A 258,141-nucleotide genomic window follows, 5' to 3' on the forward strand; every position below is an offset into this window, starting at 1 on the left:
ATCCCTGGCCATGCATAGACCCTATTACCGGGGAGCTCTGTGCAGCTGGAGATAGGGGACAGTAGACAGCCGGGACGTACTGGAGGATCAGCATAGACTGGGACAGACAGCTGGGATCAGAGCAGGACAGGCGTCGTCAGCACAGGATGGGACAGACAGCAGGGATCAGAGCAGGCCAGGATGGAGAGGAGTAGTCAGTGCAGGCCGGGACGGACAGAGACACAGCAGTCACTTCAGGCAACACTCAGCACATGCACTCCTGTGCATGAAATGAACGCAGCACGAATCTCTGCGTGAGCTGATGAGGATCTGCTTCCTCCCTCACTGCAAAATCTGGTAGCCATGGCGACCTGGCCCCTGGGATTTGTGAAGCCCTGAAGTACACCAGTCGCCATGATGGTAAATCAGGTTGTCCATCACAGAGCAATCGAGGCTGTAGATTGCTAGTGTACGGTAACTAATAACATTATGAGCATTTCAAGGTTGGCAGATCTGTCTTTGCTGAAAATGATCTGTAGATCACTGAAAAATATCTGTGATGTATGGGCGCAGATTGGTGGATTGGGGAATCTTTAATCGGGATAAAATTGCAGAATCTGTGATTGTTTGTGATTGCTGATGTAGGAGCCCCTTTAGGCAGGACCACTCAAATGTGCTGCGGGTGATGCCGTTTTACTGCTGCCAGCATGGAGTCAGTCACATATTTCTGTGTGATTCAGCCTCAGTGTACATTGCAGTAGTAGGGAGAGAGAGAGAGTTGGACTATTGGGGGTAAAGGAGAGACGCAGTTGGGAGACAAAGAAAGTGGAGGTCATGCAGGTAAGGGAAAGAAAAAGGTGGCGAGTGGGTGGGAAAGAGAGATGGATATTAGGGTGTCTGAGTGCTGGAATGAGAAAGTGGAGGGCAAGCTGAGGGGAGGGGAGGGGTGGAGATGGCATGATCTTATGTAAAATGATTGGTTTGCTGAAATCCGTTGTATGTGGTTAGCGAAAAATGCAGTTGTAAAAAGCTGTGTTACTCATTCCATGAACTTTTGTGGCAGTTACAGGCGAGACTGAACAATGAACTGACACGGAGGCTCCATGTCCTAATCTCTTCCCCTCCTTCCAGATTTAACTTTGACAGCTCATATGTACCTTCAGCGCACTGTTCCGCCCCAATGAAAAAGTTTATATACAGTGTACATTGAATCCAGTACAAATGTACCACTGATACAAGAGCGTTATCCATGTCTATAGGCCGGATCGCCTCTACAATCCTCCTTTCCAGTACAGTGTACCAAATACTTCATAGTTACTGCTTATATCAATTATTTTGACAAAAGTATAATAAACTTTGTAAACCTTTTAAGTTCTAATTCATATAAAACAAGTATGATTTTTAGGGTGGGAAAGTGCCCTTGCACTAGTATATGATATGTAGTGTCATGGTACAGCTTATAGAGGACATACAGCTATTTGGGACTGTACGCTGATTTTTCCCTCAATCAATTTTGACTTTATGGACCCTGGAAAAACATCTCTTGCACATTATGTTAACACTATTGACGACAAGTTTTGTTTTCGTATCTGTTTAGAAACAAATCTGTGTGATGAGTTTTATACATGATCACACTATTAACCAATCTTTTACATCGATCCTTTAACTCATCACACTTCATTTAGGATTGCTTTACCGTTTAATTGTGCTTTATTGCCAGAAAGATTGCAAATTTGTTTCTAGAGCTATTTATGTTGAGTTGCCGATTACAGTACATCAGTAAGAACAGCTAGGTCAAGCTTGTGTTTTGGGAATAAATGATCAGTTCAAAAGAGAAGCACATCTTTGATGGTGTAGAACTGTTCTTTAATTCATATCCTAATATGACTGCGTTCACTTGAAAAAGGTGATTAACTTGTCACCCAGTTTTCCAGTTCTACTTTAAAGAGCTTCCTTTTCTGCTCCTAGAATTGTGATCATAGAGATTTGTGTTTCAATGAGAATGTTTCCTTCACAAATACAGACAAAGTGATGAATGTTGGAGTCTGCAAATTAATTGGAACAAGGCTTTATTTTTTTTTATTTTTTTGCTGTGTTGTTAATTATAACAATACATATTTACATAATAATGATTATTATTATTATGGCCATCCTCCGTTGCTATAGCTCGTTTAACATTTTTTCTTTATTTTAGTTGCATGGGGCTGATTTTCTTGAATTTTGCTCCGCAATGTTGAAGAATGCATAGGTATAAAACCAGCTGCTTGTAAGTCCTTACTTGTTATATCTGGACAAATAGCACTTTATCTAAGCAATGCTTTGTCATATAGGGATATTGTACATTTGGATTTTACTTTTTGTTTTGATGACAGATCTGGTTTTGCCTTGAAACACTTGATTTACTAGCACAGTCTTCAATATCACAAAGTCTTTCATAAAACTTTTCTTTCGAGTAAGTAAGGATTAGCTGCGATGCTGCGACCGGAGCTATTCAATTGTAGCAAGCGCTAACCTCGCAGGCTGCACTTAATGCCGGATTTCTGTTCACCTCCTGCTGACACTTGAACAGAAATCTGCGCTAAGTAGGACTTTATCTACAGATAGCATTTACCCATAGATCTGGGTACTTCTCCCGGAATCTATGGATTATTGCACGTTAGCCACAGATTTACCACGCAAGGAAAAGAGCTTGTAATTGAATAACTCTGGGCGTAAAAGTCCGAGGCTACAATCCTTTTTCTTGTGCGGTAAGAAAAAGCGGCTAATTGAATCTGGCTCATACACTTTCTCTGTCCCAGTTAATTTGCACACCACTGTAAAAGTGGCAACAATATTATATATTATTCCCCATATGTTTGTTTTTATTTAATTTTTTTAAAGGCATTTTTGTTGTCAAAATGTTGGCTAAAGTTACAAACTTATTTTTGGGCCCAGAGCAAGCCATGCTTAAGTACTGGATTTAATTTTTGGCCAGCACAATAAAACATTTATGAGCTTATTCGCAGGAAAATCTAAACTAAAAATATTACTTTGTCCCAATGACACCTACTTCAATCTTTGAAACGTATGCAGTCATGTGGACGACAATCCCTATGTGTACAGTATGTTGACATCACAATGACGGTGCCAGAATTCCAAATTGGGTTTAATGCTCCTTATAGCATTTTACCCATGCGGGTGATATAACTTTAAGCATTCCGATAACTGGCATGTTTAAAGTTATAACACCCGCACGGTTACAATTCTCTAAATAACATTACACCCTTGTCGGGATCCCGGCGTACGAAATGCTGGCTCCCCCCTCCCCCACCCGCATAGCGCTGCATGGGATTGCACCTCACATCCCCGGATCGGCTGAACCTGCAGTGAGATCTGGGGTTGCGATGTACGACCCCATGGGTGCTTGCTTTGTCCGATATTATGCCCATACACTGTACGATATAGCAGCCAAATCGTACCAATCGGTCGGATCGACTGCTTTATCGCAACGTGTATGGGCACCTTTACGCTGGGTACACACCTGAAGATTTATCTGTGCAATCTGTCTGGTGGGAAGGAAAATCTGGTAATGTATGGGAGCAAATAACAATCAACCATTTGCTCCCAAATGCCGGAAAACGGACAAAAATTATTGTTCGGATAAATTGGTTAAATCAAACTGATTCATCCAATTTGTCTTAACAACGTATGTAATTTTTTTCTAGTGTTTGGGAGAAAATTTCGATTGTCATTTTCTCCCATACATTACCAGGTTTTCCTTCCCACCAGACAGATTGGACCGATAAATCTTTAGGTGTGTACCCAGCCTTAAGGCACACATCCACTAGATGATTAAATTGAGCGATTGAACGATAATGTTGTTTAATAATCGTTTGAAAATAGTTTGCAGATCGTTAAAAAAAAAATCTAAAACGACCAGCGATGCTCTCCCGCTGGTCGTTTAGACATCAATCATTGCCCGAATATGCCGGCCAACCTGACGATAACGTCAGCTTCAACATGTTTACAGATGATTGATGTGCCAACACTGAACAACTGCTTGTTCAGTGTAGGCACATCACAGACAGACAAACGACTGCACGATTACAATGTCGTAATCGTGCAGTCGTTTTCATGTCTAAGTGGATGGCCACCTTTTCAAGCTTTGCATATTACTATCTTAGACAGGGCACCTTTTCATGTTCACTATTGCAAGGTAAAATGAATAAGTGAAAGCCATACTTACTATATATCATGGGTTTTTTTTTAATTAAATGATTTTGCTAATTAGGTACACTGTTGCATGATAAACTGCTGTTGCCATATAATACAATCCGACAACTTTTCAATGGTCGGTGTTTATTTTTTTTTTCTTCTGTTTTTAACCTCTATGATGATTGCACTTTAGCCTGTTGTACCATGTAAAGAAAGGCTTGAAACGTTACTTAATCCTTAAAATTTACGCTACCCTTCAAAAAGCAAGTGATGTGTTCCAATATTGCTCTACAGATGAAAACATTCCTTGTGATAAGGGGCCTCTCCTGATAATATCTAACCTGTATTAACAAATTCTTGCTTTCCCATGTGGTAGAGGTTGTGTGTATAATTAATGTGTGTACAAAGTGCTACAGATATTAAGAGTTCCATTCTATCTTTTAAACAATGGTTTTATTACAGCTGTGCTTAATACCAGGGTTTCTCAGTCTTGTCTAATGTTGCCCCTTATGATGGCAGATGTTTACCAAATGCCCCCTATTGTGTATCTTGTATACATGTATGCCAGGTATCCCTTTATGTCAGTAGAATACTTATTCTATTACTGCTTTGATATTTTATTCATTACTTCTATAGTAAACTGATATTTTGATTATCATGTACATTTTTTTTTTTAACCTATTGACGTATCATCTGGGTACACATACCACAGGTTTAACCTTTGTTAGGGTTTATAAATTCATTCCATGTATGTCTGCCCTGTACCAGTCCCTGTATATCTCTCTATAAAATAGATGTTACTGTCAATATAAGACCAGCTTGTCTTGCTAATGTGAAAAAAAACTGACATTAGCCACCAACACTGACATTTGCTAGAGCTTTGACAATAGCCATTATTTATTTATATTGCCTATTGTGACTTTCCCACATGTTCCGTAAATCTGCTACTGATGCAACAAACGTTAGGTTTGTCTCTTATCCGCATGAACCAAAGCCTGCTTGGCGATTTAATGTACTTGTCCGCTCCATTGTCTGTACAATTCACCCATTAGATTCTTTATTGTTGTCCACTTACATTAGTTTATTTGTGTGACTGCGTTGCATATACGACTGCTTTGTATGCACTATTTGTACGGGTGAAGACAAGTAGGAAACTGTTTAAATCCTGGGTCTGCATGCAGCCGGTGCCTACTGCGCCCTCTGATTAAATAGATGTACATTCTCTCTGCTCAACTGCTTAACAATGCAAGTTTTCACATCAGCGTTGCGAGTTTATTTTTGTATAAACACTGCGATGGCACAAAACGTAGCATTCTCTTGGATGACCATGCCTGTTACTGGTAAACGTTCAGTACTCTTATTCAGTGAACAAAACTGACCTCTCTGTATGTATGGGAAATAGTCATAGGATAATGCAAACCGCTCTTGCAATAGCTTTATGCAATATCCTAAAAGTGAAGCAAATACTAATATCACTGCTCTTTGGACCAGACAAAATCACTTTTTAAAAAAAATAAATATATTTTTTTTTCAAATGCACATTGTATTATAAATTTGCGATGCAGAGAATACCATCAGATGCGTAATCTAAAGTATTTATTGTGACAAAAGTATAATTTTGTTTTTAAAACAAACATTTATATATAGCAATACTATGAAATAAAGATATCTGATTTGCGTTTCTGCCTCATTTTTACTTTTTTTTTAATTAGTTCAACCTCTAATGTTTCTGTTGCTTTGTTGCACCCCTCCTTGTTGTTTTTTTTACTCTGGTGTGTTGAAATTCTTTGTTCTTACATCACTTTTTTCATATTAAATGTATCCGCATACTCACAGTTTTGGTGCTTAAATCTATTCCTTTGTTTTCTTGAATAAAGGTTATTTATTTCAACCAAATGTTATTTTTGATTTATTGGTTAGGTTGACAATACCGCCAACTGTATAAATTCTGTGATGTGACTTTTTAGAATCTGTGTTGAAACACAGGGGTCTATGTACAAAGCCTTGCAGAGAGATAAAGTACCAACCAGTCAGCTGTTACTATAATCATCTGCTCCATTGTTAAATAATTCTCAGCTATCCATCGGGCACTCTAGATGTAAGTGGTGAGGAATCGCACAAACTGTGCCTGATGGTGATACCGTGTTTTACCATCACTTTGTCAGACTCTACGCGCTCTTCTATGCATTCCAGGATTTTATTTACAGGTGCAAAGTCCATTTAATGTGCAATTAGCGTAGTCCTTGCCATTGCCTACGTGCATAACCCTACAGTTATCTGTATTGGGCTGCTGCCCAGTTTTCCATTTTGCAGCAAGTTACGAACTTTCTGTGTTAATAACACTATAACTTAATGTTATCAGCAAATATGGACATCTCAGGCCATTTAAAAGGTTATTAAAAAGATGACTACTTTGTATGGATACTTGTCGTATAGAGTGATCAGCTTTAGCCCAAAATAAATATTACTTATATCTACCCTTTTTTTTTTTTTCAGCCATCACATCAATAACACCAATTTACTGTGCCTCTCCTTTATTCCTCACATCAAGTCTCTCTACATCTACAAATATTGGCTGGATGTGCACTTTCCTTATCCAAAATGCTATTAAAGCTCATATACTCTTATCATATCTTGCCTCGACTACTGCATTCTAAACCTATCAACGGTGAGAGCTCTAGAGCATGAAGGGCCTAATAATAGAGGCCCACAAAGGGGTGTGGACAGTCACTGGAAGTGATGTGGCAAACTATAATGGGAAAAAGTATTTGTATAATTTATTACCCTTTTATATACTAAAAATAGAATATTATAAAACACTCGTGTGTGTATGTATGTGTGTGTATGTATATATATATATATATATATATGGGAGAGTTCACTAATCTACTGTGCATGGCAGTCGGTTATGTGGGCAGGGGTTAGTTATGGGGGAGGGGGGGGGAATCATGTAGGCAGTGCAGTATTTGGTATGCAGAGGCTAGGGGCATAATAGTATATACAGCAGAGAGATAGTATTTGGTATGGAAGGGTCAAGGCAATAGTGCAGATTAGGTAGTGATGATTGGAGAGGTCAGGGAGGAGGTAGTGTTTGGTAAGTAGGGATCGGGGAATTGTAGATAGGTAGTGGGGAGTATACAGGGGGTCAGGGAGGTAGTGTTTGGTAAGGAGGGGTCAGGGAGTAGTGCAGATAACGGTGAGTATACAGGAGTCAGGGAGGTAGTGCACAGAGAGGAGTCAGGGAGGTAGTGCACAGAGAGGGGTCGGGGTAGTGCAGAAGTGGCATAGCAACAGTCCCTGCAGACCCTGTGGGGACGCGACAATGGGGGAGGAGGGAAGTTGCTGGAAGGGCAGATACAGCACGACCTGTGGGAAGGAGGAGTGGGTCTGCTGCCACCTCTCTCCCGGAGATCAGGACAGATAAGGGCAGTGATAAAGTGATGGCGGCCGGTGTTAGAGGCAGAGGAAGGAGAGGTGTCATAGTGAGTGGTCCCAGTAATACAGGGGAGAGGGGTGGACATTGGTCTATGGAGGGGTTCCCATCAGTCTCTAGGAGAGTAATAGGGGTATTAGTAGTAGGGACAGATGGAGAGGGGTCTGTAGGTGGGCAGCAACGTTTTTGGCAAGGGAGAGCATAATTTATAGTTGCACCACTGTAGTGCAGATAGGTAGTGGGGAGTGTGGAGGGGTCAGGGAAGTAGTGGTAAACATGGAGGAGTCAGAGAGGTAACGGTGAGCCACCCAGTAACCCTTGCAATGCTGGTCAGTTGTGGGTAAATTAAATCACTACAGATGTATTAACATACCACACTGTAGTGCCCCCCATATTATGCTACAGTGTAGTTTTTCTACATTATACCACACTAGTACCCCCTACATTATGCCATCTGTAGTGCCCCACATTATACCACACTGTAGTACCCACACATTATGCCATCTGTAGTGCCCACACATTATGCAACTTGTAGTGGCCACACATTATGCCACCTGTAGCGCCCACACATCATGCTACACTGTAGTGCCAACACATTATGCCACACTAATGACCCCCTACATTATACCACACTGTTGTGCCCACACAGTGTACTAACCAGAAGCCACAGCATCCTCAGGCTGCCGGCACTAGAAGTCACAGTCTCACAGTGAGTCACAGTCACACCCATGAGGCTGTTCAGTTGCTGAACGCTGATCTTCATGGGTCAGAGGAACATGTGATGGGGTCATCCAATCAGAGCTCTGCACATGCTCCTCTGCAGATATTACTGGGAGTTATTACCGAGTAGTGCACTGCTGACTGCAGTGTGCTTCAGTCCCCTGGGTGTAGCTGCCGACCATGTCAGTCACAGCTTTGATGACTGCCAGCAAGCAGCTGCAGTGCAGCCTGATGGGAATGAATGGTGCCGTAGTCCATGCTCTCCTGCGATAGGGGACGTGGCTACAAACCACCAGGGATTTCACAGAATCCCCAGCGGCCCAGTCCGAGCCTGCCTATTCTGCATTTCTCTCATCTGTCATTTCCCAATGCATCTTAAATGGTGCCGCAAGACTGATCTCTCCCTACTCCACATCTTCCCCTTGGTAAAACTTACACTGGCTCCCCCCTGTCCTCTAGAATCCAATTCAGAGTATGGACCCTGACCTGCAACGTTCTCAACTACCCCCCTCCCTTCTAACATCTCAAATTTAATCTCGCCCTCTGACCTGCACCTCCTGTCACCTCTCCCTACCTTCCATGGTCCTCATTCCAGCCGAATATTCTCCACCTGTAGCTGCACAAAAATGTCAATCACTAGTGTTGTCAGTTGCTGTGGCTGCACACACTTTCCCCATCAACTGCTACAATTGTTCTGCAAAATTATGTATATATTGCCTCCCTGCACCTCTTTGGTTGTAAGATCATTTGGGCTGGGTCATCTTTACCTTCAAGTAATTGGGCCTGATTCAGAGATGGACGCAATGTTAATGATGTACACAGTTGAGCTATTTTTGTTTTTTTTTGCTTCTGAGCATGCGTGAAAACTCCATGATACACTTCACTGCATACACGCAGTCCAATGTCACTTGCAATTGGTTTGTAATCCATATTTTAATTACTTATATAATTTTTGCACTCTCACAAAAGGCAGAATCTCGTGAGAATGCAAATGAACAGCTAAAGAACAACAAAGCTCTATATCAAACTCAGGAGTGGTCCAGACTACCAGAAGGTGGTTCTCCCCAGCAGGGCCGGAGCTGCAGCTCCAATAGGCCCACATGAGACTGAAAGCGTTGACAGGAAAACCTTTCTCCTGTCACCTCATACTGCTTCCGCCGAACACATGTAATTTGGTCAGTTCAGTATATGATGCCCCAGTGCGTTCCAAAACCAAACTAAATATGAATGCAGAGAGAGGTAGGACTCCAGGGACTGGCACAATGTAGAAAAATACTTGTCACCACATATTTTTTTTATACATTGTGCCAATCCCTGGAGTGCTGCCTCTCTCTGCTTTTACATATGTAATCTGGGTTGGACTGGCCCACAGGGGTACAGGGGAAATCCCCAGTGGGCCCCACTGCCTAAGGGCCCCATCATCACTAGATTTAATGTCAGGTTCCAGACTGTGCACTGAATTTATATATTGCTACTCTGAGGGTCAGTTACATGGTCTCTAATGTCTGTCCAAGTCTCTTTGTGTCTGGCCTCATCCCCTGTGGTAACTGTCCACACCCCAAAGCATGGGGCCCTTCATGATCCAGTCCGACACTGTATGTAAAGTATGTGTTTGTGCATATATATGTATAAGCTTACTTTACAGTAGCTTAATTTTTTTTCTTCGTTCTCACTGTGAGGTATAGTTCTAATATCGTCTTGGTATAGCTATTAATAAGATTAGGTCCTTTTTTTATATAGAGAGATGTCACATTCATTACATCACTAAGTGACCCACATGCTCTTCAGTAGGGAGTTTTAAGTCATGTGATCACTAAGTACAATTTTTTATTTTTTTTTTGTCACGTTAATAAGGGGTATTTCCTTTTGTTTCTAGACTTTCACATTACACTGCTGATATAAGCGGAGTGGAGAGTACAATTGAGGTGATTGAAAGAAGGCACTAGCCTCATCCCATGATGCAGGCCACACCCCCAGTGCAGAACACCCCCCCCCCACGGCACTGGTCATGCCCCACCACATCACTAGACACACCCCCTGCGGCGGAACACAATAGGCCCTTTGTAAATTCCAGCTCCAGGCACATGTTGACCTTAATCTGGCACTGAGTTGCACACGTTAGCATGCAATTCCTGTGGATATGCTACGTGAAAGGAGTAACTCAGACAAACTTTAACATTTAAGTGGTAGTTCAGTTGTAAGAGGCGACAGGTACTACAACTTATATAAATTCTTGTGAGCTTTCTATGTATGTAATTTTTAATCCTTTGGTGTGATCCAGTTTTTCAGCTTTCAGTCTTCACAGACAAATTGTCAGGCTACTGAAATGATATGTACAGCTGCTGCAAGAGTTGTGGGTATTCTTTGCAAAATACCAAGGAAAAGAGCAACAGAAAAGTATGAAGAGGGTGCATCACCCAGACTCATTTACCAACTGTTATCTCCATAAGCTGTGGAGAGCGCCTGTGGCGTAGCATTGGTATATGTAGTATTAGTGATATCAACTATTAAAAACCTAATGTGTTATTTAGTCCTGCTGCTGTTTTCTGCCAGTCGTAAGAGGAATCATTTGCTCAGTGTGGCTTCTATCTCATGAGCAGTCTAGCGTTACACATACGTATAAAACATAAAAGGAAAATAAAACAAATTAAAATAATTATCATGGAAAGTATAAAAATGTGATGATCCCTATACATGAAAATAAAGAGGATAAGATAATACAAGAGGAAGACAAATAGGAGAGAGGAAGCATCCTCACAAAAAGGGGAATATACAATTTTTTCACTTATACCCCTTTTAGATCAACGACAGGAAGTTCCTGGGTCTCAGTCCATGACCCTGGTAAAGAGCCGGGTCAGTACCCTTCACACATACAGATAGTGTAGGACCTGCAGAGAAGTGGGGTCCCGTGATATGGGCTGCAGGCTTAAATGCATTGATCAATCCATGAACCAAAACCCCATTATTTACAGTATGTACTATTGTGAGTGAGTTAACAATGGTGAGTGCAGAGTTTTCTGTTTTTATTTATTTAAGCAATGTGGTCACAAGCCACTTGCACCACAGGACTGGGAATGGCGAGTGCAGGTCTGCACCCCAAATCTGGTAGTGGCGAGTGCAGTGGATTTCTGACTAATATATATATATATACAGTCAGGTCCATAAATATTGGGACATTGACAGAATTTTCATATTTTGACCTCTATTCACCACCACAATGGCTTTGAAATGAAACAAACAAGATGTGCTTTAATTGCAGACTTTCAGATTTAATTTGAGGGTAATTACATCCAAATCAGGTGAACGGTGTAGGAATTACAACGGTTTCTATATGTGCCTCCCACTTTTTAAGGGGCCAAAAGTAATGGGACAAACTAAACAATCCTAAATCTAACTTTCACTTTTTAATACTTTGTTGCAAATCCTTTGCAGGCAATTACAGCCTGAAGTCTGGAACGCATAGACATCACCAGACGCTGGGTTTCATCCCTGGTGATGCTCTGCCAGGCCTCTACTGCAAATGTCTTTAGTTCTTGCTTGTTCTTGGAGCATTTTCCCTTCAGTTTTGTCTTCATTAAGTGAAATGCATGCTCAATCGGATTCAGGTCAGGGGATTGACTTGGCCATTGCATAACATTCCACTTTTTAGCCTTAAAAAACTCTTTTTGGTTGCTTTTGCAGTATGCTTCGGGTCATTGTCCAACTGCACTGTGAAGCGCTGTCCAATGTAGGGATGTGCAGGCTCGGTTCTACTCGGTTCCGTTCGTTTTTTTTTACCGAATCTTATTGGCTTTCCAAAACTCGTGACAGCTGAAACCCAATAAGATTCCGGAAAAAAAAACGAACGGAACCGAGTAGAACCGAGCCTGCACATCCCTAGACTCCAATGAGTTCTGAAGCATTTGACTGAATATGAGCATATAATATTGCCCGAAACATTTCAGAATTCATTCTGCTGCTTTTGTCAGCAGTCACATCATCAATAAATACAAAGGAACCAGTTCCACTGGCAGCCATACATGCCCACACCATGACACTACACCACCATGCTTCACTGATGAGGTGGTATGTTTTGGATCATGAGCAGTTCCTTTCCTTCTCCATACTCTTCTCTTCCCATTACTCTGGTACAAGTTGATCTTTGTCTCATCTGTCAATAGGATGTTGTTCCAGAACTGTAATGGCTTTTTTAGATGTTGTTTGGCAAACTCTAATCTGGTCTTCCTGTTTTTGTGGCTCACCAATGGTTTGCATCTTGTGGTGAACCCTCTATATTCACTCTTGTGAAGTCTTCTCTTGATTGTTGACTTTGACACATTTACATCTACCTCCTGGAGAGTGTTCTTGATTTGGCCAACTGTTGTGAAGGGGTTTTTCTTCACCAGGGAAATAATTCTTTTGTCATCCACCACAGTTGTTTTCCGTGGTCTTCCGGGTCTTTTGGTGTTGCTGAGCTCTCCGGTGTGTTCTTTCTTTTTAAGAATGTTCCAAACAGTTGATTTGGCCACACCTAATGTTTTTGCTATCTCTCTGATGGGTTTGTTTTCATTTTTCAGCCTAATGATGGCTTGCTTCACTGATAGTGACAGCTCTTTGGATCTCATATTGAGAGTTGACAGCAACTGATTCCAAATGCAAATGTCACACCTAGAATCAACTCCAGACCTTTTACCTGCTTAATTGATAATGAAATAACAAGGGAATAGCCCACACCTGTCCATGAAATAGCTTTTGAGTTGATAGTCCCATTACTTTTGGCCCCTTAAAAAGCGGGAGGCACATATTGAAACTGTTGTAATTCCTACACCGTTCACCCGATTTGGATGTAATTACCCTCAAATTAAATCTGAAAGTCTGCAGTTAAAGCACATCTTGTTTATTTCATTTCAAAAACCATTGTGGTTGTGAATAGAGGCCTTAATCGGATAATTCTGTCAATGTCCCAATATTTATGGACCTGACTGTATACACACACGTGTGTGTATGTATGTATATATAATATATATATATATATATATATATTAGACACATGCGCATATGTGTGTGTGTGTGTGTATATATATATATATATATATATATATATGAATATATATATATATTAATATGCATATGTTTGTATAGATATATATATATATATAGTGACTTTGTTTTAATGCATTTAAAAAGCCCGATCTAGATCTAGGTAACCGCCTGGCCGGGGGAGGAGTGAGTGGGGTGGTGCCGGCTGCACAGGACAGGGACAGAGTAGTAACCGCCGACGATGCGGCTGCTGCTTCTGTAGCTTTGTTACAGGCGGGCGAGGTGGACAGAGCAGCAGCCAGGGCTGACAGGAGCTGCAGCTGCTGCTTCTGTAGCTCTTATGTCACCGGCAGCCAGCGCCGGTGATGGAAGGGGTGGGAGAGCCGCCGGCTCCCCGAGAACAGAGCAGCAGCCGCGGCTTACAGGAGCCGCAGCTGTTGCTTCTGTAGTTCTTATGTCACCGGCGCTCCCCGGGAACAGAGCAGCGGCTAACAATCCGCCGCTGCTGCTTCTATAAGTCAAAGCCACGCCGGGGACAAGGAGGTGGGGATCCCGCCGGCTGCCCAGGCCAGGGACACAGCAGGGCAGCTGCGCCGGGAGGGGAGTCACGCCCGTTGCCCGATCACTGCTGGCCACAGTGATGGGGGTGGGGGGGCAGGAGGAGAATCCGGCGATGCAGAGGGACCAGCAGGTCCCTTATATAGGCAGCTGCGGAAAGATCAGCTTCCCGCAGCCACACAGTGGGCATTTTGACTGGCAGGTAAAGTCCAGTCTGGTATGGTCGTATCTGATACGACTGTGCCAGGCAAGTGGTTAATCATACACCTGACTATAATCCTACAAAATCCCTGACTTTGTGCAAGTGCACCTAGATGAATTGATGCTGGTTTGAAGGCAAAGGGTGGTCACACCAAATATTGATTTGATTTAGATTTCTCTTCTGTTCATTCACTTTGCATTTTGTTAATTGATAAAAATAAACTATTAACACTTTTATTTTTGATAACATTCTTACTTTGCAGCATTTTTTCCACACCTGCCTAAAAAGTTTGCACAGTATTGTATATATATGACGTATATACAGAAGTAGATTCCTAATTGTGCCAAACTTATTATGGTAAATGTGATCCCAAAGATTTAGCACTAACTTAATTCTGCAAATGTTTATAGTGATACAAAATATGTGTAATTTTCTATATCCGAGCGATCCGACCCCATGTAGCTGCTGCTATCTGTCAGAGAGGTAGGGAATCGTCAGTTACAGAAGGAATGGTGTAATGTAGGTCTGAGAGTACCCGAAACAAGCACATTAATTGCTTCTTTCCCCATCATTCTCAATTTTTAGCTAGAAAATGATTTTTCAAAACTAATGGTTTTTTTTCTTTTAATTAGTAATACAAATGCTTGTGGGAAAAAGCAATGGTTAGTAAAACCCCATGCGACTGAAATCAACCTATTCAGTAATTTAACGTTCTGAATTAGTACAGGGCTCTTGTTAACCTTTTGTAGGAAAGAAAGTGTGGGTCTCTCCACTGTGTGAAAAGCATCTATCCAAACAGTTCAGTTACAAAATCAGCCGTCACCTTGCCTGTAGTTTCAGTGCTATTAAACAGTTAATTAGCTAAGGTAATGTAAGGTAATAAGCAAAGGAAGTTGTCATAGAAACTATATACTGCTGCTGCACATACAGGACTGAAAGATCTCACTAGTAAAGGTTTTTTTTAATGAAATTTACATTTTGAGGTATCCATTCACATGGTTGACAGTTACCATGTTGACAGTGAAACACATCCAGGCTGGGATAACTTCATTATTAGTAGTGGTCAGTACTGGGTTCTGTTCTTTTATTTTATTTTTTTTATACATTTTTATTGATTTTTCAAAAAGTAATATAAATGGCAGGGCAATGGGGATAAAATATGTGATCATTACTTACAGACATAATATAATGTTCTGAGTGATTTGTCAAACAGTCTTTATTGCTTTATGAGTTGAATGGGTAGGAGTGGTGAAAATAAAGAGGGAGGAAGGAGGGGGGATAAGGGTGGGAGTAATTGGAGTCACTGTCCAAATCAGTGGTTTGTGTTGATGAGGGATAGTTTAGTCCTGTAAAAGAGGAACGGCCTTGTAGTAAGTAGTGCAAGGGATCCAAGTAGTTGAGAACTTGTTGGGGGTGCTGTAGAGGATCTTCTATTATAATTTTCTAAGGCAGTGGTTGCCAAACTCAGTCATAAAGACACCCTAAGGCTATCCATGGCCTAGCACATATGGTTAAATCAAATTGACTGAGGTACTTATCAAGTCACCTGTACCCAAGCATGGTTATCCTTAAAGCATGTACTGTTAGGGTCATGCATGAACAGTAGGAACCAGGGCACACTCCAACGGCTTACACTGCCAGGGAGACAGAACAGACCTAATCTAGGAGGAGGACCTGGCTGCTAGGAATAAGTATGAGACCTGGACAGAGATGCAGGAGAGAGGGGGGGAGGGGAGGGGAGGGGGGGGGCTGGCCGAGGCCTAGCCAGGTCCATTTACTAGTGTTATATAATTTAAGAGGTTTAAAGTAGACACTGCCTACTCCATAGAGGGAGAGCTTTATTCCACAAAGACTGTTTTTATGGTGAATTTGCCTGTATCTTACTTTGCCTGAGTTTTATTATTCCACCAAAAGCCTTTATTTTAACACAAAATCGGTGTATACAATAAGGCTTGCAAAAGGTGTGCTTTATGCATAAAAAAGACCATTGTAACCTGATCTTATTGAGGGGATTACTGATCCATTCCTTGCTGATATTTCCTGAATTTTAGAAGACTATTGTATGTTGTATAACCTTCAAAGTAAAGGATAACCCCTGAGAAGTCTTATCAGACGAAACACGTAGGGTTGTTTTTTAATATTCGCTTTCAAAGTAAGCAACTGGTAAAACCAGTGGGGGCAGGGCTGTGATGATGCAAATCCAAGCATCACACCCCATCGCTCCCACAAGGACCTACCTCTCTACTGATCTCCTGGAGGCCCCCCAGTGAAGGTTGGTAAGTAGATGTTGAAGGTTGTCTGAAAAGTAAGTATCCATGTTTACTGACACTAAGCTATGTATGTTAGTAACAGAGCAAGATGGTAACTAGCTACTTAAAGTGAAAGCAAAATAACAAATTGGGCAGCAACAAAGTAATCGAACTATAATATAGTTAATTGTATGGCTATGCACCCAGACCATGGTAATAACTATGCTATCTATACATTAAATTAAATACAAAATGGAAGGGGGCTTTGGATAGTAGTTAACAGAGAGTTGCATTGGCTGCATGAAATTGTATGTGTAGCTACAATCAGTGGAGAATAATACACGGGGTTGATTCAACAGGCATACAGTATTTTGGGTAGTGAAGGAATCTTTCTCATTTTGGAGATAAATTAGCAGTTATTCTATGCACAGCCAGGAAACAGTGTTTAAACGGTCCCAACACACCGGCACTTGCCTAGCCGCCCCCCCACCCCCCGTTACCTCTCCCATACGCTGATGAACTGTCACTTACTTTGCGAGTGAATTCTTTGTGCGAGTGTGATTGCAATACAATCGTTACATGTGCGCAGTGTGGCATTCCCACATGCGCAATGGCTAACAATCGCTCGATCTGCATAAATATCAGCATTGCTTAAATCTCTGAATCAGGCCCAGGGGCCGCGGTTCAGGCATGCATGGGTACAAAAGTCCAAAATAATGTTTGCCTGTTTGAACAAAGTAGGTGTAGCCTTATGCTTTTCCATTTAAGAGAACAGACACTATAGCAGACATAGGCAAAGTAAATGCCTAAGGCATTTGGAATGCCTAGGGACATCCAAGCCCGCCTAGGGCTGGTGGTTGGTGGTGTTTGGGGCAGGCACTGAGGCATGGGAAACCTGCCGGCTTGGGCAGCTGCTACTGCCACTGTACTGCTTCCACTGTTTGCTGATGCCGGGCCCGATCAGAGCTGTGAGCTGAGCTCCGATCAGGCTCGGCAGCAGCAAACAGTGAGTGGGTAGGCAGCAGTGGAACAGCCAGCGACAGCTGCAGGAATGGGGCATCTGGGTGTGGATCTCTGCTAGTGGCTAGGTGGCCATGATCGAAGCTCTCAGCTCTGAACAGGCAGCAGCTGCAGCAGGCAGCTCACAGCCAGCAACGGCAGCCTGCCACTGTGGTAGCAAGCAGGTCTCTGCAGAGTGGGGGCACTGGGCATGAACAAAAATGGCTGCTGGTCTCTGGAGGAGGGCTGCTGCGCATTCCAGCTAGTTTTTAAAAGAAAGTGACTGTGTTCTAAAAATATTTTGATTAAAGTCAGCTCAGCACGTAGTGAGTGGTGATGAGCACGGCCGTAACTAGGGTAGTGCACGGCAGGGGGCGCTGTTCGAGCCTTTCAATTTTCTGTTTATAATAATTCTCACTTGTAGCTTCCTCTTATTTTATCCCCAGCATCTCCTGGCCTCCCCATCTTTTCCCTGGCCCTTCCCCATGAGGCCATACCCCTTTTTCTGGTGCATTTTGTCCCCATTTTAAAAATAGGGGGGGCGCCAATGCTCTTTCTGGCACAGGGCACCAAAAAGTCTAGTTACGGCTTTGGTGATGAGCTGACTGCTGTGAGAGGTGCTGGTTCTGAGTGCTGGCTGGGTGAGTGGTGATTGTTGTTGGGTGTGGCTGTGATCTGTGCTACTGGATGAAGGCAGAGGGGTTCTGTATGAGTGGTGGTGTGCTGGGTGACGGGTGCTGGATGAGGATTGCTTAATTGCCAGGCCCTATGTATTGGCTGTGTGTGCTGCATCGGGCACTGCTGTCCTCTGCCATCTCCTGGCCCAGATAAGAGTAGCACAGACTCAGCAGTGAGCTTTATGTACTGTGTAGCTGCTGATACCACCAAGCCTTTGAAGCCCCAGAAAATTGTGTGCAAGAGCTAACATTTTAGAGCTACAAAATAAAATTCGGTTCAGAGGGGAAATGAGCTGTGATGGTTCTTGTGCGACATCTTTACAAAACACTGAAACTTCAGTCTTGGACAAAATATGCTTAGCAAAACCCAAAAGTGTATTTAAAGTGTTGATAATGATAACTTTCTATTGCAGCAAACAATAAAATATCACTGTGTCTGCTCAACGATACTCTCGGGGAATATGCACGTGTGACCCAGCTACCTGTTGCTTTCAGTTCCACTAATAAAATAAAAAGTTTTAAAATAGGCATACCCAGTGCTCAAAGTGGTCCTAGAGAAGTGGTGGAACTCACCGCCCACCTCGGTGATTTTTCAATAAAGGGTCAGTGCGAGCCGCAGGCCAGCAACACAATTTTTTTTGTGGTCTCAAAAGAAAGGGGCATGGTCACACAATAGTATTTCCAATTCAAATTACGCCACACAGTATCACAATCTTGTTGATCAATTTTAAGTCAGACTCCAAAGGAAGCAAGGGGAGCATCTGAAAAAAATATAAAATCCTGGGAAAGGATATCATTTTAATTAACTGACATCTCCCGAGAATTGAGAGTGGGAGGTGTTTCCATTTTTTAAAATCTAGAAGTGTACGTTGTTTTAGAGCAGGGAAATTGACTGAATATAGTGCCGAGGGATGTGCCGCAATATTAAGGCCTAAGTATTTTAGAGTTGTCTTGGCCTATTTAAATGGAAAAGAATATTTCCAATTTTTTGTGGCGTCCAAGTGTATGGCCAAGGCCTCTGTTTTGTTATAATTTATCAAAAAACCAGAGATGGTATGAAAATCCTTCAAGATATGAAGAAGTTTAGGTATAGCAGAATGTGGGTTCTCAAAATACAGTAATAAGTCATACGCATACGCGGAGACTTTCAAAGTGTTATTTCCGATATTTATTCCCTGCCATTGTTGACATAACAAAAAGGTGCGGATAAGAGGATCTATAGCCAGGTTAAATAATAAAGGGGATAGGGGACAACCCTGTCGGGTGCCCCTATGTAGTCTAAGGGATGGAGTATTCAGGCCGTTAACTGTTAGCAATGCTATAGGGCAGTGTTGGCTAACCTTGATACTCCAGCTGTTGTGGAACTATATATCCCAGCATGCCCTGCCACAGTTTTAGCATGCCTTAATAGCAAAACTGTAGCAGTGCATGCTGAGTTATGTAGTTCCATAACAGCTGGAGTGTCAAGGTTAGCCAACACTGCTATAGGAGTATGGTAAATTGTTTTAAATAATGTGATAAATTCGGGACCAAAATTTTGTAACTGGAAGATGCGCAATAGGTGATCCCACGACACCCTATCAAAGGCCTTGTCAGCGTCGCAGCTGACAAGGAGCATTTGGTTATTTCTCATTTGGTGAGATTTAGTTAATCCTGCAATCAAATGTCGCACGATGATCACTGAGTGTCGTCCTTTCATAAACCCAGCTTGTGCTGTGTGTATGAGATGTGGCAATACTAATTGTAAACGTTGAGCAATAATACCCGTGAGGATTTTAAAATCCTGGTTGAGTAGGGATATTGGCCTATATGATTGGGTCAATGTTGGGTCTTTCTCAGGTTTCAAGAGAAGGATAAATCGGGCCTGATTAAAGTCTGGTGGTGTTGTATCTCCCTTTAATATTGAATTAAATAAGGAAACTAAGTGAGGGGTTACAAGCGGATTTAATATTTTGTAGTACTCAGCACTAAGGCCATCTGGGCCAGGTGTCTTTCCATTGGCCAGGGATTTGATAGTTAGAGAAACCTCCAGTTCCGAAACAGGGGTTGTTAGGGAGTCACGGGTCTCCTCAGAGAGGGATGGAAACTTAGCCTCTTTCAAAAAATTCATCCCCAGAACAGGATTGTCATCCTGTGCGGAGTATAAATCTGTGTAATATTGTAGGAAAGAGGCCACAATGTCTTCATTTTTATGTAATGATCCTAGGGGCTTTTAAGAGAAAGAATGGGAGAGGATGTTTTCTGACTTCTCACTATATTAGCCAACAGCATGCCCGCTTTATTTCCCCAACGGAAATAGCGATGTTTCTGGAAATCTAGATAATATTGGACTCTTTCAGTGCACAATGTGTCGTATAAATTTTTGTTATTCAAGCAACTCCGCCGTGTCTCCGTGTTGTTATTCTGTAGCATAATAGCATACGATTGTTATAGGGCTTTACTCAATTCCGTGAAACGTGTGTTAAGTTTACGGCGTTTATGGGAAACATATCCCATAATATGCCCTCTCACTACCGGTTTAGATGCGGCCCAGAACAATGATATGTTGTCAATATGAGAAGCATTATCATTATTATAATTAAGGAATTGTTGTTCTAGGTATTTTTTGAAATCTGGAGAGGTGAATAAGTATGAGGGGAATCTCCAATTGAAGGAAGATGTTTTGGGGGTAGATAATTGTAATGTGAACCATGTAGGCGCATGGTCGGAGATGACTATGTTTTCTATATGTGAAGTTTGAATCCTATTAATTAATGAGCTTGAGACCAGCCAGAAGTCCAATCGAGCTGAGGAGTGGTGGGGGTGTGAATAAAACGTGTAATCACGTGCTAAGGGGTGGAGGTGTCTCCATGGGTCTACTAGGGCGAGGGATTCAATTAGAAGTTGTAGTGTTGGAGATGTGCTGCCCCACCACTCACCGGACGCTCCCGTTCTGTCCAAACTAGGAGAAAGAGTAGTGTTGAAGTCTCCTCCTATGATAAGGGCACCTTCCGCCCAATTCTGGAGTCGGGCGTAGAGATCGGAGAAGAATGCATTATTGTGACCTATGGGAGCATATAAAGTGACAAGTGTGATTAATTCACCTTCTAAATTCAGTTTAAGAAAGAGAAATCTACCCTCGGTGTCCAGGATCAAGTCTACAACTGTGTATTTTAAGGATTTATGAAAAATCACCAGCACCCCTCTTTTTTTGGATGTGAAAGATGCAGCTGTATAATCTTTTATCCAGGAGTCCCTAAGAGTATTGGGGTCACTCTGGCTCCAGTGGGTCTCCTGTAGTGCTGCTATGTCAGGTTTAAATTTTTTAAGTTGTTGTAATATTTTACGCCGTTTAATTGGGGTGTTTAAGCCCTCTACGTTCCAAGTTAAAAATCTTATGTCTTTTTGTGTTTTGGTGGAATCAGTAATAGAGTGAGACATACTGTATTATCCTATACCTGTCCTGTAGATCAAAGAAGTGAACCATCGTATAGAGACTGTGACGCTCTCAGGGTCTCATTCAGACCCGCTCGCGAGCGCAGGATGCTCGCAAGCGGGTCGATGGTACCCAAATGCGCATGCGCAAGACGGAGGGAGCTCTGTCGTGCGCATGCGCGAGACCCGGATAGCGACAGCCAAGCTGTCGCTCCGGGTCTTGCACCAAAGGGGGCGTGCTGTCGATGGTGATTGACAGCACGACCCCTTTGGTGGGCGTGCCGGGGCGTGGCTGCCAGACGGAGGCGTTCCCATGGGAACGCCTACCGCCTGGGGCCGGCCCCACTGACATCACTAGTGATGTCAGTGGGAGTGATTTTGGCTCTGATAGAGCCAAAATCACTCCAGGGCTTGTGGCAGCGAGACCCTACCGCAGGGTTTCGTCGCAAGCCCGATGGTCGCGATGGTCTTGAAACAATGGGAATGAATGCAAATAGAATTCTACAAATATGATATAGAGTAATATAAAAGTACACTCCTCAAATATTCATAGCCAAAAATGTTTAGTAAAAACTTTATTGAATCTAAAAATATCCTTTGCTTCTTGTGCTCGGAGTTTAGGAGTATCTAGGATTGTCTGCAATGTATATGCTTCCCAAGGCAGGTAATAATGATTTGTATAGAGGACCAATTTAGAAATGGACAGAGGGCCTGATTCAGAGCCGGACACTCTTTCAGAGCGTTCGCTCTGAATCAGTGCCCTCCCTCTCTTTTTTAGAGAGGCCTCTTGGCCGCTCACATAGCTGTGGGTGACCAAAAAGAGAGACAGGTGGGCGGCCATAACGAGCGGCCAAAAAGATGGTCGTGATGGTCAAGACCATCGCGACCATCGGGCTTGCGACGAGACCCTTGTGGTAGGGTCTCGTTGCCGCAAGCCCTGGAGTGCTTTTGGCTCTATCAGAGCCAAAAGCACTCCCACTGACATCATTTGTGATGTCAGTGGGGCCGGCCCCAGACGGTAGGCGTTCCCATGGGAAACGCCTCCGCCGGTAGGCGCTCCCATGGGAACGCCTCTGTCTGGGCAGCAACGCCCACCAAAGGGGGCCTGCTGTCACTCAACATCGACAGCACGCCCCCTTTGTAGCGAGACCCATAGCGACGGCTTGCCCATCGCTATGTGGGTCTCGCGCATGCGCACGACGGAGCTGGCTCCCTCATGCCCATGCGCACGTGGCCAACATCGACCCGCTTGCGAGCGGGTCTGAATCAGGCCCAGACTTCTTCCATTTGCACATAGTATAATAGTGTGCTCCAAACCCTTTAAAAATATGTATTTATATACCTGAGCACATCATCCTTTTCCCCCTGCTATTTACTGTTTACTAAGTCCTGGATGGAGATAAAGTGAACGGAGATAAAGTACCAGCCAATCAGCTCCTAACTGCCATATCACAGGCTGTGTTTGAAAAATGACAATTCGGAGCTGGTTGGCTGGTACTTTATCTCCGTCCACTTTATCTCCAACCAAGGCTTAGTAAATAGACTCCTAGATTACATGAATGGTATGGTATGGAGACTTCCTTAGGCCCATGAATAATTTTTGTAGCAAAACAAAAATCATTTACTGTATATGAATGGGTCAAAATAGTTGAATGGATAAAGAGCCTATTGTGTTTGGCAATCTGGATATACCTTCTCAGGGTCACCCTCGGAAAGGTGGGTCCTAGTGGCCAGAAACCCCCTCTGGGTGAGCACTGCAGTTGGCTGTCAGCAGAGGTGAAGGGTGGAATTCGAAGCTCAGTTGTGTGCTAAGGGTCTCTTTCCTGCACACAGCTTAGTGAGGAGGAAACTCCCCTCAACAGAGTCTGTAGTAGATGCCTGATGATCCACAGTGGAAATAGGTTGGGTGAGCACTGTATTCCTGTATTTTAGCACCAGCAGTGGGACATATTCAATTGAGGTCGAGGTAAAAAACCTCACGCCCAATTTTGGATTACCGCGGGTATGTGTTCTCCAGATATGCATGATATCCAATTTAAAAAAAAGTGGTTGTGGAGTTTTCAGAGCTGAAAACCTGCACCGTGTAAAAAAATAAATAAAAAAATATGTCTGGGTATCTCCCCTCCTTCTTGTCACTGGGGAGGGGGCTTCTGGGAGTCCCGGGGATTGCTGGGAGGTTCCGGGGGCTGCTGGGTGGTGCAAGGGCTGCTGGGAGATGTAGTTTACCTCGCTAAACCTCACACCCAATTGGATAAGCCCCTAGGTAACCATGTAAAACATTAACATGTAGCATTGTCCAGTTTTTGCTTGAATCTTTCCACCAAGTTCAGATCTCAGAACATGGCAGAACGTCATCTTTCACGCACAACAATGATGTTTTGTCTCATTCTGAAATCCCGACTTAGGCACGTATTCAATTTGAGACAAAAAGCCAGAATCCCCGGAAAGTTTCGCCGATGACGTCATTTCACCAGGCGGAAAAGTATCGCCGTATTCAATTTGAAAGACTTTCCGCCTAGGCGGAAATTCAATGCAATGTAATAGGCGAAAAGTTTCACCTATGAATAGCAGGTGGAAATAAGTGCAGAATTGGGGTTTTGAGGTGCAACGTTGCGGGAACCCCTGTTCAGCCTTCAGACAGTCCCCCAAAGGTAAACTGTGTCAAAAAATGTTTAAAAACACATAAGAACACCCCAAAAAATAACTTTGAATTTTGGGGCGAAAAGTAAAAATGTTGGGGGAGAAAGATAAAAACTAGCGAACTTGACCCTGGGGGGATCCCCAAGTATGCCCCATGTGTTTTTTTCGTTGCAGGGGCTTTTTTACGATTTTTTAAACTTCACTTCAGCAAGTTTAAAATATGCTGGCCCCCATTTTCAAATACCCCAAATTTGCTGGGATAAGTTATTTTTTGCAAAAAAAATCCTGAATACTATTCTGCACCAGTGGCGTAACTATAAATTTTGCTCCCCCATGCCAAAAAAGTTTCAGGCGCCCCCCCCCCCCCCCGCCCAAAGATCTAACACACCCAAAGACTACGTTTAAGGTGTGTGGTTACATGATACAACAACGTGCCTTACACATTATGACACACTAAGTAATGCCACTTATAACAGTGTGCCACACCAGAATGCCCCTTACAACACATTATGCCACACCAGAGCGCCCCTTACAACACATTATGCCACACAGCAATGCCCCTTACACATCCCACACAATAATACCACATATAACACATAATGACATACAGTAAAGCGCTTATAACAAATTTATGCCATGCTGTAATGCCCCTATTTCACATTATGCCACACTGTAATGCCACACACAACAGATTATGCCACATACAACACATTATGCCACACAGTAATGCCCCTTACACATTATGCCACACAGTAATGCCCCTAATAGCACATTGTGCACACAGTAATGCCAAATACACATTATGCCAAACAGTCATAATCCCACCGTGACAGATCTACTTCACCAACCCTCCTTTCTGCTCCTGCCAGTCCGTCACCTCAGCTCAAGACAGGTTGCACAGTTTTTATGTCCGTGTAGAACCAGATTATTGGGAACATAGTTTATAACCTGTAAACTGTGTATCAAATTAGTGCCCCTTATACAGTGCCCCCTGTAGTTGTGCCCCAAAATGCAATGCCCCCTATACTAGTGCCCCTTATGCAATGCCCCCTGTAGTAGTACCCCTTATGCAATGCCCCCTGTAGTAGTGCCCCTTTTGCAATGTCCCCTGTAGTAGTGCCCCTTATGCAATGTCCCCTGTAGTAGTGCCCATTATGCAATGCCCCCTGTAGTAGTGCCCATTATGCAGGGACCCCTGTAGTAGTGCCCATTATGCAGGGCCCCCTGTAGTAGTGCCCATTAAAGTAGTGCCCCCTGTAGTGCCCCTTCTAGTAGTTAGCCCCCTGTAGTGCCCCTTCTAGTAGTTAGCCCCCTGTAGTGCCCCTTCTAGTAGCTAGCCCCCTGTAGTTAGCCCCCTGTAGTTGCTCCCCCCCTCCACGCGCACACAAACAAACACACACACACACAAAGAAAAAAACACAAACACTTACCTTTATCCCCGCTCCAGTGCGACTGCACCCCCTCCGTAATTACTACTACTGCCCCCGTCGCCCCCAAGCTACCCAGCGCCTCCAAGCCACCGCGGGGGCTGAGGGGGCAGTAGTTACGCCACTGTTCTGCACCACTTATACAAAAACGCTATTTAGCAGCTATTATGCCCATTTAAAAACACCAAATACCTTCAGCAAGCCAAATTTGGGAGTACCATAGCTAACCCCCATGTCAGAGCATTTGGGGCGTGTCAGGCTAATTTTCCCAAATCTGACAGTACTTTCCGCTTCGCCGGGTCCCGTTTTCCGCACTTTCAAATTGAATACGGGGATATGCGGGCACGCACGCTATACTTTTCCACCTACAAAACACGCGATGTAGACGAAAAGTCTGGGAGGCGGAAAAGTATCGCGGGTCTGCTCAAATTGAATATGGCTCATAGTGGGAAGATCCGAGCCAAAACTGAACAGCTCATCTCTAAGTTTAATTGCAGTCCAATCAGCACCATAGAACACATGGTGTATACAGGAACAACTATCTTCACTATGCTAAATGTACATATCTTACTGCAACACTGAACGGTTTGTGTGGTGAATGCAGCCATCTTCACTGCAGGTAAAATGTTATTGTATAGTGCCACCACCTGTGCCTCTTGTGCCATCCCCCATGTGTCTGTCATGCCATCCCGTGTCTCTAGTACCATTCCCCATGTCTCTTGTGCCACCTCACCTGTGTCTCTCGTCCCCCCTGTGTCTCAGAAAAATCAAAGATCAAAAATAATCTTAAAGTCTCTCGATAAAATAAAAATATTCCCAATTTGCCCATATAAGGGTAACGTTCCTATTTATGGGATTGGTTAACTCTCATTGGCTCCGTTCTGGAGGCCCCAACAGTCTGTAATCCAGCCCAGATTGCAGGATCATCTACAGTATGGCCTGTTTGCATTCAAATCAGCCTCAGACCCACATTATTTATTCACTGTTACTGTATACTTGCTGACAATTTCATTAAGAAATATCTTCCATTGCAGATACCCAAATATCTGATGACCTAAGTAGGAAATCCTTAGCTTCCTGTAGGTTTATCACAACAGCACTCCATTAAACTGTCTCCAGTAACTGCTGTCTGGGACATTCTATGTTATCAATATTTTAAATTTCAATTATTTTGAAAGGTCCATAGAGAAAATGGCTAGTCTGGAAAAGTAATGAATTGTTTGCCCATGATAAGAAACCTCTAATGTCATTGATTAATTAATATTATAAGGATATGAAGATATGCATAGCTGTGACTTCAGAGCCCTTTTAAAAAACTTTTATGAAAACTAATATAGAGGACAAGTTTTGAAGGCAATATAATAACCTAGAACAGTGTCTAGAGGGCAAAGATAACAAAAGTGTTTTTATTTTTAGCAGAATACCACAACCTTTTATAACAAACAAACAAACCACCAAGTGCTTACAGCAGAGGTTCCCAAACTCGATCTGCAAGGCACCCTAACAGTCCAGGTTTTAAGGATATCCATGCTTCACCACAGGTGACTTAATTAGTACCTCAGTCAATTACATTTAACCACCTGTGCTCAACCATGAACTGTTGGGGTGCTTTGGGACCGCGTTTGGGAACCTTTGGTGGGGAATGCAGTAAATAGTTATCCCACTTATTCTGTTAATCGTAAATACTCCTTTTCCACTGACCTGAAAATCCTGGGTTATTGGACGTGAATGCCCCTCAACCTGAGATTTTGATCAGTGGAAACCACTCCAACTGGGTCCAGTCACTTGGGAAGTAAACCCTGCTAGCGAGCAGTTTTTTTCCCAGGAAGGCCCAGTGTAAACGTGTTACCCGGATCATGTGACCAGGGACCCGTTTACAGCAAGAGAAGAGCCGCATTACAGTGCAAAAAGTTGATTTAATCTCAAAGCGCCGGCACTGTACCCAGGAATAACCCAGATGTATAAGGGGTATGTCCCGTGTCTGACCTGATTTGGAACCATGTTCCAAATCATGGGTCAATCCCCGGACATTAGTGTAAAAGGGGTATAAGTTTCCACTAGTAAAAATTGTAACTGTCCCAGGAAAACCGTAACACATAGACCCCATGATTCATAGTAGTATGAGAATACACATCTGCAAAAATGCTGCTCTGACTGCCGCTTAGAGCAGTGTTTCCCAAACTCATTCTTCAGGGAGCACTAAGTGCATGTTTTCCAGGGGTTGGGTATGAAATGCCGATGGCCAGGAAGCTGTCTGACAAAATCCCGACGCTGCAAGCACAAACGCTAAAAATCCCGACTGGGGCTGGTAAGTACCCCAACCCTCCCCTCTCCCCCACCCTAACCCTCCCTTAGTGGTGCCTAACCCTAACTTCCCCCCGTGGGTGCCTAAACCTAACCACCTCCCTCCCCGCACCCTAAACCTAACCCTCCCGGGGTGGTGCCTAACCCTAACCTCCCCCCAGGGATGCCTAGACCTAACCACCTCCCTCCCCACACCCTAACCTTCACAGGGTGGTGCCTAACCCTAGGTCCCCCTGGGGGTCCCTAAACCTAACCCTCCTCCCCCGCGGCTAAGCGCTAATACTGCCCGGCTTACCTTCGTTCTGGAAGCCATCTGTGTAGATTTCAGTGTTGGGATTTAGACAAGCATCGGGATTTCCACGCCTGTTTTTAGTCCCCCATCGGTATTTAGACGCTGGTATTTAGATAGATGTTCTCTCAGCCGTCTGCATTTTGACTGTATCCTGTTTTCCAAGTCTCCTCACAGAATCACAAGTGAAATAATTAGCTCCACCTAGGGGTCTTTAAAATATGTCAGCCAGTAATGAATACACCTGTGCACCAACTAGGAAATATGAGAACCAGGCACTGATAGTGCTCCCTGAGGAATGAGTTTGGGAAACACTCAAACATAGGGTTCGATTCAACTGAACGCGAATTAAATAGCGCTGGAAGGAGCTGACGGAGCTATTCAATTCTGCACACTGTTAAGGATTTCTTCTAGCATCCCTCCAGGGGTGTGAGCAGAATCCAACAAAAGTACAGGCGCAATGCTGTATTCTGCCCTTAGTGCCGGGCAGTATAGTCGGAGAATGCCCGTTCTCACAACTAAACCCCATGTTTAAGGTGCGAGGGGCACGAGAATGGGCATTCTCCAACCTGACAGCGAGCAGAATTGAATAGCTCCGGAAGGTCCTTCCCTGCGCTATTTAATTTGCGTTCAATTGAATCGAGCCCATAGAGTCATGGATACAAGAGCCAGTGATGCATGGCTGTTTATATACTAATATGTAACGTCTGGATAACTTAGTCTGTACTGATAAAGCAGATTTTAATGGAGCACTGAACTTTCTTGACACATGACTTAGAATAGAGATCCGTGACTTGCTGGTAGAGGTCTACTTCAAAGCTACGTATAATGCACACCAAAGTTTGCTCCATCTGTAGCACACATCCCTCTCCCCATTTGCACATGCTGTATAAGGGCTTATGCAAATGCCTGTATATGCGGCCCTGCATGACCCGTGCGCATTTAACACTTATACCCCTTTTACACCAGAGCTAAAACCCAGGTTATTGCAGGGTTAACCCGGGTAGCTCCTTGGTGTAAAAGGGGACAGGGTTGGATTGCCGGGCCGAGTGACCCGGCAATCCAACCCAGGTAACTTGCAGGGTTTAACACGTGAAACCCTGCAGTGTAAACGGCGCAATCCAGGTCACGATGACATGGAGCGCACCGCATCCCGGCTTCAGTGGCGCTTAGAGATGATGTCATCTCCAAGCGTCCACTTCCACGCTGGAAGAGCCGGGTCTCTACAGACCCGGCATCAGTGTGAACGGCGCCAACTCGGGAATTTCCTGGGACGGTGCCGGCTAAATTCCGATTCTGATCCGGTTTGGAAGCCTGGGGCCTGATTCAGACCTGTTCGCAAAGGCTGCGTTCGCACACAGCCGTAAGCAGCCAAAGTATGCAAATCACACAATTGCTAGTAAGACATTAGCACGCCCACTATGTCTTGTCGTGTGATCGCGATATGTATTTAGACGCCCACCAGCCTGGCACAAGACTGTATGCTGCTGAACAGAGGGGTACGCATCTCCAGGTGTGGGGAAATACGCTATTTATTCCGTGATGAGTAATTTCTGCCTGTTTTGCTAATAACACTGCATGGACCTATAGGGGTCAGTTTAGGTTAGGTTTAGTGAGTAAATATTGAATGCACCCATTTAATATTAATCTAAACAGGGAAAAAACAATTTGAAGCAAGTCTCCACACTTTCTTGATCATTGTCATTTGCTTCAGTCTGCTTACTCTAGAATTACAATATATTAAAAAGTACTTGCCATCTACACAGGCAGGCTGCCATGTTGTGTTCTGAACTAATATTCAAGAGAATACTATCAATTAAATCGGAGTAATCTTTATGATACTTCAGGACAAATACACTAATAACAGCTTGCATTCTGGGGATTATAAATTCTGCCTACAAAATGGCTGCCATCTCCTTGTGCAGGTGATAGGTGCATACTGTGCTGCATTCCTGCAAGAATACTATCATTTTCTAGAAATCCTCTGTAGAAATAATAAAAATACAAACTGAAAAGTTGCATTCCCACTGGTGTGTGATTTGCTTTCAGTAAACTGTGACTCAATGCACCAGAATACATGTAAAAACACACTTGAGTATGCTACCATTCAAAACAATGGGTTCCACTGACAGACCATTTACATGTGAAATAAATGGTCCTGATTCAGAGATGTATGCAAATTTTGCTGCCGGTGCGTCTCTGTACGCAAAGTCTGTGCCATATTGTTCAAAAGCCGCAGGAGGTGTCTTAGGTCATAAGACACCCGCATTTCTCTGATCCGCTGCTGTGAATGAAGACACAGCATTGTATCAACTGCGTAAACATCGGACATCAGAGTAACCATTACCTCAGGTGGTTACTCAGGATGTCAGGCAAAATCACGCTGTCGGGGCCAGTGAAGCTGCATGCAAGGAAGCAGCCAGTTGCTTCTGCATGCCCAAAAAATAGGGCTGACATGCCCGTTTTCTGGAATGCTTCCCATTGTTGCTCCCGAATGCCAGCAGCATGTAAATCATGCTGCTTCTTTTGGGTCACTGCGACTGGCGTTGCAGGACCAGATCTGCACATGTGCAGTACAGCTCCCGCACATGCTCAGATCATTAACCGTCGGAGATTTGCGGAAACATCGGAATTACATAAATCTCTGAATCAGACCCATTATAAAGCTAATCAACACAGTGGGTTTTTTGTAACACCAGTATGTGTCCCATCCACATTTTCCTGTCAGACTTCCTGCATTAAAATGAAAAAGTTACTGGATTCATGATAATTATACTTCTCTCAGCCATAATTAAAAGGCATTTAAACAGTTGAATCGATTTATCGGTTATTGCTAATTTTTCGTTAAGAAAAATAATGTGACACTGACTGTAATAAATAAACTGACACTAAAACAGAGTAAGAAGTTTCTTTAAATCAGTGACATCAGTTTAAAAGAACTGTTAACACCTTAGGCACAGCCGAGGGAGGTAAAATGCCCCTCTGCACCATAAGGTATTAGGCCCGCTGTACAGGTAATTGTGAATTTACATAGAATTCTCAAAATATGTACAGAAGGAAAAAGAAAACAGTTATAATAGAAATTACGTATGCCCTCTGTCATATCAGAACCTGATAACATATCACATCATGTCAATGTGGAGACCGGGTATACAGATTATCTAAACCCCATTGAGGAACAAGATGTCTTACAGTAACTATATTATATTATTATGCAGTTTGCACTCAGAAATAAAAGAAAATCTATCTTTCAAACATGTTTCTTAAAATAAATATATTATAACAAATGTATGGTTGTCAAAAGTTTGCGAAAAGTACATTTGAACAACTTTTATGTAACCATTCACTTTCAAACTAGGTTTTCATTTAATATGCAACATTTCGGAATAATGCTGGCTATAGTTTTGAAAACGATGATTAGTAATCACCCATATATAATATGCATTTAGCCCCTTCATCCTTAACAATCCTTAATTAGCTATATTAACATTCCAGGTAAGCAATGAGGGCTGACTACATCTCATGTGGTCTTAAAACAAATGGAAACATCCATTATTTTTTTTTACAACCTCTTTTCATCAACCACCAATAAAAATGCTGATTTTGAAAACCTTGTCTTTGTTTTTTATTTTGTAGATGCACAAACATTGTCAATTCCCTGGTTTTATAAAGCTGCATTCAGTTGCAAACTAAAGTTAAAAAGATTTTCTTTGTTCGTAATATCAATGTTTTTGACTACAAAAAGAATCACTTGTGTTAATGCCACAATAATTGCAAGAAGCAATTTCTGTTATATTACAGTGTAGTGGTTAAGGCAAAGATTGCACCATTATTGTATCAGCCTAAAAAAAAGTGTATATTAAATACCTGCGGAATAAAAGAGTAAACTGATGAACACTTAAACAAGGGGAGGAAGGTGTCCTTTGATATATCAATGATAAGCATAAATTAATAACTGTGAATGCACAATCAAAGTGGTAATGAGATTGAATGGCTATTATTGCTTCAACATACATTTTACTATGCAAAGAAGAGTATAGTAGTCGCTGGCAATTATGTCTATTTGTGAATCTTATAAGCAGCCGGGAAGAGTCACTCCAACGCCCCTTTATTGGCAGAAGTAAAACATAATGACATGTCAAAAATAGTATCTGCCTTCAAATGTGGGCATATAGACCCCCTCCGTTTAGAGGCTCATACAAGTATAGAACTCTGACATTGTAAACTGACAGAAATCCTAATTTCTATAATAGTGACTTTTAAAAGTATTCAGCCCCCCTAAAAAGTTATCAGATTTGTCTGTATTACAAGTGACACTTACACAGATTGTTCCAGACAGTATTTTTATTGCCAACCAGTAGGCTCTGCAAAACGGATTGCAAAACGGATCTGCTCTGAAATCACCAGGGGACAGAGAAGCAAGCACTGCTGCATGGGTTGCGACTGTGTCAGCGAAAGCCTGGCTGGCTGCGGACGCATCCCATGCCACCATGTCAGGTAAGTGGTAAAAGTAAATGGTCATATTTATAATTCATTATTTGTCTGCAGATTATTTAATAAAAACTTTAAAAAATGCTGCTTGCATAAGTATTTAACCCCTGTGCTGTGGAAGCTCCAAGTTTACAAAGATGAAAGATGGCTATCAATTATCCTTTACCTGTGAATCATTAAAATAGGTCAGATTTTATGGATAAAAGTTCTCTAAATTCAAACTACATACTGTGACTCTCAGAGGAAGCTGTGCAAATGAAGACCAAACAGCATTCTGAGAAAATGAAAGACATAGTTACACACATGCAGAAGACAGGAAGGGGCTACAAAATTCTATCCAAGTACATGGATATCCAAGTGAGCACTGCTGAGTCCATTGTGAGGAAATTAAAACTGCATCATACCACCCAGGCACTGCATAGACAAGGCTGTCCCTCAAAACTCAGCAAGACTTGTAAGAGAAGCCACAGAGAGGCCAATTATCTCTCTGAAGGACCTGCAGACTTCAGTGGTGGAGTCAGAAGTGATAGTGCACCAGTCAACTATATCAAGAGCTCTGCATACCACTGGCCTGAATGGGAGGGTGGCTGGAAAGAAGCCATTACTGAAGAAAAACCACAACAAGCCCGTCTGGAAATTGCCAGAAAACATCAGAGTAAACTAACTAAAATATGTGATAAGGTTTAGTGGTCCGGTGAGATAAAAATGGGGCTTTTTGGCCCCAATTCAAAATTATATATGTACAGTAGCAAGAACCGAACACTGACCATTCCTCAGCAAACACCAACCCAACAGTGTAGTATTGGGGTGTTTGAATCATGGTGTGTGGATGCTTTTCCTCAGTGGGGACTAGGCATCTTGTTAAAAATGAGGGACTGATAGGACCGATGCAAAACACAGAGGGACACCAAAGACAACCTGCTATAGCCTGCTACAAAACTACAGTTTGGGAGAAATTTCCCTTTTCAGCAGGACAATGATCCCAAGCGCAAGGCCAAAGCAACACTGGCATGGTTGAAGAACGAAAAGGTTAATGTTTTACAATGGCCAAGTCAAAGTCCAGATCTCAATCCAATTGAAAATCTGTGGTACTATTAGAAAATTGCAGTACACTATCGTCATCCAACCAGGGGCGTAACTAGGTGTTTGAAGGCCCCATAGAAAAAAGTTTGTAAGGGCCCCTATGTACCACTCAATGGTGACAAGGAAGATGGGACCCCCTTCAGCTCTGGGCCCCATAGCAGCTGCACCCCTTGCACCTATGGTAGTTACACCCATGTATCCAAACTGCAGCAAATCCATAAAGATACATATGCAATAAATTACTCCTAAACAGTGTGCAAACCTGGTAGAAACAGACAGACTTCAAGGTGTTATTGCAGCAAAAGGTGGTTCTATCAAGTACTAGTTTGCAGGTGCTGAATACTTACAGTATGCAGGCAGCAGTTTTCAGATTTTGATTTTTAAATGTGCAGAGAAATAATGTATAATGAGTTTTAATATTTATTTTGGCCAGGATGTACTAAAGGAAAAATGCGGTAAAAACCCTGTTTGCAGGGGTTTTACCGCATTTTCGTATGTACTAAGCCCCGGCCGCCCTATTATCGATGCAGAGGGTAACGCTAGAAAAACCTGGCGTTACCATATAGAAGCCTATTGGCTTCTTACCGCATCCGACACCAGACGCTTCGCACTGCCTCGCCTCCCCAAAGTCGCCCAGCACTAGCCCCCACTCACGTTAGTCTCCTGGTCGCCGGCCCTTGCTCCTCCTAGGTCCTCCACCTCCTTCTCCTCCTAATCTTTCGAGTGCAGGGAAGAGGAGGAGGAGCCCGGGACTTCCTGCAGAGGTCACCAACAGGAAGTTCCCGAGGCTCGGAGGGGGCGGAGTCCCACGGAGACCCCCTCACCCGGCGTCGGCTGCTTCGCAAAGGGGATCTCTTATCACAAGAGCTGTCCTATGCGATATTAATCTCATATGTTAGTACATATGTGATTAGTAAGGTTGCGGTGACTGGCGGGATGTACACCGCAAGGTTAGTACATCCCGGCCTTTAAGAGCCCACTCTTTCACAATAAATATACTACTGTCTGAAACAGTCTGTGTCATTTCTAAAACAGACAAAGTTGTAGGGGGTGGAATCATTTTGCAAACATCTATATATAAAATTACACTTGGTTGAAAAGTTACCAAGTGAAAGATACATTTCTTAGGTGTGATTTATTTTACAGGATTCCTTATCAGAAGTGTTCTTGATGGATGAAGGGGCTAAATAGGGAACATTACCCACATTTCCAAAGTTCAAGAAATCGAGTTCACAGTTTGATCAATTAAAATGAGTAGCTTCCCAATAGCAGTATATCTTTAAAAATAAATAAGAACAAACAGTATTTCCTATTATCACTTACTACGTACATTGAGATGCATCAGACGCTCAGAAATGATGTCTTCCAAAATACATAAGTAAACATTTTGCATTCATTTCAAAACATACTCATATGCAGTTAAAAGTCCATATATTAAACTCTTGTTAAATATTCTTTGTAATGCTCTTCAAATATATACTAATGTAACAACTTCAATCTCCCTTATATTCAGCTGCCTTTGGAGTTGGCTTTACAGTGTATAAGAAAATGAGACCAGTTTTGGAAATAAAATAGCGTTAAAATGAAACAGAAAAGGTAAACTTTACACTAGACATTATAATAAAGAAAAAAAAACCTCACCAGAGTGAATTTCATACAGAGACATCTTCCAGTATAAAAAGGAAGAACATTATACAATGGGTAAGATACTGTAACTGGTTTCAGCTAATGATGTATTCTCTCTCACTCCTGGCTAGGTAAATTAGTAATGCACTTCTTTTCAACAGTGCAAAAATATCCTGAGATGTTCAGATTACAACCAAAAATAAAGGGAGACTTCACTAATGCTGTTGTTTGTTTTTCCTTTTGCACAAAACACTGCGAGCAGGTATTTCATAGAAAAGAACTAAAAAAAGAAAAAGACATAAAAAATAAAATCAAAACCTATATATATATATATATATATATATATATATATTTATTATGTCCAAAAACCATAACAAATTAAACACTGGCAACTAATTATTTTTTTTTTCATCTGTTTGCAAACCGAAAGGATTGCTTTAATCTACTGGTACTAATGTTGTACATTCAGGGCTAGAGTGTCTGGCACTGAATGTGTTAAAGTTCATTATGGCCAATAAGGGAATAAGGAGGTAATTTGTAATTCAAGTTTTATTTTTAATTTCCTCTCTGTTAGCTAATAAAGCAAGTCTCAATTTCACACTTCAGCCAACTACGAAATTTGCAATTAAACTCTCGGAAAGGAGTTTTCCCATTCAGATTTTGTGCAGCTCTGATGCAGAGCCCGCCACCGTGCTGTGAAGAGAGACGGCGCGTCATTAAGAAGGTTGTTGGTGGCAGCCCTTTTGCCTTTTTAACTGCACTCTATCAACTTGGCCAGGTTGTCTCGCAATTCAGTGAGTTCAAAGATTTTCCCATCCAGGATTTCTAAAAGAGTCTTCAAGTTATTGCGAAATGCGTCCTGCTCGCCCTGACTTTTCTCCAGTCGTTGTTCCAAGTCAGACAGCTGTCCTTCCAGGTCTTTGTTACGTGTCTCCACTTCCTACAGTTAAAAAAAAGGGCCACAGTATTAACGTTTTGCAGATTGATTCCTCTTGTGTGCATGTAGTAGCAGTGTGTAATGAGAAAATTACAATATTACATATTTGTAGATTGACTCATCTGGTGTGGATGTAGTAGCATGTTGTGAGGCCCCCCTCTAATTTAATGATGGACAGCATTACCCTCCTAGGGGGCGACTCCATTGTTTTCAGCACCGCGATAATTAATGGGCACCCAATGTAGCAATCCAATTGTTTTTGGGCAGCCATTAATTATTACGCTTGTCACGCCCAATTAGACAGGGTTTAGCCAAGTATAGCAGCTAAACCTATCTAAAGTCCTGGTTAGGACGCCTCAAACCACAGACTTTTCGCACATTGTCGGTGCCGGCAGCTGTTCGTTCCCGAATGGAGCAACAATTGAATTGCTCCATCGAGTGTCTGATCCCAAACTACACTCATTGTGTATATATATATTATATATATATATATATATATATATAGCCAAGTCCATATGAGACAAAAATCCAGCACACCTTTTAGAAAAATGATTCAATACATTTAATGGAATAATACCATCAGGGTTAAATTAGCCATATTATAAGTGTATAAAAATACTCAGCACAAATCATGCAGTTTTCTGACATCAAAGAGGGCTAGTGCATAGGGAGCCATGCTCAATGAACCCACTTAGCCCCTTCATTATGGCTGATTGATTGTTGTTTATTGCTCTAATCTGAAGTCCATGGAGTGCTGCTCTGCAGATGAATTTCCTATATGTTTTCTTTTGTTCTGGCACCCTGGCAAGTGATTCAGTGGAGAGTGGGAGTGCCGATCATTCGGTATATATATATATATATATATATATATTTGGTTTCACTAGTCTTCTCATTTACTGTCCCGACTTTTAGAGCTTTATAAAACAATTACTTACTAACAATCCATTTAAATTTGGTAGTGGTTCCTCTCCCTGGACCCTTTTCCACTGCAATGTGGGACTGACCTGAGGATCTGTTGTGTTTCATACACAGCAGTCTATAAAGTGCCTATTCCCTCACCTCGTCACTCAATGATTCTGCATGCCCACTGCATGCATGCATGTGAAAGTCCCAACGAGCTTACTATTGGTGCTGGGATTTTCCCAAAACATACTGTCAGCTTGCAGAAGTGGCACATAAAATACAAAGAGAGAACATTTATCTTTGTATTTTACTAAATAGTGTTAAAAAGCATATAACATGATGGGTCTCATTCTATCTCGGCATGTAGTCATTATGTTGACATTCAGGATGTTGACACCAGAATGTTGTCATGGTCTGAATGTCAACATGGACAAAATGCAGACATTGAGAATGTCAACAGGCACAATGTCGACAGTTCATGTTAGTGTTAGTTTGTGGTTAGGGTTTGGATGCAGTTTGAGGGGAAGGCTGGAAATACGCAAAAAAATGCTATGTCCACATGCCAACGGTCGACATCCCTGCAATGTCGACTTTATGTCCATGTTGATATTCTGAATGTCGACATTTCATACCATACCCGTATACCACTTCTCCCATGTCACAAATACACATAATACACCTAGACAGACAGACAAGAATAGAGGCTGTATGCAGGAATCTGTCGCTGTCAGTAAAATACCTGCCTTTGTCACCTTAATAAAACTCCTGGCTTGTTCATCCTGCTGAGGTGAAGTTGCAAAAGTCTTAAGAACATCAGTGCCAGGTGAATTAACTTATAACTTAGAGTGCATCTCTATTGCTGGCTGAATTATACAAGCAGCAGCCATTTTTCTGAAGACCAAAATGCACTGAGACTTATGAAAATAAAAGCCACTATGGCTTCAGGATTTAAGAGAGATTGATTGTACAATTGATCCCCAAGTGGTGAGTGAAGAAGAGAACTCTTAATGAATGTCGGCATATTATACTGTCTTATACCAACTTACTTCAACCATTGGTTATAATTATCCTTTAATATGTTTTCATCACAGTGTAGGATTCGAAAATCATATAGTTAGTTTGTATTGTACACAAAGGTATATCGATAGTAACTATATTAACTAGCACAAATGGTTTATCTGCTCACAAGTTTACATAGACTATTATAGGAAAAAGTTACAATTACAAAACCACTATATCAATTTACATTCCTGATACCTTGTATGAAATATGCTGGTATGTTACTGATCTGTGGATCACGGGGAACCTTGGCCACATACCCGCATAGTAGCTGTATACTGTAACTGGGCGATTACAGGTGCACTAATTGCAGTGCTTAAGGAAGTCCTGCTCTCCTTTAGTGCAGCCTTCATTACCACCCGGGCCCCTGGCCAGCCCTCTGCTACACCAGCCATCATTCAACCACAACTAAAATAATCCTAACCCAGTAGATGAGGAAAATTAAACTTGCAATCCATCCCCATCTGGAGAGCTACAGTACAGATTGACTGACCAAGCTTAAACAAAGACATTGGCCCTGATTCAGAGCCGGACGCTCTGACCAGAGCGCTCGCTCTGAATCAGGGCCCACCTCCATTAATATGGAGCGTCCTCCTGGACGCTCGTATAGCTGTGGGTCACCACCCACAGCATATACGAGCGTGCAAAAAGATGGTCGCGATGGTCTTGACCATCGCGACCATCGGAACTGCGAGTGAAAGCCTGCGGTTGGGTTTCCCAACCGCAAGGCCAGGAGTGATTTTGGCTCTATCAGAGCCAAAATCACTCCCACTGACATCACTAGTGATGTCAGTGGGGCCGGCTTCAGACGGTAGGCGTTCCCTTGGGAACGCCTCCGTCTGGCAGGCACGCCCACCAAAGGGGGCGTGCTGTCAGTCACCATCGACAGCACGCCCCCTTTGATGAGACACTCCGAGCGAAGGAAAGTCCTTCGCTCGCCGGGTCTCGCGCATGCGCACGACGGAGCTCCCTCCATCGTGCGCATGCGCAGTGGGGAACATCGACCCACTTGCGAGCATACTGCCGCTCGCGAGTGGGTCTGAATGACCCCCATTGTTTTAATATTATTATTGTATTTAAGTGCCTGACTTTTTAAATTATCTGTGTATTATCCCTAAACTTTATTTTAGATTAATTATTTAATGCTTATCAAGTGTTCTTTCATATTAATTTCGCCTAGATTGCTGTATCTATAATATTGGCTTCTGGATGAACAGTGCAATTAGAATCTTATCAGTCTGAATTATTATTCATTTAATGATACATTGAATCTGAATACTAAAGCAGATTTTGCATTTCATGCTAAGCTAAGCGTTTTGACAGTCTCCAGTTGAAAGGGGAGAAATGTTTTCCTAAAAATGGAATTTCCTCTGTATGTAATACACGGCCAGGTAGTTGTCGTGCATTCAAGTTGACAAATGACAATCACGGAGCAGATGGACATGTACCTGTAATTTTTGGCTCAAAGAATCTCTCTGTTCCTGCAGCTCTTTAGCATGTTCGATTTCTTCCTTCAGTCGTTCTATTTCCTATAAAAAAAAAATCAGTTTAAAGCAACAAAACATTAACGTTTACAAACCAAAAATGTCTTATATAAACCACCTCACAAACATGTAGCAACATCTACAAATACACATTTCCAGGACCTGTCAATAGATTTGAGATAAGTCAATTTATCAAACACCATTCCCCTTATTAACCACCAAGTTATTGCACATTCAAAGTTAATTTAATTATCCATTGTGTAGCAAAAAGGTAGAGCACTAAAGTGTATAAAGTGCTTGCAAAACAGCATCAATTATAGTTCAAGAGCATAAAACTATCAGGTGCTAATATGATGCTGCTCTAACCATGTCCTTTCTGACTTTATGGCCTGGAGAAAGTGGCAATTTGTGCCTATTGGGTTGTCAGGTTATATAATGTGTAATATAGGAAGTGCGCTTTTACTCAGGGGAGACAAGGTCAATTTGCAAAAATGTTAGGGTGGTCACTCTGCGTTTGTTGGTGCACAGTACCTGGAATGCGCTTTATATTTTAGGAGGTTTTTTAATTTTTCCCATTCTTCACTGTTTTATACTTGACCTTTGTTGCTAAAAAACAGCATCATGTTGCAGAACTTAGGGTCTTTCTCATGAAGCAAATCTGATAGACATATGTTTACACCCAGGGGACACAAGTCGGGAATTGCAAGGAGATCCATGCAATTCCAATAGGCGTTGCAGGGCAGTGTCTAGGAGAAGGGGTGGCTATTGGAGGTGGGCATGCCGGTGTCTGGGACTGCATTGGAAGATGAAGTTCCACCATCACCAGAGGCCATGTACTGTTGGACATTCTAAGTAACTATAGTGTTGGTGAATATCTGATGATGCAGCCGATTTCCGATTGTGCACATATCATTGGACTCGAGCCGCTGACAGTGGGCATCTCAATAGAACGCCCATCAGCATTACCATACAGACACAGTAGCGGCTGCGAAAGAAGTAACAGTCGATACTGCATCCACCTCTGAATCAGGTCCTAGGCCCTGATTCAGAGCCGGACGCTCTGACCAGAGCGCTCGCTCTGAAGCAGGGCCCACCTCCATAACTATGGAGCGTCCTCCTGGACGCTCGTATAGCTGTGGGTCACCACCCACAGCATATACGAGCGTGCAGGATGATGGTTGCGATGGTCTTGACCATCGCGACCGTCGCCACTGCAAGCAGAAGCCTGCGGTTGAGTTTCTCAACCGCAAGGCCAGGAGTGATTTTGGCTCTATCAGAGCCAAAATCACTCCCACTGACATCACTAGTGATGTCAGTGGGGCCGGCTTCTGACGGTAGGCGTTCCCTTGGGGGCCGGCACGCCTACCAAAGGGGGCGTGCTGTCAATCAACATCAACAGCACGCCCCCTTTGATCAGACACTACGAGCGAAGGAAAGTCCTTCGCTCGTCGCGTCTCGCGCACGATGGAGCTCCCTCCGTCGTGCGCATGCGCAGTGCAGACCATCGACCCACTTGCGAGCGGACAGCCGCTCGCGAGTGGGTCTGAATCAGGGCCCTGGTCTTTTAGCCAGGAGACACAAGCTAATAAACTTAATTTCCTTGTGATGGTTGTGTGTTATGTCTTGTAACATTAGGGCTTCCATTATATCAATGTATGAGGTTCTCCCTTGGACACACCCGATAGAAGATCGACAATGTAAAGGTTGGCAGTCAATGGGTCGACACCAGATGGTGGACCTGCAATTGGTCGACAGGTACAAAAGGATGACTGACAAAAGGTCAACTGGGTTAAAAGGTTGATAGGCTCAAATGGTTGACAGACATGCGGTCGACACATGTTTTACGGTTTTTCAAAAATGTTAAGGTTAGGGTGAGGGTTATGCACTTGGGGGAGGGTTAGACTGCCGGAGGGGACTGTTAGGGTTAGGCACTAGGGAAAGGCTTAGGGTTAGGCACTTGGGGGAGGGTTAGGCACTTGGGGGAGGGTTAAGGTTCGGCACTAGGGGAAGGGTTAAAGTAAAAACAAAACAAAGAAACATGTGTCGACCATTCTTGTGTCGACAATATGCGTGACGACCATTTGAACCTGTCAAACCTTTAACCCTTTCGGGCCTTCTGCACCATTGACCTATTGCATGTCGACAATCTGTTGTCGACCCATTAGCTGTCGACATTTACATTGTCAATTTTTTGTACCACACCAGCTCTTAGGTGCCACTTCAGTGATTCCATACAATTCTAATAGTCCTCCACCTTGGACTAACAAATTCATACACTGTCAATTACAGTCTGTAGAGCAGCCATCTCTAGGGTTACACACATAGGGAAAGCTGCTACAACAGAGACATGATTCTTATCCTGCTTTTCCGGGAAATACCTGTCTGTGTCTAAATTCAGCACTGACTGTCTGACTGTTTTAAACTGGACTCAATTAATGAATTGGCATAATCATCTTATTTTAGATCATTTAATTATTGAGAGGCAAGTTCAGTAGCAGTCATATATCTCCCAAGTGAATGGGTCAGGTGTATGAATCTATAATGGGAGCTTGCATCATCTTCCTGAAAGCATCAATGGAAAGATGGCGCCACTAGCAGATGTATGGCGGAGGGTTGGGGGCTGCACACTGCAGTGGTTCCCCCAATGATTTATAGGCCTCTGACCACCTGAGTTTCTCTACAGCATGAAAGCAACAGCCTCCTCTAGTAACAACCTTCCAACACCAATGGTAGCTGCGCAGAAACGCCATTCGCCAATTACTTCTTTATTGTGGGAAGCTGATAATGTTGCTGCCTAACAACAGCTAAATGTGCTTCCCCCACCAAATATTATACCGCTACCTTCTGTATTATTATTACCCACCCACCTCTTAGATTGTAAACTCATTTGGGCAGGGCCATCTTTGCCTTCTGTTTTATAGCACTGTGTGTAATTTGTTTCTGTTACGTCCCCTCGATGTACAATGCTGCGCAATATGTCAGCACTTCAAAAATAAAACATAGGACTGGGCGGGGGCTCTGCAGAGGGTAGCAGGGTTGCGTAGCAGCACCATACACTTTACAGTGATATATTTCTGAATTACAGTGAAGCCACTGAGTAATTGGGTTGGGTATAAAATCCCTATTCAGTCGCCGGTTCACATCCCAACTCCGGAAGCCCGAACAATGAAGATGCCGATAGGGGCTGTAAGTAGCCTAACCCAACCCCTCTCCCACCCCTAACCCTCCATTAGTGGTGCCTAACCCTAACCCCCAGTGGTGCCTAACCCTAAACCTTCCTTCCCGCACCCTAAACCTAGCACTCCCCGGGGGTGCCTAACCCTAACCTCCCCTGGGGGTGCTTATCCCTAACTCCCCCCTCTCCGTAGCCTAACCCTAAACTCCCCCTGGGGTCCCCAAAACTAACCCCACGCCCCCCCCCCCCCCCATCCCCGTGGCTAACACCTCACTGTGCCCCGCTTACCTTCGTCCGGGATGCCGGCGTCGGGCTAAAGATAGGTGTCGGGATTTCGATGCCTATCTTTAGTCCCGGGTCAGGCTTCTGACGCCGGTAAATTAACTACATCCCGAGTAATTCTAGGCCTCATAAGCACAAATCATTGTTGGTATCATGTTTGTTTGTAAGTGAGCAGAATTTGCCATTCCCAGGGAGTATAAATCTGCTGAAGAATGGGGTAGATAACAATACCGTGTTCTCTTCCCAGCATTCGTTACAGGGCATTTGTTACAAATTATAGATTTCATTTAATTACGTGTCACTTAGAACAAGCCTGAAATGCTGTTACCTCTTCTTTCTTTCTCAGCGTAGATTCTAATTCTTGTATTGTCTGATTGAGCTCCGTTTTGTGTGTTTGCACTGCGTTCGCTTGGCTGCTGAGACATTCTAATTCGCTCACCTGCAAGAAGATAAGATCAGAGTGAATCATTTATCAGCATAGAAAATACATGAACCTTTCTATACTAGTGAGCTCTGCTGTGCTGTGGTGGCACCTACCCTCATCACCATGCGGTGTCACTGCATTGCAAGGTGTATTCTCGTATTTATGGTACACTGAAGTGTGTACACAGTATGCATATATCATTAAGCCGAAGTCAGCTAAAAGTGTAACCGTGCTGAAAGAGAATGTAGTGTTTCTACTGTGATAGTTCCCATTCTGCTACATTTTTACATTTGAGATCCCCTCTGTAATTCTACACTTTCCCTTGGTGCTTACTGTTAGGGCCATAACTCGGGTAGTGCAGCCGTGCCATGGCACAGGGCACCACAGGGCAGGGGGCGCTGTTTGGGCCTGTCACTTTTCCTGTTTATGACCATTCTCACTTGTAGCTTCCTCTTTTATCCCCAGCATCTCCTGGCCTCCCCTATGTCGTCCCTGGCCCTTCCCCATGAAGCCCTTTTTCAGGTGCACTATCTTATGTCCCCTTAAATAAAATGGGGGCGGGGGCAATGCCCCCTTCCTTTTATGACACCTGGAGTCAGAGTGTCCTGGATTGTAAATCCCAAAACCAGACCTCTTTTTAAAGAAAGGAACAGTACTCCACTCATAGAGAATCCTGTGTGCATCTCTGTTGTGCTATAGAAGGACTGTGGGCCTCACTCAAACCCGTCCGCAGCGGGTCGCACGCGCAGCGGCCGCACTGTGCGTGCGCAAGCCCCGGAGCGAGAGAGAGATTCTCTCGCTCCGGGGCTCACTAAAAAAGGGGCGGCTGTCGATGGTGATCGACAGCTCGCACCATTTTGTAGGCGGGGTGGGGGGGTGGCTGGCCAAACGGAGGCGTTCCCGAAGGAACGCCTGCCGTTTGGGGCGGCCCCACTGACATCACTCGTGATGTCAGTGGTGATCTTCCGGCTCTATTAGAGCCGAAAGCTCACTGGGGCTTGCAGTAGACGAGACCCTATCACAAGGGTCTCGTCGCAAGCCCCGAGCAAGCGGCCAGGAGGCCGGCCCTTTACAGAGAAGTGGCCGCCCTCATTCATAGCAAGCGCTCGCATTTTGCGAGCGGCTCTGAATGAGGTCCTGTATGCTTACATTGACCCAGGAAGGTGGGGGTTGAAGAGGAAGTTATGTAGTCACACATCTTTAAGACAAGACCCTGTTGGTTTGGCCAGGTAACCCTGTATTGGAGAACACAGGGGCCCTCTATTGATCTCAAGCCCTGTTGACCTGATATGGAGAACCTGTTTAAGTAAGAAAAAAGAATTAGAGGTCTATAAAAAGAAATGCCATCCAGCAATCAATGTTCATTCACTGGGCAGAGCAACTATATGCTGAGATGCACCAAAATCTTATGTGTGAAATCCACCACATTCCACAGTGCTAAGGATTTCGTTGTAAGTGTCTTAAAACTCTGTGTTATTCAATTTTATTTTTTTAATTATTTGCATGTATAAGTCTCTACAGTATGTCAGGGGTTCCCAAACTGGGTTCCGTGGCACCCTGGGGAGCCTCAGGTTGGTGGTCCAGTACAAAATAAAATTATTTTTAGTCAGTGTGATAGGAAGAACCAGTGCTAATGGCTGCCAATCAAAAAAATATGTGAATAAATAAAAGCGTAGTTCTGTCAACCACCACATAATTGAACCTAATGGTGACATATAAGCACAATTTACTTCATTACATTTTTGCTGAATTTCTCAATAAGAAACTTTTGGCCCAGGGGTGCTGTGGAAAAAATGCAGATGCTCTAGGGTGCCCTGATTCGAAAAAGTTTGGGAACCACTGGCCTATGTTATTTTATTTACTTTTTGTGATTCTTATTGAACCTGCGAGACTGTGAGGCCCCACCACTTTCAGCACTTGGCTGGTGAGCTCTGGATAGGTTCCATAAATGCATAAACCATGTGCTGGTCAGCATGGAGCTAGTTTTCACTAAGGCAGAGGAACCTGTTATAGTGTAAACCAACCTACAGTAGGCTATATAGCACTGGGCTGCTTGAGGATTAGGAAGAGAAGAGGCACTCTTCTTAATTTAATAAAATTGATTGTTGAACTTTATTTTTTTACTCAGGGCCCTTGTACATGTATGTATTACAGGTGATGTAATACAGGGGCACATGTATGTATTACAGGTGATGTAATGCAGGGGCACATGTACAGTATGTATTACAGGTGATGTAATGCAGGGGCACATGTATGTATTACAGGTGATGTAATACAGGGCACATGTATATATTACAGGTGATGTAATGCAGGGGCACATGTATGTATTACAGGTGATGTAATACAAGGGCACATGTATGTATTACAGGTGATGTAATACAGAGGCACATGTTTGTATTACAGGTGATGTAATACAAGTGCACATGTATGTATTACAGGTGATGTAATACAGAGGCACATGTATGTATTACATGTGATGTAATACAGGGGCACATGTATGTATTACAGGTACTGTAATACAGGGGCACATGTGTGTATTACAGGTGATGTAATACAGGGGCACATGTATGTATTACAGGTGATGTAATACAGGGGCACATGTATGTATTACAGGTGATGTAATACAGGGGCACATGTATGTATTACAGGTGATGAATGCACTTGCAAATGTTTTTCACTACGGAACTCTCCCTCTCCTTTACTTACTTTGAAGACCTGACTATACCATCCAACATTTCTCACAGTTCCATCTTCAAGTCGCAGTCTATCGTCCACCCACTGACCCAGCTTCTCAATTCCTTGACAACTTTGCAGCTTGGCTTTATTACTTCATATCCACTGATGTAACCACTGTCCACTGTCATTCTTGAGAATCTCAACATCCCCATCATAAACCCTACTGCTGCCTCTCCTTTACTTCATCCTTTGGTCTCTCCCAGAGAACTTTATCTTCCACCCATCTCCAGCCTCTCCAAATCGTTCTTCATAAACTCTTTACTGTCCTTTCCTTGTGCCTCATCTTGCCTCCTGCAGCCTCTGCACCCAAATCCATGTGTACATAGCAATGCCTAAATGCTCTTTGCCCAATCCTCTCTCCATCCTCCTTTGTACCACTCCTCTCTCCTGGGTCAGTAGTCTCTTGCTACAATACTACACTTACTGCAGCTCTCACATCATCTTTGGTAATCCAAACCCCAAATTTGGCACTCATAGTAGATCTGCCACTTGCAAAAGTACATCCATGCCAAAAGGCCAAAAAGCTGGTCCACTGCTGACTTCGGAACTTCATTTATTCCATCTTCTAACTACATTGCTTAGCAGATCTACCTTTAGTAAAAACCCTCATTTTTTCTGCAACTTCAACACACTCCTCTGCCCATACTTCTGTCTCCCTCCATTGTCTTCTCTGTTCCCATATCCATCTTCAGTTCTTCCTTTCCTGATACTGAGGTCTTTACACTCCTCATTTTCTCTTCCACCTCAAATTTCACCTTGAACCCATTCCCTTTGAAATCCTCTGTTCCCTCCCGCCCAATGCTTTCCCACACATGCTTCTAATGAAGGACAGTCCAAAAGCTTTAAGTGTGGTGACTATTTTACTCTATGGGAACTTGCTGACATCATCCTTGTTTGCCTGAAGGGAACCACTGTACTATGTTATTTGATTTACTTTCCGTGATTCTTATTGAACCTGCGAGACTGTGAGGCCCCACCACTTTCAGCACTTGGCTGGTGACCTCTGGATAGGTTCCATAAATGCATAAACCATGTGCTGGTCAGCATGGAGCTAGTTTTCACTAAGGCAGAGGAACCTGTTACAGTGTAAACCAACCTACAGTAGGCTATATAGCACTGGGCTGCTTGAGGATTAGGAAGAGAAGAGGCACTCTTCTTAGTTTAATAAAATTGATTGTTTTACTTTATTTTTTTACTCAGGGCCCTTGTACATGTATGTATTACAGGTGATGTAATGCAGGGGCACATGTACAGTATGTATTACAGATGATGTAATGCAGGGGCACATGTATGTATTACAGGTGATGTAATGCAGGGGCACATGTATGTATTACAGGTGATGTAATGCAGGGGCACATTACATCACCTGGATCCTAGGACCCTGAACCTCTAAGCCTCATTCCATCTAGGAGGGTAATACTTTTGTGAAAGAAGCAAGTTGATATCCCATCTTATACCATATATGGTTAGATGTTATTTGGAGTTTTTTTAAAATGTGAGTGTGATGGGAAAAATAAATTTTTCCCCCAAAAATTGTTTTTGCCTATATTGCACCATGTCCTGTCTTCTTCTTTTTTATATCAACTATTGAGGATTTTACTGAAGAAGGAGAAAGATCTTTGTCCTCAAACGAGATTGAAAGAATCATATTCATTGATTAAGGGATTCTCTCTTTTTTACGTAAGGACTGTTTCACGTTATTTGCGCCACCTGAATAGAAGTTGTTTTATGTATATGTGATTATTCTGAGGATTTGTGAAGAGTTCTTTATTCTTCCCAGGGGCTGCATTATACGTTTTTTGCGCTGTCATTATTATTGTTTATTATAACATAGCTCACCTGTTTAAACTCTCGATTTCCACTTACACGTTCCCTTTCATCTTTAAACATGTCATAATCTCTCCACTCTATGAATGCCTGCACCTACTGCCTGGTTTGTCTTTCTTTTTTGATTCCAAACTATTTGAAGTGCTTGTGTACAACAGCTTAACCCTTTTTTCTCTCCTACATCTCCCTGCTTGCTCCATAGTAAATGGTTTTCTGCCTTCTAGATTACACCAAGACTGCCCTCACTGAAGTGACCAACGATCTGCTCTAGGGGCCGGGACTCCATACTCATTTTTCTTGACAGCACTGCAACATTCACTACAGTCAGCCACCCATTTCTCCTGCACATGCTTCACTCTGTTGACCTTTGTGGTTCTCTGCCCACCTAGTTTACCTCCTATGATTCTGAATACCCTGTGCCTTGCCCAGGAGCGCTGATGGGGGGGAGCAGGTATTCATTATCTGGGCCTATTGGAGGGGTCCGGTGGGGCCCCGGGTCAGCTGCAGTGCATCATATTTTACAGTGACTTTTTTCAGAGGGTGTGTGGCCACGCCTCCCAAATTGGTCCACACCCCCTATGTACTTAGGCCTCAATGGCCCTGGCCTTGCCCTAGGTTTATTTATAAAATTCTTGTCACCTGTCCTCTTGTCACCAGGCCAGACTCTCACCCAACCTGCAATCTTTCAAGTAATCTCATAAAACCCATCTCTTCCAACAAGCCTTTTCCACCCCCACCTGATACTACACTGTCCAGGCCTACCAACTACCCCACCAGCTCCTATTGTCTCAGCATTCCCCTCTCTCTCTATATATTGTAAATTCTCATAATTAAGGACCTCTCTACCCTCTGGGCTTAAGTTTATTAAGCTGTGTTTGTTTGTGTCGAAACTGAATTTCTCGATCCCTGGTGGTTTCTAATTGACAACCCACTGTGGCGTCTTTTATTTGACCGCGGTTTCTATTGAGACTACTGCAAAATAAAAGCAAAATAATAGACTAAGTTTGAGGGTGAAGCACTGCACATATCATTATGATCGGTGCAAGCTTCGTTAGGCTTAAAAGTATAGAAATAGTTAAATCTTCACACCTGTAATAAGAACAGCCCAGATGTTCCAGCTCAATATTGTAGCTTTATTACCAGTATAAGTATAAGTAAGCATCCAATCTGTTAGGAGAAGGTCAGTAGCTTTGCCCTGATGCATCTATATGTTTCTAGAATCCATTGTTTTGGAAAATAGGAAACTAATATGGCATGTGACTTCCTGTGGATATAATAAATCCCAAACTGGCTGTTACATGTTACCAACTGCTCATCAGTGCTGTGATCCAAGGCAGCGGGAAGGTGCCAGTACCCACCCGTTTGTGGAGACGCTCTGCTTCATCCTGATATGCAGCAAGCTGTTGTTTCCATTGTTTGACATTGGCAGTAGACTCCAGCAAGGCTGCTGTGAGTTTGGCATTATTTCCTTTAAGTGTAGCCAGTTCTGCTTCCCAGTGCTTGTTAATTGCAGAACTGCTATAACAAAAACAAAAAATACAAAAGGAGATTTTACATGACAGTCAGTTCAATGAGCAGTAATAGCATATGCACCGTTCATGCAGGAAACATACAATATTGATTAGATCCTGTGAGGTTCATGTATTTTACGTGGAAATTAATATTCCTGAATTTCAATGTTGCAGGGAGTGATGTGATGATAGTGTAACAGTCTAGCAAACTAATCTAGTTAAGCTGGGTACACACTTGAGCATCAGGCTTTCGTTTCGACATCGGAACAAATGCACTTGAACGGGGATTTCCCGCGCACACCGAGTTAATGAACGACGGAAGGATCAATGGGCCCAATTCAGACCGGCGCGCTAGGAAGCGTTCGCACGCAGACTGCTGATGTTTGCATTGTGCGCATGCATCGCAGTGCACATACCAGTCCGTGCGATCGCCAGGCGATCGCCCCTTGTGCATAGACGCCTAGTTAGCTTGAGTGACAGGACAAGCCATTTGTGGGTGGTGACAGGGGTTGGTCGATGAAAACGGGGGATGGAGGTGCAAACGCAGGCGTTTCTGAGCGTCTTAACGCCGTTTCAGAGGCGTGCATAATTAAGACGGAGCGTCATAGTACATGTCACATGGTTGAATTTCACACTGAAGCACTCGCAGTGCTTGCGGTAAGGTATGGTAAACCACAAGTGCTGCGTATGCATCTGATGGTACTCGATGTACCGATGGGTGCATACACTTCCTGGAGATGACGTGCATAAGTGGGCGTCTTAAGACAGGCTAGTGGGCGTCTAAATGCACACCGCGATCGCACGCCAAGACATAGCGCGCGTGCAAATGCCTTGCTGTGCGATCGCCTGCCTTGCTGTGGGTATGCCGGATTTGCATACACTGGCTGCGTGCGAACGCATCTAGCGAGCGGGTCTGAATCGAGCCCACTGTTCCATCCTTCATTAACTTACTACAGATCGCTAGCTATATTGCTAGGTTTGATGTGCAGCACATCAAACCTAGCGACCGTCGCTACCGACTTCGGAAGAGCCTAATCTCCCGTACACACTGAACGATGTAGGCAATGAAGGCCAGTGTGTACCCGGCTTAACATTAGATATTAGCTGCTAGTGTAATGCTAGAAGGAAATTAAATGGTTATTGATGCACTACCAATTGGTACACTGCTATCTTGAGAGAAATGTAATGAACTTAATTTCAGTTTCTTCAGGGAAGATTTTAGTAAAGGCAAAGCATGCCAAGTTTTGCCTTTACTAATATCATATATAAAATACACACTGAGCACAGTGTCGAACATCTTTAGGGTATCAGTGTACTCAGGGCCGGCTCCAAGTGCTGCCGCGCCCTGTGCAAGTTCCGGACTGCGGCACCCGGCAACCCTGCCAAACATGACCTAATTACCATAGGCCACACCCCCTTAGAGACGTATTTGGGGGCGCACCCATATGGCATGCCTCCCATTTAACGCCAGGCTGGGGGCGAGCCCTGCACTTCTTCAGTAGCTGTGCTGCCCCCAGCCCTCTCCCTGCACTGAAAGGATGCCATGCGCCATTCAGCTTCTCCGGGGTCTGGCACCGACCCACAGCTGCGGCTGTGGCGTGCCCAACCTCCCGACCGCCCGTGGAACACTACAGCCCGCGGGTGGAGCAGCGAGGCAGTGCCCAAAGAACGGGACTGTCCCGCTGAAATCGGGATGGTTGGGAGGGGTGCGCACTCTATGGGGTGACGCCCATGTTCGACTGCACTGGTCGAACGTGCCTTGAGTCGGCCCTGAGTGTACTACTAAGGCAATTTACATTAAATGAAAGAACTGAAGGAAACAGTGCTCAATGAGACTAAATATAATTTAACATATCAGTTATATCATAACTATTTGAGCATATGTATTTGTGAATGTTACACAGTGCTCCTTTAAGATGCATTGGCTCAATAGGAAACAGCTAGTTTGAATCCCTCAGTAGAGGTTTCAGCAACAGTTCTATAAATTACTTTTGATCTTAGCAGTCAGTGTTCAGCTTTAATCATGCATAAATCTGCAAACAGTTCAAAGCACATCATCCAATTTACACAGAGTGATAGGGACAGGTTTATTTAACAGAGGAGAGAGAAATAGTCAAATATATTTAGAATTGGTAAAAGATGTTTTTGTTTATTACCCAATTTTTTTTATAGCACCAGCGTAATATGCAGCGCTTTGCAGAGATTGTTGTAACCATGTACATCAGTCAGTCCGTAACCCCATGGAGCTTACAGTCTCTACTGCACAAAAACACGCACACTCCGTCAACTGATTGGTAACCAGACACGGGGAGACCATACAAATTCCACACAGATAGTGCCCTGGTTGGGATAGAAACCATGATACCTGAAATGTGAGGCAGAAATGCTTGCCACTGTCATGCCATACCACCCTCCATTTAATAAGATGCACAATATTATAGTTACATAATGGAAACTGTAAATCAGGAAAGCATTTCTTTAATGCTTAATTTATATTAATTGAACATAAAGAGAACTGGTACTCAATTGGCAGCCTGTTGTCCATATCAGGACCGCTGCCACCAGCTGTTAGGACTCTGGGGGCGATTCAGACCCGGACGCTAGGCAGCTCACTTTCATTGCCAAAAGGGGCAGGGTATACAAACTCTGCGATCACACTCTCTGGTGTAAGGACGCCCTCTATGTCTTAGATAGCGGCGACAGAGTGAACGCACGCCAGTATAAAGACGCCCACTTTTCTTTCTTAGCACACGTCACCTCCAGGAAGTGCATCGAGAGCTATTGGAGCTGCACGCAGCGCTTGAGGTAGACCCTACCCCACCGCAAGCACTGCGATCACTGCAGGCTAAAATACAACCAGGTGACGTGTACAATGACGCCTCCATGCTAAGTATGCACACCCATAAAACGCCATTTTGACACCCAGACACGCCTGCATTCGCAGCTCCACTCCCCGGTTCACAAGCACCTTCCCCTGTTACCACGCACAAACGGCGCTATCTGTCACTCAAAGTAGCGTACAGTCTGTGTAGTACGAGCGCACAATTCCCGAGCACAGTGAGTGACTCGTGGATGCGCATATTGATTAGGGATGTGCGCCGGACCATTTTTGCCGGATTTGGATTTGGATTTGGTTCTAATTCGTCGTCCGGCTTTGGATTTGGATTTGCCAAACTGCGGTGACTGGCTTTGGATTTGGATTTGGATTTTTTTACAAAAATTGACAAAAAAAGCTAAAATCACATAAATTGGTCTTTTTTTTCTTCCTAGAGTATTATTAACCTCAATAACATTAATTTCCAGTCAATTTAGACCATATCACAGCTTATAATATTGTTTTCAACATTATTGGCCAAAGGTTGCAGTGAGCTGACTGGTTACTAAGCGACAAAGCAGCGGCACAACGACACAGACACCACAGTATAAAGCACATCTATGACACATTGCCACACAGCAGTGGCAGAAATGAAAAGTAGTGCACCCACCCAGTGGGGTACGGCCAGCAGAGTCACAGTACTTGTTTACAAAGTGGGCTACGGCCCTAGGAGTCACAGTGCACAATCTTATTAGCATTACACCGCACATAGGGCCTGATTCACATTACACCATAAAGTAGTGTCTCTTATTTATGTTACGACACACAGTAGTGCCCCTTTTACACAATGCCCACAGTAGTGACCCTTTTACACAATGCCCACAGTAGCGGTGTCCCTTACACAATGTCCCCCAGCAGTGGTGCCCCCTATGCAGTCCCCTTAGTAGTACGGTCCACTATGCAGTGCCCCCAGTTGAATGCTCCCCAGTAGTATGCCCCCCAATAGCAGGCCCCCCCAGTAGTATGTCCCCCATTAGCAGGCCCCCCCAGTAGTATGTCCCCCATTAGCATGCCACCCAGTAGTATGCCCCCCCAGTAGTATGGCTCCCCCAGTAGTAGGCTGCCCCAGTAGCAGGCCCCCCCAGTAGTAGGCTGCTCCAGTAGTAGCCCCCCCTGTAGTATGGGCCCCCCCTGTAGTATGGCCCCCCCTGTAGTAGGCCCCCCCAGTAGTATGGCCCCCCCCAGTAGCAGGCCCCTCAGTAGTATGGCCCCCCCAGTAGCAGACCCCCCCAGTAGTATAGCCCCCCCCAGTAGCAGGCCCCTCTGTAGTATGGCCCCCCCAGTAGTATAGCCCTGCCCAGTAGCAGACCCCCCCCAGTAGTGCAGACCCCCCCAGTAGTATAGCCCCCCCCCAGTAGCAGGCCCCTCTGTAGTATGGCCCCCCAATAGTGCAGATCCCCCCCAGTAGTATGGCCCCCCCAGTAGCAGACCCCCCCCCAGTAGTATAGCCCCCCCCAGTAGCAGGCCCCTCTGTAGTATGGCCCCCCCAGTAGTATTGCCTCCCCCAGTAGCAGACCCCCCCCCAGTAGTGCAGACCCCCCCCAGTAGTATAGCCCCCCCAGTAGCAGGCCCCTCTGTAGTATGGCCCCCCCAGTAGTATAGCCCCCCCCCAGTAGCAGACCCCCCCAGTAGTGCAGACCCCCCCCCCAGTAGCGCCCCCGGACCTTTGACAAGTAAAAAAATAAAAAAAATAAAACTTACCTGTATCCCCGCTCCCGCGCCGTCCGCTCTGTCACACGCTGAGGAGGGAGCCGGAAGACGGAGCTCATGTGTGAGCTCCAGCCGGCTCCCTCCGTGCAGCAGCCAATGAGAGTCTGTGTGACTCTCATTGGCTGCTGTAACAAACACACAGCTGCCGCTGGCGGCTGTGTGTCTGTGTCTGTGTAGGGCAGAGCGCTATCACTGCGCTCTGCCCTACACGCGAGGAGACCTGATGTCGGATTCTCTAGTGAGAATCCGACATCAGGCGGCCGCCGTTCGGCCCCGAACGGGGATCCGAGTCAGGCGGTGAACACCCGAACAGGGTTCGGGTGGACTCGGATCCCCAATGTTCGGAGCGGTTCGGATTCCACAGAATCCGAACCGCTCATCTCTAATATTGATGTATACGCATTCGCAGACGGCCAACTATCAGTCATAGCGTGCGTCCGCGGCTTAGTGTCTGGGTCTGAATCGGGCCCTCTGTGTCTCTGCTACTCTCTCTCTATTACATAGAGACCAGTGTGTAAAGGAGTGATAACATTAGCCATAATATGCAGACAGCTTTCCAGATCTTTGCCCATAGGCTGGGTTGTGCTGTGGTGAAGCTCTGTTTCTAAAGGCTCATACACAGACATATAACGATATGCTCCATGAGTGATATCATTAAGTGTTTTCCCTTGAACTGCTTGGCTCAATGTCGGGAACGACATTGAGCATACACACTGAATGATATCGTTAACGATATCGTTCAGTGACGTCACCCTCCCTCATCATATCATCAGTTTGCCCTGCATGTTCAGGTGACGGCAGACATTAACGATATCAGGCATACACACTGGACGATACTGAACGCTGTGAACAATAATGATATCATTATCGCCCAATTTATCATCTAGTGCAGTGGTTCCCAAACTTTTTTGAATCACGGCGCCCTAGAGTATCAGGATTGTTTTCACGGCACCCCTAAGACAAACGTTTGTTATTGAGAAATTCAGATAAAAATGTTGTAAAGTAATAAAGTGAAGTAAATTGTGCTTATCTGTCATCCTTAGGGTCAGTTATGTGGTGGTGGACAGGTTTGCGCTTCTGTTTGTCCACATATTTACATTACATTGACCATAAATAATTTGATTTGCTGCTGGACCACCAACCTGAGGCACCCAAGGGTGCCACGACGCACAGATTGGGAAACACTGGTCTAATGTGTATGAGCCTTAAGCCTGTTTTTGGGGTCCTGGTGTCTTTGAGGGCAGCATGGCTGGTGAACCAGGCCAGGACACATCTCAGCCCAGAAGAAGTACCACTGCTGCACTGTACTCGGATTGCTGATGCCATCTCAGAATGGCATTAGCCAGTGGTGCCCTTTGGGAAAATATGTTATATTATGTTATGTTCAATTAATATAAAGTAAGCATTAAAGATTATGCTAATATGTTATATTATGTTTAGAATTCTTTTTAAATTTTATTAAACAAACTGGCTCATGCATGCGGTAACTGACTGGGTGGTGTGGCGGGCGGTCAGACTACTGTTATCACCGATGTCCAATGTCGCCGGGGAACTGAAGATTTAGTTGCAATGAGCAGTGATATAAAAAATAAATATCTATCTATCTATCTCTATATATCTCTATATATCTCTATATATATATATTATATATATATATATATATATATATATATAATGCACCAAAAACATAGGCGGCACTCGGAGACTGGAATAACATGTAACACCCTCGACAGAGGGACTTTATTGAGTCGACGTTTCGGGGTCTTCCGCCCCTTCCTCAGGACAACAGAATAACACCGAAACGTCGACTCAATAAAGTCCCTCTGTCGAGGGTGTTACATGTTATTCCAGTCTCCGAGTGCCGCCTATGTTTTTGGTGCATTGTGCGTTGGGGGTGCTGTCCTCCTAAGGAGGGCACCGGAGCAAGTACGGACTACGTGTCCAGAGACACAGCGTGGAGGAGTGCCGGAGGATTGTTTTTCTATTTATTATATATATATATATATATATATATATATATATATATATATTTATATATATATATAAAATTTCTCGTTATATTGAAAGAACTGTAAAGTAGACATTTGAAGCTTTGCCCCTGAAGCTCTATCATAGACATGCAAAATACTGTATATTGCATTGTTGGCAGGTTTTGGCTGTATCAGAATTGAGCATTATGATTGTCCCAGGATGAACTCAGACATTTTGTACAACTGCTCTCAAAAATGTTTGTACATACTGACATCTATAACTTGAAGAGTAAAGTTGCTAGTCTGTGGGCTTTATTATATAGAGTGTGAGGAGTACTGTAACAGATTTAAGCCTAGTTTTTAGATAGGTCTATCTTCAAAATCCACAGTACCGGAGGAAACCCATAGAAGCGTGGGATGAACATACAAACTCCACCCAGTTAGGGTCTTGTGGGAATCGAAACCAAGACGTCAGTGATGTGAGGCAGCAATGCTAACCACTACATTAATAGTGCTGCCCTTTATAAAAGTCTTTGGCGTTTTTGTCATAAAATGTCTCTGTGTGTTATTTTCCTTAGGACGGCTCTAGAATCAAGAACCTCTCCCCCACACTGTCACAGACTCGCTGTCCTCATAGGTGAACTCTATTCCGAAGAGATTTTATAGACAACCTGGTTTGACACAGATAGCTGTCCTAAGTACGGGCTTCTAACACCTAACTAACAACTGACTAGCCTGGCGAGTGGTAAGACTACCCTTAACACTGTGGCCGGTGTTGCAGGAGAAGTGAGCATCGCTCAGCTGCAACAGTGAATTTTCTTATGTGAAGATTTTCTATAGTTCCAATGAGCAGTGTTTTCAGAGGGGTTTTGTTAATATATATATATATATAATTTGAATTTCTGATTATCTTTTAAAAACCTCCAGATAAAACAAAGCCAGAAGCACTGGATCAGTATTTGCCCCTTAAAATCTATCATAAACTGTCATGCAACATAAAATATTGTCTCAGTATTACGCATCATGGTTGTGAAGGTAGTATGCTCTAGAACCAAGAACCTCTCACTGCCACAGTATCCGTACATGTCCTGACAGATTAGTTATATTATGAAGAGCCTGAGACTCTATAGACAGCCCTGGTTATACTCAGTAATGGGGTGGGGAGGTGTATTTACGTACTAACATGGTGCAGCCTTTTAGCTACCAATCAGATATTTGCTTTCATTACCTTAAGTTTAACTCTGATTGGCTGCTATAGATATTTTGTGATCATACGATTGGTAAATGGTAGGTGCTATTCACTAGGAGTTGGTATGTTTTTCACCTTGGGTGCCAGACATTCAAAATTACAATCCAGAAAAGTTTCCAGAGTGCCACATTTATAATTTATACAAGTATTTACAAAATTAATAGATGTGCGCAACAAATGTTATTGGTTTCTCTGTCCTTCCTTTTTATTCAGGTTAGGCTGATAGTTTGTAGTCTGGAGACAAAGGCATTCTTCAGAAAGTATTTCGACTATGGGCAGGACTAACTGTGGTAGGGTTCACTTAGCAGAGGCTGACTTTGATAGGGTTTGCAGGCCACCAAAAGGGTATCACCTGGTGCACCAAAAGGGTTTCACCTGGTGCACCAAAAGGGGTCCTCTGAGAGGGAAAGAGGTGGAAGAGGAGGGGAGGAGCACACTTTTAGGATAGGGACTGCATGAGTACCAATCAAAGAATCCTTGTGTGCAACCTTATGGCACTAGAGCCAATAGTTGATTAGCCCTGCTATGCACCAATTAGAGTGCCAGGAATTGAGGATTGGTATCTAACTCCCTTTGAAGCTGGGTCCCAGACCCAGCAGAATGCAGCCGCAATAGAAGTCTGGCTTTTGGCATCAAAATGCTTTTAGTACTCTGACTAGTGAATGGCAAGTGTTATCAACCAATCAGAGTGCCAGAAACTCGCTATGAGGTTTCTGATGCACTGACTGATGCATAGCGCCAACGGTTTACAAATCACCAAGTTACCCACTTAATGTTAGCTGCATTCTAAACTGATGCAGAATTGTTAACCAGGTTTGGTTGCTAGGTTTGGTACTACAGCAAACTGCTCATACTTACTGACTGCTCCTACTGGTGATTGTGGGAGGGGGATGCCCAGAAGGAAGGGCAGGGGATTGGTGCAGATATTTTCTTTATTGTGGCCCCACCCCTGTGACATAATGGGGCATATGTATCAAAACTTGATGTGAGATAAATCTGTGAGATATATATGACCAACCAATCAGCTTCTAACTTACATTTTGCAGGCTGTGTTTAAAAAATGATAGTTATGAGCTGATTGGTTGGTGATATATATCTCACAATTTTATCTCACATCAAGCTTTGATACATATGCCTCAATGCCACAATTTGTTGCACTATGTGTTGGGGAATGGGACCATGATGATATATTTCATAGCAAATCCTGCCATATGCACTGGTTCCACCCACTTCCCAGGAGTATGGGTGTGGTCAAGGAGGGTTGAATATTCTCCAGGGATCTGGGACAGTAGGTTAGTATGAGACTGCTGAATGTGATAAAAGCAAAAGGAAATGCTAAAAACAAATCAGTCTGGAATATAAACATAACCCAAGGTGCTAGAATGCATTGAATAAATTGTATTTAAGTGCAAATTTCACACTGAAACACAGCAACCAATCAGCTATTAGCTCTTATGTGTCTAGTTCATTGATGAAAATGAAAGTGAGTGTCTGATTGGTTCAAATTATTTATTCCTAATGATGTATCTAAATGCAATGTAATACCCCTTTTACACCGGAGCTAAACCCCGGGTTAATGCAGGGTTAACCCGGGCAGCTCCCTGGTGTAAAAGGGGAGAGGGTTGGATCGCCGGGTCGAGTGACCCGGCAATCCAACCCAGGTAAATAGTAGGGTTTAGCAGGGGCGTAGCCCGTGAAACCCTGCTGTGAGAACAGCGCACTCCGGGTCACGATGACCTGGAGTGCGCTGCTAGCCGGCCAATTGGTCTGGCTTCAGTGGCGCTTGGAGATTATGTCATCTCCAAGCGTCCACTTTCACACCAGGAAATCCGGGTCTATGCAGACCCGACTCCGGTGTGAGCGCCGCCGACTCGGGAACATCCCGAGTCGGCACCAGCTACATTCCGGGTCTGATCCGGATAGGAACTCTGTTCCAACTGCGGGTCAGACACGGAATTTTGGTGGAAAAGGGGTATTAGTGAATAAACCCTGCTGGCTTAAATGGGATAAGCTTTCTATAAATAAAGACAAAATACAACTGAAGGGAAAGAAAACAAATATATTTTTCCTTTGCTGACAGAGAGCTGCTGTGATATCTGAAGAAAGATAAGCTATTGCAATTACATGTACATTATATTACTATATTTCAAAATACCTTTTAACCATGGCTGCCCTTTAATGTGGCGATTCAAGTCCTTGTGACAACAAAACCACTCAAATGGAATTAGGGTTCCCTTAAAATAAAACACAAATGCGTCCCAGTGAGTCCTATTTCAAATACTCACAGCTCTCCTGATTAATTTAATTGCGTGCATCAATGCTATTTCAAGCTGTTAGACCATAAACCCAGCTGAACGAGCTTCTCTCCATGTTGGAAATTATCATTAGAATTAATGCAAGTCATTAAAGAAGTACCTTCCCTATCTGTGCGTCGGATCAGAATTCACTGCCAAAGGCTATGAAAGCAGTTTTATTTTCTGCAAAGTAGGTCAGTTATGAAAAATAAATCCCATTAGTATCACCATATGGAGTATTATTTGGCACAGAAGATAAGCATACAATTATTTAAGCTCACCCAAAAAAAAGTGCAGCACAAGAGATTATCTGGAACATAGCTTTCTATATAAGGTATTATCCCACTCAGGTACAGAATAGAAACAAACATTCCACTAAGATTTGCAGAGTATGATTTTGAAGAGAACTCTGCACCAATCAAAAATATAGAATAAAATAAACCTACTTTATAATACGCCTATCTGCATTTTATTAGAATTGTTGTTATTTATAAACCTATTTGTACTGAAGATTTTATTAAACATTCATCAAGCATAATAAAAAGATAGGACTCCCCCCCGCCTTGAGTTAGTTTTACTTTGCTGTCATAATATAGCCGCATTTTGGAGAACAGTTAACCCTTGCCCTGCCCCTGTTCTGTGACTGCAATATGAAAGTAGCAGAAATGCCATTTGCATTAAGGATCATTCATCTTTAGGGAAACGTATCCACAGTACTGTATATATCAGTATTCAAAGTGAATCCCTGTTGGACCATAGGCGAGAAGTTACTACATGCTGTGTCCATGATCCGTCCACTGTCACAATAAAAGCCAGAGTCCCTTGTGGGCATCTTCTCCCTAGGAATCAGCATTATGAGCAAATGCACTTATGCTGCATTCATCGTGGGGGTAAAAGAAGTAGAGGGCAAGGCATCATGGGTAGATGTAAAACAGATGATCCCACAAGACCTATATGTATATGTAAGTATCCAGTATTACTGTCACATTTCATCTTGCAATTATTTTAGTAATATTACTTTATCAGCATTTGAATATTAAGCAGACAGTTCAACTCTCCGCTACATCGCAGCATTAACTTGTTGGATGGATGACTATAATATTGATTCTATCTTCATACTCAATAGGATAGCAGGGGAAAACACAGGATTTCTAGAGGGGGGTTTACAAAAGATTGATTTTGGAGCCTGGGTGGCCAATCCCATGAAGGGGGTATAATTAGCACTTAAGCTATAGTCTGTCTCATCAGAGCAGTAACGGTGCTTAACAGTACCCTGTACCGCCCACTCCCCCAGACCACATGATGTCACCAGGTTATGCTGAGGGTACAGGGCTTCCAGGGACAGTAAGGACAGCAGCACTGCCGAAGCATCCTCAGGATGATCCCAGGTGCTGTGCAAGCTGCCGGCTCCATGTCTGGAGCGTCCAAACGCGGCGCTGCAACAGTGACACTGACTGCCGGGTGCCGCTACAGGGTACGGGATGCCAGCGCTCGGGATCCTGGCGTTCAGAATCCCGATGCCAGCATCCCGACAGGGTTAGGATACCGACACCTGTCGGTCAGTATCCTAACACTCCCCCTCTCCCTACCCTCCCTCCCCGATGCCTAAACCCAACCCCCCCAGTGCCTAAACCTAACCACCCTCCCTAGTGCCTAACATTAGCCTTTCCTAGTTAGTGCCTAACCCTCCCCCAAGTGCCTAATCCTAACCCTCCCCCTAACCCCAGTACTTACTGTCGGGATGCCGGCACTGGGAATCTGACTGGTGTCAGAATTCGGCACCGACATTCTAAGCACCGGCATCCCGACATCTCGTTCCAGGTACCCTGCTAGCCAGATGCAGACACTGTAGGGCGCGTCAGTGCTGCCCATAGAGCCCTGCGATTTGTGTGCCGCCACCGCTCGCTCACCCCAAAATACAGCCCTGTGCCTCATACAAAGTGCAGTGTATGTAATATGTAAAGGAAAAAAATGCAACATACAAGTAGGACCCGTAAGGCGCTTATGCAGTGAATAGTGAGTACGTTTTTGTAAAAAAGTATATCATTTACCAGTTCAGCAGCTATTAAAAAAAAACTTCTACAAGTTTTATAAAGAAACAAAGGAACAATGCGTGATATGAATTGCACTACTCTAGCCAGGTAATTGGAACTCCACCACCTCCTGAAATTTGCCTATGGATAGGTGTTGGACCCTGGCCAAGTAGGTGTCAGTGATGTACCTCTAAAGGTGCGTACACACGTAAAGATTTTCTGTCCAACCATCCAACTAGATGATTGGTTGGAATGAAAATCTGGTAAGGTATGAAAGCAAATGACAATCAGAAATTTGCTCCCAAACGCCGGAAAATGGACAAAAACTGTTGTTTGAACAAATTGTTTAGATCAAACATTTAACAAACTTGTCTGACGACCATTTTCATCTGTTTTCTGGCATTTAGGAGCAAACTGCTGATCATCAGTTACTCCCATACGTTACCAGATTTTCATTCCAACCAATCAACTAGTTGGTTGGACAGAAAATATTTAGGCGTGTACCCAGCTTTACTATTAAGAGATTACAACATACTGCAGACAGGTAGTGCGGGAGAATGACATCCCACTATTCACTTTATGTTTCTATGGAGACAGATGATTTTTTTTTCCGGGCACTTAGACATTAACTATACAAGAAAGATGTTGCTTCATATAATTTTGGCTAGGGATTTTACACAAAACATGCAAAAATTTCTCTTCTGTGAATGCTCATAATTTTTATAATTTCATGCATTATTTTTTTGCATTTACATTGTAGATTTTATTCATAGGAATTCGATCTTTGATTAGGCAAAGTATGAAATATTGTTCAAATTCATATTTTCAGCTGTGTGGCAGAAAGTGATCTTCTCCCATTATTACTTCTGGTAGAATACAGTAATGACAGCCATGTATTTATTACATCAGATACTGTAGATTCCTGTACTGTCAGCCATGTATCTATTACATCAGGTAGATTCCTATACTGTCAGCCATGTATCTATTACATCAGGTAAGTCCTGTACTGTCAGCCATGTATCTATTACATCAGGTAGAGTCTTGTACTGTCAGCCATGTACCATGTATCTATTACATCAGGTAGATTCCTGTACTGTCAGCCATGCACCATGTATCTATTACATCAGGTAGATTCCTGTACTGTCAGCCATGTACCATGTATCTATTACATCAGGTAGAGTCCTGTACTGTCAGCCATGTATCTATTACATCAGGTAGAGTCTTGTACTGTCAGCCATGTATCTATTACATCAGGTAGAGTCCTGTACTGTCAGCCATGTATCTATTACATCAGGTAGATTCCTGTACTGTCAGCCATGTACCATGTATCTATTACATCAGGTAGATTCCTGTACTGTCAGCCATGTACCATGTATCTATTACATCAGGTAGATTCCTGTACTGTCAGCCATGTATCTATTACATCAGGTAGATTCCTGTACTGTCAGCCATGTACCATGTATCTATTACATCAGGTAGATTCCTGTACTGTCAGCCATGTACCATGTATCTATTACATCAGGTAGATTCCTGTACTGTCAGCCATGTATCTATTACATCAGGTAGATTCCTGTACTGTCAGCCACGTACCATGTATCTATTACATCAGGTAGAGTCCTGTACTGTCAGCCATGTATCTATTACATCAGGTAGAGTCCTGTACTGTCAGCCATGTATCTATTACATCAGGTAGAGTCCTGTACTGTCAGCCATGTATCTATTACATCAGGTAGAGTCCTGTACTGTCAGCCATGTATCTATTACACCAGGTAGAGTCCTGTACTGTCAGCCATGTACCATGTATCTATTACATCAGGTAGATTCCTGTACTGTCAGCCATGTATCTATTACATTAGGTAGATTCCTGTACTGTCAGCCATGTATCTATTACATCAGGTGGATTCCTGTACTGTCAGCTATGTATCTATTACATCAGGTAGAGTCCTGTACTGTCAGCCATGTATCTATTACATCAGGTAGAGTCTTGTACTGTTAGCCATGTATCTATTACATTAGGCAGAGTCCTATACTGTCAGCCATGTATCTATGCTGAAGACATCAGGTGACACACCATACCTCCCTCTGCGTCCCCCGTTACATTGGTAAAATTCTGATGTGCTGAACTCTAAGCCAACAATGCTTTCATAGGTATCATAGGTATAGCTGTACACATGAGACCAGAGCTGGGAAACTCTGTGCTACATCCTCACATACTTGCCCTCTGCTGCCCTGTCTGCGTGTCTATGCAGCTCACACAGTCACAACGACTTTCAGGGCAATAAATCTGTTGGTTTCTGTGAGACAGCGACCAGGTGCACACGTGACGCTACATCTATGCACATGCTCCATTCTGAATGTGTTGAATGTAGTTGACTCAATGACTATGGGAGAGATGTATCAAACCTAAAGAGGAGAAGTGGAGAAGTTACCCATATTAACCAATCAGATTCTAGCTATCATTTATCTAGGACAGGGAGTCAGCAACTTTTGGCATGTGTTCCACAAGTGGTATGCAAAGCTACTTCGGGTGGCACTCGCAGCTCAGGACAACTCGGGCACTTTGGAGATGTCTCCCGTCCAGAGCTCCATCACTCAGGCAGTCCGTCGGGTTATGTGACTGCGCCAGTATTCTATTACGCAGCCAAGCATTTGTCCTCAACCTCCCTGCTTCTTCTCTGCCCCTCCTGCTCCGCCTCTTCTTCATCAGAGGACCCATTTTCAGCGCTCTTGCCATGCCACATGGAGACTGAGAAGGAGCCACTTTGGACACACATATTGTGACCAGGGGCGCCGAGAGGGAGGGGGAGCGTGTACAGATTACCCAGGCCCGGGCTTCCTGAGGGGTCCGGCGGGGGCCCGGGTCCAGCACTGCTCCCCCCCCTCACAGCAGCCCAGCACACAGCGTGTGCTGAGCTGCAGTTGGAGACTGTTCGTGGCTGCTGAGCAGCAGCCACAGCAGTCTCCTATGCCTGTGCGGGGGAGCGATCACACTGATCGCGCCCCCCCTGGCTTTGCGCCGGGCTGAGGGGGCTCAGAGCGACCCCTCCCCAACGCGCAGCGCCGCTTCGCCGTGCTGCAAATCTTTTTTTTTTTCTTGGCAAGGGGATATGGCCACGCCTCCCACGATTAGGCCATGCCCCTATTACCGGGGCCCGCCACGGCTCTTGGCGGGCCTGATTGTGACACTGTGACTGTATCAAGGTATGCACACTTAGCATTGCACACTTGGTTGTGCATGGCTGGAGGGTGTTAAAATTAATGTGTTATTATTTAATATGGCCTCCAGTGAGTGGTAAGGTTGAGTTGAGGTTGGGCATGGGTAAGCTGATGATTTTCATTAATGAATGCCTTGTTCAATGAGTGTGGTGGGAGGGAGGTGGATAGGTTGGTGGTATTAAACAAACTATTGTTTAAGTTTATAGACATTTTGGGGGCTTTTTGAACTTTTGCCACCCAAACAGTAAACTGTTGCCTACCCTTGATCTTGGACATTCTATAAAATGATATGTAGAATCTGATTAGTTGCTATGGGAAACTACTCCATTTTCCCTCTTTACAAGGTTTGATACAGTAAATCTCCCCTCAAATCTTAGTCTAACTGAAGTCTGGAGACAAAGGGTTCACTACAATTGTGTATTTTGGTACCAAACCCTAGAACAAAAATATGTGAGTGAAACTGGGGCGATTTAGTGTGCCGCTGGTGGCGTTCCAACACCGTTGTAATGGCATATTATGGGCATCACCTGCAATTGAAAAAACCTCAAAGTTTGAACACAACAATTGAATACATCTCTCCCAATGTACCATTATGCTGTATTATTGATAGCATGCCATTATGTTGCACTCCTATTTAGATGAACTACGCAAACTGGCGTAGGGCTAACACTGCATCAGCCCCTAAATCATTAGCACACTTTCATGAAAAAACAAGATTTTGACATGTTGGACAAAAAATCAGGAGACATCCTGTTCTGTTCATGGGAACTTTCAGGAGCACTTTCATGAGGAAGCACACCTGTAGGCTCCTCTTGGGTAATGTGTCACATGTATTAAAGACAGATGTGCCCCAAAGTGCCAAGATTAGAAATGGACATTATATTACAGGCTCAAAAGATGAGTTATGAAAAGTGAGTCAGTGCTCCTGAACCGCCAATGAGATACTTTTACTGTAATTCGGGTTGAATAATCCGGGTTGCACCCTTTCAGACCGCAGGAAACCCGGGCCAGACCCAGGAATATCCCTGGTAGAGACCAGGGTCGAAGACCTGTTAATTTCAACCTGGGTTGACCCTTTCACACATAAAAGGAACTGGGTTTACCCAGCTTGCCCCGGGAAATTGCCAGGTCATTTTCTCTGTCTGAAAGGAGCATAACTAAACTGGCCTTAATGCTCATTTGTTATGTGCTTAGGGCCGGATTCAAAGACGCAATGCCGATATTTTAGCAGAATGACAGATTGCTTGCTAATGCGCATGTGCACACGCGCAGCATTTGCATTGTGGTTACTCTCGTACACAGGAACCACTCGCAAAGTGAGTGACAGGTAGTCAGCGTTTGGGGTGGTAAAGAAGGGGTGGTTAGAGAAACACAGGTGTGTCTGACTGTTCAAACGCTGTTTTGTTGGCGTGTCAGGAGAGCTGCAGTGTTTGCGGTTGGTCAGACTTGCCTTACATGCTGCATGACTCCCCAATGTGCATCGATAGTACCGATGTTTACGCTGTTGCACGTAGTCTGACGGATATGAGAAAGCAGCAGCGGGCGTCTCTATGCTTGGCTATGCTTTGGAAAGCATTAGCATATTTTTGCAGCTGCATTGCATCCAAAATTGCAGCTGCGATTGCATTAGCGTAAATCTCTGAATCAGGCCATTAATCAGAACAAATGCACAAAAGTAAGATGTGAAACTACCTCCGTCAGGTGTAGTAGGTATTACCGCGTGGCCGGCGGTTCAAATCCCGACAGCAGAAGCCCGGTACAGGTGAAGATCCCGATCGCTAATAAGGTAAGTATAACTAACCTTATTTTCCCCCCTAACCCTCCCTTAGGGGTGCCTAACCCTAACCACCCCTTCCCCGCAGCCTAGCCCTAAGTCTCCTGGGGGCATGCCTAACCGTAACCTCTCCCGGGGGTGCCTAACCCTAACCCTCCCAGGTAGGGGGGGTGCCTAACCCTAGATCCCCCCTGGGAGTCCTAAAACCTAACCCTCCCACCCCCACGGCTGTCCGCACCCGGCTTACCTTCATTCGGTATGCCAGAGGCATCGGGCTCCCGGCGTAGGTCTACTGACAGGCATCAGGATTTCGACGCCTGTCATTAGTACCTTGCCGGGATTAGACAGTCGGGAAGCCGGCTGTCGGTATTTAGACTGTGGGCTTCCTGACTACATCCCCCTCCGTCTGCTCCACTGAAATAGATCTCTAGTCTTGTGTCCACCCTCTATCTCACCTAAACTACAGATATCCTTATAGACATTTCGAGGTGTGATGATTACTTCTTCAATTGATGCGTTACAGAGGTAGGCAAGCTAAGGTTCTCCAGCTATTGTGTAGTCCCAGTATATATACTTTATAGGGAACTATTCACTTCAATAGCACTGGAGAGACCCAAGTTCCCTACATTAGAAAAAAATTTATGAAATCTTAAAGAAGTTATAACTTAGTTATATTAGTCACTAAGAACAAACATGTTCCTTCATGAGCATAAAATACAAAGATAAGAAAAATAAGAAACAAGTCTACTTAGACATCTGTCACAGCGTTGGTGGTGTTAGAAAGTGTTTGAGAGTAGAGTGAATGTAATAACATAGGCATGTCTACCAGATAAGTCAGGAATGTACTATGAAACCAAGTTTCTTAAAAAATAATTTCTTAGAAGTTAGACATTTATTATGACATAATCAATTATCAAAAACATTGAGTGTAACGGTCTTCTACTAAGAATTCAACCTCTATTTTATTTCCATTCCTATAAAGGGCTATGTCACCTATATAAATGTGAGCTTTTTATCTTCTTTTTTGGCCCTATTTTATTCAGTATTAACAACAATTTAATGTGTTTTTTTCCATTTCTAGCCAACACCTACTTATTGGTTTAAAATATGTTGGTTTTTTAATCATAAATTTCCTTCATTGCATATGAACGTAACTGCCAAGGTAGTGAATCAATTAGCCTTTATTTTGTTTAAATTTACAAATATTTTTAATGCATATAGTATATTTTAGATGCATTAAAATCATAGGTTATTAGATATTATTTGTGTCATCACAAGATTTCCAAAGCACCACATAAAGGGGATTTAAAACACATCAGCGTTATAAAAGTACAAAGGTGAACATGTAGGATGGATATAGACAAGTTCAATACATATATACATAAATACAGAATTACAATTAAATCAAGTCCAAGTAAACTGTTTTTGTGCAAAGTGATTTACAGGTAATTTTCCAGAAATGGTGGAAGCGCCATTACTCAGATGTGTGATCTTGAAGCCGGATAATTGGATGGTTTGATTGGTGGAGTTGATTCTTCCCAATTTGGATAAAAGATGATGCATTCAAAGACTTTTGTATTTTCTTACTTCTATGACTGTTTCTTGACATATTCAATACCTGGTCATAGGCTAATAAACAGTGGTCCTTTTCCAAATGTTTATAGCCTGAAATTGTTCTATAATTAACTCTACAGCCAATAATATATTTTTTCCAAATGTTTATAGCCTGAGATAATTCTATAATTAACACTACAGCCAATAATATAATTTTCCAATGGTTTATAGCCTGAGATTGTTCTATAATTAACACTACAGCCAATAATATAATTTTTCCAAATGTTTATAGCCTGAGATTATTCTATAATAATCACTACAGCCAATAATATAATTTAATAGAGCATTATTCATAAATAATTTGCAGTTTATAAGAGGCATCTTAGTTACAATTGGGATATATCATCTACAGTATGTTTGTTTATTCATGTGACTATATGCTTTGAATGGTCCTTTAATGTTGAAGTTATGCCTAATAAAGAATATAAATTGTTTATAGTTGTATTATTTGCATTCACTTTTCTAATACATTTTCTGCCCTGCTTTGGATTTTCTGTCCTATTTTGTTACCCACCTCCACAAACTAAAGAGGTAAGTATTATTAACAATCTCTACTTCCACAGATATTTTCCACCCCAGCAAACACATATGATGCTCCTACCATCCAACAGATCACCTAACTAGACCACACAAATATCTTCAACCTACATCAAAACACCGATCTCGCTTGCACCTCGGTACTACTAAAATCACTGGATGGCAGCAAAAACACGATCAACCACTCACTACCCTACAGCAGACAGTCTTCAAGCTCCTTTACTAAAATTGCCAGTTATGTGGTTATATTTATATGGCTGTATATTAGGTGAAAAGTCAATGGGTTAGCTTTAGGGTCACACTCAGTTTGGTCACATTGTATGCTCGGATCTCTGTATGTAGTTAGAGCTGTCTACATCTATGCCCACCCTCTATCCAGCAGTCATCACTATCAGAGTGCACTAGCCCCAGATCTATCCTTGGTGCAAGAGATGTGTTGGAAATCAGATCGCACTCTGTATATGCAAAACTCTTCCATCGACATGCCCACAGGACACTTATCATACGCCCAGGTGTGCCAACTCGGGTGCAAGTGGTTTTATAAGACTGACATGCGTACGATTCAGAATCGCCCATAGTGGCATATGAAGGCTCCGGCACAGGGGCAGTTGCCAATGGTGACAGAGATCCGCCTGAGCAGACTTTAGTGCAATGCTGAGTCAGGCCCAATATGTCCTTTTACATTTTTTTAGATCAACCTTTGGAGTCTACTGTTTTGACTAGCGTTAGCAACTCAGTTGTACCTTTCTCCTGCATTATGCCCCCTTCCATTAGTACTCCCACACTTGAAGTCTCTAGTTGGGTTGGGTAAGAAATGCTGGCGCTCAGGATCCTGGATGTGAGAACCCAGACGCCGGCATTCTGACTGGGCTAGAATCCAGACACCAGCTGGTAATTACCCCCGCCCTAACCCTAATACTTACCTTTGGGAAGCCGGCGGTCGGGATTCCAGGGCCAGCATTCTGACTGCCAAGATGTAAACTACATCCCCTCTAGTTGCATATGAGCAAAGCTAACCACAGGCATGTTTTCTACAGGTGATATTTGATTTTGACACACTGATATTCAATCTCTTGCAGAATCATGCACTTAGAACATGTTCCCTCTATCCGCCCCCTTACATTATTAATGACACCACTAAAATATAAATACTTCTCCTCTTGATTATTGCAATCCCTAATAATTGGACTTCCATTAACCCAACTGATACCTCATCAATGCATCTTTGATTAGGCTGCCAGACTGATTTCCTTTTACTAAAGCTGCCACACTCTCATAGTATACGATGTATCATTTAATTTTTTTATTGCCATCTGCAAAGCCAATCACGAGTGCACTCAGATCTGCAAATGACCTTTGCCTGTCATCCTCCCTTTTCACCATCTCCCAAGATTCTACAGTACAGCTTTGCCCTGAAATGCACTATCTGGGAGATCAGGATAAATTAAACCTCTAATCTTCAGTGTCTTAATTGTTCCCTGAAAACAGATTTTGAAAAATACCTAGGAAATTATTATTTTGCTGCAAGTAATATAGAACCTCTACCTATACAGCCAAGCATTCTCCTGGCTTTTCACACTGCACGCTTACTACCATCATGTCATCTAAAACTAGAACTCTATGGCTCCTTTATTATGATAATTCTTAATATTATCATCGTTGTTGATTTGTAAGCACAGTGCTCTGTATCATTGTTGCTGACATTACATCACCATACAGTCTATATTCTGCACTACATCCTCTGTGATCTCCTTCCCAGGTTTTGCTTCTCAACACTCTATATTTCCATGTTTGCATAGACAGTAACTGGTGATGTTACCAGGTAGATGCTTTCTTTGTTGCTTGTGCATAAATTGTTTTTGTGTCCATGTTTTAGCAATTTTCTGTAGATTTTTCTTTGTGCACAAGACAAACTGTATTAGAGAAGTTTTATATGTTTTACTGAAGCCTGATAACAAATGTGCATTTCATGAGAAATATAAATGGTTACAAACATGGGTGTAACTGTACGTGACCTATACCTGGCGCATATGGTACTGATTATGCCAGGCTGCACGTGTCTTGTGATGGTTGCAGTTTAGCAAACGCACATAGATTAGTACTGTAGCAGACCTTCTAGAACTGGAAAACAGGGCAAGACTGTGGCAATGTATCTGCTCTAACGAGCTGGGATGCTGACTACATCCTGCTCTAACTTTTCTGGAACACATGGCAAGGCTGTGACAATGTATCTCTTCTCACTAAGGGGCAGATTTACTAAGCTCTGGAAAATGATAAATTGGAGAGAGATAAACTGCCAACCAATCAGCTCCTGTCATTTTTCAAACACAGCCTGTAACATGACAGTTAGGAGCTGAGTGGCGGTAGTTTATCACTTTCTAATTTATCACTTTCCAGAGCTTAGTACATCTCCCCCTAAGGGGAAGATTTATCAAAGCTTGAAGAGAGAGATAAAGTGGAGGGAGATAAAGTACCAGACAATCAGCTCCTAGCTGTCACTTTACAGGATGCGTTTAAAAAATGACAGTTAGGAGCTGAATGGTTGGTACTCTATCTTCCAATTTATCTGTCTCCGAGCTTTGATAGATCTCCCCTAACTCCCCTCAAATATTCACTGTGAAGCTTTTTCTGGATTATAGGATTAAGATTTGGATTTATTTTTGGAGTCACTCAAGGCTAATGGTATGGAAGCCTGGCATAAACCCTTCCCCTAGGATTTGATAGCTAGGATACAAACATCACTCGATGGGAAGATGATATAAATTATTACAAAGGAGTTAACTTTATGCTATTGCTACAACTATACACCACAATATTAGTGTTTTTATATAGTGTGATCGCTCAGAAAACATTTGTGATACAGAAGCCCGCTTTTACGGGGCATCACTCATATAATGAGAGTTCACTGATGGTCCCTTCCCCATCCTGTGACAAGTAAAATGTCTCTGCAGCTGATCCCCTCAGAAGAGCATTCAGTTGTGGTCTAGTTACATCACCTGACCCCCGAAAGGTACTTTGACATATAGAGGACAGAAGCCAACTTTTGAACATCTTTGTGGCACGATGTTCCTGCCATCACTCTAAAGCTGGGTACATACTGGCGATATATATCGGCTGTTCAATATATTGCGAGCACGTCGGCGGGTGTGTACCCCCGATATAGTTCACAGACATATCGCATCTTCTCTGCAGCACAGCAGATGGGCAATATATCTTAAGATATATCTGTGCATCTGGCTGTGTGTACGAGTGGTCAGCTAGCCGCCCGTACACTTACTGCAGGAACCGCTGGTGACTTACATCACAAGTGGGTGGGCAGTTGTAATGTCAGGGAACACACATCTGAAAGACTGTATAGCTTACCTGATTGTCCGCTGTGTCGGCAGATCCGCACATCGGCAGATCCGTCAACACAGTGTCTACCCAGCTTTATTCAAAAGTTATTTGATCTGAGAGAAATCCATCACTGGGGCAAACAAAAACTTTAAGATGAATTCTGTGGGCACACACATTAGAATACCTCAACATAGATAAAGTGCTCCTAACATAGAAGAAAATATATCCAGCACCTTATCAGTAAGACAATTATTTGAACCCGAGCCCACTGGTTCCATGTATATATGTTTCCAGTGACCTTTGGGCTCCAACTCCAAAAGTCTAGTGCAAATGCTGAGACAAAAGTGTGTAATCATCATTAATACTCCTACTGAGATAACAACACCAACACCCATCTGGGCAATGTCAGTCTTTTCTGACTGGTGGGTAGAGGACATTGTGGGTTGTTACTGCATTAATAGCGTGCCATCACCTGTACAACTAATAATCTGTATTGTAAGATAAGTGGTGACAGATATAGGACATGAAATACTCCTGGCAAATTGTCCCTTTCTCCAGTTATCAGCTTCCAAGGAATGTTTCTATGAAGTTGATGCTTTAGAGAGTGGCCATAGCGGGTCTCTTTCCAAAGGGGCCGAGCTGTCGATGTTGATTGACAGCTCGCCCCGTTTGGAAGGCGGGCCAGGGGGGGTGGCAGCCTACCGTTTGGGGGAGGCCCCACTGACATCACTAGTGATGTCAGTGGATAGCTTCCGGCTCTGACAGAGCCAGAAGCTCTCCGGGGCTTACGACAAGTGAGACCCTACCCTAGGGTCTCGTCGTGAGCCCCGATGGTCGCGATGGTCTCTGACCATCGCGACCATCACCCTAGCGGTCGTTAGAGCTGTGGGTGTAAACCCACAGCCTAACGACCGAAACAGAGGCGTGCGGTCAGGATGCAAGCGGCCGCCCAGTTTCTGAGCGACCGCTTGCATCCTCCGACCGCCTCTGAATGAGGCCCTGAGTCTCTATAGCTGTTGCCTTGGAAAATTCCCCCACTGCCTCCATTTCTATCAAAACAAGAAGTACAAATCTCAGCTCTTTATAGCACTATTATTGCTACTGTAGCTTAGCAACATGAAATGCATTTGTAGTGTATAAGTAACACATTCTAACAGAGATTTAAATAAAATCAGTCTGTGCAAATGCAAGGCCAGCACCACCCATCACTGGCAATGAACTCTGTCAATGTTCACCACTAGTATGTTCTATAACTCTTACCTTCCCTATGCCGCAATGGGTGTGGCTCAAAACGTTTTCCCATTAGAATGTAGCTCTCTCATAAGCAGGGCCCTCCCTACTATTTGTTTTCATATCTGCATTTACATGTTACTGTTTTATGTCCTGCTTTTCCTCCTGTATGGTGCTGAAGGGCACTGTGGCGCCTCACAAAACAATGACAATAATAACAACAACAGCCATCTGCCAGTATTATTTTTGAGTTTGTACTTCTTCCTATGCTACATTACTACCACACCTCTATAGTAACACATTCCCCTCTCACTGCTGTTGTAACACATTTTTCTCTCCCACATCTGTACTAACCATTGTCCTTCCATACACATTCCCTTCCCTCACTATGCAAATAGGGGAGTCATGCCAACTGCCAGTGATGTTTGGCAGCACTTGGGATGACAGTTGGTGTTTGAATATGACCTGTGCTGCAGCCACGATGAGACAGTCAGTCAGGACATTGCACAGGGGGAGGAAACATTTTAGCCCTTCCCCCCCCCCATAGGAGTTGAATTTTGAAAAATCCCTTTTTAGTGGGCACCTAAGTCGTGGAAGGAATATACTCCACGATTTTCATGTTTCTAGGTCCAGGGCAGGCTATATATATATATATATATATATATATATATATATATATATATATATATATATATATATTAGAGATGAACGGATTTACTCGGATCTCAAAACAGTATTTTATTGGCTATCGGCTATCACGTGTTTTGGATAACCAATAAAATAAATCCAAACTAATCCGAACTTGCAGTAAAGAGGCGAAAAGAACCGAGTAAATCCGAACCCGCTCATCTCTAATATATATATATATATATATATATATATAAAACACGTTGATATATTAAAAACGGGATGCAGTCACAATGGGTTAGGGGTAGGATTAGGATTCTGACCGACAGGTGCCAGTATCATAGCCTTGTTGAGATGTCTGCGTCAGGATTTTAACCGCCAGCATCCCATACCCAACCTTTAGAAATTAGTCACGGTGAACCTACTTTGATCTTCGTGTACGAAATCCATATGTTTGTGATTCTGTGACTACTGGGGAATAGAGGGCAGAGATGCCCACCTATGCACATATCGACTTTTTACATTAGCGCCAACATGTTTTCCCTAACACCCCTATAGGACGGCACATTGCATCCTTCACACAAAGTTTCATCCCCCCCTTAGTCCTGCTACATGCTCTTCCATCCTCCCCGGATTCAGCTTCTTATGTATTGTTGTCATATGAGTATTATGCCATACCATGACATTATATAAGTGTATTCGTAGTACTTTCAAATGATTCCTTATCATGTTTGCTAAACTTGTCCTCCAGCGAGGGTTTATTCACTTGCTGTGTATGTCTGTCTGCTTCAGTGCCAATATACAGTAATCTTTGTTTTGTTATTGCACCTTGTGTCTCTGTACATTTGCACAGCTGGAAAATGCTCTACAAAATGACTAAATCTGACAGTATAAATAATGCTAAATTAATAGGAGTTCCTCATTTATTTTTCTTACCCAGCTGTTTATAGTCAGCTATGGGTCACCTTTGTAATTCACACTATAACAACTAAAAGTAAAGACAGGACAAGCTTTCTAAAGTAAAATAATAACATACTCAGCATATATAATATGCATTATAAACTTATGCTGGCCATACACCTGCACTACCAGCATACGATAAGTTTCAATTCACGATTCCCTGGAGCTCCCTGCAGTCCCAGCGGCACGATTTGGTGTTTTTCTTTACACATGATCTGTCCTACAATCGATCGTGTGCTTCACACGCTCATCTGGAAACTGTCATTGAAATTACATGAATGGACGCACGATGCATCGCATGCACTAAATTTACGGTACGATCTGCACACGGTACGATGGACAATATGGGCTGCACACCTGATCACACAATCCGATTTAGGAGCTGCAGGAGCGCGCATCGGATTGTATCCTACTAGAAAAATACACGATTTTCACAGGATCCATCATACAACTCGCCGAAATTGTGCAGGTGTATGGCCAGCAATACTAAGGATCAAAGGGAGCTTGACATTACTTACTAATTGTTGGTAAGACCCTTAATCAATAATCTGATAGACACTTGTAAGTACAGATTGTAACTTTTACTATAATTCCCACTATGGCTATTCCAGCATGTTCAAGCATTCTAATTTAGGTTAGTGGACTCTGAACTCGATCCTTATTTAGAAATGTGTCCTCATACATCTATAGCCTCCTTGCGCATTAAACAGCCCTTCTAATCACGCCATGCCGTGGTGTGATTCGGTAGCGCCGAGCGTCTTTTTGTGCGACTTTTTACCATCAAATGAGTCCTATTCACACAGCGATGCAAATAGCTAGCACAAGCACTTTCTGCTGATAAAAATGATATGCAGCATGCCTATGTTCTGTGAGCGTCTGTGGGTGTATCTGCATGCGTAACGCTACGGTACAGTGCCAGCGCTTGTAACTCTGTAACGTTTTGCATGCAGACGAACACAGGCATGCTGCATATCATTTTAATCAGCAGAAGGTGCTTATTCTAGCTATTCACTTCGCTGTGTGAATAAGACACATTTGAAGGTAAAAAAAAATCGCACAAAAGACGCTCATCGCTATCAAGGCACTCAGAGCTCCAGCGTTATGTGTGGCGCGACTTGTAGCGCATGGAGGATAGATGTATGTTGACACGTCTGTAGCTGTCTGAAAGAGGTGTGGTGTTTATGGTATTTTTTTTTGCTTTCACCAGTTTTTGATCCGACTTATTATTAAAATCAAGAAAAGTACCAAAAGGCATAAACAGGTGGTTGCAGAACCAGAGAATATTCATACACAATGGCACATACTCTAATAAATCAAAACTCTTCTCTCCTGCCCCAAGCCTGTACAATGCTGGAATACGATTCATTCAATATTATTCAAAAAAAGTATTACTTTATCACAAATGAAGCCTATTTATTTAGTTAGTATATTGAATTTGTAAAGAACACAATCATAACAAATGTGTAAGTTGATGGAGTGAAAAGGTAACACATGTAAATTGTAACAATATATTGCACACATAACTGCACAGTGCATATAATGGGCCCCATTTACAAACGAAGGGAAATACCAGCGGGAATTTTCGTTTAGTATCACTGTGATACAAACGAAAATTCCACTGGTATTTAGTAATACTTACCCCTCCGGCGAGGTCCCGCGAAGTCCAGCGGAATCCTCGTCCTCAATGAGGTCCTCTGCTGGGCTGCTGGCAGCCTAACGCTGCCAGCGACGGGGCTCCAGGGTCATGCGCATGCGCAACGGTCCGTCTGCGCATGTGCATGACAGGGTGACCCGGCAGTGCCTGGAAGGCTTAGATGAAGCCAGAAAGGCACCGCCGGGTCTCCATTGCCGGCAATGGGGCCCGCCTCGCTCTCGCCATCTTTTAGATGGCGAGAGCGATGCTGTACAAACAGCGGTAATCTAAGATTACCCCTGTATACTAAATACAACAAGATGGTATAACCCCTTTAGCGAGCGCTAAAGGGGTTATATTTCGTTTGTAAATGGGGCCATGTATGATAGGTCACTGGCCTTAAACAAGATCTGCTGACAGATTACCAGGAAATATCTGCATTACATGAAATTTATATCCAATAATCCCTGCATACATCACACACAACCCTACTGTAGATCTTCATAAGAGAGTCCCATCTTGTATTGCAGTTGTGTTCCCCGGGGATCATACTGTAACCCTCTTACAGGGATTACACTGTTATGTGTGCAATAAAGACTAACCCTCTTCTTGCTTAAGGAATGAGACACAGTGTTACTACTTAACCTTCTGTGTCCTGAACACATGCTGTATTATAACGTGGTGCAGAACATAAACTATGACATTTCTGTTAGATATATCAGGAGGCTTTCATTGGCTGAATACTCCATAGAACCCAACACAATAAAGAGAGAGACAAAGGCTGTGTCAAAGCTTTATTTGGAGGAAAAAAATAAAAAAGATTCCCTGTCGGTCATAATTCTCTCTATGGTCTACAACGTATACTGTCTGGGAGACTACCGAATTTTGGGCAGTTCTCCTGGAAACCTAGGAAAGTAAACCAGCCTCCCTTGATTCTGCCCACTTCACCAGCTAAGTGGAATTCCTGGATACTTGATGACGCTTTTCGTTTTGAGTTGTGTCATTGTAGCCTGTCCCCACTGCTCAGTGGCACAATCTCAGACAGGTCTGCAAAGTTTTTAATTGTTCTACACTGAATTGTTCAGTAAGTAGTGAAGTAATGAAATAATATTTATGTTGACCAAATTGGTAAGCATACACACTTAATAAAATGTGCCCGTCCAGTCGTGATATTATTGTTGACAGTTCCTGCAGCCAGCATAATGGGTCAGTCATCGCTGATACACACCGGCAAATGCACACGATATATCTGCAAGATATATCGCATCTGAAGTGCTGCACAGCCAACATGATGTATCTGTGAATGACGTCGTTCCCAGATATATCGTGTGTACGAACGAACCGATGGACTGAACGATATATCGTTTCCCAGCTGTACGAGCAATATATCGTACAGAGTGTACCCAGAATAAGAATACTGTTTGTAAGAACTAGAGAGCTATATGATTATTTTGCATTTTAAAATCCAACTGTATTCCTAGCATGATATTAAACATAACAAACATTAAAAATAAATGTAATTATCTGTGAAGCTGGCGTGCAAACATCATAATTTGCCTGCTGGGACATCAGTGATACCTGCAAGCCTTTTATCTAGCAGAATGTTTATATTCAGCAATTAAAAACTAAATTTAGCTACTCATGCAGTTTGGGAATATATTCTTGTAATGAATAAAATGAAAAACACTGTTATTTTACTTATTAATAAGGCATGTCTGTATTATATGCCCAATAGTGCAAATGTTTATTTGAAGGAATATTTTAGTTAATAAATGGCTATGACTTTTGACACTGAAATTGATGCTCCATATTAATTCTCTGCAACAAACAAAACACAGCTTCCTTGAGAAAGCCCGCTGCCGGCAAAACGCGTGTCGGCACACCAGCTGGGGGATCTCAGTGCGCACTGGGTACCCCTCCACCCCACACCCCTTTGGAGAGTTACCTTTTCAGGTACTGCTTTTATCTTCTTTCCTGCTCTCTCATTAGTTGCCCATTGTGTGGGTCCCTGCGCTGCCTTAGCAACAGGGATACTACATTTATTGTGGCACTAACAGCAGAAGCAGACTGCACTGTTTCTATGAGTGCCATGCGACAGTGATACTCATTCCTCGTCCGCTGATTTTCATGACGTGGAACAGCAGAATCTGACCAGTAAGAGCACCTACACTGCTTTTCATATCTATCTAGATATTGTTGTTACACACTCTCCTTTATTTAAACAGAGGGATGCCTCTTTATCTTATTCCAGATATATCTGGTTAATATTGGGGTGTGGTGTGCAGCTTTTTAATTATGTTATGTATGTCATATTGTCAAGTTATATATGTTATGTTTTGTCTTATTTTCGCCTATTGATGAGGATTTATCCTCTTTTCGAATTATATTTTATATATAATATATATATATATATATATATATATATATATATAAAATTCTCTCTATAGTTTGATTGTTACCTGTGGCACATTATTAGCCTACTATATCATTGTCATTTGGCTCCTGTGATTATTGTTATAGAGGGTTAATTATTGTTATTCCATTTAGAATCAATTTTTTTCATTATCAATTTTCATCATGATTTGATCATATCTATGTGTATGATTGTCTCATATCTATGTGTATGATTTGATCATATCTATGTGTATGATTGTCATAACTTTGTATTTAGTCTCTATATCTACAGGAGTAGACTTACTGTGTCACATGTTTTGAGTCATTTTTTGTTCTTTTTTTGTTGTTGTCTCCGTCCTACTTGTCATGTAGTTGTCTGTATGTTGATATTTTGTGCATTGGTTTAAGCTATATTTCCTCCATTTTAGATTATTTAATAAAGGTTATTTATTTTATTTCACTCTTTAGCAATCTCATACACGTATTCTATTAGCTACTTTCTGTATCTCATGTCTGGGGTGTGCCTCATTTATGAAGTCCTTTTTTTCTTTATTTGTTCTTACAAACAAAACACTGCAGGGATATATTTTGCAATAATAAGGTTTAATAGTCTATAAGACAATCAGTTAGAAAGAGAGACTCTTCATTGTTAGCACCAAAAGATTTAATCAGTTTGACCAGACTGGGAGAATATAACACTGAACAATATTTTTGCATATACTGGATTTGCACACATGCTGAAAACTAACAAGAAGGACATCTTAGGCCTGATTCACTACCGATCGTAACTGCGATTACGCACACAATCAGCTGCCTGTTGCATTCTGCGCATACATCGCGGTGCACAAAGACTTCACTGCAATTGGCTACGCAGACCCATCGCAGAGTGATTGACAGGAAATTACTGTTTGGGGGTGGTGAGGGTGGGGGGCAGCGAAACGCAGGTGTGCCAATGCAATGCGTTTGAACGCTGTTACAGGGGTGTGCATAATTTAGTCACTGTGATGCCATACGCAGCATGGGCTTGCACTGCGTACAATGAGGCTACCAATTCCTGAGTGAGGTCAGACCTTGTGCAAGTGTGCGTGAGGCTGTGATGGTACTCGATGTTACCGATGGTTTCGCAGACTTGCAAAGTATTACGGATGTGTGTATGGTAAAGTGGGCGTTCTTATGATTGGATGCGACTGCATAGCGATTGCAATCATCGGCATATTTTCGCAGTGAGACTGCATGCGTGGTCGCAATTGCGATCCGTAATTAATCAGGCCCTTAATACGTTAGAGGACCATAAAGGCATAGACTACACAGAACAACTAGTGTGAAACCAATTGACAAAAATATACAAAGTTTTTGAAAACAAGACCATTGTGTAAAATTAGTGTAGAAATGAAAGTCGTACAATAGTTAAGGCGACATAATGAGCACATTTTTTGACAATATGAGAACTTTTTGCTTAAAAAAAAAAACTAAATGAACGCTGCAATTACTTTTATTATAAAAAACATGAATACTTTATATATTTACTGATCAATACGGATATGTTTCTATTTTAGGTTGTGGCGACCATTTGCAGGCAGTGTTAGTCTGAACCTAGATGAAGTACAGGTCATTGCCGTACACAGGGCTGATTCAGCAAGGACCGCAATTGTAAAGCTGCACGCAGACAGTTTTGCAATCCTTGCTGTTATGCAAATGCAGCAGGAAGTGTATGACACCCCCTGCTGCATTTGCGATCCCAGTACTGCGACGGAAGGTCGGAGGCTGGGATCACCATGACCTTCAACGGTCACGATATTGGACAGCGCTAAGCCGTCGGCCAGCTCAATAAGCCTCAGTTTACTCAGGCTGGTCGGCTTGCGAGCTCAGGACACTGCGTTGATCAACGCACATCCTAGGCTGGCCATTCCCAGAAAACAGGGCGGACACACCTCATTTCCGGGAACGCCGGCTGCCCCCGCCCCTTATATGCCTCTGCCTGACAACCCAGTTACGACCGCTCAACTCAAGTGGAGGTGCTGACCTTTTGGTAGACCTCCAGTTGGCAATGCGGGAAGTGTAGCGCGGAGGAGGTGGGCGGGTATGGGGGGGCATTTCATCGTAGCCTTGCCCAAACCTATACAATGCTGTGATTACTGGCATTGTGAAGCAGAGGGGCAGGGGCGGAAACACGATGACGCGATTCAGACGGAATTGCGCCATCGGCCGTCTGTACCACATCACTCGGGAAGTGGGCAGCTGGGTGGTTCCAGCCTCCAGAAGACTTGCCCACGTTTCTGTGTGACTAGGAGTGCCGTACGATTTTTGAGAGCCTCCCGGCTGTTTTCGGAGGGTAGGCAAGTATGACGTACATACTTATGGATGTAGAGCATGCGTAGAGTGAAAAAGCACAAGCTCCACAAATAGGTTTATATCAGACTCTATATGGATATTTGCATAACGCTTGTATACAACACTTTATCTGACTAACACAATCACTTAAGATTTGCTCCAGATATGCAGCCTTAGGGTAATGTTCCATGCCGCAATTTTAGTTAAGCACTTAGGGCCCTATTTATCACAATCCATATCTCGAATGCGGATGTAATGCAGATGTAATGTGCTAAATTTGCCAATACATAGCAAGGATGTATGATATATTGCATGCAGGGACAAAGATTCCGAGAGCGCTCTGTTCCTGTGAATCCTCTTCGCACTTTTTTCCAGTGCGTCGCTGGCTCTTATCACTCCTTCCCTGCGAGCGCAACCCCCACCCCCTCCTGCCTCCCACGATTATCACAGGTCCCCCCCTCACCCTGTTTTTTTTTTACAATTCAACTTTGGTAAAGTTGAAGCAGATCACATTTCAGCATGGGAAATGCAATTTGCTTACTAAAAATTTACGAATTAAAGGGCTTGGAGTAGTTTACTAAAAAACTGCTCCAAAAACCCTTTAATACATTTAGGTTACACTAAAATAATGTGAAATAGGTGTGAAAACTAGAGATGAGCGGTCCGGATTACCTTGATTCCGGACAGCTCTGACTTTCTTAATTCAAGCCAGATCCGAGCCCTGGATCAGGGTTTTCAGCCTGGCTCGGGCGTCAGACCAAGGCTGAACGTCATCGCCCCGGCGTCGGATTCTCATGGGTTTTGGATCCTATATAAGGAGCCGCAACTGGGACTTGGCGCCATTCACTCCTAGTCCAGTTACACTTCTGCATTCTGCGCTCTGCTCTGCTGTGTCTAAGTTGGGCTGTGTCCATCTCTAAGGGGCTGTGCTGCTGGGGCTGTGTCCATCTCTAAGGGGCTGTGCTGCTGGGGCTGTGTCCACATCTAAGGGGCTGTGCTGCTGGGGCTGTGTCCACCTCTAAGGGGCTGTGCTGCTGGGGCTGTGTCCATCTCTAAGGGGCTGTGTTGCTGTGTCCATCTCTAAGGGGCTGTGCTGCGGTGTCCATCTCTAAGGGGCTGTGCTGCTGGGGCTGTGTCCATCTCTAAGGGGCTGTGCTGCTGGGGCTGTGTCCATCTCTGAGGAGTTGTGCTGTCACTATGTCCATCTAAGTGGCAAGCTGTGTCCTGTACCCTTAGTGTAATTAATCTAATTCCATCACAGTGGTGCTGCACTGACTCCACCCACTGCGTTCACAGTGTGACTCCATAGTCAGCAAAAAAAAAAAACTGTTGTATTTGTACTGTTCTGCGCACTGCACCCGAGTACACTGCATTACCCCACAGCGTGTGTGTGCCAATTTAAAAAAAATAAAGTTGTATTTCTTTGTACTGTTCTCCAGTAAGCTGTAATACCCTAGAGCAGTGTTGGCTAACCTTGACACTCCAACCCAGCATGCACTGCTACAGTTTTGCTATTAGGGCATGCTAAAACTGTGGCAGGGCATGCTGGGATATATAGTTCCACAACAGCTGGAGTGTCAAGGTTAGCCAACACTGCCCTAGAGCATGTGTGAAAAAGTAGTCTGACTCCACGCAGCTATGAAGTGGTCAAAATTGACTGGAAATTAATGCTATTGAGGTTAATAATACTCTAGGGGAAAAAAAAGGCCCAAATTATGTGATCTTTAGCTTTTTTTGTAAATTAAAAAAAAAAAAAAAATGCAAATCCAAATCCAAAGCCAGTCACACCGGTTTGGCAAATCCAAATTCAGCAAAAATGGCCCGGCGTGAAAACACCCTTTTTAAAAAAAATAAAATTAATAAAAAGAAAGAATGATAAAAAGGTTCTTTAATCACTATAGCACTGATATTGTACCTCTAGCTTGTGTATCTGTCTGTGGGTCTGATTCTAAGTTAGAAGTAAAGCAAAAAGAGCAAGGTGAGGCAGATGTTAATGTACAGAGAGATTTAGATTAGATCATAATTGTATTGTAAAAATAAACCTGTCAGGCATTTACCCTGCATGCAAAAATATACATACGTATACTACTTGCACCTTTTGAATTGTAACTTGGTTTGTTCCAGATACAAGGTTCCTTGCTTTTTTGCTCTCACCTCTCCTCAGCCCCTGTGCTCATTACCGTGTGTCAGTGTTGTAGCCAATAAGCACTTCAGTCAGAAACAATCGTTTTAATCCTATTGTCACAATCCCCAAAGGTTAAAGCATTTATGAATGGAACTGAAGTTATGACAGTCAGGCAAATCGTTTTTTTTATTTTTCCAAATGAAAAACATAAATAACGTTCCCGTTATCCAGCTATTAAACACAACACACACCTAGAAGTGGCAGGACACATATAATATACTGAATACAAATGCACACAAATGAATGTCTCAGTTTACCCATAACAAGCATAGGAGCATGTCTAAGGTCTTGGCAAGCTGTGATAATTATTTAATTGCTTTTGTCAGTTTTAATAATGGTATACGGAGAAGATTAATGTAGATCATCTCTTCCCAGACCTTTATAGGCTATGTAGATATATATTGCTTTGACCTATGGATGTGTGTACTAACAATATGTAAAGGGAAGCATGCAATGTAGATACGATTTTCATCAGAGCACTCACAGAATGAGAATGGGCTTGATTCAATTCAACGCAAATTGAATAGCACCGGGAATTAGCCCCCGGAGCTACTTAGCGCACTGCTAAGCCCGACTAAGGATTTATTCTCCCACCCTCATGGATGCGAGCAGAAATCCGACAAAAGTACAGGCGCGATGCTGTTTTCTGCCCTTAGTGCGGTGGAAACAGCATCTCGCCGGGAAGTTTAGTCGGAGACTGTCTGTTCTTGCGACTAAACACCCTGTTTAAGGCGCAAGGCACGGGAAAATGGGCATTCCCCGACCTAACAGCGCGCAGAATTGAATAGCTCCGGGAGCTCCTTCATGGCACTATTCAATTCGCATTGAATTGAATCAAGTACCATGGTTGGCTAATGAAATACTGAATCCAGTAGAAACATATCTAGGTTTATGCAGGCAGAAGGGCTTTCAAATGCCAAACACATGGTTGCTGATGCAGACATACACACAAGTCCACCACCAAAGGATCTCGCATCTTAGCGCGTAGCCCTATGTAACTCAGTCAAAACGCCACTTGCGGCTGAAGGGGAGTGAGGGTAGTATTGGGGCACTCGCAGAAATGCAAAGTTAAGAAAGGTTGTAGCTGCAACTGTGGCTGTATAGTGTTGTGCATACACGAAGATTTCAGATATCGCTTTCCCCAAGGATAGGGCTATAGTGCAAGTGAGAATTGTTAATGATGACACCTAAGACATGAAGTGTACGGATAGCGGACGTCGCGTACAACTTTACATATTGCATAAATCCACATTTTCATCCCTGTCAGTAATGTGGGAGTACATACGGCCAACCTGCATTCAACTCTACACCAGGCCCTATATTAAAAACTAATCTGCTAGATGGCACAAAATAACATTAAACATTAACCAGCAATACTGTGATTGAGATTTAATCGTATAGATCAGGGTTGGAGAACCTCAGGCCCTAGGGCCGTATAAGGCCCGCGGAATCTATTGGTCTGGCCCTCTGAGCTTTTTTCTGCTAGGCTCATCTGGCTAGCAGGGTGCCTAGAATGGCACCCTGCAGCCAGAATCTATGCAGCAGTGCCACCTGGAGTGTCCATAGGATGCTTCAGACGCTGCCCTTGCAGCTCCCCGGAGCATCCTCAGGATGCACCGGGCATTGCTGTAATCACTGGTGAATGTGGCCCCGCCCCGTGTGATGTCACATGGAGGGGGTGTGGCCTGCACCGGGCCCACAAAAATGTTATATATATGAAAATAGCCCTCGGCAGAAAAAAGGTTCCCCACCCATGGTATAGATCATAATGCTGGGTACACACTGGCCGATATATCTTGTGTGCGTCGGCCAGTGTGTACCAGAAATATGTCTGAACGATGTCGTTCATAGACACATCGCGACGGCTGTGCTGCACAGCCAATGCCCAATATATCTGCAGATATATCGGTGCATCGTGCTGTGTGTACAGGCTATCAGCTGACCGCCCATACACTTGCTGCACAGGCCGGCGGTGATTAACAGCTCAAATGGGCGGGCGTATGTTAATGGGCGTATGTTAATGCCCGCCCAGTTGTGATGACAGTCGCGACATATCAGCCAGTTTGGATGCAGAACATATGTTCTGCACAGTCTGCAGATATATCTGCAGATCAGTCGATATCTTAAGGTGGGTACACACCTGACTGATATAAGGAGGTAGATCGCTCAGTTTATTACTATAGTTACCTTGTTACAACTAGAAACATTATTCCTTATTTTTAGTGCAGCTAAGAATCCTTTGGTGAAACAGGTAATAGTGATTGGATACTGATCATCATATATTTCTTACTGTCAATCAAATGCTTTTACTAACAAGGTGACAAATAATATGTTGAATAATGAGAATTACTGCTGAAATATAAACCAGCCTTCATTGCTAGACCATAGTCAGAATTAAAAATGATATAGGAAACAAACTAATATTTCTCTTACTAGATGTGCACATATCACTGGGTACACAAGTCACATGATTTAAACAAAGACGGAAAGTCTGGCCAAAAGGATCAATAGGAATATGGAGGAAATTGGTATGACATACCGCCGGACATGTAACACAGACGCCGGAAGGCAGAAGACTGAAGTTCCCGACAGGGTAAGTATTTTAACTATCCCTAACCCTCTCGCCCCCCTAACCCTCATTTAGGGGTGCCTAAATCTAACCTTCCCCCCTAGTAGTGCCTTATCATAATATCCAACCCTCCCGGGGGAGTGCCTAACCCTAAGTCTCCCGGGAACCCCTAAACCTAACCCTCCCCCCGCGACTGTCCGCTCGCGACACCCGGCTTACCTTCGTTTGGTATGCCGGGCGTCAGGATTTTGCCAGGTGGATAATGATAGGCGTCGGGATTTTGCACCTATCATTAGTCCCATGCCAGGATTTCACAATCGGGAAGTCGGCATTTCAACCGTCGGGTTCCTGACAGCATATCATATGAACTGTATCATAACCATGTCAAATTTGGAACAAATATCAGCAAATTGGCCATTAATTAATGTATGTGTTTCATGCATTAGAATGAATGGGACCAAAATTAATCCTATTGTATTTGGGGATGCCCAAACATCTGGTTGGCAGGTAGCTGGCATGAGCTATTGCATGCAGTTATCTGCTGACCACACTAAAGCTAGACATACATTGTCACAATCCTGGCTAGTTTTTACCTTTTGTGACTTACCTCTGCCAGCTGCTCCATGGATCTGTGTTTGTAATTCTCCTGGGACATCTGCTCTGGCTGAATCATGCTGGCTGTAACATCTCTGTGTGTGCAGACTGCTCTCCCCCCACACTGATTAAACACCTGGACCCTGCTCTGTCTGTGAGCATTGCTAGTCTTAATTGGAATCACAGGTGTGGTCCTGTTTCTCAAGGGCTGCAGAGATGAATACTCCCTCTGCATGCTGTGCCTTGCTCCACTCTGACTGGCACTGCCAGACCACCTGTCTGTATCCACCAATCGCTGCCAGACTCTAGGTATATAGATCCTCCTCTAATAGCACTCAGTGCTTGAACATCGTGTTGCGTTCCGTGGTGTACTGCTTGTGCTATAGCTGTACCTCTGTGTGCCAGTATGTCCCAGGCTCCTGCTGGTTCCTAGACCAGTGCTATCCGTAAGCCTGCTGCGTTCAGCTATCCACGCTACCAGCTACTCCACACGGCTCCCAGGCTGCACCAAGTAGCTTCTACGCTACCCTCTCTCACCCACGGTTCCCAGGCTGCACCAAGTAGCTTTCACGCTACCATCTCTCACCCACGGCTCCCAGGCCGCACCAAGTAGCTTCTACGCTACCCTCTCTCACCCACGGTTCCCAGGCCGCACCAAGTAGCTTTCACGCTACCATCTCTCACCCACGGCTCCCAGGCCGCACCAAGTAGCTTCCACGCTACCAGCGTCTACCCACGGCTATCCAGCCGCTCCCCAAAGCCATCCAGCTACCAACGTCTACCCACGGCTATCCAGCCGCTCCACGTAGCCACTCAGCTACCAACGTCTACCCACGGCTATCCAGCCGCTCCACATAGCCACTCAGCTACCAACGTCTACCCACGGCTATCCAGCCGCTCCACGTAGCCACTCAGCTACCAACGTCTACCCACGCCTATCCAGCCGCTCCACGTAGCCATCCAGATACCAGTCTTCCTGCCGGTCCCAGTCCGTTTCCTCCAAGTCCACTGACCTCACGGCTCATTAGCTGCACCAAGTAGCTTCGGTGCTACCATCCATCTGCAGGCTCATCTACTGGTACCCCGACCAGCTCAGTCAGCCTACCTGCCGGTCCCAGTCCGGTCCCTCCAAGTTCCTTCTGGTCTCATTCCAACGTCTCCAGTTTCCAGTTCCAGTCACTCATCACCAAAGGCAGTTCTCACTGCTACCCACTTCTTATAATAAAGAGCTATTCATGTTAACCAAGGTTCCAGTCCAGCCGGCCTCCAGTGATTCCAGCTCATCACCTGATACAGGTAACTCGCTAGCACCAACTGTGACATACATTACGCAATAATTTAGCCGATCAGCCAATTTTTGGCTACTTGGTCCAATAATCTCAGAGTGTGTACACAGCACCTAGGGCCGAATCGGATTCCAGCAATTGGACTAACAGAAAAAAATATGCATAAAATGTCTGAAGAAGCCGGCGGCGGCAGTCACGTGAAACACGTAACAAAGTTTATGCAGTTTATCACACAAAAAGTGAAAAGTGCACTCTTGCATGAATGTTCAGTTTTGTGGATGCTCTGCTTTTGACCTAATTTTTTTTTTTTCATGATGGACTAGACAGTGCCCAGGGTAAATTAAAAGACTTTACAAATCCTTTTATATCCTTCCACTGACTGATGCTTTTATTACATTTAATGTATTCTTTGACCTTCATGATGAATCTTTTGTTTGGCAATGCAATTGAGTGACCATTGACATGTATTGATTTATAAATCAGTTTTAGCTCCTTAATTGTACACAGGTGGTCTCCAATAAATTAATCCAATAAGCTCTAAAAACATCAGACTGCACAAGGGTTCAGACAGAGTATTTGGATATTGGCCCTGAGTCAGAACCGGACGCTCTGACCAGAGCGCTCGCTCTGAATCAGGACCCACCTCCATTAAAATGGAGCGTCCTCCTGGACGCTCGTATAGCTGTGGGTCACCACCCACAGCATATACGAGCGTCCAACAAGATGGTCGCGATGGTCTTGACCATCGCGACCATCGGACTTGCGGGTGCAACCACAAGGCCAGGAGTGATTTTGGCTCTATCAGAGCCAAAATCACTCCCACTGACATCACTAGTGATGTCAGTGGGGCCGGCTTCAGACTGTAGGCGTTCCCATATGAACGCCTCCGTCTGGCAGGCACGCCTCGAACGCCCACCAAAGGGGGCGTGTTGTCAATCAACATCGACAGCACGCCCCCTTTGGTGCGAGACCCGGAGCGATGGAAAGTCCTTCGCTCGCCGGGTCTCGCGCATGCGCACGACGGAGCTCCCTCCGTCGTGCGCATGCGCAGTGGGGACCATCGATCCACTTGCGAGCGTACTGCCGCTCTCTAGTGGGTCTGAATGACCCCCATTATCCATTGTGAGAATTACTGAATAAATCAATTGTTTCCAAAATATTAAAACATAAAATTTTTAAAAAAAGTCAGAAACATTTATATGAAATGTAATGATCGACTAACTTTAATGTATATTGGTTTATGTATTCCAGAAATGTATAATGTTGTATTTCCATTGACTGTACTATAATTGAGATGCTTCAATAAAGGAGAAAATTTACGATATCTGTGAACAATAAACGATATCGTTCAAAGATATATCGTTAATTTTTATGCAGTGAATGACCAACGATGACCATTCCAACATGAACGATATCGATGATCTTTTGTACATGCAGGCCAACTTGCACGATATTGTCAACTTTGCCTGTTCAGAGATGTCCGGCTGTGTACAGGCGGGATTCGTCATGGCAGCATACTGACAGGCTCTTCTAGTGGCAGATTTTCTATACTACACACCGGCTCCCTGGAGGTGAGCGCTCAGGTACTTTTCATACTACACTTTCTTTAGCGCACTGAGTGGCTTTATTTAACAGAGACAAGTTTGTGACCCTGCAATACCTTTAGGGCAACAGAGCTCCACTTGTCCTGTACTAGCCATAGTGCAGCTACACTCATACTCTTTCTTCCTATCACTGCATATGCGATCTGGGTTTCCCACCACTCACCACTACCTTTGGTATATGACTGGCAGCAGCACAGATCGCAAACCTATGCTGTGTTATTTCATTACGATAACTATTGTCTCTATGAGTACTCTCATTGGGGTGCGCCTATTAGAGGTTCCTGCAATGTTTACACCAGGACCTTCTTTTTAACGCAGTCCAACAGCAGATACTCATTGTACTTATTCCCTACCCTGGGAGTACCTTTATAGTAAGCTCACATGCCATTCAATGGTTATACAATGGCATGCAGCAGCTGCTATTTTGTAAACTCCACATAAAGGAGTAGCTTTACTTTTTCCTATAACCTTACTGTCTACAAGTACCTGGGTGGCATCACAGGCGACCTACGTGTGATCTGCCTCTCATTACAACCTGTGATTTACTTATATTCATTTTGATATTTGCAGGGTCAGCTATTATTTCATCTGACCCCCTTATCATTGTATTTCTCTGATTACTGTTCAGTGTTATTGTGCTGTGATATCTCACGTAACCTATATTGAATATTGTATGGTTATTATCACATTCTTTTCTAGAAGATTTCCTTGTATGCTTCTGCCGTAATTCTGATTAGCCATTGTGCTATGACGACATTATGAGGTCATTGAACTAGTATATGTTTTATATAGGTCTCAATATTGTATGAGACAGAGAATTATAGACCTATTTGTAATATTTCACTTAGCTTCACATAATTGTGATAAGTATTGTATTATGTTGTCTTATGTTCTATGTATGTTCGTGTTCTGCTTGTGATAATTTATAGCTGTTATTCCAACAGTAATGCCAATAAGTAACAGGCTCAGACTTGTTTTTGGTATTTTAAAATATATCTAATAAAAGTTATTTTTTATATATTATTCTTATTATAACCTTTACATTCGAGTGCCCCCAACAAGAGAGTTTTCTTCTTCTCCCCCATACTACGTTTATCTATACTCTCATGGGGAGCACCTCCACACTTTACAATATTTTTGCTTGACACCTATACTAGGGTTTGATATTTATAATTGTGGATTTTCATTATTCTTTTGACTAATTATATCCAATATATTATATCCTGTGCTCAAACTATATCCCCCTATTCCCCCCTTCCCTGGTCATTTATGTTTCTGTTCAGAGATGTAGCAGGATGACTTCACTGAAAGGTATCTTTCAAGTCGTTGGTGGTACAGATCGTACCGTGTGTATGCAGCTTTACTCTATGGCCCGTATTCAATTTGAGCCAAGCCACGTTAACTTAACGCGGCCCGGACTTAACGCCGACTTCGCCTGTTTTGTAGGCGTTAAAGTATCGCGTGCGTGCACGCTTCACCCCATGTTCAATTTGAAAGTAGTGTGAACGGCACCCGGCGATACTGTAACAAGCGGAAAGTACTTTCATTTTTGCGGACATCAGCCTGAAACCCCCCAAATGATGCTCTGACATGGGCGTTCACTATGGTACCCCCCGATTTGGCTTGCTGAAGGTATTTGGTATTTTTAAACGGGCTCAATAGCTGCTAAATAGCGTTTTTGTATAAGTGGTGCAGAATAGTATTCAGGAGTATTTTTTCAAGAAAATAACTTATCCCAGCAAATTTGGGGTACTTGAAAATGGGGGCCAGCATATTTAAAAGTTGCTAAAGTTAAGTTGAAAAATCCACCTGCCGGAAAGCACCTGCAATCAAAAAAAACACCTGGGGGATACTTGGGGACCCCCCCAGATTCAAGTTCGCTAGTTTTTAACTTTGTACCCCAACATTTTTTTTTTCGCCCCATTTTTCAAAGTCAATTTTTGGGGTGTCCTTACATTTTTTTTTATTTTTTTGACACAGATTACCTTTGGGGGACTGTCTGAAGGCTGTACGGGGGTTCCCGAAACTTTGCACCCCAAAACCCCAATTCTACACTTCTTTCCGCCTGCCATTCATAGACGATACTTTACCGCCTACTACATTGTATTGACTTTCCGCCTAGGCGGAAAGTCTTTCAAATTGAATACGGGGTAAAACCAAAACAGGCGATAATGACGTCATCGGCGGTAACTTAACCGGACTTAACGCTTCAAATTCAATACGGGCCCAAGTACCTTATACAGGACACAGATTTTGAGATCACTTGAATCCGCCATACGTTTTGCAACTTGATGTGAGATCTGAATTGTATTAATCTGTAATATCTTTGACATGTTGTTAAAAGAAGCTAAACCAGGATTACTTTCATCTCGTGATCAGTGCAGTTTTGTGTGTTCAGAATTGAATGTGTTGGTTGTGGAACATGGTAACAGAGCCAATTCATTCACATCTGCTGTCATTTCACCTTTCTATCAAGATGATGCAGTTATTAGATGTGTACAGTAGTAAAAGCATTATTTGTTCATTTAATGCAAAGCAAAACAAATTTCCCTATTTATGTTGCCATGAATCTGAAATATCTTGAGAAATTCTTTCATACTGTACATCGCTGATATATAAAATGCATATAATCATGTTAGAAAATGTCAATATCTCAACCGCGGGGATTCTGGCGGTCAGAATGCTGGCGCCGGAACACCGACACCTGTCAGAATCTCGACCACCGGAATCCCGAAGTTAAGTAGTGGGTTAGCGTTCGGGTTTAGGGTAAGGCACTAGGGGGAGGGTTAGGGTTAGACACTAAGGGGGGAGGGTTAGGGTTAGACACTAAGGGGGGAGGGTTAGGTTTAGAGTGCGGGGAAGGGGAGGTTAGGTTTAGGCACTGGGAAGGCGGTTAGGTTCAGGCACTGGGGAAGGAGGGTTAGGGTAGGGAGAGGGGGAGAGTTACAATAACGACCGACAGGTGTAGGTATCCTAACCCTGCCGGGATGCTGGTGTCGGGATTCGGACCGCCGGGATCCCGAGCACCAGCATCCCGTACCCATCCCGTTACTAAGGCATCCCACCCAAATACAGTATGTAATTGTTTGTGTTTTTTTTGTTTTTTTTAATAAAGGCTTTGTAAATATTGCTTTACCATATAAAAAGTTAATTTAAGGCAATTATTATTCAGGAATACCTGTTAATATAAAATCAATCCATTTCCTTCAATTTTGAGATAATTTACATTTTGAATATTATATCACTTTAATTTGAGATATAGATAAAATAAACCATTTAGATCACAAATGCAGCATTACATATGTTTGGGTGGGATGACTCATAATCTTCTGTACCACAAAAACATTTTCATGGGTCCACCTATCACAACAGCTACAACGAGTAGTAAGAAGTTGTTTTTTTTTATCACAAAAATAAATTTTACAATGTTTTGCATAACTATATATCACATGTACAAAAAATACCATAGTTTTTACAAAATATTCCAATATTACAATCATGCTACAAAGATAGTATCAAATTTGTAATAGAATGTGTGACAAGTACAGTTTAAAAGTCAAAAACTTGTGATTCTATATAGATAAAAAAAAATTTGTGGAAGCAAAGTATCTAGTGTTTCATTTCCCAAGCACTGAATGACATCTAGAAAAGGCTGTTAGAATAGTTTATACACAGAATATAATAGATATATACTGTATGTGTATATATTGTTTAAATGAGGCAATAAGACCAAGGAGTTAAAAAAACAGGACACAATATAATAAGGTCACTTTACAAAAATAGAAATCCTGATCAATTATTAAAAAGGACACTCTAGGTCAAAGAAGTGAAGGATGGATTTAAACCACATTCAGTAGTGTGCATGCACAATATTTCAACTACACATTTCTGATTAAACTGGTACCCATGAAAGACAGGATAATAACACAGTACCTAAAATACCATATGCAAATCCTTGAGGTTGAACACTAATATTATACATACTCTGCACCAATAGAGATTGCATAATGCTTTAACAGCTTAAGTACCAGACATCAGATTACACAGATTACATTACTTAACCACAACAAATAAATTGAATATTCCACCTTGATAGTCATTTATGACATACCACCCAATAACTTTTACTTTATAGTTTGCTGTTCATTTTTCTTCTGTGTTTGTTAGCCATTTTTTAATATAATTAGACACCATTGATATGGCTCAGCCCTGCACATCGATATACTATTATGTGCCGATAACAAAACCTATTGCAGTTCTAAAACAATTTGTCATCACAGCAATTCACTAAGCGAATATTGATGAAGCCGCTAAGTGATATCTGCCCAGCGGTACTGGCCGCCAGCGGTAAGAATAGTCCTGCCACTTTGCCAGTCATTCTTGGTGGATTTGGGCATGCATGATCTGGCTTCGCTGGTTAACACATACACAGCAGAACTGGAAGAATTGTTTCATTCATTATTTTCTCCTATTGACAAACTGAGATGACAACAGTGTGAGGAGGACTGTGCCGGTATATGTACCTCTGTGATCCTGGTAATATAAATACCCCTTTTAAACTACCCAAATACCTCAAGTTATTACTGGGTCAACCCAGGTCACGCCTCAGTGTAAAAGGGTCCCAGAAAAAAATACTTGGGTCGACTGACCTGGCAATCCAACCCTGGTAGCGAGCAGGGTAGGACATGGGAACAACCCGGGTAAAGGGGCAACGGTCCGAGACGGGTTTTAGCACACGGCTCACCACAAAAGCCGCTGATTGGAGCTTCCTGGGCGCTGGCAGGTGATGTCATCTGCCAGAGCCCTGCAGAGCAGACACAGGAGAAGGAGACAACATGCAGAATAGTAGAGAGGATACGCAGGAGACTCAGAGCCACCATATGCCAGCATTTCCACCTGGTCTGACGAGGAGGTGAGGGGGCTGCTCTCCATAAGAGGAGAGGGGGAGCTACTTCGGCAGGTGACAGGGATGGTTAAGGATGCTGTCATCTAAAAGAATATCTCTGAAATCCTGGCTTTTAGGGATATAGGGGTCTATTCATCAACACTAAAATAACGTTTTTAAGGACATTTTGCTTAAATAACGTTATTTTGGTATTCATGAACAGACTTAGCACAGGAGATATCACAGATATCTCCTTGCTAAGTTCCCCTGCGTTAATTTCCACACTCCCCATACATTAGTATGGGGATGTGGAAATTGTGGTATTCATCAAATTCCGAAAATTATGAATTTTCGGAATTTAATGCAGTTACTATTCGCCACTGTGAGGTGGCGAATAGCAGAATCGACTTACCTGTATCTGCGTGTGCAGGTCCCCCGACGAGTCCCTCCGGCGCTCTGCTCCGTCCTCAGGCTCCGGAGGCTGGTCGGACATGTGTGCTCCCCAGCAGAGCACAAGAAAGTTTAGAAAAAAAAAAAAAAAGTTTTTTTTTTTTTTCTAATCTGTCATGTGGTCTGCTGGGAAACCACATGACAGACCAGCAGGACGGAGCCGGAGGCTGCTGCGTGGACAGGTAAGAGGTCACTACAGCAGGTAGTGTACAAGCTGACAGTTTGTCATCCTCCATTGGTGGCAGTGCACAGGCCTCAAGAGGAGAAAGCAGTCAGAGCAGCACTCAAGTGCCCAATGCTGCCCATCGCAGATGACCCAACCGACTCAAGCGATAAGGAAAGCTCCACCCTTACTGACACCTTATCCCTACTATTACAGAGACAAACAGCGGTGACTCTGGGATGACCCAGAATACCGACTCTCCAGCTTTACGCACAAATAGTATGTACTGCAGTCTCCAAAATACACACAACATTTATTTTAAAAACACACACGTAATGAACTTATCTTTATGAGCCTGAAAATGGTAATTTCTTATGACATCCATAGGGCTGACCCGGGTTCAGTGTAATTGGGGCCTACTTTGGAATCACCTGGGTTGGAGATACATTGTGAAAAGAGGTCTTCCCTGGCTTTTTCCAGTGTTCAAAATACTGTGTCGAACCTGGCATTTTGTTATAAAAGGGGGATAGCTATCACCAGATATAAGCAGCAAATCGCTCTGCAGGCAGGGTTTCTTGATAGCCTGGAAGAAACTTAGGGGTCAATCCAATTAGGTGCAAATTGTGAGTTGCTATTTTCTCTTCAAATTCATATAGCAAATGAATTTTGCAATCTAGTTAGCAACTCGCACTGAACCAGTCATAGTGAATTCGCATCTTTCCATTTGCACCTCCCTGAGGGTGAGAGTTGGAAAGGAAAATCTTTTTTTTTTTTAAGGTTAAAATGTCGAGACACCGTGCTGAACCCCTTGGACAACCCCCATAATGACTAATTAGGCAATGGGAAGTTTCCAATTAGCTTAATTAGTCCAGTAATGACATGTCACTTTTTGGGTTAAAAAACAAAATGGCCTCAAATTACCCCAAAATCAACTTTTTTCATTAGTTTAGGTACCCCAAATTTAATTATAGTAATTTGTGAAAAAATATTTTTTTTTATAATTTTTTTTTGTACAATTTTTCAAAGTGCCCTCGAAGTTATCAATATTGGGGGAGTCCAGGATGTCTCCCCACTTTTTCTTGCACTTCGCTCACATCGCATTTGGCAGTCATTTCGCAAACCTCCACTGCGAGTCCCGTAAATAGGCATTTTTAATTGGATTGGAGATTTCTCAGGTGTGCGTATTCGTGCAAAGTCGCCGAATTTCATGAAACAAACTCGCTACTCGCAATTCGTACCTAATTGGATTGACCCCTTATTATATATATATAAACAGTAGCAACAATAATATTATTCTGTATTTATCTCCCTTTCATAAACAGACCCGCTGTTGAGCTCTTTGCCTTGAATATAATTATATCCAGAGAGGAGCACTGGGCTGTATTTCAGGGCACCGAAAACAAAACAATGATACCAGATGGTTTAAATATATGGCTGAAGGGCACAGAGGAAAGCTACAGTAGTTAGGAAAAGCAATGTATTTAGTAAAAGCTGTAGGAGGTTATGTGACAGACAACAAATTAAAGTCATCTAGAGGTGGAAACTCCAATTAATCAAGGAACAAAATGCCAATATCATGACACCTATAATAAAAACAGACAACTCTAACATCAGTTCTGCCTTGAAATATGGATAGGAAAGAATAGTTAGGCATAAAAGAGGTCTACTTGGTAGAACTTTGGTGCATTCCTTATGGTGCATGAATAATGAGCAATGCTACAAGAAGGGTTATCCTATACTTTACATGATAAAAGCACAGACTAAGCTGCTGTATGCGCTATTTTGGGCAGTTTCTCCCAAACAAAGCCACATACATTTCAAATAGGGCACAATGATCCCTATGCCTGCAGCAACAGCCTCCACTATTCTCTGTTTGCATAACATATGATATCATCACTCATAGGTGATTTAATTGATGTATATGAATGATAGCTGTTGTCACGAACTCTCTATGGGGTCTATTTATTAAGCTTCGGATGGAGATAAAGTGAATGGAGATAAAGTCTCAACCAATCAGCTCCTAACTGTCATTTTTCAAACACAGCCTGCAACATGGTAGTTAGGAGCTGATTGGTTGGGACTTTATCTCGGTTCACTTTATCTCTTTCCAAGGCTAAGTAAATAGCTATAGTATAAATGCCGGAGCAAGGAAAATATTGCATATCATTTGCAAATGATTCAGCAGGTGAGGAGATTCTGCCAAGGTTATAAGAGAGTTCTCATTGGACCTAAGACCACCAAATGGTGATACATAGCAGTAACAGACACACATCAGTTAATCAGGATTTGTGATTGGTACCTATGTGTAAATGGCAACGCATTCTGCGTAGGTTCAGCCCTTGGTTCGTAGTTTTGGGTCACTTCTGGGGTTGTTCCTTCATCGTCCGTTCCGTTGATGCTTTCAGGGGTTAGAGGAGACTGGATATCCCCTCCAGCCGATTCCTAAAATGAATTATTTTAAATAATTAGTAGCGAGTAAGACAATGCCTATGATGCTTCATAGACAGCATTAATTGATTCAGTCTTTAGTTAAAAAGAATTGCCATGCTATTTCATGGAGTTCCACTGTGTAAGCTGGCCGATTATTAACTGTAAGAAGAAAATCAGAAATGTTTAAGGTAGAAGACTCAACATCACTTAAAATGCAGCCATATATCAGGAGCCATAGAGACAACGTTACAGTAGCACAAGTGTCCTGCCTTAACATATGACTCCATGATATCTACCTAAAGTCAGGGAATAGCTGACATCTAGTCAGGGGGTGGCAGGCATAGGGGAGAAGATAAGAGCATGTGACTCATACAGTGCGGCCCACACCTTTAATAGGCTGTTATGGGAAGATTTTTCTTGCAATGTGCAATTCTGTAGTAGGCTGCGGCCTACTACAGAATTATAATATTTAGACCTGTTGCATATAGGCCAGTGTCATCCAATAGAGTCACAGAGTCCTTAGCCGCTATATGCAGTGCTTAGCACTGAAAGACTCCCTACAACCTCTCCATGCTGGCCATCATATATAAAAACAGGATGGGGAGGGGGCATTTGGATTTTTTTTGTCCCCCCCTGCTGAAAGAAAGCAGAAATAGCTTTTAATGTTATTCTTAGGTAATAAAAAATGCAATTTAAAATGTTTAGCCTATACATGTAACTCTGGCCTGAGGGCCTGGTGCAGAAATGGACAGAATTACAGACACACACACACACACTCTCACAAGCAGCTGTGCAATTCCAGCTAAAATGCTAATGCAGCAGAAGGTGTCTATAGGAAACAGACATCTCCTTGCTGAATCTGCGATCCCAGCACTGCAACCGAGGTCACAGCCTGGGATCATCATCGCGACCAGCAGTCAATGCGTTTCGATAATGTATCTCTTCCTCAGGGCATTCTCAAAATGCACAGGGAGGCAATAATTTTGTGGACTCCAAAGACAGAAGGACAGCTTTCCTGACTGAGTGATATCAGTAACCCGAGAGCCCAGAACCTCAAAGTTTATACTACACTCCCATTTTTATCACCTCTCTGGTAAAAGTCCCTAGATTGGATTATTTTATTTATCTTCTGTTTCATAAAATTTTATATTTGGTTCTGTATATGTGATTGTTCGAATACATTTTTGATCTTTAATATTGTCTCATTATTTTATGTATGGTTCACATACTTTAGTAGACAAGTACATCTATTTGAGCGAATTAACTTTTACCATCAGACATTATTGCACTGATATTGTGTTTTTGTGTCTTTTCATACCCCTGAGTTGGTTAGGTATGAACTACACACCACAAAAGAGCAGTTTTAGTTTTATTTTTTTTTCTTTATACATTTGTTTCTTACCTACCTATATACCTATCCCATACCCTACCCTACCGGGATCTGTATGAAACACCGCCGTACGCTCAGCAACAGAAGATCCCGACAGGTAAGTTTTTTCTCTATTACTAACCCTCTCCCCCCCTAACCCTAACCGTCCCTTAGGGGTGCCTAACCCCAAACTCCCCCCCTAGTGCCTAACCCTAACCCCCCCTGTAAGTGCCTAACCCTAACCTGCCCTTGGGGTTGCCTAACCCTAACCCCCCCCTTCCCCTAGCCTAACCCTAACCCTCCTGGTTAGAGTTAGGCTAGGGGAAGGGGGACTCCTGTGGGGCTGCCTAAGCCCCCCCCCGGGAGCCCCTAACCTAACCCTCCCCCCTGTCCGTGACTGCTGCCCGGCTTACCTTTGTTTGGTATGGCGAACGTCAGGTGCGGTTTTCACGTTTTTAAAAACTTCACTTTTGCTATTTTTAACCATGCTAGCACCCATTTTCATGTACCACAAACTTGCTGGGACTAGTTATTTTTCCCAGAAAAACTGCTAAATGCTATTCTTCACCACTTGTGCAAAGATGCTAATTAGCAGCTAATGAGAGCATTTCAGTACCCCAAATAGCTTCAGTAGGGCAATTTGGGGGCAACTACATTGATCCCCAATGTTAGTGCATCTTTTGGGGGGTGTCAGGCTGATTTTCCCCAAATCTGACAGCACTTTTCTCCTGTTTGAGTTTCGCCGGGTTCCATTTCCGCGTCCTTTGGAACTGATTAGGACGAAAAGAGGGGCAGCGCATGAAAAGTTTTTGCCTCCAAAACACGCGGAGTCAGTGAAAAGTACGGCAGGCGAAACCTTTCTGACTTTTCGCGTGTAATTGAATATGCCCCTCAGTCTCTTAAAACAGAAACATATCCTTATCTAGTAGGTCTTTAAATCACCTTGTGTATGAATACACTGAGTTTATACTGTATAGTATTTCTCCAAAAAGCATATTTGCAATTTGGATGTAGAGTGTGTATCAGGATAGTGATACCATTGTTTTAATTACAGGGCAGAGGATCATCTGAACATGGGGAACTTTCCCACTTAGCATTCCAGATCCTGGGTGTTTACAACAGAGTTTCATCATAATAGACAGAAGGCCGGTGCCTAAAGGTATCAGAGGTGGAGAAGTAATTATTTAACTGCACAAAAAAAATTATTCAATCTTTCTTTCATCAGCTGCTAGCGGGTGGGCCACAGAGGGGAATGTGTTTTACAAGTGCTCCCCACACTCGTTCCTAATACGCCACGGGCTTCTATAATTCTTAGCCCTTAACACCTGGATGCAGAGGGGATAAGCGCAGGCAAGAGTCTACTACATTGACCGACCCCAGGCAGCACTGAACCACCGTGTGGCCGCCATCGTAGCGAGCAGTCTAGCTCTCTGCTCTCTTCACATTACTACTCTACTCCCTCCCCTCTACCTAGCGGTCTGGACGCTCCCTAATGCTGACCGAGTGTGGTGGGTGCAGTCTGTGTCCCCAGTTCCTGCACACTAATGCACAGGGAGGTCTCTCCCCACACACAGTGAGTGCAGGAGCCGGGACACAGGGGTCTATTTACTAAGCAGTGTTAGGAGACAGAGTGAAGAGTGATAAGGTGCCAGCTCCCAATTGTCATTTTTCAAACACAGCCTGCAAGATGGCAGTTGGGAGCTGATTGGCTGGTACCTTATCACTTTTCACTCTGTCTCCTAATACTGCTTAGTAAATAGACCCCACAGTCACAGGCGGAGCTCCGGAAAGAGAAGGGCTGTCCGGGCGCACTGCTGCATAACATACATCAAAGAAGGTACCTGGCAAATACAGATTGCGGTGGCGGATGGTTCCGTCCCAGGGCATCCAGTGCTCTGTGCGACAGCTCCGGCCGCACCACCCTAGTTACGGCCTTGATATTTACTAAAGTGTGGATTATTAAGAGTAGAGTTGTTGAGCATAGCAACCAATCAGATTCTAGCTATGATCTTCTAGAAGGTGCTAGATAAATGCTACGTAGAATCTGATTTCTTGCTATGGGCACTTTAGTAAATATACCCCTGAATGTTCACATAAAAATTCTGTCCCAATAAAGGAAAAAAAAATACTTCTGTGTATTTCCAGATCCGTCTAACTCCAAAACCTCGTTATTTCTATGACCGGCATATTTTAACCATTCTAAAGTATTTACTTATTTCTCAGTAAAAGGATGCAGTTTGACAGCGTTAGTAATAAATACGGAAATTACATTTTCCATATAAAATGTAATTAAATACTAGCATTGATACATTTGTTTACTGGTTTAAAAATTGAATTAAGAAAATGTAATTAAATCATCTCTCCCGCAGTAGCTCAAATGGAAATGACAAATAAGTAATACAAATAGACAGCAGTGACCTGACATAACATAGCAGTGGCACTAATGATATAAGGGCCTGATTTCAGAGATGTACGTTAATTCGATGTGCAGACCCGGGCTGCGATGTTGCTCGCAGGGCCTCTAATGGTCACAGGCACAGGTCACATGCTGCTGGTGTTTGGGGAGTAGTTACTGCCCGGGTTTCAGAAAACGGGAACGCGTCGGCTTTGTTTTCTGGGCGTGCCAAAGCTAGTGGCTGCATTCTTGGATGTAGCTTCACTGGCCCTGGCAGCGTGATTTCACCGGACATCCTGAGTAACCTCGGATGCAGCCAGGGATGGACTGGGGCTGTATATCAGCCCTGGCAGTCCGCCCTCGGTGCGCATGCCTTAGGTGCACTTGCTCGCAAAAGGGAATTTGTGGTTATTTCAAGGGGGCACGCCCGTCTCTTCCCGGCCCAACACAGCGCACCGCCGGCCCATAAATGCCTCCACCCCTTCAGTCTTCCTGAGATCATAGTGAATCTGGAGCCGTGGGGTGGAGGGCGGGGGAACCTTTCCTTCCTCCCTCCTCGAGCCGACCCTAAGGCCATCGGCCATTCTAGCATATGCCAGAAGTTCCCGATGGCCAGTCTGGCCGGATGCAGCTTTCGGATGACCTAAGCCAGCAGTGGGCATCTTTTTACATATGACGCCTCCTGCGGTTTCTGTACCTTTTCTCACCATCGAAGCGTACAAAGATTAGGAGGCCGTGTGAATAGCATTCATCTCTGAATCAGTCCCTAAGTACTATTAGCCAGAGCAGTCAATGTACAAACAGCCAATCAGCTAGACAGCGTTGCGGATGGTCATCATTATCACTGTATATCTTTACACCAGCCATCCAGTGCGTACGTCTCCTACGAGGGGTGTTTGGGGATGCATCCACATCTCATTATGGGCCTTAGTCAGAGATGTCTGAAACATAATCACAATTTACGATTTTTTAAAAAGTCTCATTTCTGCAACCTATTAATAGTCTGTCGCATCTGCAAAACTGGACCTGGGACTTTATCCCCTTAGCTGCGACTCCATCCCCTTGTCATACCTGGCTATGAAGAGACTGGAGGCGTGGCTTCAAGGACAATACTGAGACATTTATTAAAAATTGCTGCACATAATAAAAATATATTAAAGTTAATGGCTGGACTGTGTAGCTAATAAATACCTAAGCGGCTTGGAGCATCAGAATTGCTCCGCAAATCAAACGCAAATGTTATTTATTTATGACATTTCCAAACTTATAAATATATATGCAGGTTTCCTATTTCCCAATAGTGCATGAATCAGTCTGTATTTGTGACATACTACGATTCCGTGCAGTGTAAAACGCCTTTATAAACCCGCTTCTGCCATTTTACTGGATTTCTCACAGTTGCAACCAACCGAACGCAGTCATCAATAGCAGCTTCAAAGTCATCACTATAACCCTAACCTCCCAAGTGCCTAACCCTAACCTCCCCCCAAGTGCCTGAACCTAACCTCCCCTTCCCCGCAGCCTAAACCTAAGTCTCCCGGGGAGGGGTGCCTAAGCCCCCTAACCCCCCTTCCCCTAGCCTAACCCTAACCTACCGGGCTGGTGCCTAACCCCAAGTCCCCCCCAGGAGCCCCTAGCCTAACTCTCCCCCCCCCCCCCCCCACGGCTGCCTGTGCCCGGCTTACCTTCGATCAGTAAGCTGGGTGTCGGTCTCCCGGCGTAGGTCTAATGACAGGTGTCGACGCCTGTTATTAGTACTTTGCCGGGATTAGACAGTCGGGAAGCCGGCGGTCTTTATTTAGACAGTCGGCTTCCTGACTACATCCCCACTCTAAATATCTCAGCCCCAGGCTCAGCGACTCAAGTCAGACTTGAGACAAAAAAAAGACGTGAGACAAAAAGACGTAAAGCAAAAAGAGGTCTTTACTTCAGTTAAAGCTGTGTACACACTATATGATGTATGTATACAGCGATGTAACAATGTGATGTAAAGATATGTGTACAATACACACTACACGATCAGGTATAAAACGGCGCAATATATCGTTACATGCTGCAAGAAGCAGCATGGCGTTGTTCATTGCATCGTCCCATCTGCTGTGCAGCACAACAGATGGAATTATGTGAAGAACAACTGGCATGTGAGCGCAATCGGGCATACACGCTAGGGGCCTGATTCAGACCCGTTCTCTAGATGCGATTGCTCACTCCCAGCGTATGGAAATTCAGCTAAGTTGCGTCAAGGCACCCGCTTCTGTCTTGGCAAGTGATCACTTTGTGATTGTAGACACCCACCAGCCTATCTCATGATGCCCACTTGCGTACGTCATCTCCAGGAAGTGCATGAAACCATTGGTACATCGAACACCATCGGAAGCAATCACAGCGCTTAAGGTTGACTATACCCTGCCGCAAGCACTGCGAGGACTTCAGTGTATATTTCAACCAAGTGACGCGTCCTATGACGCTGGCTGTTAATTATGCACGCCTCTAAAATGTCATTGAATTTCACAGGCACGCCTGCATTCGCACCTCCACTCCCCCGTTTGAAGTGGCCTGCCCCTGTTACCTCCCACAAACGGCTTGACCTGTCACACATTTACCTGGGATGTCTATGCTTGGTGAGCGAGAGTTTCCACATCGCTCTTATTAGTTCGCTTACGCGCATTGTGAAGCGTACGCATGCGCACATTGAAAAACATTGCTCGCTCCGAGCGATCGCTTGCTAGCGAACGGGTCTGAATCAGGCCCTATATCCCTGCCGGAACGATATATCGTACGATATATCTTATAGTGTTTACCCATCTTAAGACTGACTCTGAAAAAGGCCCTATGGGTGAATACTAATTTACTATCCTTAGTTAATTGTCTGCCCCCATTCCGCTTCTCTGTACATAAATGATTACAAGTCTATAAATACTCACAAATGTAGATAGAAAGCCATTTTGGTGCTCATGCATTTATCAACGTCTGAAAAATTGACTTGCGCCCCAACTCTAAAGGGTCTATGTATTAAGCCTTGGAGCAAGATTAAGTGGATGGAGATAAAATACCAATCAATCAGCTCCTAACTGTCATTTTTCAAACACATAGCCTGTAAAGTGACAGTTAGTAGGTGATTGGTTGTAACTTTATCTCCACTAACTTTATCTCTCGGATCATTAAGCTCTAGAAAGTGATAAATTGGAGAGTGATAAAAGACCAACCAATCAGCTCCTAACTGTCATTTTTCAAACACAGCCTTTAACGTGACAGTTAGGAGCTGAGTGGCTGGTAGTTTATCACTTTCCAGAGCTTTGTACATAGACCACTGTATGAGGTCCTATGATGTACACATGGTGTGCTCAGGCTTGTAGTCCCAATACACCTGTAGAACCAGTGACTGTGCAGACATGACATATACAGTATACGCAAAGCAAGTATTGATAAGTGCACTCAAGAAATGTGTGAAATGTGTGTGAAAATGCCTGCCAATGGAAAAAGTAATGTTAAAAAATTCAACACAATTGTTTACATATAACCCCAGGACAAGAAGGATTAAAACATGCATCAACCCTTGCAGTATTATATCATTCCAACACAGCGCAGATCAGCAATACTGTCACATACAGTACATTAAATAAAACTTCACATTTATTACGCATTTCAAAAATACTTTTTTTTTTTTAGACAAAATAATAACGTTTATTTCGCTTTAAAACCAATCTTACTGGAAATGAAGGATTAAGAGAAAGTAGTTAGGGAGTATTTATATTGCATTATGACATAAATACATGCATACTGAATATTAGAAATAATAAAATCTGTAGTGCACTCAAAACCATTGATTATTATTATACACAAAAACGATACATTGAAAAACATCACATGTGACTGACGTCCGTATGGCTTTATAACATCATCACAAGAATCAGTCTCCAAACCTTCAAGCATTTCCTGAAAACTCACCTCTTCAAACAGCTGATCAAATTCCAAATCTACCCACGTAACCCCCATAAACTAGTCTACTGATTACCTCCTCTACACAGTCCACACCAAACTTTTATATGTTCTCTTTCTACACTACAGCTGGGTTCACACTATACCATTTATTGTTTGATATATCGTTCCAATGCGGATAGGAACAATATATCGTACACATCGTATACCATGTATGCGCGATCCATCATTCATTGTATTGTCCCATCTGCTGAGCTACACATCAAATGGGACGATTCCACGGTCGATGCGGTGGTGTTACATACAGCATGTAATGATACATCGTGCAGTCATACGGCGGATCGTGTAGTGTGTACGGCGATGTGTTTTATCACCACATCGCATCGCTGGGTCGCATTGTCATAAGGTATGTATCCAGCTTATCCCATCCCACTGACTCTAGGTCAACATAGCTATGTGATTGGATCATATAGTCCACCAAGAACCTCTGCAGTCTATCTGGACCACTTGCAATATGTACCCAGTCTTGTTATGCTGATGCTATATAAGTAACTGGTAATAAATCAGAGTACTTTTAGATTAATTAAAAAGAAACAATAATTTGGAAAAGTAACTGGAATAAAATGGTGAGCACAGAAAGTGACTAAATGGTTATCAATCCCATATTTTACCAGTCAGTTCACTCATTTCTTCCAGAAGTTGAATGGAGTTACATTTCTGCTTTGGGAAATGACAACAGAAAACAGAAAATACCTAGACCATCAGTTGTTATGGTTTTGTGGTAGAAAAAAAAAAATGGGATTTTATCCCCAACGCTGACATTCAGCTAGAATTCAACACATGTCCTTATGTCCACTCATCAGTGGGACAGTAAACAGCTGTCACCCCATGAGTGAGAAGATCGGAGCTCTTGGCACTGGCCAAGCCCCACATAAATAAGACCCATAAAACTGACAATAATATCATAACATAACCTTGAAAAAAAAGGTTTTCCAAATATCACCCAGTAAAGAACTATCGAGATTCCAGAATAAAATCAGTAGTGCATAGCTAGTTTGGTATATGCCCGTGTAGCTCCACATTAATAATCTAACATGAATAGTACATTCTTCAGCTAAAGGTACCAGAATAAATGTGACCAGTATGCACATAACTGGATTAGAGCCTTGTGTCCGCAGGCTCTCAATCTCTGGTCCCTCGTAGGGTAAGCCATGCCAACTGCAAGTGCAGTTTTTCCAAGCCAATTTGGACACTAGAAGCTGGACCACAACCAATTCCTTACTCTACAGGAAATGGGCAGTGTCAGGTACACATGGCTTTCAATCAAATATAGCACATTGGTGAAAGAAAACTAAAATAGGACACTCTTAAAGCTAGGGAATCATTAGATGACACGGGCGGCAGAAAAAGACAGGTGTTAAGTCATTCAAAAAGTTATATATAGTAGAATATCATCATCAAATAGACGTAACATAGTTTATGTTTTGCTGTATAATGTAGCATGGAGGTTAGCATTGCTGCATCACTGTTCTGAGGCCTTTGGGCTTATTCTAACCTAATGGTACTGGGTACATTGCGTTTGTATGTCTTGTCCGTGTTCATGTGCATCTTCCCTATAAACTCCACAGATGACCGATGATTTAGGAGAATACAGGGTCCGATTCAATTCGGGGGGACAACTACTGGGGGCACTGTATAAGAGGCACTACATAGGGGGGCCCAAAGCATATTCTTGTACCACTCTCTAGTTCCGCCACTGCATTGACTAACATGATTTTTGACATCATTTTTTAAAACAATGTAAAAAATCATCTGTTCGTACAGTAAATGTGTGACTTAGACGTATATTTACTGAAAGTCGATTTGGGTCGATTTTTGGTCTATGTTTGGTGAAATTTTGGTTGATTTTGTGTTTCAGGGTCTAAATCATACATTTACTTAGAGATTATATTTTTTGACATGGCTTTTAAAAAAAACAAACAAAAAAAAAAAGATGTAAAGTAAATAAATCATCTTTTAGTAAATGTGTGATTTAGGGGTCTATTTACTAAGCCTTGGATGGAGGTAAAGTCGACGAAGAAGGTACCAGCCAATCAGCTCCTAACTGTCATGTCACAGGCTGTGTTTGAAAAATTACATTTAGGAGCTGGTTGGCTGGTGCCTTATCTCCGTCTACTTTATCTCCATCCAAAGCTTAGTAAATAGATCCCTTAGACTCAAACACAAAATTAGACATATTAGATATAATAATTGCTTATAGAGGAGTCTGATGTTATATCTTTTTCTGTTTATTGAAATATTGTTGGACCCTCCTTATTACACATATAGTAATTTGATACGATTATCCACCCAAGACTTTGTCGATCTTCTTATGTATTTTTTCTGTTCAAAAAAAGCAGATTTCTAATTGAATGGTAAAAAGTCACGACCACGAGTTTAACTCCTGTTAAGAAATTTACGGCCAACTCGCGGCTAACAGAATCAGGCCCATTGTGCTTCAGATGCAGTTTAGCAGAAATATAATGAAGCCATTTGAATGTAGTTGTGTCCCTCTGTCATCTACGGAGTTTATTGGAAGTATGATGGATTCTGGGTGAGAGAACCAGTGCTGCGATTTAAAACATAAAAGGAGTGCAGTAACTGGACTCAACTTCAACGTGACACCACGGTTTAAAAGACAAACTGGGAGGTTACTCTGCTTTCAACTAAATTGTCCTTACTGGGGATTTGCACTAAGTTCACACTAGGTCAGGACTGATGTGCCGGAACATCATGCTTCAATTCCACATTACTATGAAATATATTGGCACAAATAAAGTCATTTTTTTTTCTTTTATATTTTATAGAAGCCTACACTGTATACAGATGCAGCGAATATGAATAAATGAATATATTCACTTCTCATTAAATGGACATTAAAAGCACAAATGTGGCTGGACTGAGCTGTATTTTAGAATAAAAAGGAAAAATGTAATTGAATGAAGGGCACAGACGTAAAACCAGTAGCGGGATGGTTGTTGCAGTGAGCACTTTCCAAAGGGCAGTTACAAACAAACAGAATATTCATGTATGCCAGTGAAGCAGATTATTTAGACAGCTATCAATCTGATCTTCAATTTAAAATTTTCCTAGTACATTCTATTCACAGTCCCTTGTAAAACAGCTTTAATAAACGTCTACATATGTTTGATTAGAAGTACATTTGTATCTAGTGCTATGGTACATAGTCAAAACTACCAAAGGAATGTTCCTGAGCTGCTAACGCTCATCACACATTACATACTGTTCCATGGATTCCGCACATTACCTGTGACGGTGTACTGGTCAACTCCATTTTTTCTTGGGATTTCTCCTTTGCTAATCGAGCAGCTTCCTTAAATTCCTGAAATTTTTCTGCAAACTGAGTAAAGAAAGAGACAATTACTGTAAATGAGAGAGAGACCCGGCCATAGTTAGAGGCCCAATATCCAGCATGGCTAGTAAGGGCTATAGGAAAAAGGAGCAATAATAACATGAGAAACTGGTTTAATCACTCATCAAACAAACAAATGTGAGTAAAGCCTACCTACGCAAAAGCTCATATGGTATAATAATAGTGAGACGAGACCTGAAAGCGCCATTTATGCCCAAGCAACAAAAAGCTATGATAACAGTAGAGATAAGTGAGCACCCAATATCAGACTGGTCCAGCTGCCTTATAGAAAACAAATACCAGAACAGTATAAATGAAACTAACAAAGTACACATCAGTCATTAACTCTAAAACATGGACACATAACAAAAACATCATTATCCCACCTTTTTCCCACTATGTATACCATAGCCCCCAATTACACTACTCTACCTAAGAAAATGCCCCCTCCCCACCCTGCAGTACAGTATTACTATACTAGGATAAGGCTAATAAGAACTATGCTATAAATGGCCATAGAACAAGGAGCTGTCTGGCAATATAGTGCCTCAGTAAAGGCAAAAGCTAGCACCAAGACACCCAGGAGACTTGGGAAAAAAAAAAGGTACTATAATAGTAACAAACAGCGGGAAGACATACAGCATGAAGGGCCATAACAGGAACGGTCAGAATCAATCACATATGGATGCAAACCACGAAGTATTGCAGCACAACGGTGAACTGTAAGGTGCTCTACAGAGCACGACAAATGCTCATGAAATAGTCAAAGAACCGCCAAGTAGTAAATCCTCTAACACAGTACATTTTGGATGGGTTGCCCTATCCATACAATGTCCAAGTATTTTGCACAAGGAGAAGGCTTGACAATGGAGATCTCCAATATTAGAATAGGAGAATTCCTGACGCAAGGAAGCTGAATGGCAGCCAGGTGCCCTCCGACTGAAACTGGATATGCATGGACCCACCACACAAATAGGAAAACATGAGGTTGAAAAGCTTGTGGCACGGCAAGTCAGGTGAGATTGCCAAGCAGGTAAATCCCAGACCAGCATCCTTATCTCCAGGATTCAGTATAATAGGCATGAAAATGCTACAAGCTTAGTCCACAAGGTGACAATCCAGGAACACATTCAATTCAAAGGATGCACTAGGTAACAAAGTCCCAAACATCAATTGCTCGTCTTCCAGAAGCAGCCCAATGTGATGAATAGTGCGATGATTGGGAATATGTGGCAGCGATTACATGGCATTCATCAAAGTAGCGAGGGCACTGATCAGAGATGGGATAGAGGAACAAGCATTGTCGAAAGTAGACAGAGTGGCTTCAGCCTCTACACCACTCTCCTTCACCATTTGCAGGTCACACATTCAAAGCACCAACTCGAGCCTCAGCCCTTCGATATTATCAAGTGTCCATTGGGTATAATTATTCAGGGCCACCAGCACCTGATGCATGTCAATTGCGGTAGATGTAGAAGCAAGATTCATAACTGGAACCACAATTGTAGTTGAGAGAGACTCATCAGGAAATGCAGAAAAGCATTCCAGCCCACCATGCACAAAGCCAAAACTCTGTTCCCGCATGATGAGAACACAGATAATATGTTGGGAGACTGATCAAGGTACACAGGGACCACTGGACAAACAAAGAGCAGCAAATTGGTGCAATCGCCCCCCAGCAAGCAGAAGTAGCTGACACCCAACATGGGTCCAGCTATGGTGGCTGTAAGGTACTGTACAATGGCGGCCACGAGGACCTGCCACTGGAGGAGGCCGTGCAGCAAAGTCAAGTCACTGAGGGTGAAGTAAGGCAGCACTGCTTCAACTCACAAAGCCTCCGAGGTCTCAAACACAAGGACCAGCGTCTCCAGGCCAAAGAGCCATCTGATGACCACACAACATCGCAGAGGGGTCACAGGAACCAGCCAGCTATCCAGGAGACGTGTGTACAGAGAGTGCTTCAACCAGACCAGGAAATACAGAGGCAGGATATAAATAAGGATAATTGAGCCACGGAGCTAACAGAGACACATCTCACTCCTTGCCCCTCCCCTTACATGCCCCCCCCTATTTAATACATTTAATGGAACTTACAGCAGGTATATGTGTGTATAATATATATTATACAGTCAGGTGCATAAATATTGGGACTTTGACAGAATTTTCATATTTTGGCCTCTATTCACCACCACAATGGCTTTGAAATGAAACAAACAAGATGTGCTTTAACTGCAGACTTTCAGATTTAATTTGAGGGTCATTACATCCAAATCAGGTGAACGGTGTAGGAATTACAATGGTTTCTATATGTGCCTCCCAGTTTTTAAGGGGCCAAAAGTAATGGGACAAACTAAACAATCCTAAATCTAACTTTCACTTTTAATACTTTGTTGCAAATCCTTTGCAGGCAATTACAGCCTGAAGTCTGGAACGCATAGACATCACCAGACGCTGGGTTTCATCCCTGGTGATGCTCTGCCAGGCCTCTACAGCAAATGTCTTCAGTTCCTGCTTGTTCTTGGGGCATTTTCCCTTCAGTTTTGTCCTCATCAAGTGAAATGCATGCTCAATCGGATAAAGGTCAGGGGATTGACTTGGTCATTGCATAACATTCCACTTTTTAGCCTTAAAAAACTCTTTGGTTGCTTTTGCAGTATGCTTCGGGTCATTGTCCATCTGCACTGTGAAGCGCCGTCCAATGATTTCTGAAGCATTTGACTGAATAAGAGCATATAATATTGCCCGAAACACTTCAGAATTCATTCTGCTGCTTTTGTCAGCAGTCACATCATCAATAAATACAAGGGAACCAGTCCATTGGCAGCCATACATGCCCACGCCAGGACACTACCACCACCATGCTTCACTGATGAGGTGGTATGTTTTGGATCATGAGAAGTTCCTTTCCTTCTCCATACTCTTCTCTTCCCATCACTCTGGTACAAGTTGATCTTTGTCTCATCTGTCCATAGGATGTTGTTCCAGAACTGTAATGGCTTTTTTAGATGTTGTTTGGCAAACTCTAAACTGGTCTCCCTGTTTTTGAGGCTCACCAATGGTTTACATCTTGTGGTGAACCCTCTATATTCACTTTTGTGAAGTCTTCTCTTGATTGTTGACTGACACATATACACCTACCTCCTGGAGAGTGTTCTTGATTTGGCCAACTGTTGTGAAGGGGTTTTTCTTCACCAGGGAAATAATTCTTCTGTCATCCACCACAGTTGTTTTCCGTGGTCTTCCGGGTCTTTTGGTATTGCTGAGCTCTCCGGTGCGTTCTTTCTTTTTAAGAATGTTCCAAACAGTTGATTTGGCCACATCTAATGTTTTCGCTATCTCTCTGAAGGGTTTGTTTTGATTTTTCAGCCTAATGTTGGCTTGCTTCACTGATAGTGACAGCTCTTTGGATCTCATATTGAGAGTCGACAACAACTGATTCTAAATTCAAATGTCACACCTAGAATCAACTCCAGACCTTTTACCTGCTTAATTGATAATGAAATGAGGGAATAGCCCACACCTGTCTATGAAATAGCTTTTGAGTTGATAGTCCCATTACTTTTGGCCCCTTAAAAAGTGGGAGGCACATATAGAACCCGTTGTAATTCCTACACCGTTCACCTGATTTCGATGTAATTACCCTCAAATTAAATCTGAAAGTCTGCAGTTAAAGCACATCTCGTTTGTTTCATTTCAAAACCATTGTGGTATTGAATAGAGGCCAAAATATTAAAATTCCGTCAATGTCCCAATATTTATACACCCGACTGTAATTATATATATAACTAGTATTACGATTTGTTGCTGTAGTGTTTTATTTCTAACTGACTGCTTCTCCTAAACCTCATTCTCTACCCAAGCTGCCCAGGCGCTAATGATTCATTAGTAGAATGGCTGCACAACCTCCATCACCCTCTGCTGGCGTCACATTCAGCGTTACATCCTCGCCCTCACTCCTCTGACATCTACTAATTAGTAGAGCAGTAGCTGCAGTCCGGCAACACATACCAGAAATGTTATTAACTACACATTGCCTACAGGAAGAGGTGATAGTTATGAATCAATGAGATCAGATACAGCTAGCATGTTTAAAAAATAAATAAATAATAATACATATATAAATATATATATATATATTTAAAAAAAAAACACATGTATTATTCTACAAATACATTGATTATTCAGATTATCTCCTTTGATTCTGTTGTTATATGCCAATAAACGGAAAAAAAAAAGCATTATATAATAGAATACGCCACAGGTATTAAACTTGGTTTAGTGTGGTCAATCATGTGACTGTATGACTTAATTGTGCGTTTCCCATGCAGAATATATGGACTATTTAGCGGTGCCCATAGTCATTCATCATCGGTTCTCCCTGTTTCAATCTTCCAGTAGGTGGTCTTTAGCACTACTCTGCCTTTCCTATCTCTGTAGGATGACTGGTCAGAAGAACTAATGTCTAAGCTATAGTCCTGGGCACCTGAAAAACAGGTTATGAAGCAGCTGCCATGCTCATGAATTCCGCATGAATACCTCCCATGTCAGCAGCAGGGGGCACTCTCGCTGAAATCCTCGCTGTAGGGGAGAAGCAGACGATATAAAGCAGGAAGACTCACCTCACTTACACAGCTGCCATATACAGAATCTAAAAATAAGTTATCGATGGAAAAACACTGAGAAGAAACAATGCAGCCCTGTACTTTACAATGCCATCAGAAATAAAACCCACAAGAGCAATAATATATAACTAATTAATATACTGTAGTAACATAAGTTAACAAGCGTCTAAAGAAATGACTACAAATAATGTGTTTATTCATATAGAGTAATGCACTGGATTTCAATGAATAATTTATTTAATGAAGTTCTAATGCTGAAATACTTTACATTTATATTGTATGTTAAATGATATAGGTTCATGCTGCAATAAACAATCCCAATATGATACGAACATGTACAAATATGCACCACTTCTAGCCCCAATTATATTACTGTCCACCCACAGCCGGGATTAAAACTACATCCCGATTTATTAAATGGTATAGACTGAGTAACAGAACAGTGCCACGTTACACAGTGGTGAAGCTATGGCTGTTGTAGGGAGCTGATGTAAGGGAGCCCCCTAGCTGCCATACGCTCTGTAATGACTATAGTCCTGACTCTGCCTGGTCCTACCATCAATCATCATGTCAAAGCTAGCTCTGTTATGTCTGCTCTACTGGCAGGGTAATTTAAGGTAAGCTCTCGCGGACACATATACAAAATGAGAGAGAGAGAGAGAGAGATATGTATAAGTCCCCTATGACAAAACCTGGCGCTTTCCCCCAAACATGAGAACTGTATCAAAACTGTATTCATGCAAATTTAAGAACAATTGCAATTGGTCTGCAAATCTGGAAAATAATTTCTTACAGCAAAGAAGAGTCTTCAGTTACCCAATACTGTATACGCCATCTTTCCTTTGCATGTTACATTTGCATAGTTTTCTTAATAATGGTGACGTACTGAAAACTGGCTGACACACTGGGTGACCAAAGGAAAAGGTATCAGGAAGCGCATCCTGTGACGTCCTCTCCCACAGCCCACTCACTTTTGTAAGATGATGCTCGGAGGAGAAGCCAAGGCCGTACACTGTGTTCGCCCTGCTATCTGCCCACTGGCCAAACTTCTGGGATGTTTTAGTGAAAGTCATGTTGGGACTGATGGTGCTATTGATTATTGCCTGTAAGAACCAAAAAAAATATATTAGCATTTGTACAATGAAGAACGGATTAAATCACTGAAGGGGAGATGTACTAAGCTTTGGAGAGAGATAAAGTGAATGGAGATAAAGTACCAACAATCAGCTCCTAACTGTAATCTTTCAAACACAGACTGTAACATGGCAGTTAGGAGCTAATTGGCTAGTACTTTATCTCTCTCCAAGGCTTAGTACATCTCCCCATTATACACTTTATAGCGCTTACTCTATATTAGACGCATCCGTGACAGCTTTTCTGTCTGTCGGCTGCAGCATCCTCCATCTACCTTATGCTAATGCAGGATTCGGCCATGTATGCCAAGTATTAGGGCGTCTGCCTGCAGAGGGCCAGCACGCCCACTGTTTTTCCATCCGCAGGCATCATCATTAGTATCAGGACTTAACCCACCCCAGGCCGGGTGCAAAAGATCCATCAGAAACAGGCGACCCACCTCTGTCCACTACTGACAAGAACGGGAGTCAGCCTACGCGCCCACAACACTCCAGCAAGATGGATTGCTGCCCAGTTACCACCCAGTAAATGCCCATTCCATGGAAATAGTGGTCCACCGATGGACAGATCAATTTGCCTGCACTATCCCTCTACGTCCTTGTGTGTACGCAACGGTGTGGCAAATGCGCAGTGTGCAGATATCCAAGTGATCCGTCCGCATTTCCATTTGCGTCTGATTTAGAATCAACCCCTACATATCTAAACCATACAATGGGCCTGATTCAGATGTCATGGCAGCTGCCATCTCTCACGGAATGCAATTGCTAAAATATGCTAATGACTCACTCCCCATCCAGTACTTAGATTCCCACTGACAGCATCTCACATCCGCCGCTCACGCACCAACCAGGAATCACTGAGCGCAGATCAGCCTACTGAGTAAGTCTAATCTGTCGCAGGTACAGCGGGTCTCCAGACACACAGAGGGCTCTCTGCTGCGAGCAAGGATGCAGCGGCTAATTTATGCACGCCCAGAATACAGTGTTTAAACAGTCTGACACGCCTGCGTTTTTCTAGCCACCCCCATTACCTCCCCCAAATGGTGACTACCTGTCACTCACTTTGCGAGTGTCTCCTCTGTGTGAGTGTAATTCAATTGCTACGTGTGCGCAGTGCAGCTTACACGCATTAGAGCAATAGCTGACAATCGCTCAGTCTACATTGTGTCCACATCTGAATTGGGAGCAATGTTAGGCATAGAGCACTTGGATGTTATTGGTTAACATCTGGTTGTTGCTGGCTTCACTACGCTTAAGGAATAAAACTTTTCAGAGTGGGAAATACAGGTATATTTCTCTATCACTAGAAGTATATAACAATCACAGCTTTGTCAGAACAAATAATGTGTGTATGAAAAGAAAGACAAATGGCTTTTTTCTAGTGTGCTACAAAAAAAATGCTCAAAGTATTTTCCTGAAGGAGCTAAGGAAGGTTCAATAAACTGCAAACATATGTTGACTTCTATGAAAGAGCCACTAGTGGAGCCAGCCACACACATTCCAGCCAACTTCATATCCTGGTCGGCAGCATAGATGAAGGGGTAAATGTAATAAATAGCCTGCGGACTTCACGCATCGGCAAGTTCCGTAGCAGTCATTTAAAAGGCAAAGCCAGGTTGATTCTGCCTTTTAAATGACTGCTATTTTAAAACATCGGACAGTCTCGCACGGAACTCGCCGATGCCTGCGGTCCGCAGGCTATTACATTTACCCCGTTATTAACAATGCGATCATTAGCAGACAGGAATTTATGGGGGAGATGTAAGAAGCTCAGAAGTGGTATCAGCGCGCGTTATGTGTGCTGATACCGCTTCTAACCGATGTATGATTGGGGGCTTGGCGGTAAATGACAGGGGCGCCATGAAATGGATGCAATGTGATGTTTATGCAGTTCAGCGATTATCTGCGATCCGTCAATGCGCCTGGGTCAAGTTTCATTACCACTCACAGCGCGGATTTATTTGTAAAGTGACTGACAGGCAGGACCAGCTGCGGGCTGCAACGGGGGAGGGGGACTGAAATGGCGGCGTGTGTCTCAGCCTGCGACTCTGATCCTATACGCAGTAAAATGGTTCTGGCATCTCAGTGCCAGCGACCATTCTGAGTAACAATAGGGTTGCTCAGAACTTCGGTAAAGCGACGGATCTGCAACTGATGCTGCTTATTTGCAGTCGTCTCAATACAAATATCCCGCGCAGCTGCGACACTGGCATATTTTTGCACAGTCTCTGCGTACAAATTGGTAGCTGAAATGGCATTAGCGTCCATCTCTAAATCAGGTCCAATAACTATTATTAACATAAACTTATATCGCGCTTTACAATCGGGCAAACTGTTCTACAAGCACAAACATACATATAACATTCTGGCTGCTTATCAGAAGATTCAATAAGCACACCAGCTCATTAATGCAAATATCTAATCAGCCAATCGTGTGCTTGCAATTGAATCCATAAAACAAATGAAAAAAAAAAGAAACGTTATCAAAGGCGACTATGAAAAAAATTGCACATGGTCACAAATTCACAATTATCCATAATATGCAAAATAATGTTACTAAAATTAAAAACATAATCCTAAAAATACGTGGTAACCATGTCATTCAAACAGAAATATTTTCATTCAATAACTCACATACGTATATCAATATCTTAGATAGAAGTTTAAAGCAGTGAAGACACTCAATTGCACAATATCAATTCAAAACTGTATTAATTAGATCTATACCATAATGTTCAACTTGGGATCAGGCATCCAGACACATAAGTCCTCCGAGAGATTGTTGATAGATACGCTGCTGTATCAGTAGTCATTAGCCCAGATAGGGAGAAAATATTCCATGCCATGATGGTTATTATGGAAGCAATACTGCAGTATGGCTTTAGTTATATTATGCACAAACATGGCGGTAGTTCCAGACCAGACACATCTCACCGATGTAATAGCGCACATCCTGTCGCCGTCCTTGATTTATCCGGGTGGGTGAGCTGCAGTGAAGTTTGGCTTGTGCTCTCTTGTGCAGTATGTGTAGTGCTTTATGCTCACCCTGCAATATTTGCAGTTTCCATTTGTCAGCCTAAACACTGCAAAAGGCTCCATTACCGCTTTTTTGCTACTTAACAAAGAGTTAACACCAGAAAAAAAATAAAAGTATTTCTCTGACCTTAACCCATTTTGAGTACCTTATAACTGTCCCATAGACTCTATCGGGACTACTGTTTAACACTATTTGTCAAGCAGAGAAGAGCCTCACTTTTCGCCTCTATGTAAGTTAGCAATGGGAACCACTGAAGCTGGAGTGACTTGGTTGATTCCCCACTGGGTTGAACAAATATGAGCCGTAGCCGTTCACCTACTGTAGATTCTTCTCTGGCAGCATTAGGCTCCTGATTTCCAGGAAGAGGAGGGAGACATCACTATCACCAGATAGGTAAGTATTGATGAAAACTGGAGGTCCCTGAATATGTATCGCTGAGAGAAGCTGCGATACAAGGAAGAAAGTACCACCAGCTGAAGTAGGTGTTAATAAATGGAGCACTATAGTGTACAGCTGGCCACACATCTAAAGATTATCTGTCCAACCAGCCAACTAGCTGATTGGTTGGAATGAAAATCTGGTGAGGTATGAAAGCAAATGACAATCAGCAGTTTGCTCCCAAACGCCAGAAAATGGCCAAAAACTGTTTAGATCAAACATTTAACAAACAATTTGTTCAAACTTGTCTGACAACCATTTTCATCTATGTTCTGGCATTTAGGAGCAAATTGCTGATCATCAGTTACTCCCATACGTTACCAGATCTTCATTCCAACCGATCAACTAGTTGGCTGCTTGGACAGATAATCTTTAGATGTGTGGCCAGCTTTAGTCATTTTAACCTGCATTATCCTTTGTTTTGTATCGCTATTTCTTGCAGGGATACATGCTCAGATACCGCCAGTTTTATCAATATTTACATGTCCGGTGATGTGCGGCATTATCTCCCTCCTCGACGATGTCTTCTTCTGGATTGTCAGCAGCCTAACGCTGCTGGAAAAGGGTGAGTGTGAAATTAACATGTACAGCAGCCGACCGTGCATTTACTGTATATTGTTATTTAACATGGCGGGGTCCTAGCAAAGCCTCAGGTCCCCATTGAAAGGTATGGGTAACGCCAAGATGGTATTACCCAGCAGATAGAGTTAAGCGTAACCCTTTGTTAAATTGCAAAGAGAGTTGATCAAGCCTGATGCACCTATGAAATGTCTCTCCACCGCTTGATAAATACAGCGCCAAGTAAATTCCATTCACAGGGAAAAGTAGAATCATCACAAAAAGTTTGAAAACATCTGCCATAGAAAAGCAAGGACTGGTATTTGCTGACGATGTCTCAGATCCACAAATATAGCTCAGAGCCTAAAAAAAAAGTTAATTAAACTGCTGCATGCCCAAAATGAATGTTTATTTAAACTGTCTGCTAGAAGGTGCACCTCTCCATCAATGTTGATAATAAAATAGCTGGCTGTTGCGGAAAGACTCAATGCTATGACATATATAAGAATGAGTCAGCCCTGCAGCTGTATGTGCAGCATCAAAATAGCCCGGCCTATTCATAAAGATAATACATGTGGTATTGTCAGGGCTTGATATGGTTGGGCTTTTAAGTCAACAGCGTGAATAGAGATTAAAGTCCGAAATAGAATTACATAATAGCGGAGTTATTAGCAGATGTATTTTATTTAAAGATGTTTCTTAAGGTACTTTAGGCAGCACCATTGCCACCCACATTACACAAGCTGAAGATGAGAGCCCAGAACATAGTTTTATTTTGTTATGGATTAAAATAATTATTTGAGATTTCGTATCCGGCATATGGGTTTAAGTCAAGATATAGGGTTACATTTACTAAGTGCGGGTTTTTAGAAGTGGAGATGTTGCATATAGCAACCAATCAGATTCTACTTAACATGTATCTAGCACTGTCTAGACCAGTGGTGTCAAACTCTGGCCCCTCTAGCTGCAGTGGAACTACATATCCCAGCATGCACTGCCACAGTTTTGCTATTAGGGCATGCTAAAACGGTGGCAGGGCATGCTGGGATATGTAGTCCCACAGCAGCAGAAGGGTCAGTTTAACACCACTGGTCTAGACGATAATACAGTGATTTTCAACCAAGATTTTAAAATTGCCAAGGCACACCATCCGGCGATGCAGCGTGCATGACCATTGAAAAAAACGTAAACATTGACTCCCACATAAAAATATACACACATATTGGCCTCCTCCGGAATATAACACACTACAGTGGCCTCCTCAGGAATATAATACACTACATTGGCCTCATCAGGAATATAACACACATATTGGCCTCCTCAGGAACACCACACACTACAGTGGCCTCCTCAGGAATATAACACACTACATTGGCCTCCTCAGGAATATAACACAGTACATTGGCCTCCTCAGGAATAAAACACACTACAGTGGCCTCCTCAAGAATAGAACACACTACATTGGCCTCCTCAGGAATAAAACACACATATTGGCCTCCTCAGGAATAAAACACACTACAGTGGCCTCCTCAGGAATAGAACACACATATTGGCCTCCTCAGGAATATAACACACTACATTGTGTCACGATCGGGGTTTCTCCGTATGGTAGTCGACGGGTAATACCTGTGAGGACACTATGGCGAGGGGCGTCTGGCGTTGGCACTGGTGCCTGGCGGGGAGCATTGGCTGTGGTTCGTGTGGGCATACTGTCACTCTGGTCTGGTTAGGCCTGGTGGTGCTTCTGTTCCGTTCTGGCATGGGCGCCGCCATCTTGTCTCCGGTAGGTGACCTAGTTGCCCTATCCTGTTGTGTCACATGCTCCTCTCTGACCAGTCACGGCTGAGCACTGGGGATTTAAGGGAGTTCAGAGCTCCCTTGCATTGCCAGTGCAACGTGTTTCTCAGTGAGAGCTGAGAGAGTGAGTTCCTGTGCTTTCACCTGGTTTCATTGCCTAAGCCTGCTTCACCTGACTTGCTCCAACCCTGCTGGATTTCCCTGCCTCCTGCAATTACCTTTCCTATTGCCTGAGCACCTGTGTCGGCTAGGCTTACCCTGCACCCTCCCTTTACCTTTTCCCCTGCCTGAGAACCTGAACCTGCTGTTTCCCTGCACCTTACCTCCATTTACACCCAGCTGGACTTCGTTACCTCTGCCTGCATTTTGTTACAGCTCACCATACCTGCATACTGGACTGTTCCTACCTGTCACTTTCTGGACATTCTCCCATTTACTCCACTACAGTTGTTAAGTGCACTTTAGTGCTATACCTGGACTATTTCTTGCCATTCCCATGTCTGTTAAACCAATCATTAAAAGTTCCACGTTTACCTTTCAATCTGTTCCTGTGATCGCTCCTGCTACCACCCCGGGTCCACAAACAACCCAGAACATAACACATTGGCCTCCTCAGGAATATAACACACATATTGGCCTCCTCAGGAATATAACACACTACATTGGCATCCTCAGGAATAAAACACACTACATTGGCCTCCTCAGGAATAAAACACACTACATTGGCCTCCTCAGGAACATAACACACTACATTGGCCTCCTCAGGAATATAACACACATATTGGCCTCCTCAGGAATATAACACACATATTGGCCTCCTCAGGAATATAACACACATATTGGCCTCCTCAGGAATATAACACACTACATTGGCCTCCTCAGGAATATAACACACTACATTGGCCTCCTCAGGAATATAACACACTACATTGGCCTCCTCAGGAATAAAACACACTACATTGGCCTCCTCAGGAATATAACACAGTACATTGGCCTCCTCAGGAATATAACACACTACATTGGCCTCCTCAGGAATAAAACACACTGCAGTACAAGTGCGCTGAGCTGACCGATGCGGCATACTTGACAACCGCTTGCGGCACACAAGTGTGCCATGGCACAGTGGTTGAAAAATGCTGCAATAATAGCTAGAATCTATTTGGTTGCTATGGGCAACATCTCCACCTCTAAAAACCCACACTTTAGTAAGTATACTCCATAGTTAGATGTGGCCCTGGATGTAAGGGTGACAAAGTGATCAATGATATAACATGCACGCTGCATTACTTTAGGTTATAAGCTAAACAATAATGATGCGTGTATCAAATTGTCTGTGTTAAGGTACATATTAGAAAGAGTGACTACCAACACTCTCCTTCATTTGTCATTTCCTATTACTATTTAATAAGATATTTAATCTGCCGGTTACTAGACTTATAGATACTGATGCAGAACAGAATGCCATTCACCTGCAATTGCTTTTGCATTAGGTGCATTGAATGAATCGTGTATATTAGCCCTTATGCATTGTTGTACACATCTATGCTGTCACGCGCTTGGTTTAATACCCATCATCACCATTAGTGCACACTTGCGTCAGCACTATACTATATGCACTACTATACATAGCTCGCTATTCCATCATCGTGCCCTGACTGAACTTAGCGTACATGAGTATTCCCTTTTACCGCCTAGTTATTATACCCCTTAGGAGGCGTGGATGCTCTAGGTTGGCATACATCTCTGCATTGCCCATAGTTACACCAGCTTGGTTTCAGAGCATGTGCAGAGTGAAAACACACAAACTACACTCCCTTAATAGACTTGCGTTCCACTTTGCATTAGTCTCATTGATGGCAGACATTTTTTAGTCATGCCAATATTCGTGACTTAGTGATACGCAGGGCCAGATTAACAATCGGGCTAAATGGACTACAACCCCAGGCCTCCACATAAAAATAGGCCCATCATGACAGCAAGATTATGACCAGTCGCCCACATGGCCAAATGGTCGGCCATGTATCATTAAGTATTAAAATGGTATTTCTATTTGCCTCAAAAAATAATGCAGTTTTTACTTTTTATGTATTTAGAAAGACCTTGGCGTAGATAGTGTAGGGGTGTACACGCCCACATGGCACTGGCCACACCCACACGGCATTAGTCACAGCTCATCTGCTTCTAAGAATAAGCTCTTGATTGTTGTCAACTCAAGGCCCATGGGACTGATTCAGGTTGGATCACAAGGCTGCGTTCGCACGCAGCCAGCCGATGTTTGCATTCTGCGCATGCATATAAGATGCAGTGCATGTGTGCGAACCAGCCACTGCGACCGGGAAGCGGGGGTGGTCAGAGAAACGTAGGCGTGCCTGTGCGTTTAAACGCCGATACAGGGGCATGCATAATTAAGCTCCTGCGATAACATATACTGGCAGAAGTCTAGATGGCGACATTAAGTTTAGCAGTTTGTGCGGTAGGGTCAGTTCAACCACAACTGTGCGGATGGTTCCAATGTTACTGATGTTTTCGCTGACTTGCGGATGCATGTCATGGGAAGTGGGCGGCTTTATACAGTCGTGGGTGTCTTGGTTTAGAGCTGCGGTTGCTGTGCGATTGCATTCATTAGCATATTTTCGCAGCGAGCGGGGTGTGTGCGAGCGCAGCCTTGTGATCCAACCTGAATCAGGCTCTTAATCCGTTCCTGGTGATGCCTGCATTTCCTTCTGAACTGGGCCTGCCTGCAGTCTGATGAATATTGAATCAGCCCACACAATAGCGGCCTCCTCTATTCAGTCAAAACACTGAGGGGCCCATTTATCAAAGAGAATTTGAGGTAAATTCCCTGAAAACACCTGTTTTCGGGGGTTTACCTCAAATACTAAGTATCCTCCGGATGTATGAAGAAGGGACCGCAGCAGGTATCTCCGATACCTGCTGCGATACCTCCATTGCCACCGGCAGCCGCCTCCCCGATAGGTTTCTATGGGGGAAGCGATGCTGCCAAATGTATCAATATCGGGAATGCGAAGATAGCGTTAGCCGCTGTAGCCTATGGGGACTTACCGCATGTCAGCCTGCGTAGGGATCTCCCAGATCCCTCCGCCAGCAATGGGCGCCGCTCATGTGCAGTCCCCGTGACTGCGCATGCGCAGCAGCCTCCGGCCACATCGCAGGAATGGGCTCCTTTCGGAGCCGTCACCCTGCATATGCCTGATCATACATTCGGCCGCTATGAACGCATTTTGCAATGCGATCATGGGCGGTACTGCATGTCCTGATCGCATTGCAAAATGCGATCATTAATAAATGAGCCCCTTAATGTTCTTTCTAGATTTTCACTGTAAATGTCCCAGAGTAGCCTCTACTAATGCTCCAAACCTGTATGCATGATGGAACAATATATATATGTATGTATCTATCTATCTAGTTGATGGATATAAATTTCAGTTCAGTATAAAAATGATGCCACTTTAAATCAAGGAAGTGCAATAAAAACAATAATATAGTCATTAATGTACCCTCTTGTCCGAGAAAGTCGTAAAGGGGTGGCAGACACAGGGGGCCAAAGAAATGACGGAAAGAGACAAACAGGTGAAGGGGAACAGAAATGAGAGACAGACAGAGGACCTCATTCAGAGTCGAACGCTTGCTGCAAGCGATTGCTCTGAATGAGCAGGAAGCTCCCCACTGACATCATTGCTGATGTCAGTGGGGCCGACCCCAAACGGCAAGCGTTCCGTCGGGAACGCCTCCGTTTGGCCGGGCACGCCCCATGCACGCCTCCCAAACGAGGTCTTTGGTGCGAGACCCGTAGCGACGGAGCGCCCATCGCTACCCCGGTCTTGCGCATATGCACGTCAGAGCCGGCTCCGACGTGCGCATGCCCAGTGGGGATACATCGACCCGGTTGCGAGCGCTCAGTGCTTGCGACCGGGTCTGAATGACCCCCAAGAGTGTGTGTGGAGGGCAGAGTTGGGAAGGTGGGTGAAGACAGAGGAAAAAGCTCACCTGTCACTGACATACAAAGGAAGTGGTTTGGTTTTTGCTTCATTAGCAAACTACATAACCACTGATTTTAACATTCTGTATTCAATATGAGTTTATAACACAAGTGACTGTCTGTAAATAAATATAGAAATAAGATGATAATTGTACCAAATTAGAATAACTGAGCTTTTATGTGCATTTAACCTTCGTTGCATTATTTTATTATTCTTGTTGCATTTCAATGTATCTGAGCGTTACACCCCAGTAGCAAACTTATTTAATCTCACTAGGGACACATTGCAAACACAATCAGATGCGGATAAGAAGCATTTACATATTAATTTAGCTTAGACAATAAGTTCCTGTGTTATCACAGACGCACGATTACAAGAACACAGACTGAACGCACTTGTCAATGCACTTACATTACGGTGCATATACAAAGAAAACACAACAAGGAGAAGGGTGGCCTCTTTACCTTCGACCCATCCAGACTAATTATCCTGTAGACATTCCTTGTGCTATCATAGAAATAGGACACAGTAACTGCATGTTTGCTGGTGGGAACCCAGTTCTTCTTTGTGTTTGGATCAATCTGGAAGACATGAGCTTTGGTGCTAAATATGGGTTGCTCCCTAAAGGGGAAAATAAAAAGAGAGAAAACAAAATTAACCAATTTAATACAGTAACTATTTGGAGCACCAGGACCCATGTTATTATTATTATTATTATTATTATTATTATTATTATTATTATTATTATTATTATATATCGTCAAAGAAGAATGCAGAGTTATAATATTTACCTTCTACTGTCAGATATTCAGTGAGATTGGTAAAAAGAACATTGCTATGAAAAACTCACAACCAACTGAAATAAGCTATAAAATAGCCAAATATAGACACTTGCATGGTCCACCTGCTTACACGGTCTGTCAGTAACATTCTGCACGGCTTAGCAATGGATTCCACCTACTTTTGCCAAGTACTCAAGTACATTTAAGAGCATGTGCTGATCCCAAACCTCAATAGGTGGCTCATGTTCATTAATACACAGTTGTTACACAATTCCAAAATTAAAAGCACCTTGAAGAAGAGCACATATACGATTTATTGTGAGATCTAAAGCATTAGCGTTCTCTGCCCAGCATGCTAAAATAACATTAAGGGGTCTATTTACTAAGCAGTGTTAGGAGACAGAGTGAAAAGTGATAAGGTGCCAGCCAATCAGCTCCCAACTGTCATCTCACAGGCTGTGTTTGAAAAATGACATTTGGAAGCTGATTGGCTGGCACCTTATCACTTTTCACTCTGTCTCATAACACTCCTTAGTAAATAGACCCCTATGCATCCTATTTCCAATGGTCTACAGACCGATTCTGCATCATTGTGCCCATGCATATAACACACGCAGCCACTTGTTTCAACATTTTGTTTTGATGCCACCTGCAAATGGCAGCAGTGGTAGAGTCTGAGCCAGGAGACCAATCGCAAGTAGCTAACATTGGAATGTGACTTGCGATTGGTCCTCCCAGCTTTTTCCCCTCAGTTCTCAAACAGGGCTGCAAAAGGACCCCTGAATCTCCTGCTGGTTAAGAGGGGGAGACATTGTGGTGTGATGGTGTCATTTTAAATACATAGATTTTTATATACCAAAATTATTGGCACCCTGGGCTGCAATACAGACTTAGGGCAAGATGTAATAGGGTGTAAGTTTTGAAATTGAGCAAGTATAGAGCTATACCCGCACATTTTCAGAATTCACCCAATGTAATAGGGTGTGAGAACATGCAAACTCGCATGCCTCTGACACCTCCGCTACTCACAATGGCAAAACATGTATCCAGATGTTTGGCCATTGTGAGCATAAAACTCAGGCAATGTAATACAGAGTGTAGGTGTTTCACTCGCACACTGCTTTAGGTTAGGGAGTCTGGCCTGAGCGGATCCGAGTAACACAGAAAGATGCACAGATCCGTGAGACCCATGCATGTTTCTGTCTGTATAAAATAAGTAAAAATAAAATATTACATCAGATCCAATTATATGAACCCTACGTAATATCAAAACATTTAAAATGCATATATAAAACACCAGTAGGTGTCCTATTTTGTGCAATGGTGTAAAGAAACCTTGATAAGGAGATATGCCTGTCCCACTACCATGCAGGACATCTAATAAATACTAAATGAGCTGTCTCTTGGGGATACTGAAGATCCAATTGGTAATGCCATGTATGAGGATTTAGTAGTGAAATGACTGAAATATCACCACAAAACTGGACAAACCAGAAAAAAAAAAAACATGAAAAACCTCCATAGATCCTGCACTGTGACTTACCACTGAGATTAGTATTGCATTACATATCACAGCATCATTGTGGTCCAATGCAAACAGAACAAGTTGCAACTACAAACATACCCATTTGAATCCAGGGCCTGCTTGCCTCTTGATTGGACTATCATCCATACAAATTACTCTATACATCCCAAACACAGCAAGATCAGTGGGCACTGAGCAGCTGTCTACTAATAGATATAATGAAGTACTGTGTAGAACTCCATTTATTAGCTTGAGGAATAGAGAGACGGCACATCACTTTCTCAAGCAACAAAATAATGTGTATTACAGGAGAATCATTTCCAACAGGTAATGTGTGTAGTTAGCAACCAGGTTCAGATAAACTTCTATCGTCAGATGATAGATGTGACCCATAAACTTAAATTAAACTTAACTAAAATAAACACAGGAGACCAAGTTATGCCATTTAAATTAATTGGTCAGCTTTATTTGGTTACAAAGGTAGACATGGTGGCAGGAGAAAGAACGGCAACTAACCAGCGTCCACTTGTCTTAGGCCGGAAGTAAATCACAACTTGTGAGGGCCAACTATCCCAGACAAGGGTAGGGTGATCTTAAAAACTTGCAAGGGCCAACTATCCCTTTCAGAGCAAGTGATGCGGCCCCAACACCCATGCCAATGCACCATTCATCCTGCTCGGTCGAGAGGTGCCGCTGACCCCAATAGGGTGAAATCAGCCTATCAGTGCATTGAAGGGGTGCGCACCGCTATTACTGCTGCAAGATGGACACTTCAATATTGCCGGTCTTTCCCTGCCAATGAAATAAAGCCGACACAAGACACAAGAGGGTAGGGAGGGTGGGAGATCAATTCAAAAGAGGCAGATTTTACCACAGTAGATTCTCTACCCCTCTCCCTAACTCCGCCCCTAACCTAACGTCCTATCGCATCTGCCTATAACTGTAAACAAACATTTTTAACTTTATTAACCCCTCTATCCCTGACTAGAAGTTTATGTGCCGTCGGCTCTATTCCTAACCTCCGTTATATTAAACTTCTATCGTCAGATGATAGATGTGACCCATAAACTTAAATTAAACTTAACTAAAATAAACACAGGAGACCAAGTTATGCCATTTAAATTAATTGGCCAGCTTTATTTGGTTACAAAGGTAGACATGGTGGCAGGAGAAAGAACGGCAACTAACCAGCGTCCACTTGTCTTAGGCCGGAAGTAAATCACAACTTGTGAGGGCCAACTATCCCAGACAAGGGTAGGGTGATCTTAAAAACTTGCAAGGGCCAACTATCCCTTTCAGAGCAAGTGATGCGGCCCCAACACCCATGCCAATGCACCATTCATCCTGCTCGGTCGAGAGGTGCCGCTGACCCCAATAGGGTGAAATCAGCCTATCAGTGCATTGAAGGGGTGCGCACCGCTATTACTGCTGCAAGATGGACACTTCAATATTGCCGGTCTTTCCCGCCACAGCGGCTCTCAGGAGAGAAGCAGCTCGCCACCATGCTAACCAACCAAGCCCTTAAAAACTGCAAAAATATCTTCTAGAAACAAAAAATTTCCCTCCTCAGTAAGATGAACGCCATCCCTGCGGAAAAGGTGGGCATCCTGAATCCGAATTAAAGGATGGTGCACCACCAACCCTCCCAATTCCAGCACGTGCCTGGCCACCCATTTGTTAACCTTCCTCCTGGACCTGTCCAAAGCCACACTATTATAGCAATACCACCATGAAAGCCTGGCGATGATAGGGGACCACACCAAAAGGCAGTTAGGCAATAACCGAACCACCTCTCTCAAGTCACGAACAATCGCATGGCGCAACTCTAAGGAAGTTTGCTGGCCCAGATCATTGCCCCCGAGATGTATAATTAACACTAAAGGGGAACCAAATTCAGCTACTGACCTGTGCAAGTTGCGCAACAAAGCTTCCCAAGCATGCCCCTCTGCCCCAACCACCTAACACTCTCCCAATGTGGGAACACGGAGGCATCTACAGCAAAGCGCGACTGCCCGGCCCAAAAAATAAAAGAGTGACCAATGAACCAAATGGGCCTAGCATCCTGGACACCTGCAAATATACAGAAATAAAATAGATAAGTATATATGCAGCATGTAAATCACAAAGGAGGAGTGGGAGGGTGGGAGGGGGGGAGGAAGACTCGACCCGAGGTGAAAACCTACAAAAAAACCTGCTGGATCTTTTCTATATTTCATTCGTTCACATTAATATTATATTAAGCTAAACGATCAATGTCCAAAGCAGGGCAAAAAACAGGGCAAAATCTCTCGGGACCCCCACCGGAAAGGCAGCGAGTTGGCCAAGGCACTCAAGTCCAAACGAATAAAGTATAACAATTTATGATTCCAGACGAACATAACTTCTGTAGGCATTGGACTTCCATCTTCCGAGAGCCTGGATCTCCTGTGAAGAAAGACCCGAGGAGGCCGCAAAAGTGGCGGCACCTATTCTAAAAGAATGGGTGCCGTAATCCGAAGGGGAAAGTCCGAGGTGCCGTATGCAGCGATGGAAGACCGATCTAAATTGGAATTTAGTCAAAGGACTTCCGTCCTCATGCATAAGCCAAGCCCCCGGCCGCATTGGCCTGCAAAGAGTATATTGGGAAGCCAAGTGAACCGGACAAATCCCGTCATCAGGACAGGATTTCAGGGACACCAAGCGACCTCTACCCATCTGATTGGTCTTGGAACGCCGAATACGGCACAACAGCGTATCGCGCAGCAAAATGTGACAACGAAGCAGAGGGGGCTGAGCGCGGCGCGAAGACGCTACCAGCTCGCTGATGCGAAAAGCCCCATGAAAGGCCATCGCAAAAGCGAGGCGGAATAACAGAACCTCGAATTGCGAAGAACAAATGCCCGTCAAACTTTCACCTAGACGCTCTAACAAATCAGGGCCAATAGGACGACGCTGGTCATCCGTGGCAGGCCTGACGCGAGACCAACCCCTAAGGGCCCTTTGTATTAAAAAACTCTTAGTTATGTCCCTCCGCCCCGCTAGGCGCAAAAAGAACGAAATCCCAGCAAGCCTCTGGGCAACATAAGCCCGCGACCTGCCGGAATCGAACAAAAAACAAACGAAAGCAACCATATTAGCATCCCGAGAACTACCTGACGAACTTCGTCCTTGCAAAAAACGTCTCCCACTGTTGCCAAGATGTCTGGTAGGCCATCAACGTCCGTGGGGCCACGGACCGACATGCGAGATCTTCCATTCTGGTTTGATGATCTGCCAACAATGAAATGGACAAAGCTCACCTTTTAATGCCGTGTACGAGGCCAATTCGCGGAACCTCCGCCAATCCTGTCTGGAGAGCGCATCAGCAATGGAATTATCAGTACCTGGCACATGACGAGCTGTGAACAATATGTTAAACTGCAAAGCGCGCAGAACCAGCCAAGCAAGAAGCCGCAACACTGGTAGCGACGACGATCTTTGGTTATTGATCGCATGTACTACCCCCAGGTTATCGCACCAAAAAACTATGGAACGGTCACGCAACCGCTGACACCATAGCTCTAATGCCACCACTATGGGAAACAGCTCCAGTAGGAGCAAGTTCTTGGTCAATCCTGCCTGTACCCATTCCACCGGCCAAACTGAAAAACACCAATCTCCTCCCAAAAAAGATCCGAAACCTGATGATCCAGCAGCATCCGTGAAGAGCTGCAGGCAAGCATTAGGCTGAGGATCCGCAGGCCAAACGCGTACTCCATTAAAATCGACCAAAAATGATTCCCAAACCGCCAGGTCCAGCTTTAGTTCAGACGACAGCCACAGAAAATGGTGCGGTTGACGTAGCCCTACCAAGGCCCTCTGTAGCTTCCGACAAAAAATCTTCCCCATCGGGATAATTCGACACGCGAAGTTAAACAGCCCAAGCAGGGACTGACTTTGACGAAGTGTTACCTTTCCTCCTGCCAGTGCTAAGATAGTATCCTGCAAACGACGAATCTTGTCCGGCGGCAGCCGGCAAAGACCCTCCAAGGTATCAATTTCGATACCCAAGAAAACCAGCTTAGTGGCTGGGCCCTCAGTTTATCGTGCACAATAGGTACTCCAAATTCCGAGAATAGTGCTTGCAATGAAAAAAAAGGAGACGATTGCAGCGACGCGAACCGGCCGGACCCACGCACAAGAAGTCGTCCAAGTAATGAGCTATGCTCGTCTCCCCAGACCCCATCGCGACACACCAATGGAGAAAGGAACTGAAACACTCGAAGAACGCGCAGGAAATCGAACAACCCATCGGGAGACATTTGTCCAGGTAATAGCCATCCGGCAACCGAAACCCCATGAAGCGAAATGATTCTGGATGCAGGGGCAACAATCTGAAGGCGGACTCAATGTCCACTTTCGCCATGAAAGAACCCGGACCCACTGCGCGAACTTACGCTAACGCAGATTCGAATGACTGGTACTGTACGTGGCAGACCTCAACATCTATGGCGTCGTTAACTGACGTGCCTGACGGATGTGACAGGTGCTGAATTAAACGGTAACTCCCGGGGGCCTTCTTGGGGACGACACCCACCGGGGAAAGGACCAGATTAGGTATCGGAGGCTGCGGGAAAGGTCCAATCATGCGACCCAGCCCGACCTCCTTCATAACCCTGTCCTTAAGCACGTGAGGCAAATCGCAGGCCGAGCGTAAATTCCTAGGGGACCCGGAACCGACAGGCCGTATTGTTGGAAGCGAAAACCCCTCTGCAAAACCCTTACTTAAAAAGGCGGCGTCGTCCCGCACAGGATACCAGTCTAACCATTTTGCCATGGCATCCAAGTGGATGGGAGTTGTCGCTTTACTTTGAAGTCCCGGCCCCTGACCGTTTGGCAGAGGGTGTCGCAGCGGAGGCCTGAGCTCCTCCTGGACTACGGGAGCAGTCCTTACTGGGATGTGCTTTCGACGAAACTCTTCGTCGTATTGACGCCACGCCGTACTGCGTGAGGCCTTGAATAGGCCATGTATCAGGTGTAAATATCTTATAACATTAAGGTACTCGGAAGGCCTGGTTTTAAGTTGGCAAGTTGAGAACACGCAGAACCCAGATAACCAATTCGTGTAGGACTTAAAGGCCTCCAGACCAATACTCCCTTTTGCCTTTGCGATCGCAGCCGCATTTTTCGCCGTAGCTGTAAGGGTGAACATATCTACGTAGCGCCCTTTTTTGATCCGCTGCTTAACCCTGGTACGCATACCTCGAGTGACAGCGGTATTAGCACAGTGTACAACATCCTCCGGACCCGCTCCGCGATCTACACTGGTACTACTGCCGGAGGACCGTTCGCTAGAATGCCTATGGCGACGTGAGCGGCGTCTACGAGACCTCCTTGCCCTTTTACACCTAGCCTTATGCGAACTATCGCTTGAAGAGGAGGAGGAAATGGAAGTAGACCCACAGTCAGATGTACTGTCACACTCACCAGAAGCACTGGCAAAGGCATTGCTGCCTCCAATCCCTGCGTCAGCTGTGACTTCAGCCACCGCACTTCTGGTCGGAGCTGCGACCACTGCTAACTCCTCCAGACTGTCGTCTGTAAAAGAAGAAACTGAAGCAGCATCGTGCGCATTTTCAGTGCCCACAGCCTGATTAGGCTGAGGAAGGGAGATTGCAGAGGGAGAGAAAGAAACAGAAGGAGTTGCTGGCGTGGAAGCAAGGGAGAGACCGCAAATCCTGCCTAACTGCTGTACCAGAGGGCCAAGCTGCGTCCGGACGGCGGACGCCGCTGATGCAGAAGGACCCCCCGTTTCAGCGTTACCGGGTTGCTGGGTCAAAAGCGGCGTCAATGCACCCACCACAGAGACCAGCAGTCCGGCAATGGCACCAGCGTCAAACGAGGGAACACTCCCTGTCGACGCAGACCCTGCAGGTGTAGAGACTGCCTGTGCTGCTGCCACACCTGCAGGCCTGGAAGAACTGGCCACTACAGACATGGGGGAACCCATGTCTGAGTCACCATTATACACAGAGGAGAGCAGAATGGGAGGAGGACCAACCTGCCTGTCACTGTGCAGGCGCTGGCTCCACCCCCTTTGTCTCCGCCCCCTGCCTGTGCTTATAGTATCGTGCGTGCAGGCACCCGGCCTGCACGCTTATGCCCTCTTTTTCGCTGCCCCTCCGCCCGCACAGTGGCCGACTCAATCTGAGCGGCCACCGTGGGAGAAGAGACAGGCGGCGTTACAGCCCGCTGCCGCCCACGGGAAAGGCCAGAGCGCGCGCCCGTGACTCTCGCGGGTGCTGTAGCACGCTCGGCCTCCCCCGATCCCCGCCTGCCCTGGTCCCCGGCCGCGCTAGTACTGGCGACCAGAGGGGAACCAGAGGCAGGCGGAGGCAGAGCAGCTGATGTCTCGCGGCAGCGCCGCGGCCGCGCGCCCGCCCCGCTTCCCAACTGCAAGGAGGGCACGCCTTACCCTCCCGAACGCCGGGAGGGCAGGCCTTGAGAGAGGGGGGGATAAAGCGCGCCGGACCCGACTCCGTCTGACAGACGGGCGGGTACCGAGCGCGCACGTTGGGGACGGCTCATGCTGCTCCAACAGTGAGCAAGGGAAAGTAAGAAGAAAAAATAAAAATAACAAAAAATTAAAAATTAGAAGATAAGAAAAGAGAGTGTAGATATAGGGAAAGTATGGAGAAGAGAGTAGGGAAAGATATAAAGTAGGGAAAGAGAAAGTAGGGATGAATAAAGAACTTTAATTCACAACAGACAGATCTGCTAAGAAGGAACAGTACTTTCCTGGTCGCAGATCAATTCAAAAGAGGCAGATTTTACCACAGTAGATTCTCTACCCCTCTCCCTAACTCCGCCCCTAACCTAACGTCCTATCGCATCTGCCTATAACTGTAAACAAACATTTTTAACTTTATTAACCCCTCTATCCCTGACTAGAAGTTTATGTGCCGTCGGCTCTATTCCTAACCTCCGTTATATTATGGAAAACTAGGACACTTATGTCCTTTACTCCATTATAAAATTCACCTGACATACCTTTGTAATCCCAAATGCATCCAAACCAATAGCCACTTCAAGCCCCAAAGTCATCCAAGAGTTTATATTCTCAAACACAATAAAAGATAATTCCATCTCTAAATATTATCTGTAATAAAGTGAATATTTGTCCAAGCAATGTGTATGGGTTTTTTATTGTATTATTATTGGGCTTCAGAATTTGGGGACCAATGCATAGTTGAACGCACACTTACCTACTCTCCAGGAAGGTGCAGGAGGCTCCCAAATTTTTGGGTTGCCCCCCACATCCCCGGAAGAGTGTCCGTATCTTCGTAGTGATGTGGGCAAGATGGGGAGATAAGTGCCCTGCCCGCCTCCTCCCGGTCCTGCGATTCATGGCAGTTTGCAGTGACAGGGGCTAAGCCTAATGACATACGAACGTGGCCCCACCGCACAAAGTGGCCAAATGCGTCTCCTCTGCGGGCTTCTCCCGGAAGGATGATTTAAAATGTCGGCAAGTATGGCTGAATGTAAGCCAGCAGTACAGATGTGTCCTCATACAGCTAGCCTCAATAGGCAATGCGGCGCGAGACGCCTGGCGCAAGTGAGCAGCCAGGTCCCATGCGGCTTGTGCAGAACATCTTTTCACCCAAAAATGCGTCTTAGTTGCAATCAGGTGCGAGAAACCGCTCTATGATACTGTACTGATTCATTTCACATGCAAGACTTCTATATCTCTGCGTGTCGGAGTCTGTATACCACTTTTCACTCTATTTCCTAACTCTGCTTAATAAATAGACCCCTGTAAATAGACTTATGGTGCACAGCAACCCTGACAACATCGCAAGCGACCTATGGTAAGTTAATGAAGGATGGAACAGTGATCGTTCCATCATTCATTAACTCGTTCAAGTGTGGACAGGCAATCCCCGTTCAAGGACATTCGCTCCGATGTCGGAACGAATGGCCATCGTCTCAGTGTGTACAGGGCTGTCTTAACAGCAGTGTGGGCCCTGGGCAAAGCAATGCTCTGGGGCCCCTACCCACCCATTCACAGGAAGAAAATGTGAATGGTCAATAAAATTAAACCTTTAGATCCCCACAAGTAAATCAATATACCACAGCAGCTGCAGATAGGCTACCATGTATGAGCAGTCATGTCTCTCACACTGCCCCGGGGCTTATTGCTGCAATAATATCTAATAACTGCACAATCCTATAATTATAACATGACAAAATCGGAACACAGTGCTTTTAAAAATATCAAAAATTTACCAACTGGCCACGGCTGCAGGGGGGCGGGTTGGCGGGCCCTTGGGCAACTGCCCAACAAGCCCAATGGAATAGACGGCCCTGAGAACACGCATCAGGTGGCCCAGAACCAATGTGGCATATGCTTTTCCAGGCTATTATTGTAATGGACTACCTGAGCAGGCCTGATACAGAGTGTCTGTCCTTTCCTTCTGGTGGGAGTAGAGCGACAACATGACCCAGGCACTGTTATTCTCCCTGGTTACTGGCCGCCCCCCAGGAGACTTCCACTTCCAGGATGCAGACAGTGGCCATAGCAGACAGTGCCCATAGCAACCAGCTTCTAGCTATGATTGTTTTAGTCTGTTTTAATGGATGAATTTTAGTTTGTACACCTGCTGCTATAATTTATGTTGCAGAACCTATATAACAATGTACCCATTGTATATGTGAGTCACAGTACACTTTATATTCATGCATGAACAGACGCTGCGTTCCAAGCGGTGGAGCGCAGCGCAGTGAATGAAGGGGAGGGAGCGTACCGTGTGTTGGACCGCATCACGTGCGGTCATGTGGAACGCGCCACTTCCGGGTCTCAAATATCGGTCACATGGTATAGTGAGCGTTTCAGGACCAGGGGATGCAGAGACAGTGCCAGGTTATGTGAAGAGAGTTTATTTCATTTACATCCAATTCAAGGGGCAGCTCCGCCCATATGGGCTATATATATCAGGCTACATCACTCTGTTACCATATACCTTGATAAAGACCTCAGATGAGGTAGAAACGCGTTGGTTTTGTGGTGACTACACTTGAAGTACCCAGACTGGAAAGGTAACGCTCTATAGGGGGAGCAGATTAATACCCCTATATGCAGAACAGTTTGCCTTGCTTGAAAGGTATTTTGTGGTACGCATTAATTTTGTATGTTTTAAACTTTAAAATAAAACTGTAAAGATTTTACACTACTGCAGCCACCCTCTTTTGTCTTGCATATATGCACATCTGGAAAATCTGCACAGAGGAGGTTGAACGCTGATGAAGGATTCATATCTGATTGTGGAGTGATGACCTGATATTGTTGGAGCTACGGTGAACTATTGAAAATTATTCTTTTTAAAGACGGATTAACATTGATATAGAAGCATCAGACTATGTCTACTCAGTGGTGCTATATTACCACGAATTGACTTTATATCTTCATATATTTGATCCACAGAGAACTGTTCATTATTTTTTCCCATTAGGAGCGCTGGAGAACATTCCTTATCTTTTTGCATTCTATATTTGTGACCTGTGAAAGTCACTTTTACTCTCAGGCAGCCCTATTTAATGTGGATTGCGATAGAGAGATCTCACTCCCCCTCCCTCTCTCTCCCCCTCCATATATATATACACACACACACACACACACATATATACAGTCAGGTGCATAAATATTGGGACATTGACAGAATTTTCAGATTTTGGCCTCTATTCACCACCACAATGGCTTTGAAATGAAACAAACAAGATGTGCTTTAACTGCAGACTTTCAGATTTAATTTGAGGGTAATTACGGTACATCCAATTCAGGTGAACGGTGTAGGAATTACAACGGTTTCTATATGTGTCTCCCACTTTTTAAGGGGCCAAAAGTAATGAGGCTATCAACTCAAAAGCTATTTCATGGACAGGTGTGGGCTCATTATTTCATTATCAATTAAGCAGGTAAAAAGGTCTGGAGTTGATTCTAGGTGTGACATTTGCATTTGGAATCAGTTGCTGTCGACTCTCAATATGAGATCCAAAGCGCTGTCACTATCAGTGAAGCAAGCCATCATTAGGCTGAAAAATCAAAACAAACCTATCAGAGAGATAGCAAAAACATTAGGTGTGGTCAAATCAACTGTTTGGAACATTCTTAAAAAGAAAGAACGCACCGGAGAGCTCAGCAACACCAAAAGACCCGGAACAACTGTGGTGGATGACAGAAGAATTATTTCCCTGGTGAAGAAAAACCCCTTCACAACAGTTGGCCAAATCAAGAACAGTCTCCAGGAGGTAGGTGTATGTGTCAAAGTCAACAATCAAGAGAAGAGTTCACAAGAGTGAATATAGAGGGTTCACCACAAGATGTAAACCATTGGTGAGCCACAAAAACAGGAAGACCAGATTAGAGTTTGCCAAACAACATCTAAAAAAGCCATTACAGTTCTGGAACAACATCCTATGGACAGATGAGACAAAGATCAACTTGTACCAGAGTGATGGGAAGAGAAGAGTATGGAGAAGGAAAGGAACTGCTCATGATCCAAAACATACCACCTCATCAGTGAAGCATGGTGGTGGTAGTGTCCTGGCGTGGGCATGTATGGCTGCCAATGGAACTGGTTCCCTTGTATTTATTGATGATGTGACTGCTGACAAAAGCAGCAGAATGAATTCTGAAGTGTTTTGGGCAATATTATATGCTCATATTCAGTCAAATGCTTCAGAACTCATTGGACTGCGCTTGACAGTGCAGATGGACAATGACCCGAAGCATACTGCAAAAGCAACCAAAGAGTTTTTTAAAGGCTAAAAGTGGAATGTTATGCAATGGCCAAGTCAATCCCCTGACCTGAATCCGATTGAGCATGCAATCACTTGATGAAGACAAAACTGAAGGGAAAATGCCCCAAGAACAAGCAGGAACTGAAGACATTTGCAGTAGAGGCCTGGCAGAGCATCACCAGGGATGAAACCCAGCGTCTGGTGATGTCTATGCGTTCCAGACTTCAGGCTGTAATTGCCTGCAAAGGATTTGCAACAAAGTATTAAAAAGTGAAAGGTAGATTTAGGATTGTTTAGTTTGTCCCATTACTTTTGGCCCCTTAAAAAGTGGGAGGCACATATAGAAACCGTTGTAATTCCTACACCGTTCACCTGATTTGGATGTAATTACCCTCAAATTAAATTTGAAAGTCTGCAGTTAAAGCACATCTTGTTTGTTTCATTTCAAGGCCATTGTGGTGGTGAATAGAGGACAAAATATGAAAATTCTGTCAATGTCCCAATATTTATGCACCTGAATGTATACACAATCAAAAGATCTGAGGGCGCTATGAAGGTGCAGATATATAAATGTAGACCCAGTTTCTTAACTGTATGAATAGTCAATTAGTTCCTTGTTGTGGTGAACACGTCTTTAATTGATTCTGGTTCCTGGAACCATTGAGAGTTGAGTCTTCTTGTGTAAGTTCCAGGAATACTCCATCAATGGATTAAATGAAACTTCCTGGAATTAGACCCTCTCACCAAAGAAATCACCCGAAAAATGAGCGAATGGCCTCTTGTTAGTAAAATATCAATTTGTTTATTTTTGATAAAAAGTTTTTCAAAAAATTTGAATTTGCTTACATCCAATAAAATGGTGACCAATACATAACGCCTATGTGGGGTAGATGTAACTTCACACCATCACCCCAAAGGGAAAAACCTAACTGGTGGCGGATGGATTTGGCACCAAGGCAGACCCTATGCGTTTCGTCCCCAGCATGGGACTTCTTCAGGGGTACAATCAAATTTGGACAAATTACTCCACAGATTCATACAGAGAACAATGTCCCAAAAACGTGGCCAAGAATACGGTGTGTCAGAATGAGGCAATTGTTCCACAAATTCATGAAAAGACTTAGGGGTCTATTTACGAAGTAGTGTTAGGAGAAGTGAAGAGTGAAAAGTGATAAGGTGCCAGCCAATCAGCTCCCAATTGTCATTTTTCAAACACAGCCTGTGAGATGGCAGTTAGGAGCTGATTGGCTAGCACCTTATCACTTTTCCAAACACTTCTTAGTAAATAGACCCCTAAAGCTAAAAATGTAGCTTCAAATCCACATCAATTGTGTGCCCAGGAGAAATCTTCCATCAGTATTTACTGATGGAAGATGAGTCATGACGTCACTCCCATACTGCACTGCGGGACCTGGAATACGGAGCTCAGGAGTGAGCTCCGTCCCCGACGCCTGCTCCTCGGAACTATGGGAGTGACTTCATGACGTCACTCCCATAGTGCACTTCGGGACCCGGAGCTCAGGAGTGAGCTCCATCCTCCGGCGCCAGGGGAGTGCTTTAGGTTAGGGGTAGAGAAGGAGCCGGGTGCCTGCTGGTAACACAATATCAGCGGGCACCCGGCAAATGGGGGGGAGGTGGGGGGGTAGATCGGAGGGCCTCTAGTGGCCGGGGTGCCCCTAGGAAGCTGCCTAAGCTTGCCTAGTGGAAGCTCCGGCCCTGGAGAAGTGGCATTTTCACATCGACAAAGTTTAGTATGGAAACCATGGGGTAAATGTAATAGCCTTCGGACAGCAGGCATTGGGGAGTCCCGTGCAAGACTGACCAACGTTTTAACGTAGCAGTCATTTAAAAAGGCAAAAGCATTCAGGAGGGACAGGCGTCCTACCCATTTACACTATGGCAAGTAAGAGGTATGCAGAGAATAGAATGTTTGGTAGATAGAGAGTCACATAGGGCACTGACATTTAGTGAAGCCATTGAAAAATATAATACTTTGTCGGGATACCCCATGGCCTTCTTGCAGGCAAAACATTACGTTAATTCTGTTATCCAGGTATTTACAGAGGGAGATTGGAATAATTCAATAGATAGTTTTCTTTCTAAACCACCACTTTTGAAAAAAGCCATCTCTATCTATTATCAGCATTTTAATACAAATATGGATCATGCATCCAATACTAGGGAACTCTCACAGTGGGTTCAAAAATGTCCTACATATACGATAGAAAGTCTACTGACAGCTCTAAACTACTCCTGTAGGTCTCTAACATCAACAATTTATGTGGAGAGGTCTTTAAACATTTTCCACAGAGCTTATATATCACCACACAGAAGTTTCCTGATGGGAAGTACATCTTCTCACTCCTGCTATAGATGTGGAGAAAACTATGCTGATTTATACCATTGTTTCTGGTTGTGTCCAATAGTTAGAAGATTTTGGCTACAAGTAAAGAGAGATGCGGAATCATCTTTACTTAATTACGTCCCTTTCATAGCAGAATGGCAATTTTCGGCATTATCCCTATGGACATGAGGGCTAATAAAGGAAGTAAAAGACTGCTTTTAGCAATCAGCGCGGCAGCACGTAAGACAATTCTGCAGGAATGGGTCTCGACTACTTCCCCATCTTTTGCGTTATTTAAAGCAAAATTTTTTAACATTTTTCGAATGGACTGGGTAGAGGTAGTATTAGAAAAAGAAACCAAAATAGAAAAAATTTTCAATATGTGGGAGTCATTTATATCTACATTTTCTCTAGATATGCGTCACCAAATTTATAATAGTGTGAAGGATACCACTTGGTTTACACTCCGGAACATTGAAAATAACCCTCCAATGGATATCACTTCTATTGGTCCCTGAACAAATTGGAAGTGAGAGGAGCCTTGTTTCTTCTGGGCGGGGGTGGAGGGGGGGGCGAGAGAGAATTTTTTTTATTTTGTTTGTTTGTTAATATTTGATATAGATTTTATATGACTACATTGAAAATATCACAGAAATGTATTATGTACTGAATGTTATCATACACAATGTAATATTGTCTTTGAAATCTTTGGTTGTGAGTATGTGCAGCGTTTCAATAAAAAAAAAAATTATTAAAAAAAAAAAAAAGGCAAAAGCAACCTGTTTTTGCCCTTTACATCACTGCTGCTTTAAAACAGGATGCCAGCCTCTAATATACAGATGCCCGGAATCCCGCCGCCCGGAACAATGCTGATGCCGCTATAACGAAGGGGGATCAGGATACCGGCATCAGCATCCCGACTGCCAGAATTCCAAACTAAGGATCCGGGTAAGTATCAGCATTAGCCCGGGGATGGGGGGGGGGATTAGGTTTAGGCACCACCGGGGGGGAGGTTAGGCAACCCCCTGTGAGGGTTAGGTTTAGGCACCACTGGGGGGAGGTTATGGTTAGACAACCCCCCATGAGGGTTAGGTTTAGGGTGTGGGAAGGGGGGGTTAGGCACCATTGGGAGGAGGTTAGTGTTAGGTACCCCCCAGGGAGGTTAGAGATAAGCACCACTAAGGGAGGGTTAGGGTTAGAGGGGGGTGGAGGGGAGAAATAGGGTACTTAACTGCCCCTTTCGGGATGTTCACTCATTGGGCTTCCGGCATCGGGATTTCATACCTATTCCTTTAAAACATCAGGCAGTCTCACATGGGACTCGCCAATGCCTGCAGTCCGCAGATTATTATACATACCCCATGGTCTCCGTACTCAACTTTGAAATGTGAGAATGCCACTTCACACAGTTTTCAACACTTTCTAGCATTAAGTGTAGGTGTGATTAAAATACTTATGAAAGAGCATTGGTGACATTAGAAATATGGAGCTGGCCGCAATCCAATCACAGCTCACAGAACTGCAGCCAATCAGGTGCGGTCGCCAATACTCTTTCTCCCTGGCTGCTGGTACCGCTGCCACTCGGGCCCCCTCTCTCTCCGGAAATGCCACCGAAGCGATTTCCGGATGCCTGGCAGAAGTAACCAGGTGTGTACCCTGTGCCCCCGCTAGTCCAGTAAGCCTTCCAGTCACTGCCCAACCCTAGTTCAGCCAGCCAGCCTGCCTTCCCAACTCTTTGCCCCTACCAGCCAGAGAGAGAGAGAGAGAACTAACATTGCTTTCCTATATATTTAATATAGATTCTGTTTTTCTGTGTGTGTGTGAATTTACAGCAGTTTTCTCTCCTATATTTCTGTATTTGCAGCTTCATATATGAAAGATAGACCGTTATAATAACTACCTGTGCACCTCTTTTTTATCCATTTATAAATCTTAGAGAATTAACTTTGTCTGGTTTGTCCATTATTACACATTATTGCAAATATCACTTCAGCAACCAATATATAAATTAAATACGTTCTAAAGTAAATAAAACATTTACTGTCCCTGTATAAACTCAATATTACTTGGTGCGCTCTTCTTGTATAAACAGTGCAGCAAATCACCTATTTTGGATTATGGATATAGCTGACTATTGTGCTTTCCTTGGTCCAATCACTCAGCTGAGTCAATGACATGTCCATAAAGACCTGTTGTGGCCTAGTACAGAGTACAGAGCTCCCCATAGCGCTTTTCTCAACACCACATCTATGCCAGGTTTTAGCAGCAAATTACCCTGCAAAATGTTTTCTGGAGTCCACTGATTAGATATATTATTTAATATACACAACAGGATAGGACGGAAAGAATTGCAAATCGGTCTGTAAGATCCTATTAAAGCTATAACCAGAGGTGATTATAGGAGGCACTATGGTCACTTTAGTAATATCCATCAAATAGAACCTAACATTACATGGAGACTTTCATAAAACTGGTGCCTAGTTGTCAACGCTACATCCCCATACACGCAAATCAGCCCTGCCCATAACAACCAGCAGCAAAACAAAGCAAAAACAAAAAATCCTTTTGCTTTGGAAACGGAGAGGAAACAAATATATGACAAAGAGAATTGAATTTTGCCAATCTATGGGAATAGAGGCGCTACTATCAGGAGAACATAGTACAGTACATTTTCCTATCACCATTATACCACTTTATGGGCGGGATGCAGCAAAGCAAGAAATGCAGTCAAACACCCGGAATGCGATTTATTCTGGGGCTTTGATGCGGCGGGCATTGCCATCTTCAGATGGCGTTAGCCTATAGAAGCCTATGGGCTTCTATAGGCTAACCAGCACCTGTATCCATTCCCTTGCGCCGTGTACCCTTCTGCGCATGCACCAGAGGGATTTCTGGGCCATAGACGCTGTGTCATTACCCCCTCCTCTAGGGGTGGCCACCGAACACCCCACAAATGGTTTGCCAGGGAACTTCTGATGGAATTTCTGAAGAAGTTGGGGTGTGTGAATATCTGAGGCCTTGATCCAACAGCTCTCTTCCGGACCATATCCTTTCCAGTCTATCAAGACTTGGACTGTACCTCGAGATATTCTAGAATCCAAAATCTGTTTTACCTCATACTCCTCCTGATGATCTACTGGAAAAGCTGCAGGAGGATCATCGTGCTTTGAATATCGATTCAGAACTAATGGTTTCAAGAGGGAGACATGAAAAACATTTGGTATTTTAAGCGTGTCAGGAAGCTTTAGGTGATATGCCACTGGATTTATCATTTGCAGAATCTGGAATGGCCCAATAAATCCAGGAGCAAATTTCATTGTAGGTACCTTCAGTCGCTAATGTTTGGTTGACAACCAGACTCTGTCGCCCGCATGTAGTAAAGGCATCCTCCTCCTTCTCCTGTCTGCAAACACCTTGTACCTAGAAGATGCTCTGCACAAGTTCTTTTTCACTTCCTTCCACATACTGAGGAAACATCTAGCTGTATCATGAACGACTGGAAGTGAACCCGACCTTTTTATTGAAATAATCTTTTGTCATAAGATGAAATCTGCTCTTTGCATGTGGGCGCAGAAGTAGCTGCACTCATGTCTGATGCTTCTGATCCACTATAATTCTCTCATCAGACACAGTCTACTTCTGCACCCCGACATATACGGGCATCTGCAGATCTCACAGAAACAGGTGTATTTGTACATAGGCATGCGACGTCATAAACTAGCGCGGCACTCTCTGCAATTAGCCTTATTTTCTAATACCCCCTTTCCACTGCCGCAGGGCTGTCCGGGTCACAGCTCGGTGGAAAAGAGTCCCATAAAATATTAACTGGGGTCCAGTGACCCAGGACTCCACCCCAGGTAGCGACCATGGTTGGACATGGGAAGAACCCAAGTTAAGGGGCATAGTAAACGGGATGGGGAGATCCGGATTTCCTGGTGCTTGGAGACGATGTCATCGGCAATTGCGGCAATAACCAGGGTCGGTGACGTTTTGTGATAGGGGTCTGTCCCGTGATATTGGTGAAAAATGGGTACAAGAGACCTGCCCTGTTGCTTATACTTGTTAGGGTAACACTGTACAGTGCATATTACATTAATACTTCACCCACAATCATTTAAAGTTGTGGGTTTAACTATCGCTGCCAACAGTGAACTTTACATTTCCTGTGACTATTCCATGGATTATTCCAACTGAAAGTACTGCATCTCCAGTCAGATACCACAGACCCCAAGAAGCATAAGCTCAATCATAAAATAAATACCCCCTTCTTAAAATGATCCCCTGTGCACAATTACACAATCAAGATAGGAACGGCCATATGTAAAAATAAAGAAGCCAAATAATACCACTATTCTCTGTTGACTGGAGATATTGAGATGTATAATCCCAAGGGAGTTAGGTGTCAGCATTTGCCTGTCCTTGATTTACACAAATGGTGACTGCTATCATTTGACTGAGCGGCAGATTGTGTTTTATCTTATAAATGAAATGTGCAGGCAGGTTTAGCATGCACTTTTCCTCATATTGAAAGTGGTTTTGTAAAATCAGCACATGGAATGTGCTCCATTTATCATGATTTAAGAGAATTGCAAATGATTTTTTTTATCTGCTTATATGATGGACTAGTGTTTTAATCTCTGCATTATAAAATGTTTCTTAAAAAAAAAAAAAAAAGAAAAAAAAAAGCACTTTATTTATACCCCATGCTGCAGTGCAAACGATTTACAGATATGCTTTCACAATCTGTGATATGAAAAATCAATTACAGGCTATTGGAAAAAAATTAAACTACGAGTCTCTCATCTTGCACATTCATTTATGTGGAGAGGTTTTCTTCTGAGTGCTTTGTCCCCCAAAGCAAAAAGGGACAAACAGAGGGAGTACAAAGAACATTAAACCTTTGTAAAACCCGCATATTCTACCCGCATAGTCTAGTGACTCAATTACAAGACATAATACCACTCATTTTGGACAAAGATCTTAGTCTAAAAGATATATCAAATGATTAAGGGGTCTATTTACTAAGCAGTGTTAGGAGACAGAGTGAAAAGTGATAAGGTGCCAGCCAATCAGCTCTCAACTGTCATTTGTCAAACACAGCCTGTGAGATGACAGTTGGAAACTGATTGGCTTTCACCTTATCACTTTTCACTCTGTGAAAAAACAGAGACCATCTGGACTGACGATAGTTTAGACAGTGAGAGGTCCTGAGGTAGGTAAGATTCTTGCGGTCTGTAGACCGTCACAAGAATTTTTGCCCCCTCCAACAGGTATCGCCACTCCTGTAGAGCCAACTTGATGGCAAGCAGTTCTTTGTCCCCAACGGCATAGTTTTTCTCTGGGATAGAAAACTTGCGGGAGAAGAAGCCACAGGTGCGGAGATAAAACATTGCTTCAATTGGTTAAATGCTTCCTCTGCTTCAAGCGGCCACACCCGGGTATCTTGACCCTTCTTGGTGAGAGCGGTAATTGGAGCAGCAACATACAAGTAATTCCTGATGAACTGCCAGTAAAAAAGTTACAGAAGCCAAGAAAACACTGTATTGCTTTTAATCCCACCGGTTGTGGCCAGTTAACAATGGCGGAAAGCTTCTCAGGATCCATTTGAAGTTTAGAACCCGAAATAATTTAATCCAGGACTGGCAGCTCCTCTTGTTCGAAGGAGCATTTTTTCAGTTTGCAAAAAAAAAGTCGATTAGTCCGTAGTCGTGACAATACTTCGCACACATGTTCATGATGACTCACTAAGTCCTTGGAAAAGATTAGGATATCATCCAGATACACCACGACATACATACTTGTATAACAGGTCTCGAAAAATGTTGTTCATGTACTTTTGGAAAACTGCAGGAGCATTGCTCAACCCAAAGGGCATAACCAAATATTTGTAATGTCCATCACGCATGTTGAAGGCCGTCTTCCACTCATCCCCTTCCTGAATTCTGATTAAGTTATAGGCCCCACGGAGATCTAACTTGGAAAAAATATTTTCTCCTTTTATGCGATCAAAAAGTTCAGAGATCAGTGGTAGCGGGTATCGATCTTTAACAGTGATGGCATTCAGGCCCCAATAGTCTATACATGGTCTCAATCCATCATCTTTCTTTTTAACAAAAAACAACCCCGTTCCTGCAGGTGATTTTGATTCTCTGATGAATCCACGTTCCAGGTTCTCCTGGATGTACTCGGACACCGCCTGTGTTTCAGGAAGCGAAAGAGGAAACACTCTTCCTCGAGGAGACATCTTTCCTGGAAGTAAGTCTATAATGCAGTCCCACTCCCTATGGGACAGATGTGTTTCCGCAGCTTTCTTACTGAATATGTCCTCAAAAGGACCGGTATGGAGCAGGAAGTGAACTCTCTGGGGAGATGGTTGAATTCTGAATTGACACGCGGTGGTGGTTTGATGGATGGCAAGCATGACTGATGGCACTGTGATCCCAATGACAGAATTTGAGGAGGTTCATTCCAATCCAAAATAGGAGCATGCCTGGCTAGCCACGGAAGACCAAGAATAATTGGATTTTCTGTTGTCGGGAGTATGTAAAACTAAATCAGTTCCTTATAAAGAGCTCCAACTTGCATGGTGACCTCTGAGGTCCTGGAGCGAATGGTAGCCATAGAAAGCTTGTTCCCGTCTACTCCGATGATGCAGAGTGGTGCTTCCAATGGTATACTTTGAATACCTAACTCCTGGACTTTCTTTGCCGAGATGAAATTGCCATCGGCACCAGAGTCTAAAATGACCTTAACGACATCAGATGGTTTGTTTGACACTGGCAACATGTCAATAGTAAACTGGGAGGAAATTTTCCCTTTTGGGGTGTGCTGAAATGCACCTAATCTGACCACTCCTCGATCAATTAGGCCTTCTCATTTCCCGGATGTTAAGGGGCATCCTGAGAGAAAAAGATGTCCTTGTTCTCTCTCTGCAGCAGGTCAACGTGACTTCCCGATCTGCATAGGTTCTTCTGGAACCTCAGCCGGGGCTGTGAAATGAGGAGCAAGTTTAAAGCTGAAACGTCTGGACTGTTCTTATTCTCGCGCTCTTTCTCTGTGGCAGAGATCTACCTGGATACACAGAGAGATCAGATCATCTAATGTGGTTGGTAATTCCCTGGATGATAATAAGTCTTTGATTTGCTCTGACAGACCTTGCATGAATGCTGCTATCAAGGCCTCGTTGTTCCACCCTAGTTCCGAGGCAAAGGTTCAGAATTGCACGGCGTATTGCCCGGCAGTCTGGTTGCCTAATTTCAATTGCAGAATGGCCGAACTTGCAGAGGACACTCGTCCGGGCTCATCAAAGACTTTCCGCTATGAACTTAGTACTGTCATTTACCACAGGGTCATTTCTCTCCCATAATGGAGATGCCCATGCCATCGCCTGTCCGGACAGCAGCGAAACATAAGCCACCTTCGTTCTCTCAGAGGAAAAGTTTGCGGCCTGAACTTCAAACTGAATGGCACATTGATTAAAAAATCCCCGACAACCTTTGGGATCCCCATTAAACTTGGTGGGGTTTGTAATTCGTAATGGAGCTAAAGTTCCTGCAGTTTGTACGGACACCACAGGAGGTGGAGCTTGTTGTACCGAAGGTGGCTGAGCAGGTCCCACCTGTTGCATAAGCATATGAAGGCACTGCATAATTTGGGCCTGGTCTTGTTCCTGCTTCTCGACTCTAGCGAGGAGGTTTTCCAATAGATCTCGAGGTGAAAGATTAGCAGCGGCATCCATGTTTCTTTTAGGGTCAGAGTATTCTGTCACAAACTCTCGGACGGATTTTGGATGCGACCCGTATTTAGGGAATTGGCTAGACCTATGCCTGAGGCGCGGAGTCTAATGTGCCGGCGGTATTCACCAGGGATCCTCGCAAGATGGTATGGATTGGCTGCGTCCGACACACAGGTCACGGCCCTTAGGTTAGGTTCCCCTATACAGGTGCTGGTGCACACTGGGTGAAGTGCAGAAGAATAAACCTAGTCAACAGGCCGGTCAATACCAACAGGCAAGATGGTATCAGGGAGCAGACGTAAACAGGTCACAGGGAATAGCCGAAGTCAGAACCAGATATCAGATGCGGTACCAGGGAGTCAAACGAAATTGGAATCACAAACAAGCCAGGGTCAGGATGAGAATAACAGGTGATGCACAGGAACGCTGGAGTATGGTATGGAGCCTATACTCTGGCACTGGAGTGCTCCCAGAGTCTCTTATATATGCAGAGCAATTCCAGTCACTTCATGTGACATCACAAAAGGCGCATGTATGGCCCTTTAAATATTTAATAGGTTGGCTCGCTCCTGTAGGGAGCCGCGCCCACCTGCATCAGGAGAGAGAACGAGCGACGGGGACCAGCGGCAGGTGCCGGGAACAACCCATCCACTGTCCCCTCACAGACCAGCGCTGCTGGACCCGGTGTGTTCCGGCGTCCGGCACGCTGTGACACCTCTAGCTCAGTGGTTCCCAAACTGTGTGCCTTGTCACTCTTGGGTGGCTCGGGACACTTGCTGGGGTGCCTCAGGTTGATGGTCCAGCACCAAATAAAATTATTTATGGTCAGTGTAATGTAAATATGTGGACAAACAGAAGCATAAACCTGTCTACCACCACATGACTGAACCCAAGGATGACAGGTAATTTACTTAATCACTATTTCTGAATTTCTCAATAAGGAACTTTTTACTTAGGGGTGCCATGAAAACAATGCTGATACTCTAGAGCGCCGTAATTCAAAGAAGTTTGGGTACCACTACCCTAGCTTGTTTGAGGTTTTTGTAGTCTGCTACTTCTGTTATGGTTGTTTTACTGTATGTTGTTGTCAATGAAAAAAATATGCATGTGTCTAGAGTGAGTGTATTAAGGGTATATTTATCAAGCTCTGCAGAGCTATTTTATCTAAATTACCTAGTCTAATTACGCTACCGCCCAGCGGTGGCCACTGCAGAGTATCACTATCGGTAACACGATCTATCACCTATTGAATAACTACACCACGGTGATCTACTCACTGTTGCCACCCCAGGAGGGTTGAAACAGGGACCAGTAAAGGAAACAAACAAAAAAAACATAACTTAATTTCTAAAATGAAGCTTTTGTTAAATAAATGACATGCTTTCACTAATGTATAATAATAATAATAATAATAATAATAATAATAATAATAATAATAATAATAATAAATTATATGGAAACCTGGAATTCCAGTGCAGTGGCCATGCACATACATACAGACATGGACAAATTTGTTGGAAGAAAAAAGAAGAAGGAAGAACTACTCATTTTTCTCTTTAATAAACTGACAAAAGTAATTGGCCTCCATCTTTGTGTATCGAGCGATTTCTGTAGCTCTCAATGAGACTTCTGCACCTCTCAACAGGTAGTTTGTCCAACTCTTCCTGAGCAAACTGCTACAGCTGTCACAGGTTTGATGGGTGCCTTCTCCAAACTGCGTGTTTCAGCTCTTTCCATAGGAGGTTTCCAATGTTTTGTCATTATCCATTCTTGGGTGCATTTAGCTTTGTGTTTGAGGTCATTATCCTATTGGAGGAGTCATGACGTGCGACTGAGACAGAGCTTTCTGACACTGGCCAGTTGGTTTCACTCCAGAATGACCTGATAAGTCTTCAGATTTCATTGTTACCCTGCACATATTCAAGTTCCCCCGTGCCAGATGCAGCACAAAAGCCCTAAAACATAACTGAGCCTCCTCCATGTATCACAGTAGGTATGGTGCTCTTTTCTTTTCTATTAGTTTTGTCTGAGTATGGCGCTGATGATGTGGCTTGACACAAAACTCCAGTTTTGCCTCTTCTAACCAAAGGCCATTCTACTGATGCATTGTGGCTTGTCAATATACATCTTAGCAGTTTCCAGTCTGGCTTTTTTATGACGTTTTTTCAAAAGTGGAGTCCTCCTGAGCTTTCTTCCATGGAGCCCACTCGGATGGTGTGATCAGAAATGGATGTACCTTGTACTTAGGAGTTCAGCTTGTGTCTCTTTGGATGTTTTCCTTGGCTCCTTTTCTACCATTCTCCCTGTCCTTCGGTTTATTGAAGGGTTGATTTTCCTCTTGTTACCACCTCCAAGGAGGTTGGCTACAGTCCCATGGACTTTAAACTTCTTACACTCTAATATTTGCACCCATAGTCACAGGAACATAAAGCTGCTTGGAGTTGGTCTTACCTATCAATTAATACTGTGTCTCGTTTTATAACTGTCTGTTCTCAACAGTAAAGTGTAACTGTAAATACGGTAGTGCTATGGAAATAAAAGTTTAATAAAATAAATACGTGTATGACAGTTGATAATTCTCCCTAATCCATGAAGAATTTAACAGCTCCCAAAACCGCAGAGATCATTTAATGTACACAGAATTAAATGTTAAATTCTAATGATTTATTTAACAAGGTTAAAAATATTTTTTTTTTGTTTTAACTGCAGCACAATTGGCAGAAATAAAAGCTGTGTTCCTCCAACTTCATAACCAAATGATTACTTCCTAACACACTTTGCACTGATTAGACTTTCAGCTCATGCCAAATACCCACTAATCATTCTAAAATCTAACTGTACTGGTCTCTGTTCCACTAAGTATGATGGGAATAAGCAATAAGTTGTCCACAGACGGATGACCAACATCTGCGCATTGTAATATAGTAACATAAATTATATCTGATATTACTGTATGTAATGTTCCAACATGTATACAGCTCTCTCTCAACTACCAAAATACTAACTCTAGTTTTGGTAAATGTCATGAATACTGAAGATACACTGAACCAGAGAAAGAAATAGGGAGCCCTCTCGGCCAAAATCAGACACCAAAAACACACTGGAAAAGGGTAAAGAAGATCATTTAACTTACTCTGGATGAGTTTACAGAAATCACAGGTGCAAATGTCTCCATTAAAAAAGTGGTACTGTACATGTAATCAAGATATGAAAGGAAATGTATAAGCCACATATAGGGGCATATTTATCACAATATAATGCGGTTGTGATGCAATAATTTTAACTAAATTCCCAATGAGATGTTTGCAAATATTGCATGAATGTATTATAATTCGCTGCCCGGGACAGAGCTTGCGAGTAAGCGCTCTCCCTACAAATCCCTTCCTTGGACTGCTCTGGTATTTTTTTGTAAAAGCGAAAGGCTAAATACCCTCCTACTCCTGCCCTCTTTCCTCTCATCTGTGCCCCTGCCTCATTGCCCCTGCAACCCTAACACCTTAACAATAGGAAATAAATACAATAGCTGGCAGGAAGAAGGTCCGAAGTTTATTGATCACTTCCATAAAGATGGTGGCCGGGAAAAGCAATTGCAAACTATCTGATTGCGAGCTAGGTGGTGGGCAATACCATACCCACCCCAACTGTATCCACCTCAACTTAAGTATGGAGTACCTTCCATCCAGGGGTTCTGAAGTACAACATTCCTCCTTAATTTGACAGGCGAACGTGCAAATAAAACATATGCCTATCTGCTCTACAGCTTGGGAAGAGCCTTCCCGTACATCGGTATCAAATGGCGCCGTGACATTACAAGCACGCTGCTGCCTATACCAAGGCAGTTAAAATCAGTAAGTGTGCACAATCACTACACGGCCCCAGAGGTCATATCCTCCTTCAATCCCATAGGTGAAATGTACTTTAAATGTATTACAGTTTGAAATTGCATTTCCCAACCGATCAACTGCCAAAAGAAAATATCTCTCTCTCTCTCTCTCTCTCTCTCTCTCTCTCTCTGTTAGCTTTGATCTGAGCATGGGCAGATTCTGTGGTGAAGTTCTGCAGATTACGCCTGGTTGAATGATGTGAGCACCTATTCTGTGACCTGCATTGAAGATCTGCTGGACATCTCCCCTGATAACAGGTATTTTCGTAGCCCTCCTCCACAATATAGGAGGTACACATCTTTCCGATCACTCTTTCGATGTTTTGGTCAAATTTGCTCCCTTTTGGAAGTCCCGACCACAGTGCTGAAACGCACGTACACACCTGTACGATCACCGTCTGTCTAAAATATCAGTTTCAAAAACACAAAGGCAGCAGCAGCGTAGGCAGAACGCTTTGGCAGTGCGTACACACTTCACTTTTGCTCCAATATGGCACCATTGAATCGGATGAATATTAAACAGCACATAAGATGCGATCCTTCGATTCAACCAGTTTTCATCTGACAAAACAGGATTGAAGGTGCGTTCACAACACGAATAAATGGGTCAAAATCGAAAGAACGGCCCGACGAATGTATTAGGTACGTACCCAAATTAATTGATGATGGGGGGGGCAATAACAAGCAATTTATTATTCATTTAATCAGTGCTAGCCCTCGCTCCCATTCATTAAAATCTGCACATTTAAGTTGTACTTTTCCGTTCCTAGCAATATAATAAAGATTTCAGCGATTTCACAACTTCTGGTGACTTATTTTTTATAAAAAAAACTAGTGAAATATAGATCGAGTTGACTTTAATAGATGATTAGGAAATGGTCTTCTAAACCAATAAAAGATAGTGAGATTCATCATTTCTGTAAAATGACCTTTAGTAGATCCCCCCATAAGTGTCAAAAATGAATCTCACCAAGCAAACAAAACAAACAATTGTATAACTACACAGTACATGAATGCGCTAGGTCTCCAATTTCCCATGTCCGCCACTGGATTTTACCACTACAAAGCTTTGACTATGAAAAATGTTCTGTTTGGATGACTAGAAGTTGCAACAAAAATAACCTAGAAATGTTTTCTTTCCTCTAGCCTCAGTAACTTTAACTAATGGACATAGGGCCTGATTCAGAGCCACTCGTAAGCGGCAGCTCGTTCGCTCCGAGCGATGTTTGCCCAACTGCGCATGCGTACGTATCGTTATACGCATGCGCGAACCAGTCAGTGCGGTCGAAATTCATGTGCTCGCAAAATAGCGAATGCCTGATAATTTGAGTGACAGGAGGAGGCGTATGTGGGTGGTAACAGGGGAAGGTGCTTTAAAAACGGGGAGTGGAGATCCGAACGCAGGCGTGCTTAAAGGTCAAAACGGGCGTTTTATGGGTGTGCATAATTAAAACAGCAGCGTCATTGACCACGTCACTGGGTTATTTTATAGCCAGAACTGCTCGCAAAATTGTGGTAGCAAAAACCGACCACAAGAATAGCGAGCAGTTCATACCCTGGTCGATGTACTCGATTAATCTAATAAATAGCGGACATGACGTAGGATGCGAGCGGCCAGGGGGCGTAGTTTCCCAAAAAACGACCGCAAGTTTTGTACGCTCGTTCAGACCTAGAGGCGTGAACAGACCGCAAATAGCGAACGGTTCATTTGAATATCCACCCCTATTTTCTGGACGAGCGAGCACTAATTGCGTCCGGCTCTGAATCAGGCCCATAATGCTAAGGGGCCCATTTATCATTAAATATTTGCAGCATATTATTATTATCATTATCCTTTATTTATATGGTGCCAGAAGGGTTCCGCAGCGCCTAACAAGTACAAAAACAAAGTACAGAAACAGTACATAAACAGTTGAACAGAACAAGAAAACACTGACATACAGTATAAGACATTGAAGGACAAGTACATGGTATATAAACATTGCTGCAACAGTAGCAGGATGGCAAAAGTCAAGGGTTAGGTGCTGTTATAAGGAGGATAGAGTAGATAACAATATAAGTAAAGGAAGGAAAAGCACATGAGGGAAGAGGGCCCTGCTCGTGAGAGCTTACATTCTAAAGGGGAAGGGCATACAGACAGGGGTGACACAAATGGGGTAGACAGAAACGAGGGTTAGAATGACAGATAGCTGGATTTCAGTTTTACATTATGTGAGCAAGTAAGATGGAGTAAGATTTACACCTCTGACATTCTACTTTATGTGACAGTATTTGTAGGTGTCTGTGGAAAGCCATGGTTGTTACTGTAAGTGTCTGGGGAAAGCCATGGTTGTTACTGTAAGTGTCTGGGGAAAGCCATGGTTGTTACTGTAAGTGTCTGGGGAAAGCCATGGTTGTTACTGTAGGTGTCTGGGGAAAGCCATGGTTGTTACTGTAGGTGTCTGGGGTGATACCCCAAAATTATTTTGTATTCCCTGAATTGATTATGGAGGGAATCGCAGCAGATATCTCCAATGTCTGCTGTGGTCTCTCCATTTCCACCAGCAGCCGCAACCCGTGTAGGTTTCTAGGGGTAATGCGATACCATCAATTTTACCAAGTTCGAACTTGGCCCCCGAAGTCGCGAAACTTGTTCCTTGGAGCTTATACCATCTGAAGATGGCGTTGTGCTGCTGTAGTCTATAGGCTACACATAGCAGTACTAGTCGTGAGAGGGTTCAATAGGAGCCCGCCAATGGCAATGGCAGCGCACATGTATGGTGTGTAGAACACACATGCGCAGGATCCTTGGCACAGGAGTGAAGAGACCGCTGCAGCACATCACAGGGACAGGCTCTTATAGAACCCTGTCCCTGTGGGTGTTTTTTTTTTTTTTTACTTTTAGCTGGTATGATCGCATCCTGCAATGCGATCATGGGCGCTAATATCATGCTCAGGGCCTGATTCAGACCAGCTTGTGAGCACTGTGATGGTGCCTAACTGCGCATGCACACGCACGAGACCCGGTCAGCGACAGGTGCTCCGTCGCTACGGGCGTCGCACCAAAAGGGGGCGGCTGTCGATTTTGATTGGCAGCTCGCCCCGTTTGAGGCGGGCAGGGGGGGTGGCTACACAAACGGAGGCATTCCCGAAGGAACACCTGCCATTTGTGGAAGGCACCACTGACATCACCAGTGATGTCAGTGAAGAGCTACCTGCTCTGTTAGAGCAGGAAGCTCTCTGGGGCTTGCGACGGATGAGACCCTACCACATAGAGTCTCGTCGCAAGCTCCAATGGTCGCGATCATCACCTGGCCGCTCGCAAAAGCTGTGAGTGGTCACCCACAGCTTAGCGAGGAGCCAGGAGGCCGCAAAAAAAAACAAAAACGCCCAGATTCAGAGCGAGCGCTCTTAAAGAGCATCCGGCTCTGAATCAGGCCCTCAGATCGCATTGCAAATACGATCGTTAATAAAACGGGCCTCTAAGTATGCATATTTAACTAGGCTCAAATACAATAGGTAAGTATAGGTACTACAGGCTAAATTGACTCAAATAGTTGTCAAACTTAAAAGAAATACAAAAGCATCCTAGGGATCAGGGGCAGAACTATGGGAGACAATGGAGGCGCCTGCCGCCGGGCTCCAGCTCTTAAGGGGCACCTCCTCCATTGTCCACAACATATTCACCCCACTTAGGGCTGTAACTATGTACCCAGAGTGTACCGTCATGGCCACCTAATACATGGCACCTCTTCCCGGCACCTGAGAAGCCACCATACACTAGTGGAGAGCTCCATGTCAGACCATCAGCTGCTGCCTTCTTCTATGTATAGCCTGTCTGTATATGAATTGCTACACTACAGTGCCAGCGGCTGTGACGGGAGGGGGGGCACCGAATTATAACCTGCCTCTGTCCGTCTGGGATGAACTTATGCCACTGCTAGGGATGGATTAAAAATAGGGATGAGCGGGTTCGGTTCCCTGAGAACCGAACCCACCCGAACTTCGGGGATCCGGGGCGATCCGAGCCCAAGCTCGGATCTCCCTGTCTGCCCCGGATCCCTCTCCCGAGGCAAAACCTCGAGATCTGCTGTCGGATCTCGAGGTTTTGCCTCGAGCGGCCATTTAAAAAAAAATGCCTTTGCCTTTAATGGGCAAAGTGCTGATTGGCTGACAGAGCCGTCTGTCACGGCTCTCAGCCAATCAGCATTATGGTGCTCATTTGCATGTAGCACGGACTCGTGAGATCCGTGCTACATGCATCTGTGTGATTGACAGTGACACAGAGCACAGATGGGTCAGTGAGACCCGTCTGTGCTGCTGTGTATTTCAATGACACAGATGCACGCACGGACCAGGAGATCCGTGCTACTTGCATCTGTGTCATTGACACAGAGCACTAACGGGTCCGTGAGACCCGTCTGTGCTGCTGTGGTAAATAAAAAAAAAAAAACCTGTGTAAAAAGAGAAAAAAATGGCGTCCTCCCCCCCAAAAAAAGAGCAACCAGCCCCGGGCATTAGTGACCCAGTGCTGGGTGTGCTTAAATACAGGGGACAAACGACATAGGGGTCCCCTGTACTTAAACACAACCAGCACCGGGCTAGTCAGAACCAGAGCTGGTTGCCAAAATACGGGGGACAAACGACGTAGGGGTCCCCCGTATTCTGCGCAACCAGCTCTGGGCTCTGATCCGGTCCTGGTTCTGGAAATACAGGGGAAAAAAATGAGTAGGGTTCCCCTGTATGTTCCAGAACCAGCACTGGACTTTTTCTAGCGGGGGGCTGATGCCACAGCCAGGGGAGCCCTTTCACCGGGCCCCCCAGCCGCAGCATCAGCCCTGACCGCTAGTCAGCCCAGGCCGGGGATCCCTGGAGAGCTGGGGACCCCCCCAATAAAGGGGTCACCCTCTCCAGGGCACCCCAGGCCCAGGCTGATAGCCCGGGGCTATCCCCGCCACCCCTGGTGGCGGTGGGTGGCGGGTTGATTGTGTGGTGTGGTGTAAATAAAGAATATCAAACATTGTCTTTACAAGTAGAACTGCAAGTCCCAGCAAGCCTGCCCCGCATGCTGGTACTTGGAGAACCACAAGTACCAGCATGCAGGGCATTAAGGGCCCACTAGTACCTGTAGTTCACCTGTAAAAAAATGTTTAAAAAAAACACAGGACACACACACCGTGACAGTATAAGTTTATTAAACATACATACACACACACACACACACACACACACACATGTACACATACTCACCTATGTAACCCTGTAGCATCGGTCCACTTGTCCGGTAAAGTATCCATAGGGGACCTGTGAAAAAAAACATACTCACCATCTCCTATGCGAGGTTCTGTCCTCTTCGTTCCAAAGTAGGCATCCCCGGACTTGGCAAAAAAAAAAAAACGAAAACGCGATCCACGAACTTAGTACCGTTCTATAGAACGGTACTTCCCGAATGAGAGCTTAGCGGCGGGGTATCACCATGGAAACCCCGCTGCTAAGCGTTCATTGGCTGAGAGAGGCCATCTCCCGTCTCTCTCAGCCAATGAACGGCTCCCTCCATTGTAGTCAATGCTGGGAGCCGCAAGGTTATTAAAGTTTACCCTGCGGTTCCCACCATTGACTACAATGGAGGGAGCCGTTCATTGGCTGAGAGACGGGAGATGACCTCTCTCAGCCAATGAACGCTTAGCAGCGGGGTTTCCATGGTGATACCCCGCCGCTAAGCTCTCATTCGGGAAGTACCGTTCTATAGAACGGTACTAAGTTCGTGGATCGCGTTTTCGTTTTTTTTTTTTTGCCAAGTCCGGGGATGCCTACTTTGGAACGAAGAGGACAGAACCTCGCATAGGAGATGGTGAGTATGTTTTTTTTCACAGGTCCCCTAGGGATACTTTACCGGACAAGTGGACCGATGCTACAGGTTACATAGGTGAGTATGTGTACATGTGTGTGTGTGTATGTATGTTTAATAAACTTATACTGTCACGGTGTGTGTGTCCTGTGTTTTTTTAAACATTTTTTTTACAGGTGAACTACAGGTACTAGTGGGCCCTTAATGCCCTGCATGCTGGTACTTGTGGTTCTCCAAGTACCAGCATGCGGGGCAGGCTAGCTGGGACTTGCAGTTCTACTTGTAAAGACAATGTTTGATATTCTTTATTTACACCACACCACACAATCAACCCGCCACCCACCGCCACCAGGGGTGGCGGGGATAGCCCCGGGCTATCAGCCTGGGCCTGGGGTGCCCTGGAGAGGGTGACCCCTTTATTGGGGGGGTCCCCAGCTCTCCAGGGATCCCCGGCCTGGGCTGACTAGCGGTCAGGGTTGATGCTGCGGCTGGGGGGCCCGGTGAAAGGGCTCCCCTGGCTGTGGCATCAGCCCCCCGCTAGAAAAAGTCCAGTGCTGGTTCTGGAACATACAGGGGAACCCTACTCATTTTTTGTCCCCTATATTTCCAGAACCAGGACCGGATCAGAGCCCAGAGCTGGTTGCGCAGAATACAGGGGACCCCTACGTCGTTTGTCCCCCGTATTTTGGCAACCAGCGCTGGTTCTGACTAGCCCGGTGCTGGTTGTGCTTAAGTACAGGGGACCCCTACGTCATTTGTCCCCTGTATTTAAGCACACCCAGCACTGGGTTACTAATGCCCGGGGCTGGTTGCTCTTTTTTGGGGGGGTGCACGCCATTTTTTTCTTTTTTTACACAGGTTTTTTTTTTTTTTTTTACCACAGCAGCACAGACGGGTCTCACGGACCTGTCATTGCTCTGTGCCAATCACACAGATGCATGTAGCACGGATCTCCCGGGTTCGTGCTACATGCAAATGGGCACCATAACGCTGATTGGCTTCCTGTCTGCCACTGCAGTGCCACTCCTAGATGGGCCACGTGTTTGTGCCGCCCCCTTGTGTCGCTTAGCATAGTCATCCAGCTTCCTCGGTACAACCTTTTGGCCTAAAAACAATATTGTGAGGTGTGAGGTGTTCAGAATAGAGTGGAAATGAGTGGAAATTAATGTTATTGGGGTTATTAATAGCGTAGGAACAAAAAAAGGCCCATTTATGTGATTTTAGCGTTTTTTTTTTATTTTTTAAGAAAAAATCCAGATCCAAAACACAAAACCCAGAACCCAAAACACGGAAGGGTGGTTTTGGCAAAACCAATCCAGATCCAAAACACGAAGAAAGATCCAGATCCAAAACCAAAACACAAAACACGAAAAGTGTCCGGTGCACACCCCTAATTAAAAATAAATAAATAAATAACAAAAGACCAGAAAACAATACAAATTGCAAAACTGATTACTGAAAATAAGTCACTAAACTAACTTGAGGACACTTCAAACTTTTTTTTTTTTTTTTTAAACAGGAGATATCACTAGGTAGCAAAAGAAAAACACATAAAAACAAGTGATTTATGAAAAAGTTGCACAATAACAGCAAGTAACAATACCATGCAAATTCGTGCAAATTTAGACGCTCTCCCAAGTAGTAAATGGTTTTAAGTAGGTACAGTAATCTGTACACTCATTTGGAGATAATGATGTCCTAGAAGAAAAAAATGGTAAACAAATGTAACCACTAGGGTACCACTTTGATAGCAGGAGGCATAAATGTATGTGCAGCCAAATGTATAGATGCCTCATGAAATACAAAATATCCGCTTCATGCTGTATAACTCAAGCATGTAGCACAGCAGAGGGCAGATTTGTCTTGCTAGTGCACAATTCAAAAGCTACACAGTCCCACTTGCAGACTCAAGAGGGGGAAATAACAGAAGTAAAACCCAGAGTAAGCAATGGTTTTCCATTGTCTATATCAGTAGGCTAGGAACATTGCAAAAGATTTACAGAAAAAAGGGACAGCTATAATATATACTTGCTTAGCTTTATTGCATGCAATTGCCATTATGTCCTTAAGACAGACACTGTAATATGGATTATCATGGGCTAGATATCTTAGAAAATGGTTCCCATAATGGAATATACTAAGCAAAATAGACATTCATTATATATTATGAACAGTTCAAACAGGAGCGTAAATATAACTTTGTGGCTCTATAGCAACATTCTTGAAGGGACACAGACTGCTTCAAGAGAGACACCTCTCTGTACAGCAGTTGATCACATTATGCCCTATAGTAGAGCCCCAGTTCATATTATGCAGCATGGTAGTGCCCCTAGTTCACCTTGTGCAGTACTGCAGTGCCCGCAGTTCACACTGGCCAGCTCCTGTTTACTGCGCTCCTTGACCTCAGATGCTTTCTTCTTAACCTTGTGCTCTGCACGCTGAATCTGCTGCACCCAATCCACTGTGAGGTAGCGGGCTGGTAGAAAGGAGCAGTCTACAAACTACTCATAATGATCTAGTGTCTTCAGTGTCACCTGTTCTAACTGCTCTGTTTGGCACCAAAAGCCCAATAGTAACACCTCCTGCAGCCAGTATAGTGACTGAAAACATTATAATGCCAAGCTATGTGCTATAGCTGCCTGGTAGACCAGTTCACATAGTTTCATACCTAGGGCTGACATTAGAAAACAGTCAAGCAATATGGGACTCAATATGATGGAGCAAGTTGGTCAACGGCTCAAAAACAGCAATGTAGCCTGCCAACAACCCATGGTGTGATCCTCTATAAAAATGTAGCGTTATCCACTGCAAATGTGTATGCAGATGCTATGCGAAAATATGCAAATGTCGCAAGAGTAGTGTGCCGCCCACAGGCAAAGCCAATCATCAGCGTACAAAGTCGCAGCATTGGTCACCAATTATTTGATTATCATAGTCCTAAGTGAGCCTATGATCCCACAGAATGGCCGTGGGAACTGAGATGCTGGAGCCATATTTCTTGCATAAAGAATCGCAGCAGCCGGGTGTGACACACCACGGAAATTATCGTGAAACGACTGCGTATTTTGCCGCGATTCCCTGTTACCTCCCCCAAACGCTCCCTGACCGTCAATCACAGTGCGGGTGAACAGTCGCTGCGTATGACAATGGTAACGTACATGGACGCATGCGCGGCCTAATGATAATCGTTCAACTCCGTAAACATCTGAATTGTGTACATCTCCGAATCAGCCCTATAGTTAATTGTTCTTTAGTTAAAAGACTTTAATCAGTATTTTTTAGTCAAAACTATTAATAGGTCTTCACAAAAAATGCACAACTTGCTAAGTATTGTTTGCGGCGCCCCTCGTCCGGAGAATCTCCATTACAAGCTCCCTTAAAAAAACTTTATTTATTTATCCCAAGACATTGTCATTGGGTAAAAGTAAGAACACATCCTGAAAGCATGGCCTGCATGTCCTCGCTCAAACTATTGCTGCCGTCAGAGCATTCGGATCATGATGCTCTCCAGCTTCATGCACAGTATTTTGCCATGTTGATACGATCCTCCATTTACACTGCAGCTTGTATGATACGATCTGACACAACGAACAGCGATTCCAGTGCCCACAGTATTTCTGTAGCACCTTCTTGTATTCGCCCCATCTGGAAAATGATGTTGTTGTAAAATGCTTCTAAAAGTGCTGTTCTAAATCAACCCTCAGGGATCCTTGAGACCCTCTCCCCCCCCCCCCAAAGAAAAAATATCCCACTGACGCTAAATTTTGAAGTCGAATGTTTACATGGAGCATTTGTGACCATAACCATCAAAACTGAAGTAGCTGACAAGCTGTAGGAAAAACTAATATGGGCACCAACAGAAGCTGTTGCAGGACTGGACAGGAAAGGAATAGTATTATAAAATCATTTGTATCAATTTTTGATACATGAGCTTATATGACTATGAGTTATATTTTATGTGTCAGGCTTTACAGAGTTAAGGAGGGGTAGAAATACACTGTGCAGGGTTGCAGTGAGCTGCAGATTCAGAGGTCTATTTACTAAGCTGTGTTAGGAGATAAAGTGAATGGTGATAAGGTACCAGCCAATCAGCTCCTAACTGCCGTATTTCAAACACAGCCTGTGACATGGCAGTTAGGAGCTGATTGGCTGGTACCTTATCACCGTTAACTTTATCTCCTAACACAGCTTAGTAAATAGACCCCTCAGGAGAGGGAATCTCAGCATATTTTTAAATGATATCCATAATTATTTAGAATTATATCAAGTATTTTTTTTATATATATATCTCCCAAGTTCTTCAGTGTAGATGAAGCATCCTCCTTACTGCTTTATTTTCTCCAAAAACTCACACAAGAAATAGTTGATAGACAATGAACACCATGACTCAGTTACCCACTAGACAGTTATAAATTATAGATCATCTGTCACGAACATTTACTTATAATATGACAGTAGAGAGTTATCAGTAGGCAACTAAAGTATTTCTCAAATAAACTTTGAGGGGTTGATGTAGAGTGGCACCAAAGTCTGTTTTGCGGACTGATCTTGGGTGTTTTTGCACTGCGCAAGCCCCGCAGCTGAGCGCATGCATCTACTGGTGATTCGGAGTCTTGGTCGGATCTCTACTTACGGCTGAATGGGCGTAAATGGGTTCCAATGAGGCTTTCGCACATAGGCTACATTTAGTGAACTCATTTCGAGAGCGTATACACGGGCTATGTAGAATTGTGTTACCCAGAGATTCATCTGATATTAAAATGTTCACGGCTATGAAAAAAAAATGTGTGGATATTGGCGCTACCGTCACATAGATTGTAAGCTTTCCATATAGATTGTAAGCTTGCGAGTAGTGCCCTCTTACCTTTATGTCTGTCTCCTACAATCCAGTCTTGTTCTACTAATGTTGTTTCAAATTGTAAAGCGCAACGGAATATGCTGCGCTATATAAGGAACTGTTAATAATAATAAATGTGTACAATTCTGTATACCTGTATTTAGTCCCACGCATGGGATGCAAATGTAATTGCCACCACCACCACCAGGGAAAACTCTGCATTGGCTCCCAAGACTTCAACGGTGACCATTAACTAATTTAAGACCATACTCCAAGTACTGGTTCTGGTAATCAGGTAAAAAACTGGAGCTCCTATCAATGTCCTGCTGCTTATACAGTGTCAAACACTTTTTTAAATGAACAATTAAAATCAAAACATATCTAAATATTGTATGTGCTTGTGAGAGACAATCAATATAAAGCTCTACATCAATTAACTAACAATAAATATGTCTTTGTGCCTCTTATAGACCTTGTGTTCAGACTGAAGGTGCATTAAGGCTACTCAGGACTGTAAACACTATGAAAGGAAAAGAACATCTTTCAGATGGATCTTCTTTCTGACAAGACGGTCTGAATCATTACCACATGGATGTCTAGACTCCAGTTTACAATATGAATAACGTGGATAAAAGCCATGCAATAAGAGCAATAGCAACAACAGCGGGAAAAAAAAAAAAAAAACTCACTTACCCCATTTTGCCCAGAAAAGATTTTGCACTGAAGTGACCAAAAGAACTTTATGATGTTTCTTCTTGCAACATTAGCACTGTTCCACCTTTCTTTAAATCAGAATTGGTTTCTAATTTTATCAACCTCTTCTATCTTGTGTCACTTGACAGACAGGATAAATGAAGTGTCTGGCTTTTAAATCCGAGGATAAGGACAAGAACCAAGAAGTTTTTTTTTTTATTTATATAAGTTAACGTGGTAAAAAATAACACTTGTATATTAAAAAAAGTATATCCAACAAAAGGAGAGAGCATTCATATGTCTGCTTCCCCCAGTGTCTTGTACTTTGAGGCAACACTAGGAAGCCAGCCCAATGCTTATTCCAATCATGTCCTTCTTGACAAAGATCCGCTTCCCACGTTCCTCTTCCCACACACACAGACATATATACAGTATGCACCAGTATGACCAATAACTGCAGACCTCCCAAGTCTTCTTCCTGTGCTAGAACAAAGCCTCTCCTTCCTCTTGGGACTTCTCTGCAGGACGGATCCAGTACTATACAACACAATTAAGAAGTATCAGAAAGCAGCGAAAAATGGTAATCACACAATAACTGATAAGTTCCCATAGATCCTCTCATCATATGTAGATCGATAGATCGATCGATCGATAGAGAATAAAATATCAAAATGCAAAACCATAATAATACCTGTCCAAATAAACAGACTTGTGTGCATATGGTATTTGCAAGATACTGCAGTATATTCATGGAGTTTACATGTCACAACATCAGTCAAATGAAGGAAAATAGAAGATTTGTGTTCTGAAGGACTTAAAACAAGTGGAAGGTGGTGGGGGGGTCGGTCGGTAGATATAATGGGGAGGTAGGGAAGGATACATTGCCCCTGGAATTGTGTGTTGGAAATGTACCTGTCTGGGAAGCAGGGTGCTGACCGTAGGGCCGGGGTCGGGGATCACAGACATGGATGGGGCTGCGGAGGGACACAGGCGGCGCCTTCAGCACCTCGGCCAGCGGCAGGAGGAGGAGGAGGACGCTGGCAGCAGCGGCGGTTGCAGCTTGTCCCCGGGCACCGGCAGGACGCAGCCATCCCTCAGCTGGCAGCCCCGGGCATCATGCTCTGAAACACACACAGCGACAGGGGGGTAACGGGGAGTCGGGGCGGGCACAATCGGGATAATCACCCCCCTCTGCGCCTCCCTCTCGCTCGGTAAGCCGCGGGGCTGGGGCCACCTTCCTCTGCCCTTGCAGATAAGAGAAAATGTGCCAGCGTGCATTGACAGGGTCACACGCCCCAGCCCCGGGCATTGCAGCAGAGATTCATGAAACCCACCGAGAAGCCTTAACCCCTGGCTACCCTTGCCTGCTGCCACAGCCTCACAAGCCCTAATCTGTTACAGTGGGCGCTTGGCAGTCAGGATGACCCCCACCCTCCACACTCTCACCAGTACACTGTTAAACCCTCTGGAAGACCATATACAGTGATGACATGTGTCTTATCTATACCCCTGTGTCCCTGAATGCACAGCAGCTTCCACGTTGTGTAATGACACATGCATTATATAGGCGCTAAACATACCTGCACTATACAGCGAGCCCCACAGGATGATGATGATAATAATAATAATAATACTACAGTCAACAAGTCTCACCTACTGTGTGTGCATGAATTGGCGGCCACTCACCTTGTACGGCAAGTGGAGGCCCCAAAGCAGAGATGATGTCTACTGTGTATGCATGGTGCACCTAGTGTTATCAGGCAGATGTGTGTACATGGTGCACCTAGTGTTATCAGGCAGGTGTGTGTACATGGTGCTCCTAGTGTTATCAGCTGCTGTGTGTACATGGTGCACCTAGTGTTATCAGCTGCTGTGTGTACATGGTGCACCTAGTGTTATCAGCTGCTGTGTGTGCATGGTGCTCCTAGTGTTATCAGGCTGATATGTATGCATGGTGCACCTAGTGTTATCAGCTGCTGTGTGTACATGGTGCACCTAGTGTTATCAGCTGCTGTGTGTACATGGTGCTCCTAGTGTTATTAGGCTACTGTGTATGCATGGTGCACCTAGTGTTATTAGGCTACTGTGTATGCATGGTGCACCTAGTGTTATTAGGCTACTGTGTATGCATGGTGCACCTAGTGTTATTAGGCTACTGTGTATGCATGGTGCACCTAGTGTTATTAGGCTACTGTGTATGCATGGTGCACCTAGTGTTATTAGGCTACTGTGTATGTATGGTGCACCTAGTGTCATCAACTGCTGTGTGTGCTTAGTGTACCTATTGTTATCTTCAGGTTGCTATGTGTGCATGATGCACCTAGTGTTATCATCAGGCTACTGTGTGTGCATGCATCATGTACCTAGTATTACTGCTATACTGCACACTCCACCGTCTGTCACAATAGCGATATAACACATGCACTATCCCTGTGTCAGTACAGGCCGGGGCAAAAGGATGCTGCATTGGATGGGATCCAACATGGCACATTTAACATGACTATAAAATTGTGTTTGTAATGTGCTAACATGTACACTGTGTGTTTGTAATGTGTTAGCATGTGTGCATGGAATGTGAGCATGTACACTGTGTCTATGTAACGTTTTAGTATGTATGCATGTGCAATGTATGTAATGTGTTAGAATCTGTGCATGTACATTGTGTGTATGTAATGCGTTAGCATGTGTGTATGAACACTGTGTCCATGTATGTCATGCATAAATATCCTGTGTGACTATTGTGCATGATGTATAGCACAGTATGGCGATATAGGTGTACGCAACTGTATATACTGTGGTGTGTGTGTGTACACTCCGGTATATGTGAGCCGCTATCTCACACAAATACACATCAGACAGTGATAGGGGAAGACTGACCGCTGGATGGATCCCGGTTACCGAGGCTCTGCAGCGTGGGAGTGGGCCTGACAGGTGCCGTGTCCTGGCTGCTGGCTCCGCTCAGACCTCCTCTCCATCCCTCTGCTCGGGAGACATTTAAATAAGCACGTCATCCCGTTCTGCCCTCCGCATTGACGTCACTCCCGTGTGGGGGATGACGTCAAAGTACTCGGTGCAGCCGGAAGCGCTTTCTAAATATGGGGAGAGAGGGAGAGGCCGGGAGCAGGGAGGGGGAAGGTGGGTGAGGAGGACCCGGGGGTAACGCTGCGCTGCTGTGCGGACAGAAATAGCTGTGTGAGGAGACATGATGCAGCTGCTCTGTGTAATAGTAATAACACCAGTGCAATCTATATTCATCCCACCCAAACACATCATCGTCAGCCGGGGTACATGGGTCACTCAGCCCTCTCAGACATGTACACATCCGGCTAACTATCTATTTATCTCATATCTGTCTATCTGTCTCATATCTATTTCTCTCATATCTATCTATTTCATAGCGCTCAATCTATCCAGAGGTGCTGAGAGCGGAGTGCGGCTCGAGCTTCTTTAAGGGGTCTGGCACTGCATGGGGCAGCGGCGGGCATGGGCACATACCACAGGATTTGGGCGCATTCAACCCATCACCCAGACCTGTCATTGTTCTCTACAGCCTTGAATGAATCTATCCATCCATCTCCTTACTTCTCTATCTTCTTCCATGCATGGGAAACCATGTTGTGGAAATATAAGTCCCAGCATAGCCCGTTAGCCTCAACTAGTAGGGCATGCAGGGACTTATAGTTGCACAATAATGTAGAGTCACATGTAGTTGATCGCTGTTGATGTAGTCAAGGCGATCTATCTAATATCTTTATTTAATCACAGATATTTTAAATTACAGTCATTTCATTCTTCCTACATAAAAAAAATCACCTGGTGCATCTCTCATCTACACAAAACACATGTCAGTATGTAGATTTCTATTCTCCCCACATGTGTGAATCATCTGATCTCTCATCCACCCCACAGATAGAATTCCGCCTTCTCACAGAAAAAGATAGTGTCTCAAAAAGGCTGTTTCACTATACATGGTTTAAATCACTATGACATGTACATACTGTGGCTACGTATGTCTCTAGCATACTGCTGTTCTATTCATCAACTATCAATATATTTTTCCTAGTTCCTTGCATATTTCCATGTACAACTGCCAGGGAAACTACACCTCTCAAATGAACATGACCTAGCACTTCACAAATAAGGAGGCCCATTTGAATGATGTGCGGCTTATTCCCCAAAAACACCCATTTTGGGGGGGGGGGTAACCGAAAGTATTTAGTATCCCCCAGATGTATTATGGAGCGTTAGCAACAGATATCTCCGATAACTGCTGCGGTCCCTCCATTCCTTCCGGCAGCCGCAGCCCCTATAAGTTTCTATGGGGGATGCGATGCTGCCAGACTTACCGCGTTAGCTTGTTGTAGCCTATGGGCTACACTTCGCATAATTAGCCTTTCAGAGCCCCTGTCCCTGTGGGTGCTGGATGATACATTCCACGCGCTATGATCGCATTGTAATATCTTGCCCAGATCATTAATAAATGGGCCCCTGTGTATTTGTCTTAAGCAAGAGCTGCATTCAGCACCATGGATAGCAAACACAAGGGATAATTATGTTATCTGCTTATTCCAAGGTCTCATTTCTGCAGTGTGGAAAGCTGACTTGCCAACCATGTGTACTGTGGTCCTGATTCGGGGGTGTACACTAATGCCGCTGTTGCTGCATCTCTGTATGTATCGACTGTGTGGAAAGGTATGCAAATATCACAGCCGTTGGGATTTGTATTGAGATGCCTGCACCAGCTTCGCTGTTGCAAGCCACTGCGTACAACGGTGCAGCATAGTTTGCAGATCAGTTGATTTTTGGTGCATAATGCCTGTGTTTTCGTGCCACTTCCCCGTTAACTCCCCCAGATGCTCCCTGACTGTCAGTCACACAGCGACCTAATCCTTTCTGCGATAGCCGGCAATAATGAAACTTGACATATGCGCAGTGCGACACAGATTCATGTGCAGATCACGATGGCCACTTCGATAGTCACTCAACTGCATAAACATTGGCATTGCATCCATCTCTGAACCAGGCCCCGTGTCTCTTGCCTGTTCTCCAAGCACTATTGAAAATTGCATTCAATATCGAAGAAATAAGGCTATTAAAAATCATTGAAAGTATGCTAGGTAGTTAATTTTTATGTGATTGTGTAATATGAATGTGCACTACAAATACACTGATGGCGGAACATGTCACCCATCTAGTCTACCATAGGGATCACCATTGGTGGGTTAATCATTGATGGTGCCATCGGTGTTTCAGATCAATGACATGAGACCATCAATGGGGAACTATTGATGATTTATACCCATGGATGGGCTTCCCTGCTCTGGGAAATAACAGATGAAGGACCAATCAGAGGAGAGGGACGAGGCTTAGCAGACTGCTGGGGCCAGGGAAGAAATAAAAAAACTGCCACGCTGAACTCAATCAATGGTGGCGGCAAACCATCTATAGTTTTAACTATTAATTGTCAATGGCAAATCCCTAGTCTACCTAATTTGCATTTTAACCTGATCCTGTTGCCTAGACAAGTGTTGGCTGTCATTTTATGGACTGAACCAATATTTATGTGAATGCAGCCTAATAACTCACTAATACCCCAATTTTTTTGCCCCTGTAATCTTAATGCCTGCCGAGAGGTGAACACCTTTCCTAAGATAGTACTTAATGTGTATGTTAGTAGACTGTAGGCTGTTAGTAGACTATGAGGGGATATATATCAGACCTTCTAGAGAGCACAAGTGGAAAAATTGTCCATAACAGCAAGTCATCTTCTAGCTATCATTTATCTAGTACAGGGGTTCTCAAACCTACACAGTTCACATTTTCCAGGTCACCTGGCAGGTGCACAGTTGTAATCATTACTCACTGACACATTTTATAAGATCCACAAGTTGAGCTAATTATTTCACTTGTGATTCTGTGAGGAGGCCTGGAAAACATGCACTGTGTGGGGTCCTGAGGACCGAGTTTGAGAACCTGTGATCTAGTACATTATATAGAATCTGATTAATTGTTATGAACAACTTATCCACTTCAAAAGGTTTAATACATCTCCTCTAATATCACAGACTATGCAGCTCTGACACATTTCAGCTCTTCTAGGCCATCAAAGAAGTCTATTTGGAATGTTGTTGACCATTAAGTTAGTCCCAATATAATAGTCTCCCAAGTAATTCTTATATAGTAGAATATTTGCTACAACTTCTTCCTCTGTAAACATGTGCTTTATCTTCTCTGTCATGCGTAATAGTTTTCTCTGGTTTATGCACATTTTTTCAACCCATCAATAAAATCAGGACAAATAATTATCTAACAGAATCTTTGCAAAATGTGCTCACATCATTTTGCATTCTCCCATTTTAATGCTTCTTGCCAATCTATCCTCTTTTCAGAAGTACAGATACTCCCACTGTCTCCCGTATGCTAGAAGCAAAAACTATCTTTAAACCTGAGTTTCCTAAATTCCGCCATTTCAGTTCAGGTTTTAAGGATATCCATGCGTGAGCACAGGTGACTTAGGGCCTGATTCAGACCCACTCGCGAGCGGCTGTCCGCTCGCAAGTGGGTCGATGGTCTGCACTGAGCATGCGCACGACGGAGGGAGCTCCGTCGTGCGCATGCGCCAGACACGACGAGCGAAGGACTTTCCTTCGCTCGTTGTGTCCGATCAAAGGGGGCGTCCTGTCAATGTTGATTGACAGCACGCCCCCTTTGGTGGGCGTGCCGGGGGCGTGCCTCCCTGACGGGGGCGTTCCCACGGGAACGCCTCCCGTCAGAAGCCGGCCCACTGACATCACTAGTGATGTCAGTGGGAGTGATTTTGGCTCTGATAGAGCCAAAATCACTCCGGAGCTTGCGGTTGAAAACCTCAACCGCAGGCTCCGGCTCGCAATTTCGATTGTCGCGATGGTCACGACCATCGCGGCCATCAAAATGCACGCTCGTATAGCCTGTGGGTGGTGACCCACAGCTATACGAGCGTCCAGGAGGACGCTCCATGAAAATGGAGCCCGGCCCTCATTCAGAGCGTGCGCTCTGCTCAGAGCGTACGGCTCTGAATGAGGGCCTTAATTAGTACTTCAGTCAATGCGATTTAACCATCTGGACTCAAGCATGGATATCCTTAAAACCTGGACTGAAATGGCAGGATTTATGAAACTCTGCACTAAACCAAAGAGATTTACAATCGTTAGAACCTACTACCTTTTAAACAATTGCTTTTACTTGTCAGCCGGTAAAGAGCTGCATTTCTTGAGCTGACTTTGAATACTGAAAATAGGTTCTACTATTGTCCAACAAATGATACAATCCAAGCATACATAGCATCATGCATCTCTTCAGCAAGTATATATAACCAGGATCAGGGATGACAGGCAATTGTGTGAGGTGACGTTACAAGGCCATGGTCTGAATTACAGGGAAATTAATAAACATGTAAAGATCTGGGACATTAGACTAAACACATGTTTTGGGCTAAACTATAATGGATCAGTCCAAGACATCTTAGATATACAAGAATATTTGAAAAGTTCAATATTATTTATCTATATTGTGTAATACATACCTCCCAACATGACCCTCACCAGGAGGGACACATTGCTCTGTTCCTGGGCTTCCCTGGTAATGTAGGATTGCCATCATCCGTGGTGAAACACCTTTCTTATCAACTAACTACTTCAACACAGTTGATAGCAATCATAAATTACCAGGGAAGTCCAGAAACAGAGCATTGTGTCCCTCCTGGAGAGGGTCATGTTAGGAGGTATAGTAATATGAGTTCTCAGTTCGATACCTGTATTGTTTTTGCTGATGGACTCACAATAATATGAAATGCAGGCAGGGGTGTATCCACCTCTTGGCCAGGATGGGGCGCCGGCCAAGGGGGGGGGGGGGGGGGGTGCTGCCCGGCGATGCCACAGACAGCCAGGAAATAGACTCACATAGTAGATCTGTGACAGAATATGTGGAAAGGGGGCCCTAGTCTGCACACCCTGAAAATATATATAATGGGAGGTGCTACCTGTGGAGACTATTGTTGCAAACATACAAAAAAGAATTACAGATGCACAACTCCAACATTACTAATTATATATGATAACACATTTTGCAATAGAATTTTGCAAATAATAAAAGAGGTTTTGGCATAATCATGGCCATGGTTATGGGCCTACCCACTGTGCTCAGGTAACCTCTGAGGGTAGGTCGATAACATACTGGGGTTGAAATCCAGAGCGCAGGACACCCCCAAACCAGCCCAGCTGAGCCTCCCCAGGGAATCACTCCAATAAGGAAAGGTGAAGTGTAAAAAGGTGTAAGATAGATAAAAGCAGCTGCTGCTGCATATAGTAAAGTGAAAAATAAAGATGTGAAAATAATACATACTATATATATTAAACAAACAATGGAAGTGCTAAAAGTGCAAGAAAGGAAAAATGTGTATATAATACGATGCCCTGAAGCAGCCCAACCAAACCAATCCAGGGGACCCATGCCCCAAAAATCAACCCATAGCTGCACTACAGTATAAACATTTTTAGGACTTAAGCTGGCCACACATTAGACCAACTTACATCCAACCATCCAACTAGTTGATTGGTTGGAATGAAAATCTGGTAAGGAATGAAAGCTAATGACAATCAGCAATTTGCTCCCAAACACTGGAAAATGGACAAAAACTGTTTGAACAAATTGTTTAGATCAAACATTTAGCAAACTTGTCTGAACGACCATTTTCATCTGTTTTCTGGCATTTAGGAGCAAATTGCTGATCGTCATTTACTCCCATATGTAACCAGATTTTCATTCCAACCAATCAACAAGTTGGCTGGTTGGATGTAAGTTGGTCTAGAGCAGGGGTTCCCAACCACGGTCCTCAAGGCACACTAACAGTCCAGGTTTTAGGGATAGCCATACTTGAGCACAGGTGACTTAATTAGTGCCTCAGTTAATTTGATTAAACCATCTGTGCACAATCATGGCTATCACTAAAACTAGGACTGTTAGTGTGCCTTGAGGACCAAGGTTGGGAATTAATGGTCTAGTGTGTGGCCCGCTTTACCTAGATTGTGCCTCTTGTTAAAGTGCAGTCAAAATGCCAGATCCCTGCTTAAAACCAATAAGGGACAGGTGGGAAGGGGTGCTAGCCTAGATTGAAGGTGTCTCATACCTTCAGTGGTGCATAGGAGCACACTAAATAGAATATGTGGATCTGTGACAGAACCATTAGGCAGGCCCCGCCTATTACTCTGTCCCTAGTGTTGATTGGCTGTGTTGTCAGAAATGTAGTCCGTTTCCTGCCTGAACTCTTGTAATGACGGACGTGCATGAACTACATTACCCGCCATTCCGTGAGTGCCATGTTGCAGCCGAGCCATATTCATTACTCTACCAGAGTTGAGCGGCAGGTTTAGTTTGCCATATCTGCAGCATTAGTTACAGTTACAGGATATCGACACCCTGCAGGTGAGGTGGTTTCTCAGGAGCCTGGGAGAGGTGTAAATGGGGGCTAAAGGGAGACAATGTGTGGTGTGGCAAGGGGACTGATAGAGAGGGGGACAAAGTGGGTTTTAGGATTAGGAGAGGTGGATACTGGGGTGGGCAGACAAGGAGCACACAGTGTAAGCATACCTAGGGGCTGTGTAGTAGAGTTGGGTGAAAGAATACCTAGGGGCTGTGTAGAAGAATTGGGTGTAATCATACCTAGGGGCTATGTAGTAGAAGTGAGTGTAATCATACATAGGGTCTGTGTAGTAGAAGTGGGTGTAGGTATACTTAGGGGCTGTGCAGTAGAGTTGGGTGTAAGCATACCTAGGGGCTATGTAGAAGTGAGTGTAATACCTAGGGGCTGTGTAGAAGTGGGTGTAAGCATACCTAGGGGCTGTGTAGAAGAAGTGAGAGTAATCATACCTATGGGCTGTGTAGTAGAATTGAGTGTAATCATACCTAGGGGCTGTGTAGTAGAGTTGGGTGTAAGCATACCTAGAGGCTGTGTAGTAGAGTTGGGTGTAAGCATACCTAGGGGCTGTGTAGTGGAGTTGGGTGTAAGCATACCTAGGGGCTGTGTAGAAGAAATGAGTGTAAGCATACCTAGGGGCTGTATAGTAGAAGTGGGTATAAGCATACCTAGGGGCTGTGTAGTAGAGTTGGGTGTAAGCATACCTAGGGGCTGTGTAGTAGAGTTGGGTGTAAGCATACCTAGGGGCTGTGTAGTAGAAGTAGGTGTAAGCATACCTAGGGGATGTGTAGTAGAGTTCGGTGTAAGCATACCTAGGGGCTGTGTAGTAGAAGTAGGTGTAAGCATACCTAGGGGCTGTGTAGTAGAGTTCGGTGTAAGCATACCTAGGGGCTGTGTAGTAGAGTTGGGTGTAAGCATACCTAGGGGCTGTGTAGTAGAGTTGGGTGTAAGCATACCTAGGGGCTGTGTAGTAAAAGTAGGTGTAAGCATACCTAGGGGCTGTGTATTAGAGTTGGGTGTAAGCATACCTAGGGGCTGTGTAGTAGAAGTAGGTGTAAGCATACCTAGGGGCTGTGTAGTAGAGTTGGGTGTAAGCATATCTAGGGGCTGTGTAGTAGAGTTGGGTGTAAGCATACCTAGGGGCTGTCTAGTAGAAGTAGGTGTCAGCATACCTAGGGGCTGTGTAGTAGAGTTAGGTGTAAGCATACCTAGGGGCTGTGTAGTAGAGTTGGGTGTAAGCATACCTAGGGGCTGTGTAGAAGAAATGAGTGTAAGCATACCTAGGGGCTGTTTAGTAGAAGTGGGTGTAAACATAACTACGGGCAGTAAGCATACCTAGGGGCTGTGTAGTAGAGTTGGGTGTAAGCATACCTAGGGGCTGTGTAGAAGAAGTGAGTGTAAGCATACCTAGGGGCTGTGTAGTAGAGTTGGGTGTAAGTATACCTAGGAGCTGTGTAGTAGAGTTGAGTGTAAGCATACCCAGGGGCTGTGTAGAAGAAGTGAGTGTAAGCATACCTAGGGGCTGTGTAGTAGAGTTGGGTGTAAGCATACCTAGGGGCTGTGTAGTAGAGTTGGGTGTAAGTATACCTAGGGGCTGTGTAGTAGAGTTGAGTGTAAGCATACCCAGGGGCTGTGTAGAAGAAGTGAGTGTATGCATACCTAGGGGCTGTGTAGTAGAGTTGGGTGTAAGCATACCTAGGGGATGTGTTGTAGAGTTGGGTGTAAGCATACCTAGGGGCTGTGTAGTAGAAGTAGGTGTAAGCATACCTAGGGGCTGTGTAGTAGAGTTGGGTGTAAGCATACCTAGGGGCTGTGTAGTAGAAGTAGGTGTAAGCATACCTAGGGGGTGTGTAGTAGAAGTAGGTGTAAGCATACCTAGGGGCTGTGTAGTAGAAGTAGTAGTAAGCATACCTAGGGGCTGTGTAGAAGAGTTGGGTGTAAGCATACCTAGGGGCTGTGTAGTAGAAGTAGGTGTAAGCATACCTAGGGGCTGTGTAGTAGAGTTGGGTGTAAGCATACCTAGGAGCTGTGTAGTAGAGTTGGGTGTAAGCATACCTAGGGGCTGTGTAGTAGAAGAAGGTGTAAGCATACCTAGGGGCTGTGTAGTAGAGTTGGGTGTAAGCATACCTAGGGGCTGTGTAGTAGAGTTTGGTGTAAGCATACCTAGGGGCTGTGTAGAAGAAATGAGTGTAAGCATACCTAGGGGCTGTGTAGTAGAAGTGGGTGTAAGCATACATAGGGGCTGTAAGCATACCTAGGGACTGTGTAGTAGAGTTGGGTGTAAGCATACCTAGGGGCTGTGTAGAAGAAGTGAGTGTAAGCATACCTAGGGGCTGTGTAGTAGAGTTGGGTGTAAGTATGCCTAGGGGCTGTGTAGTAGAGTTGTGTGTAAGCATACCCAGGGGCTGTGTAGAAGAAGTGAGTGTAAGCATACCTAGGGGCTGTGCAGTAAAGTTGGGTGTAAGTATACCTAGGGGCTGTGTAGTAGAGTTGAGTGTAAGCATACCCAGGGGCTGTGTAGAAGAAGTGAGTGTAAGCATACCTAGGGGCTGTGTAGTAGAGTTGGGTGTAAGTATACCTAGGGGCTGTGTAGTAGAGTTGAGTATAAGCATACCTAGGGGCTGTGTAGTAGAAGTGAGTGTAATCATACCTAGGGGCTGTGTAGTAGAGTTGGGTGTATGCATACCTAGGGGATGTGTAGTAGAGTTGGGTGTAAGCATACCTAGGGGCTGTGTAGTAGAAGTAGGTGTAAGCATATCAAGGGGCTGTGTAGTAGAGTTGGGTGTAGTCATACCTAGGGGCTGTGTAGTAGAAGTAGGTGTAAGCATACCTAGGGGCTGTGTAGTAGAAGTGAGTGTAATCATACCAAGGGGCTGTGTAGTAGAGTTGGGTGTAAGCATACCTAGGGGCTGTGTAGTAGAGTTGGGTGTAAGCATACCTAGGGGCTGTGTAGTAGAAGTAGGTGTAAGCATACCTAGGGGCTGTGTAGTAGAGTGGGTGTAAGCATACCTAGGGGCTGTGTAGTAGAGTTGGGTGTAAGCATACCTAGGGGCTGTGTAGTAGAAGTAGGTGTAAGCATACCTAGGGGCTGTGTAGTAGATGTAGGTGTAAGCATACCTAGGGGCTGTGTAGTAGAAGTAGGTGTAAGCATACCTAGGGGCTGTGTAGTAGAAGTAGTTGTAAGCATACCTAGGGGCTGTGTAGTAGAGTTGGGTGTAAGCATACCTAGGGGCTGTGTAGTAGAAGTAGGTGTAAGCATACCTAGGGGCTGTGTAGAAGAAGTGAGTGTATGCATACCTAGGGGCTGTGTAGTAGAGTTGGGTGTAAGCATACCTAGGGGATGTGTAGTAGAAGCAGGTGTAAGCATACCTAGGGGCTGTGTTGAAGAAATGAGTGTAAGCATACCTAGGGGCTGTGTAGAAGAAATGAGTGTAAGCATACCTAGGGGCTGTGTAGTAGAAGTGGGTGTAAGCATACCTAGGGGCGGTAAGCATACCTAGGGGCTGTGTATAAGAAGTGAGTGTAAGCATACCTAGTGGCTGTGTAGAAGAAGTGACTGTAAGCATACCTAGGGGTTGTGTAGTAGAGCTAGCGCTGATTCATGCTGCAATAGCAGGCAGCAGGTGAAGCGATCCCTATAGTTGGCGCTAGGAGGGGTATCTGACAGCGTGCTGCACTGGAGTGCTCAGGCAGCGGGTGCGCCACTGATTCTTAGCCCTCCATCAAGACCCCAGCGACGATAATCTTCCCTGCTATAGCAAACAAACTATCTTACCTTCACTCACGTCTGGGACTTGGATGTTGGTTGTCCTTCACAAACTGCCCTCCGTCTAAATGTGGGCTGGGTGATGTCGGTTTTCTCCGAATGTTGTTTGCGGGAAGCTGTAGTGACCATCACGTTCCTGCTGTCCTCGGCGGCCTTTTCCATCTCCCACCACCATCTCACTGCCCTCTTTCCATCCAGCCCAGTGCTCCCCTATATATCACCCACTGCCTCTCCCCATAATCCTCTACCTGTCACCCACTGCCTTTCATCCTCTACCTGGCATCACCCACTGCCTCTCCTTTTCTCCCTCTACCTGGCGTCACCCATTGCATCTCCCTGTCACCCACTGCCTGTCACCCTATCCCCGGCATCACCCACTACCTGTCCCTGACACTATCCCTGGCGTCACCAACTGCCTCTTCCTGTCACCCTCTGCCTCTCCCCTGCATCACTATCTCCCCATCACCCTCTCTCTCCTGTCACCCTCTGCTTTTTACAAGGCATCACCCTCTCCCCGTCACTCTCTGCTTCTCCCTATCACCCACTCCTCTTCCCATCACCATCTCCTGTCACCCTACCTCTCCATCTCAAACTATCTCTACCAGTCACCTATCTCTCCTTCCAGCCACTGCCTCTCCCCGTCATCCTCCAAATCACACCTCTTCCCATCACCCTCTCCTGTCACCCACTACCTCTCCATCTCCCACTATCTCTACCAGTCACCCATCTCTACTGCCAGCCACTGTCTCTCTCTGTCATCCTTCACATCACACCTCTTCCCGTCACCTTCTCCTGCCACCCACTACCTCTCCATCTCCCACTACATCTACCAGTCACTTATCTCTTCTGCCTGCCACTGTCTCTCCCCGTCAACCTCCACATCACACCTCTTCCCATCACCCTCTCCTGTAACCCACTACCTCTCCATCTCCCACTATCTCTACCAGTCACCTATCTCTACTGCCAGCCACTGCCTCTCTCCCCGTCATCCTCCACATCACACCTCTTCCCATCACCCAGTACCTCTCCATCTCCCACTATCTCTACCAGTCACCCATCTCTACTGCCAGCCACTGTCTCTCCCCGTCAACCTCCACATCACACCTCTTCCCATCACCCTCTCCTGTCACCCACTACTTCTCCATCCCCCACTATCTCTACCAGTCACCTATCTCTACTGCCAGCCACTGTCTCTCTCCCCGTCATCCTCCACATCACACCTCTTCCCATCACCCACTACCTCTCCATCTCCCACTATATCTACCAGTCACCTTTCTTTCCTGCCAGCTACTGCCTCTCCCCGAGGAGCCGCAGCATGTGAGGACTGGGGAGCAACGGAATAATAAGAAGAGTGTGGTAATTAAGTTAAGTGTCCGGGGTTGTGGGTGGGGGGGGGGGCCCTGGCTATTTTGGTCGTCCCGAGCCCCATGATTTCTGATGGCAGCCCTGCATATATCCACACTGTAACAAGCGGATTGCTAGAACTGTTCTTCTAGGAGTATATTATATTTTTTACTCAATTTTTACAATTTTTTAAATGGAACTTTAAAACATTTGTAATTTTATTGTGCTCTCACACCTAATTTTATTCTTTTCCCTTCCCCTCCACACTTTCCCACCCCACCCTTTTCCCCATTCGTCCTATCATTTGCCTTTCCCATGTTGTCTATGTTGGTACGTCTGTCCTGCAGTATTCATAAGAGTTAAATTAAAAAACTAATTTAAAGGTCAAAAATTAAAATAGAATTAAAAATCATGAATTCTGTTCATTTAATTATTTTTATCAATATTGTATTAAATTCATAATCAGTGAAAAAACTACATATACTGCACAGGGGGTGTGTAAGATAGTCACATCATCATATTTTGTGTGCATAAATAATATATATTATAACCATACTACATCATATTCAAAAAGGTGAGCGCTAGATTGTTTTATCTTTGTACTATAAATCTGAAAATGGGGGTGGTGATCCCTTAAATTTAGCAGCTCCCAGACAAATGTCTCAGTAAATTAAACAAAGCGCAATGCATCTCCAATATATTATGTGCTTATGCCTCCTTACACATAGAGAGATGGAATAGGTAAAGAATGGGGGCGTTCATCTCATGCAGACCACAGCAAAATGCCTATGAGTATAACTTACGGTGCTGGACCACTGGTACAAAACATACACAGATGATGATGACAGTTATCAGCCACTTCTGATTGGTTGAATGCATATTGATCCCTTTATTTATATAGTGGGATTTTTCCACGAGCTCAGTCAGATGGTGGGGAATCCCCCTTGTAATACACCAATAGCTTAAGATATGCTACAGTGTACGTTACACTATTTTCGTATTTTACACAAATTGCATAACTTGCACAATTTTGTAAATGACAAAAAAAAATACTCGTTATGCAAATTCTTTTTTCTTCCTTATTCAATCTTCACCTACGTTTTGGTTTCAATTTCTTTCAACTGTGGCCTATAGTTCCCAGACCAACACAAGATGCCACCACATAAATACTTTCTGGTGTGCACGAGGTATGACGACATCCATGAATTAGACATGGTTACAATATCAACATCATCGATGGCCACATCTACAAAATGTTGTCATTGACAGAATGTTGCCATCACAAAACTCATTGTTATGAATCACTGGGAAGATTCACAGTAAGGTTGGATTATGAGGAATAAAAGCTCATGATTAGGGGTGTGAATTGATTGATAAAGACGCTTTGAGGAGTCTATTGATAATGAAGCTTTGAGTAGTCAATTGATAAAGAAGCTGTGAGAAATTGATTTATGAAGCGCCAATTAATAAAGAAGCTTTGAGGACAGGAGTGTACTTGGCTGGGATGTGGCCTTATGGCGAAGTTGCAGCCTTGAGAGCTGATGTGTACTTGGCTGGAGTTGTGATCGAGTTGCAGCCTTGAGGACTGATATGTACTTGGCTGGGATGTGGCCAAGTTGCAGCCCTAGGGCTGATATGTACTTGGCTGGGATGTGACCTTATGGCCAAGTTGCAGCCTTGAGAGCTGATATGAACTTGGCTGGGATGTGGCCAAGTTGCAGCCTTGAAGGCTGATATGTACTTGGCTGGGAAGCGGCTGAGACAGCCGTGATGGAATAACTAAAGTCCACTCAGACGCAGCAGTGCGACTGAAACAGTACTAAAGTTGGCAACAAATAGTCCAGTCAGATGCAGCTGTATGGCTGAGACAGCTGTAATGTAATAACTAAAGTCCACTCAGACACAGCAGTGCGACTGAAACAGTTTTAAAGTTGGCATCAAATAGTCCAGTCAGACACAGCAGTGTGGTAGAGACAGCTGTAGGTTTGAAAACAAATAGTCCACCTGAACATTGCAGTGAGGCTTAGACTGTTGTGATGAAAGATATTAAGTCCCCTCAGATTCCACAGTACGGTAGTGACAGGCAAGATACACGCTAGATGGGAGAGACTGGAATGTACCACGTGGATGATACCACACACGGAACCTGAAGCCACATAATGAATGCTATAGACGGCATCCAAGCAGAGACTCAGCAGAGGTAAAAAAGGAGAGGGATCCAATCAGGACAGGACGCAGATGACGGAGTAACCAGGCAGGAGGACCTCACAGAGTGACAGCCCGGCATCACGGTCTCTTAGCAACAGGCCTGAGAGAACCGCTCAGCACATACTATTGTCAGACAAGACGCAGCAGCGGCTTGTGACAGTCATAATATCAACATTTCCATTAAGGTTAGCGTTAGGGTAAACTTTAGGCTTTATGTTACCATTAGGGATAGGGTTAGCATTAGGATTAGAAATAGAAGTACACTGAAAATACATTGTCGACATTTCTAAAATTTCGACATTGCAGCAGTGTTGACATGCTGGATGTCGACAAGGTCAAAGTCGGCATTATGAAGATGTCCACATGTCCAATGTCAATATTTCGATCATGTCGACAGTTACATGTCAACCTAATGAACGCTGATATTGTGAATGTGGACAAAATATACCACCCCCTGAGATGTACAAATATATATGAGAACTTACCATAGAACAACTGTAGTTCATGGGAAAAATTGTGAGTTTATGCAATTTGTAAATTGGCACAAACAATGAAAGCAAACATTATACATTCTAAATACAAGCGCTAAGAAACAAAATCCCCACAGGGATCCATACATGGTTTTCTTTAGACCAAGTTTTTGATAAATCATCACACGTGTCTTACACAAAGAAAATCATTTACTGAGTGACCCATCTCTGCTATTCAGTCAGCTGACAGCTGTGTTCTGGATCCAGAGATGGAACCCTTAACTCATGTATATTTTTCAGAAACTCTGGCTGAAACCCTTCATTAAAATCCCTGTAATTACGTCCTTTCAGTATGCCAACAATGCTGGGATACATCGTAAGGATCATGTTGTACCCACTATGCCTTTTGTAGAACAAAACATGCAAAACAAATGTCTCAAACACAAATCAGCAAAGGGTAAATGTTCCACACACAAAGAATAAGGATCAATTTAGTCAGATTACCATCTCCAGATAGTGTTCTATGGAAAATGTATGCCAACAAAGTAAAGTTTTTTTAATTATTATGAATTTATCACCTTTCCATTTCAAATAATGACAGTTACCATTTGTATAAAATAGACTTTGGCTCACATGCTCATTATTATTATTATTATTATCCTTTATTTATATGATGCCACAAGGCTTCTGCAGCGCCTAACAAAGTACATAAACAGTTGAGCAGAACAAGAGAACAGTGACTTACAGTACAAGACATTGCAGTACAAGTACATGGTATATAAACATTGCTGCAAAGCAGTCATATCGCTCAAATGAATAGCAGGGTGGCAGAAGACAAGGGTTAGGTGCTGTTGTAAGAAGTATGGAGTAGATAGTAGTGTAAGTAAGGGGAGGAAAAGCACATAAAAAGAGGGCCCTGCTTGTGAGAGCTTACATTCTAAAGGGGAGGGGCATACAGACAGGGGCGACACAGATGAGGTAGACAGTGAGCATGGGACAGAGGGTTAGGATGACAGATGGTTGGCTTTGATGAAGAAGTGAGTTTTGAGAGCCCATTTGAAGTTTTGTATAAGGGGTGGAGATTCTGATAGGGTGAGGTAGAGAATTCCAGAGGTATGGAGAAGCACATGAAAAATATTTGAGGAGATCGTGGAAGGAAGTATCCTTTGGCAGGAGAGGTGGAATTAATTTGCAGATTGAAGAGGGTGGGCATGAGTGTGAAGGGAGATAAGGTCAGAGTTGTAAATGGTAACAGAATGGGTTAGGGCTTTGTAAGCGAGTGTGAGAAGCTTGAATTGGGTTCTGAAGAGGAAGGAGTGCCCATGTAGGCCTTGTAGGAGAGGAGAGGCAGATGTAGTATGTTTGGAAAGGAAGATGAACTGGGCAGCATCATTGAGGACAGATTGGAGTGAAGAGAAGCGGGAGTCAGGGAGGCCAGATAAGAGGAGGTTACAGTAGTCCATTCTGGAAATGGCCAGTGAGTGGATCAGGGTCTTAGTAGCATCCAGAGTGAGAAAGGGTCTGATCCTGGAAATATTTTTGAGATGAAATGAGCAGGACTGTGAAAGGTACAGTACTGAATCTGGTTTGAAGAAGAGAGATGCATCAAGGATAACTCCAAGACAGCACACTTGGGGGCAAGAGGAAATGGTTGTCCTATCAATCTATAATGAAATTGTGGGAAGTGAGGTTATGCCGGAGAGTGGGAGATTATCAGTTCAGTCTTAGGGGCCCATTTATTAAGGATCGCATTTTGCAATGCGATCAGGGCATGCAGTACCGCCCATGATCGCATTGCAAAATGCGATCATACCGGCCGAATGTATGACCAGGCACATGCAGGGAGACGGGCTCCGAAAAGAGCCCGTCCCTGCGATGTGGCCGGAGCGCATTCCGGGCTGCTGCGCATGCGCAGTCCCGCGGACTGCACATGAGCGGCGCCCATTGCCAGCGGAGGGATCTGGAAGATCCCTCTGCTGGCTGAAATGCGGGTAAGTGCCCATAGGACACAGCGGCTAACGCTATATTCAGATAGCGTTAGCTGCTGGGGTCAATATCGGGAATGTTTCGCATTCCCGATATTGATACATTTGGCAGCATCGCATCCCCCATAGAAACCTATGGGGGAGGCGGCTGCCGGCGGCAATGGAGGGATCGCAGCAGGTATCTCCGATACCTGCTGCGGTCCCTCTTTCATACATCCGGGGGAGAGGTCAGGGTTTGGTTTTAATTTCTACGCTTCCTTTACTGTATAATGCACAGAAGCACTGCACAGATCACACAGTGCTTTTGCTGAACACACTGATCACAGGCAGGTCTAAACATTTCAGTCCAAATACAACTGAACTCACACACTTGCAAACACGATTCCACACACCATCGGAAAACAGGATTCTCAGTAAATTTGTGAGTTTGTTTGAGGAAAAACTCTCTCCTGTTCCATGATGCCCGGCATGTTTAAAACTCGGCCAGACATGGTTCTTAGTAAATTTACCCCCAGGTTTAAACATTTAAAATACATTTAGGATATGACATGTATGTAAAAAAATAGAATACTGTATTGACATACACAGGCTAATCATTAGCTGAGGTGTCAGGATTGAAAACCTGAAAATATTTTTGTATAATAAAATGTATAGGATACAGTATATCCATAGCACATTGTAGAATGTTGCAAAAGTATTTAACAAATTCCCCCATCCCCAATTTCAAAGTCATCACAGGACTAGTAATATAATAAGTGCTTTGGGTGTTCCTGCACTGCTCCCGGGACAGTCCCTCTAATATACAGACCCCGTTGACTCTGAGGGTCCTCTGCCCCTACCTGGTCCCTTGTGGGTCTGCTCTCCTTCCGTCCGAGCTCCGTGGGCGGAATTGTGGCTCCGGAGACCCCGCGGCCTACCTCACCTCCGGAAGCCGCGGGCTAAATTTGGGACTCTGCCGCTGCTTCCCGGGCCTGTGCTGCCGCGGCTGACGCTCATCATCGCCGCGACTTCTCACCGCTCTGCAGGCCTGCTCAGCCTTGCCAGGACCCCAGGTGAGACTCCACATACCCTCCTGGGACCCGTGGAGACGTCTGCGCTTGTTGCCGCGAATCGCGGGAGGCGGCCATTTTGAGGCCTCCCTTCTCCCATAGAGGTCTCTGGATAAGGCAGGGAGTGGAGGGGGAGTGCATCCAAGGGTTGACCAGGCTGTCCTACTGTCCTGCCTGTGTCTCTGACCAGCCTGCTTTGCCCTATACTGGCCCCTGATGTTACTGGCCTGCCTCTTACAGGGATAAGGCAAATAAGACACTCATTATTATCTTTCCTTGGAGGAGCTTTCTTCTGTGTAAGATCTGTGTCCTCCCTGCACCCAGTGGACACTAAGCCTTCAAATGCATGTCCTGACAGCCTTAGCCATGATATAAATATAAGGCACTGAGGGGAAAGTGTAATATGACACCCATTTTCTGCTATGCCTAGTTATCCATCCTTTCCTTACTACGTCAATTTGCTCTGATATGTTCCCTCATGGGGAGACGCAGTATTGCTAAACGCCCTGCTGCCACTCCAGTTAAACCTCCACCTAACACTGCGTTCCATACTCTATTTGGCGTTTCCACACCAGCGACTGGTACTCCTCCAGGTCCTACCTCTCCACATATGGCTTCAGGGAGCTCTGATGGAGGCTCTACCCCGCAGTCTCATTCACCCCATCTTACTCCACCTGTTCCTGCTAATTCGTCCGATATTGGGGAGATTCTGCAACATATACGGTCCTTGCCGTCTCGACAGGATATTCAACAGGATCTACAATTATTGGAACAAAGAATTCAGGAAACAGTCCAGACTCACATCTCCTCCATCCGTTCGGACCTCACTCACGTAGCAGAGAGAGTGGTTTCCTTGGAAGATCATGTGGATTCTGTCGATACCCAGCTTGGCGACTGCAACGCTTTGCTCTCTCGCCACTCTTGTATATTGTTGGAAATGCAGAGTAGACTGGATGATGTTGACAACAGGGGTAGACGTAACAATTTGCGGATCCGTGGGGTCCCCGAAGATATTACCCAGTCGGGAATTGAAGATGCTCTCACTAAAATATTTAATGAACTTCTGCATGTTGTCCCGGATACTAGGATCCAATTTGACCGAGCTCATAGGGCTTTGCGCCCTAAGGGTATGCCCTCTGAAAAACCCAGAGACATTATATGTCGACTGCACTACTATACGGTGAAGGAGCAAATTCTACTACAAGCCAGACAAACTAAAGAGATCGACTTCAATGGATGTTCAGTACAGATTTTCCAGGACCTCTCGTGGTCAACGCTTCAACAGAGGCGCCTCCTCCGCCCACTCACAGAGGAATTACACAAGCGTGACATTAAATTCCGCTGGGGCTTTCCGCTAAGTATACAAGTGATGCATGAGGGGAAGCTTCATATTCTTTGAGAATCTGCTGAACTGCCCCAATGCTGTTCTTCTCTTGGTCTGCCTGCTGTTTCGGTCCCTAACTGGCTGGATTTATTGGATACCAGCGTTCCCTTGTCATCTCGTAGGGAGACCTGGCAGCAATCTCGAGGTTCCAGACGTAGACCGGGAAGAGATCCTGCAGCTGAGAGCGAGGAAACTACTTGATCAGGAAAGTTATGATTATCCGTAATCTCCCTTTGTGTACTCATTGCCTTTTTGTGGACTTCTCGTTGATTTATGCTGTTTTCCTATACATTATAGGATGCTAGTTGCTGTTATATGTGCATCTATTTGAGATCCTGTTATTTGTTTGCATAGGTCCCAATAGGCCTTGAGCAGTTCTTCTGTTTAGCTTGATCTTTTTCATGGATATCTATAATCTACTAGCTAAATGTCTTTCTATTGATCTTACATATTTTATTGTTCTAGGCGACTATTTGTTTTTCTATTAATTTAGATAGGTCCCATTTGTTTTTGTTTGGTTTTTTTGGACCTATTTGGGGTGTCATGTTCATTACTACCCTCCTATTTCCCCCTACTCCGTTGTGTATACAATGTCCATGGACCCCTTAGGGGCTTTCATGGCCTTTATTAAGGAGTTTCATTTTATGCTATTTTCATTTTCAGTTTTGAATTGAGATTGCTAACATGCCCTTTGTTTTTTATGATTTGTTCTGTGTTTTTTTTGTTTTTTCCTCATTTCCCTTTTTCCTTCCTTCCCTTTTGTGTCTCTTTCTCCCTCGTTATTGTTTTGCTGATAGACACTATCTGTATGCAGGTATTTGATTTATGTACCCAACATTCAAGATGCTCACCCACACACTTTAAATATGGCTAAGTTATCTATTTTATCTAACAATGTAAAGGGTCTTAATATACCGGAGAAACGATCCAGTCTTTTACATACGTTGCAAACGGATAAGGTAGATATAGCTTTTATACATGAGACGCATTTTAAGAGAGGTGTGGCCCCGTCTTTACGCTCTCGTTATTTTCCAGTGGGGTACTTTAATGATTTCTCTGAAGCCAAGGCTAGAGGGGTGGCCATCTTGTTTTCTAGACATCTAGTGCTTTCTGATATCTCAGTTGTGCGTATTGGAGATGGTAGGGGTCTATTAGTTAAGGTTACCATAGCCAACCAAAAATATTCCCTGGTAAATTTATATGTTCCCAACAGGGGTCAGTCTGGATTTCTACGTAAGTCGTTAGAATTGATAGAGGATAAGTTGGAGGGCATCCGAGTGGTCGGTGGAGATTTTAATTGGGCCTTGGAGCCTTCTCTTGATTCCACTTCTGGTTCTCTGCGTACCTCTATTAAAGAGACTAAGAAATTTAGACTGACATTGCATGATTTCCAACTGGTAGATACCTGGAGACTCTTGCACCCAGCAGAGAGGGATTACACCTTCTATTCTTCCCCACATAATTCTTATTCCCGCATTGACTATATTTGTGTAGACCATTCCCACTTAGACCTTCTTGCAGATGCCACTATTGGGCAGATTTCCGGTTCTGACCACGCCCCAATATCTCTAACATTGTACCTTCGCGATCCTCCCCCGCGCCAGTGGTACTGGAAGCTCAATGAACAATTCCTTCGTGATTCATACTGTAAGGATCAAATTGGGGAAACCCTGAGAGAGTACATTTCTCATAATCTCACGGATGATGTTTCACCCGTCTCAATCTGGGAAGCTCACAAATGTGTGGTCAGAGGTAAATGTATTCAGTTAGGGTCCTATCTTAAAAAAAAGAAAACTGAAAGCAGGGATGCTTTGTTATCCAAAATCCGGATGCTCGAACTTACCCATAAAAATACTATGGCCTCTGATATATTTGTAGAACTTAAAAAGGCTAGAGATGCTCTTAACAATTTACTATATGAAGGGGCTAGGAGAGGGTTTCGAAGATGTCGCCATAAGTACTATCGTTGGGGGAACAAACCAGGAAAAATGTTGGCTAGGGCTCTTAGAGCTCAGAGATCCCTGACTTATCTCCAATGTATCAAGGATCATACGGGCAAACTTTGTCATACAGACAAAGATATTGCAGCAGTTTTTCAGTCTTTCTACTCTACCCTATATAATCTAGGTCCGGATAATGTGAATTTAGATCATGCAGCTCGGGTATCACAGATTCAGAGGTATCTAGAAGAAATAGCTTTCCCTACTCTCCCCGAGGCGGTGACAAAGGCTCTGGACTCCCCTTTTACAGAAGACGAATTATCTGCTGCTATTAAGTCCTCTCCTTCTGGTAAGAGTCCCGGACCTGATGGCTTCACGCTGTCTTATTACAAGGCGTATCAAGACATTCTCTTGCCACTTTTGTTAAGGGCCTGTAATGCTGTTTCAGAGCATACCCCTTTTTCCGGTCAATCGCTTGCAGCACACATTACGGTTGTCCCTAAGGAGGGCAAGGATCCATCATTACCGGCGAGTTATCGTCCGATATCTCTTCTAAATGTAGACGTTAAGCTTTATGCGAAGCTTATAGCCAATCGGCTTAAGCCTCTTCTTCCGTCTATCATCCACTCGGACCAGGTGGGGTTTGTCCCAGGTAGAGAGGCGAAAGACAATACCACCAAGGTCCTTGACCTGATACACCATGCAGTCTCCTCTGACATTTCGAAGATGCTCCTCTCCACTGATGCTGAAAAGGCATTCGACCGGGTGGATTGGGGCTTCATGACAGGGGTGTTGCAGCGCTTAGGTTTGGGTGAAGTCTTCCTTTCAAAAATCCTGGCTCTATATAGGGCCCCTTCGGCCCAGATATGAGTGAATGGGATTTTGTCGACTCCAGTGCATATATCGAATGGTACTCGTCAGGGCTGTCCGCTCTCTCCCTTGGTTTTTGTACTGTGCATGGAAGCCCTGGCGAGGGCAATTAGAGCAAACCCTAATATAACTGGCCTTAAAGTGGGTTCACAAGACTATCGCCTTGCCCTCTTTGCGGATGACCTGCTAGCGATATTAACTAGTCCGGTTATCTCTCTCCCTAACTTAATGAGAGAATTCCAGTGTTTTGGGGATCTCTCTAATTTTAAGATTAATTATAGTAAATCTGTTGCCTTAAATGTCACCGCTTCGGTTGAGACAGTGTCTGCACTTAGTATTTAGACATCTGTATCCCTAGACGTATATGTGACTTGTTTGCCCTTAACCACACACCGTTGCTTAGCTCCATTCGTAAAGAATTGGATCGGTGGGGTATGCAGGGGTTTTCGTGGCTGGGCCGTCTAAATATTATCAAAATGAATATTCTACCGCGCCTCTTATATCTACTGCAGACTACACCGATTGCCTTACCCTCTGGCTTCTTGTCGGAAGCACATACCCTCATCCGAAAATTTGTCTGGGGGGGTAGAAAGCCCAGATTTAAACATGAAGTGCTTTTTAGGCGGAAATGCAGGGGAGGCCAACAATTGCCAATGATATCCACATACCATCAGGCCATTATACTCGGTAGAGTTCTGGACTGGACTCGGGGCACAGTGGGTAAGCAATGGGTGGAACTGGAGGCGGAATCATCCAATCTTCATTTGAGCACTTTGCCGTGGTGCTCTAAAATTGCTCGTTCCTCACACCCAATAGTCGGCCCTACATTGGAAATATGGAAAAAATTGCGTGCTAAATCTGGGATTTCTTCAGTAATATCTCCTTGTCAAAACCGGATAATTGGCGAAGACAGAATCTGTTTGCAATCAGACGCACAATGCAATTCAGTGCTGTTTTCCCCGCATACATACATTTAGAAGCAATGGTCCCGTAACGCAAAAAGGATAATTTAAACGCAATGTTAGTATATAAAGAAATGAATGTTTTCTGTAACTATGGCTTAGTAAATGACAATTGGACTGTGTGTGGAGCCATACTGATCGACTCTGTTTCCACAGCGTTCCGGTGACATCAATATGAAGATCAGAACATGCGGCTATGAAATATGAATGTTAGAGAGAATATCTATTTGAAATGTTGTTTTCCATAGCAGCTTAGATTTACATGTGGGGGATACAAAAGGTGGTTGGAGACCTTTTGTATCCATTTGGAATTGTCCAATAAATGCCCTGTAACAGATTTCTAACCTTTACCAAAAGACAATAACATGATGTAGGCCTGTTTACATTTTTGTCCAAAGGACTGGTTATTCCAGTCTAATCAAAAGAGCTAGCTAGCTGAGAGTAGAATCTAATTAACAGTAGTCTCAGGTAACCAAAAGGATACTCCCTTTCTGATGACCTCACAGGTAAAAGGGGGTGGGAACCATAGCATGCACACACTTGGAGAAACAGACTGGGACACACTTGCAGATTTTTGGAAGGAAGAAAGAGGTTCACTCCCTGACAAGACAACGGAAGAATGGGTCTCAGTTCCTCTGGGTTATAGCTGAGTATAAAATGTGCAATATTTAGCCTATTTGGGTGTCTGTAGCTATGTTTGGTGTTAATCTGTTATTAGCTTAGCATGGTGTGTGGTTTGTAGTTTTCTAAGGATATTCATGGGTCTGTGTTGGCATGCAGTGGATGATGTGTTGTCTGGTCTGTGCTTTTCATCTGCACTGTAGGGTACAGTGGTCTGTTGTCAGCATGCAGGAAAGGGATTGATTGTGGAATTGTTGTGATATTTGTGAATGATTGATGCTGGTTGATTGAGATCCTCTGGTGTGTTCTGTGTTAGGGCCTTGCCATGTGTTCTGTGTTTGCCTTCCCATTTGTGAATGATTGATGCTGGTTGATTGAGATCCTCTGGTGTGTTCTGTGTTAGGGCCTTGCCATGTGTTCTGTGTTTGCCTTCCCATTTGTGAATGATTGATGCTGGTTGATTGAGATCCTCTGGTGTGTTCTGTGTTAGGGCCTTGCCATGTGTTCTGTGTTTGCCTTCCCATTTGTGAATGATTGATGCTGGTTGATTGAGATGCCATGTGTTCTGTGTTAGGGCCTTGCCATGTGCTTGAACGGTATCTCTGCTTGGGAGAGATGGGCTTTGTGTGTGCTGTATACTCATGAATGTGATCATAGGGTGGTGTCAGTGTTGTATCATGGAGGTTGAATTGATGGCAGCTTTGAATGGTCATGGGTGGTTGCCGTGTGGTGTTGTGTGAGTCAGATGGGTATGTTGTCTGCGGTTTGTTGGAGATGGCTTGCCTCCATGTGGGGTGAACAAGGGAAATTGTGATTCTGCCCAGTTGTGGTGTTGTGTGGGTCAGATAGGTATATTGTCTTTGTTGTAGTTGTGGTCATTGATGGATGATTTGCGGAGTTGCAGCTTGGTGCAGGATGGAGTTTGTCTAGGGATCATGAGGCTTGCAAACAAAGGAAAAACATGTGCTTCGGCCCTTCCCCTCCCCACGGTCTAGTGACTACTGGATGAGGTCTGTAGTAGGATGATATTGTTGTATATTGGAATCAGCTTGTGTGGTACATGTTGGAATATTAAATGGTGCAGTGTTTGCCTGATGTGTTGGCATATGATATCCAGCGTGCATATTTAATTAACTATGGCATTATGGGAGATTTCAATGAGGTAGCTTCATAATGGAGTTTGTTTGTAGACCATGCGGTTTGGACAATAGGGCAGGAAGCATTCCCAACCCCCCCTCACACACAAACAAACACACACACACTCCATCACCAGCCATCTTGAACATGTGCTCTCAGCAGACATTGATATATCTCTCATTGTATTTTAATGTGTCTCTCTTTCTCTCTCTCTCTCTCTCTCTCTCTCTCTCTCTCTCTCTCTGTCTCATATTGCTCATTGTATTTTGATCTTTAATAACCGTTTCATGTATTTTAACTGTACCTTATGACCTAATGTTTGTACAATTTATTTGCGCTCATTATTAGATCATAGCGTTGTAACATCTGTACTTTTACCTGAATAATAATCTTTAGCGCTTCGGACCGCTATTCAACTGTCTCGGTATTTCATTAATGGTATAATAAAAATAGCGACATCTTGTGGTTTTAGAAGGTACAGGCAGGTTTTGTCTTAGAGGTTCTAGGCAGGTGAATCTTAGAGGTTTATAGGCAGGAATGTATTAAAAGGTATTTACAAATTCAACAGTGGGGGCTCGCATCGGTTTATCACACTATCTGATACACGATAACAATCGGTCAGTCCTCTCTCAGCAAAAGGGTGGAGGCGCCTTTTGAGAGACGCATTAGTCTCTCATTACCACAGTGTTGCTGAGAGCGTACTGCCGGTTATTGTGTAGAGGAAGCGCTGATCAAAATCCAGGGACAAGAAAGGAAAAAGTTTATTTTTCCTTTGTTGATAGAACCTTACGTTTAGAGGGGTACCGCAGTATTGCGTACGCGGCTAAAACGCATTTTTGCGTAAGCAGTTAAAAAAGTCATTATACGCTTGTGTGGTAGTCGCATAATTGTGTATGCGGCCGGTCGCACAATAAGCGTATACGCACTTCCGGTTCTGCTGCCATGTGTTTGAACAAAGCCATTAAGGTTTACATTTTTTTTCTATCTACCAATATCTGGGTTAAACGTCTCTGTCTCATATTGCTCATTGTATTTTGATCTTTAATAACCGTTTCATGTATTTTAACTGTACCTTATGACCTAATGTTTGTACAATTTATTTGCGCTCATTATTAGATCATAGCGTTGTAACATCTGTACTTTTACCTGAATAATAATCTTTAGCGCTTCGGACCGCTATTCAACTGTCTCGGTATTTCATTAATGGTATAATAAAAATAGCGACATCTTGTGGTTTTAGAAGGTACAGGCAGGTTTTGTCTTAGAGGTTCTAGGCAGGTGAATCTTAGAGGTTTATAGGCAGGAATGTATTAAAAGGTATTTACAAATTCAACATCCTCTTACTCCTATCCTTTATAATCCCCTTTTCCCTTCCGGGACCTCAGGGCGGTTTTCCTCCACATGGTCTGATGCAGGGATTTCTAGGGCAGGCCACCTTGTGTCCAATGGTCAATATATAACTTTTTCAGATTTCTGTAACAATACTTCTCTTACAAACCAAAGTTTCTAGGCCTACATTCAGATTAGACATTTTGCCTCTTCTCTTGGGGGCCCTTCAGTATTAGCTAGAGATATGACCCCCTTTGAATCTATGTGTTCGCAATGGCAGTCTCCCACACATATAATTTCGGGTATATACAAGATTTTATTACATAACATGTTTGAAGATGACCCTCTTTTTGTAAAGGCCTGGGATAGAGACTTTATTAAAAAAGACATACATATTAATTGGGATAAAGTGTTCCAAGTTACTAGTATGTGTTCCAATAGTTTGGAAATTTTGGAAACGCAGTATAAGGTAATGACAAGATGGTACCGCTGCCCGGTCATTCTCCATAAATGCTATCCCACGGTGTCCCCTCTCTGCTGGAGATGTTTTGGGGAAACAGGTACGATGATGCACATCTGGTGGGATTGTTCACTAATTGTCCCCTTTTGGGTAGGGATAATAGCCTTGGCTTCGGAGATATTGGGTTACTCTGTATCATCTGGTCCGGACTTCTGGCTGCTCTCCCATACATCCGACCCGATTTCTCTTTATAAAAAGTCCCTTCTTCGACATATTAATAATGCTGCTAGGGCGGTACTCCCTGTTCGCTGGCGCTCTCGGATCCCTCCAACAGTGTGGGATTGTTGTCAACGCCTTGACTTTTACATGACCATGGATGATGTCCTTTACTCAGCTCCTGAGAAACATTCTGAGTTTATTGCTATGTGGTCCAGCTGGATTGATTTTAAATCCTCAGCCTCATATGCAGCCCTCATTCCACAACCTTAATTTCTAAATATTTCTGGTGCTCTGGTTTAGAGTTCGGTACACCCAGTGTATATATGCCCTCTCCCTCCCCCTCGTCTCCCTCTTTATCTTTCCCTCTCTATTATTTTTCTTCCCCATCATTTTTCTTTTCCTTATTTTTCTGATTATTTTATAGTGAAGTACGCTATACTTTAGACTTTACAAAATTATTTTAGTTTTGGTTTTTGTATGTCTAAGTATGGAGCTGTATTATTGTGCTTTTTCATGTACAATACTGTGTTTTGTATTGATTCTTTTTTGCTGCAAAAGTATGTCTTGTGCTTTGAAAATTAAGAAAATAAAGAATTAATAAATAAAAAATAATAAGTGCTTTGGCGAATTACTCACTGGCAGTCTGGCGCTAAGCTCTGCTGTAAAAATGTAAGCACTGTGACCAAGGCACGACAAGGCGGCGGGCAAGGTAAGCTACAGTCTATCCAACCGCTCCTCATATTGCCTGCCCAGCTCCTCAGCACACTGCCCGTGTCACCAGTCACTGAGGGCCTGATTTAGAGATTTACGCAATGCCGATATTTACACAGATCGAGCGAATGTCTTGCCATTGGCATGCGCGAAAGCTGCACTGGGTACATGCAACTATTACATTGTAATTACTCTTACCCAGAGGATTCACTCGCAAGTCGAGTGACAGGTAGTCAGCGGTTCGGGGGTGGTGATTACAAAAACACAGTTCAGGGTCTGACTATTTACACGGCGTGCATAAATTAGCCACTGCAATCTCCTTCACAGCATGAGAGCTCTCTGCGTGTCAGGAGAGCTACAGTGTTTGAGGCAGGTCAGACTCGACTTACAAGCTGTGTGACTGCCTAACCTGCATCAATGTTACCGATGTTTACACTGTTTTACGTCATGGAATGGATGAGAAAGAAGCGGTGGGCGTCCCTATGCTCGGGTAAGCTTTGGAAGTCATTAGCATATTTTAACAATTGCAGTTTGTAAGAGATTGCAGTTGTGATTGTATCAGCGTAAATCTCGGAAACAGGCCCCCGAAAGTCTGATGGAAGCGGAAGCGACATGTGTGTCCTCCCTATGAGCAGCCCTTCTACCCAGCTCCATCCAGAGTCTGGATCTCAGCTTTGGCTCCCCCGCTGGCATCCCCCCCTCATTTCAGAAGTTTCATTCAAATATCCACGCTGGTTCCTTCTCCTGACACGTATCTCTTATTTCACCTACAATGGGCGGTTCACAGGAAATCCGGCAGTGCGGAGCGTCACAGAGCAGAGTCAGAGTCAACTTGGAGTGCAGCGGTACTGCTGCTGTAATACTCGGCAGAGCCGGGCTTAAGCGCCGCCCCTGCAATTAAGCCCCGCCTCCAAGTGCTGATGCGATTAAGCCCTGCCTCCCGGTGACATTATCCATCAATCACCAGGAGGGCAGGAGGAAGCAGGCTGCACAGGGGACGTGGCCTCGCTGGAGCAAAAGGGGGTATGGTCTCGTGGCAGGTGCGAAAGCATTTATTTATTTATTATCAGTTATTTATATAGCGCACACATATTCTGCACCGCTTTACAGAGAATATTTGGCCATTCACATCAGTCCCTGCCCCAGGGGAGCTTACAATCTATATTCCCTATCACATGCTCACACATATACACACTTGGGTTAATTTTGTTCTGAGCCAATTAACCTACCTGTATATTTTTGGAATGTGAGAGGAAACCGGAGCACCCAAAGGAAACCCACGCAAACACAGGGAGAATATATAAACTCCACACAGTTAGGGCCATGGTGGGAATTGAACCCATGACCTTATTGCTGTGAGGCAGTAACGCTAACCATTACACCGTCTGTGAAAGCATCCTGAAGAAGGAGGAGTACGGCCATTTTAGGCTGAGGATTGAGGTCCCGCGGTTCCCTGACATTCAGCGCAGGGTGCCTGGCAGCTGCCATGAGCCACAGGTTATATGTACAGGGGAATGCCCCTGTAATACAGTAAGGGCCCCCTGCAAGAAGCATCTAGGCAATAAGGGGTCTTAGAGAGGCCCCTGGATACAGACAAGGGGGGAGTCACCCCTCTCTACAGTCCTGCAAGGGAGCTGCGGATAAAGGACAGTCCCACTGATATTGAACCCCTTCTGAGAAGAGGATTGGGGAGTGCTGCAGAGGTAGCAGCTGGAAGCAGAGTGCCTGTTGAGTGAGGAAGTCACTACAGAGGATCTCAGGGGAAGTGCTGCCTGATGACACAGTGGAAGATGAGAGATCTCCTGTGAAGAGACAGCCCATGTGATGAGAGGGTGAGTGTCTGTGATGTGTAATGCTGATCCCTGGTTTATAGCCCCTGGAGAAGTGCCCCATAGTGAGGGAGGGCTCAGGGCAAGATGACAGTGTGGCTAGAGAGGAGTCCTATGGAAGAATCCTGTGTAACCATGTGCTGAAGTAGAGAAGTCCAGCAGTGAAAGGGTTAACGGCATGCATTAAGGGCCTGATTCAGAGGCGGACGCAAGTGGCTGTTCGTTCGGCGTACGAGCGAAAAAATTTAAATTCAAGCGCTCGCTCGTATGTTCGCTCGCAGCTAATCTTCCGCCCCATAGTCTCCCAACCCCTCCTCTAGCTAGCGAACGTTCTAAATAGCGACCGTCTGTCTCCTCTTTGGTTGCAGGGAACACTCGCACAAGTCAAATCCGGAAGTGGGCCTGTCATTTTTCGATTGCCTGCTATTTCATTCTGCAAACATACTTGAATCGATTAATAGCAATCAGTATATTCATTAGCTTAATTGGTATTCACATCTTTGCAATCTGTTTTTTTTTCACTGTCAATAAACTTTATTATTATTCGTGTGTGTCATTCCTTCCGCAGAATACGTACGTTTGTACCAAGGGGATGGTTTTTCAAATTTTAAAGTTTGTTTGAATGCTACTATTGTTTTGCGTTAGTCTATATGCAGATTTTTCATCTTTATTAATAATATTTAAATTAGCTTACGCATGTCACTGCATCAAGCCTATCATAACTCACATTATATTTGTGAGGGTGTAGGTCACATGACTCATACAATAACCAATACAATGCTTTCTGTTAATTTTCAAAGTACATTAGCCAATCAAATTTTTTCTGGGACCTTTATTAAAACTGTTTTGTGTTGAAAAAATCATTGCCATCATGAGAGCCGCAGCATTTACTCGCAGAAAACTCCTGGTCCTCACAGATGTGATGGACCGGAGAATCACAGAGCATCCGGCCCCCATCACTAACCTCCGCAAGCGGCTCGCCTATGCGGAGGTACGGCGCCGCCTGCGTAACTTGGGCTACCGCCGCAATATTGGCCAGCTCGAAAGGCGCTGGTCAGATCTCCACCGCAGATCCCCACGCCTTTTGGCCAATTTGCGTCAGCAAATTAGCGAAAGTAAGTGTATTTTTTAACATTTTAAATGTAAGCATACCTGCGTGTGCATGTTTTCCGTCTAGCCCTGTTTCTTTATTTAGGACATACCTGCGTGTGCATGTTTTCCGTCTAGCCCTGTTTCTTTATTTAGGACATACCTGCGTGTGCATGTTTTCCGTCTAGCCGTTTCTTTATTTAGGACATACCTGCGTGTGCATGTTTTCCTTCTAGCCCTGTTTCTTTATTTAGGACATACCTGCATGTGCATGTTTTCCATCTAGCCCTGTTTCTTTATTTAGGACATACCTGCGTGTGCATGTTTTCTGTATTGCGCTATTTTTTTATTACATTTTTTGGTTGTGTAAAGTTTTAACAAAACCAAAAAAAAAAATAATATTTAAAATTTTTATCCATCATTTAGGGGCTGAGCGCAGACTACGACGTCTACTACGTCAACGACATCGGCCTCGTCCCCTATCCCCCACTCCCACCAAAACCTCCTCTCCACAACCTTCCCTAAATTCCCCCTCCACCCCAGACCGGCCAGAACGTGATGTCCCTCCCTCTCATAATATTCCCATCCCTCAAAATTCACCCTCCCCTCCACCCCCCCTCTCTTTTCATCACCTTCCCCTCCACACCAAGCCAAATCACCCCTCCTCCATCTGACCAGCACTGGCCCACCTCAGAGGAGGACGATGTTGGGGCTCCAGGACCAGTCATCATTATGACCGGTATGTTTCCCTTTTAAACTATGGTTGCTTTTGCATTTTTTTGTTTTTGGGTGATGTTGTCCTTTTGCCTGTGCATTTCCAATTTGTTAAGTATTTCTAATGTTTTGGATATATATCTTTGCCAAACAGTGTCTAGGATGTTTTCCCCTTACACATATCATACATGTCCAAACACTCATACTTGTGTCTTTCTTGTTTACGGTACCAACAAATGTAGTATTTTGGCGTACTTCTCCCTTTTTTTTGTTGTATTTTTATGTGTAATTTTTTAAGTTTTTATTTATACAATCTTTGCGTTTGCCATTACTTTGTTTTTTTTGTTATTTGTTTCTCTTTTTATAAAGTATAGTCTGATTTTTAAGTTGTTTGGTAACATATAAATTAAGGTGTCAGTTTAGTAATCCACACATTTTTTTAACCCACAGAGGACCAGAGGTGGATGCAAGAAATGCAGGATGGCTTGCACAGGTTGAGGGGCCATGTTGTAGGCATGCTCGTGGTCCTGGATCACATGTTGGCGCTCCTGCGCCACTAATTTTTTTGTTTTTTCGCCCTAAAAATGTTAAAAAAAATAAAATATATTTTGATTTATTAAAGTCTCATTCCTTGTCTGTAAATATTAGATTGTTTAACCTTACATAAGTCGACTATTGGAGCATGTTTTTTTAAGTAATGGAAATTAGATTGTAGAAAGCTCAAGTAAGTATGTAAGCTGGCACATTAAACACCTAACAATACCAATAGGTTTGTAGAATTACCATAATAACAGCGCTGTGGAACACCAATTACCAATAAAATATATGACCAACTATGTCAGAAAAAATATCAATTTAATGAGTTCAGAAAACCTTTAAAATGGATACATCATTGGCCAATGAAACATAAATACAACATGTAATAAAATTTGTAACACTGTAATAAACAATTCCACTTTAGAGAGACAACATATCTAAAATGTATCAATGGGTAACTCTGCTTATATTTGGAAAGCAGTGATCTTAACTTCAAATGGCTCCTTGATCACTCGCTGTACATATAAGGGAGAAATTAAATTCAACCTATAAGAGACTGTTAGTCTATTGACTTATTTTGTATATTTAAAGTCCTGAACAGAGGTGTATATCAAATGTTCCGTACTGTGCAAACAAAGCCAAGTTCCAAAGCCTTTGTGGAATGAGTCTTTGGATTTCCTGGCTCATAGATACACCTGTATGCTGGGGATTTTTATATGTTCTACAATGAGCTGTATGGTGCCTCACATGTAATGCAAATGCTCATTTATTGATAATGTACTCCATCTGCCTTATGGCAGCATATGGTCTCCAGACCCTTCCTTATTCTTTATGTGCACGATATGCACTAATTCACATGTATTAAGGATGGTCGGCGATGCCCCCGCAGCCGCGTGTGGTATCCAGACCTTGGTGTGGTCTATGTGTGCACGGCGTGCACTGGCTACATCTGCCCCGCAGCCGCGTGTGGTCTCCAGATCCTATTGTGGTCTGTATGTGCACGGCAAGCACTGACTTTAGTTCCGGTATCGGAGATTGTTGCCACAGCCAGCTCAGCCGCTGACGGGGGAGGGAGTCACTTGTGTATTGCTGCCTCCGGCTGAAAAAAGTTGTATCTCCCGGCAATTGAAATAGAAGAATAGCAGTCTCTCACATATGATGATAGTGGTGGCCGCTAATGCAATGCCCTGCATTAGCGGCCACCACTATCATCACGTATGGCCCCCCCACATACTGACCTCCGACCAACCTCGGGGGGCCCATCCTCAGGCAAGGCATCCTCTGGCTGCATTGGGACACCACTCCTTATGGCGATGTTGTGAAATATCCCACACAGGACCACAATTTTCGAAACCATAGCCGGCAAATACATGAGCTCGCCACCAGAGCGGTGGAGGCATCTGAATCGGCCTTTTAAAAGGCCGATACAGCGCTCCACCACCTGCCTGGTGGCTGTAAGTGCGGAATTATACTCACTTTGTGGCCCTTGTGTGGGAGCCAAATAAGGAGTGAGCAGCCAGGGCGTGCAAGGGTAACCACTGTCTCCTGTGAAAAAACAAAAACAAACATCAGGACCATTGTGTAACAAGCTTTGCATTGGTTGCAACAGAAGGTGTCAACTTACCCAGAAGCCACGCATCACCAGCTTGTAGGTTGTCTAATTTGTGCCAAATCCCTGATTGCCGGATGACGAAGGAATCATGTGCACTCCCAGGGAATTTGGCATTCAGGGACAGGATCTGGAGGGAGGCATCACATACCACCATTACATTCAGTGAATGAAAGTGTTTGCGGTTCCTAAAAATAGCCTCCAGCAAGTGGTATGTGAGTGCCATCCACAACCCCTATGCTGTGTGGGAAGCCAGCTATTTGGTAAAAATTGGCCTTCGCCACACTAAGGGAACCCATATCCAATGGCATTGTAATAAAATGATGGAGGTGTTTAAAAATGGCCTCCATCACTGCCCTCAGGATCCTTGAAAAGGAGGATTGGGAGATTCCTGCAACTATTCCCACAGTGGTTTGAAAGGATCCTGAGGCACAGAAATGTAACACCGACATTAATTGCGTAAGTGGTGGTATTGCTGTAGGACTGTCAATTTGCCATTCAAGATCACTCTCTATTAATGAGAGAGTGTCTAGGATGATTTGGGGAGGAAGACGGTATCGTCTTAATACCTCATCATCTGGCATTCCAAAAAGGGTGACACGTGTTCTATATATCTGGGGCCTTGCACGCCTACGAGGCCTACGCCTGTGACGAAGTTGAGGTTGGTCGGGTTCTGGAACCATGGCCAATATAATACGACCAACATCAACCTGAAATGGTAAGCCAGGTAGTTATTGTTTTAGACAAATGTGTAAAGAAAAATATACTTATCTTTTCTAAGAAATCCAAAGATGATTACAGGCCGGGGTCTTGTCATGAGTAGAACAACCTACCTTTCAAAAGTAGAAAATATTTTTTGCATTTTTTTGGAAAACTTGGATTGTAAACACATTTTTGGGGGGTAAAAAATAGAGAAGGGAGCACACATTAGTTCGGAAAATCGCACCCTACATTTAGTGGTAAAACATGATTTTACAATGAAAAAAACAAAACACATTAGTGCGCTAAATAGTACGCAATTTATACAGTTAAATAAGGAGACATTAGTGCGCTAAATAGTACGCATTTTTTACAGTTACATAAGGAGACATCAGTGCGCTAAATAGTACGCAATTTATCCAGTTACAGAAGGAGATATTAGTGCGCTAAATAGTACGCATTTTTTACAGTTACATAAGGAGACATTAGTGCGCTAAACAGTACGCATTTTTTGCAGTTACATAAGGAGACATTAGTGCGCTAAACAGTACGCATTTTTTACAGTTACATAAGGAGACATTAGTGCGCTAAATAGTACGCATTTTTTACAGTTACATAAGGAGACATTAGTGCGCTAAATAGTACGCATTTTTTACAGTTACATAAGGAGACATTAGTGCGCTAAATAGTACGTTCATTTTAAATTAAAAACAACTCAAACATTATTTCGCAAAAGAGTACGCTATATTTAGTGGTAAGACATGATTGGTCCAAGAAAAAAAACAAGATTACTTAGCAAAACATATGCGAAGACCAACACATCGAAATTGTAACTTCATGAAACTAAAAACACTTACCAAAAACAGACAAATATCCCAAAGTACAAAAACTTCAATGGGGCAATGCCAAAATAACTGTAAAAGGAAAAAAATTAAAAATAAGTACTAACATTTGTAAACTATTTACCATTATTTTTTACAGTGGTTTTTAAAAAGACTTACTCAAAAACTCCAAAAAAAAAGCTAAACAATAAAAAAAAGCGAACGGAAATTAAATAAGTAAGAAAACAAACAAAACGATCACAAGTGTAGAAATCCGCCTCAAACTCCAAATACCGCCAACAATCAACTCCTACGCCAAACCTCCAACATTCATAACCCGCCACCTCGACTCGAGTCACACCAAGCCATAAATAGTAAAATTAAGGACGGACAATAGGAGCGCACAATCAATGATGCGGCCGAATAATGCTGACGCATATATAAAAATGTCACTGAAAACCCCAATCGGTCTGCTGTAGTGAGACCTGAAAGTCAAAAATGGCTACAGAGCAGCAAAGCACTGGCCAAGAGGTGCCAGGTAAGTATTTGTCTTTTTGGGACTAAAGGATTATGTTTAACAATAATTTGGGTAACGTTTGACATTATAATTTTTACAATCTTTTTAAAAAAAGGAGTGGAGGATGCCATGGAAGAGGCTGCTGGGCCTAGTAGGCCAACTAAACAAAAAAAAAAAAGCAGCCACAATTCACAAGAAAGGAGATGGAGGTTTTAGTGCAAATGTGCAATGACAACCTGCCACAGGCACCAAGAAATATGGGTGCAAGCCAGAAATGGAAAATGTGGGATGACATAGCCAGTGGTGTCAATAGGGTGGGTGATTGTGAACGGTCAACCCGGGAGGTCAAACGCCGGTACGTAAAAACTACATTTTAGTAAAAAGTGTTTACAGGTCCAAATACTGCAGGAATAATGCCAACTTTTTACCCCACAGATGGAGCGACTTCAAATATCGGCTTAAGCAAAAACTGGCTGATAGGGCTAGGCATGCAGGGGGGACAGGTGGGGGTCCCACCCCTGTGTCACTGGAGCTCACAGATTTGGAGGAGCTGGCCCAGGGGTGTGTGCAGGATGAGGAGGTGTTTGGCGTGTCGAACATGGATACCGATATGCCAGACTTTGCGGCTCCTCATGTTGCCCCAGGTAAATGCTGTAATGTTAACAACTCAGAAATGTGTTTGGGACAATATCTAGATTATAATGTTACTCTTTTCTCTTTTTTCTCACAGAGACACAGGCGGATGAGTCTGCTCCAGAGGAGAGCTTTGGCTGCAGAATTTCTGCAGGGGAGGAAGCAGTAGATCCGGCTGTGGACCCTGTGGCAGACAGTCCAGGGCATTCCCCCTCGCAAGCAGTGGGCCTCCTCACTGATCTCAATATTAAAACGGATCAGCAGACCGAGATTCTGCTGAGGATGGACGCCAATCTGCTACGGGTGGCGGATGCCCTGGAGCAAAGTGCTGCGGCCAACGTGACCATTGCTAAGGTCCTGGCAGAAAATACTGGGGCCAACGTGCGAATAGCAAATGCCCTGGAGCAGCTCGTTCGCCAGCACATGTTGGAGCCGGCCTCCCTTCCTGCCAGAACATCAGGACCCTCCACCTCTGGCACAACAACAGCCATCCCTCCAAATGTGCCTAGCCCTATGCCTAGTCCAGAGGCCACAACATCTGCCTCTGGCCAGGCCAGCAGAAGGACATCCCGGACCCATTCAGGCTCCCTCCCTACCCCGGCCAAACGGGCCAAAAGGCGATGACAGCACTGGCTAATTTTCCCACAATCCTTCTCTGTGTTTGCCCCATATTCCTTAATGCCCAAAACTCTCTCTCACCTTTCTTGTGGATTTTTTATTAATTGTGTTTGTTTGTGGATTTCAAATGCCACTTATTTTGTTTGTGTGTTTTTAAAATCATTTGTTATTTGTTTTTACGTTATCAAGTTTTTTTATTTCCCCAAAATTTGTTTAGAAATAAACAAAAAAAAAAAAATACTGTTGAAAATCTGCACAATTCTATTGTTAATTTATTCAAAAACTGGTTAAAAGGTAACCCGCAAACAACATTACAAACAATACAACGGAAATCTAAACATTTTTTAGGGAAACATAAACCAAGGGTTAAAAACAATTTATGAGTTTTAATTAACACTTAGCAAAAAACAAAAGGACGATTGTTTTCTTGGCCCCTAAAGAATTAAGAAAAACAACAAAGCTGCGTACAATATTGTTGCCCGAAAAAAAAAACAATTTGGCAAAAACGCAAGTGTGAAATAAATTTGTAAGCTAGTTGATTGTCTAACCCAGAAATTATCAGCTGAGTAGTTCACCTGGGGTACGTTTTTTTGCAACTAAAAAAAGGCTATTTGCTAAACACCTTACAAGCATTTTTGCAATTCAAAACTGATTGTTTTTGAGGCCTCAATTGATAAATCTGGAAACCATCGATGAGACACGGGAAGAACGAAGAGACCATCGTCATTGCGGTAGAGAATATCAGACCACAAGCTGAGCGAGCAGTTTGAATGGAAAGTGGATCAGACAGTGACGTAACACTTGTTCCGTTCACATTGGCCGTTCGCATGAGATCATTTATGTACGCCCAAAAAACGCCTCGACACGCCTGCGTTTTCCCATCTCCACCCCCGTCACCGCCCCAAAATGGACAGTTCTGTCAATCACATTTGACATGTCACTTCCTGTTCGCTATTCGACGAACGACTGAAAAAATTATCGCAAACAGCCGTACGCACATGCGCACTGTTACACTGACGCATGCGTGGTTTAACAACATCGGATGACTACGAGTGTACGACCGCTTACGAGCGGCTCTGAATGAGGGCCTAAGTTTTCAGTAGGTCAGATGAAAGGTCCCTGGATAGTGGGACTTGTAGTAGAGGCAGAGTCCTGGGATACACAGGACATCAGTATGCCTGAAGAAAGTGTATGCGGGGTGATGGAAGGAGAGAGGGTCCCTGTGTAATGGTATGTGCCACACGTTAGCAGTCTCTCGTGAGGATAGAGATGAGTGCGATGAACTTCGCATCTGGAGTCCCCTGTATGCTGTATGAAGTATTTGTTGGACTGACATGTGTAGAACTACTGAGCCCAGCAACAGTGGATATGTGCTACTATTTCACTGCTGTGTCATATGTGTAAGTCTGTGCTGGAAGTGTTCATTTGGAGTGGAACGTAACTAATCTGTAACCATTAAGCTCAAAATACAGCATTTACCATCTGCTACAAGTATTGTGCTGGAGGAAGTTGTCGAAATAGAGCTTGTAACCGTTACGCTTACTGTGCTGGAGGATATGGAGGAGTGTAAATAAAGTTTTCCTGTTATTGCATCATGAGATGGTCTGGTGCCCAACATTTTTTTACTGCACTGCACCTGTTGTCCACATGTGTTCCCTCCATCAGGTACTTTGTGCTAAGCACCCGAGTATTCGGGCAGAGCCGGCCCTAGGCATAGGCATTCTAAGCAAATGCCTAGGGCATATGGAATTCCTGGGGGCATTCCACGCTCTGCTGTCTGCTGCAAAGTTTGATAAGAGCTCAGGGCCTGATTCAGAGCCGGACGCTCTGACCAGAGCGCTCGCTCTGAATCAGTGCCCTCCTCCCTAAAAATGGAGCGGCCTCCTGGCCGCTCGTATAGCTGTGGGTGACCATGGGTCTTTCACCATGGCGACCATCGGGCTTGCGACGAGACCCTGCGGTAGGGTCTCACTGCCGCAAACCCAGGAGTGATTTTGGCTCTATCAGAGCCAAAATCACTCCCACTGACATCATTACTGATTACGCCTCCGTCTGGCAGCCACGCCCCCGGCACGCCCACCAAAGCATGTGTGATGTCACTCACCATCGACAGCACGCCCCCTTTGGTGCGAGACCCTGAGCGATGTATTCCCCGTCGCTCGCCGGGTCTTGCGCATGCGCACGATGGAGCTCCCTCCATCATGCGCATGCACATTCGCCCAACATTGACCCGCTTGCGAGCGTCCTTCGCTCGCGAGCGGGTCTGAATGACCCCCTCAGCTCTTTGATCAGGCCAGTGGAGGGGTGTGTTGAGGGTAATTCCTCCTCTCCTTACGCTTCAGGATACATGCAACTTACAAGGAAGTGCATTGTTCTTCAGCAACCCCCTCGAGGGCCCCCCAGCACCAGCAGCGTCTGGCTACAGCTTCCCGGCTAAACAGTGAGTGGAGTGCAGTACTGCTGGGGAAACCTTCTATGAAGAGGAATGCTGCAACTTCTGCTTTTGTGATGCAGTGTATCCAGTGCCCCCATTTCCCATTTACCCCCTCACTACTTGGGGAAATGGGCATGCATTTCAGTCACTGTGCCAGCTGTTGCAACCAGCAACAACTTACATTATACAGGTACCAGCAACAACTTATATTGTCCTGTATAAGAATAGGAGGCTATTTGCAGGATGTCAGAGGTCTGTTATGTGTGTCGGTCTGGAAAGACCACACAGTTCAACATGGGTTAATAGAACTGCACTCTAACGGGGTGCAGAGGGGGTTATATGTATTGTAGCAGAACTGTCAGATCTTCTTGACAGCTTTATATATGGGCAGGGGGGAGATAAGAGAATGCTGCAAGGAAGGGAAACTAAACTACAGATGCACAAAGTTCCAAAAGCTGCCTGAATTCCCAGTTTGTTGTACTTCTATGGCTGACATTACTGTAGTCCTATGCCAGGGTGCAGAGGGCTCTCTGTTATGTGCTATAATAATAATGTGCACTGTCTGTGCTGTATGGTAGGTGCACAGTCTCTAGTGCCAGCTGCAGGACAATGAGCCATGAGGTTCTGCAGATATGACTTTTTCTGGTCCTGTTGGACTGCTGCAAGGACTGATGTGGTTCCCATTCTCAGAGGCTTCTCCAGCACCAAGGATGTCCCTGTTCTCAGTTAAAGATACATATGTATGTACTGTGTCATGGCATGTGTATTATGGAGCATGTGTATTTACTGTGACATTAAACAAATAGAGACATCACACATTTTAAACGACTTAAGTTAATGCACAAAGGAAAAACGCCCAAATGCTTCCGACATCGGCACTGCATCCAACTCATATTCAGGGTCATAAAATACCCAGATAGCTATTGAAATGCACAAAAAGTACAAAACTGAAGCTGAATTTAAAACAATGAGGTGAATGGAGAAGAAATTAGCAATAAGGGACATTAATAAAAAGCTATTCCATGGGTAATTACTATATGTATAGTACACCCACAGTCTAAAAACATACAGGTAGGCTGCAGGAGCGTAGCAAGGGCAGAGCCCGTGCTCCGGGCACCTGCTCTGGCCAGGGGTGCCGTCCTGGTTGAATTTATATATTTTTTTCTCTTCACAGCCACTACTGACTGCCATTGACAGTTCCCCTTGGCTCCATCCCTCCTGCTTCTGGTCCGCTCCACCTACCCCCTGACTTCATCCCTCCTCCTTCTGGTCCTCTCCGCCTACCCCCTGCCTGTATCCCTCCTTCCAGGGCCGAAACTAGGGATGGGGCTAGGGAGGCGTGTGCCCCGGGTGACAGATTTCAGGGGGTGCCGCAGGGCCGCTTCAGTGACTCTGCACTTCCTGCTTTGCCAAGGTGCCGTCAGGAGTCTGAAGTCCCCGGCACGAAGACCACCATGACAGCGAGTAAAGAGCCTCCCTGGCCCGTGCCTGCCAGACCATCCCAGCCAGGGCCGGCTCTTGGGGTGTTCGACCAGTGCGGGCAAACAGGGGCGCTACCCCATAGAGGGCGCACCCCCTCCCAACATCCCGATTTTAGTGGGACAGCACTGTCCCGCTCTTCCACCCCTGGGCTGAAGTGTTCTGCAGGTGGTCAAATTGAGAGGCTGGGCACCCCTCCGCCACAGCTGTGCGGCACTGCCGGACCCCGGAGTAGGTGAATGGATGCTGCACGCATGCGCGTGGCATCCATTCAGTGCCGGGAGACGGCTGGAGGAAGCCCAGCTAGTGACGGAGTGTTGGGCTCTCCCCCAGCCTGACGTTACACAGGATGCGTGCCATGCGGGCAAGCTCCCAAATAACGTCTCTTAGGGGATGTGGCCTATAGTAATCAGGTCATGCCCCCATTTTCAATTGCACACAACTAGAGATGCTTCACACCGAGCCGGCACAGGGCGCAGCTACCCCTGGAGCCGGCCCTGATCCCAGCCCTGCATATCACATCACAGCCAAGCCCAGCTCTGCCTGCTAATGCAAATAGTAAATTAAATCTTCTTATTTATGTGTGTGTGTATGTATGTATGTATGCGCCAGAATCCAGACACCTGCCAGAATCCCAGCACCGGTATCTCGACGATAAGTAGTGGGGTTAGGGTTAATGTTAGGGGTCAGGCACTAGGCACTAAGGGGGTTAGGTTTAGGCTGCGTGGGCGGAGGTTAGGATTAGGCACTGGGGGGGAGGGTAAGGTTTAGGCAGTGGGGAGGGAGGGTTAGGGGGAGGGTTAGGATACTTACAGACAGGTGTCGGTAGCCTAACCCTGTCGGGATGCTGGCATTGGGGTTCTGACCGCCAGCATCCCAAGTGCCGGCATCCCGTACCCAACCCAGCAGGAAAAGAAAGGTGAAGAAGAGGGGACAGGGGTATGATGAGGATGCCCCCAGGATGCTGAAAAAAAATGACGTGAGTTCCACCGTATATTTAAAACCCGCCCTGGACCCTTTCTAACGGGGGACTGATGCCAAAGCCAGGGGTGCCCTTTCAACGGGCCCCCCAGCCGCAGCATCAGCCCTGACCGTTAGTCAGCCCAGGTCAGGGATCCCTGGGGAGTTGGTGACCCCCCCAATAAAGGGGTCACCCTCTCCAGGGCACCCCTGGCTTAGGCTGATAGCCCAGGGCTATCCCCGCCACCCCTGGGTGGTGGGTGGCGGGTTGATAGTGTTTGGTGTAGTGTAAAAAATTGATTTATCATCATTGTCTTTACAGTGGAACTACAGATCCCAGCAAGCCTCCCCCGCATGCTGGTACTTGGAGAACCACAAGTACCAGCATTCGGGGCATTAAGGGCCCACTGGTACCTGTACTCCACCTGTAAAGAAATGGTTAAAAAAACACACAACACACCTGGAAAAGAAATCTTTATTACATACATACATACACATACATACTCACCATGTTTCCAGATGTTCACGTCCACTTGTCAACGTAAAGTATCCCTTCAAAATACCTGTAAATAAAGATCCAATACTCACCTTAATGTCCCACGATGTTCTCCGCAGAAATCCAAGATGGCCCCGGATACAATGTAACAGCATGTTACTGCATGCTGTTACATTGCGCTACTGTCTGCTCGTGGGAACGAGCAGACTTCAGTCCTGAGCCGCTGGCCAATCAGCGGCGGCTAACATTAGCAGCTGCTCATTGGCTGGGACCCACGTGGAGGAGCCGCTCATTGGCTAAGCCCACGTGGGTCCCAGGCAATGAGCGCCCGCTAATGTTAGCCACCGCTGATTGGCTGGCGACCCGGGACTGAAGTCTGCTCGTTCCCACGAGCAGACAGTAGCGCAATGTAACAGCATGCAGTACATTTCTTGAGAATTCTGCGAAAGATGATCTTAATGATTGATGAGGTGTAGTTGTTCTCTTAAATTCATGGACATTCCAGAGCAAACTCTTCTCAAAGTCACTGTCACGTTGGGGGTTTTGAGATCTGAGTCAGTACCCGTGGAGTGGTCTGACAGGTCATAGCGGAATAGTGGTGGTTGCATCAGAAGTCTACTCATGGGGTGAGACACATGTGGTAAATACCTGGTGCCTTTAGAGTGGTTAGTGACACCTGGAAGGCTCCGTGTCTATCCTTGGAACCAATTGAGTGGAACTCAAACCCCTACCCTGAATATAGGGATAAGCCCGGTGTTTGAAAACTTAGGTAACAGAGCAGTGAGTAATACAGGTAATTGGTAGCCTGTCTGGAATCTGCTGACAGATGCTGCAAACCGAATACCAGAGCCGGGTCACTGGAGCTTAGACCCTCAAAGAGGAACCTAGATCCAACATCAAGCCTAATGTAACCAGAGTGAACGCTGAAGCAGAAACTCATCATGAACCCTAACACTCTAAGGGATATATTTACTAAGGTGCAGGTTTTTAGAAATAGAGATGTTGCCTATAGCAACCAATCATATTCTACTTATCATTTCTCTAGCACCTTCTAGAAGATAATAGCTAGAATCTGATTGGTTGCTATGGGCAACATCTCCATTTCTAAAAAAAAAAAACCAGCACTTTAGTAAATATACCCTAAGAGAGGACCCTTAGGGCAACAACCACCATCAATAGAGGTATTGATGGTATAGTGAGTAGAGGGACTCAGAGTAGGTTAGAAGCTGCAATGCTGAGAGTAAGCAATGTAATTTGCAGAACAGAAGGGTGATCTGAAGTACAGTGAAAGTATAGTCCACTTGAACCTGCAATGAGCAGGAGAGTTGTACTCCGTGGACTTGCTTGTAGCCAGGACCACTGTCGGTAGTAGACTTGGCACTTGGAAGCACTAGGAAAGTCTTTAGGATGCCCAGGAGACTTAAGCCTTGATGCAGGCTGGAAATAGGAATAAGTCACAGGCTTGGACTTTACTTGAACCAAATTGGGACCAGAGGAAGCAGATGTGGAACCAAAATGGATCCAGAGACTAAAACCAGACTGGAACTGGGGGTAACAGCCGCTAAGCTGGAGTGGATCCGCAGACTTGGACCGTAGGTAACAGCAGCTTAGCTGGCGTGGATAGTAGCCAGCCGGAGTGAAACCACAAGTTTTCCGGAGTGGAAATGCAGGCTTCAATTGGGTTGGGACCAGAGATAACAGTAGCTGAGCTGGACTGGGACCAATGCTTGAACACAGGCTGGTTAGGTGAAGGCAGCAAGCAGAACACAGTACAGTACTGCAGAGTGGATGGAGCAGACTTAGAAGCAGCAGCTTGCAGGAATCCAGCAGCGCAGGTTCAGGCAGTGGATCAGACGTAGTACTCACTAGTGAGTGAGATCACTGGGAACTGAAGAACCACAGTGGTCTGACCAGGTGCTAGTGTCAGGTGCAGGTTTAAATAGGGCGTTCTTGTCAAGGATAGGATGAGGAAGTCATGACCCCCAGGAATGAAGTGACAGCACTCTGGGACAGAGTGACCCACCTTGATGAAGCACAATCAGACAGGATAAGAATTACCAAGTCCCGGTTTTGTGACAGTCATACCGTCACTTGTTCAGAAAATAGATCAGTCTATTACAAAGGATGCATCAGTCACTTTTCTCTGGTGACGGGGAATTGGGCAGAAATGCTAAGGACACCAGTAAGTCATGGCATCTTCCACAAACATGGAACCTGTTAAGTCAAGTTGCATTACAGTCAGCGGTCGCAGCGACTATTTTCCTGCAGTGTGATTGACAGTCAGGGAGCTTTTGGAGGAGGTAATGGGGGAGTGGCAGCAAAAACGCAGGTGTGTCACTACCGTTTTTGGGGTGTGTCAGAGACTGCGACCCCATACGCAGAAAAGATGACCCCGGCATCTCAGTTCCTGCTGCGATTTTGTACAACCATAGGGTGACTAAGTAGGCCAATTATCGAATAATCTGCAGCCGATGCTGCGTCTTTGTACACAAATGCTTGGATTACGAAGCCGCCAGTGGGCGTCTCACTACAAATCTAGGTGTGTGCGACATTTGCATATTTTCGCATATCCACTGCGGCATTAGCGCAAAACTCTGAATTAGGCCCTTATTGCGGAGGGTTACACTTTTATGCATGCTTTCTTGAATTTGCGACCACCTTTCAGTCCTCCTCCAGCCCCTTGGGACTTGAAGTTAGTGTTGAAGCCATTACTGCAATCTCCTCTTGAAACAACTTACAGTGGATTTAAATTTTCCCACTTAGAAAACACCATTTCCTGTTTAAACGGGCTGGAGAGTTGTCAGAGCTGCAGTGGCGTCACTAGGGTTGGTGTCACCTGGAGCTGTAACTCATGGTGTCACCGTAGCGTTGTGCGCTGGGGGGTTATTAGGCTGCCCCTGCTAGTGACGCCACTGGGGTGTACACAGCTTTGGTCAAATTTAATTTATTTTTTTCTGAAATAATACTGGATTAATATTTAAATTAACTATTTGTTTGTTACAAACAAATGGTACTTTCAATACAATCCATTTCTACTTCACAATTTGTTTTTTTATAATATTCCATTAAAACAGACAGCAAGGTATATTATATACCTAGTAATATAGTATGTAGTTACAGACTTGTGTATTTACAAATTACCATATATACAGTGTATATATGGTAATTGGTAAATAATCAAGTCTGTAACGGATCCAGTATGATTGACCGCCAGCCGCATGTGAAAATCCCGATCGCCCCAAGTAAGTATTACCTACCCTATTCTACAGGAATCCGTATGATTTACCGCCGGCCGCATGCGTCTGCCCGACACAGGAGGAAATCCCGATCATCTAGAGAGGTAAGTATAACTAATCTAATCCCCTCCCTAACCCTAACCCTCCTTTAGGGTGCCCCCCTCTAAGTGCCTAAACCTAACCCCCCTTTCCCCACCGCCTAAACCTAAGTCCCCCGGGACGGTGCCTAACTCTAACCTCCCCCAGGGGTGCCTAACCCTAACCCCCTCTTCCCCTAGCCTAACCTTAACATCCCCAGGGGGGGTGCCTAACCCTAAGTCCCCCCCGGGAGCCCTAAACCTAACCCTCCCCTCCGCGGCTGTCCGCGGCGGTGCCCGGCATCCCTTTGATCGAGATGCCGGGCGCCGGTCTCCCGGTGTAGGCAAAATGACAGGTGCGGGATTTCGACGCCTGTCATTTAACCCTTGCCGGGATTAAGCAGTCGGGAAGCCGGTGGTCGGCATTGCGTCCCATTCTACACCCTAACCCTCGATTATGGGTGCCTAACCCTAACCTCCCCCCGAAGTGCCTAACCCTAATCACCCCTCTAAATGCCTAAACGTAACCCCCCTTCCCTGCCGCCTAAACCTAAGTCCCCAGGGGGGGTGCCTAACCCTAACCCCCCCCCTTCCCCTAGCCTAACCCTAAACTCCCGGGGGTGTGCCTAACCCTGCAGAGCTGGGAGTTCTATCCTATAGTTCACCATTATTGATTTTTCCTAACAAATCTTTCCAGCCTAGAGTGATTTACAATTTCCATCTTAATTAAAATATTGTTATTACATTACTACGTCAAGACCCATCATTGGGAGAAGAGGAATCTTCCCGCCAGCCTAGCAAGCGTCCCCCTGCACCCTCTGTAGCACGGCCGGCCAAGTTGCTGGTGCAACTGGAAACACTGGTCTCTGAAACGATCAAAGACTAAAGACACCTCTGATCTCTTCAGAGGCCAACGTTCCCAGTGATGCAGCGCGTGGGTGATGTCATGATGTCACCCGCAATAAGAGGAGCCTGCGCCTGCTGCTGGATCTAGTCAGATCCAGTCAGCGACAGCGTCTACGCAGAGAGCTGATGGCATGGACTGGAGCATGAAGAAGGTAAGTACTGCACAGAGGATTGGGGCCACAACAAAAGGGGCAGTACTAGGGGCATTACTGGGGACACTGCATTAGGTTCATTACTGGAGGCACTGCATAATAGGCACTACTGGGGGCACTGCATAAGGGGTTTTAATACAAGGGGCACTGCTTAAGGGGCTCTAATACAGGGGGCAATGCATAATGTGAACAACTACAGGGGGCATTGCATAATGGGCACACCTACAAGGGGCATTGTATAATGGGCACTGCATAAGGGCCACAACTACAGGGGATATTGCATAATGAGCACAACTACAGGGGCACTGTATAGGTAGACCTATGGGGGCCCCAAGGAAATATTGCTATGGGGCCACTATACCTCTGGTTACACCCCTGGTTATTATTATGGTCGCAAAGATCTCTGTCATCAGGACTTTTGAAATCAGAAAAGTGGATGATTCCCTACCTCTATAAGATGCTTACAAGAGGGTTTGGCCTGCATCCAAACAGATAATTACTAGATGGATCACAGACTATATTGCAGTAGGAAAGATTGCTCCTTCTAGTGTAAAACCATATTCCAACAGATTGGTAAGCGCTCCCTGTACCAGCTGACCCAGAATCTCCTACAAAAGTGCATCATCTGAAAGGCTTGCACACACAGGCTTGGCACTCCATCTTCAACCCTGCAGCTTAAGCATGTCAGATAAAGCATGGTGTTATAACAGGAGTTTTAACTGGATTTGGACTTGGGCCTCAAATTAATCAATTTATCAAGCACTGCACCTCTGATGGCACTTTCATGGCCAGAATAAAGAACATGCAGAACTATTCAGTGTGTTTCGTAGTAGTCACTTTACATTTACCCGTATATGTCTTTGGGGTCTATGTACTAAGCCTTGGAGAGAGATAAAGTGAATGGAGATAAAGTACCAACCAATCAGCTCCTAACTGACATTTTCAAACAGCCTGTAACATGGCAGTTAGGAGCTGATTGGTTGGTATTTTATCTCCATCCATTTTATCTCTCTCCAAGGCTTAGTACATAGACCCGTTAGTTCCATATATTGCTTATCTCACATATTGTAAGTGTAACCTCTATAGTGCACCTAAGATGGCTGCCTCATCTGATACTTACGTGGGTAGGATGAACAATGCATAGATCTGATGATTTTGTAAGGATCCTGCATCTCGCTTTAGTATTCTGTAGCCTCCCTATTAGATGTCATCTCTTCCAGGCATTGCCTATTCCACCCAGTGTAACCTATGTAGTGCACCCAAGATGGCTGCCTCACCTAGTACCTTCATGTTTAGGATAAATAATGCTTAACATTGATGATCCAAAATGGCTGCATTACCCTGTATAATGATCATTGGTCTCTTTATTTCCTGCAAATCTAAACTTCTGCAGTATGTTCATGATTTCTGTAAAGCATCTTGAGACCTTCTGGAGAAAAGCGCCATAAAAAAATTATTATTGTTATTATTATTATTAGATTGTGCCATGCAGCACAGTGATTTTACTGTGTTGAGCTGCCCGTTGGTCTTCGGACCTCACTGTTACCAAGTTTTACTATGTGTTTCCACCTAAAAGCACCAGTTTTGGAATAAGATGTTGTGTACTGTAACTCTGTGAGCATACCCTCCCAATGGTGCAGCTTTTTTATACCTATGTTAAACCTTTTTCTCTGAACCCCTTGAGGACAATGTACACCCACCCCTACTAGTGCTACTGTTTATAGTTTAGGAATGTTTTTTTATTCTCTCAGAGAAAATAGAAAAATAGCCAAATATCCAGCAGGATGGGTTAATGGCAGAGGGATGAACATTTAACATTTTAGAATAATTTAGTGTCAACATCCTGGAGGAGAATCTATTTCCCCAAGGATAGAGTGTCCCTCAGAGGATTCACAGAAAACCGCTAAATGTAAGTATAAAAAAGTCCTGATTTTGCCATTTACCATTGGCTATAGGTGAGTGGCTCCTAATGCAAAGTGAAAAATCAGTGAAATTGACCAGAAAATCTCCACAAAGATTGGTCACAATAAGTTGGTGGCTTGGTGATATATAGCCAGAAAAATGCACTCTGGCTGTATGTCATACCTCCCAACTGTCCCGATTTTAGCGAGACAGCCCATTTTACAGGCACTGTCTCGCTGTCCCACCCGTGGGCGGGAGGAAGTTGGGGAAGACACTCTCACACCACTGCTCTGCATGACTGGAAGATGCGTACATGCCCGCTTCATCCATCTATACTTTGGCGCTCTGGAAGAGGCTGGGAGGCTGTCCAGCAGCTCCAAGAGCGGTGGGTAAGCCCCCAGCATGACAATAACAGGGGTGTGGCTCGCAGGTTCAGCATTTCCTGCAAGGGCACGCCCCTTGCTGATAGGACATGCCCCCTATTTTTGCGCGCGTGTCTACATCAGACGCAACTGACCCAACTTCCCCAGGTTGAATAGTTGGGAGGTTTGTGTATATCATCTCCCTCCACTCTCTTGTCCGCCCCCTTCGCTCAACTAATGCACGCCGCCTCTCATGCCAACTGATTACTTCCTCCCACTCCCGCCTGCAAGATTTTGCCTGTGGTGCTCCGTACCCTTGGAACTCTCTCCCTCTCCCTATCAGACTCTCCTCCTCTCTACAATCCTTCAAACGGGCTCTCAAGACCCAATACTTCATCAAAGCCTTCCAGCTCCCATCCTAACTTGCTGCAACATGCTCCTTCCTCCCTGTTTACCCCATCTGTCACACCTGTTTGTCTGCCCCTCCCCTTTAGAATGTAAGCTCTTACGAGCAGGGCCTCTACCCTCTTGTGCTTCTCCTTACTTTACTTTCACCAACTTCTTACCCCCAGAAGGGCACCTAACACTTGGGCCCTGATTCAGAGCCACTCGCAAGCTGTGAGTGACCATCGCGCTTGCGACGAGACCCTTGTGGTAGGGTCTCATCCCGCAAGCCCCAGTGAGCTTCCTGTTCTAATAGATCTCCATTCACCAAGCATTTTATTTACTTACTTTATTTTATATTGTCATTATACTGATAGAATGGGCTTAAGCACGAGTGGTCTGAAAGTAGTTTCCTGAGCATTAGTGAAGGGAAAATAAAGTCTTGTGTTATTAAATTTTGAGAATGGATAAGTCTTTCCACATAAAAGAGAAACTGTCACCATTGAGTTAAAAAGGCTATTTCACCATGTAAGTGTACTGTACAAGTAATCTGAAATTTTCTATGTTCCTTCCGCATGCCCTGTTTTCTACTGCAGGTACTCTGAGTGCTGCCCTGCTATTTGCTCTCCTCCTGACACTGCCTTTGTATGTCATGGTTCCCCTGCCGCGCAAGTGCCTGCAAGGCAGTGCAGCTAACACACAGCAGTGCACAGGGCAGCATGTGTCATGTGGGGCAACTCTCAGACGTTGATATTATAGACTATGAGCTCAATCCAACTGTCTGCAATTATCTCACGGGTGCGAGTCATCACGACAACAGCTGCACTTGACGGCAGCCCGAACTCGCACAAAAGTGCTCGCAGTCCCATAGGGCTCCAAGCAAAATTGTGCGAATGTGGGCTCGGATAGGTGCCGTTGCCAGTGTTTTTAATGCCGTGGCAACGGCAACTCGCACCCTTCGTGGCTCATTGGATTGACCCATATGGGGGAGATGTTGTCAAGCCTTGGAGAGAGATATAGGGGTCTATTTACTGCTGTGCAGGGGCAAACGCAGGATTTGTGAGGAGGGGTTTCTGCATATGCATGTATATACAATTTATATATATATAATACATATACATACCACCCACATGCCTCTCACACAGGGATAGTTAAATTTTTTGCAATGTATTGTGTAAGTATAGTTGTATTCCCAATTTTGACTACTCTCAGGGCAGATTACAGACATTTACACTGCACATTACACGCAGACATTTACTTTGCAGATTACACACACTTACACTGCACATTACACACAGACACACACTGCACATTACACACAGGCATTTACACTGCACATTAAACACATACACACATTGCACATTACACACAGACACTTACACTGCACATTACACACACACTTACACTACACATTATACACATACACACACTGCACATTACACTGCACATTGCACCAAGACACACACTGCACATTACACACAGACACTTACACTGCACATTACACACAGACACTTACACTGCACATTACACACAGACACTTACACTGCACATTATACACATACACACACTGCACATTACACTGCACATTGCACACTGACACACACTGCACATGGGATACGTTTAAGAAGCCGGCAGCCGCAATCCCGACCGCCGGCTTCCCGAATCCTCTATCCCGCCTAGGGTTAAATGACAGGTGTCTAAAATCTAGATGCCTGTAATTTTTCTGACGCCGAGAAACAGGCGCCCGACATTCCGATCGAAGGGATGCCGGGCGCCGCGAGCGGACTGCCGCGGGGGGGGGAGGGTTAGGTTTAGGGCACCCGGGGGGGACAGGGTTAGGCACCCCCCCGGGGGGCTTAGGTTTAGGCAGCGGGGAAGGGGGTGTTAGGGTTAGGCACTTAGAGGGGGGAGGTTAGGGTTAGGCACTTGGGGGGAGGTTAGGGTTAGGGGGGTTGGTTAGGTTAGTTTATACTTACCTTAGGAACGATCGGGATTTCCAGCGCTGTCGGGCTTCTGCTGCCGTGCTCTGCTATTTTGTCGGGCTGCCGAAGCCGGGAATCGAACTGCCGGTCATGCGGCAGTCAGGATCCCATACCGAATGCCTACATATTACACACAGACACTTACACTGCACATTACACACAGACACTCAGAGCAGATTACACACAGACACTTACACTGCACATTACACACAGACACTTACACTGCACATTACACACAGACACTCAGAGCAGATTACACAGACACTTAAATTGCACATTACACACAGACACTTACACTGCACATTACACACAGACACTTACACTGCACATTACACACATACACTCAGAGCAGATTACACACAGACACTTACACTGCACATTACACACAGACACTCAGAGCAGATTACACACAGACACTCAGAGCAGATTACACACAGACACTTACACTGCACATTACACACAGACACACTGCACATTACACACAGACACTTAAACTGCACATTACACACAGACACTGGGAGGTACAGTACATGTGATGATCTTGTTTGTGGCTGTGCTAATTACATGCTGTCCGGACTACAGCAGATGAGGAGGAGTGCAGTGAGTGACATCACTGGCACTCAAAGGCACATGGGAGCTGTCAGGGAGGAGCTGCAGCAGCAGCTCCCCTGTACTTTTCAGCCATCTCCATAGCTACGCGGAAGCTGCCCAGTCGGAGCTCACAGAACGGCCTGATGAGACAGAGACAAAGCTCTCTGTCTCACTTTAAAAAAAACAAATAAATACTTGTGTGCTGCGGGAATGGATTGGCCTGGCAGGGGGGTTTCTAGGTACTCAGACACCCCCCTGCGTGCGCTACTGCTGTGTTAGGAGATAAAGTGAACAGTGATAAGGTACCAGCCAATCAGCTCCTAACTGCCATTTTTCAAACACAGCCTGAGACATGGCAGTCAGGAGCTGATTGGCTGGTACCTTATCACCGTTCACTTTATCTCCTAACACAGCTTAGTAAATAGACCCCATAGTATCAAACCAATGAGCTCCTACGTGACATTTAACAGGCTGATAAGTTTGAAAAATGAGTTAGGACTCCTAACCAATCTTTGATAAATCTCAACCAATCAGCTCCTCAAGGGCATAGCTACAGTAGGTGCGGCTGCTACAGGGCCCAGCCCTCTTCCTGCAGCCTGTAACTCTGTCAGCGGCTTCTGAGTAGTGTGCTGCTGCAGTACACATCTGCTGTCACTGCCTGCCCAGCTCTGTCTTTCCTCACTGGGAGGAGGTGTGACAGTGTGGCTACAAGAATTACCCACACACCCATGTCTCCTGCAAGGAGCATAGCTCCTTAGCCGATTTATTAGAGAATCATAGCCTTCTTATATACCAGGTTGTATCATATACAAATAGAATTAGGAAGACTAATAATTACTTTTTAAATATATTTTTTAATTTATAATAAGTGCCAAATATACTTACTATATGATAATCACCAGAGCCGTAACTAGACTTTTTGGTGCCCTGTGCCAGAGAGAGCATTGGCACCCCCCATTTTTTAGATAGGGACATAAGATATTGCACCTGAAAAAGGGCCATGGCCTCATGGGGAAGGGCCAGGGAAGAGATAAGGGAGGCCAGGAGATGCTGGGGATAAAAGAAGAGGAAGCTACAAGTGAGAATGATAATAAATAGGAACATTGACAGGCCCGAACAGTGCCCCCTGCCCTGCGATTCCCTGTGCCATGGCACTGGTTGCACTACCCTAGTTACGGCCTTGCTAATCAACATTCATTTAAACCTTGTATGTCGACTAAGCAGGCAGAGAGTGCAAAGATTGCAATAATGCAAACTTTTGCTATGTGGCGCCAACAGTTCTTGCTGCGCTCCTGCAGCTCCTGTCTTTTTACAGGCTGTGTTTGAAAAATCACAATTAGAGGCTGATTGGTTGGTACTTCAACTCTCTCCAAGCTTTGATACATCTCCTCCTATGTTTACAAAAGGTACCAACAACACAAATGAGAATTGTATAATAATTATAACAGTAGGTGGTAGTAATGAGAGTGATGTGATCATTCGTAATATGTATCAACAGCCATTTATACAGATCGTGGGCCTGCTTCATGTCTGTATATTACTCAAGGTTATAGTGCCTATGATTAGTAACAGACAGGCCATATGCTTAGAAATTGGAATACTGCAACTTTAATATTTTTTTTAGTATTTGAAAGTTACTGTACAGTAGTGTGGCACTTGTTATAATGAGGATGGGTGACTATGCACTTCAATACAAAAAGCTTGGGGCTTACTGTTGGACTGCATGGTTGCAACCAGTGGTGGATCCAGGGGTGGGGCTGCAGCGGAGTCCAAAATTCAAATAGGGGAGCCAGTGAGTCCCAGCCATCTATGTTTGGCAGCATTTGAAATGGCAGTTGGTGCGGATCCCATAGGCAAACGCAAGGGGGGTTCCGTCTGCCTGGAAACCCCCCTCCCCAGCCCACACCATGACCACAATAGAAATAGTAATATAATAGATTGTTACTAGTGCTGCATGTTCTTCTCAGTATCACAAATGAAATAATTAGCACCACCTGTGGATCTTTTAACATGTATCGGCCAATAATAAATAACCTGTGCACCAAGTAGGAGATCTGGAAAACATGCACTGTTAGAGATGCACTGCTATAGAGCCCAAAATGTACATATATGTCCAGGGCAGTGCTAGGTTATTCTGCTGCTCCCAGACTCCCGGACTTGCTCCAATAGTCAGGAATGGAGCCCACATCTAAATAAAACATTCAGCTCAGGCAGGATGGACCTCCTGCCGTATCTAATGGCTTACTGTGATCACTGGTCCTCTATATGCTGGAATTATTACACACAATACACTTTGTATGATGCTTATGAAAGCTGGTTAAGTACTAATTCTACCCTCTTCATGGACTGGCCACCTTCACTCTAAAATTAAGCATATGGAAACCCCCCCTCTGGAAATCCTGCGTTTGCCACTGGATCCCCTATTTGAATTTTGGACTCTGCTGCAGCCCCACCTCTGGAGATGCCACTGGTTGCAACCATGTTAGGATTCTGCTGGTTCTTTTATACGGCAAAGCAAGAGCCCTGGGAAAATCTACCGCAGTGTGCAGCTCCTGGGACTCGATTGAGACTGCATAAGAGTCAGACACACAGATATAGAAATAGACATATGGGAGGGCTGCAGAAGAAGGCAACTAAAAGACTGATATACTCTCTGTGGCCATGCTGGTTACCTACAGTCAGGTGCATAAATATTGGGACATTGACATAATTTTCATATTTTGGCCTCTATTCACCACCACAATGGATTTGAAATGAAACAAACAAGATGTGCTTTAACTGCAGACTTTCAGATTTAATTTGAGGGTAATTACATCCAAATCAGGTGAACCGTGTAGGAATTACAACGGTTTCTATATGTGCCTCCCACTTTTTAAGGGGCCAAAAGTAATGGGACAAACTAAACAATCCTAAATGTAATTTTCAACTTTTAATACTTTGTTGCAAATCCTTTGCAGGCAATTACAGCCTGAAGTCTGGAACGCATAGACATTTCCAGACGCTGGGTTTCATACCTGGTGATGCTCTGCCAGGCCGCTACTGCAAATGTCTTCACTTCCTGCTTGTTCTTGGGGCATTTTCCCTTCAGTTTTGTCTTCATCAAGTGAAATGCATGCTCAATAGGATTCAGGTCAGGGGATTGACTTGGCCATTGCTTAACATTCCACTTGTTAGCCTTAAAAATCTCTTTGGTTGCTTTTGCAGTATGCTTCGGGTCATTGTCCATCTGCACTCTGAAGCGCCGTCCAATGAGTTCTGAAGCATTTGACTGAATATGAGCATATAATATTGCCCGAAACACTTCAGAAGTCATTCTGCTGCTTTTGTCAGCAGTCACATCATCAATAAATACAAGGGAACCAGTTCCATTGGCAGCCATACATGCCCACGCCATGACACTACCACCACCATGCTTCACTGATGAGGTGGTATGTTTTGGATCATGAGCAGTTCCTTTCCTTCTCCATACTCTTCTCTTCCCATCACTCTGGTACAAGTTGATCTTTGTCTCATCTGTCCATAGGATGTTGTTCCAGAACTGTAATGGCTTTTTTATATGTTGTTTGGCAAACTCTAATCTGGTCTTCCTGTTTTTGTGGCTCACCAATGGTTTACATCTTGTGGTGAGCCCTCTATATTCTTGTGAAGTCTTCTCTTGATTTTTGACTTTGGCACATATACACCTACCTCCTGGAGAGTGTTCTTGATTTGGCCAACTGTTGTGAAGGGGTTTTTCTTCACCAGGGAAATAATTCTTCTGTCATCCACCACAGTTGTTTTCCGTGGTCTTCTGGGTCTTTTGGTGTTGCTGAGCTCTCCGGTGCGTTCTTTCTTTTTAAGAATGTTCCAAACAGTTGATTTGGCCACACCTAATGTTTTTGCTATCTCTCTGATGGGTTTGTTTTGATTTTTCAACCTAATAATGGCTTGCTTCACTGATAGTGACAGCTCTTTGGATCTCATATTGAGAGTCGACAGCAGTTGATTCCAAATGCAAATGTCACACCTAGAATCAACTCCAGACGTTTTACCTGCTTAATTGATAATGAAATAGCCAGGGAATAGCCCACACGTGTCCATGAAATAGCTTTTGAGTTGATAGTCCCATTACTTTTGGCCCCTTAAAAAGTGGGAGGCACATATAGAAACCGTTGTAATTCCTACACCGTTCACCTGATTTGGATGTAGTTACCCTCAAATTAAATCTGAAAGTCTGCAGTTAAAGCTCATCTTGTTTGTTTCATTTCAGAGCCATTGTGGTGGTGAATAGAGGCCAAAATATGAAAATTCTGTCAATGTCCCAATATTTATGCACCTGACTGTATGTCATTATAATACAAGCAAACATTTTTACTCAGATGTTGCATCTATGTGATACCAGTAGAGTGGGACATATACTAATTCTGTGGTTAGGATTTACTTTTCAGTGATAGAGTTGAGTAGAAAGGGTTCCTTCATAATATGACAGGTTTTGAGTTATTTAGGAAAGTTTTCCCTTAGATTAGATATGACGACAGTAGTTTATCCAGGTAAAAACAATTGATGATCTACTCATATGTGCCGATTTATAGTTTGACCCCTTTGCGAGGAGGCAGCCAGGTCAGCGGTGCAGAGGGCATAACACGACAGAAGTGAGGTGGTGTGGGGGATGAGGTAGCACAGTCGCTACATTATGGCCTTTCTCCTCACTATACAATATCGCTATTAACAGGATTGTAAAGCGGGGGATGGGTCCACGATGACACAATTCAGCCTAAATTGCTTCATCGGCCGCCCTGACCGCCCACTTCATTCAGGAGGTGGAAGCCACCAGGCAGCCTCTGGGATATTTGATTACTATTGCAGGCTTCTGGGAAAGCCAGCTGAGATTCAGGAGCCTCCTGGACTGTTACAATACTGGTGTTAATACCTGGAGTCCAATGGCCAGAGTAGATATACAATTGGGTAGTCAGACATAGCCAGGTCAGTACATAAGGTAAGTTGTTCAAAAGTACACGATAACAGTAGCAGGAGCTAAGCAGGCAAAATACTCAAGCTAAGGTCAAAACAGGAAGCTACTTTATGTAGGCCCAAACAAGAAACAGGATTCATGATGGATTCTATTCATGTAATACTGGTCATCTTTCATAAGGGCAAGTTCTCAAACCACAGTAACCTCTGGTGGCTGGAGGTAAGAATATCAGACATCTCTAACAAAGGAGACAGGATCCAAGATGGATACACTTGATGTAATACTGGCCATCTTGGATGAGGGTAAACTCACGGGAAAGTTCTCAAAATGCAGTGACTTCTGGAAGTACAATTATCAGACATCTCGAGTATGTAAGTATGGATTTAGTTAAATTAAAGGAACAGTCAAGAGTATGGCAGCTATAGTCCAATGCCAAGAAAATCTAAATATTGGGTCTCAATATTAAATTGTATTAATGGCAGAAAAAAGCAACTACTCTGGAGAAAAGGGATCCTGGGGTTTCTGGGCGTGATTCAGAGCCACTCGTAAGTGGCCGCTCGTTCGCTCCGAGCGATGTTCGCACATCTGCGCATGCGTATGGGTCATAATGCACATGCGCCAACCAGTCATTGCGGTCGGAAATCGAGCGCTCGCAAAATAGCGAGTGCCTGCTAATTTGAGTGACAGGATGAGGCGTTTGTGGGTGGTAACAGGGGAAGGTGCTTGAAAACGGGGAGTGGTGATCCGAACGCAGGCGTGCCAAACGGTCGAAACGGGCGTTTTAAGGGTGTGCATAATTAACAAAGCAGCGTCATCGACCAAGTCACTTGGTTGTTTCTTAGCCTGAACTGTTCGCATGATTGCGGTAGGAAAATCCTACCACAAGCACTGCGAGCAGTTCAGATGCCTTTCGATGTACTCGATTAATCAAATAAATAGCGGAGATGATGTAGGATGCGAACGGCCAGGGGGCGTCTTTAAAAAATAGCGAGCGCATGATTCGTTCGCTCGCTCAGACATAGAGGCGTCAACAGACCGCAAAGAGCGAGCGCTCAATTTAAATAGCCGGCCCCTTTTTCTGAACGAGCGAGCGTAAATAGCGTCCGGCTCTGAATCAGGCCCTCTGTTTTATGTGATGTAGAGGTTGCCAAACTATAGTGCCAAGCAATGCTGGAGGCCAGTTGGGTACGAGAAGGAAAAAGGAAAAAAGTGAAGATGCTAAAGATTGTCCAATTATTTATTTCCAGTTATTTATATGGCACACACATATTCCGCAGCGCTTTACAGAGAGAATATTTAGCCATTCACATCAGTCCCTGCCCCAATGGAGCTTACAATCTATGGGCCTGATTCAGACCCACTCGCGAGCGGCTGTCCGCTCGCAAGTGGGTCGATGTTCTGGACTGAGCATGCGCACGATGGAGGGAGCTCCATCGTGCGCATGCGCCAGACGCGACGAGCGAAGGAAAGTCCTTCGCTCGTTGTGTCCGATCAAAGGGGGCGTGCTGTCAATGTTGATTGACAGCACGCCCCCTTTGGTGGGCGTGCCGGGGGCGTGCCTCCCTGACGGGGGCGTTCCCACGGGAACGCCTCCCGTCAGAAGCCGGCCCACTGACATCACTAGTGATGTCAGTGGGAGTGATTTTGGCTCTGATAGAGCCAAAATCACTCCGGAGCTTGCGGTTGAAAACCTCAACCGCAGGCTCCGGCTCGCAAATTCGATGGTCGCGATGGTCTCGACCATCGCGACCATCACAATGCACGCTCGTATAGCCTGTGGGTGGTGACCCACAGCTATACGAGCGTCCAGGAGGACGCTCCATGAAAATGGAGCCCGGCCCTCATTCAGAGCGTGCGCTCTGCTCAGAGCGTACGGCTCTGAATGAGGGCCTATATTCCCTAACACATGTGCACACTCACAGGTTAATTTTTTGGGGGAACCAATTAACCTACCAGTATATTTTTGGAGTGTGAGAGGAAACCAGAGTACCTGGAGGAAACCCATGCAAGCACAGGGAGAATATACAAACTCCATACAGTTAGGGCCATGGTGGGAATTGAACCCATGACCTCATCGCTGTGAGGAGGTAATAATATCACTATATATCATACAGCCCCCGGGAGTGGGCTGCCAGGTTGGTGCAGCAGGAGGTCTGGGGGAGGCTTAAGTGGGTGTGGTACAGGGGCACGCTGGAGCGATTGCAGCCCTGCCCCTGCTTTATAATGCTTATATTACCGGCAGTGTAAAGCAGGAGGCAGGGCTACAATGTCGCAATTCAGCGCAAATCGCATCATTGCCCACCCCAAACTGCCCACTTTTGCGTGCAGCCACGGGGGGTAAGTGGCCATTCTGTGGGACTTGTCTACTCTTGCGGAGGGCCGGAAGTGGCACCCAATTCTTGGTAGGCTCCCAGCAGTCCCGGGAGAGTAGGCAGGTATGCTATATATGCCACTGCTGTGATCCCAGTTGTAAAAACCTATAAATCCCAGCGCGAATGAGTGACCATATAAGGTCATAAACAGGGCTGTAACTAGGGGTGTGCAACCGGGTGCACACCCCTAGCGTAGAACAGTACTCTGCAGCCAAGATTACTGCTGTGGCACCACCAGAGTGTCGTTTAGATTCTCCTGGCAGGCACCCGGCTGTCTGTGCCCCTGATGGGGTGGGCAATAAGCGGCTCTCCAGCTGTTGTTGAACTACACATTGCAGATGTCTTGCAACAGTTTTAGCATGGTCAAATAGCAAAACTGTGACAGGACATGCTGGGGTGTGTAGTTCTACAACAGCTGTGGGGTCGCTTATTACCCACCCCTAGATTAGAGCACTGGATTTACCATCATGCTCCAAAGTTATTAAGTCAGGTGTTAAAGAGGCGGGCCAGCACAGGGATGTTCATGAATAATAATGAATTATAAAAATAAGATATGATAACAACATTTAATAAAACCAGCTGCAGTACCTTGATGATGAATTTGTGGATATTCACTAAATTACCTTTCTAACACAAAAAGTGGTCAGACGGAAGCAATAGAGGGGTGCTGCACTTATAATGTGAATAACAAAGGTATTGGTATGGCAAAATGATGAAACCAAGACATGTAAATTATTAAATAAAGACACCACATTTAGGGCCTGATTCAGCAAGGATGGACAGGAGAGAACGCACGCACTTGGCCGATGTTTCCGTACCGCGCATGCGTATGCATCTCACTGCGCGTGTGCAAACTACCCGGTGGGGTCTGGTAAGCGTACGCAGACTACATGCAGCGAGTATGCAGACCCCTTTCGATATTGATTGACAGGAAGTGCCGCTTGTGGGTGGTGATGGGGGGTGGCCGTGCGAACGCAGGCGTGCCTGTGCATTGTGATGTCGTTTTAGGGGCGTCCATAATTAAGCCAGTGCAGCGACGGATACAGTGATGAGACTCCGTGCACACAGGAAGTTGCCAAGTCCTGCGCGAGGTCTGGTCAACCACTAATGCAAATGTGGTCAATGGTTCTCGATGTTACCGATGTATACGCTATCTTGCGTACTGATCAGGCTGTGAGTAAAGAGAGATGGGCAGCTACATATAGGGGTGGGTGTCTGCATGTTGTGCTGCGGTCTCCGTGCGTATGCATTGATTAGCATATTTGTTGCAGCGGCCGGGTGCGTGCGTCCTCTCCTGTGCGTTGCTTGCTGAATCAGGCCCTTTATACAAAACAATTGACACAACATATACCAGAGTTCACACATAAATATAAATATCTAAAATAAGGTGCTCCATAAACCGCTGTTTAATTTAACAGGATCAGTAAATGGAGGGCCTGCTTCAGCAGCGATCACATCTGCGATTATGCACGCAATCGGTCGATTGTTGCGTTCTGCACATGCGTATGTATCGCAGTGCGCGAACACTCCACTGAGATTGAGACTGCGATCGCAGGACTATGCAGACCCATCATAGAGTGATTGACAGGAAGTACCGTTTGGGGGTGGTGATAGAGGGGGCAGTCGGCGAAACACAGACGTGCTAGTGTGTTTGAACACCATCACAGAGGCATGCATAAATTAGCCATTGCGATGCCATACGCAGTTTGTGTACTCACTGCGTGCAACAAGCTTAGCAATTTCTGAGTAAGGTCAGACCTTGTGCAAGTGTGTGATGTTACCAGGGCCGGACTGGCCATCGGGCACTTCTGGCACATGCCAGAAGGGCCGATGGCCAAATGGGCCGTTCCGGTCGAGCGCAGACATACCCGACACTGCAGCACCGCCTCCCGGGCAGCGCAATGCTCATCTGTTTACTATGCACGGCCGCGTCATGTCGTCGTCACGCGGCCGGCGCCTCTGTTTGTGGAACACGATGGGGGCATTAATGTAATACTATTCAGCCAGCTCCTGTGAGCTGGCAATGTGCAGGGCTGCCCGGCGTTATGTGCGGCCGCGTCATGACGTTGGGACGTCTTTACGCGGCCACTTACCTTAATCTGTCTAATACACTGGGCGCCTACTACTTACAGTGTGATGCGCGGCGCCCAGCTCTGAATAGGACAGCAGCCACAGCCTGCCCCTTCTTGTGACTCTGCCTCCCGAGTGCCTGTGAGCAAGGTTCGGTCTCCCAGGTTTGCTCAGGTATGGAGGCTGCTGTGATTGTACGCGCCGCGGTGCTGGGGCTGAAGTGTGGGGCCAAGCATGCCGTCTTCTGGAACACCAGGTAAGTGTTCTAATCCTCACAGCCCAGTGCTCCGTTCTCACCCCAGCCCAGTGCTACCCCATCTCACTGCCCTCCCATCCCAGTGTCTCCCCCATGTCCAGCCCAGTGCCCCTTCTCTCCCCATTCCAGTGTCCCCCACCATCTCACTGACCCCCATCTCAGTGTCTCCTACCCACCCAGTCCAGATTCTCCCCCGGTCCCTCCATAAACAGCTTACTGCCCCTATCTCATTGCCTGCCATCTAGAACCCTCCAGCCAGCACAGTCAGTGCCCACATTCATCCCAGTGCCCCCTTCTCCAACCCCATCTGCCTCCCTTTCTCATCCAGCAGAGTGTTCCCCATTGCACTGTTCCCCAATCCAATCCAGTGTCCCTCTCTAATATCACTCCCCCTCACCCCAGCTCATCCAGCCTGCGGCGCACACTCTCCCTGCGCCGCTGTCTCTCTCTACTTCAATTGTGGATGGGGACACCAATGCTCTTTATGTACACAAAGCACCAGAATGTGGAGTTACGCCTCTGCTTTGGTGTGCACAGATGTGACCTTCTCTGTGTTCAGCATTCCTGTTTTTGTTCTAAACAATTCCTACAGTGATCACCATCTAATCCTCTACAACTGCTAAGCTAGGGCTTGGTCAATTGGGAAAATTCCTTCCCTTTTCTTTTTGTGTGACCTTCACCAGTGGTTCTCAAACTCGGTCCTCAGGACCCAACACAGGGGGAAATTCAATTAGAGGCGAAATCAGCCGTCCGATTTTGCCACCGACGGTGAAAAAACGTCCGTTTTCCACCTAAAAACTGGAGAAAACTTTTCTCCAGCCTAGGGCAGGTGAAAAAAATTTGCTAAATCCCTATGTATGGGTAGAAATGTGGGGATTTCTTACACCCTTTGGACAGCCCCCCTAATGATACTTTAGCAAAAAAAAATTAAAAGTTGCATACTTTGGCGAAAAACTACCACTGAAATTTCGGTCAAAATTTTAATTTTTTTCGTGAAAAATGCGTTTTTGGGTCTGGTAGGCCGTAAGGATGCGCCAAGTGTTTTACGCCAGCCACTTGCGATGTTTTAAAAACTTGTCGCTTCTTTATGGCCCTCCGAAATACCAGATCCAATACGTTAAACGCATTTAAAAAAAACAAAAAAAACTACCTTTTCAGCGCTCGTTTTTCGACAAAGTACGCAACTTACAATTTTTTTTTCCGATAAAGTATCATTAGGGGGGCTGTCCAATCAAAGGGTTCTGTAAGAAATCTCCACATTTTTACCCAAAAACAGAGATTTTGGTAATATTTCCCAATTTCTCAAAATGGCAAAAGGTTTTCTCCATTTTTACATGAAAAGATGCGGTAATATCGCCGGTACTTGAATCCGGCCCACAGTTGATGTTTTCCAGGTCACCCAGCAGGTTCACAGGTGTGACTTACATCAATGAAGTGCCAGCTTTAACTAACAGAACCAACCAAGTGTGGCATGTAATAGAGATCGAGTTTGCTGGAGGTGCGGGATGCCGATTGATCTCGATCGTTCTTTTAAAGTTGCAATAATTTACAAGACAAAACCAGTTCAGGTTTACCTTGTAAATGATTGCTACTTTAAAAAAACGATCGAGATCAGCCGGCATACAGCACCTCCGACAAACTCGATCTCTATTATATGCTGCCCCAAATGTCTGACTATGGCACATGTTTGAATCCCCTGCAGGGGGAGCTCTCAGCTCTGTATGTGTTTTTTAATACAGAGATTGATGCACACTTTCATGTTCTAATATCAATTATATTTGTAATGGCATAAGCTAAGTGGGAGGAGTCAGGAATAGTAAGGGGAGGAGTCTGTGCCAGGAGCCAGTTGCTGACGTAAGGTGGGCCTGTGTGCTTTAAATGCCAGGGCCTATTTTTAGTCCCAGTCTGGCCCTGGATGCTACCGATGGTATGGCAGTCCCTCTGAGTATTACGGATGTGTGTAAGGTAAGGTGGGCGTCCTTATATTAGACTGCATATGGCATAGCGATCGCAGACATTAGCATATCTTTGCAGTGAGACTATTGCGATCGCAGTTGCAATCCGTACTGAATCAGGCCCGGAAACTCTGTCTGTATACACTATATAAGTCTTATAGCTGCTCTTAGGTTAAATATGCTTAAAAATGATGTACCTGTACATGTCCCAAATTACCAGTATATTATTGTGCATCTTGTATGAAGATAATTCTTTAGTGGGAATCCATGAGCACAATTTCCAAGTGCCAGGGCCTGCTCCAGGGGTCGGAGCACCCTGTGCCGGCTCTCTCTAGTGCCGCCCGACATTGCGCACGCGCGTCCGAAAATAGAGGCGTGGTCTAATTACCATAGGTCACGCCTCCTACATGATGTTATTTGGAGGCGTGCCCGCATAGCACGCCTCATACAATGTTAGGCTGGGGGGGGCCTGCTTAGCTGGGCTTCCCCTAGCCCTCTCCATCACTAAATGGATGCCGCATGCATGCGCGCAGCATCCATTCAGACTCTGGGGTCCGGCACCGCCACACAGTCTTCAACCTCCCGATTTGACCACCTGTGGGCCGCTTCGGCCCACGGTTGGAACAGTGGGACAGTGCTGTCCCGCTGAAATCAGGATGTTGGGGAGGGGTGCACCCTCTATGGATGGCACCACTGTTCGATCTCACTGGTCGAACAGCCCTAGAGCCAGCCCAGCCAAGTGTCCATGCTTTGTACCAACCCACTAAGGGAAACAGAGTGTTGCCATTTTAATAAGGTGTTGGTTCTTGCCCCTTTAAGTTTAATTTTGATAGACAGCCGATGACTGGTTTGGGGGGAGTGGTTAAGGTGTATTTTGTGGGGAGAAGTAGAGGGATCTGCCTCTTCGTTCCAGTTTTTCCCACCCTGCCTTCCCTTTTTTGTTTGAATGTTTGATTGTTGTTTCGAGTGGCGGAAAAGAACGGCACTTGAAGTTAGTTTATGTTAATAGTTAGGCTTAGTGGGTGCGCTCTCCTTGAAGTGACAGCCAATTGTACTGGACGGGAAATGGCTATACCACCTGGATGGGTGGTTGAAGGTAAAGGAAAGTTGATCACCAATGCTTGGCTTCTGTGTTTGAGCTGTTTGGTTATTATTGTCTTGTGCATTCTTTTTGTGCCGTCACCATTATTATTAACTTATAGTCTAAAATTTAGGGGTCTATTTACTAAGCAGTGTTAGGAGACAGAGTGAAAAGTGATAAGAAAGTGATAAGGTGCCAGGCAATCAGCTCCCAACTGTAATTTTTCAAACACAGCCTGTGAGATGACAGTTGGGAGCTGATTGGCTGGTACCTTATCACTTTCTTATCACCTTTCACTCTGGGCTCTATTTACTACAATCTGCATTGGGAATGCAGATTGTAGTATGATATTACCGACTGAATTCGCATTGCGAATTCAGGCAATATCACAGGGATTTACTAAAAATCCCTGCAAATCCCCTCCGCAGCCTTATCACGGTATTTTTGCAAAAAAATACAGTGACAAGTGCCCGCACATGCGCTGACCGGCCGCCGCTGCTACCCCCGCGCTTAGCCCCGCCCCCCACATTCGCAAGCAGCAGAAATCCAAACAAAAGGTGACAGGTTATTCTCTGTATCCAGTGTACAGCATGGAGATGGTACAATAGTACTAAATGACCGATGGGAGTAGGCCTCTTGTTTAACTATTAATTAGGAATATTGGTTTATATTTATACTAATCAATAATGCTGCTGGGAATCATAATTAAAGGAATGCTGAAGGTATTGCTCCGTTATATGTTTGATGTGCTATTTAATATATCATCTTTTTATTTGCTAAATTATCAATTGTGGTTTAAATTTTAGACTCCGTTTAGCGCAGCTTTTTCATTTTTGCCACGGCTTTTGTAGTGGGGTTGGCAATTTTCCTTTTTGGAAACAGTTGCTGTTAAGGTGCGTATGCACTAGCAGATAGTGGAACGACAGTACGATTACAAAATTGCAGTGCCTACACTGAACGATATGTCGTTCAGTGTAGACCAGCCTCCCTCATCCCTGAAACATGGTAAATCAGTCGTTATCGGCAGATTGACCAGCATGTTCAGGCGATGATTGATGTAAAAAATGACCAGCGGGAACACGGATCGCTGTTCGTTTTTGACATTTTCATGCTGATTCATGCACGATTAATGAGCAATTGCACGATTACAATGTTGTAATCATGCAATCGCTCATTAATATCTGATAGTGGATACGCGGCTTTAGGTGCAATTTTTTCTATTACCAATACGTTACTGAGAGAACATTATTTTAATAATTCTACGGTATGTTTGTCTGTATAATTTAATAATTAAATAAAGAAATAAAAATGCTGCTTGCATAAGTGTTCAACCCCTGCAGACTAGTACTTGGTAGAAGCACTTTTTGCTGCAATAACGGCTTTCAGTCTGTTGGGGTAAATTCATTTTAAACCAGTTTTGCATTCTGTTTAGGAGTGATTTTTGCCCATTCTTACATGTAGATTTGCTCCTAGTTGCTCAGGTTGTTTGCTTGTATACTGTAATTTTTAAATAGTGACAGAGGGCCTGATTCAGACCCACTCGCGAGCGGCTGTCCGCTCGCAAGTGGGTCGATGTTCTGGACTGAGCATGCGCACGACGGAGGGAGCTCCGTCGTGCGCATGCGCCAGACGCGACGAGCGAAGGAAAGTCCTTTGCTCGTTGTGTCTGATCAAAGGGGGCGTGCTGTCGATGTTGATTGACAGCACGCCCCCTTTGGTAGGCGTGTCGGGGGCGTGCCTCCCTGATGGGGGCGTTCCCATGGGAACGCCTCCCGTCAGAAGCCGGCCCACTGACATCACTAGTGATGTCAGTGGGAGTGATTTTGGCTCTGATAGAGCCAAAATCACTCCAGAGCTTGCTGTTGAAAACCTCAACCGCAGGCTCCGGCTCGCAGTTTCGATGGTCGCGATGGTCACGACCATCGCGCCCATCAAAATGCACGCTCGTATAGCCTGTGGGTGGTGACCCACAGCTATACGAGCGTCCAGGAGGACGCTCCATTTTCATGGAGGCCGGCCCTCATTCAGAGCGTGCGCTCTGCTCAGAGCGTACGGCTCTGAATGAGGGCCAGAGATTTTCAATTGGACTGGGACCTGGAATTTGACTTGGCCATTATAGAACATTCACCTTTTTGTTATTTAATCACGTCAGTGTCGCTTTGACCTTGTGAGATAATTGTCCTGCTAAAATGGGAACTTTCTCCCAATCTTTAATTTTCTAGCAGACTGAAGCAGGTTGTCTTGCAGTATCTCACCATATTTTGGACCATCCATCGGTCCTTCAATTTTAAAAACACACAACCAGTACTCGCTGAGGAAAAGCATCCACAGTACACAATGTTGCCACCCCCTTACATCACTGTTGTGTTTGCTGCGGAATAGGCACTGTTAGGTTTGTCTCATCTGACCACAAAACTCAATTCCACATTTTAGCTGAGTTACTCTGATGTTTTCTGGCAAACTCCAGACATACTTTAATGGGATTATCTTTAGTGGTGGCTTCTTTCTACCCACCCTCCCATACAGACCAGTTGTATATGGCTGACTGGTGCACTCTCACCCCAGTCTCAGCCACTGAGCTCTGTAGCTCCTTCAAAGTGATAGTTGACCTGGGATGTAGTCAAAATTTAGATGCTCAAAACTTTGTCGACTAACAAAGTGACGTTCAAAATGACGACAATCAAATGGTTGACATGCACATAAGGTCAACCGGATCGTACTCCCTTCACAAGACTTCTTCTTGCTCCGATGATGAGTTTTGAGTAACGACCTTGCCTTGGCATTGCCGAGGTAGTATAATGTCGCTTCCATTTCCTCACAATTCATCCAACAGTGGTCACTGGGATATCCAAGCACTTCAAGTGGTTACCTTTGCTATTTGGCCTTCACTTTAGCTGTTTTCCTTCAGATTTCTAGTGTGGCTAATGTTTTGTGAATTAAGGGGCCTTTTCATCCATAAAAGTTTATCTTTTTTTAATGATTCACAGGTAGGCTAATTGAAAGCCAATTGTTAGAGCGGGGTCTTTCATTTGTGTAAACTTGGAACTTCTACAGAACATGGGTTGAAGAAAAAAAAATCTGCAGTCAAATAATGAATTATGAGTTTGAAAATTTGATTTAAGAGCCTACTGCCGGCATTGTGAATGTCGACTGCTATATACCACACCCCTTTGGAGGTGGATCACTTACTGCTGGACACATCCGATTGGCTGAATATGTATACATCAGTCCCACTTATTAATATACTCTCATGATAATGCTACTGTGTTCTCTATTCACAGTGAAATGAGAAATTGGTTTGCAGAACATAAACTTGTTTCCCAGTCAGATTGTGAAGGGGAAAGCTGGTATGTCTATTATTTCCAATGCTCCCAGCATTTTTATTACTCATGAGTTACACTATCCGGCTACGTACTGTAAAGCGTATGCTGATTATCTAGCGTTTTTTTACTTTCACTATGAAGTTACACCTCTTTCCCTCTTGTTGCCCGCTGGAGTAAGAAGGAACTTGCCAGGCAGTGTATAGGCAGCAAAAATGCAAGTTTTTTTTAAACTGCATTTTACGTTTGCGATTAGATGCAATCTGCGTGCGACTATGGGCATTCCATGGCTCTGCAGCTCCCCCCCCCCACTGCCACAATCGGAGCTCAGCTCTGATCGGGCAGTGCAGCAGTCGGCCAGTCAGGTGACTGTGGTGAGAGCCCAGTTGGGATGAGCTCATTCTGGCTCCAGGAGACCCATTGCACTGCAGAGAGTGCCCGAAGTCCTGCCTACCGAGTCTGGCCTATTTAAAACTACGCCTCCTGGCATGTCCGATTAACACTTAGCTCCGCCCCTAATTCATGCTTAGCTCCACCTCTAAATCGCATTAAGCTCTGCCCCCAAACCTGTATTCCCCGGGATGCCTGAATCTCTGTCCAGTGCCCATTCACCTGGGCCCGTCACCTCAGTCACCCCTAAATCAACACTGCAGCAGCCGGGCACTAGTCTTCATAATCAGAGGTGGGTGTCAGGTCTCTCTATAAAGTAATCAAATTAGTAAAATACATCATATAGTAAGGAGTGTCACAGCTCCTGGTGGATAATTGAGTGCCAAACTTTATGTACTGTGTGTGTGCGTGTATATATATATACTATATATATATATATATATATTAGGGGTGTGCACCGGCCACTTTTCATGTTTTGTGTTTTGGTTTTGGATCTGGATCTTTCTTCGTGTTTTGGATCTGGATTGGTTTTGCCAAAACCACCCTTCCGTGTTTTGGGTTCTGGGTTTTGTGTTTTGGATCTGTATTTTTTTGAAAAAAAGCATACAAACAGCTAAAATCACAGAATTTGTAGGTTTTTCTGCTCCTACCCTATTATTAACCTCAATAACCTTAATTTCCACTCATTTCCAGTCTATTCTGAACACCTCACACCTCACAATAGTGTTTTTATGTCCAAAAGGTTGCACCGAGGTAGCTGGATGACTATGCTTAGCGACACGAGTGGGCGGCACAAACACGTGACCCATCTAGGCGTGATACTGCAGTGGCAGACAGGATGGCAGTTTGAAAAACTAGGCCCCAAACTGTACATAATGCAAAGAAAAAAAAGAGGTGCAAGATGGAATTGTCCTTGGGCCCTCCCACCCACCCTTATGTTGTATAAACAGGACATGCACACTTTAACAAACCAATCATTTCAGCGCCAGGGTCTGCCACACAACTGTGGCTGAAATGATTGGTTCGTTTGGGCCCCCACAAAACAAGCTGGCAATTAATGTGTCCCTGCACAAACTGGCTCTACGGAGGCAAGATGTCATCCTCATCCTCCTCATCCACCGATTCCTCACCCTCTTCAGTGTGTACATCCTCATCCTCACAAAGTATTAACTCGTCCCCACTTGAATCCACCACCACAGGTCCCTCTGTACGTTCTGGAGGCTGGTCTCCCTGGAAGAGCTGATAATTCATTTTGATGAACATCATCTTCTCCACATTCTGTGGAAGCAACCTCCTATGCCTTTCGCTGACAAGGTTCCCGGCTGCACTAAACACTCTTTCGGAGTACACACTGGAGAGGGGGCAACTCAGGTAAAATAGAGCCAGTTTGTACAGGGGCCTCCAAATTGCCTCTTTTTCCTGCCAGTACAGGTATGGACTGTCTGACATGCCTACTTGGATGCTATCACCGATGTAATCCTCCACCATTCTGTCAATGGTGACAGTATCATATGCAGTGACAGTAGACATGTCAGAAATTGTTGCCAGGTCCTTCAGTCGGGACCAGATGTCCAAACTTGGTCCTGCCTGCCCTGCATCACCGCCAGCGGGTTGCTTAGGATACCTAAGTTTTTTCCTGGCAGCCCCAGTTGCGGGAGAAAATGAAGAAGGAGCTGTTGACGTGTCACGTTCCGCTTCAGCTGACAGTGTGTTCACCAGCAGGTCTTTGCACCTCTGCAGGCTTGTGTCGGCCGGAAAGAGAGACACCATATAGGCTTTAAACCTAGGATCGAGCACGGTGGCCAAAATGTAGTGGTCTGATTTCAACAGATTGACCACCCTGGAATCCTGGCAAAGCGAATGAAGGGCTTCATCCACAAGTCCCACATGCCGAGCGGAATCGCTCCGTCTTAGCTCCTCCTTCACTTTCTCCAGCTGCTTCTGCAAAAGCCTGATGAGGGGAATGACCTGACTCAAGCTGGCAGTGTCTGAACTGACTTCACGTGTGGCAAGTTCGAAGGGCTGGAGAACCTTGCACAACACGGAAATCATTCTCCACTGCGCTTGAGTCAGGTGCATACCCCCTCCTTTGCCTATGTCATAGGTGGATGTATAGGCTTGTATGGCCTTTTGCTGCTCCTCCATCCTCTGAAGCATATAGAGGGTTGAGTTCCAACCCGTCACAACCTCTTGCTTCAGGTGATGGCGGGGCAGGTTCAAGAGTGTTTGCTGGCGCTCCAGTCTTCGGCACGCAGTCGCTGAATGGCGAAAGTGGGCAGAAATTTTTCGGGCCACCCAAAGCGTCTCCTGCACGCCCCTGTCGCTTTTCAGAAAATTCTGCACCACCAAGTTTATTGTGTGAGCAAAACATGGGACGCGCTGGAATTTGCCCAGATGTAATGCCCGCACAATATTGGTGGCGTTGTCAGATATCACAAATCCCCAGGAGAGTCTAAGTGGGGTAAGCCACTGGGCGATGATTTCCCTCAGTTTCTCTAAGAGGTTGTCGGCGGTGTGCCTCTTACTGAAACCGGTGATACACAGCGTAGCCTGCCTTGGAACGAGCTGGCGTTTCTGAGATGCTGCTACTGGTGACGCTGCTGCTGTTGCTGCGTAAGGTGATACATCTACCCAGTGGGCTGTCACAGTCATATAGTCCTTAGTCTGCCCTGTTCCACTTGTCCACATGTCCGTGGTTAAGTGGACATTGTGTACAACGGCATTTTTCAGGACACTGAGGACACTTTTTCTGACGTTTCTGTACAGTCTCGGTATCGCCTGCCTAGTGAAGTGGAATCTAGACGGGATTTGGAACCGGGGACACACTACCTCCATCAATTGTCTAAATCCCACTGCACTAATGGCGGATACCGGACGCACATCTAACACCAACATAGCAGTCAAGGCCTCAGTTATACGTTTTGCTTCAGGATGACTGCAGTCATACTTCATCCTCCTCGCTAAGGACTGTTGGAGGGTCAATTGTTTAGTAAAAGTAGTGGTGTTCCTACTTCCTCTCTGGGATGATGAACGACTCCCAGCAGCAGCAACAGCAGCAGCGGCAGCAGTAGGCGTAGCAATGCAGGATCCTCCCGAGGAATCCCGGATAGGAGAGTCAGTCATGCCAGTGACATGGCCTGCAGGACTACTTCCGATCCTGACTAAGGAGGAAATTGACGAGGAGGGAGTTGACGGTGTGGTTTGCAGGCGCTTGGATACAACAGGACAACGGGATTTAGGTGTCCCTGGACTGCTTACGGTCTTAGCCAAAGTTTCTGAACTTGACAGTAACTTTTTATGAACGCGCTGCAGGTGCCGTATAAGGGAGGATGTTCCTAGGTGGTTGACGTCCCTACCCCTACTTATTTCACCTTTACATATGGTACATATGGCAAGACAGTTGTTGTCCGGATTTGGATAGAAATATTGCCAGACCAAAGAGGTGGAATGTTTGGTCTTCTGCCCAGGCATGACCGTGATGGGCTTTTTCATCCCACGGACAACAACTGTCTCCCCCGGAGCCTGATTTAAACAAACCACATCACCATCAGAATCCTCCTCGCCAACTTCCTCCTCAGCGCCAGCTACACCAGTATCCTCATCCTGTTGTACTTCAACAGTGACATCTTCAATTGGCATATCAGCAAGTGGACTGTGGGTGCTCCTTTCAGCACTTGCAGGGGGCATGCAAATGGTGGAAAGAGCCACCTCTTCCCGTCCAGTGCTGGGAAGGTCAGGCATCGCAACCACCACCACACTTGGACTCTCCTTGGGGATTTGTGATATCTTCTTAGAAAGCACAGTTCTTCGCTGTGCTTTTGCCAGCTTAACTCTTTTGATTTTTTTAGTGGGAGGAGGGCTTCCATCGTCATGTGAAGCTGAACCACTAGTCATGAACATACTAGGGATCGACCTTAGCCGTTCCTTGCCACTCCGTGTCGTAAATGGCATATTGGCAAGTTTACGTTTCTCTTCAGCTGATTTAAATGTTTTTTTCAAGGTCATTTTCCTGAACTTTGTCATTTGGGATTGTATGTGCCCTCTATTATGACATTGGGCATCGGCCTTGGCAGACGACGTTGATGGCATGTTATCGTCTATGTCATGACTAGTGGCAGCAGCTTCAGCACTAGGAGGAAGTGGTTCTTGATCTTTCTCTATTTTATTTTTTTCGGAGAAAGTTTGGTCCTCCATTTATGTTATATCGATTTGATATATACGTGCGGCTAAACACAGAAAATATTTTTTTATTTTTGCTGGAGAGTAGTGCACTTTGTGGGTTACACCAGCCTTTAAGAAATGAGCCAGCTGGCTCTTTACTTATGGGACACAGGCGCACGCTTGGCGCTGCTCCTTTGTTGATGCACGTGCGGCTACTGCGCACACAATTCACAAACACAGAAAATAATTTTTTTTTTGGTTTGGACTGGAGTGTACTTTGGGGGTTACAGCACCCTTTAACGGTCAAGCCAGCCGGCCCTTTACTTATGACACAGGCGCACGCTTGGCACTACTTTGTTGATGCACGTGCGGCTACTGCGCACACAATTCACAAACACAGAAAATAATTTTTTTTTTGGTTTGGACTGGAGTGTACTTTGGGGGTTACAGCACCCTTTAACGGTCAAGCCAGCCGGCCCTTTACTTATGACACAGGCGCACGCTTGGCACTACTTTGTTGATGCACGTGCGGCTACTGCGCACACAATTCACAAACACAGAAAATAATTTTTTTTTTGGTTTGGACTGGAGTGTACTTTGGGGGTTACAGCACCCTTTAACGGTCAAGCCAGCCGGCCCTTTACTTATGACACAGGCGCACGCTTGGCACTACTTTGTTGATGCACGTGCGGCTACTGCGCACACAATTCACAAACACAGAAAATAATTTTTTTTTGGTTTGGACTGGAGTGTACTTTGGGGGTTACAGCACACTTTAACGGTCAAGCCAGCCGGCCCTTTACTTATGACACAGGCGCACGCTTGGCACTACTTTGTTGATGCACGTGCGGCTACTGCGCACACAATTCACAAACACAGAAAATATATTATTTTTTTAGCACTTGGGGAGAGCACCCCTGATGGACAGAGCACCCCCTGGACAACACTACAGCACCCCTTTAGGACTGGGACACTGCACAGGACTTTGGAGTGGACACAGCCCCTATGGAGAACTGACTGCACAACACAGTCCAGCCAGCCCCTATGGACTTTGATGTAGTGGACACAGCCCCTATTAACAACAGCAGCACAGCACAACACAGCCAGCCCCTATGGACTTTGAAGTAGTGGACAACAGCAGCACTACACTACACTACACTACACAGCCCAGCCAGCCCTAACTCCCACCCTCCCTCTTCACTGTCCACAGCCGAGTGAGAAAATGGCGCCGACGCGGGTACCTTATATAGGATCCAAAACCCGCGAGACTCGGAAGGCGGGATGATGACGTTTTGCCTCGATTTCAGATCCGAGTCAGGCGGGAAAAGTCGAGCCTGACTCGGATCGGACTCGGATCGGGGGGGCTCGGGGGGGTTCGGATTTCAGAAATCCGAACCCGCTCACCCCTAATATATATATATATACACAAGGGTACAATGGGTACACCTGCCCCCAAGGTTGAGAGGGGCCCCATGGTTCTGTTGGGCATTTAGTTGGGCCGCGGCAACTAAATGCAATTTACCTTCTGACCGCACTGGCCATTTATCCGGCACTGTGCAGAGAAATGCAGCCGGTCAGTGTAACACCCTCCCGCCCACAGTGGCACCACTCTGGTGACTACCTTCCCTGATGACCCCCTCCTCCTCAGCTAACAGCTAACCCTGTCACCTGATGCGCCCTGTCACCTGATGCGCCATGTCAGGTGAAAGTGCCCTGCAGGGGCGTCATTACTTCCGACGGTGCGCGGTCTCATTTAACGGTGCGCGACCTCTTCTGTCTGCCTGCCTTCTGCCACCATGCAGCCGTGGCCACCTAGGGAGACATAAAGGAGGCAAGAGCAAGCTTGCCTCGCGATATGACACCTTCCCGACCACTGAGGCAGCCGCAGCAGTAACGTGCATGTGGTAAGTGTATTGTTGCTTTATATACAGAGAGAGAGAATATATAGGGCGGTATTCAATTATTCTCTCGGTCCTTATCTCCTGTCTAAAGTGACGGGAGATCGCTGGCTGCTATTCAATTGTTCCAGCTGGGCGCGATCGTGAAAAGTGCCATTTGGGAGCCCAAACAGGTCACTTTTTGCCCATTTCAGTTCACTCCCCCCTGGGGCTGCGAGCTGAAATGGAACGCTGAGAGCTGATCGCGCCCGACAGGAGCAACAGTTGAATAGCTCCGTCGGGCACGAAGGGGATGAAAACAATTGAATTCCGCCCATATAGGGCTCTATTTACTACAATCCGCATATTGAATGCAGATTGTAGTGTGATACTATCGACTGAATTCACATTGTGAATTAAGGCAATATCACAGGGATTTACTACAAATCCCTTGCAGGGACAGAGCTTGCAATAAAGCTCTGCCCCTGCGAATCCCCTCCGCACACTAGTCACAGTAATTTCTCAAACAATACCGTGACAAAGTGCCCGTGCCGACCGGCCGCCGCTGCTACCCCCCCGGGGCTAAGCCCTTCCCCCATCCTTAATCCCCACCCCCTGTGATCGCAGACCCCCTTGCAACCCCCCCCTCCCTTAATAGCACTTACCTGCAGTCATCGGTGCTCCGGTGATGTCTTCCACGCCTCCGGTCAGCTGATATCCCATACTGCACTGGGACCCGATCACCTGATGACCGGGCCGCAGTGCACCATGGGAGACCAGCTGACCGGAGGGAGAACATCACCGGAGCCCCGAACACCGGTCCATGGAGTCAGGTAAGTACATTTTTTTTTTACTTTTTTTTTTTTTTTGCAGTGTATCAGCTTGTGGTCTGTTTAGACCATACAACTGATCACTGGGACCGGCTCCGGGCTCTGCTCTGCCTTTTAGAGCAGAGTAGGAGCCAGGTAACTGGGAGAGACCCTGGATAACGCCACCTCCAGGTGGCGTTATAGTCACAGGGCTTTCCCCGGTATGTTTTTACAATTTATTTTTTAGTAACTTTGGTCGGATCATATTTCCCATTACAATTATGGGAAATGCGATCTGCGAATTCTACTCCAATTGCCCTGTAATAACTATAGGTGATACTAAAATAATGTGAAAAGGGTGTGAAAACACCCTTTTTCACTTTATTTTAGTCAAAATAATGTTAATAAATAGAGCCCATAGAGAGAATAGATAGAGAGAGAGCATATATATATATATATATATATATATATATATATATATATTAGGGGTGAGCGTGTTCGGATTTCTGAAATCCGAACCCCCCCGAGCCCGTCCGATCCGAGTCCGATCCGAGCCAGGCTCGACTTTTCCCGCCTGACTCGGATCTGAAATCGAGGCAAAACGTCATCATCCCGCCTTCCGAGTCTCGCGGGTTTTGGATCCTATATAAGGTACCCGCGTCGGCGCCATTTTCTCACTCGGCTGTGGACAGTGAAGAGGGAGGGTGGGAGTTAGGGCTGGCTGGGCTGTGTAGTGTAGTGTAGTGTAGTGTAGTGCTGCTGTTGTCCACTACTTCAAAGTCCATAGAGGCTGGCTGTGTTGTGCTGTGCTGCTGTTGTTAATAGGGGCTGTGTCCACTACTTCAAAGTCCATAGGGGCTGGCTGGACTGTGTAGTGCAGTCAGTTCTCCATAGGGGCTGTGTCCACTCCAAAGTCCTGTGCAGTGTCCCAGTCCTAAAGGGGTGCTGTAGTGTTGTCCAGGGGGTGCTCTGTCCATCAGGGGTGCTCCCCCCAAGTGCTAAAAAAATAATATATTTTCTGTGTTTGTGAATTGTGTGCGCAGTAGCCGCACGTGCATCAACAAAGTACTGCCAAGCGTGCGCCTGTGTCATAAGTAAAGGGCCGGCTGGCTTGACCATTAAAGGGTGCTGTAACCCCCAAAGTACACTCCAGTCCAAACCAAAAAAAAAATTATTTTCTGTGTTTGTGAATTGTGTGCGCAGTAGCCGCACGTGCATCAACAAAGTAGTGCCAAGCGTGCGCCTGTGTCATAAGTAAAGGGCCGGCTGGCTTGACCATTAAAGGGTGCTGTAACACCCAAAGTACACTCCAGTCCAAACCAAAAAAAAAATTATTTTCTGTGTTTGTGAATTGTGTGCGCAGTAGCCGCACGTGCATCAACAAAGTAGTGCCAAGCGTGCGCCTGTGTCATAAGTAAAGGGCCGGCTGGCTTGACCGTTAAAGGGTGCTGTAACCCCCAAAGTACACTCCAGTCCAAACCAAAAAAAAAATTATTTTCTGTGTTTGTGAATTGTGTGCGCAGTAGCCGCACGTGCATCAACAAAGTACTGCCAAGCGTGCGCCTGTGTCATAAGTAAAGGGCCGGCTGGCTTGACCGTTAAAGGGTGCTGTAACCCCCAAAGTACACTCCAGTCCAAACCAAAAAAAAAATAATTTTCTGTGTTTGTGAATTGTGTGCGCAGTAGCCGCACGTGCATCAACAAAGTAGTGCCAAGCGTGCGCCTGTGTCATAAGTAAAGGGCCGGCTGGCTTGACCGTTAAAGGGTGCTGTAACCCCCAAAGTACACTCCAGTCCAAACCAAAAAAAAAAATATTTTCTGTGTTTGTGAATTGTGTGCGCAGTAGCCGCACGTGCATCAACAAAGTAGTGCCAAGCGTGCGCCTGTGTCATAAGTAAAGGGCCGGCTGGCTTGACCGTTAAAGGGTGCTGTAACCCCCAAAGTACACTCCAGTCCAAACCAAAAAAAATAAATATTTTCTATGTTTGTGAATTGTGTGCGCAGTAGCCGCACGTGCATCAACAAAGTAGTGCCAAGCGTGCGCCTGTGTCATAAGTAAAGGGCCGGCTGGCTTGACCGTTAAAGGGTGCTGTAACCCCCAAAGTACACTCCAGTCCAAACCAAAAAAAATAAAATTTTCTGTGTTTGTGAATTGTGTGCGCAGAAGCCGCACGTGCATCAACAAAGTAGTGCCAAGCGTGCGCCTGTGTCATAAGTAAAGGGCCGGCTGGCTTGACCGTTAAAGGGTGCTGTAACCCCCAAAGTACACTCCAGTCCAAACCAAAAAAAAAATTATTTTCTGTGTTTGTGAACTGTGTGCGCAGTAGCCGCACGTGCATCAACAAAGTAGTGCCAAGCGTGCGTCTGTGTCATAAGTAAAGGGCCGGCTGGCTTGACCGTTAAAGGGTGCTGTAACCCCCAAAGTACACTCCAGTCCAAACCAAAAAAAAAATTATTTTCTGTGTTTGTGAATTGTGTGCGCAGTAGACGCACGTGCATCAACAAAGTAGTGCCAAGCGTGCGCCTGTGTCATAAGTAAAGGGCCGGCTGGCTTGACCGTTAAAGGGTGCTGTAACCCCCAAAGTACACTCCAGTCCAAACCAAAAAAAAAATATTTTCTGTGTTTTTGAATTGTGTGCGCAGTAGCCGCACGTGCATCAACAAAGTAGTGCCAAGCGTGCGCCTGTGTCATAAGTAAAGGGCCGGCTTGACCGTTAAAGGGTGCTGTAACCCCCAAAGTACACTCCAATCCAAACCAAAAAAAAAATTATTTTCTGTGTTTGTGAATTGTGTGCGCAGTAGCCGCACGTGCATCAACAAAGTAGTGCCAAGCGTGCGCCTGTGTCATAAGTAAAGGGCCGGCTGGCTTGACCGTTAAAGGGTGCTGTAACCCCCAAAGTACACTCCAGTCCAAACCAAAAAAAAAATTATTTTCTGTGTTTGTGAATTGTGTGCGCAGTAGCCGCACGTGCATCAACAAAGTAGTGCAAGCGTGCGCCTGTGTCATAAGTAAAGGGCCGGCTGGCTTGACCATTAAAGGGTGCTGTAACCCCCAAAGTACACTCCAGTCCAAACCAAAAAAAAATTATTTTCTGTGTTTGTGAATTGTGTGCGCAGTAGCCGCACGTGCATCAACAAAGTAGTGCCAAGCGTGCGCCTGTGTCATAAGTAAAAGGCCGGCTGGCTTGACCGTTAAAGGGTGCTGTAACCCCCAAAGTACACTCCAGTCCAAACCAAGAAAAAAATTATTTTCTGTGTTTGTGAATTGTGTGCGCAGTAGCCGCACGTGCATCAACAAAGTAGTGCCAAGCGTGCACCTGTGTCATAAGTAAAGGGCCGGCTGGCTTGACCGTTAAAGGGTGCTGTAACCCCCAAAGTACACTGCAGTCCTAACCAAAAAAAAAATTATTTTCTGTGTTTGTGAATTGTGTGCGCAGTAGCCGCACGTGCATCAACAAAGTAGTGCCAAGCATGCGCCTGTGTCATAAGTAAAGGGCCGGCTGGCTTGACCATTAAAGGGTGCTGTAACCCCCAAAGTACACTCCAGTCCAAACCAAAAAAAAATTATTTTCTGTGTTTGTGAATTGTGTGCGCAGTAGCCGCACGTGCATCAACAAAGTAGTGCCAAGCGTGCGCCTGTGTCATAAGTAAAAGGCCGGCTGGCTTGACCGTTAAAGGGTGCTGTAACCCCCAAAGTACACTCCAGTCCAAACCAAGAAAAAAATTATTTTCTGTGTTTGTGAATTGTGTGCGCAGTAGCCGCACGTGCATCAACAAAGTAGTGCCAAGCGTGCACCTGTGTCATAAGTAAAGGGCCGGCTGGCTTGACCGTTAAAGGGTGCTGTAACCCCCAAAGTACACTGCAGTCCTAACCAAAAAAAAAATTATTTTCTGTGTTTGTGAATTGTGTGCGCAGTAGCCGCACGTGCATCAACAAAGTAGTGCCAAGCGTGCGCCTGTGTCATAAGTAAAGGGCCGGCTGGCTTGACCGTTAAAGGGTGCTGTAACCCCCAAAGTACACTCCAGTCCAAACCAAAAAAAAAATTATTTTCTGTGTTTGTGAATTGTGTGCGCAGTAGCCGCACGTGCATCAACAAAGTAGTGCCAAGCGTGCACCTGTGTCATAAGTAAAGGGCCGGCTTGACCGTTAAAGGGTGCTGTAACCCCCAAAGTACACTCCAATCCAAACCAAAAAAAAATTATTTTCTGTGTTTGTGAATAGTGTGCGCAGTAGCCGCACGTGCATCAACAAAGTAGTGCCAAGCGTGCGCCTGTGTCATAAGTAAAGGGCCGGCTTGACCGTTAAAGGGTGCTGTAACCCCCAAAGTACACTCCAATCCAAACCAAAAAAAAAATTATTTTCTGTGTTTGTGAATTGTGTGCGCAGTAGCCGCACGTGCATCAACAAAGGAGCAGCGCCAAGCGTGCGCCTGTGTCCCATAAGTAAAGAGCCGGCTGGCTCATTTCTTAAAGGCTGGTGTAACCCAGAAAGTGCACTTCTCTCCAGTAAAAATAAAAAAATATTTTCTGTGTTTAGCCGCACGTATATATCAAATCGATATAACATAAATGTAGAACCAAAGTTTCTCCGAAAAAAAAAAAATAGAGAAAGATCAAGAACCACTTCCTCCTAGTGCTGAAGCTGCTGCCACTAGTCATGACATAGACGATAACATGCCATCAACGTCGTCTGCCAAGGCCGATGCCCAATGTCATAATAGAGGGCACATACAATCCCAAATGACAAAGTTCAGGAAAATGACCTTGAAAAAAACATTTAAATCAGCTGAAGAGAAACGTAAACTTGCCAATATGCCATTTACGACACGGAGTGGCAAGGAACGGCTAAGGTCGATCCCTAGTATGTTCATGACTAGTGGTTCAGCTTCACATGACGATGGAAGCCCTCCTCCCACTAAAAAAATCAAAAGAGTTAAGCTGGCAAAAGCACAGCGAAGAACTGTGCTTTCTAAGAAGATATCACAAATCCCCAAGGAGAGTCCAAGTGTGGTGGTGGTTGCGATGCCTGACCTTCCCAGCACTGGACGGGAAGAGGTGGCTCTTTCCACCATTTGCACGCCCCCTGCAAGTGCTGAAAGGAGCACCCACAGTCCACTTGCTGATATGCCAATTGAAGATGTCACTGTTGAAGTACAACAGGATGAGGATACTGGTGTAGCTGGCGCTGAGGAGGAAGTTGGCGAGGAGGATTCTGATGGTGATGTGGTTTGTTTAAATCAGGCTCCGGGGGAGACAGTTGTTGTCCGTGGGATGAAAAAGCCCATCACGGTCATGCCTGGGCAGAAGACCAAACATTCCACCTCTTTGGTCTGGCAATATTTCTATCCAAATCCGGACAACAACTGTCTTGCCATATGTACCATATGTAAAGGTGAAATAAGTAGGGGTAGGGACGTCAACCACCCAGGAACATCCTCCCTTATACGGCACCTGCAGCGCGTTCATAAAAAGTTACTGTCAAGTTCAGAAACTTTGGCTAAGACCGTAAGCAGTCCAGGGACACCTAAATCCCGTTGTCCTGTTGTATCCAAGCGCCTGCAAACCACACCGTCAACTCCCTCCTCGTCAATTTCCTCCTTAGTCAGGATCGGAAGTAGTCCTGCAGGCCATGTCACTGGCATGACTGACTCTCCTATCCGGGATTCCTCCGGAGGATCCTGCATTGCTACGCCTACTGCTGCCGCTGCTGCTGCAGGGAGTCGTTCATCATCCCAGAGAGGAAGTAGGAACACCACTACTTTTACTAAACAATTGACCCTCCAACAGTCCTTAGCGAGGAGGATGAAGTACGACAGCAGTCATCCTGAAGCAAAACGTATAACTGAGGCCTTGACTGCTATGTTGGTGTTAGATGTGCATCCGGTATCCGCCATTAGTGCAGTGGGATTTAGACAATTGATGGAGGTAGTGTGTCCCCGGTTCCAAATCCCGTCTAGATTCCACTTCACTAGGCAGGTGATACCGAGACTGTACAGAAACGTCAGAAAAAGTGTCCTCAGTGTCCTGAAAAATGCGGTTGTACACAATGTCCACTTAACCATGGACATGTGGACAAGTGGAACAGGGCAGACTAAGGACTATATGACTGTGACAGCCCACTGGGTAGATGTATCACCTTACGCAGCAACAGCAGCAGCGTCACCAGTAGCAGCATCTCAGAAACGCCAGCTCGTTCCAAGGCAGGCTATGCTGTGTATCACCGGTTTCAGTAAGAGGCACACCGCCGACAACCTCTTAGAGAAACTGAGGGAAATCATCGCCCAGTGGCTTACCCCACTTAGACTCTCCTGGGGATTTGTGATATCTGACAACGCCACCAATATTGTGCGGGCATTACATCTGGGCAAATTCCAGCACGTCCCATGTTTTGCTCACACAATAAACTTGGTGGTGCAGAATTTTCTGAAAAGCGACTGGGGCGTGCAGGAGACGCTTTGGGTGGCCCAAAAAATTTCTGGCCACTTTCGCCATTCAGTGACTGCGTGCCGAAGACTGGAGCGCCAGCAAACACTCTTGAACCTGCCCCGCCATCACCTGAAGCAAGAGGTTGTGACGCGGTGGAACTCAACCCTCTATATGCTTCAGAGGATGGAGGAGCAGCAAAAGGCCATACAAGCCTATACATCCACCTATGACATAGGCAAAGGAGGGGGTATGCACCTGACTCAAGCGCAGTGGAGAATGATTTCCGTGTTGTGCAAGGTTCTCCAGCCCTTCGAACTTGCCACACGTGAAGTCAGTTCAGACACTGCCAGCTTGAGTCAGGTCATTCCCCTCATCAGGCTTTTGCAGAAGCAGCTGGAGAAAGTGAAGGAGGAGCTAAGACGGAGCGATTCCGCTCGGCATGTGGGACTTGTGGATGAAGCCCTTCATTCGCTTTGCCAGGATTCCAGGGTGGTCAATCTGTTGAAATCAGACCACTACATTTTGGCCACCGTGCTCGATCCTAGGTTTAAAGCCTATGTGGTGTCTCTCTTTCCGGCCGACACAAGCCTGCAGAGGTGCAAAGACCTGCTGGTGAACACACTGTCAGCTGAAGCGGAACGTGACACGTCAACAGCTCCTTCTTCATTTTCTCCCGCAACTGGGGCTGCCAGGAAAAAACTTAGGTATCCTAAGCAACCCGCTGGCGGTGATGCAGGGCAGGCAGGACCAAGTTTGGACATCTGGTCTGGACTGAAGGACCTGGCAACAATTTCTGACATGTCTACTGTCACTGCATATGATACTGTCACCATTGACAGAATGGTGGAGGATTACATCGGTGACAGCATCCAAGTAGGCATGTCAGACACCTGTACTGGCAGGAAAAAGAGGCAATTTGGAGGCCCCTGTACAAACTGGCTCTATTTTACCGGAGTTGCCCCCTCTCCAGTGTGTACTCCGAAAGAGTGTTTAGTGAGCCGGGAACCTTGTCAGCGAAAGGCGTAGGAGGTTGCTTCCACAGAATGTGGAGAAGATGATGTTCATCAAAATGAATTATCAGCTCTTCCAGGGAGACCAGCCTCCAGAACGTACAGAGGGACCTGTGGTGGTGGATTCAAGTGGGGACGAGTTAATACTTTGTGAGGATGAGGATGTACACACTGAAGAGGGTGAGGAATCGGTGGATGAGGAGGATGAGGATGACATCTTGCCTCCGTAGAGCCAGTTTGTGCAGAGACACATTAATTACCAGCTTGTTTTGTGGGGGCCCAAACGAACCAATCATTTCAGCCACAGTTGTGTGGCAGACCCTGGCGCTGAAATGATTGGTTTGTTAAAGTGTGCATGTCCTGTTTATACAACATAAGGGTGGGTGGGAGGGCCCAAGGACAATTCCATCTTGCACCTCTTTTTTTTCTTTGCATTATGTACAGTTTGGGGCCTAGTTTTTCAAACTGCCATTCTGTCTGCCACTGCAGTATCACGCCTAGATGGGTCACGTGTTTATGCCGCCCACTCGTGTCGCTTAGCATAGTCATCCAGCTACCTCGGTGCAACCTTTTGGACATAAAAACACTAAAATCACAGAATTTGTGGGTTTTTCTGCTCCTATGCTATTAGTAACCTCAATAACCTTAATTTCCACTCATTTCCAGTCTATTCTGAACACCTCACACCTCACAATAGTGTTTTTATGTCCAAAAGGTTGCACCGAGGTAGCTGGATGACTATGCTAAGCGACACGAGTGGGCAGCACAAACACGTGGCCCATCTAGGAGTGACACTGCAGTGGCAGACAGAATGGCAGTTTGAAAAACTAGGCCCCAAACAGTACATAATGCAAAGAAAAAAAATGAGGTGCAAGATGGAATTGTCCTTGGGCCCTCCCACCCACTTTATGTTGTATAAACAGGACATGCACACTTTAGCAAACCAATCATTTCAGCACCAGGGTCTGCCACACGACTGTGGCTGAAATGATTGGTTCGTTTGGGCCCCCACAAAACAAGCTGGCAATTAATCTGTCCCTGCACAAACTGGCTCTACGGAGGCAAGATGACATCCTCATCCTCCTCATCCACCGATTCCTCACCCTCTTCAGTGTTGTGTACATCCTCACAGAGTATTAATTCGTCCCCGCTGGAATCCACCACCACAGGTCCCTCTGTACGTTCTGGAGGCTGGTCTCCCTGGAAGAGCTGATAATTCATTTTGATGAACATCATCTTCTCCACATTCTGTGGAAGCAACCTCCTACGCCTTTCGCTGACAAGGTTCCCGGCTCACTAAACACTCTTTCGGAGTACACACTGGAGAGGGGGCAACTCCGGTAAAATAGAGCCAGTTTGTACAGGGGCCTCCAAATTGCCTCTTTTTCCTGCCAGTACAGGTATGGACTGTCTGACATGCCTACTTGGATGCTGTCACCGATGTAATCCTCCACAATTCTGTCAATGGTGACAGTATCATATGCAGTGACAGTAGACATGTCAGAAATTGTTGCCACGTTCTTCAGTCCAGACCAGATGTCCAAACTTGGTCCTGCCTACCCTGCATCACCGCCAGCGGGTTGCTTAGGATACCTACGTTTTTTCCTGGCAGCCCCAGTTGTGGGAGAAAATGAAGAAGGAGCTGTTGATGTGTCACGTTCCGCTTCAGCTGACAGTGTTTTCTCTCCAGCAGGTCTTTGCACCTCTGCAGGCTTGTGTCGGCCGGAAAGAGAGACACCACATAGGCTTTAAACCTAGGATCGAGCATGGTGGCCAAAATGTAGTGGTCTGATTTCAACAGATTGACCACCCTGGAATCCTGGCAAAGCGAATGAAGGGCTTCATCCACAAGTCCCACATGCCGAGCAGAATCGCTCCATCTTAGCTCCTCCTTCACTTTCTCCAGCTGCTTCTGCAAAAGCCTGATGAAGGGAATGACCTGACTCAAGCTGGCAGTGTCTGACCTGACTTCACGTGTGGCAAGTTCGAAGGGCTGGAGAACCTTGCACAACACGGAAATCATTCTCCACTGCGCTTGAGTCAGGTGCATAACCCCTCCTTTGCCTATGTCATAGGTGGTTGTATAGCCTTGAATGGCCTTTTGCTGCTCCTCCATCCTCTGAAGCATATAGAGGGTTGAGTTCCACCGTGTCACAACCTCTTGCTTTAGGCGATGGCGGGGCAGGTTCAAGAGTGTTTGCTGGCGCTCCAGTCTTCGGCACGCAGTCGCTGAATAGCGAAAGTGGGCAGAAATTTTTTGGGCCACCCAAAGCGTCTCCTGCACGCCCCTGTCGCTTTTCAGAAAATTCTGCACCACCAAGTTTATTGTGTGAGCAAAACATGGGACATGCTGGAATTTGCCCAGATGTAATGCCCGCACAATATTGGTGGTGTTGTCAGATATCACAAATCCCCAGGAGAGTCTAAGTGGGGTAAGCCACTGGGCAATGATTTCCCTCAGTTTCTCTAACAGGTTGTCGGCGGTGTGCCTCTTACTGAAACCGGTGATACACAGCGTAGCCTGCCTTGGAACGAGCTGGCATTTCTGAGATGCTGCTACTGGTGACACTACTGTTGTTGCTGCATAAGGTGATACATCTACCCAGTGGGCTGTCACAGTCATATAGTCCTTAGTCTGCCCTGTTCCACTTGTCCACATGTCCGTGGTTAAGTGGACATTGGGTACAACCGCACTTTTCAGGACACTGAGGACACTTTTTCTGACACTTCTGTAGAGTCTCGGTATCGCCTGCCTAGTGAAGTGGAATCTAGACGGGATTTGGAACCGAGGACACACTACCTCCATCAATTTTCTAAATCCCACTGCACTAATGGCGGATACCGGATGCACATCTAACACCAACATAGCAGTCAAGGCCTCAGTTATACGATTTGCTTCAGGATGACTGCTGTCGTACTTCATCCTCCTCGCTAAGGACTGTTGGAGGGTCAATTGTTTAGTAAAAATAGTGGTGTTCCTACTTCCTCTCTGGGATGATGAACGACTCCCAGCAGTAGCAACAGCAGCAGCGGCAGCAGTAGGCGTAGCAATGCAGGATCCTCCGGAGGAATCCCGGATAGGAGAGTCAGTCATGCCAGTGACATGGCCTGCAGGACTACTTCCCATCCTGACTAAGGAGGAAATTGACGAGGAGGGAGTTGACAGTGTGGTTTGCAGGAGCTTGGATACAACAGGACGATACAACAGGACAATGTGATTTAGGTGTTTCTGGACTGCTTACGGTCTTAGCCAAAGTTTCTGAACTTTACAGTGACTTTTTATGAATGCGCTGCAGGTGCCGTATAAGGGAGGATGTTCCTTGGTGGTTAACGTCCCTACCCCTACTTATTTCACCTTTACATATGGTACATATGGGAAGACAGTTGTTGCCACTCCGTGTCGTAAATGGCATATTGGCAAGTTTACGTTTCTCTTCAGATGATTTAAATGTTTTGTTTAAGGTCATTTTCCTGAACTTTGTCATTTGGGATTGTATGTGCCCTCTACTATGACATTGGGCATCGGCCTTGGCAGACGACGTTGATGGTATGTTATCGTCTATGTCATGACTAGTGGCAGCAGCTTCAGCACTAGGAGGAAGTGGTTCTTGATCTTTCCCTATTTTATTTTTTTCTGAGAAAGTTTAGTCCTCCATTTATGTTATATTGATATATACGTGCGTCTAAGGCGCACACAAACACAGAAAATAATTTTTTATTTTTGTTGGAGACTAGTGCACTTTGTGGGTTACACCACCCTTTAAGAAATGAGCCAGCCGGCTCTTTACTTATGGGACACAGGCGCACGCTTGGCGCTGCTCCTTTGTTGATTCATGTGCAGCTACAGTGCACACAATTCACAAAGAGAGAAAAAAAATTTTTTTATTCTTTGTGGAGCGCACTTTGAGGGTTACACCACCCTTTAACAGACAGACGCACGCTTGGCGCTGCTGCTTTGAGGATGCACGTACAGTGCAGACAATTCACAAACACAGAAGAAAATATTTTAATTTTGTTGGAGTGTACTTTGGGGGTTACACCACCCTTTAACAGACAGACGCACGCTTGTCGCTGCTGCTTTGAGGATGCAGGTGCAGCTACAGCCCACACAATTCACAAAGACAGAAAAAAAAAAGAATTTTTTATTCTTTGTGGAGCGCACTTTGAGGGTTACACCACCCTTTAACAGACAAGCCAGCCGGCAATTTACTTATGGGACACAGGCGCACGCTTGGCGCTGCTCCTTTGTTGATGCACGTGCAGCCACAGTGAACACAATTCACAAACACAGAAAATATTTTTTTATTTGGTTTGGAGTGCACTTTAGGGGTTACAGAACCCTTTAATGGTCAAGCCAGCCGGCCCTTTACTTTTGGGACACAGGCGCATGCTTGGCGCTGCTCCTTTGTTGATGCACATGCAGCCACAGTGCACACAATTCACAAACACAGAAAATATTTTTTTATTTGGTTTGCAGTGCACTTTGGGAGTTACAGCACCCTTTAACGGTCAACCCAGCTGGCCCTTTACCTATGACACAGGCGCACGCTTGGCGCTACTTTGTTGATGCACGTGCGGCTACTGTGCACACAATTCACAAACACAAAAAAAATATATACATATTTTTTTTTGGAGTGCACTTTGGGGGTTACAGCACCCTTTAACGGTCAAGCCAGCCGGCCCTTTACCTATGACACAGGCACACGCTTGGCGCTACTTTGTTGATGCACGTGCGGCTACTGCGCACACAATTCACAAACACAAAAAAATATATTTTTTATTTTTTTTGGAGTGCACTTTAGGGGTTACAGAACCCTTTAATGGTCAAGCCAGCCGGCTCTTTACTTTTGGGACACAGGCGCACGCTTGGCGCTGCTCCTTTGTTGATGCACGTGCAGCCACAGTGCACACAATTCACAAACACAGAAAATATTTTTTTATTTGGTTTGCAGTGCACTTTGGGGGTTACAGCACCCTTTAACGGTCAACCCAGCTGGCCCTTTACCTATGACACAGGCGCACGCTTGGTGCTACTTTGTTGATGCACGTGCGGCTACTGCGCACACAATTCACAAACACAAAAAAAACATATATTTTTTTTTGGGGAGTGCACTTTGGGGGTTACAGCACCCTTTAACGGTCAAGCCAGCTGGCCCTTTACCTATGACACAGGCACACGCTTGGCGCTACTTTGTTGAGGCACGCGCGGCTACTACGCACACGATTCACAAACACAAAAAAAATATATTTTTAAATTTTTTTGGGAGTGCACTTTGGGGGTAACAGCACCCTTTAACGGTCAAGCCAGCCGGCCCTTTACCTATTACACAGGCACACGCTTGGCACTACTTTGTTGATGCACGTGCGGCTACTGCGCACACAATTCACAAACACAAAAAAATATTTTTTTGTATTTTTTTTGGAGTGCACTTTGGGGGTTACAGCACCCTTTATCGGTCAAGCCAGCCCGCCCTTTACCTATGACACAGGCGCATGCTTGGCGCTACTTTGTTGATGCACTTTGGGGGCTACTGCGCACACAAATTTAAAAAAAAAATATATATATTTTTTTTTGGAGTGCACTTTGGGGGTTACTGCACCCTTTAACGGTCAAGCCAGCCAGCCCTTTACCTATGACACAGGCGCACGCTTGGTGCTACTTTGTTGATGCACGTGCGGCTACTGCGCACACAATTCTCAAACACAAAAAAATATATATTTTTATTTTTTTTGGAGTGCACTTTGGGGGTTACAGCTCTCTTTAACGGTCAAGCCAGCCGTCCCTTTACCTATGACACAGGCGCACGCTTGGTGCTACTTTGTTGATGCACGTGCAGCTACTGCGCACATAATTCAGAAACACAAAAAAATATTTTTTTTGGAGTGCACTTTGGGGGCTACAGCACCCTTTAATGGACAAGCCAGCAGGCCCTTTACTTATGGGACACAGGCGCATGCTTGGCGCTGCTCCTTTGTTGATGCACGTGCAGCCACAGTGCACACAATTCACAAACACAGAAAATATTTTTTTATTTGGTTTGGAGTGCACTTTGGGGGTTACAGCACCCTTTAACGGTCAAGCCTGCCGGCCCTTTACTTATGACACAGGCGCACGCTTGGCGCTACTTTGTTGATGCACGTGCGGCTACTGCGCACACAATTCACAAACACAGAAAAAAAATATATTTTTTTTGCACTTGGGGGGAGCACCCCTGATGGACAGAGCACCCCCTGGACAACACTACAGCACCCCTTTAGGACTGGGACACTGCACAGGACTTTGGAGTGGACACAGCCCCTATGGACAACTGACTGCACAACACAGTCCAGCCAGCCCCTATGGACTTTGGAGGAGTGGACACAGCCCCTATGGACAACAGCAGCACAGCACAACACAGCCAGCCCCTATGGACTTTGGAGGAGTGGACACAGCCCCTATGGACAACAGCAGCACAGCGCAGCACAACACTACACTGCACTACACTACACAGCCCAGCCAGCCCTAACTTCCACCCTCCCTCTTCATTGTCCACAGCCGAGTGAGAAAATGGCGCCAACGCGGGTACCTTATATAGAATCCAAAACCCGGGAGACCCGGAAGGCGGGATGATGACATTTTGCCTCGATTTCAGATCCGAGTCAGGCGGGAAAAGTCGAGTCTGACTCGGATTTGCCTTGGATCAGGGGGGCTCGGGGGGGTTCGGATTTCAGAAATCCGAACCTGCTCACCCCTAATACATATTCAAATAGAAAGAAGACTGCGGCACTCCAGATAACTTCAACAAATAATGAATTCTAAAATGTCTATGGCCGACGTTTCAGGACCTTCCTGGCCCTTTTCTCAAGGACCCCAAATACAACAATAACATTGATAATAACAAACAATCAGATAGTTTGTTATTATCAATGTTATTGATGAACAGATGAACTGGGACTCTGAACTGCAGAAGACCGAGGAAATGCGGGAACTCGCGGCAGCGGGTCCCATCGTGATGACACCAGCAACAAGCGTCCTGGTTACCAAGCAACCCTGACGCTGCTGCTGCTGTCTACCCTGGTCTATAGTGCAGAACTAACATATGCATAGCTAGGATTGGCAGTTTCTCATTGGCTGGTGGCACGCGAGCCTGCGATTGGTTGGCGGCCAGAGCGTGCTGTTACTTAGTGCAGCCAGGACCCAATGCTCTGTCCCAGCTAGATGCTACCGCCGCCGATCGAGATGTGTCCCCTGCGGGACACATCCTATGCTGGAACCCAGCGCTGGTACATTCTCTCTTCTGCGGCTAAAATGAAGTGGGGATGGGAAGTGGCGGTACGTCATACCGCCGTATACCGCCCCAATTCGACCACTGTATGTATATATATATATATATATATATATACAGTCAGGTGCATAAATATTGGGACAATGGCATAATTTTCATATTTTGGCCTCTATTCACCATCACAATGGCTTTGAAATGAAACAAACACGATGTGATTTAACTGCAGGCTTTCAGATTTAATTTGAGGGTAATTATATCCAAATCAGGTGCCTTCCACTTTTTAAGGGGCCAAAAGTAATGGGACAAACTAAACAATCCTAAATCTAGCTTTCACTTTTTAATACTTTGTTGCAAATCCTTTGCAGGCAATTACAGCCTGAAGTCTGGAACGCATAGACATCACCAGACGCTGGGTTTCATCCCTGGTGATGCTCTGCCAGGCCTCTACTGCAAATGTCTTCAGTTCCTGCTTGTTCTTGGGGCATTTTCCCTTCAGTTTTGTCTTCATAAAGTGAAATGCATGCTCATCGGATTCAGGTCAGGGGATTGATTTGGCCATTGCATAACATTCCACTTTTTAGCCTTAAAAAACTCTTTGGTTGCTTTTGCAGTATGCTTCGGGTCATTGTCCATCTGCACTGTGAAGCACTGTCCAATGAGTTCTGAAGCATTTGACTGAATATGAGCATATAATATTGCCCGAAACACTTCAGAGTTCATTCTGCTGCTTTTGTCAGCAGTCACATCATCAATAAATACAAGGGAACCAGTTCCATTGGCAGCCATACATGCCCACACCATGACACTACCACCACCATGCTTCACTGATGAGGTGGTATGTTTTGGATCATGAGCAGTTCCTTTCCTTCTCCATACTCTTCTCTTCCCATCACTCTGGTACAAGTTGATCTTTGTCTCATCTGTCCATAGGATGTTGTTCCAGAACTGTAATGGCTTTTTTAGATGTTGTTTGGCAAACTCTAATCTGGTCTTCCTGTTTTTGTGGCTCACCAATGGTTTACATCTTGTGGTGAACCCTCTATATTCACTCTTGTGAAGTCTACTCTTGATTGTTGACTTTGACACATATACACCTACCTCCTGGAGAGTGTTCTTGATTTGGCCAACTGTTGTGAAAGGGTTTTTCTTTACCAGGGAAATAATTCTTCTGTCAACCACCACAGTTGTTTTCCGTGGTTTTCTGGGTCTTTTGGTGTTGCTGAGCTCTCCGGTGCATTCTTTCTTTTTAAGAATGTTCCAAACAGTTGATTTGACCACACCTAATGTTTTTGCTATCTCTCTGATGGGTTTGTTTTGATTTTTCAGCCTAATGATGGCTTGCTTCACTGATAGTGACAGCTCTTTGGATCTCATATTGAGAGTCGACAGCAACTGATTCCAAATGCAAATGTCACACCTAGAATCAACTCCAGACCTTTTACCTGCTTAATTGATAATGAAATAACGAGGGAATAGCCCACACCTGTTCATGGAATAGCTTTTGAGTTGATAGTCCCATTACTTTTGGCCCCTTAAAAAGTGGGAGGCACATATAGAAACCGTTGTAATTCCTACACCGTTCACCTGATTTGGATGTAATTACCCTCAAATTAAATCTGAAAGTCTGCAGTTAAAGGCAAAGCACATCTTGTTTGTTTCATTTCAATGCCATTGTGGTGGTGAATAGAGGCCAAAATATGAAAATTTTGTCAATGTCCCAATATTTATGCACCTGACTGTATATATATATATATATATATATATATATATATTAGGGATGTGCAGGCTCGGATAGGTTCGAGTTTGCACGTGGAGTTCGGATTTTTGCCTCCAAAAAAACGGAACTCAGAACGAGGCAAAACGTCATCTTACATGGACGAACATCATCATTCCTGGACAAAAGACCAGGAATGATGATGTTCGTCCATGTAAGATGACGTTTTGCCTCGTTCTGAGTTCCATTTTTTTGGAGGCAAAAATCCGAACTCCACGTGCAAACTCGAACCTATCCGAGCCTGCACATCCCTAATATATATATATATACACACACAATTTCCATTAGGTTGGTACTCCCTTTGCTTCATAGGAACACCGCGGTGCCAGCAGACGAATTTTAAACTAACATACACCCACATGCAGCGGCACTCATCGGATTTTCTTAAATAATTCAAGTTCCAAGCAGTCCTTCAACGTTTCGGGTTTATTTCAACCCTGATGAAGGGTTGAAATAAACCCGAAACATTGAAGGATTGTTTGGAACTTGAATTATTTAACAAAAAAAATAAATAAAAATAAATAAATAAATAATAATAATAAAAAATAAATATATATATATATATATATATATATAGAGGGGTATTCAATATGAAACGTTAACTTCACTGCCGAAGTTAACGTTTCTTATCGGAGTTTTTTTTCTGCGTTAAGTCTGGTGCGAGCTCCCGCTTATCCCCGTATTCACAATGTTGGATTTGCGTAAAGTTACGAATTTTTCCTGAAAATAATTGTAAGACCCCCCTAAAGTTGTAAAAACATGGGGGAACACTATGGGTACCCCCGTTTTAGCCTTTAATTGAAAGTCGGGGATTTAAATAGCCGACATTGAAGAAGTGATGCAGAAGAGCACTTAGGTTTTTTTCATTTTTTAAGTGGTCCCATCAAATTTGGGGTACATGAAAATGGGTACTAGCATATTTTGGTGTCCCTAAAGTAATTTTTTAAAAATTCTGCATTTGTGCACCTGCTGCTATAATTCTATTCTAGAAAACACCTGCCGCATACATGCAGAATAGCCTTGAACCTATTTCCCTATTGTTTAACAATTTTTTCCCATTTTTTTTTTTTGCACCCCATTTTTTAAATTCATTTTGTGGGGTGTCCCTATTTTTTTTAAAACTTTTTTTGACACAGTTCTTTTTTAAATGTCAATCTCAGGGGTGCAGGCTATTTTTTTTAAGCCTGCACCCCTAAACCCCAATTCTGCACTTTTTTTCGACACCTATTCAATGGTGAAAAGTTATCCCCGTTTTTTATCAAAGACTTTTCAAAACTGCGATAAGTCTTTGAAATTGAATAGGGTGTAAAAGTAAAACAAGTGATATTAACGCAAAAACTTTAAAAAGTGCGATATTAACGCAAAAACCACCCATATTGAATAACCCTCATAATGTTTTGTCGTAAACACTAAGATTGGTGGAGGGATTATATGCTAGGGGGCACCAGCCAAAATCTTGCCTAGGGCACCATACTGGCTAGGGCCGGCTCTGGACTCTGGGCCTGATTCAGAGCCGGACGTTCTTTCAGAGCGCTCGCTCTGAATCAGGGCGGCTTTTTTTTTTTTCCGAGCCGGTCTCTTGGCCGCTCACTAAGCTGTGGGTGACCACCCACAGCTTTTGCGAGCGGCCAGGTGATGGTCGCGACCATCGGGCTTGCGACTAACCCTTGTGGTAATAGAGATCCTCAGTAATAGAGGCGGAAGCTCACTACTGGGCCTGCCCCCAAACGGCAGGCGTTCCTTCCTGCCCGCCTCCAAAACGGGGCGAGCTGTCAATCACAATCGACAGCCGCCCCTTTTTGGTGCGAGACCCGTAGC

The 258,141-nt window shown here is 44.6% G+C and overlaps 1 protein-coding gene across 5 annotated transcripts; it reads right to left on the minus strand.

Moving 5' to 3' along the window:
* Positions 1–35,835: 35,835 nt before the first annotated feature.
* Positions 35,836–165,654, minus strand: HOMER1 (homer scaffold protein 1). Of its 5 annotated transcripts, none has more exons than XM_088443917.1 (11): positions 165,551–165,654; positions 163,610–163,794; positions 162,674–163,210; positions 124,757–124,913; positions 114,300–114,431; positions 108,602–108,694; positions 97,461–97,603; positions 49,490–49,649; positions 43,473–43,583; positions 39,652–39,732; positions 35,836–36,244 (listed from the first exon to the last, which is right to left on the minus strand). In XM_088443917.1, exons 3-11 carry the CDS (start codon positions 162,676–162,678, stop codon positions 36,056–36,058), a joined length of 1,071 nt encoding a protein of 356 aa, XP_088300043.1. In that variant the 5' UTR covers positions 162,679–163,210; positions 163,610–163,794; positions 165,551–165,654; the 3' UTR covers positions 35,836–36,055. The 5 variants fall into 5 exon arrangements, with proteins under 5 accessions (XP_088300043.1, XP_088300042.1, XP_088300044.1 ...); XM_088443916.1 differs by having other exon boundaries at positions 163,586–163,794; XM_088443918.1 differs by lacking the exon at positions 163,610–163,794.
* Between the last annotated feature and the right edge of the window lie 92,487 nt (positions 165,655–258,141).

This window comes from Taudactylus pleione, unplaced genomic scaffold (assembly GCF_031769625.1).
Source record: "Taudactylus pleione unplaced genomic scaffold, aTauple2 ptg000336l, whole genome shotgun sequence".
In the NCBI taxonomy this organism is placed as follows: Eukaryota; Metazoa; Chordata; class Amphibia; order Anura; family Myobatrachidae; genus Taudactylus; species Taudactylus pleione.

What these genes read in the sequence shown, in the direction of transcription:
- HOMER1 (XM_088443918.1), bottom strand. An exon ending in TTAGTCTGGATGGGTCGAAG is followed by an intron (nt 114,432 to 124,756) that starts GTAAAGAGGCCA and finishes TGGTTCTTACAG; the next exon opens with GCAATAATCAATAGCACCAT. An exon ending in CAGAGCGTCTCCACAAACGG is followed by an intron (nt 43,584 to 49,489) that starts GTGGGTACTGGC and finishes ATCTTCTTGCAG; the next exon opens with GTGAGCGAATTAGAATGTCT.